Source organism: Microtus pennsylvanicus, chromosome 12, assembly GCF_037038515.1.
Source record: "Microtus pennsylvanicus isolate mMicPen1 chromosome 12, mMicPen1.hap1, whole genome shotgun sequence".
Taxonomy (NCBI): Eukaryota; Metazoa; Chordata; class Mammalia; order Rodentia; family Cricetidae; genus Microtus; species Microtus pennsylvanicus.
In genome coordinates, this window is record NC_134590.1 from 67,395,688 (window position 1) to 67,656,538 (window position 260,851).

At 45.3% G+C, this 260,851-nt stretch overlaps 5 protein-coding genes across 9 annotated transcripts; 1 reads left to right on the forward strand and 4 right to left on the reverse strand.

The window, feature by feature from the left end:
• Positions 1 to 1,029: 1,029 nt before the first annotated feature.
• Nudcd3 (NudC domain containing 3) lies at positions 1,030 to 97,212 on the reverse strand. Of its 2 annotated transcripts, XM_075944259.1 has the most exons (6): positions 96,723 to 97,212; positions 90,815 to 91,137; positions 37,993 to 38,125; positions 20,839 to 20,982; positions 8,215 to 8,403; positions 1,030 to 3,401 (listed from the first exon to the last, which is right to left on the reverse strand). In XM_075944259.1, exons 1-6 carry the CDS (start codon positions 96,912 to 96,914, stop codon positions 3,291 to 3,293), a joined length of 1,092 nt encoding a protein of 363 aa, XP_075800374.1. In that variant the 5' UTR covers positions 96,915 to 97,212; the 3' UTR covers positions 1,030 to 3,290. The 2 variants fall into 2 exon arrangements, with proteins under 2 accessions (XP_075800374.1, XP_075800375.1); XM_075944260.1 differs by lacking the exon at positions 20,839 to 20,982 and having other exon boundaries at positions 96,723 to 97,023.
• Positions 97,213 to 99,041: 1,829 nt separating this feature from the next.
• On the reverse strand, positions 99,042 to 121,317 carry Npc1l1 (NPC1 like intracellular cholesterol transporter 1). Its single transcript, XM_075944261.1, has 19 exons — positions 121,195 to 121,317; positions 118,619 to 120,147; positions 115,417 to 115,517; positions 114,924 to 115,096; positions 114,557 to 114,685; positions 113,912 to 114,094; positions 112,895 to 113,009; positions 112,606 to 112,733; positions 112,052 to 112,189; positions 111,742 to 111,831; positions 108,240 to 108,430; positions 107,940 to 108,064; positions 107,378 to 107,504; positions 107,169 to 107,224; positions 104,614 to 104,764; positions 104,129 to 104,360; positions 103,833 to 103,946; positions 103,582 to 103,744; positions 99,042 to 100,752 (listed from the first exon to the last, which is right to left on the reverse strand). The coding sequence occupies exons 1-19, from the start codon at positions 121,243 to 121,245 to the stop codon at positions 100,565 to 100,567; spliced, it is 3,984 nt and encodes a 1,327-aa protein (XP_075800376.1). The 5' UTR covers positions 121,246 to 121,317; the 3' UTR covers positions 99,042 to 100,564.
• Positions 121,318 to 138,601: 17,284 nt separating this feature from the next.
• Positions 138,602 to 146,430, reverse strand: Ddx56 (DEAD-box helicase 56). Its single transcript, XM_075944262.1, has 14 exons — positions 146,336 to 146,430; positions 146,094 to 146,255; positions 145,481 to 145,641; positions 145,185 to 145,355; positions 144,983 to 145,073; positions 144,337 to 144,581; positions 143,348 to 143,467; positions 142,897 to 143,010; positions 142,690 to 142,784; positions 141,780 to 141,853; positions 141,600 to 141,689; positions 140,780 to 140,885; positions 139,232 to 139,305; positions 138,602 to 138,954 (listed from the first exon to the last, which is right to left on the reverse strand). Exons 1-14 carry the CDS (start codon positions 146,393 to 146,395, stop codon positions 138,877 to 138,879), a joined length of 1,641 nt encoding a protein of 546 aa, XP_075800377.1. The 5' UTR covers positions 146,396 to 146,430; the 3' UTR covers positions 138,602 to 138,876.
• A 2,899-nt stretch (positions 146,431 to 149,329) lies between these two features.
• On the reverse strand, positions 149,330 to 153,412 carry Tmed4 (transmembrane p24 trafficking protein 4). The gene is made up of 5 exons (XM_075944263.1): positions 153,227 to 153,412; positions 152,949 to 153,049; positions 152,659 to 152,784; positions 152,301 to 152,447; positions 149,330 to 150,869 (listed from the first exon to the last, which is right to left on the reverse strand). The coding sequence occupies exons 1-5, from the start codon at positions 153,384 to 153,386 to the stop codon at positions 150,720 to 150,722; spliced, it is 684 nt and encodes a 227-aa protein (XP_075800378.1). The 5' UTR covers positions 153,387 to 153,412; the 3' UTR covers positions 149,330 to 150,719.
• A 19,642-nt stretch (positions 153,413 to 173,054) lies between these two features.
• On the forward strand, positions 173,055 to 237,781 carry Ogdh (oxoglutarate dehydrogenase). 4 transcript variants are annotated; one of them, XM_075944270.1, is made up of 24 exons: positions 173,055 to 173,173; positions 179,342 to 179,589; positions 195,427 to 195,618; positions 197,734 to 197,824; positions 204,498 to 204,542; positions 213,645 to 213,760; positions 217,460 to 217,614; positions 217,816 to 217,962; positions 218,563 to 218,653; positions 219,015 to 219,194; positions 224,029 to 224,157; positions 228,382 to 228,561; positions 229,092 to 229,244; positions 229,883 to 229,985; positions 230,269 to 230,397; positions 230,896 to 231,046; positions 231,325 to 231,452; positions 231,541 to 231,719; positions 232,069 to 232,140; positions 232,896 to 233,024; positions 233,858 to 233,930; positions 236,037 to 236,200; positions 236,402 to 236,556; positions 236,681 to 237,781. In XM_075944270.1, exons 2-24 carry the CDS (start codon positions 179,368 to 179,370, stop codon positions 236,799 to 236,801), a joined length of 3,105 nt encoding a protein of 1,034 aa, XP_075800385.1. In that variant the 5' UTR covers positions 173,055 to 173,173; positions 179,342 to 179,367; the 3' UTR covers positions 236,802 to 237,781. The 4 variants fall into 4 exon arrangements, with proteins under 4 accessions (XP_075800385.1, XP_075800388.1, XP_075800386.1 ...); XM_075944273.1 differs by lacking the exon at positions 197,734 to 197,824 and adding an exon at positions 197,946 to 198,048 and having other exon boundaries at positions 236,681 to 237,777; XM_075944271.1 differs by lacking the exon at positions 204,498 to 204,542.
• The last annotated feature ends 23,070 nt before the right edge of the window (positions 237,782 to 260,851 follow it).

Consider the following 260,851-nt stretch of genomic DNA (forward strand, 5'->3'; position numbering starts at 1 on the left):
GTGTTCTGGCCAGTGAGTTCTCTGCACAGCAGCTGACGCCTCCTGGACATATTTCCACACAGAATGCTTGACTGTGCTCATTCCTGCACTCTCAGGGCCTATCAACAAAGATGCCTCTTTCACTTTATTTAGTGGAAGGTTATTTCTGGTCCCCAGAATTAAATGGGCAATTCCAGTGTTCTTCACTCTTAAAAACTAATTTACAAGCCCACAGGTCCTGCCTACTGAGAGTGAGTAGGGTCCGTGATGGGTCTTCTGGAATAGGGCGGAGAACAGAAAGGAATAGTCTAAGGTCTGAGTGGATTGAGTCAGATGCAGGATTATGTACTGGTGAGAGCTTGTGTTCTAAGGGCTTGGGAGCCTGGTAAACAAAGAGTGGGGATATGCCAGCTAGTTTTATGTCAACTTGATACAGCTGTAGTCATCTGAGAGGAGAGAATCTCAGTTGGAAAAGTGTCTCCAAGATCCGGTCGTTGATAAGCCTGTAGGGCATTTTCTCAACTAGTGGTTGAGAAGGGAAGACCCAGCCCTCTGTGGGTGGTGCCGTTCCTGGTTGATGGTCCTGAGTTCTTTAAGGAAGCAGGCTGAATAAGCCATGAGAAATAAGCCAATAAGCAGCGACCCTCCACGGCCTCTGCATCAGCTCCTGCCCAGTTGAGTCCTTGACCTGACTTCCTTCAGCGATGGATGATAAGCAGAAGTATAAGCAAAATAATCCTTTTCTTTCCTCAAGTTACTTTTGGTTATGAAGTTTCATCATAGCAATGATAACCCTGAGACAAGGGCTCTCCAGGAGGACTCTGAATGGGCCCTTAGGGTACAATAGACGCCTAGAGCCTGCCTGAAATAATACAATGGATTAATCACTTATAGAATTTCTAAAAGCAGTGACAGTCCAGATGAGAAACAACCCAGAGAATTCAATTTTGGCATTGACAATATGTACAGGAACTCAGGACTCACAGCTAGAAGTCAAGAGCAATGGCCACCAGAAGTGTCTTTTAGTGAACGTCACAGACAGACCCAAACTTGCTTAAATACAGATTTTATTGCAAACCAACACCGAGGAGTCAGAGCAGCTTTGTAGGCCGGAAACCCAACTCTCCTGGGTCTTTGGACAAAGGGGATGGAATCACCCTGCTTTCCTCAGACCTCAGCGGGTGGGATTTAGGGACCAAATTGTGGCTGTCGTGTCTAAAAAGAGAAAACAGGCAATGTGCCAGCTTCAGTGGCAGGGTGTGGCAGGACAGTGCCTTAGGGCAAAGAGCTATCTACTTGGCTGGCTAGGGTTGAGCCCCACTGTGATGAAGACATGTGAATACAGTAGCCACCACCATACCATGCACTATAACATGCCACAGGGATCACTTGCGGAGCACAGGTTCCTGCCATATGGCCTATACCTAACACTGTTCTCCAGGCTGCTTTTTCTACACTGGCTTGTTTGCTGAAACAAGGCAGGGACAAAGGAGAAAAGCAACACAGAAAATAAAACCATGCCAAAGGAAGGTAAGTTGCCACAGAAGTGAAACATTGTCCCAAATAAAAAGATGCAAAGCTCCCCCACTCCGTTAGTCCTTCTGGAAGACTACCCACAGGATGAGGGTCGTGAGGGAGCAAGCAGGACTGCAGAAGACTGGAGATACATACACACCATGAAACTTCCTTCATTAGATGGGACAACTTGTATGGGACAGGGATGTGCAAATCCTAGGACCTTGATGGAAACTTCAGGAACAAGTAGCAGAAGTGTCCTGGGGATCTTGTGAGTGTGACAAATTCTTCTCCCCGAGGATGACTTCTTCAGAGAGACTTCATCACAAGTCCAGACTCCAGAGTGGGTATTTGGGGCCCACTGCTCTCCCTTGACCACCATCATGATCTATCTGCACCCACAGATTAACGCCCAGTATGGACTTCTTACAAGAGCCATCAGTTACCAGCTGTAAACCAGAAATCCTCAAATAACTGCAATGAATTAGTTCCTGACTATACAATTGACGGAAGGCTTCTTGAAATAAGTCTTCAACCCGCTCTCGGCGGCTCCTTCTGAGTGTGTATCAACTGCACTCAGTGCAGGGCTATTTCCAGAGGGCAGGCTGTCTTGGCTTCGGTGGGTCTTAATTCTCACTGGTAGTATGGTTACCAGAGTACAGAGACCTGTACACACACACCAAGACTGAGAGCCAGGCAAACAGAGATGCCAGGCGGCAACAGGCACAGACAACCCTGTAAAAGGCTGGGACACCCAGGTCCCTGCCCCTTGGTCAGGTCCTCACACCATGGCTAAAGGTGATCTGCAGCCACAGAGGATCTGAGTTCTAGGGAGCAGTCTGGTGATTGGCACAGGGGAATCTTCATTTTCTTGGACTCAATTATAGTTGCCTTCAAGTCAGTGGCTAAGTTTTCGTTCCTGAGGCATCCTCCACGGTCAAGGCTGCTTAGGAAATGTGGCTGACACAATCTGCCAACGAACAACTAACATGCTGTGATCTCTTCCTGAAGGTACCCAGGCTTTAACACAGCACGCCCAAGAGGAGGTCTTGAATAGAGCAAGTAGTGGTGTCGAGGCCCGGTCCACTTCAACAAGAACCAAAGCAAGGCAGCTGCAGTCAGAAGGTAGGCAGCATCCTTACGCACCTGGGTCAGAGACCAGAACCTCAGACTTTCTCCCAACATCTCCAACAGGCAAAACGGACCCCAGTTTCTGCCGTTCTGCACACGAAGCTGAGGCTGGTCAAGTGTATTCACAAAGAGATGAGCAAGAGTGAACACACATACACACACAGAGGTCTCACCAAGTGAGAGGTCCCATAGCAGTCCTAGAAGCAGCTCCACAGCCATGCCCCATATGCCTTCATGCATGTGCCTGGTGAACACACTTCAATTTAGCTTTGTCTGAGAGCCTACTCATTCCTTATCCCTAGTCAGAAAAGCAAGCGGACTATGTTAAAACAACAGCAAGCAGAGAGAACAGGGGAAGAAGGAAATGCTGCCTGCAGTGGCTGGTTGCTGTGGAGACAGAACATGTGCTCCCAGTTTGCTGGGACATGTCCCTCCCTAATTTGAAACACCTTCATTTAGTGTTGGCCATAGAGACTGCCAGGCAGCTGCTGGGCCTGCACCTTCTCTAGAATAGTCTGAAGGTGCAAGGTAAGCACGGAAGGCCTGGTTCATCATGAAAAAATTATGGTGAGTTGATCAGGAGGAGTGAGTCCCTGGCATGCAGGGAGTGAAGGGGACAAGGTCTCCACCTCCCCGATGATGAGGGTTTCCTTTCCTTCTGGTCATTAAAACTGCACAGCCCCAGGGGAGATGTTGAACATGGCCGGGTCGAATCGCTGGCCTCGGAAGGGAGAGCCTTCAGCATCCCACCCCTTCTTCAGCATCTCATGGACTTTCTACAAATAGAAAATAGAGAGATTAAAGGAGATCACAGGGCACCACATGCTTTCTCCTACAACAGACTTCCTGAAGGCCCAGAGCCATCCTGTTTCCTCAGGTCCTGAGGACTTGCCTGCTAGGGCCAACTGGCCAGAGGACTGTAGGCCCTGCAGTAGTTTGTGCTCAGGAGAAGCATCCCATGACCCTCTGCAAGACTGTTCTCCAAGACTGAATTCCTAGCTTTCCAGCTTCGGTCTCAGTAAAGCACTAACTGCTCATGTCCCTTTCCCATTAGTCTGTCCAAACTCCACACAACGCACAAAACCTGCAGCATTCTCCAAGGTGATGATCAAGATATGAAGATGTGGGACCTCCACCCCATAGGAACACGACTAATGTGTCCCAAGGAAGGACATTCTTATCATTGAGAAATGCATCATCAGACAACACAGGTTTGATCCAAGATGTAATGATGTGGAGGAGGAGGAGAGACCTCAAAATGCCCCCCCGTGGAACTGGCAGGTCAGAAATGATGGACCCAGCTCTCTGCAGCCCATGGCCACTGTTGAACTATCTAACCTTTGAAGATCAGAGGCAGAATGGAGCTGCGTGGTTACAGCTGGGACAAGCAGGGAGACAGTGCTCCTGAGGGCAGCACCTCTGCCTATACTGATGGGCTGGCCTTTCTTTGAGCATCTGCTTTCCTCAGCTACTACCACAAATGTACCCAAGGATAGGGTGCTCTCCTCTTGCTTCCAACCACAAAAAGCCTAACAAAATGCATGGCTAGAGATTACCCCCAATGGAGCACCTGTTGCAGACAGCCCTGCAGAACAGGTGCAGAGAACAGGTGCTGCTTCCCTTATCACAAAGATGACAGATTGAAAGTAAAGTGGAAAATTTGCACTGTCAGCAAAGTTACTGGATTCTCAGAACTATGGACTATTAAACAAAATCCAAGCTTCCTGCTAAGAGAGGTTTTGCTTGTTTATAAACCTAAGTGAAGAAGCAAAGATACTTAGTACATAGCAGGCTCCCATCTTTGCCCATGAGAAATGTGACGCTGTATAGTTTTAAACAAACACAAGATGAGACCCGCCAGCTAAGTACACCTAGGCAGGAGGGAGGTTGATGAGGCCATCAGGAGAACCTCAGCCAGTTGCAAGGTGAACAGCAGCTATAAGAACCTGGTGGTTGGGTGGGGACCCACTGTAGCAAGCCCAGAGGGCAAAGGGCAGGTGCCTAGGTTTGTCTTCACAATTGAGGAAGCTCATGATGTCCAAGATAAATGCTTGGCCCTTTCTGCAGAGCACAGGCAGAGATCAGACCATCCTGTGTGCCACTAAGTTCACTCACAGGAAATGCTGGCACCTGCCTCTGCAACGTCAGCCACTGTTTGTTAGGGTGTAAGGGCCACCAGGCTGGAGAGATCCTAGACAGACACATCTAAGTATAGACAGAGCAATGGCACCTGTGTACTTCTACATACCCCTTCTCAATGAACACCTGCTCAAAGAAATCTCACTAGGGAAAATGAAGAGCATTCAATTTGCTGACTTTGGAAAGAAGTGACATATAATGGCAACTTAAAGAATTCAAAATGACAGAAGAGGTATATTACCACTTCAAAATTAAAATGCTTCAAAACACAAAGCACTGGTGGCATTAGAAACACAATTTAAAATTCTGGCAAATTTAGAAAACTTCAAGTTTACACCATAAATGGGCATCAGAGCACGTTGGTAACTGTGACTGCCAATGCGCATAGCAGATGGAGGCTGACAGAAGAACCTGGCCCCGTTTCCTCCCCCCCCCCCCTCTCTCCTAGAGAAGTCACCTCAACCATCCACAAAACCCCAGCACGTGAGTACTGCTTATGTATGTGACTAAGCTGTTACATCAGGAAACACAAGGCCCTGGACCTCCCTTTCTAGTTCTGTAAAGGAAGGTGCTAAAGATATCTATATGGAGCCCCAGAGTGCTGAGACTTCAGCACTGACAGGTAGTGGGACATGCTCGAGTTGACTATCCATGGGTTGAGGCTTCCTTGGCCATCCTGATTAGTTCAGCTCTGGTAAGGGAATCACACTGGATCCTACCATGCATTACTGGGCCTAGACTCCTTGAAGGCCTTGTTAGGACAGCTCATCTGGGCAAGCACACTCATTTCCTCTATGGTCTTTGCCAGGTCCATAGCAAGTCCACAGCAGAACCAAGTTAAACTCAAGACAAAGCTCTTTCCACTAGACCAAAGCATCTTCAAGGTTTTTCTTAGGGTCCTTCTTAGCTGGGTAAGACGTTCAGTCTCCTCAGTTTCTCAGTGTTGGGTCATAAACAGTTGTGCGGAAGCTGCTCATCAGCCACGGACAAGTCTTCTACGCACAGTTGTAAGGACCTTGTGTTCCACACGCAGGTTTCTGCAATGTCTTGTGCGCAAAGAAGGCAGTCTTCATAGAAAGCCAAAACAGGGCACCCCCAAAGCCTTGCCTTTGCAGTGAGTCAGGTTCCCAGCAGCAGGTCACGCATGGGATGATACATTAAGTGTGTGTGTGTGCGCACAGTGCACACATATGATGTTTAGCACTGCTATCTTTTGATCCTTTTACTAGCCTGTTTCAAACTATCACTGAGGATCCTGGAGCCAGAACTTCAGAGAGCTGCCTTGGTTTACTGGAGATAAAGTACACTGCCCTATTCCCAGTCCTCAAGAGTAGGCTGGGAGGTAGCCACCAGAACAAGGAGACCTAAGACCTACAGGGATAGAAAAAAAGTGGCCAGTTCCTGCAGAGGACCACTGTTGTGACTGAAAAACGAGGTTGAGCTGCTCTCTGGATAAGATCAGATTAAAGAGGCTGGCCTCTTGCCTCCATGAAGACAGTTGTGTGCTTGTCCTCACTGATGCAGACTGAGTGTTTTCCATCTGTCCTTGAGGAAGGTGACACTAGGCCAGGCCAAAGGAAGAAAGGAGGGCTATGTATGCATGGAAACAATGAGCGGAAGGATCAAGGGGAAGGAAGAAGACAGTGTGGGGAGAGGGAGATAGGGAGCCCAAGACCTGACACATCACGCAGGTCCTGCACTGCTGCTAATTCCCAGACAAGTGACACTGAGGTTGTTTTGACTTGTGTGTCAGGCAAGGGATGCAATCCCAGGGACCTTAAGACTAAGAGGTGCAAACAGTTGCTGAACCTTCTAGCTTCTCTACTATCTCATAGCTAAGAGTCTATAGAAGACATCACCGAGGTTTGGCTAATGCTCAAAGGTAGTTCAAGCCACAATCAATATCTATTCTCGTGTTTCTCTACAACAAACATTCAGTTACAGCATCTGGGGATGGCACGAGGAGTCACTCAGCTCTGGCCTCTCCATTCTGTGGCACAAACTTCTCAGTGGTACTTGGTAGCTCTTCCCCCACCTCACCCAGGATGATGGCGTCTGCACTCATTTCTCCACTCCAAACAGACTCTTCCCTGGCAGTCACCTTATGGATACATCTGACTCCTTTTGAAGACAAAGTTCTGACCCTGGACACAGGAATAAGCATCTAGATCCATAAGGTCTCAACCATAAGGCTAAGGGTCACAGATAGACCTTCTGCCCAGTGGACACAGGCCAACCTGACCGGATTATATTGTGACCAAGCAGGTCTGGCGATCTCTGCTAAAGTGAGGGCTCTAAGCTTTCCAGTTGCTGCCTAAGGACCTCTGTGTTCATGGACCGGCAAAGATGCCCTCCCCATCACCCACTCGGGACCAGGAGAAAAGTAAACCCCATCCCCACTCCTTGAACTGCTATGAGGCACAATCCATACTCAGATATAAAAAACTCAACACTTTCTCGTTGTGAAAACCAGACCATCTAACCAGGGCTGCTGTGCAGAGCCTATAGCCAGTCAACCTACTCTGCCCATCATAGAACATGCTCATGACACGGCCTGGTATGGCCTAGAGGAAGAGGTAAAGACGCCAGTACTGCCTCCAAAGGCTTCTTGACCTTAGTCACAGGGAACATGTCCATGAAAACAGACTATAGTGGCCAATGCAGTAACAGAGTATATCAAAGATCACTGCTACTCTGAAGGGAAGCATGGGACAATTCACACAATCCATGAAGTAAGGCTCCTTCAGAGACAATAGGGAACACACATTAACTTCTCTAGAGTCCTGGGGGCTGGCTTCCTGTAGACAGCCTTCACCAAGTCTCTAAGCCATACTTGGTGCGCGCGCGCATGCGCGCGCGCGCGCACACACACACACACACACACACACACACACACACACACACACACACACGTCTAGGTGCTATGTGGCTGGCCATTTGACAGTGAAAAGAACCTGAGGCAAAAGCCTTTTCTTCCTTAAGTAGTTATTCTTATGCAGAAGAACAATGTGTTTACCCAAACAATCATTCTTTGGCATCTGCACCAGTCAGACAGACCCAGCCTTTGGCTCTTCCAGAAGCTGCTGACCTCACACTCTCATTACAGCCCCAGCACTTCCTTCACCCACCCACCTATTCGCTCTGCACTGGCTGTTGTAGTCAGACCCTAAGTGGGTCCTGCAGCCTGGCCTCCCTCCTTCCACCAAAGGGGCTCTGAGGCTCCGGGGGAGCCATTAGCACTAAACAATTCTAGGCTATGAGATGTGGCTGAGCAGCAGTGTGTACCTGTTCTAGGTGAGGAACAGATGGCATGAGCAGTTGGGCTTCCCTAGGCAGGACACCACAGAACTGCAGCAGGGCCTAAGCCAGGCCTAACATCTTCATGTCTTATTCCCCACCAGCATGACCCACCCGCCTGCTGAAGGTACAGGGGAGCCATGGTGCTCATACCAGCTCGTGGCTCTGGGGCTTGCCCTGCAGCTTCTGGTGGTAATCAAAAGTGAGTCTGTCCAGGACTGCCTGTTCCTCCTCATCCACAGTGGCCATGGAGCGCTCCTTGTTGATCTTGTCGATGTCAATGGGCTCTTCTCCCTCCAGGATCGCACTCCACCAGTACTCGCCAACCTTGCTCAGATTCACCTGGGACAAGGAGGGGGAAAAACTGTATCAAGTATGGCAGGAAACAGCCCAAGTCACTAGAGAAAGAATATTAGCAATGTGGACAGGGTCGACTAAGGGACAGGCATACTGTGCTGGGGACAGAGCAAAGTACGCGAGAGGCAGATATCCCAGGCTGAGCTTTAGACCTGCACAAAGGCAAGGTGGCTGCATGGGTCAGGTATGAGGTCACAACAGGAATCTCTGAGCCAGAGATCCCGCTGAGGGCACTAAGAGTCCTGCATCCTATAGATCTGAGTCCTCAGAGTCAGCATACTGTCTACCACATGTGCCCACACTTACTAGGCATCACTATTTTCTAAAGTCCTCTAATCCAGGAGGACCTGGCCCTGAGCTTTCCCATGCTGCTGCATCCCCTCCAAGGAGAACCCTATTTGGTAAGACTTTGTTTCTGCCCAATTCAATCAAGTTCCTCCCTTGGCAATGACCGTTCTTTCTCCCAAGAGCAACACTCAATGGGGAGGTGGGGCCTCTGAGATGAAGGATGTAACCTGATAAATGACATAATCTTTCAGATGACTATGGCTAGGGACCCAAGTGTCTGTTCTTCTTCATCCTTGGTACCTTCAGGAGTCCTCCAGCCCAAGTTTTTGACTTCTAATGGTTCAGAGAGGAGCCAAAGAAGAGCTGAACTCAAGCTGCAGGAATGTCTAGACATACTGTGATCAAGCAAAACAGCACCCATCCAATATCATGCAGCAGCCCTTAGTAAATCTGGAATCTGTAAAACTTATCACATGACCACAGAATCTCAGAAGCCAAGTGGAATTTCAGCAAGAGTGGAACAGAGAACATCAGAGGCATCTTGCAAAACTGGTATTCAAGGACAGAGCTGCTTCTGTCACAAGGACATAGGACAATAAGATGCAGGGCACACCATTCCTCGAGGCTACCGGTCAAAGAGACACACAAAAGAAACTGGAGGCATTGGCAGTATCCCTCATGGTCACTGGCTGGACTCATCAGGAAACTGTTCAGAGTGGAGCAAGGTGTAATGTTTGCTCACTCTATATGATGACTCTGACGAGATAAAACAGGTCAGTGCTCACAGAGGGGGCTAAGGGTAGTTGGAATTTTCTTTGAGTCACCAACCAGCTCCCAAATAAAGACATGGAGACTTATTACTAATTATGAAAGCTCAGTCTTAGCTTAAGCTTGTACCACCAGCTCTTTTAACTTCATTTAACCTGTTTCTATTCATCTACATTTTGCCTTAGGGCCTTTTACCTTTCTTTCATTCTGTATGTCCTGCTTTCCTGCTTCCTCTCTGTCTGTCTGGCCGGCCCCTGGGGTCTCTTCCCATGACCCTCCAAGCCTAAAATCCTCCTCCTCCTTACTCTCCCTGCCCAGAAGACACACCTATACCTCCCTCACTAGTGGCTATTCAGCTTTTTATTGCATCAATCAAGTGCCTTAGGCAGGCAAGGCAAATCAGCAACACATCTTTACACAGTTAAATATTCTGCAATAGTTAAGGGCTGCTAAAACTGACCTGTAGAACCCTGGGGTCAGTCCACAATACTGTTAACTAACAGAATAGGCTGACAGTACAGAAACATTCATAGGAAGTTTCCAGAAATGAGAAAAACAACACAAAAACTTGTGTAATCATGACACAACATCAGTACCTCAAAACTTCTACTCCTGATACCCAAAGCACAAGGGAATAAAAACAGGGACGAGGGACTAGAGAGATTGCTCACTGGTTAAGAGCACTGGCTGCTCTTCCAGAGACTTGGGATTGATTCCTAGCACCCACATGGTGGTTTCCAAATGTAAACACCAATTCCATGGCCTCTAACACCCTCTTCTGGCCCCTGTGAGCACTGCGTACATGTGGTACACAGAGACACATGGAGGCAAAATACCCATATACATGAAGGAAAAGACTCCTTTTTTTAAACAGGGGAGAGCAACTGCCTATGGTGGCAGCTCCACCAGTAAATGACTTCTGCTGTTTGGTTCCCAACTTAAAACAAAGCTATTCTAGATATTCTGGTCCCTGGCCCAATACTATGTGCAGTTTATGAGGTGGGAACCCCAAAACAGCCCCCCAAAACTCTAATACTGAGAATTCTGCCCTGTCTTTACCAAGCTTGAGGGATAAAGAACCTTCAAGTAGGAAGCTTTCTCTATTCCAGAAGAGATTCTGAGGTGTTACAGAACTGTAAACTGGCCAGGTAGTGGTGGCGCACACCTTTAATCCCAGCACTCGGGAGGCAGAGGCAGGTGGATCTCTGTGAGTTCGAGGCCATCCTGACCTACAAAAGCTAGTTCCAGGACAGGCACCAAAGCTATAAAGAAACCTTGTCTCAAAGAAACAAACAAACAAAAACCAACTGTAAATTGCTAGAAAGATAGCCTTTTTTTTTCTCCAGTTTTTCGAGACAGGGTTTCTCTGTAGCTTTGGAGCCTGTCCTGGAACTAGCTCTTGTAGACCAGGTTGGCCTTGAACTCACAGAGATTCGCCTGCCTCTGCCTCCCAAGTGCTGGGATTAAAGGCATGCGCCACCACCGCCCGGCCAGCCTTTTGTTTTTATGAGTGACGCACATGAGACCTATAATAATATGCCATCCCAGGCTCTGTTACATACATGTTGTCGTGCCTACTTAAGATGAAGAAAAGTCTCATAAGTCAGGGCTGTGTGAGGTGGAGCCTCCTTCGGCTACCAGCCCACCAGTATCGCTGCACGGGGATGACCAAGCATATCTATAGTTCAGTTATTGCTAGCAGATCTTTGTACATCGCACAGACAAGTCTCAACTCCACCATCAGGTCCACACAGATGCTCAACATCACAGCTCCACAGACATAAACAGAATAGAGGACAAGTCACTGGTCTGTCCTCTAGGAGAGAACGGATTATAGCTATCTGCCAGGAGTAAGGAGTAAGGGAAAGGTTCACTTCCAAGTCTAAAGTGGGGGGATAGAATGGGGCTTATCCCATGCCAGATCCACATGTGCACTTAGCAAATCTAACAAAATTCATGATGAATCCTATCCCTTTTATCATTAGAAATATTTAATTTCACAGAATGTTTAACTATAGGAACATGCTCAGGTTATTCCAAAAATTCTCAAAGGTTTTTGCAACAATAAGGATCAAACTACAGGCACTGTGCATACCAGACACACACAGCAATCTACTACTGTGCTACATTTCAGGCTCTGTGTGCACGTGTGTACGCTGCATGCACACAGTGGAGAACAAATGATGCTGGGTATTTTCCACTATTGTTCTCCACTCTATGAAGTTAGGCTAGCTGGCCAGTGAGCTCCTGAGATCTGCCCCACTTCCCATCACAAACACAAGCAGCCATGCCAGGTTGTGGCTGTTGTTTTCTATCATTAAAAAAACAAATATCCACAACATGAACACTAGAGATTCAAATTCAGGTCTTCATGCTTGTATAACAAGTGTGCTATGTCATCTCACAAGCCCTTTAGTTAGTTCCCCCACTCCCCCTTCTTCTGAGACAGGGTCTTGTATGTAGTATAGGCTGGCCTTGAATTCAGGATCTTATGATTCTCCTGTCTCGGAGAACTAGGACTAAAAGTATGTACCACCCACAAAAACCAGCTAGAAAATTTTAAAACATTTTTAATTAAAACAAAAACATTCCTCAGTCAGGTGTGCATGTCAAACGTCTAAGTGGATGCTACTAGAAGCTTAGGGCTATTATACCAGAGAGCATAGCTTCAGCCACAATGGTAACAAGGTACCATCCAATGCCAGTCACCTTGTTTTTTCTTTTTTTAAAAAGTTTATTGTGCAATTCATTTAACTTATTTTTCAAAAGTGAACAGTTCAATGGCATTTGGTACAACCATAGTGGTATGCAACCAACCACATCTGCATGCTGAAACATTTCCATCACTCCAAAAAGAAGCCTTGTACCCAGTGATATACTCTTCATTTTACCCTAATAATTTCTCTTTCTCCGCCCATACAACTATTAATGCTTTTGTCTCTTTAGATTTCACACAAATGGTGTTGTTTTGTATCTGGCTTATATCCCTTAGTATCAAGTTTTAGAAGCTCATCTGTGTTGTAGCATGTATCAGAACTTCATTCCTCTCCATGCCGAACATTCCCCTGAATGAGCCTTCCACAGTCTATTGATCCATTCTCTGTAGATGGACACTTCCCCACCTTTTGACGATATTGAATAATGCTCTACTTGTATGGGTTCCTAATTTCGATTGCCTTGGTATTTACCTAGGAATGGAGTTACTGGGGCACTTGGAACATCTACTTCATGTTTCAAGAAATCCCCAAATTGTTTCCCACTAGAACTGTACCACTTCCACATCCTGGCACTGCAGAAGGAAGGGGTTCGGGTCTCTACTCCCTCATGGACATTTGGGATGCATTTTCAAGGGTGTGAAAGCTCGCCTGTTATTCCTTTGCCTGACTACATGTAAGCATACAAGCTCCAGTGACTTCTTTCCTGCTAAGGTTTAGGCTGCTCTTGGTGCTGGAGCAGCAGACAGCACTGAAGTTCCTGGAAAACCCAAAATGTTGTTTCCAAAATTTTTTTGAATCCTCTGAGATTATCTTCTTCCTCTCTGTTTCTAAAGACTAAGTAAGGCTGCACTTTAGTGTGACCATCATCCTCATCTTTCACTGGCCTGGCCTCCTTTTCCAGAGCTTCCTCGGAGCATCTCATGTCCTGCTCTGGCTCCTTACCCTCACACCCAGAGTCTACCCTCTCTAACTAGCGTATGTCCCAGAAGTCTTAGCAGACAAGTTCCTTGGAACATCACTGACTTCCTTGAGTGCTACTTCTAGGGAACTCAGGTAAGACACTCTGGGAACCTAGTCTTTCAGGCAAACAACGTGGCTTGAATACACACAAGTCTCTGGAGGTAGGGTAGGGTGTTCTCAACACTAAAGACAGAACCAGAGTTGGGTGAGAACAGAGGAGAAACACTCTTGGAACAGACTTCATGGGTTCCTAGCTAGAGACCACACCCTCACAAAACTAGTTCCATGGTTTGCTTAAATTAACTGTTTTGGTTTAACATTTTGTTACTTTTTAACAAGTCAGGCTTGTGGAGGTGTAGTTTGCACACAGTAAAACTCACCCTGTTGCAGTTTCATCTCCTCCAGCCTCCACTACAACCCACCCACACCCAGGCCCCTCCTTCCACTTCAGTCTGCATTGCTCATCTTGCAGTCCAGCTTGTCCACGTCCAGGATGTCTTCCCCACTGAAACCCACGGCTTGTGGGCGTGTACACATTTCCTTTCTGGAGCCTGTGGGCTATGAGCATGGCCAGGCTAGTCCATGATGCAGGTGATCACTATCCAAGGCCATGGAGGTGCTCCTAGGGTTTGGCAGATAGGCAGGAAGCCGCTGTAAGGATTTTTGTGGTTCCATTTCCTGGGAGCGCAGTGGAGGTCAGCAGGGCTGCAATGTGAGCACATCGGCTATGCTCACCACCTCACTCTCATGGCTGCAGTGAGGAGTTCAGGACACCACAGCTCCTCCAAATTGAGCACTGTGAGCTTCTTAGCAGCCACTCTCGTAGGTATAAAAGGCATCTCGCTGTAATTTTTACTTTATTTCTCTGATGACGCTTAGTTTCATTGTGTACTTGCTAGCCCACTCATTTCTTATTTGCAAATAACTTCAAATTTACACATTGTTCAAAAGTATAGGCAGCCACATGGGCATTTAGCAGCTATGTGCCTGCACTGTCCCATACTGTATATATGTTTGCATACAACATAACAAATAATGGTTTCTCTGAACCACTTTATCCCGAGTTACCTCCTAAGACTAGGCAGGTCTTTTGAAGTAACAGACTGGCTGGTCTAGCTTCCCGCAGCACAGGACTCTGGTGGGCTCTGCTCTGCTCAGGACCATGCCCACAGTGTTCCTCTCCTGTCTAGTGTCTCCTGAGGTATGTCTCTGGCCTACCAGCAGGTATCTCTTGCCCCAGGCCTCTTCACATTGTCACCAGTGTCATTCTCCCCCACAGGCCAGGAAACCTGACCTTAAACTCAGCCTCTCCTTGCTGACAGGGCATGGGCACTACTAAAGTGAGCCTTCTCTACAAGGGAACTGCTTGCCACCTTCCTCCTTTCTCAGTGGCTTAGAAAGTCACTCTGAACCATCCTTCTTTGGGTCAAAATGAGATGGTGCTCTAAAAGGTCACTGTGGCCTCACCATTTCCTGGATACACTCTCATTTTCCAGATCCTCTTTCATCTAACTGGTCCCACAATAATTTCCCAGAGGGACCCCAGACCGTCACTGACCGAACAGTGCTCCCAAAATGTCCTCACAGAAACTTCACCCTCAGTGTGAATAAACTTACCTCAGCATCCCCCGATCTGTGCCGATGACTCACCAGCATTTATATCCCTTTCCTTCCTTAGTAACGGAACCTCATTTCTATTCAGGGAAGCACTGTGCCCAGTGAGAATGGCTTTACTCCTCGCAGCTGCCCGTGTGATTGAGTTTGGGCCAACGGGAATGTTGTGGGACGTTCCTTCCAGGAAGGCACCTTGGAACAAGGGCAGATAATGGGGTGAGATGACAGCATGGCGGGTGCACCTGCTCAGCTCGACACCCACTGTGGGGAAGAAAGGTGGGGCAGCCTCTGACTCCTGTGGGTGTGCTGCGAGCCACCACCACACAAACAGTCTCCTGATTTTCAGTGTCATCAACTGCCTTGTGAGCTTAAGAAATTCAAGCAGAACTGAGACACTGCACATGTCAGAGGACATGGGGGCAGAATACAGCTATACTCTGTCGAGTGGGGACAACAAGTGATAGAAGCTACACATTGCTTTCTTCCTACCACCCAGGAGGAGGGACTGAGGGCCCATCCACTGCTCAGCACAGTCCTGCTTTCATTTGGAACAAAAACTCTTAGCCTTCTATGTGAGTTCAAGCCTCAGCTCCTCCCTGCTGGCATCCAGGACAGAATGATGTTAAGAATCATGATAAAACTGGAAACAGGACTCAGCCTGGAGATGGCCTCACACTAAAGGTGGGCTCACATTCCAGTTCACATACATCCCAGGCTGGGGTGCTAAAAATAACTTAATCTGTAGCTTCCATTCTGGATTTATGAAGAAGTATGGTGATGATATGTAAGGACAGCCTCACAGACCAGGAAAGAAGGCTTGTGAGGCGGTAATGGACAATGGACCACTTCATCCTTGAAAGAACAATGAGAGCTGTCCAGACAACTGGCAAGGAAAATGAAGGAGTCCCTGGCTGAGAAGGCAGGGATGACACATCACCGGCGCCACCCTGGAAATGCTGCACTGTTCAGGGAGAGCCGCAGCAGTGATCATCCTGGGATTCCACTTTCTGAGAAATAATAACTTCAGGAAATCATCTCAATACAGGCAGGGAGGTGCAGCTTGTATAAAAATACTCACAGTGCTAAAAAAAAAAATCATAAATAAACACAGTGCAGTAAGTTTTAAAGCCTGAACTCCAACATCTATTTATTCAGAAAATAGTCTAGAGGTACCTAATCAGTGGTTAAATAGTCTGTGTGCACGATGTCAGCACATGAAGATGTGTGAGGGGAATAGCATTCACCTCTCAGGCAGCTCCTACCACCTATCCAACACAGCCATGGCTGAGAGCCCTGAGAGCAGAGCAAGCCGCCTGCCTACAGCTACCCACACAATGCAGAGGGCAGCCAGCTTGCCAGTTCTCCACAGGGAGGAAGAAATGAGGACAATGCACGAGATCAGTGCCTGGCTTCTGGAACCAAATGAAGAATCAGGAAAAGTAGCTGGTGCCGTTGCCACGGCTGATTTTACATCTCCGTAACCAGGCAAGGAGCTTGCCTGAGTCAAGAAGTCTCATTTAACATTCTCAAGTGTGGGAGGGAGGGAGGCAAGAACTGTCACACGGTTTTAGCTGCCACCCCTGCCTGCCCTGACTGTCTGGTGTGGGATCCACTGCAAAAGGGAGGAGAAACAGGACACATGGAAGGCGCTGAGAAGCAAGTGGCATGTCTGCATTCCCCTGCTGTGAGGTGAGAAGGTCAGAAGCTCTTATTGTAGAGTCTGGGGTACCAATAACAGCTCCAATGTCACTCCTCTTCACAGAGGCTGCAAGAGTCCTAATGTGAGAATGCCCAAGGGCTGCTATGACAAAAATTAGACTGGGTCGGAGGACTGAGTACTTAAAATGTCACCCATTCATTTCTTGTAGTTCTGGAGCCCAGATGTCTAAAATCAAGGAGTAGGCATGGTGTTGGTTTCTTTCAGCTCCTGGTGGCTGCTGGAATCCCTTGATTTATGCCCATATCATTCTAGTCTTTGCCTGGTCTTCATGAGAACTTCTTTGTCCGTCTCTTCTTCCGCCTCTTTGAAAGGTGTCTTTCAAATTCAGGGGTCACCCAGGAAATCCAGAATGACCTCATTCTTAATTACACCTGCAAAGTCCTTTCCTCCAAAAGAGGCCATATCCACAGGTCATCTTCCCAAGCCCAACAAGAAGCGATAAGTAGGCATGTGGAGATCAGGAGCCAGGTGCTCATTCCAAGATCATACAAAACTCAAGCATGGCTACAATGACAACTCACAGGCAGGCCCCCCGATAGTTAGGCAACCTTTTCTTAATCCATATGTTGGGTTCACACAGCAGATGCAATGTGTTGAGGGGAACAAAAATAGGCCCTTCATGAAGAAAAATAATATGCTCAATAATTTACAGGATTGTCTCATGTATGTAATCAGAAGAGAAAAAAAACTAGCCCCAATAGGTCATCAATAAATAAAGTAAAAACACAGCAAACCTTTAGTGTCTGTAACTGGACACATTCCATAACATACAGCACTTACACGCTAAGGCTTCATGGTAAAAGGAGGTAGAAGACCAGTCCTGCACCTCTCATCAGGAAGGGACCCCAAGTACAAACAATGACCCCGGCTGATGAGAGGGCCAAAGAAGTGATTATAATGCCCATGGCTCCTCTTTTTCAAATCCCTTACTGTCCACAAGTGATGCTCCCCTAAAAATAAAATCCATCCAATAATAGTACCAGCAACTCTGAGGGACAGGGACTAACGGGTGTGGTATCTCAAGGGCTTTTCTTTGGCTCTACTAGAGATAGCACAGCACCCACAGAAGTCATGTTTATGGCGGCATCTAAATGCAGCTAGTTGGTTCTTTTCATAAACTCTGCAGACAATAGGTATCTGGCAAAAATCAAACCAAAACCCAAACAGCAACTGGTACACAAGAAAGCCCAGACCATAGCAGACCATGGATGAAGAGTCCTCAGGAAACGTGTGCGTGGATACCAGGAATGAGGATCTTCCATCTGACTGTCCTTTCCAGGATGGCTGTCTAGCTGGAGAGCCACGCTAATGAGAGTACAGGTACAGAACACAATGTCTCCTGCCTGGGGGAGGTATCACCCACATCAATCTGACATGAGAGCTTCTCAGAACCACTAGGATCAGCTCCCTTCCCTCTTCACCTTAGTTTTTCTCCTTGCCTGGAAAGGTCACTTTTCCTAGCCCCTCAAGAGAGAAAATTCCAGCCAGGCATGGCTTTGAGGCTCAATCCCACACTTGGGCAAAAACAACCCCATCTCAGAGCCTCAAAATCCTGACTTCTAAGACTATATGAAGAATCAGCGTATCATGTATCTCATAAAGCACCTGAGCCAACACATGTTACATATATGTTAGCAATTAATGAAGGCATTAGCGTTTGGGCTATCACCACATCCTATTCCATTTTTAGAATTTTATATGATTTTTTAAAAATTGTTTCTCTCTCTCTCTCTGTGTGTGTGTGTGTGTGTGTGTACATATATGCGTGTGTCATGGCACACATACAGAGAGAGGTCAGGGAATAACTTGTGGAAATCAGTTTTCTCCCTTCACCATATGAATGCTAAAGATTGAAATCAGGTCATCAGGCTTGGTGGCAAGCATCCTTACTTACTGAGCAATCTTACTGGCCCAGTGTTTTGTTTGTTTCCTCTTGAGATATTTTCTTGCTATGCAATCCAGACGGGCTCAAAACTAATGGAAACCCTTCTGCCTCAGCCTCTCAAGTGCAAGGAGCATAGGTATTAAGTCACAATGTATGACTCCATCCTATTTCACTAGTATGGACAGGCCCTCCAAAAGTAATATGGCTCTGGACTATTTATATAAAGCTCTTAGAGGTAATTTAATAGCAATCGTATTTTATAGACATAAAGTAAAAGGAATAAATTCCAAGTACACAGCTTCTGATCTCAGTGGATTCTGAATACAGATGGAGCCTGTGAGCCCAAAGACCATTTCTATGGGGAATGCTGCTGGTTTCTGAGCAACACACAGCACTTGGAAAGGGATCCCAGAATGGAGCTGGGCAGAGTTGGGAACCTAACTCATTCCATACTCTGCCAAGGCAGAAGTCAGGGCTGTCACAGAACTCACAGTCCTTGAAGGCAGCAGCCCTAGAATCAGATGACTCTAGCATGGTACTCACAGCAGCCACGGGCAGTGCCTGCCAAGAGCAAGGCAGTACTGCCATGTTACTCATGTTCCAGAACCGCCTGACCAGGAGACTTCAAGAGCACCTGGAAGCTCAAGTAGCGTGCCAAGGAAAGGAGCTGGGGTGCTCAGACCTAGGAGTCCAATACAGCACTATTAGCATGCAGCCTGTATAGGTCAGGAAAAGGGAGAAAGGACTGAGCTGCCACACCCAAGAAGGTTACATTAGGGTTCTCCAAAGAAACAGAACAAACAAGTAAGAGGACACACATGGACATATAATACATATTAAATTGGCTCACATGATCACAGGTACAAAGCCAGGGAAGTCAGACCCTCAGAATGAGAGAGATGTATAGTGTACAACCTCAGTTAGCTACTGAAGGCTCAAGGGTCACTCATACAAAATCCTAGAGATAAAAGGACAAAAAACCTAGAGTCTGATGTCCAAGGCTTTTGCCTTTATATATAGTAAAGTGGGTTCTCAGGAGATGTTTCTCTTCCTCCACATCATGTTCAGTCTGAGTCTAGCCTACTGGATGGTTCTGCATTGCCCAAACTCAGGGTAGGCCTTTCCCTCTTGGATCACTGACACACATGAAAGTTGTCTCTGAAACATCTTTGCACACGCGCCCATGCCTTACCAGTTCATTCAACCCAATCACACTGGCACCCAAAGTCAACCTTCAGAGGCAATGGGCACACTGTAGGCAGAAGAGTATTTTTGTTTTCTCTGGCTGTGGAATGCTGCCCTGCCAAGGGATGTGCATCAGTGAGGTACAGAACAACAATCAGACAAATGTAGCCTATACACAGCTGGTGGAGCCCTGGGCCAAGTCCCTATGGCTATCACCAGTACTAACCATTGACAAAGATGGGCCTGGGTGCTGGGAGATTCAGAACACAGGACAGACCAGATCCAGTCCCACCTCTGAAAACTCCACAAGCTATCTCATGGGCCTTAGGATACCGCAAGAGGAACTGAGGTAGGTCAGGGACCTGGCAACCCTTACGCACATGCCTGGGGGGGGGGGGGGGGGGCGGGTGTCCACATGAACAACAATAATTCTATTTCAGATGTGATAGCAAGATGAAGCAGAAAATATGCCCAGTCCCCACAGGTGCTGGCTGAGTCCAGTTAACTTGGTCCCTAGCCCATGCCTCCCCCTGAAACATGAGTGTAGCTAAGAGACCCACTGTGGGCTCAAGAGCTTTCTTCTTTACCCACCAGTAACAACAGACATTTTTATTTTACACATTACATATATGAAGAGCACCTGAAGGATTTTTTTCATCCAAAGACTTACTGTTTTTCATCTTTATCTCTCTTACCTAACTTGTTCCCTCTGTAGGAAGAAAGAGGAAACAAGTTAGTCCAAGGTGCCCTGTGCAGCAGTTTCCCTCTTGGGTGCCAGCACAAGGGTCAGAGGTATTGCAGGAGAGAAGGCTGAGCTGTGCACATGTGGCCAAGCATACAGCCCAAACTGTAGAGGTCTGTTGACTAGTAACAACTGGGCTCTTCATTCGGATTCACACCTCACTGTCATACCCTTGAACTTTACCTTGTGCCTTGCCAGATACTTGGTGAGATCTCCTTGGTAAACTTATTAAATCCAGACTGGCATCTAGAAAAAAAATGCCACCTCCATTTTCACTTTAATGTACTTGCTTTTGTCTTTCTCTGTAGTAAAGTGGGTTCTCAGGAATAACTAGGGCTGAGGGTAGAGGATACAAATGCAAAAGTTCATGGAGACAGGCTCTGAACAGGAGTATGGTGCTAAATAAGCAAAGACTTAATTAAGTCTGTTCCAATTACTGTAATTAAAGGTCTCACTGCTCATTGGAAAGACTTGGCCAAAGGGGGTATCACAGCAGGTTTGAAAGACACCTGGGAGCTCTGCATACAGTGACCACACTTACCAAAACACACTTTCCTGGCTCAAGGCTCCAGAGGGAACTCTCCGTGTTAATCTTGTGGGTGAGCTTCCCTTCCATGAGGACACGCTCTCCATTTTCTTCCAGCATGGCCACTCGGATGGAGCCACTGCTAAGGGCCACAGAGACCTGAGAATACACCAGGAAAAAAAAAATCATCTTGCTTATGAAGGTAGCGGCTACTGCATTCCAGCTGCGCATACTGTGACAGTTGGGTTTATCAAACATTTCTGTGAAGAAAGCCATTCCAGCCTAGTCCGCATTCCAAGCAACCTGCATTCTATCAGCTCCTTTAGGCAAATGTACAAGGGAAAAAAAATCAACTTTAAACAGAGATATCAAGTATTGTGGTGGAAGCTGCTGACTTTTATCCAAATCCTTTTACCTTCTGCACTTAGAGAGACTGCTTCTTGGGCTGGAAGGCAAGCAGAGAGGTAGGAGTTGGGGGCTTCCTTTCACCTCCCCCATGACTACCTAGAGGCTGCAGAAGCCGCAGCTCAAGATTCCAGAGGGAATCCTGGTGTTGCTCTCATGGTGTGCTTCCTTTCCATGAGAACCCATTCTCCGTTTTCCCCTCAAATGGCCACACAGTCACTGGCAAGAGCCATCTCTCTGACTTCTTCAGGCCCTGGACCACTGTGCCTAGAATAACTGAGTTGCTTGCCTAAAACTTTCTGGCAAAAGACATGTGTGGTCTCTTCTTTCTCTGAGCATCAATAAAGAATGTGATTATAGTTTGGTCTTCATAGAGGACAATAAAACTAGTTTCTTTAGTTTGTTTCTGTCTGTTTGTTCGAAACAGGGTCTCAGTTTGTAGCCTAAGCTGGCCTGAAACTCACTGCATAAATTGGGCTGGCCTTGAACTCACAGAGATCCACCTGACTCTGCTGTCTTTCTGCTGGGATTAAAGGTGTGTGCCATTATACTCGGCCTTTTAGCTTGGTTCTTTATGAAGCCGAGCCTCAGTACCTTTCTCCCCAGGCACTGGGCAGAAACTGTCTATGTGTCTACTTTGTTATCGTGGGCATGGCTGGTTGGCCAGCAAGCCTCAGGAATTTGCCTGTCTCTACCTCTCTAACTCTGCAATTGCAAGTGCTTGCCACCATTCCTGGGGTTTTGCTGTTTTCTGAAGGTTCTGGGGATCAAACTCAGGCTCTCATACTTGTGCGGCAAGCATTTTACCAACTGAGCTGTCTATCTATCAAAACGAGGAACCCACTGGAAATACAACTCAGAGATTAAGTAGCTACTTATCCAAAGGACCCAGATTTGATTCCTAGTATCTATGCACATGGCAGCTTATAACAGTTTGCAACTCCAGTTCCACCCAGGGACTCTAACACAAGCATACAAGCGAGTAAAACACCCATACACATAAAAAAATAAATAATAAAAATGAAGTGGGGGGAGAGTTTGGAAGAATTTCTTCTTTTAAATAGAAAGAAGGGATGTGTGTAACCATACATGACAGTGATCCCCCTCTGACACTTCTCAGTGAAGATGCTGCGTGTGTGCTTGGGGGAGAAGATAATAGAAAGGCTGCTTCTACTTGCCATAGCCACACTGCCAGGTTCAAGTACAGACTTGGGGAAACATCTTCCCATGGGACTTCAGATCTACCTGCACTGACCTCTCCTCTGTTTACTGTTACACCTTTACCTGGATGGCTCTGTCGATTACAGTCTAGGTCCACTATCCACTTTCTACCAGCCAAAGAAATGTAAGCAAACGTGGCATGGCTCAGCTCTTTCCTGATATTCATGACCCATGTTGGCCAAATTAATCTAACCATAAATTTCTATTTGTAAAGAACACCAGACACAGGTCTTGGTCCCTCCCAAGAACATGTTCACCCTAACATACTCCCAGCAGTTTTATATGACATGCTGATTTCCAAACTCAGGCATGATTCTCACAAGACCTAACCAGACTAATGAACTAAATCGTCGAAGGTGGGAAGCAGACAAGGTGTACTTCCAGAAGTACCAATAGGAAACACTACTTTGGGAACATCTCGCTCATCTTTTGAGGCCTGTCAAAATGACAGTACCAGAGGAAAAAGCACCACTGGTGGAGACAAGGAAGGAAAGAACTGATGAGGCGCGAGCACTTCCGTGAAGACAGGAGTAAAAAGTGACACATGGCACACATGCCAGAGGCGGGGACACATCTGGCGGCAGCTAGAGCCTCTGGCTAGGAGAAGCCAGGCACACAAGCACAGGCACATGAGGACAGCTTCAAGTCGTGCTGGATCTGCGGAAGCAGCCCTCCTTCAGAGGCTGGCCTGCACTCTGAGGAGATGGTGTGCTGACCATGCTCTAGGTAAAATACTAGTTCTTCAAACACAGAAACTTTAAACCTTGTCAGTCAAAGCTAACTCTCAATTTTCTCAGCTGATAGCTGGTGGGAAAAACATACCTTTGAAATGCAACAAAGTAAATAAAGCCCTACACTCAAGACAGTGTAGGAAACTAGTAAATAATGAGAAAAATACATCTAGTAGGGAAGAGTTCTCTCTTATGAAAAAAGCCAGCAGCATGAAGAAAAAAGCTAAAAAGCAAAACCAAAGATGATAAACTTAAATCAGGAAAAAGCATATTTGAATATTTCTATTTTATAACTTTTCAGAATCTAATGTAGTATGAAAAATTATTGGACCAAAAATAAAGAACTAAAAACACAATTGCAAAAAATAAATAAATAAATAAAACTTCAATAGAAAGACTAGAAGATTCAAATCAAAGAAATCCGATAAAGAGATGTTGTATTTCTTTTACTCTAGCCTCATTTGAACAGCAAAATGTTGTTGGCTATTTTTTGTTTTGTTTTGTTTTTACTCTTGACTCTTTTGGGGGGACCTGCCACTCAGCTCCCAAATAAATTACACACACATGGAGTCTTATTCTTATTTATGAATGCCCAGCCTTAGCTTGGCTTGTTTCTAGCCAGCTTTTCTTAACTTAAATTACCCCGTCTACCTTTTGTGTCTGGGCCTTTTCTTTTTCTTACTTCTGTATATCTTACTTTTACTCTGTGGCTAACTGGATGGCTGGCCCCTGGTATCCTCTCCTTCTCTTGCTCCTTGATCCTCAGAGTTCTCCTACTTATTCTCCCCACCTGCCAGTCGAACCTATCCTTGCTCCTGACTCATTATCAGCCGTTTAGCTCTTTATTAGACCATCAGGTGCTTTAGACAGGCAAAGAACCACAGCTTCACAGAGATAAACAGATGCAGCATAAACAAAAGCAACAACACAGCTTTACATTGTTAAACAAATGTTCCACAGAACAAACAAAAGTAGCACATCTTAAGATAATATTCTACACAAAGAGATCATTTGCTAAGGCAATATGACATTCGAGAAATTCTTATTAGAATTCTTATTAGCTAATTTCCTAGAAGAGTAAAACACTATGCCTTTATGTTGAAAAGAACCCCAAGAGCTGAGCAGAATGAATACAGGACAATTTAAACTCAAGTATTTTGATAACATTGTTCTGAAGAGGACATGATAACGCTTACTCACAGAGAACCCAAGCAGATGACCTACTCCAAATCAGTAACCCTGGATAGAAAGAAGAAAATGGTCCCTGAGATGCTCGGCAGACTAATAGGTCTGCTGCTGAGTCTGATGATCTGAGTTCTATCCCAGAGACCCAAGAGCTGAAAGGAGAGAATCGGTCCCTGAAGTTGTCCTTTGACCTCCACATGCCATGGCATGTATGTGTGCACACAGAGATAAATATAAAATAGATCAAAAATGTAGCAAACAAGCTCTCGCTATCACATATCACTCATAGGACAATCAGTCTAAATGAGAAAACTAAAAGAAGAAATATTCCAACTAGGATCCCAAACACGGTAACACTTTAACCACAGTGCGAGTGCAACTGGAAACAATCGGTCACACAAGTGTCACCGGTGAGAAAGATCATCAAAAAGAAAGTTGATTTCTGGACAACACACAGTACGACTGGATCTCAGTGACTTGAAGGACATGAGGAAAGTACATTGTATTTGACAATATAAAAAGATAGTAAGAAACCACTAAAAAGAAAAAAACTAAAATGATAAGAGAAATTCCTAATTCAAAGGGATGTCAGTAAATATGAAGTGAAGGGAATTCTAAAAAGCTTTTTGGCAAAATCTGTCAGCATCAACTCTATGAATGTTGGAAACTAGCCAGAGATATCTACACAAGAAAACCAGGAAGCTCTGTGGAATGCTACTCTGTCCTAACCCCATCCCACTCTCTTCTCAGGGCAGCTCCAATTCACAGTCACCATCAGAGGAAGCAATACAGGAGCTCTTCAAAGCTCCATTCGCAGAGAACCACCATTATCTAACCCATGGGAGGTTCTTTAGAAGACCCTGCCAACAAGGAAGGGTGTGTATATGTGTTCACACCTGGCTGTAAGGTTGTTTTCCGAAAGCCTTTCCCAGGGCAGTGTTTGTTAAAAATAATTATAGGCAATTGTTTTAACCAAGCAAACTAAAGAAAAGGCTAGGGAATAAAATGTCCAGAAGGCTTTGAAAAGCTCTGGCATATTCCAGAACAGCTAAAAGGCAAAACAGATGAGGCTCAATGCATGCTCAGGAAATACTAAGATGAGCTTTGGTTCATGTGTGTACCATGCTGACTAGTAAACAGACAGTGCAAAGTACACTAAGTTCACAAAGTAGTCAGAGTTCACCAGCTCTGCATAACAAAGAATATAGAACTCAAAGAATTAGTTCAAAAAGTCATTCAACAACTATATCGAGTACCAACAGAAATCACAGAGGGAGGAGGAACCTGATTTCCAGTGCAGCCATGTTATGTTACTTTCAATAAGGAACTTTCTTTCTTTTCCAAGACAGGGTTTCTACTGACTGACCTGGAACTGGCTCTGGAGACCATGCTGGCTTCAAACTCACAGAGATCTGCCTGTCCCTGCCTCCCAAGCACTGGGATTAAATAAAAGTGTGTACCACCACCCAGCCAATACTAAGATTTAAAAAGTTTATTTTTTAATTTTTTAAAATATTATTTCACATGTATGAGTGTTTTGCTTGCATGAGCATCCAAGTATCACATATATGCTAGAACTGGAGTTACAGACAGTTGTGAGCCATCGTGTGGGTGCTGGGAATTGAATCCAAGTCCTCCGTGAGAAGTACTCTCAACCACCAAACCATCTTTCCAGCTCCCATAAAATGTATTAAAAAACAAAACAAACAAACCAGAAGTATAGCTCCTACATAGGGGAAAGCAATGAGCAAAATCTATCTATGAAAGCACAGACAAGGGCTTGTAAAAAATAAATAAGTAAAGTCTACAAATCAGTCATTTTAAAATACACTCAAAAACTAAAGAAAACCACCTGTAAAGCACTAAAGGAAACCATCAGAACAATGTCTCCAAAGAAGATCAATAAAAACATGGAAATCAGTAATCCTGAAACCAAGTATGAGTTGTGGAGTTTAAAAGTACCTGGAAAAGGAAGCAGACAGCGCTGCGTTTAAAGGGGTGGTGTGCTGTTTTTCTGTGAATGGAGTTCAAGTCCTGCCACCTATACCAGGTAGGTCTCAACTGCCTATAACTCTGGCTCTAGAACTGGTGCCCCTGGCCTCTTCAGACACTTGCAATAAATGCACACACCCACATGCAGACACACTAATTAAAGAAAAATTTTAAGTCAGAGCAGTGGTGGTACAAGCCTTTAATCCCAGAGCTCAGGAGGCAGAAACAGGTGATCCTATGAGTTTGAGGTCAGCCTGGTCTACAGAGGACAGCCAGGGCTATAGAGAAAAACTCTGTCTCAAACATTTTTTTAAGAGTAGATCTCAGCATTTGGAAACAGAATCGGGCAAGCTTAAAGTTGGGTTAGACTGCGGAACAGAAGGAAAACGAAGACGGCTTCAGAGCCTACAAGACACCATCAAACACACCAACATTTTCAAAATGAGACGCACAGATAAAAGGGAAAGAGAAATGCCAGAAACTACTTGAAACAATAATGGTTGAAGATTTTCCAAATCTGACAAAACTAACTATCATCCAGAAGCCAATGAATTCTAAGTAGAAATCTAAGAGAGCCACACCTAGATCCAAGAGAATCATTACACGCTATCTTACCTGCAATCCTACAACCATACTAAAGGGAGTCCTGGCTGGAACAAAAGGACTGAATCCATAGAAAAAGAGCTCAACAGGGAAATATAAAGGCAATGTGGGTACAAGCATTATCCTTTAAATAGGATGGGTGAGAAAGAGTTACAACTGCTGCCTGTTGATGGTGGCACACTCCTTTAATCCCAGCACTTGAGAGGCAGAGGCAGGCAGAACTCGGTTAGTTCTAGATCGGCCTGGTCTACAGAGAGAGTTCCAGGGCAGCCAGGGCTACACAGAGAAACTCTGTCTCAAAACAAAACAAAACAAAACAAAAAAGTTACAAATACCTAAAAACATAAGTAACAGCTCAAAGTAGCAGAGAAAAGAGCTAGCTACACAGGAATATATTTTAGAACACTGTTAAAATTAAGCAAGGTGACACTAACCTGAAAAGACTGCCAGGAAGTCCAATGTGATCACAGGCCTTGTGGCAAGCACTAAGAAAATGTTTCTTAGAAACAGCTACAAACACTGTTGAGTGGGACACGTCCTAAAGCAGGACACCTAATGCTCACAGATGAGCTTGCTCAGCCTCTGGAACAGTACAAAAAGAAATATATGTCGGGCCAGCCTGTCTTATCTTGGGTAAGCCCCTCATGATATCCATAAAAAGAAATGCATGCAGCCAGCCTGGCAACATCCCCCAATTCCTTGAGAAAGAGGGGCTGCCCTTGCTGTGTGAGCTTAATAAACATAGTCTTTTCTGTTTAAGGTCAGATTTCTGTCTTTCTGTCTCTGTTTCTTCACAGAGCCTCAGAAATCTAACAATACTCTAGAAACCCTTCATTTAATAGAAAGGAAAGTAGTAATGAAAAACTGTAGGAGGAGAAAAACTGAATAAAAATTTCAAAACCTTCTATAAAGTCATAGAAATCAAACAATATGGTACTGACATAAAGACCAGACTCAGAAGTCAAGAGCATTAGCTGCTTTTTGAGAGGACCAAAGTTCAGTCCCAGCCCCCCATGTCAGGAGGTGTTGTATGGAAGCCCCTCACCTCCTAGTTATAAAATGCAACTCTTAGATTTGTCCATTAGCCAGTCACCTAGAACAGAGCAATACAGTGGTAGCCAGACTTCCTAGGATCCAGCAATTACTCCCTCTCCCAGCTCCAAGTGGTCTCAGAATACGCTAGACCGTGGACGGATGCGAAGGCTGACTAAAGAGGGCTTCCGGGATGCAGCTTCCATGAGGTCTCCATTCATGACGGGGTGTGACTTTATTGTGCCATCCATGGGGGCCATCCATGATCCTCTAAGTAACCCCTTGCCTGTGTTCTGTAAGAAAGCCCAATAAATTTCTTGGTCTCATCAAGTTGGACTTTGGTAATATCATACTTTGGTCTGAAACTCCAGCTCCTGGAAATCTAGTAAGGTCACCACATACATGTGCATATACATGCACATAGAAACACACTAAATAAGTAATAGTAAAAAGTTTAAATTATGTATCTGTGCATGTACCCATGCTCATGGAAGTCAGAGGTTCCAGATGCCCTGGAGCTGTATTACAGCTGGTTATGAGTTCCCCATCTGGATACTGGGAATTGAACTGGAGTCTTCCGGAATAACACTATGTGTTCTTTACCAATGAGCCATCTCCCCAGCCCCAAATATAAATTCTTTTCAAAAACTTAATTCAAAATGTATCAAAAAGAATTATGAGAAAACTGTAACTGACAAAAAAGCAATACAAAGATGTAATGTACAGTCTGAGCATGACACATACCTTTAATCCTAGCATTAAGAAGGTAGAAGCAGGTAGATCTCTGTGAGTTCAAGGCAAGCTTCATCTACAGAGGCAATGCCAGGACAGCAAGGCTAAAGAGAGACCTTGTCTCAAAACAAAAAGGTTCTTAATAAAGAAAATAAAACTATACAATGAGGCTGCTAAAATATATGATTAACCATAATTTTTTAAAGAAAAATAAATTTATGCTAGTTTTAAAAATATGTATTTATAACTTAAACACTAAATTTTGATATTTTAGTTGCAATATAATTACATAACTTCGCCCTTCCCATCAACCCATACCTCCAGATATGTGTGTGTGTATATGTATGTGTATGCATATGTGCATGTATGTATACACACACAGCTTGCTCAATCTGTCTAGTGTTACTTACATATACAAATGGATGCCAGTTTTGTTATCATTCCTCAACTTATAAAAGTGACGGTCACAAGGAAAAGGCTTCCTGTGTGAATGTTCTGAATAATAGCACTGTGTTATACTATGTAGAACTCCGCAGGAAACCTCCAAAAAAGAGGAAAGGACACATAGGTTCAGAAATACGGTTAGATAGAAGACTAAAAATTACTAGAGAAACACAGTCTGCTGACGAAGCTGCTGCCATACTTTAAACAAAGTTAAAGAAATTGGTTAAGGAAAAAGCAAGTCTTCATTGCACTGAAACTGGGCTTTAAAGAAGATATTTCAGAGGGCTTCATTCATAAAAGTGCAAAGGAAGCACCAAGGCACAAAAGGACAGATTTGCTAGGGTACAGTGTGGCTATGAAATCTGACAGGTTACACAATAAAGGCAGGCATAGAGTACAGAGAGGAGATTGCATAAGATCTCAAAAAAAAAAAATTATCTGCCAGTGAGTGTTCTGGTAACCTAATCAGAAAGCGTGGGTGACAGCCATATTGTTTATGGAACAGTTCCATTAGTGCTTCATACCAGGAGGAGGGGAAAATACTTGGAAGAAGAAAAGCTGGAATTTAAAGTTCTATAAATGATAGACAAATCCATCTGGCCATTCTGATGTGCTCTAAAATGTCAATGTGGACACAACCTCAACACATCAGCCCCTCGATTAGGACACTACTGCTTTTGTCAAGGCTACATACTAGTGGTGCACCTATCAGCAACTGGTTCAGACACTGGAAGCCACAGGGAAAAGTTAAAGCAGAAAGTAAATGTTTACTAGAAGAACCTCCAGATGGAGGAACTGTGAATAGTGTCAAGTGTCTTCCCACGGATGGATGGTGCTGGGAAAGTCGTAGGTGCAGCAGGACAAGAGACCCTTCTGATGCTGAAGTGCATTCAAAGGGGAGAATACGTGAGTTATCTCCAGAGGAAGAGGAAGGTAAGCAGTGCTGGAAACTGCACCGACATTAAAGAAGATGTGTTGTGGACGATACATTGAAGTCATAAAGTCACATGATCATAAAAAAAAAGGTTGGGCTGGTGAAACGGCTCAGCAGGTAGACTGGCTTGTGCATAAGTCTGGGAGCTGAGTTCTATCAATGGTTACCACAAGGCAGCAGAAAAGAATTGACTACCAAGATTGTCAACTGACCTCCAAACATACACACACACACACACACACACACACACTAATCCTTTTTAAAGAAATGATTTATAATTAAAACGTTTGTCTAAAAGTTTTCAACAAAATAAAAAAAATTTAAAAAAATCAACTATGGAAGATTCCTAGGCACTGACATCATTGTGGCTTGATGGAGAATAATAAAGCAAATGGTTCTGCTTTTGATACATTACAGAGTGAATTAGCTACCCAGTGCTACACCTATATACACATATGCCTATGCCAGTCATCACATCACATAGACAATGTCATCATCTCATAATGGTGATTATAGTGTATCATGATATTTTAAGAGAAAATTCATATAACTATTACAGTATACTTTTAAAATGCTATTTTATTATTATGTACTGTTAATCTCTTACTGTGTCTACTTTTTATATTAAGCTTTATCATATGAATGTTGCATAAAGAAAACATATCATATATACAGGTTTTAAAGCCATCTCTGGTTTTAAGCATTCCTTAGGAGTTTCAAAATATATCCCAAAGATAAGGGACAGACAGATAGACACACACACATACCACCAAACACTGACCTCTCTAGCCACCAGGCGCTCCTGGAGAAGGAGCAACAATGTAACAGAAAATGGGGAAGCCGAAGCAGGAGAGAACAAACTGGGAGAAATGTAAATTCACACTGGGCATAGAGGTTACATTTTAAATTTTGTAGAGAGTCTTCCCATATAATCTGGCAGGCCTGATTGCCTCCAGAGCACTGGCCTTACAGGCATGCACCTTCACACCCCACCAGACACTATGATGATATTTTTTCACTTAACCTTTACAAGGCCCAGAAGTATGAGTAAGAATGTTGTCAAATGTAGTGATACTTTGTGTTTTAACAAATAAAACTTGACTGATTATCAGAGTACAGAGTTAAGGGGCTAGAGGCCAGACAGTGGTGGTTCATACCTTTAATCCCAGCACTAGGGAGGTGGAGACAGATAGGGATAGGGCTGGGTGGAAAGAAGAATATAAAGCAGGAGGAGACAAGAGCTCGGTGTAGTCTGGAGATGCAGTCTGAAGTATTCAGTTAGAGAATGCATCCCAGGATAGGGTCGCCCTTTTGGTCTGAGGATTCAGTAGACATAAAAGGTCTCTCTAGTGGCTAGCTGTACTGCTTCTCTGATCTTTCAGCTTTCACCCCCTAATATCTGACTCCCGTTTTTTATTAAGAACAATTAGAATTCGTGTTACAGTCCAACAGTCTGTTAAAAAGTAGAAGCTCTTGGGCATGCTACTGCGTACTGGCATGCACGTTTAATACAGCACTACAAAAGCAGTTTTGTGGTAATTACAAGAATATACCTTTGGTCTTGCAACTGCACTTTATAGAATTTATTCATATGGAAATGCATATATGCAAAAGTGCAATAATAATAATAATTCAGTTTAGTTTAATAATCATCCTGTTGCTTGAAGGGGGCAAAAGCAGACAGTGGGAGCTTTGAGTGCCAAGGGTAGCCACCTGAGCCTGAAGACTAGGGACAGGGAAGTGAAGGGGAACTCAAGGACATGGAGATAAATAAAAATGGCCAGAGCTGCCCTAGTGGACCTAGATAGACAATGGGGGAACTTACCTGTGCTAAAGATGGGAGTGCAGAAATACTTATAATATTTATACTTGATTATGTATGTATATCTGCTAAAGTAGGCCTGAAATCAGTGGGGTTTTCATAAGACCTCACAGCACAAGAGGCACCAATCCAGGTCTGGAACTTTCCAATGGTCACATTTATATAAATTTAAAAGTCTCCTAACAGCCTTTTCTGTTATGGAAATATCCTGTAATAAAATCTTCCTAAACTTTTTTTTTTTTCAGACAGGGTCTCTCTGTTTAGCACTGGCCATCTTCAAATTCACAGAGATCCACCTGCGCCACCAACCCCACCACCACCCCAGTGCTGGCAGCCATCGCATCCCCACCATCTTCCTACATTTTCCCCAGACCCATTCTACGAAAGGAATGCTGCACGTTAAAGCTTTCAGCAAGGGTTCAGCACCTGCATCAAGCTCAGGAGAATGGAACCACAAATCAAAACCTGGGGACCAAGCGCCTATCCCAAGGGGCTTAGTTTAAGGACAAAGCCTCTGTAGGCATGCAACAGGGCCTGAGCATCTGAGAGAAAAGAAAACCATGAGACAGGTTCACTAGTTATCCAGTAATTCAATAATTACTTTGCAAATAAAATCCTAGCACTTTCCAACTAAACAAGACAAGGAGAAGCCTGGCTCCTGGTTCTCACTCCAGTGCCATCAGCAGAAAGAGTTTTCTCATGTGAGAAATAAGAACTCCACAGTCTAATTCTCGAGGGCACTGCAAGTCTATGATCCAGTGAAATGTCAGCACTCTGACCTGAAGTGAGTAATGGAGTCACAGCTCCTTGTCACAACACTGAGGGTTTGCATAAGAAGGCGGAGAAGGCCACTGCTCTTCCTAAGCAGCAGAGAACAGGTCAAGCAAAGAATGGTGAAGAAAAGACCAAATCATGTTCTACTGAGGCAGATGAAAGACTTCACATGAGAAATCTTTTGGATTATCCAGAAGAACCACTGTTTAAAATCCTGTATGCAAAAAATGAACTTTCTATTTTTCCTCTGAAGAACACAATGCACAGGATACACACTCCCATTCATTCTCAGCCACCTTGAAAGCCAGGACACTGTCCTCACACTCACTTCCACAGAAAGAGTGGGCAACTCAAAGGGCCAGCCCTGAGCTCCCACTGGGGAGCGGAGGTCAACGCCTGCTGCCACGTCCCTCATTTAACCTTGAGTCTCACACCCATGGATCACCAAAACAAATGGCTGCCTACACACGGCCTCTTCATCACCAACCAGAACCAATGACCTGGCTCCAACTACCAAAGCTGCTGCAGTCATGGCTACCTACATGATTACATCTGATGGATGCCGGAGACAAACCAAAAATAAAACACTGCTAACAGGCAGCTGTGACAGGTACATTTAGGGGACGACTGGAAGGGAACCAGTCAAGAAAGAAGTGCAACTCTAAGGAAAAACCCTTAGGCCAGAGGAACCCAAGAGACATAACAGAAACTTATTTCAAAGTTTTAAGAGAGGACTGACAAAAGCTCTTAGCAATCACTAAGAAACTGATGGACATTTTTAAAGTTTCAAGTAAGCATATATTACACATTAAGCGTATGTTCCTTTATGTCCCATCCTCCCCACCCCAATTAGTCTTTGTTCCACTAGACAGTTTCACTTTTACTTTCATGTCACATATGTGCATACATGCAGTAATGAAGCGGGGGGGGGGGCATAGAAAAATCCTTATTGTGTGCTTGTTTCTACAGGACACATTTAAAGTCCTTTATGCTGACATTATTTAAAAATACTATAGCATATTAAAATACTAAAGCATGTATGTTTTATGCATGTATATAAAGGAACTACAAAGAGAAAACATGTACTTGCCTCTCTGAGACTGGCTGGCTTAACTTGACCTGATGCAGGTCCAATTGTAGCAATTTCCCTGCTGCCAACATAACTTCTCTATGCTGGAAGACTTCCTTGCGACTATCACATTCCTTCCTCCACTTCTCTGTAGCTGAACACCCTGCTGGGTCCATTCGTTAGCTGCCGTGACAGTGCTTCAGAAACACTTCTAGGAAGTACTCCCTGGTACACTGACTTAGGTAGGCACCCAGGAGTGTGACAACTGGATCACATGTAAGACCTATGTCTCAGGCTTGGTTTTTTGTTTCCTTATTTGTTTGTCTGAGAAGCCAGCATACTGACTTCCACAGTGCTGGACTAGTTTAGATTTCCACCAGCAGTGCGAAATTTTACTCCCACATCCCCACTGGCATTTGTTGCTAATTTTCTTAATGACCATCAGTCCTGGCTGCTTTTTGTTTTCTTTAGATTAGACCTCACTATAAATTATGACTGTCTTGGAATTCACAGGGATTCGACTGGGATTAAAGGTGTGGCCACCACCATGTAGCTTTGATATGCATTTGTATGGTGGCTGGTGAACAATTTTTTCCTTTTGTTTATTAGCGATACATATTTAATGCCAATCTCAGTGACTTAGTTTATTTCATTCTTCCACTTGCATACTGAATTATTTTATTTCTTGTTGTTTAGTCTTCTGTCTGGTGCAGAGCTAGCAACTACCTCCCATTTTGGCAACTGTCTCTTCACCCAATCAGCTGCTTCATTTGCTATATAGAGAAGGCTTTTCATTACATGAGATCCTATTTGTCAGTGCTGGTCAGTACTTCCAAGTGGAGGGTGCCCCATTCAGAAAGCTCTTGCCTACACCTACTTCTTGAAGCATTTTCCTTACTTTATCCTCTAACAGTTTCATTGTTTCAGGTCTTAAATTAAGCAGACCTGGGACTTGGGGGGAAAAAGTTTGCAATATTATAAGCATAGCATGGAAAAATATTATTAGGGAGAAAAAGAAAATGTCCTACCATGTGGGAGATAAGGATCTTCACAGGTAGAGCACCAATAGAAGCAACATCAGTAGGTGTCACAAATGCCTACATTAAAAGTTGACAGCACATCTAGAAAGCTCCCCGACTCCATCCCAGTGTAAACAGGCTGGGCTCCCATGAGTGCATGGTGAGCCAAAGGACCAAGTCACTGAGATGTGCACTTCACCTATGCTGGACATATGCAAACACCATTTTGCTAACTGTTACTGTCTATGCAATAAAAAAGTGTTCAATGCCAGAGATCAATCTTGGTAACACCACTTGGGCCATGTGCTCAAACACAGAAGAATGAGTCAGAGCCAGGGTTAGTTAGTAAAAGCAGGACTGTGCCACCATGGAGACCAGAGGAAATACACTAGAGAGAGACAAGCGTCTGAATTACATGGTATGGCAGCAGTTCCATACCAAGGTGTCTGTGGTACATGGCACGGCTCCGACTCTCACAAGTGAGTGTATTTGAAACCTGTGTTCCTGAGAGCTGTCTTGGTTGCCAACATAGGTCTTTTGAGTCACAGGAAAGAGAAACTAATTTTAAACTGGTCCTACTATGAACCTTTTCAGAGAAACCTGCAGAGGTGAGGTTCTTACAGAAAGGATCTGAGTTCAATTCCCTGCACCAGTTGGGTAGGTTGCAACTGCCTGTAACTCCAGCTCTAAGGGATCCAGTACCTTCCTTCTAGCCTCTGTGGGCACCTGCACTCACATGTACATACCCATACACAAATACACAAAGATATACATAATTTAAAATTAAATTAAAAACTTTAGAAGAATTTATTGAGTTTATTTTGCATACGGGGTATATATTCATAAATATGCATATATGTACATGCCCATGTATATAGGCATGCAAGTGTGTATGTGTGTGCATCCCAGTGGCTGGTGTTGGATATCTTCTCTACTTCATTCACCACTTTATATTTTATGGCAGGTCTCTTATTGAACCTGGACCTTGTTGATTCAGTAATGCGAGGTAACTGGTAAGTCCTCAAGATCCTTCTGTGTCTGTCACTCCAGCACTGGAATGACAGGCACACAACAAGGGATCCGAACTCGGCAAGCACTTTCTCAAGTGAGGTACCTGGCCAGCCCTTACGTTTGTTTGTAATGCACTGGCACTCCTACCACAAAGCGAGATGGGAGTCAACACCTGACCCCAAGGAGATGTTTGGCAAGCAACTTGGGAAAGACAGTCAGCACCTGCCCCGAACCACCCAAAACAGACAAGGTAAACTGAACCTGATGGTCTGTTACTATGTTGGGTTGGGTTCCAGCCAGGCTGTCCCCACCGTGCCCTGGAAAATCATATAACTTGACTTCCACATTACATGTTCTACACAACCCCACCTTCCATGAAGTAAAAGGTAAGACTCAAAGCTAAGGTTAGAGACAGATATATCTGAACCAACACATAATTTTGCCCTTTTATTTATTCAGCAATTCATCCACTCAAACATGTATCTAGAAGCTCCATTTGGGTGTAACCAGGGAGCCAACACGTAGTAATTCAGTAATTCCTCTCAGCCTTAATTTCTCATCTATGAAGCACAGAACTGCTTTGCACACTTAAGGTGCTTTTGAAGATTAAAATAAGGAAAGTTTCTGACATGTCAAACTTTATTACAATGTTAATTAAAATTCTGTAATATCCTATTTGGATCTGTTACCTAAAATTATTTTAAGTGAATCCTGACTATTTATAACAATCTATAATAATGTTATTTCTGTTATCGTTTCTCTCTCTCCCTCCCAAACGTAAGTTTCAGAAATCCACTAAACTGGTAATGTAACAGTTATACATACCTGATACAGCTCCTGCCCCATGGAAGAACCACAGGACACCATAGCCTAGAGTTGCACACGTACGTGTGGTGTGTGTGGCAATGTCCATCCATTCCCATAAAGGCCATGGGGAAAGGGCAGGTGTCCTCCTCTATCACTCTTTGCCTTATTTCCTAGAAACAGGGCCTCTCACTAAACGAAGGAGTAAACTGGTGGCCCAGCAAGTTCCAGCAATCCTCCTGTATCCACCCTCCACCGTGTTAGGAATCTGTAGCCCCACCAATCTTTTTTACAGACTTGCACTCAGGTATTCAAACTTGCATAGCAAGTGCAAGATCTTACCCAGTGAGTGATCTCCCCACCCCTAGATTTCTTTGCTTTCCCTCAGGACTGCTGGAACTGCAATGGGTATCACGTATGCCCTGACACAATTTTTTTGGAGGGGGGTGTTAAGGAGTTATGTGTCTGAAGAAAAGAACTAGCTTTGTTTGTCAACATGGGCAGAAAATGTATACATCACAGAACTTGTGCAAGAGGAAGTAGGACTATCTTTCCATCGGCACCCTGAGGTGGCAAGCCTGGTCAATGAGTTTGAACACTGAGAAGTACATCAAATAACACTAATATGGACCTCACAGAAATGGGATATCCTCTGGTGATCTCTAGCCAGCATCAGCAAAGAGGCTTGTAGACAGGAAAGCTTGGTCTCACGCACGTTTATGTGAAACCAGCAACACTAGGAGTCAGGAAAATGTTAACCAACAGTAAGAAATGCCTGTCCTTTCTTCCTGTGTTGTCATCTCACTGTCTCGAACAGTTTCAGTGTCAAGAACGCCCACACAAATTTACATTCTCCTCTCTTCCCCTGACCAAAGATAAACGTCACGTATTTATTTACCTCCAAGGTACACAAGGAAGCTTTGCTGCCCCATTCTGTGGAGCACTGGGCTGCAGGGCAGTAAACAGACAAGACAGTCGCTATGGCAAAGCATCTCAGCCCACACTGTGAGGTCAGCTAACTCAAGTTTTCTTAGGGAGGCTGAATACAGACACTGTCAAGGGAATGTTTGAATCTGCTCTTAAAAACCAAGAGGACAGTTGTCACCAAGGAAGTCCTGAGAATGCCCATGTCAATATTAAGGAGCTAAGACTTCAAACATGAAGGCTTTTCTCTAGATATGGCTCCTCAGACTAAGAACAGGGCTCGCTCTCGCCAGGAAAACTGGAAGACCAAGTAAAAAAAGGCTCACAAGCAAGGATAGCAAAGGCAACCACCTCCTGGGGCACAAGGTCTCATACCCCAAAAGCAACCCTAACTCTCTTGCAGTCAGGCCAGTTCCCTCCCTGGAGTGCAGACTGCCTGCAGTGGAGCCCCTGCCCCGGCCTCTTACCTGCTTCCCCTTCACCACATGCTTGGGCACTGGCACCCTGACCTCCAGGTCAGTGTAGTCTTGCGACCAGGTATAGTTCTCACGGATGGCGCCATTGTAACTGTCCGGATTTTTCTGGAACTGTTCTTGAATCCTGAGAAAGAACAAGAACTGTGAGATGCAGCTGAACAAATCAAAGCAGACAAGTTCCAAAGCCGCTTCAAATGTGTTACTCCTATGTCCCAGGGAGGGAGCAGCACAAATCTTAAAAAAAAAACAAAACAAAACACCTTACTTGCGTTCTGCATCTGTAAAGGTCCCTCTTTGGGGCATTTCCTTTGTGACAGTCCTATGTGGTCTCCCAGGAAATCACAGCTCTGCTTGCTGCCAGTTCAGAACCAGGCCTGTTAAGCAGGCAGCCATCTTGGTTAAGAAAAATCCCTAGCTCATGAGCACTGGATGTGATGATGAACTGTGGGGAAAAAACTTTTCAAAAAGGCAAAAAAAAAAAAAAAAAAAAAAAACCCTCCATCCTGCAGCTGCTTGACTTCAATCCTAACTCAACACTAAGCCTCTCTTTCCTCCGAGTAAGTAAATCAAAGCCAAAGGGACTGCATTTAACTGTGCACACCATTAGTAAGAGGTAAGCAATCCAATTAATGAGATGGCCTAAAAAACCTAGTCAACCAAATTCTATTACATACCTCCACAACAAACCTGGCACATATACAAAACGGTCCAGCCAGGAAGCAGATGTTGAAGATAAAATACAAAGTCTGTCACAAAATTTACCTTGTTAACCATATAAATGTCTTTTAAAGATGGATTTAGACTCAAGTCTACTAAATGAGTTGAGGCTCTAATTCACAGACAAGTCTTTGTCTGCTGACACACTGAGGCAGACAGGGAGCTAGCTCCACACACTATAAGCATGCATGCTGTTCCACTCATCCAGAAAGCACGAAGCTGCAAGTGCCTTCATTGTCTTGATACAGAAACAAAACCAGAGTTGAGGAAGAAGTGATTTTAAAAAGTACATATTTTTCCTCACTCAAGTTTTAAAATAAGAACGTCTTTACCCACTGTATGTGTATCTTGTCTCCGAGTATTCAAGAGACACGGCCTCCAACATAGCCTCAATTCTCAGGCCAGGTAACTGGAAGCTGCTGAAGGAAGATGCATGTCCTCTCAAATGATATCCTTGAGTCTTAAGCCTGAGGCTTCAAATGTGGTTGAGTTATAATCAAGTCATCAAGGTGGGCATCACTGTTTTTAAAGGGAAGACAGACTTATCCAGGAAAGAGATGTAAAGGAAGCATTAGGAACAGAGATTGGAATGGTGGGACAAGAATTGTGAGCCTCTACCCAAAGCTAGGGGACAGAAGGACCCTTCCCTACAGCTTTCAAGGGTGAGAGCCAAACCACACCTGATCTCAAATTTCAGTCACAGAATTGTCAGAATCAATGTCTGATATTTAAGTCATCAAGACATAGTACTTTGATGTGGCAACACAACCAGAGTGGCTGAGGAAATTAGCTTCAGAGATGATACTCAAAACTCCAGCACTCAATACTGTGAAGATCAGGCACTGACCATTCAGCATGGGCACACACTTGAAACTGTCCAAGGGGAAGCACTGTGCAGCACAGAGAAAACACAAGTCACACCTGGTTCGATGACTTGACAAAACAGAGCAAGAGGAAGGCACCAAAACAAAGAAAATGTATATAACAGGCCCAGTATTTTCAAAGACTAGTGGTATAGAAAAAGCTTTTAACACAACAACAAAGGGGGGAAAAACTAAAGGGGGAAAAGATATACAATGTCTATCTATGGTATGGTCTCAACTTACAGGAAGAGGAAATGAAATACATGCATAAGCAGGTTTGATTCTTATGGTAGGAGGGAGTCTGACCGTTTCGTTTCCTTATTTAATATTCAAATTCCTGACAATATGCAAACATTTTAACAACCAACAGAAAAGGTATTTTAATAATCATGGACAGAATGAACATGTGGCCAGAACCCAGGGCCATCCCAGGGCCAGTGCAGTAGCCTCAGCCCTGCCCCTAAATGGGCTGGCTACAGGAACAGTAAGAGGTACTGCCCAGGCACCAAGCTTCTTCAGGGCCCTCCCACATGCCTCATCCCCAGAGGCAGTATTGGGTTTCCACGGGCAAGAGCGCACATGAATATGGGGTGTTATCTCTGGGAAAAAATAAAAATAACAAAAACAGAGTTAACAGTGGCCTACTCTATAGCTGCTAAGTAGGAAAAAGAGATCCCTCTCCACTGAGAGTCCTATCCATGTTATGATGTAAAAGTAGACAAAACTATGAAAAACAAGGCCTAAAGAGATAGGTCGGTGACAAAGAGCACTTATTGCTCTTACAGAGCAACTGGTACCCACATGGTAGCTCATAACCATCTGTGACTCCAAATTCCAGGGGATCCAACTTGTTGTTCTGACCTACATACACAAAGGCAAAACGCTAGTACACATACCAAAAGAAAATCTTTTTAAAAAAGAGTATGAAAACATAAATAAAAGTCATTCCACATAAAATTAAAACCAAAATGGCCCTAGTACTTGACAGAGATCTGGAAATAAGCACAAAGACTTCTCAAAAGGTAGAAGAGCCCAACATATCAGAACTTCATGCAAACATCAGTATGACATGTGGGCTCACTTCTTCACGGAGATAAGCTGCCAGTCTCAGCCTAACCCACATCAAGCCCCGAAAAGCTCTGTATTCCCATTAGGGGCTCTCTCTTTATTGTCTGGTACCTCTGGTCTATCTTCCCACTATGACCTTCCAACACAGACTCTGGATCCCATTGCATGGGCCTCACAGCCTCCATCTACAGTAGGCAGGAAAAGTGTTCCTCAACAGCCCTACCAAGTTGCTGATTGCTTTTTTTAGCACTCTGAATCCACATTCTCTTTAAATAAAGTTGATTATTTTCAGCCGACAGTATGTAAAAATATGTGTCCTGTCAAGTGCAGGTGGCTCTGGGCCCCACCCAACAAATCTAAGGCCACCCCTGCAGCTGTAGGCTTGGGGAGGCAGGAGGCGGGGGAAGGGAGATGAGCACCAGAGCTTCAGCATCAGGGTAGGAGTGAGACAGTGAGTCAGCAGCCAGGTCTCGCTGCAGCTCCCACTCTGTTCCTGATGAGCAAGGGAAGAAGGCTCTTGACAAAGTAAAAGAAAACACAGCACAGGCCCCACATTCCACTGAGTACTATGGACCACAAGCTCTAACTCTCCTTGAAGACCCAGCAGTTTTGATTGCTAAAGCCTTCCCAGCAAGCCTAGGCACCACAAAGTGGGGCGAGCTGGAAAACCAGAACCACCTGCAATAAGTGAGTGTGGCTGGTATTGTCACCAGGAACAAACTACATCTCAGAGAATAAGAACAAGACTTAGGCAGTCTTTCCAGTCTGAAGCCCTGTCACTCAAAACCATGGACCTCTCTGCTTCTGCTTGCTGTTTATCTTTGTTTGTTTGCTTGTTTTGGGAGGTTTTGGGTTTTTTGTTGTTGTTGTTGTTGTTGTTGTTGTTTTGGAGACAGGGTTTTTTCTTTGTAACAGTTCTGGCTGGCTGTCCTGGAACTTGCTCTGTAGACCAGGATATCCACAAACTCACAGATTCGCTGCCTCTGCCTCCCAAGTGCTGGGATTAAAAGTGTGTGCCACCACCCTAACTAGCAATGTGGGTAATGCAACAAAAACCCACAGCATCCATGTATCATACTATCAGACAGTAAACTTGCAATTACAAAAATAAAATCAGCTTCTCAGGACAATTTTCATTCAAATTTACACAACAGCTCTTCATATGCTCATTGGCCACTTATAGCCTTTATGAAATTCCAGCTGCATCTTTGCTGCTTTTTTTTGCCACTTTCTTGCTTTGTACATTTATATAAATTATGATAAGAATTCACTGATGGCTTCACCGTTTATAAAACATCTTTTCCTAGTTTGTAAGTTGCATTCATATTATAAAATGTGTAAACACAACTCTTCAATTTAAATAATCAAATACATCAATCTTTCCTTTCACATCAACTCTTCTAGCCTCAAAACTCCTTTCCTCCTCAAGGACTAAAGAATTATCAATCCATTTTTATACGTGTGTTTGTGTGTGTGTGTATTTATGTGTATATGGGTGTACATGCATGTGAAACCTGTTTTGCCAGAAGATTCTCAATTTTAATTTTGTTTTTGAAGAATCAGCATTAGGCTGGCAAAATGGCACAGCGGATGAATCATTGGCCATGCAAACATGAGGGTCTAAGTTGCACACATCTGCAGTTTCTGTGTGTCTGTGGTTATAGTTGGAGATGGAAACAGGAGAATTCTCACTCACAGGATCCTAGCCTAGCGTATGTAGTTAGTAGTAAACAACAAGAGACCACTGAGGTTGTCCTCTGACCTCTACATATGTGCTCCTGTATTTACACACACATATGAACATGCATGCACTAATAAAACCACACACACACATAGTTTAAAAATCAGCTTCTGCCTTTTCTGACTTTACTGACCTGTGGTGTACCATCTTTAGCCTGGCTGAGCCCATTTTAAGCTAGTTTTCAAAGAATGCCCCACTACATGAGCCTACATGAATAAATAAATGGACAAATTGATGGATCAGTCAATCAAGCAGTGTATGTGTGTGTGTGTGCGCGCGGTTGCTCGTGCTCATTAATAATTCATAAGATTTGTATTTCGTTTGGTTTTTAATTTTGTTTTTTTTTTTCCTCTGTGTAGCTTTGGTGCCTGTCCTGGAACTCGTTCTGTATATCAGGCTGGCCTTGAAGTCACAGAGATCCTCCTGCCTCTGCCTCCTGAGTGTTGGGATTAAAGGCATGTGCCACCACTACTCAGTCTTACATGAAATTTTAGAAAATATATTTCATAACATACATCAGTCAACCAATCAATACACAAAATTAATATTCACTACAAAAGTATTTAAATTAACAAAAAATAAAAGCTTGTATTGTAACATTTTTTTAAATTACGTTAATTTAACAAGGGAAAGGTATTTTTTTAGATACATATATTCTTTAAGCTTTAGATGATCTACTCCCCTAAACACTCACTTTGAGTTATATGAGCACATCAGTTTCTAGTTCAACCTTTTATTCCTAAGCAAGCAAAATCAGAAACATTCTGACTAGATTTTCTACTTCAGTTCCCTCAAAAAAAGAAAAAAATGTCCCAAATGAGAAATGACTAAGCCTAGGCACCATCATTATTCAAGACTATGAACTCCCCATGTCAGTTTCTCAGAAATAGCCTCAGAAGGGGTGAGCACAGTAACTCAGCCAGTAGAGGTGTTGGCTTTATGAGCCTGATGACCCGAGTCCAATCCTGGGAACCTAAGTAAGGGTGGAAAGAAGGAACTGTCTCCAAAATTGTCTTTGACATCCCTACAGACCCCTCCCCCACATATCACACACACACACACACACACCCCACACAAACGAACTCTTTAAGCTTGTCAAATGTGGCTGGAGAGACGGTTCTCAGCAGTTAAGAACACACTGCTGCCCTTACAGATAATCTGGGTTTGATTCTCACCACTCACATGGTAGCTCACACTGTTTGTAACTCCAGTCCAAGGAATCCAGTGCCCTCTTCTGGCCTCCAAGGGCATCAAGCACACAGGTGATGTACAGACATATAAACAGGCAAAACATTGACACATATAACTTAAGTTTTTAAAGGAGAAAACACAAAAGGTTCGGTATCTGCAGTCCACCTCTAGCCAGGAGAAAGGACCTACAATGGGGGTCCAAGCACCATCAATAATACCCCCAACCTCCATCCCACCATACTTCTTTCACCAGAATATGTATGGCCCATTCCCAAAGTCTCCACCATAGATAACACTTTTCCAAAGAGCCACCAATGTTACAGTGGGTACCAACCTCCCGCAGTTGTGAATTCTTCCCCTCAAAACATAACTGTTGGGTTTCACTACTTCCAAATTATCCCTGCCTAGTCTTAATCCAGACCTCAGCCTCAGTGTAAGAAAATTAGGGCAAGAAGACTAAAGTCTTCAGACACTGCTCAAGGATATAAATGTATACTCCAGAATGCTTTTATATATAACACCTATCCAGTGGAACAGCCATAGTCTGAAGGTGTGAAAATGTCACACAGAACTGCAGTTCCTGCTACGCCATGGTAGGGAAAAGGAAACACCAGAGACCATGTACTGGTCAGTGGAGAGAGATAAACAGTAACTACACGCAGTATACCAAAGTCCCAGAGCATGAAAGAACACATGAGCAAGTGACCACAGGCTAAAGCAGAAGAGGCATGAAAGTGGGGCTCATATCTACAGCAAATATGAAAGAGAAGACACAGGATCCCATTGGCCAGCAACCTACTCTGCAAAGGCACTATGTGCAATAAGACAGTAAGCATACCTATGCCCTTGATGGCCCATATACAGGGCCTAAAATAAAGCAGAAGCAATGGGCCTTGTGAATGCCTATTCCTTGATTTCTCAATATTGTTCCCTAATAAAATGAAATTTTAGGATTTTAGGATTAAAACACAGAAACCATGGATGAGTCCAGAACATTTACATTTTGTGCCAGAGACTTTAAAAAATGCTGGAAATAAGAGAGTACTGGGAGGGGAGTGGGGGCTGTAGGACAATGGTCTGTGCCCTGTCACTTATATTTTAATAAAATGCTGATTGGCCAGTAGCCAAGCAGAAAGTATAAATGAGGCAACCAAGCAGGAAGTAGAGGCAGGCGATAAGAACAGGAGAATTCTGGGAAGAGGAAAGGCTCAGTTTGCAGTCTTCAGCCAGACAGAGCAGGCAAGAAGAGAAAGCCTCGCTGATAAAAGGTACCAAGCCACGTGGCTAACATGGGTAACAATAATACATTAATGTAAATTATAAGAGTTAGTAAGAAGCCTGAGCTACTAGGCCAACCAGTTTATGATTAATGTAGACCTCTGTGTGTTTCTTTGGGTGGGGCTGAACGGCTGCAGGACCAGGCAGGATAGAAACCTTGGTCAACAGGAGGGGGCTGGAGAGAAGGCTCAACAGTTAAAAGCACTGTCCAACCTTTCAGAGGACCTGGATTCAATTCCCAACACCCACATGGCAGTTCACAACTGTCCATAACTCAAGTTCCAGTGGGATCTGACACCTTCATAAAGACAAAACACCAATGCATATAAATCAATTTTTAAAATAAGTTTTAAACAAGAGAAATAGAGAGAGTATAGGGATGTCATGTCAAAAGAGCAACAGGAGATCAACTGAGAGCCTACAAGAGCCAGAGCTGGAACAGGGTGGACAGGAAAGCAGATAATAGTACTGAATAAAAATGCGAAGAAGGGCCGGGCAGTGTTGGCGCACGCCTTTAATCCCAGCACTCGGGAGGCAGAGGCAGGCGGATCTCTGTGAGTTCGAGGCCAGCCTGGTCTATAAGAGCTAGTTCTAGGACGGGCACCAAAGCTACAGAGAAACCCTGTCTCGAAAAACAAAACAAAAAAAAAAAAAAAAGTGAAGAAGGGAATAAACACAAGTCATGCAGACAGAAATAGCTGAATAAAATAAATGAAAGGGGAAAGAACCTTATACTAAATCACAAAGAAAGATAGGAGGAAATGAGAGGAGTGAAAAATAGCAATTAGCGTATCAGAATAACAATGCTAAGAGCTGGTGGGGATATTAAGAGCCTTAAGAAAACAGTAGCTGTGTAATATTTAAATATCTGTCCCAATATATTTACTAGACACTGGTTGGTTTTAGCATGTCCCAAAGTCCTTGTAACACCTCTTTCCTCTTAGGAGGCTGAGTAATCCATGACTGTGTTGTAAAGGGACAGGTGGAGTGGCTCTAACGAACTCAGAACAGAAAGAAACTTACTGCCCGAGGCAGTTAAAAAAAAAAAAGTCAGGCCCTCTTCCCTTTTCTTTCTAAATCACAGCCCTGTCTAATCACAGGAGAGCAGAGCACTAAACCCGAGTCAGGAAAACCTTACAATACAGCTGACCTTCTCAACATTGCCACAAACTGAAGGAGATGAGGCACAACGCCTAAGTGTGAAGTAAAGTAGATCCTGGACCCCACCCAATCCTGCAATAAAAAAGATGGCTAACTAGTAGGAAAACCAGAAGGATCCAAATATGGCTGTACTGTATTTAGTAATTCTGTGTAGATGGTACCTGGTTTTGACAAATGTATCCTAACATTCAGGAAGAAGAAGGAAGTTCAAGTCTATAGCCAAAACCATTCAGGTTGTGTGGGTGGCTCACACAAGGCTCAGAATCTGAACTTCAAGCTGCTATATGAGCAAAGGCCTCAGTTTCCTCAAAGTCTCAATTTTCTCATCTTTAAAATGAGGCCAACAATGACCCCAAATTTCTCTGTGTAACAGCCCTGGCTGTCCTGGAACTAGCACTGTAGTTGACCTCAAACTCACATAGATCCACCTGCCTTTATCTCCTGAGTGTAGGGATTAAAGGTATATGCCACCACCTCCCAGCCTGAAAAGGGGGTTTTTATTTGGGTTTACGGTTCCACAGAATAAGAAATCACCACCATCACAGTGGGGAAGCATAGAAGCAGGATAGCTGAGAGCTTACATCTTGAGCTAAAAGCAGTAAACACAGACAGGAACTGGGAATGGCACAAGGCTTCTGAAACCTCAAAGTCCATCCCCAGTGACATATTTTCTTCAGCAAGGCCACACCTCCTAAGCCTATTCATCAAGGCCACAAACTAGGAACCAAGTTTTCAAATGCCCAAGACTATGAAGGCATCTGTCACCGGAGCTCAGAACTTTATCACAAAGTGAGGAGAAGGTATTGCAAAGTTAGAATATGGACTGACATCATTTGATTGTTTTAAAAGGTCAAGCCAGACACAGGGGCACATGTCCACATCTTGGAGGCTAAGGCAGGAGAACTGTGAGCTTAACACCCAGCCCAAACTACATATTTAGACAGTCTCAAAGAAGGTCAGCCAGTCTACTGAATCAGTGAGGTTCAGTGAACGACCCTGCCTCGAAAAAGGAAGGCCTCTGATGTTGACCTCTGACCTTCATGTGCAGATGCATACAAACCTGTACCCCACACACAAACAAATAGGACTTCTGAGTGGCAGAACTGCCCAAGCCCTAAAACATGGCATTAATACCATCAAAGATACTCAAACTGAATACTCTAGCCCAGAGGTGCTCAGCCTTCCGAACGCTGTGATCCTTTAATACAGATTCTCATGTTGTGGTGACCCCCATCCACAAAATAATTTCACTGCTACTTTATAACTTAATTTTGCTACTGTTATGAATCATAATGTAAATATCTGTGTTTTCTGAGGCTCTTAGGCGACCCCTGTGAAAGGGCCAGTCAAGCCCCTCCTAACAACACACTGGTTGAAAACCACTGCACCTAAAAGGTGTGCTATTAGGTGATTTCTTGTGTGAACATCACAGAGCATGATAGAGTGTTCCTCCACCTACCATGCCCTCACCACCCTCCATACCCCCTATGCTATCTGTTGTGATACTCAACCTTATCACCAGCCCAGAAACCTAATGGCCAGCCAACCACGAAATAAAACCTCTGAAACATAAATCTCCCCCTCCTTTAATTTTCTCAGGTATCTGTCAAGTGGCAGTGCTGACTAATACAAACATGTGTTGTGGTATGAAGGAGAAATGTCCCCCAGTTGGTGCTCTCTGGGGAAGAGATGGAAACTTAGGAGGAAGTGTGTCACTGAGGGTAGGCTTTGAGAAGGCCTATGGCTTTGCTCAGATCGTGTATGCTCTCTCTCAGCTTCCTGTATGCTAAGAGATGTGTGTGATCTCTCAGCTTCCTGTGTGCTAAGAGATGTGATCTCTCAGCTTCCTGCTCCAGTGTCTAGGTCTTCCCTTCATGATGAATTCTAACCCTCTGGAACTGTAAGACAAATAAACTTTCTCTAAGGTGCTTTTTTGGTCATTGTTTTTATCACAGCAACAGAAAAAATAATTTATATACCACCTAGTTATACAAATCAATATGATAACAACCATACACCTGTGCTTAATGATACAGCTCACTGCTCCCAGGACACAAATCTATACCAGAGACAACTGCAATATGAAGTGTGTGTGTATCTAAACATAGGAAAGGAAAAGGAAAAGTTTAAAAAAAAATCCAAAGCAAAACAAAACAGAACATCTGTACAGGCACTGGCCCTGATTAGCGTTCCTAGGCCTAGCAGCTGCTGAGGACAAGTCAAGGAGCGGTGAGTGAGTAAGAAGGTCGAGAGCACTGCACCTCGTTACAAACAAGATACACTAAATTAAAAAAAAAAAATTATTCAACTACAAGCTCAATGTACCTTCCTTACTTTATCAATGTTTACATATTGATATTTCTGTAATAGTAATTTGGTTAAACACAAAACTGTAATACAAAGGCATCTCTTTCTTTATATCTTTATAGAAAAGATGGCTAAGATGGCTCAGCAGGTAAAGGCACCCTGCCACTAAGCTGAGCTGAACCTAAAATAGAACCTGAGTTTAATCCCTGGATGTAAATGTGAAAGCTGAGGGTGGATGCCCATAAATTGTCCCCTCCATTAATCTAGTACTTGGGAGGCAGAGTGGCAGTGAGATCTCTGTGAATTCCAGGCCAACCAGAAACCAGAGCTACAGAATAAGACCCAGTCTTAAACCAAAACCAAAACAAAACAAAAAGGCTGAGCAGTGGTGGTGCACGCCTTGGGAGGCAGAGGCAGTGAGATTTCTGTGAGTTCAAAGCCAGCCTGATCTACAAAGGAGTTCCAGGATAACCAAGGCTACACAGAGAAACCCTGTCTCACAAAACAAAACAAAAAACAAAATATTCCAAAAGGGCAGTTTGTTTCTTCTACATGATACAGACAGTAAAGGGCTTTTCGAATAGGACTCCATTTACTCAAAAATTAAGCCACCAACAATTGACAAATGGAACCTAATAAAGTAAAAAAAAAAAAAAATCAACAACAAAAAAACTTCTGTATAGCAAAAAATCAACTTAGTGTAGAGGAAGCCCAAGAGTGGGAGAGAGCCTCTGTCAGCTTTATATCTGATAGAGGAGTAATATACAATATATAAAAAAACTATAAAGAATCAAAAAAAAACCCAACCAAAAAATTAGCTAAGAAATATCTTTGCAAGTGTTCACCATCCTTAGCAATTAGATAAGTGTAGGTTAGTGCTACTCTGAGGCATCACCTCTCCGCTGTCAGGATGGCTAGGATCAGCAAACAGGTAACAACAAATGCTGCAAGAATGGGGGGGAGGGACCCTCACTCGCTGGTGCTGGATTACAGACAGTGTGGGAATCAGCACACAGAGCTCTCCAAAGCTCCAGCAGATCTATCGTATGAACCTGGCACATAACTCAAAAACTCAAAGTCCTTCTATACAGTGGCTTTCAACCCCTTTTTAAAAGTTGCTTATTAGATATCCTGTGTATCAGATATTTACAGTATGACTCATAACAATAGCAAAATTACAATTATGAAGTAGCAACTAAATACTTTTATGGCTGTGGGTCACCACAACATGAAGAACTGTCTAAAAGAGTCGCAGCTTTAAGAATTTCAGGTTCTCAACCTAAAGGATGAGAAGATTTAGTAAGGCATAGAATCCATAGTGATATCTTGCTTTGTCCACCACGTTCATTGTTGCTTTATTCCTATTAGATGTGTAATAGAATCAGATTAGATGTCCTCAACTGATGAAGGGATAATGAAAATGTGGCACACGACACAATGAATTCTAACAGTAAAGAAAATGAAACCGCCAAGTGGTAGTGGCACACACCTTTAATTCCAGCACTAGGAAGGTAGAGGCAAATGGGAGGAGGGAAGGAGGGAAGGAGAGAAGGAAAGAGAGAGAGGAGGGGAGGAAGGGAGGGAAGGAGGGAAGGAAGGAGGATGGAGGACAGGAAGGGAGGGGAGGGAGGGGGAAGGAAGAAGGGAAGGAGGAAAGGAGGGAGGGAAGGAGGAGGGAGGGGAGGGGGGAAGGAGGGAGAAGGGAAGAAGGGAGGAAAGGAAAGGGAGGAAGGGAGGGAAGGAGGGAGGAGGGAGAAGAGGGGGGAGGGAAATGAAACCATAAATATGCAAGAAAATGGGTGGAACTAGAAAATATTACATTAACTGAGATAACCAGACCCTGAAAGACAAACATCAATGTGAATGCTACTTCCAAATCTTTAAATTTGAATTTACAGCCTGGAATAACCATAGAAACCGGGAAAGTAGACGGGGACCATGGGTGTGAGGGACAGGGGATAGTAAGACACAGGTGCTATAAAGGATGAAAGAGGAAAAGGGGGGATGGGGAGAGTAATACAGAGGGAGAGGAAGGGAGGAGAAATAAATAACAATAAAGATGTTTAAAATACCATAAAGAAACATTATTTTATAGGCTTCAAAATACATATGTGTACACTAGCACTTTAAATGGAGTTACACCACACTGGGTGACAATGCTCCCCCAGGAGTCATACACTACCCCCCAAAAAAAATGTGCCAGGCAAAAGATACATCTCTTTGAGTTATTGGGGGAGGGGTCCAAGAGACCCCTTCCAAACAATATAGGCTATTACCATTGCCCTTGATTGCCTTCTAGAACTTGAAAGACCCTGTTGTTAAATAAAGATAACATACTTCAGACACAGAACTCAGAGGAATCAAATCAGTACTAACTAACCTGAAAGCATCCTCCCTATGGACTAGGTCTCATTGTATCAGAAGATGCTGATATGTAAGCTGCCAAGAAAGAGAAGCAATCAATAGTTCTACCCAGCTGTAGAGCCTGTAAACCACAATGACTGTTCCTGCCAGACAGCCCCAATGGTGCAATGGCATTTATTTGGGGATGGGAGGGGTGTAACCAAGGCTTGCTCATAGAAGGGAATTCATGCCCAGTGCTATAAACCTAGTCAACTTCCTGTGGCTAGAGAGATCACAGACTCTAGAGAACTTACTGCCATTTCCAAAATCAGCTTAACTACTCTAAATACTTATCCTCACTCATAACCATAGTGCGCTCTCTCTCTTATTGAAATATTTCTTTTTGCAGCAGATGGAGGCCACTACAGAGATCCATAACTATTCAAAATGCAGAAAATAAGTGGCCATGGGGTGCCCAGCCTCAAGTGATACATCTACAATATAACTCCTACACCTAAGGCTCAGGCAACATTAAAGAAGAGAGGCAAAGAGATTTTAAGGACCAGAACCAGGCAGGATACCTGCTGCAAGACACTGTCTTCTAGACTTGACAGGGAAGCTACACCCACGAAATCTCAACAATATGACTGCCTAAACAAGACCTGCATAATTACAGCACCAGATGTTATCCTAACATAGAGGGGAGAAATTTCAGGAGCCCACTCTTAGATGAAGAACTACAGGCAGGCAATGGCTGCTGAGGGAAGGATCATCAGTTCTGTAAGCAGCCTTTGCACAGGCTGCACCATCTTCTTCCTTTGCTCCAGCATAGCCCACATTCCTGCTCATTATCAGACTTCCAAACATGCCTTATAGTTTCTGCCTATTCGATTCCTCTACAACATGCTAGGCCCTCATTCTCCACCACCATCACATCCACTACCTGGTCTGCTTTGGCTGACTCTCCTGCTGTCTCCCAAGCTCTAAAGAACAGGGTATTATATCACAAACAACCTAAACCACTACAACAGCCTCCTGCCATATACACCTTCCACCTTCCCTACCCTATCCTCTCTGACAGCTGCTTGTAACCTTTATAGCAAACCAGAACACAGCACTGGTTGACCCACCTTCTGAAGAGAACTCCAAATTAGCATGTATTAGGATCTTCAAGAGTAAAAGGACATATATAATGCACCCACCCTCAAGCCTCAACTTTACTCATTCCCTTCCCCACCAGTAAAGGCAGGTTAACATTCTTTACCATTGTTGATTTTCACAGGCTATGCTTTCAGACTCAGTACCTGCCCCTTCTCAACCTCCAGTATTATCTCTTTGTTAAATAAAGTCCCTGCGGCTTTTTGTGGAGAAACCTCAAGATGTTTCTTGGAGGGGAGGCTCCTGCATGAATGCCCATAGGTGGCACTGTGGCAACTGAGCAGATCCACACCACAAGGACAGACGCACAGCTGGACGGACACAGAGCGTTGACAGACTTACAGCATGGATGAACAGTAGGCCCAGCGGCTCTGACCTGAAGCCTTGTGAAGTCATGTGCTCCCTAATAAGAAAGTGAAAAGCCAAAGAAGTGGTTTTACAAGTCAGAGTGAAGGTAAGTGGCATCTTAGAATTTCGGATGGAAGGAATGGCAGTAGCATTTAGTGCTTACGGGCACAAACTTGAGTCAAAATCCCAGTCCTGCCACTTGCAGCAGTCTGACCTAGTACCATTTACCCCTAGCTCTCTAAGCCTAGGTGTGTTCATCAGTAAAGTAGGAGAAAACAACAAACATTTGCTCTACAGAAATAGCACAGAGCTCACGTGCACCTAACGGCCTGCACACTTTCCTGAGATCTATACCAGCCCAATCACTACCAAATGACACATGAGACTAGACTACTCGATCTAAGCAGATGCTCTGACACAGCCTGGGACCTCTATTGTTCTTAGCAATATAATATCACAGCTTCATGGGGACAAAAGGGCATTTTCTGCAAGCATTGTGGAGTTTTGATCAGAGAGCTGCTGTTGATAGCTCAACTTGGGAAGAATTGGCCACCTCAAAGAGCAACCAGCACAACTCCTGGAGACAAGGCATCACAGGAGCACTCAAGTGCGCTAAAGTGTGGCAAACAGTACTTTTCCATTCATTAGTTACAGGCTGCCAGAAAATTTTAGCACTGAGCAGAATGAAGACAGGCTAGAGAAACAGTCTACTATTTATAAAGCCCCAAGTTAGCCAATTTGGTCGTCTTTTGCATATAAATGAGATAAGATCCTCCAGCAACCTATACCACAGGACTGGAGTGCTGGTGGGAAAGCTCAGACCACAGGGTCCTTCCAACACCTACCTGAGCTGTAGCTGCGCTTTGTCTTGTTGGTTTACACTTGACTAATGTCAAGGTACCTAGACAGATTGTCAAACATTGTGAGCCTAACAGTCAATTGTGACTGCATCCCTAAAAACAGCACTTCAGAGGAGGAAGATCATTGATGCACAGATTGTTGATAAATATACAAATCAGTAGTACCTGTACTATTACAACCTTTTCAACTAGCAGGACTACTCCATCAAACATAATCATACAGCCAGGCAGGGGTTATGCATACCTTTAATCTCAGTACTCAGGGGGCAGAGACAGGTAGGAGCTCTTGGGTTAAAGGTCAGCAAAGCAAGTGCCCTGACAGCCAGGTCTACACAGAGAAACCCTGTTTCAAAAAACCAAAACAAACAATTCAACTAAAAATCAAGTAAGGAAATAAACAATGTTTTAGAAACCCAGCCTAAATTCTGGCAATATTTATGATGTTAACTTGAGAATTCTTTGTAGTGAATTACATGGTGTCTTTCAATAAATAGCCAGCAATGAAACAAATGTCAGAAAGTCAGCTTTGACAAGAGAGTATTTACTTATGCTGCTAAGAAAAAGCAATTAGTTCTTGGCTTAAAAAGAGCCTTTAACAAGCAGACAGTTTGCTGAAGGGCTATTTCACTCCCTGAGTACAGACCTGTTGTCAGTGGATTTGAAAGTCCATCTGTTAATTCTCCACATGAGATGATAGTCCAGGCAAGTTCAACAGACATGACCTTAACCTGCCAAAGCCAAAACCTCCAGAGAAAGACATTAACAGGCTTCTTTAAATGGTGGGGCTGACTGGTGTTTGTTTCCCCAGGGTCAGAAGAGACTGCGATAAGTGCTTTCTCTAGAGCTCCCAAACATATGCATCTGCTACGACTTTAATACCTCTCCAAAAGTCAGAGACTGGCACTGAATAACCAGTGTGACGACCATTAAGGCTCCTCACTAATAAGTGACATCAAAGCTCTTATGAAATGTGTCTCTCCCAGTGTGAAGCCTAACTGCCCTCTGTGGTAACGGTTTTTCCTCTCCAAAGAGGCATCAGTGAGGTGCCATCTTGGATGCAGGAACTAGCCCTCACCAAATGCCCAATTTAGTGAGATCTTGATCTTCCAGCTTCCAAAGCTGGTAAGAAAAGAAATCACCCACTCTCTGGTAACCACAGCAGCCACTGATCTTAGATAATACCAAGGTCACAGAGAAAACTGCTGTTACTTGACATAAATGTTAAGAACTAAGGAAGAGGTACAAACCAACCTTCAGTAAAGGAAACCTTGGCCTTGGCAATAAGACCCATGAGACTCACTGGACCCTAAGTCATCTCATCTTCACAAACAAACAAACAAACAAAAAGGATCCCAGAACCTAAAGAAAAGCCCAAAAAGAACCCAAGTTTAGTTCCAAGCACTCACACTAGACCGTACACAACTGTCTGTGACTGCAGCTCCAGGTGATCCAACCTTAACCTCCTCTGGCCTCCAGGAGCGTCTGCATTCATGTGCATAAACTCACATGCAGATACATACACAAAATTTAAAAGTAAAAATCTTAAAAGTGGAGTGGGGAAAGAGGGAGACAGAGAGGGTATTTACTTGTGCTGCTCATCCTGTTCTCCTGCCTTGTCCCTGCTCTCCAAGCCACAAGGAGACTACAAAGTCTTTGTCTGAATCTAGCAGACACACAGACAGGCCTCCCTCAGGATGCACTTGACTTCCTAACACTCACCACAAGCTGGGTGGCCTCCAGTCTCTTCTACTGGCCTTAGTAGGCTTTCTTATTTTCTACACTGTTCTCCTGCCTGTCAGTCCCAATTTCAGGAGCCTAGTTCGAGGAAGAAGGTAGAAGCTAGTGTTAATTCCTAGTTTGCAGCACACTATAACAGCAGTAAGACCTGTCGGGGTCTGGAGCTGCTTTCCAACAATCTATAAAGTCACTCTTGAGGACTGGTGACTTTGCCTACCCCAGAGAAGACATGAATAAGCAAATGCTAACCCAACCAAAGGCTCCCCACAGGGCCCAGAATATTTTCAAAGGTACTAGAGAAAAGAGTGAGTGTGATGCCATAGGTAACAAGGTCTTTTCTCAATGCTGCTGGCACTAGTAAGCCCCTTGGCTTCCTTGATGCTAGAAACAGTCAAACCATAGTAGACACTACCATCAGGGAGAAGGTACATCCCACTGACATTAAAAACTAGCTTCACTTTAAGATGTGGCCATACCCTGAGTCCCCATCTATTTCAGCCCGGCCATACAGACAGACTCTCCATAACCCACACGATACATCTGAGGCTCTGCTTATGCCTACGTAGATAAACCAGAGGCATGGTCTACTTGCCACTTCTATTCTACCATCCTCATGCCAAAATAATGGACAGAAAAGTAATTGGTAGGTTTTTCTCTTCAAAAATAAGTTCACTTTGTTCAGAATATCAAGAAATCACAATGATGTCATGGCTCAGGTCTGCACTTGGGCAGGGTAGAATGGTAAGGCGCTTCACAGAGAAGAGAGGTCAGAATGACAATCTCCTGCAGACCTTCAGGGGGTGAGGAAGATTAAGCTGGAGGACTAAAGCTGGAAACGGAGTCGGACTGTAGCCAAACTGTGGCTTCAGCCTCTAAAGTAGATGTACCCCAAGAGAGGAGTACAGCAAAAAGAAAGAGCAAGGCTGGTTAGACACATGACTCCCCAACACCCACGTGCAAGGGCGGGAGGAAGCCAAGGCTGAGGAAGAGGGTGAAAGCCACCACTGGGAGGAAGAGAACTGAGGGCACACAAGCCAAGCACACACGCTGGCAGGCAGCTGACAGCATCAAATATGGAAGAACTAGGAAAGGCCACTGGGGACTGAGGAGGTGGCTCAGTTCATGAAGACTTGCCATACAAATATGAGAACCTGAGTTCAAATTCCTGACACTTACTGGCCAGCCAATCTGATCAAATTGGTAATCATAATAAACGACAAACCTGTCTCAAAACATGAAGTGGAGGGCACCTGACAGTGATCAGAGGCCTCAATATGCACATGCTGTACTCCCCTGATAAGGAAAATAATTTGAAGGTTTATTTTTAAAAAGGGGGGGGGGGCACAGCTTGTGAGAGAATCATCCTTTTAACTTAAAAAAAAAGACGCACAAACAGCTACATTCATACAAGAATAAGAGACAGGACCGCGCAGAACTGAGGTTGTAAAAGGAAGGTATAGGCAAAGGAAAGGTGATTAATGAATATGAAGGGAACACGGACAGGAGAAGGCACAGGATAAGGGAGACTGATCATACGAAGATATCAAAGACAAAGAGACAGGAAAGGGGATATTTAAAAAGCCAGAGAAAATAAATGAGTGCAGTGGGTCTAAGTCTTCCATGCTTACCCAAGTATGGCCCCTTTTAGGGAACACTGCTGCCATAACTGATATCCACATATAGAAGAGATGGACTCCAAGACACATCCTGAACCACATGCTAAATCAATTCAATGTATCGCAGACCTAAGTTGAAATTGATATATAAAATTTCCCATAGAAAGTATTTTAAAAAGTATTTGTGCTAAGTAAAGATTAGATACAACACCAAAAACTGCAATTCATAAAAGAAGAAACTGCCTTTCTAGACACCATCAAAAGTCTATCTGGGGCTGGGCAGGGTGGTGCACACCTCTAATCCCAGCACTTGGGAGGCAGAGGTGGACAGATCTCTGTGAGTTTGTGGCCAGCTTTGTCTAACACAGTGAGTTGTAGGATAGCCAGAACTGTTGTTACACAGAGAAACCCGGTCTTGAAAACTCAACCCAAACAAACAAAATAAAAATAAAATAAAATTGAATTAAATTTAAAAAAAGGGCCGGGCAGTAGTGGCACACAACTTTAATCCCAGCACTCGGGAGGAATAGGCAGGAGGATCTCTGTGAGTTTGAGGCTAGTTCGAGGATAGGCTCCAAAGCTACAGAGAAACCCTGTCTCAAAAAAAAAAAAAAAAATCTTTTTGGGGCCAGAGTTTGGCTCAGAGGTTAAGAACACCAGCTGATCTTCCAGAGGGCCCAGGTTTGATTTGCATCACCCACTGGCAACTCACAACCATCTGTGAGTCCAGTTCCACGGTATCTGACTTCCTCTTCTGACCTCCATAGATGCCAAGCATGCACTTGGTGAATAGACATACATGTAGGCCAAAGACCTGTGCACATAAAATAAAGAACAGAGTCCTCTATTTTCTAAAGGCAATGTTGTGGCTAAGGAGATGGTACAGGTCTCACATGTGCAAGGTCTTAGGTTTAATCCCCAGCTCCTCCATCCCTAAATAGAAAAGCAACTTTAAGAGATAATGACAATTCAAAGACTGAAAAAATATCTGCAAATTACATATCTTATAAAGTATACAAATCTAGGAATACAGAGAACTCTCAAAACTTAGTAAGAAAATGAACAATTCAATTTTTAAAAATAGACGAGAGATCTGAACACTTCACCAAAGAAGGCATAAAGAACGGCATCATCATCGCTTATTAAGGAAATGCAACTTCAAACCGCAATGACATGCCTATGAGAAGGTCTAAAATTAAAAAAAAATGAACATCAAGCGCTGATTAGGATGAGGACAGTGAGGACAGTGACAAGGGCGGCACAATGCAGCGACTGCCACAGGACAGACCCTTTACACCTAGACTGGAATAAAGTGTGTGTCCCACTGAAACTAACAGACAAAGAGTCCTGGCAGTTTTATTTCTAACGGCCAAGCGAACAACCCTGTGTGATCAAACTTTTGCCACTTTGGACAAAGACCTGAGAAAAACAATTGAAAAGGAGGAGATATTTATGTTGGCATCTGGTTGCAGAGGATGCAGTTCACTGTTGGCAGCCTGTATTGTCTTTGGCATGCGGTGAGGTAGAAAAACATGGTTAAGGGGCAATGGAAAGGCATAGTTATTCACCTCATGGCAGCTAAGAAGCAAGAGTGTATCAGAAAAGGACCCTGATATCCCCCACAAGCATTCCCAGGACTCACTTCCTCCAGTGAGTGTAGCATCTGCACTATGGGATGGTATGCAAACTGGGAACTGTCCTGGAGACTTAAAAACACACACTTACACAGACAGACAGAGACACGGGGACACAGGTCATCCTTGCAACAAGAGTGCCAAGAATGCACCCTTTACTGGGCTCAAGGGCAACTTATATAGGGCTCTGGCCATGCCCCAACCCTTGGGATCTTTCAGCTGCAGACCCACCAGCCTGCCACCAGGGTCATGTGCTCAGAGTAGCTGCAGGCTGCTCAGAGCAGAGGAAAACAAGTTGTTTACAGGAAATTCAGAGTCTGGTGGTCCGCAGTCCCCAACCTATCCCCCTTTTCTATATAATTATGGGCATGGCACAAATATGATAGTAAGTTGGAAAATGCCCTAGCAAACACAGTCACTGTCCCAAAGTCTCTCTCAGCCAGGACAGCTCCACCAGGCTGGGCACCGACTAGGCCAGAGCAAAGAACCTCCCACTGCTGCTGGGAGATGTGCTTGCCACTAGCGCCACAAACTCCTGGGTGGAAACTGCAGAGCCAGGAATCACAGCCGCCTCTGGACCTCTCCGTGTGCACTCACAGCAGTCGGCTGGATCCCTCGCAAAACTCTGCTCCAGCCGCCACCTCCCTGCTTTCAGGGACTATAGGAAGCAGGCCCGTGCTCAGGAATAGCAGAAGGGACCCTTGCTCGCTGCATGCACTCCTGCAAGTCCCTTGTCAGGCCCACAATGGCAGACAGGCTCTCAGGCCCCACTTAAACAATAATTTAGGGAATTTGGACATCGCTCTCTCTCCAGACTACTTCCTGCTACTTGGGGGAGCTGTATCTTTGGGGGTATTCACAGCAACATTTCGGGGGGTCTTGGTGAATCAAACCATGTTGGCCTTGAATGATTCCACAGGCTCTCATCTTCTATGGAAAGAAAAGCAGAACCCCTTTTCAAAAGCAACATTCCTTAGACCCATATTTTAAAGTCAAGATACCTTTCTTAGCAGTTCCTGGAATCAATGTCTTTCCCCAGTCAACCAACCAAAAGACAACACAATAATATACATAATCCAAATTCTCTGTGCACATTCCATCTTTTCATGGCTTATACTGTCTATACTCTGTCTCTTTAAAGACTTACTCAAACACACATAACACACACACAGAGACATCTTTAATCCATCCTCACCATTCCCGAGGGCTATCTCTCTGAGGGCCTCCACTTGTAAAACTACACGGGTTCTGTTCCACACTCTACTTGATATGGGAAATAGGCTGAAAATTTAAAAACACACAAATACAGATAGACGGGGCCATGGGGACATCCTTGAGACAAGAATGCCCAGAATGCCCCCACCATCAGTCTCTTCCTCGCTTGCTTGCTGGCCAGTCTTCTGAGGGTGATCTCCCAACATCTCCCCAATTCCCAATCTCACTGGGGCATCTACCTGTAGCGCCTGCACTATGGGAGGATGAGCAAACTGGGAATTGGCCTGGAGACTTAAACACACATGCACACACAGACAGAGACACGGGTCATCCTTGATACAACAGTGCCAAGAATGCCCACTTTATTGTGCTCAAGGGAAGCTTATATAGGGCTCTGGCCATGCCTCAACTCTCGGGATCTTTCAGCTGCAGACCCACCAGCCTGATATCAGGGCCTCATGCTCAGAGCAGCTGCAGGTTGCTCAGAGCAGCTGCAGGTTGCTCAGAGCAGCTGCAGGTTGCTCAGAGCAGCTGCAGGTTGCTCAGAGCAGCTGCAGGTTGCTCAGAGCAGCTGCAGGTTGCTCAGAGCAGCTGCAGGTTGCTCAGAGCAGCTGCAGGTTGCTCAGAGCAGCTGCAGGTTGCTCAGAGCAGCTGCAGGTTGCTCAGAGCAGCTGCAGGTTGCTCAGAGCAGCTGCAGGTTGCTCAGAGCAGCTGCAGGTTGCTCAGAGCAGAGGAAAACAACTTGTTTACAGGAAATTCAGGGTCTGGTGGTCTGCAGTCTCCAACAAGTGAGGCCCCGTCTTCCAGTTCCACCACCTACCACAGACTATTCACATTGCCAGTCCATCAACAGGACAAAACCCTCATTGAAACATACTGACAGACATACCCACAAATGTGCTTCACTAATTCTCGAGGTGGCTTTCAATCCAACCAAGTTGACAATCAAAATTACCCATCATAAGAAAAAGATCATTAAGAGTGTTAACTGGCTGCTCTTGCCTAGGACCTGATCTGAATTCTCAGCACTCATATAACTCCAGCTCCAGCTCATATAACATCAGCACCTTCAACTACATATCTCCATGTGCATATTCATATTCACACACAGAAACAAATGAATGAATGAACGAATAAACGAATCAGTGATTAGATGGATGATGGAGAGACAGCTCAGGGATTAAGAGCACTTTCTACACTTGAAACTGAGTTTGGCTCCCAGCATCTACATGGTGGCTTATAAACTGTCTGTAACTTCAGTTCCAAGGGATCCAATGCCATCTTTTGGCCTCCTCAGCCACCAGGTACTCATGTGTTGTACATACATGCATACAATTCATACACATAAAAATAAGCAAATTAGCCAGTTGGTAGTGGCACACACCTTTAATCCTAGCACTCAGGAGGGAAAGGCAGGTTGATCTCTCAAATTCGAGGCCAGCCTGGTCTGCAGAGCTAATTCCAAGACAGTTAGAGCTGTTACAAAGAGAAACTCTGTCTTGAAAGGAAAAGAAAAAAAAAATAACTGAATTAAAAATAATAAGATATAGCCAGGTGGTGGTGGTGCAGGCCTTTAATTCTAGCACTTGGGAGACAGAGGCAGGCACATCTCTGAGTTTGAGGCCATTCTGGTCTACAATGTGAGTTCCAAGGTAGCGAGGGCTCTTACATAGAGAAACCCTGTCTCTAAAAACCATAATAATAATAACAATAAAGGAGAAAAGATGATTAATCATCACAAACCTAAATACCTATTGGTAGATTACTGGGGGAAAGAAGATATAAAAAAATAAATGAATTATTTTTATCTTATGTGCATTTTTTGCCAGCATGTAAGTTATGTGTAGCACAGGTATGCCTGATAGATAACTTCGGAGTTCAGAAAAAGATGTTGAATCCCCAGGAACTAGAGTTACAGAAGGTTGTGAGCCACCATGTGGGTGTGGGAAACAAATCCAGATCTTTTACAAGAAGAGCAAGTGCTCTTAACTACTGGGCCATCTCTCCAACCTCTTACTATTTTTGAAAAATGTTTATGGGACTAGGGAAGGAGAAGGTTTCGATATACAAATGAGGATCCTGCTTTAGCCTCTCAAACTGAATTTATGGTCCTCCTGCTTCAGCCTCCCAAGTTCTGGGATTACAAACATGTACCAACACAACTGCTATAAATAATTATTTTTTTAAAAAAAATATTTATTTATTTATTATGTATACTATGTTCTGTCTGTGTGTATGCCTAAAGGCCAGAGCCACCATGTGGTTGCTGGGAATTGAACTCAGGACCTTTGGAAGAGCAGGCAATACTCTTAACCAATGAGCCATCTCTTCAGCCCCAATTATTATTTTTAAATGAATCCTATATGATTCCACCCATATAGCTCTAGAAAATATAAACTAGGCTTCATGAGAGAGAACAGTTCAACAGCAGCCCCAGGGTAAGGTCAGGCCTGAGGCTTGCCACAGAGGGAACATCAAAAAACATCATGGGCATGTTCCGGAAACACAACTCACCAAGTCAAATGCTAAAGGCATGCATGCAGCTTAGTATATAAGAAGACAGCCAGGTGTGGGGGACACATCTGTAACTCTAGCCCTCGGGAAGTGAGAGCAGAAGAGCAGGCACTCAAGGCTCTCTTCAGGCACTAACAAACTGAGGAGTCAGACTGGGCTATTTCAGACCACATCTGAGAGAGAAGGAGAACAGAGTTGACAGGAGGGAGAAGAGCTCAGCTGAAAGTAGACAAAAGGAATGGACAGGAAGAGGAAAAGAAGCCATGGTGTTATCTATGCTAGTAGATAAGAGCTAGCCTGAAAGAAAGAACAAACACTACGTACCTTTGGCATAATCGTATCAAAAGCATCAAAGTGTGCTGAGAGAGAGAAAGGTTCAAAGAAAAGTTATCACTAGTAAGGGCAACAATGCTAACCTATGCCACGGTCCAGAAGTAAATAAGAACCAGGGTCAAGACAGCCTTCACAGGACAGAGTTAAGAAGCACTTTGAGCAAAGAGGAAGAGCTCCCTGACTCAAGTAAACCGCAAGACCAGAATATACAGAGGGAGAATGCACAGCATTTTACGGGAACAACAGACTGCTCCAGGTCAGGCCAGCTCCACAGAAGTTCTTCCTGGAATGGCGTGAATCCCAGAGGGAACAAAGCACAGGAGCAGCCTGCACCAGGGAGGGGCTTGTAACTCTGTCTGTGTATTTCCTTCTCCTAAATGTTAGTGGAGGAGAACAGCAAGGCTGAAGTATCATTCGTCTGCTGAGGAAGGATCGATTTAACACAAGTCAGAAGGAACCACTGAGCAAGGGGCTGGCAGAACAACAAAACCAGCCATCTGGCTGCCTAAGGACTAAAATGAGAAAGAAGGCATACACAAGGGCTGATATCACTTGGGCCATGACTGGTGGTGATTCAATGAATCACGCCTCTAAAACTATGCTTTAGAAGTACTCACACTCACTTCCTCTACCTTGGCTACTGTGGACATCTCTGGGGAAAATCAGCTACAGAGTTTCAAAGACATTCCATTCTTGGTCCAAAAGCCCACTTACTGGTACGGATGCAAAGCCTGGCTCTGTGTAATATCTCAAACTGCTGCAAAAAATGACTTTCAAAAAGAACAGTCTATAGAATCCTGAAGATCTCACTAAGTTGTTCTAAAGAATTCTTGGCTAGGCATGGTGCCCCATGCTTCTATTTCCAGCATTCAAGAGGCAGAAGCAAGAAGACTAAGTTCAAAGCCAGTCTGGGATACATAGCAAGTCTCGGGCCAGCCTGGGCTGTATACATACACACACACACACACACACACACACACACACACACACACACGAAGGGGGGAGGGGAGGGGAGAGGAGGGGAGGGGAGGGGAGGGGAGGGGAGGGGAGGGGAGGGGAGGGGAGGGGAGGGGAGGGGAGGGGAGGGGAGGGGAGGGGAGGGGAGAGGAGAGGAGAGGAGAGGAGAGGAGAGGAGAGGAGAGGAGAGGAGGGGAGAGGATTTTTAAGGCTTTAATTATTGTCCCCAGAACTGTAGCTTTGGAGGGCTCTACACCACAGATCTGAGGAGTCTTGAGAAGGCCTCAGTCACTGACCCAAATTTAAGAGTCAGGAGGAAGATGGAGCAGCGACAGAGTTCAGCAAGAGAAGGCTGGTCCTGGTGACTGATTACTCGTCTAATGGAGAACGGATGGAAAATTAAGATCCAAGGTAATCAAATGAAAGAACAAGACTTAGAATATGGGGAAACAGTTTGTTGTTATGCTCTCTGTAAGGTTTTGGGAAGGGACTTTTACTCTTTACATTTAAAAGCATTTAAGAAGTTGAGTGTGATAGGTGCAACTGTAATTCCAGGTGAGAGGATGCAAGCATTCAAGGCCAGCCTGGCCCCATAGTGAGACTGGACTTGTCAGTCCCAAGTCAAAGGTGGGAAACCAAACCAATTCCCACAAGTTGTCCTCTAGACCTCCACAACATGCCATAACACACAATTACATACAGAAAAACACATGCATTCATTCTCTCTCTCTCTCTCTCTCACACACACACACACACACGCACACGCACACACATTCACTAAGTAAAAATGTAATTGTAAATAAAAATGTAAGGAGTTGGCTTAGCAGTCAAGACCACTTGCTGCTCTTATACAGGACCTGAGTTCAACTCCCAGCACCCATACCAAGCAGCTCACCCATACCAACCACCTGTAACTTCAGTTCCAAGGGATCTGATGCCCTCTACTGACCTCCATAGGCATATGTGGCATACACTCACATAGACACATACACAAAAATCAGCATAAAAAATTAAAGATTCCATTCATGAGGCCAGGGTTTCAGTCAAGAGCCAATCATCAATCTTTGATTCCTCAGTCCCACATGGTGGAAGAGAACTGACTCCTATAGGCTGTCCTCTGACCTCCACGTCTGTGTCATGCTACATGCCACAGAAACACACAAATAAAGGGTAATAAGTTTTCAATATTCCATCTATACGAAACATGAGAACTGGCAGACCTACTAAGCATCTAGAGCTGAGGGATTTGTGTGAATGAAGTTCCGGAATAACAAAAGTGTTCTGAAATTAGTAATAGTGATGCTCATATACCCTTGTAAGCATGCCTTAAACAGCATATGAGAAAAGGTTATATATCTCAAATTTTATAATATTGTGTATACGTATGCATTTGTGGTGAGGGAGGGGGTATGTGTGTGAACCTGAAGGAGTACAGGAAGATATAACCCATGGTGTGCCACCATTGGTTAGTAGGTTAGTAGGGCCAAGCAAGGACTTTATACATTTTTGTAATTCACTTGTCACAGCAGCCAAGTGTTAGAATTCTATATAAAGATGCAACAAGAGGGCTGGAAAGAGATGACTCCGTGGTTAAGAGCAGTTACTGCTCTTGCAGAGGACCCAGGTTTAGTTCCTAGGTTTAACATCCACGCGGTGGCTCACAATCTTCTGTTAACTCCAGCTCCAGGGGATCTGATACCTCTCCTGACCTACATGCACCATGGTGCACAGACATACACAAAATTTAAATATAAAAATATTTTTTAAAAGAAATAAATACAGTTTTAGAGGAAAATAACAAGATAGTAATACAAATGCAACTTGAATAATTTCCTCTATTTTTCATATTTTCTAAAACCTTACTATTTTTATAACTAATTAAACAACCTCTTTCCTGTTACCTAGGTATAACACTTTCTGAGAAAGACAACATTCATAAAAACAACACAAACATTATCTGGCTTTTAGTGGAACTTAGCACACATGAAATCTGTATATAATTCTCCATAGTAACTTTCTGTAACTGAATTGGAGTTGGGTGGCAGTGAAGGGAAGTCACCAGCGACATGCTACAACTGCTTTTAATAGGACTATTTAATAAGAGTAAACCCAAATGTGTATTTTTCAAGTTCATACACTGTTTTAACACATTACCAATTAGATTCTACAGAACATAATACACAACTTCAATAGGTCGGAGTGAAATGCATTTTAAAGAAATCAAGAAGATATGTGTGGATCCGTGGTAGAATTTCAGTCTGAAAAGTCCTAGGTTCAATCCCCAGCATCTGAGGAGGCAAAGAAGAAAAAGATGATGCCTTGTTAGGGGCTAGAGACTTAAAAGTACTTGTTCTTCTTCTAGAGAACCCAAGTTTGATTCCCAGCACCCACACTGGTCAGCTCCCAACCAATCTACCTCTGAGGGATCCAGCACCCTCTTCTGGACTCCTCAGGTACTGCACTCATGTGCACAGACACAGATACACAAACATACACATAATTAAAAATAAAAGGAAATCATTAAAAAAAAATGAAGCGATACTGAAGAACAGTAATGACCCTTCTGTGGACAATGGAACAGTACATTTAGTCTATAACACTGAAGGAAAGAAAATTTTCCTTTTTTTAAAATATTTATTTATTTATTATATATACAATAGTCTATCTGTTTGTATGTCTGCAGGCCAGAAGAAGGCACCAGATCTCATTACAGATGGTTGTGAGCCACCATGTGGTTGCTGGGAATTGAACTCAGAACCTTTGGAAGAACAGGCAATGCTCTTTTAACCAGTGAGCCATCTCTCCAGCCCAAAAGAAAATTTTCTAAAGTCTAATATAAAGTAAATTATTTAAGAGAGGATAGTCAATCAACTGGAAGAAAAGCAATAAATACGAAAATAAGTAAAGTTTTATTTCTAAAACCATACAAGGGCAATATTGAGGTGCACATCAATTTTATTAAGTAGAAAAACTAAAATTAAACCATTGCATAAAATATAACTCTTCCTGTAAGAGATACAAGCCAGGTGGTGGTGCATGCCTTTAATCCCAGCACTCAGAAGGCAGAGGCAGGTGGATCTCTGGGAACTGAGGCTAGCCTAGTCTTCAGACTTCAGTAACTTCAGTAAGTTCCAGGACAGCCAGAGCTATTACACAGATAAACTCCATCTCAGGAGGGCGAGAGGGAAAGGGGAAGGAGGAGAGAGAAATTAAGCCACAAATATCATAATTATGTAAAATTTAAAGGCACTCATTACCTATTATGACCTAACTTGGCCAACTCAGGAAAGATCAGAAAAAGGCAGTAAGCAATGTGCTCCACTGGGCTACCAGGAAGCAGACAGTTACTGCTGGACGCTGCTAAAAAGATGCCAGACTACACCATAGGCCCTTCCTCAAAATCAGCAGCAAATAACTCTTACCAACAACACCAAAGCTATCTCCTAGCCAAGAAAAGACATTTTTCATCATGTACTATATCTGGGGTTATAATGGTTTTTAATTTCATTATTATTTTATGTACATCAGTGTTTTGCCTCCATTTGTTTCTGTGTACCATGTGCACACTTGATGCCCTAAAGCCAAAAGAGGAGTTAGCTCTCCTGGAACTAGAGTTACAGACAGCCGTGAACAACCATGTGGGTGCTGGGAATCAAACCTGGGTCCTGTGGGAGAGCAACCAGTGTTCTTAACCATCTCTTCAGCCATATCCAGGGTTTTAAACCACCTAGGTAGGCCTTTAAGCCTATCTACAACTCTGTTTTTCCAGTAGAAAACAGAACTTGCTACCTATAAGACAAAATAAAATGACAAAAAGGAACACAAAGTAATAAAGATCAACTGCTTTAACTTGAGGGGGTGAACACAGCAAAAGTTTAAGTACTGGGCCAACTGAATTCTACAAATACCATGAAATATGGTTCCAAGTAAATTAATTCTATTCATTTCCTTTGCCATTATGCTATTTTTGAAAAATCTGTATTAAGAAAGTCTGGCTTTCCTCCACTAGAAAATCTCTGAGTCATCTTAAAGACTTAGTTGACCTGAACCATCCTTTTCTACTTCCAGTGTTTCAAGTGCCCTACAAAACAGACTGAAGAACTGGCATGGACCCAATTCTCCTCATCTCCAACGCTCCCTCCAGATTCTTTCTACACTTCCAACATTACACATGTCTCTTGCTCCTTTCTTCGGGCTTCCTGAGACCCTGAATGCATAAAAAGGCAGCATATGCATTCCCTGGTCCAAGAAGAATGACATCCCATGGACTGGTACATTCATTACACTGGAGTACAACTGCCTGTCAAAGCTGTACCTGAGCTAGAAGTCCAGCAAGCACCTCCTGCTGTGATGTGTAGCTCTTAGAATAGGATCTGCACATCAAAGATACTCAACACTCGTGCGGAGGACATGACGTGAGAAACCTGAATGCTAACAAATCTTCTCTTTGAAAAAGGAGGCTGGCACACGCCTTTAATCCCAGCACTCGTGAGCCAGAGGCAGGCAGATCTCTGCGAGTTCGAGACCAGCCTGGTCTACAAGAGCTAGTTCCAGGACAGGCTCCAAAGCTACAGAGAAACCTTGTCTCGAAAAACCAAGAAAAATAAATAAATAAATAAATAAATATTAAAAAAAAAGAGGAAGGCTGCTCAAATCATTCTAAGCTTCCTGATGCTGGAGTTATACTAATAAACAATATCAATTTCCCACCCATCAAGGAATGCTGTGGCAAAGTATTAAGAGCTCCCAGCTCTAAGTAAGATGGCCACAGACAGGCACAGTCACACAAGCTTTGGCACTGAGACCACAGAGCCGAGCCTTTGGAAGGGTTCCAAAGAGAAGGAGAAAGGACTCTACCTCTAATCATGTAATATGTTCTGAATCCATAGCTCAGACATAGCTATAAAGGGGAGAAAGCAAAGGAAGAGAGAAGTCTGGGAGCCAGGCCCTGCCTGAGGGTCATGTGAAAGCTGTCCACAGTTGGGATGGACAGGTGGTAGTGGAACAGCATCCAAGTGCCTCGCTCCACGGCAAAATCAGAGCTCAGATGACTCAGCTGTGCAAGCAGATGGTCTGTGAACACAGGTGGTCTCCCCAAGGAGTTATTCTGTGGTATTCTACAAATATAACACCTGAATGTCTATATTAAAACTCAGAGCACTTCTATTCTAATAGGGATTATCAGGGACATTTATACACACTTGCCTCTCTTAATACATACAAAGGGAGATGTCCATGACCTTCCCACCTCTGAGTATATTTTAAACAACTCAGCTAAAGAGCTAGACACATTTTGCTTACAAATAACACTTTATGAGATTTCCCACAAAGCGCCTAATTTCCAGGATTCTAGTGAGTTACTAGGCAAAGGCAACCAATATGTAGTCATCAGCATCTTTGTTTATAAAACTACCATAACAAACGGCCGTTTACACACAGTGCACTTTAAAAAGCCCTCTAATAAATGTCTTCAGAAAAATTCCTAAATGAGAAACTATTAAGCCAGATTTGCTTAATCTTAATAACAGTTCTAATGCCGTCTATCTTAGTGGGCTAAAATAGAAGGATCACCAAGAGTTCGAAGCTAGCCTGGATAGCACAGTAAACTGTAGACCAGCCTGGACTGGTGAGACCTGTCTCATCTCAAGAAAAGGGAGAAGAGAACAGTGACCAACATATTAGTTTAACTTTTCACTGAATTAAGAAACCATAAAGGTCTGGGCAGTGAGTGCTAGTGCATGCCTTCATTGAAGCACTCAGGCAGTGAGTTCAAAGACAGACTGGTCTACAGAGAGAGTTCCAGGATGGCCAGTGCTACACAGAGACATCCTGTCTCGAAAAGGAAAAAAAAAAATCAATTTTCAAACACAAATGAAAAGAGAAAATGCCTGTGACTATGGGGATGTATGGACTAGTGCTAGGGGACTTTGGGATGATGGATGCTAGAAGCCACCCTACCTTCACAGTCTCATCACACTCTTCACAGTGAGGCAGACAAACTTACTCTCAATGCATCTGAACTAGGCTCTAACCCAATTTTAGATGAAACCCCAATTCTTTTTTGCATGGCTGTGTTATGCTGTGACTTTTACAAGAATAACAACCACTATGCAAATGTCTGATTTTAGTCTTTACAAAAACCAGTCACCCATGCATGCACCACCACCAGTTTGTCCATGAAGGCTCCACCAGGCTTCACATGCAGTTCCTAGCTGACACCAGTAACTACCTCTTTGGTAGTTACCATGAGAAATAGGTTTGGGAGCCCTTAAATCTTTATGTATGTGTGCACACATGTACAATATTGTACTCTAGGAGTATGTAGATAAACAGTATCTATTTTCACTTTAGGGCAATACTATTTGTTATAAGGATGAAGCAGTGATTTAGCTGGGAAAGATGGTAGAGTTTAGGATACAAACTAGTTTTACATTTTTACATAAACGGAAGCTTTGAGCTCTTCTCCTCTCCGGAGATACTCTTAGAGGTCTGAAACTCAAAACAGGACATTCAAGTCAGGAAGGGTACTCTAGCATGGCAACACGGCTTCTCCCCAGCTTTTGTCTGGGAAGCGGCTTCTCCCCAGCTTTTGTCTGGGAATCTCACTGAAGCCACCGGGAAAAAACAGAAACAGAAAACCCACAAGAACTCACTCACCCACAAAGTTCTGCCAATATCTCCAATGGCCCAGGCCACAGTCCTGAGTTCTTGGTAAGGGCAAGGGGTATGACAATAACATAGTGAGCCCCAAGGAATAGATAGAAGATTTATCTAAACCCAGACTGTAAATAAAGTTCAAAGGTCAGAATTCCACCATTCCGTGAAGCACATATGTTCTATACAAATATCATTTTCACAGAATTAGCAAAAAACTTTAGCAGTCATCTAGAACACTTTCTAGAAGAAAACTAAAAAACGATAGTCTTAGGGACTTGCCCCTAAGCACAAAGGGCTCTTCCCTGCCTCATGTTCTGACACAGGCTCAGACACGTTTTAGGAGCAGGTACAGAAGACAGTAACCAACTGCCTCTAGTGCTAAATAGCAACAGTAAAATGCAACGTCCCAACCCTCGTAGGACACCTGGGAACACAGCAAACAGTGGACTTCACATCCTCACAGCACCTGAGCCAGGTCCTCATATTCGGACAGCTGAAAGTCTCGACCAATGCCTCTCTCCTAGGCACTGCCTAGAAGTCTTCTCTCTTTCTGTTGTCGTTCGGTTTTTCAAGGCAGGGTATCTCTGTGTAGCCCTGGCTGGCCTCACAGAGATCGGCCTGCCTCTGTTGGGATTAAAGGTGTGTGCCACAACCACCAGGCATGAGTCTTGTCTTAAACACAGTACCCATGTTTTACAATAAATGTTGTTAGCATAACTGAGTGTCTTTTGAAAAAGGATAAAACTAAACTTATATTTTACAATAAGAGAATTCCAAATAAGTCAGTTATATGAATAGAAAAACTCAAACGATACAAAGGTCGTTTTTACAGAATTTTATAGACATATAAGAAAAAGTACAAACATTACAATAAAAATGAATTAACTTGGATTCAAATTTTCAGAAGCCAAAAGATTCAGTTTTATAATAAACACTTCATTAAAGAAAATGCTTGTTAGGCAAAAAAAAAAAAAAAAGGCAAAAGCAAAGTAAAAGGATAAATTGAGGAAAGCACTAAAATAAACATTACACATGAAGTTCTAATCTTTTCTCATACTATGAGCTCTTAAAAACTAAGGTAGACAAATGGAACACCAACATAAAAATGAACGAAAGACAAAAAATGACTCCTATACATGACATGATACACAAGTTCCTTCACTCAAAATAAAACAATTTTATTTATTCATTTATTTATTTATTTTATTTAAAGGTTTGGTTTTCTGTTGCTGCTCCTTTTTTTTTTTTAAAGAAAAAAACTATCCTGAAACTATGTAGGCCAGGCTGGCCTTGAACTCAGAGATCAAGAAATCAACCTGCCTTTGCCTCCCAAGTGCTGGAATTAAAGGTGTGCGCCACAACTCCCAGCTTGTTCCAATATTGAGACAGTGTATTTTATAGCCCAGGTAGCTCTAGAAACCACTAGGTAGCCAAGGCTGGCCTTGAATTTCTAATCCTCCTGCCTCAGTGATGCACGTATGCAGTTACCATAGCTAGATATTAAAATAAATATAAAACATCAGTAAGTACTACCTTCCAGATGAATTTAATTCCAATCTTAGCTAGGCATCCAATTCTGGGAGCTGGGCCTCTCGTACACTATGGCGGGAATGTAAACTGGTACAGCGTCAGAAAGGCTTTGCACAGCACTAACAAATTTACAAACCCACTTGCCATAGGCACCCCACTCTAAAAATCTATCTTACGGATACTGACCCTCAAATTTAAACAACATTTAGCATGGAGTTACCACTGTTATACCGCATGTCCCAGCAGAACACCGAACAGTGACAGCCTGTACTGAAAGCTGGCTGGTCAATAAGCCACAGCACACACTGCATGGAAGACAATGCTGCAATCAGAGATATAGCACAGACCTGCAGAACTGGTGAGGGTGGGATTTCCAGAGCCCATGGTCAGCTGAAAAATTAAATGTAAGAACATAGAGTACACAGTTTTTAAAATAGCATGTGTGAGGGTGTCAGATTCCCTGGAACTGAAGTTAAAGACAGTTGTGAGCTGCCAGGTGGGTGCTGGGAATTGAACCTGGGTCCTCTGGAAGAGTGGCCAGTGTTCTTAAACACCAAGCCATCTCTCCAGTCCTCCAAAATTTTTTATAGGAAGAAATAAGAAAAAGTACGTGATATATGGACGCTGCATTATTTACTTTTGAAGGAAGGAAAAAAGCAGAAATCCACTAGAAACTCCTAAAACTTAAAAAAAAAGTTCTCCAAAGGGCGAGAGGCAAAGAATACAGAGGGACAATGTGAACTTCCTCTGAGACGTCTTTCATTTATGTTGTGAAGCTGTATCTCATCTCCTAGCTTCAAAAGTAAATGGTTCCCTTAGAAGCAGTGTTAACACAGTCTCAAATGCAAAAAAAAAACTATAAACCTGTCATTAACACAGAAAGAGTCAAATTTATGAAGAATCTATAGTACTTGCTCCGCGCAACACCTCACACCAAAACGCAGCCGGTCCCCTGCCAGCACCCACGAGGTCTGGACTTTTGAAGTTTTCAAAGTACATTAACAACACCATACCACAATGGTCATTTTAAACACATCACTTATTCAATTCAATTGAAACTCAATTATAACTGCAAACATCTATGTTGGGGGGAAGGTGGGGCAGGGAAAGACTTCATATGCACAGAAGTGCCAGGAGCCATGCGACCCAAGCAGCTACAGGGTACACTCAGGCTAAGGCAGGGCAGACAGAAGAAAGGCCACATCACAGTCACCTCATTTCCAGGGAACATTTCTAATTCTTTTTGTTCTAATTTGCTTTAAACTTACTTCTAAAGAAATGCTCAAATTCTCATAATCATCTCTAGTTAGCCACCATTTCCCCCCATAACTCCACTGGAAAAGAGGCTACAAGATCAAGAAAGGTAGAACAAGTTCATCCTGCAAAACCATTCCCACCCACAAGTCCAGTCTGGTGAAACAGAATACTACGCAGTCATTCTAGAAAAAAAAATAGGACCCATCAAGACTAGTGAGGAGGAGAAGGAGCAGGAGCAGCAGCCGCCGCCTTGGCTAACATCAGCAGAAAAATGAAAAATTCAAATACAGGGGACAAAGGAGCTGCAGGACAGAGCCCTTTGCTCTGTGGAGCTCTAGCAGCAGTGACAGGAAGCTCTGGGTGAGTCAAGCAGGGGGTAAGGGTGGGGAGAACACAGCAAACAGCTGCTGCACAGGACCACCAGGTTACAAAGCCCTCGTGAGGAAGGCACATGGCCAGCCCACACCTGTGTTCCAGATCCCTGCAGGTCACAGTCATGATGGGCTTGGCTACCTACTGAAGGCTGAAGGGGGCCCTAGTACATTTCCTTCCCCGCATTCAATAGCCCAGCAATGAAGAAAGTGGCCTGAGGCCTTCTCTAGATCCCAAAGAGCAGACAGCACCCCATCCCTAGGGAAGAATGGGTCAATTAAAAACAAACATCATGGCAGAAAAGGAGGAAGGGAAGAGGCCGAGTCCTTACCAGTTCCACCCACAGATCAGTGGGGTTTGCTTTCAGAGGCAGAATGTGCCCAGACAGAATCAGAACTGCTCATTTAACTCTGGGACAGCGGAACACCCACTCTAAAACTCCTACTAGTGGGTGGCCAAGAAGAATCCTTCCTTTTTCCCTTTCTGGCTTGAACTGCACAAGAACTCAAGGGAACAAAGAGCAAACAAGTCAGAAATCCTAAACACCCTAACCAAAGCCAGTGGAGGGGGTGCAGCTTGGGGCAGGCTGACACGTTCAAGCCTCACTGTTTCAAGACCCTAAAACATATGTTTACTCCTTCCACATTTGTTGAGTCCAAGAAGCAAATCCAGCACAGCTGTGCAGATGACTATGTTTCTGTTGTCAATGGAACACGTATAGGTCACTGATCTAGATTATAACTGAACTTGGAAGACACAGGGCTGGAAAAGAAGAGAAAATAAACCATGATAAGAAAATAAGAAGGTCCAAGAAAACTCAGTACAAGGTATAGAAGCTGCTGCAGGCCTAACCAGCTCCTTAAGACGTCTGAAAACACGGCCCAGCACCCAGTTTCCCCTAACTGAGAGGAATGCTCATGGCACACCATCTGCTTCACACGTATCTACTATGAAAAGGGAAAGGGGGCCAGCAACCTCCATGAACAGATCTCTGAGAGGAGACACAGCTCAAGCACTGTCACCAAAGGAGGTGACAGCTCCACGCCCTGAAGACTTTCCAGAGGGGGACAAGATATGGAGATGGAGGACAGTAATATTGATATCCTAATCATATGTGTATGTGGGTAGGTGGTAGTCTTACACATACAAAAACTATAAATTAAAAACTACATACATCAAAGAAAGGTAACAGCAGATATAAAGAAAATGATAATGTGTTCATGTTTTCAGCCAAGTGTTATTACATGAGGCAAAGGTTTAAAAATTAACAACTTATAAAACAAGAAAAGGTATACTAACTTTTATTGTGGGAGAAAGAAAAACTATAGCTAAGTCAGTGCTTAACTCCAGAGTAGATCCAGTTACGCAGGCATCCGTCCGTGGTCATTCCCACTCTCACTGGCTTACAGAGAATAACTTCCAACCCTGCGATCTCTTCATGGCAAGTGCCTGGAAGAGGTGTATCATTTTTATCTTTTACATCCCATTCTTTGCTGTCCTTCTATATTTAGACACATAAATATTCACCATTATGTTACGACTGTCTGCAGTATTCAGTACAGTAGCATGTTGGGCAGGCTTGCTGCTACATCATCTTTGTGTAAGCACACTCTGTTTGGACAACAGCTAAATCACCTAGCTAGGCATTTCTCAGAACTTATTAAATAATATGTGACTCCAAGTTTTTCTCATATTATATCATTTGAAATCTTTGTTGTCATTCGATGTTTACTTGAAAAAATAAAGCCCAAGGCCCTCCAGCTGACTCGGCAGGGAAAACGCTGGCCAAACCAGACACTCTCAGTTTACTCCCCAGAGTCCATGTGGTGAGAGAAGTGATTCCGGAAAGCGGCTCTCTGACTTCTACACACTGTGGCACCTTCACGTGTATGAACATATCACAAACTAATAAGTAAGGTCCACTGAGATGCAGCACTCTCCTAAAGCCAGAGATATCAAAGGAAACACTGCAAAGTGGTGCTAGCCACGCACACAAGCACTAAAGCACCGTTTCCACAACAGTTTATTCATCCTAAGAGAAATTAAAACTCATATCACTCAGCACTTGGGAGGCAGAGGAAAGAGGATGTTTGAGTTCAAGGCCAGCCTCGTTACCTAGCAGAGTTGCAGCTCAGCCAAGGCTACATATCAAGTCCCTGTCTCGGGATGGGGTGGGGGATCCTCAGGTCACTGAATCCCTCACAGCACAGCTCAGAGTGCCCAACCCACAGGAATGTGGTCTGCAGAGCTCTAAGCTGTCACACATATCACACAAATGTACAAGTGTTGTAAACCACAAGGGAAGGGAGGGCAGGGCAGGATCACAACAAGGCAAAACTAGAGGAGCTCACACCTCAAGACTCAAGACAAAGGAGGTCTCAGGACTCTATGAGTTTAAAACATAATTCAGAACTGCCCTAAGAAGACAGGGTAGTGCTTGTCATAGCCAGAACCTGAAAACAGCCTAAATGCCCCTTGATCGAAGAATGGTTAAGAAAAATGTGGTACATTTACACAGCAGAAAAAATAACGACAGCTTGAATTTTGCAGGAAAATGGATGGAACTAGAAAACATTATTTTGAGTGAGGTAGCCCAGACACAGAAAGACAATTATCACATGTACTCACTCATAGGTGGTTTTTAAACATAAATCAAAGAAAGTCAGCCTATAAACCACAACCACAATCCCAGAGAACCTAGACAACAATGAGGACACTAAGAGAGACTTACATAGATCTAATCTACATGGGAAGTAGAAAGTAGAAAAAGACAAGATCTCCTGAGCAAATTGGGAGCATGGGGACCTTGGGGGAGGACTGAAAGGAGGGGAGAGGCAGGGACGGGAGCAGAGAAAAATGTAGAGCTCAATAAATATCAATTAAAAAAAAAAGTCCCCCCCAAAAAAATGACAGGGTAGTGTATGATGTACAAATGGAAAAAATGGAGGAAAAACAATAACTGAATGATGTCATTCATGAGATTGCTAAAACTACAAGGTTGGACACTTTGAATGCCCATCACCATTCACTCAGTTGTTTACCAAAGGCCAAGTTTGTGCAAGGTGCTAGGATCCAGAGTGGCTAGGTATTCCTTTCATGAGAAAGTCAGGGCCAAGATAGAGATAACGGCTCATGGAGGCATGGACACAAGACAGTGGTGGGGCCAGCCCCAATCCTGTACACCTACCAGCTGACTTCCTACCTCTATACTCCACCAAGAAAAGACAGGATTGAGCACAAGGGATCCAAAGGAGAAGACTTCAAAGAGAGCACACAGGGGCAGGCATGTCGAGAGTTGGGAGTGTGTCCATCTACAAACTGCAGGACAGAGAACAGGGGACAGCCTGCCTAGGTACATTCTGGGGCCATCACTGAGCAGACAGCATGGGGACCCCCTCTAGGAGCATCTCAGTGAGAAGGGAAACAAGAACTACCAGAGACTAGGATCATGGGTGTTCACAGAGATTCGAGGGGAACAGAAGAGAACTCCAACATCAAGTTTGACCACACTGGTATGACGGGTCACCTATGTTTCCAGGCTTGTCTAATCCTTGACTTGAACACACCAACTCAGAGAGGTTCACTCTCCTCACCAGAGCTCCCTTCCTGCTCCCTTGAAAGAAATCTTTTCAGATCACAAAATCCAGGCTCACCAAATGCCATCTACGTGCCAAGTGCTAGGATCTCCTGCAAACGGGTAGACAAAGGGCCTCTTAGGAGAATCCTGAAACCTCCTTTCTCATCTTCACTCTGCCTCAGTAACACGCATCCAAGCTATAGCCAGCCTCCACTGCATTAAATGTGAATGTTTTAAATGTAATAGTCCCTGCTCTTCACAGAACTCCAAACCCATGTCCACAGCTCACTTTGTCATGCCACCTAGACCTCTGGTCAGTTTCAGACCCTTAAATCAATAAGCCACAGCCAGCCCCCATCTCCCACAGAAGCCGTCTTTCCTGCCTTTAGTGATTGTCAACTCCATCCTTTCAGTTGCCTGGCAACAAAGCTTGACAGTGAGAAAAATACACAGTTACATTTAAAATTCTAAGTACAAAAAAATACATATAATTTACTACTAAAGATAGTCATTATATAGTAATAAAATATAATTTATTACTAAACATAATAAATACTGAACAGTGTATACACCTAGAAAACCCAACAAAATTAAATAAGACTATTAGGAGCCAGGAAAAGACCTGAGTCTCATTTCCAGTTTCTCTACTAGAAAAAAACATTAAAATTCCACAAGACTTAAAGACTCACCCTATTCTTAGACAGAAAGAAAATTATAAAGATATCGGCTTATCCTAATCCAAAACAAGAATTGAATATATCCCTATTAAAATTTCAATCAAATTTCCATATAGAAAAATTAATTTCTATAAAGAAAAGTCTGGGGAAAATGATTAAACATGAGTCTTACCAAGTGCTAAAAATGTGATAGAAATCCGTAAGAAGGGAAATAGGTTGGTAATGGCAAACAAAAGAAATATATAGTTTGTAGTGTTTGCAAATAGACAGAATGGGAACTAAGAAAACCCAGAAGCACACACAAAGACAGATCAGAACCTAAGGAAAGTCAAAGTGAATAGCATTCCAAAGAACAGGTAAGAACAGCCCAGAAATGAGTCTAAGCCACTATTAAAGCTGGAAAGGGATCAGGTTCCCTCACGCAAGCTGGCAGTGGGAGAGCAAACGGATAGACTCTCGCAGGGGCCAATTTAGCAACATCCATCAAAATTTAAAAAAAACAAAAAACCTTCTGACCCAGTATCCTGTTCTAGGAATTCATCCAACTGATACACATACACATGTTCCAAGAAATGCACACATATTAACTGCAGCATCATTTGTGACCAGCATACTGTAAACAGTTTAAATAGGCACTGCCCCCCACAGGGACCCATTAGACAATAACCCTAAAAATCCATAGGATATAACACTCTATGTCAAGAAAAACCCTGGCCACATATTCATCACTGGGAAGCTTCTGAAAATCCACAAGATATACAAACCACACCCAGAGCTATCAAATAGACCTCTAGTGAAGAGGCCTAGTAATTTTCATTTTAAATCCCCAATGAGGGTAAGGTCAGCTATGGTGAAGAACCTTGGTGCCAAACATTCAGTGGAAAGAAAGCCCAGACTCCATTCCTCAGCAGCGAACTGAACACAAGCCACTTTTCTGAACCATAAGATGGAGGATGAACAGTCCTACCCCATTTAGTTTTAAGGACAGTAAAAACTCACATGTGTACTAAGGAGCGGGTGCCTGGCAACAGAAAGCACTAAGTCAGTGCCAGTCGCTTATCAAGCCTGAATGACCACAGCACATTTAGGAGATGTGGCAAAGTCAACAGCCACAGATGTGCTGTGTATACACATGTACTGTGTAGAATAGGCAAAGTATACGCGCACACGAATAAATTTACAGAAGACGCTATGGACAAATTGACTCCAGGAAGAACAATTCATTTCCATTACATAGTCTTGTAACTTTAAAAAATGCTACGCTTAATCCAACTCTGACTTACAAGAACTAGGACAGAGGACATGCTGAACCAGCTCACAGTTAACAATCTGCAAAATCCAACAGCAAGCCCAACAAACAGCCTTTTTTCTTTTTTTAAAAAAATGGTTTTGAGGTTAAAAAATAATAAAAATAAATCAAAAAAAAAAAGAGGGTTCTGGGGAATAAACCCAGGGCCTTGGCTCACCGATTTCTTAACAAGATTGAGGGTGGAAATTGTCAATTGTGAGCCATAAGTGTTTGCAGTGTCATTTACAGTCAGAATCAAACAAACCATATTACAGAATGTTATAAGGAAACTAAGTGTAAAGACTTGCTGAAAACACTGGGCTGAGATGTTGTGAGGCAGAGTGTGTTCTGAGTAACAGAAGACAGAAGTTCTGACGAGCATGCAGGATGTAGGAAGTCCTGCATTCTTATGCCCGCTGCGGTTTCTACTGCAAATTCTACCTAACAAAAGTTTTAAGAATTATATATATTATGTCTTAAATGCAAAAATTAACATAAATTATTATGCCCCAATTCAAATACAAGTTGGTGGTCGTGGCTCTTCTTCTAGATAGTCTCAGGTAGCCAGGGCTAGCCTCGAGCTCTGTAAGTAGCTGAGGATGGCACTGACCTTCTGATCCTCCTGCCTCGTCCAAGAGCTAGGATACGGTATATGTGCCATCGAGCCTGATTTATGTGTGCTGGAAACTGAACCCAGAGCCTTGCACATGCTAGGCAAGCACACTACCAGCTGAGCTGCATCTCTAGTCCACTACCTCAGCTTAAAAGCATCTTTCAGATAGTCTGGCTATAGTTACTTTCTCTTCACAAAGGAAAGAAAATGAATTCATGTTCAGCCCTAGTGAAACAGTGCCACTCCAGTCTCCAGCAACTCTAGTCCTTCCCTCTAAGTCCTTTGTAATGGTAGATCTTAATTTTTTAAAAAAAAGATTTATTTATTTATTTATTATGTATACAACAGTCTGCCTCCGTGTATGCCCACATGCAGGAAGAGGGCGCCAAATCTCATTACAGATGGTTGTGAGCCACCATATGGTTGCTGGGAATTGAACTCAGGACCTCTGGAAGAGCAGCCGGTGCTCTTAACCACTGAGCCATCTCTCCAGCCCCAGATCTGAATTTTTTCATCTGAAAAAAGTAAGCAGATCAGTGATTATCACTATTTTGAAAAACACATTTTTCCAGGCTACTGCAAATGCTTCTTCCTCCACCCTCAGACCCTCTATAATTCTGACAAACCAAGTCATTTCTGATACAGCTTCAATGTCCAAAAAACATAAGCTACTGCTTTCTAAAAACAAAGCCTGTTAAGTCTCACCAGGAAATAAAAATCAAATAAATTGCCAAATAACAAAATTAAAATACACTGGGCGTTAATCCTGCAATCCTAGCACTAAGAAAGCTAAGCAGAGTTTTAGGCTAGTCAGTGTTAGATAACTAGATCCTAGCTCAAGAATAAATTAGCAAGTAAATCAGTAAGTGAGCAAGTACTTTCTAGAAAGCAAAAGTCTTCCTAGCTGTGACTTAAATCAGGTCCTCTGTAGGCCTCTGATGTCTAAACTTCCTTTAAAAGCAGTCATTTTAGGGTGAGTTATCTGCAAGATGAAACAGCAGGCAAGTTGGGACTCTGTCCCCAGGTGAGCTCCATAGAGCGCTGAATCTAAAGCAACAAGCAACCACCCCTCTACTCCCTCTGAGCACAGGCTATGCATGCAAGTCATTCCGGCATCTCACACCCCTCAGTGTGCAGTAGGAATTCAGAGTATAAAGACAATGCTGGAAATTCTCAAGCTATACTATTCAGCAAAATAGAAAGACATGTCATAAAAGTTTACAAATACATGTTTTTAGAGGCTGGAGAGTTGGCTCAGTGGTTAAGAACACTGGCTGCTCTTCCAGAGGACCTAGGTTCAATTCCCAGAACCCACCTGGCAGCTCACACCTGTCTGTAACTCCAGTTTCAGGGGATCTAAGAGCTTCACACAAACATACATGCAGGCAAAACACAAATATATGTGAAATAAAAACAAATAATTTTTAAAAGATATATATTTAAATGTATGCCTATGTTTACATACATAGGAAAAATTACAGAAAATATCCCAAAACTTTAGTAAGGAGTAGTGAGATTTTCTTCATTTACATATTTGTCTATTTCCCAAATGTTGTATGAGTATTATCCAAAAGAAAAACAAATTTCTCTTTTTTTAGGACAAACGACTTCAGTAATAATAGCTAGCCCCTGACTGAGTGATCACCCCATCAGGAACCACGCTAAGCAGGTTTTCAGTATTTATTCAACCCTTTCAATAACCTTCAGGATGGACATCGGGTGATTTCTGACTATGCCACCATGACTTTACCAAGGGACCATCTACACCAGCCTCCTGAAGAAGGCCTTAACCAGCAAATGGAGAACTGTATAAAAGAGATAAACCAAAGGACCCAGCTTTCACAAGTAGTGTGACTGCATCCAGAGCCTCATGCACAGGTCTCACTCTGAGAGCCTCCCTAAGAAACATCATCACGGGCACCAGTGCTACAAAATCTGTGCTAACGTTCTCCTTAAACTTCTACGGTGAAGCCTTCTCAAGGTGAGGCTGACTGCAGCAGGGGTCTCGGGAGATATCAGCTCATGAGCACTAACACTCATTACTAAGGCAGGAGACTTAGAAACAAGGTCCCAAGGAGATCAGCAGTCCCTCCATGACAGAGGTTTTCGACCTATGGGTCACAATCCACTTGGAGGCTGCATGTCATAAATCCTGCATATCAGATACTTACATTATGATTCATAACAGTAGCAAAATTAAAGTTATAAAGTAGCAATGAAATGATTTTATGGCTGAAAGTCACTACAACATGAGGACTGTATTAAAGGTTTGAGTAATTAGGAAGATGAGAACCACTGGTCTATGACACGATGACTCACAGACTCAAGTCAGTCAGGGATAGTGGCACAAGGCTTTCTACAACTAGGAGGTAGAAGCAAGAGGATCAGGAGGAATTCAATCCAAACCTGACTAAATAGTGAGTTTGAGGCCAGGATGGGTGATACAAGACCCTTTTTTTATTTTGTTTTGGTTTGGTTTGGTTTTTACCGTTTTTCTGAGACAGGGTTTCTCTGTAGCTTTGAAGCCTGTCCTGGACTGAGCTTTTGTAGACCAGGTTGGCCTTGAACTCAGAGCTCCACCTGCCTCTGCCCCCCAAGTGCTGGGATTAAAGGCGTGCACCACCTCCCAGTTGACCCTTTTTCAAAGAAAAAGAAAAAGGGGGAAAACAAAACAGAACAAAAGAAAATAATAAAATAAAAACTCTTGGTGATAGAGCCCAATGGAATGCTTATGTAATACATACCATGGTTTGATCCCAGCACTGCAAAAGCCAAGGATGGTATCATACTACCAGGAAACCTCTTCCAAATGATGTAATTCACTTCCCAAGAAGTGTCTAGGTCCCTGTAACCCTAGGCACAAAGGACACACTGCCAAAAATACGAAAAAAATACTAATGACTTCATTTAGTAGCATATCAACTGCGTGAAGCAGCTCATCCATCATGCGGTTCTAGGCCACCCCCTCCTCACACTGCCCACTCTGCTTCCCTGCACAGGCAGGATAAGCAAGAACGGGTGGTTTGGACACAGTAGTAATGCCTACTCAATAAGACAGCACAGGATCCAAGACAAAAAAAAAAGAACTTGGTTCTAGCATTCAGGGTAACTTTTCCTAGGAGATAACCTATTAACTGATACTGTTTGCTTGTTGTGTTGCTATGGTTTGGGGTGGCCGGGGACTTCCTTTTGTTTATCTGTTTTGTTTTTTTTTTTTTTTTTTTAAGATAAGAGTTTCACTATGTCACTATGTAGCCTAGACCAGCCTCAGACTCACCATGCTGGGTGATAATTTATATTCTTTTTTTTCTTTTATTCCCCAAGACAAGGTTTCTCAGTGTAGCCCTGGCTGCTCTAGACTAGCTCTGCAGACCTGGCCTCGAACTCAGAGAGATTCGCCTACCTCTGCCTCCCAAGTGCTGGGATTAAAGGCGTGCGTCAGATAACTTACATTCTACTTTTCCCCCCTCTTCCTCCTTTATAAGGAATCTGTTCGTGATTTATATAAGAAAAAGCAGAACTGCCACATGCTGTCAAGATCCTTTCATGAGCTCCCCAGACCCAAGCACAGCTTTTCCACTGCCTGTAGCAACACCTGCAGGTGGAGAGCCTGAACTGCAGGTGCTCTGACAGCTTGGCTGTGAGGAAAACCCAATCTAAGTTCTCAACAGGGATGAAGCCAAGAGGGGAACCACAACAGGCAACTCAAGAGGGGTGATTATGACCAGCAAGAGAGATGTTGAAAGCTGTGCGTCCCTTCTCTCCACCGCACTAGTCACCTTCACTGGCACTGGTCACTGGTCCATTAGAAGAAACACTGAGACTTAAACAGACACAGGAAGTACTACAAACAACTCCCAAAACAATGAGGTACTTTACAGTCTTGCACAGCCAGGAAATCTTTTGTACCCAAACGAGTGGGTGTTTCAAGCACCCCAGCACTTCTTTTCCTTTGCTCCTTCTTCTCCTCACTCCTTAAATGGGGACTCATTGTGTTGTCCAGGCTGACTGGTCTTGCAAGCTCAAGCAATTTCCCCACCACAGCCGCTCATGTAGTTGGTACTAAAGGCATGTGCCACCAAGCCAGGCTCAGGCCTGGACAATTTCTGACTTTTGCTTGACATATCCCAGCAGTGAAAGTGGGGTGAAAACAACAATGAGATGTAAAGCGATTGTAGCTTATTAGTGGGGAGACAGTAACATCAGAGTGATACCAAAATCAGGTCAAATTAACATTTCCTTCAAATATCCCCCCTAATCACCCCAAAAAATACTGTACCTGTAGTTTTACGTGTAAAACTCTAAGTCATTATACACAAATAAGAATGTATACTGTAGCCAGGCATGGTGCAATACCTGTAATTCTAGCATTTGGAAGGTGGAGGAGGCAGAAATGTCACACAAGGTTGAGGAAAACCTGGACTACACAGCAAGATATCATAAGCAAAAAGTAAAATAACAAAAATTTTTAAATAATTCTAAAGGAAAGAAATTAGTAAGTGCCCACAAAATGGCTCAGTTGGGTAAGGCAGGCACTTGCCACTAAACCTAATGCCTGAGTTCAAATCCCCAGCACTCACATGATGTAGAGAACTAATTCCATGTGCTGTGGCATTGACATGTGTCAGTACATATGTGCAAACGCGCACGAACACACACATAAAGTTTAAGGAAGAGCCCTGTACAAGATTGCAGGGCCTGAAGATTGGTACAAAAACAGCACAGTATAGTCTGGGCTAATGCAAATGTCTCTACCATGGCTGTGCTGACTACAAGACTATTGATAGAAGTCATAAACTATATTCCCAAACAAAGTTCATTGCACCGCTAGGTAAATTATGTTTCAAAAGATACAAAATGACTGCTTCCCAGCCTTTTGGCTGTGAGGAAGTGTTAATCACGCACAAAAACATCAAGTTTAATAGCCAGGCACAGTGCCACCCTTCTTTAACCCCAGCAAGGAGAAGCAGAGGCAGAGATCTTAGTGAGCAGAGACCAGCCATGTCCAAAGAGCGAGTTCCAAGGCAACCAGGGTTACCACAGTAAATGAGAACCTGTCTCAAAAAAACAAACAAAACACAGTGTACTATATACACTAATAAACTTATAATAAAAATGCATATGCAAACTACAAATACATGATTTATTAGCCTGTCTTTCCTTCCCCCAGCACTTATGCCAAATTTTGTTAAATAAGCATGTCATGGAATTTTACTGACTCGGAAGTGTCTGTCAATGCTGTAAATGTCTAACACAGGTCATCAGAAAGCAATGAAACACGCAGTGTGGGAAGAGCAAGCAGGCAAAGCCGGGCATGGGGGTTCACACCTGTAACCCACAACTTAGGAGGCGGAGAAAAAAAGTCAGGATTCAAGGTCATCCTGGACTGTAAGACCTGTCTAAAAACCAAAGGGAGGGAAGGGGGGAAAAAACAGAGCTCAAAATCTTGGGTCCTGGGGTAACTAACTTTGGAAAGAGTTCTCAGAAGGGGAGGTACCTCGGTGTGGTCACCTGAAGACTCTTCTTCAATGATTTAACTCACACAATGACAAATCTTCACATTTGCCATGGATAATGAATTGGTGGAGGAACTCAAGATCCAGCTCCAGGTGGGACAAGGGAAGGACAGACAGCCTTTGACATTCCGTTTCCAGCCGTGCACAAACAGTCATCTCAGCTGCAGCTAGAGATCAAGCCTCAGTTGTAACTGATGCACTGCATATTACACGACCGAAGGATAAGCCATTGTGGTCCCAAGCGCTGGCCTCTGAAACACACGCAAACCTCACTCCAAACTCACTGCTATGGTAGTATTCTGACTGGAGCTATAAGTAAAATGCAGCCCACTGGTTCAAGAATTGAAAGTACAGTCCTACAATAAGGTGAGTATTCTATCTAGTTCATTACTCAAATAAAAAACCATAAATGTCCTTTATTTTTTAGAAATTATAAAAAATAGTGAAACGAAATTTCTCATTTGTATTTAAAAAAAAGATAAAAATAAAAATGAGGGATTGAGGGGATGGCTCAGTCAGTAAAATACCTGCCTGAAAAGTGTAAAGACCTAAGCAAAGCCTACTGGTGCACATCTTTCACCACTCGGAAAATCAGTGGCAGACAGAGCTCTGTGTGTTCGAGCTCAGACAGGACTACAAAGTGAGACCCTGTTTTGAAAAGAAAAAAAAATAATAAAGTGTAAAGAGCTGAGTTTAACCTCCAGAACCCAAGTCAAAACAAAACAAAGTCAGGTATGGTGGAGGATGATAATCTTAGTCTGGGAAAGGCAGACGGGTGGGTCTCCAGAAGTTCACTATCCACTTAGCCTAGCCTACTTGGCAAAGTTCCAAGATAATAAGATCCTATCAGAATCAAATAAAAGGGGTTGGGGATAGGCGAGGTGCCTGAGGAAGAGCATGGAGGCCGTCTTCTGACCTCCATGTGCACACATACACGCAAAGATAGACACACATTAAAGCACTCTGTACTCCACCACTCTGGGAACCACTGTGAAAAACGCATTTCTTTGCAAATCAAAACAACTCTGAGATTCCATCTTAGACATATCAGAATGGCCAAGATCAAAAACACTGATGACAACTTATGCTGGAGAGGTTGTGGGGAAAAGGGAACACTTCTGCATTGCTGGTGGGAGTGCAAGCTGGTACAGCCGCTTTGGATTTCAGTACAGTGATTTCTCAGAAAATTAGGAAACAACCTTCCTTAAAATCTAGCAATACCACTTTTGGGTATATACCCAAAGGATGCTCAATCGTATCACAAGGATATGTGCTCAACTATGTTCATAGCAGCATTTTTTGTCATAGTCAGAACCTGGAAACAACCTTAATTCCCCCAGACCGAAGAATGGATAAGGAAAATGTGGTACATTTACACAATGGAGCACTACACAGCAGAAAAAATACTGACATCTTGAAATCTGCAGGCAAATGGATGGATCTAGAAAACATTATACTGAGTGAGGTAACCCAGATCCAGAAACACATATATCATATATACTCACTCAAACGTGGTTTTTAGACATAAAGCAAAGAAAACCAGTCTACAAATCACAATCCCAGAGAACCTAGACAACAATGAGGACCCTAAGAGAGACATATGTGGATCTAATCTACATGGGAAGTAGAAAAGACAAGATCTCCAGAGTAAATTGGGAGCATGGGGACCATGGAAAAGGGCTGAAGGGAAGGGGAGAGGAAGAGAAGGGAACTGAGAAAAATGTATACCTCAATAAAATCAATTTTAAAAACGCATTTCTTCTCTAGGCTTTTCAAATTCTGCTTTCAAATTTGGCATTCAAAAGTAAAGTTTATATCCTTACTCTCACTTAGCAACAACTATACCATGAAACATCTGTATCTATCAAGAGTTAAGCCAGAGAAACAGAACTAGCAGCAAATACTGAAGGCTGGCAAGATGGCTTGGTGAGTAGGGTGCCTGCCACTAAGCCTGTCGACCCGAGTTCAATCCCTGGAACCCAGAGGTTAGAAAGTCAGAACTCGGCTCCATAACTTGTCCTTTGGCCTCCACATACGCATCCCGGCACAAGTCCACCCATACACACACTAACAAAAGAATAAACAAACGTAGACCCAGGCATGGTTATGTACACGTATAGTCCTAGCACTGAGGAAGCAGAGACCAGCCTGGTTACCAGTTATACAGAAAGGTCCAGGACAGCCAGGGCTATGTAGATGTCTCCGATGAATGGATGAAAAAATAAAATGTTTTTAAATATATTTACATGACATGAAGGATGTCTAAGCCTGTCCAAAATCCACATAGGCCACCATAAGCTCCCTAGAAACTGAGTGCAGATTCTATTCCCAGAAGGAATTTCTTTTACTTTGGGGAAGTTGCAGCTTATTGGTCAGGCTCACTCATACAGGATGGCCTCCCCTGCTTCAAGTCAACTACTAAAAACCCTACCCATACCTACATATTTCCTCATAGCAATGCTGGCACAAGTATTTGAGTAACTAGAGACTGTAGCCTTGCCTGACTTATAAAAAAAAAAAACAAAACTCTCACAATATCTACATTGGCAACCTTCAAGATCACTTTAAAAACAGGCAAATCATGTTTTGTTACACTCAGTAACAATGTAAAGTATTTTTTGTTTTGTTTTTGAGACAGTTCTCACTCTATAGCCCAAGCTGGCCTCAAATTTAAGTGATATTCCTGCCTCTACCTCTGAGTTGGGATTATAAGGCATAGACACATGAGAAGACTTTTTTCTTTCTTTCTTTTTTTTTTTTTTTGATATTTTGAGAGAGGGTTTCTCTGTAGCTTTGGAGCCTGTCCTGGAACTAGCTCTTGTAGACCAGGTTGGCCTCAAACTCACAAAGATCCACCTGCCTCTGCCTCCAAGTGCTGGGATTAAAGGTGTCCAGCTGAGAAGACTTTTCTGAATACCTGGACTCTTCAGCATTGAGAAAATAGCCCCAGGGGGCTGGAGAGCCGGCTCAGTGGTCAAAAGCTTTACCTGCTCTTCCAGAGGTCCTGAGTTCAATTCCCAGCAACCACATGTGCTCACAACCATCTGTAATGAGATTTGGTGCCCTCCTCTGGCCTTCTGGGATACATGCAGGCAGAACACTGAATACATAATGAAGGAAGGAAGGAAGGAAGGAAGGAAGGAAGGAAGGAAGGAAGGAAGGAAGGAAGGAAGGAAGGAAGGAAGGAAGGAAGGAAGGAAGGAGCCCCAAAAGAGCAAGTATTAAGATAAACTGGACCTAGTTGGAAGGTGGTGGCACACACCTTTATTCCCAGCAGAGGCAGAGGCAGGCAGATCTCTGTGAGTTCCAGAGATCAAGACCAGTCTGGTCCACCACCCAGCATCTTGCAAATGTTGCAATGAGTTGTTGGTCTGGTTCAAGGCCTCTGGTGTCTGGTCCACTACCAGTACGGGACCATCATAGAAACTACTCTCAGATATCCTGAGACTATGGTTCCACAGGACCAGTCCTTCCACACACTCCAGCTAGACATTGGGGAGAAACAACTCAAAGCCCCATAATGTGAGTATGGGTGGTAGCTGATTTGGTCCGTCAGCTGGGACCGTCCCCCTCAGGGGAGGAAGGGTGGAGCCAACTCTTCTAGGCCCAAGCCATCAGGGCCAGCTCTCTCACACCCGTGATGAGGGGTGGGGCCATCTCTACCTAGTGTGGGAGAAAGTTCTTTTTTTTTATTTTTTTTTTAAATATTTATTTATTTATTATTTATACAGTATTCTGTCTGTGTGTATGCCTGCAGGCCACAAGAGGGCACCAGACCTTATTACAGATGGTTGTGAGCCACCATGTGGTTGCTGGGAATTGAACTCAGGACCTTTGGAAGAACAGGAAATGCTCTTAACCACTGAGCCATCTCTCCAGCCCCGAGAAAGTTCTTAAGAGCCATTTATGGTGGCATATGATGGTTATCCCAGCACTCAGAAACTTGAGGCAGGAAGATTGTGAATTCAAAGCCAGTCTGTACACTACATAAAGAACTTGAGGTCAGCCTAGGCTACAGGAAAAAGAAAAAAACAAACAAATATTTTTTAGCTGAAAAAAAAAAAGTTCTTCAAATTAAAACAAAGTATCAGATTTCCTCCTCCACTTCTAGACTCTAAACCTTCATATAACAGCCCTTCTTTCAGAACTCCATATTCAAGAACAGTTTCCCTTTCATGAATCCAATTGTTTCCCTAACTTCTTATTTAGCTAGACACTATTGTCTTGCCATACTATCTTTACAAATCTTAGTCACCTACTCAGTAATGAGCGTTCCAAATTGTTTCCTTTGCTTCACTAAATGAAAACTACACTCACTCCCCAAAACAAGTTAGACAGTACAAGGAGTAGGAAGAACAGAAGTTGGAGATGAAAGAAGCAGATTTGTCAAAAAAGAAAAAAGTAGATTTATCTAGAAAAAAGAAAAGCCAGCAGACACCGCCACAACACACGCAAGGAGGTACCCACTCTCCTCACTGGGAAGGGCTAGGTGCGCTCAACTCCTGGGCAGACAGAAGGACACTGTGAGACTTGATGCAGGCACATGCTTTATACTCAAGCTCAGCCTTACTGAGCTCATCTAAAATTCACAAAAGTGCTACAAGAGAGGTTTCAAGAATCTCATAAAGAAGTGAGCTAGAGATGGTTCAGAGGTGAAAAGCATTGGCTGCTCTTCCAGGGGACCTAAGTTCAAAATCATATGGCAATTCTTTTTTTTTTAATATTTATTTATTATGTATACAATATTCTGTCTGTGTGTATGACTGCAGGCCAGAAGAGGGGTTACAGATGGTTGTGAGCCACCATGTGGTTGCTGGGAATTGAACTCAGGACCTTTGGAAGAGCAGGCAATGCTCTTAACCACTGAGCCATCTCTCCAGCCCTCATATGGCAATTCCCAATTGCAACCAACACCCTTGTCCAGCTTCCACAGGCACTGACATCCACAGGCACACAGGCATAAATGCAGGCAAAGCACACATACACATGAAATTAAAAATAACAACAGATCATGAGAAGTTATATTGCTTGCCCAAAATATCATGTTTAGGAAGTAGCAGGATCAGGTTGTAAACCTAGCCCTACATTAGACTGACTGTTCTTCAAGTATACATCAATCCTTGGGTTGGGACGTCAGGAGGAACCCTCCATTCAGCAGTGTTACTGAAGGGAGAAGAACAATAGGAATCAAGAGCTGAGGATGTCCCTCAGTAGTGCAGTATCTGCCTAGCATGTGTGAGGGCCCTAGGCTGAATATTCAATACTACTCCTAACCAAAGAATCAGCTCCCACACAGAGACAGTAGGGGCTTTGGTAGGCAACAACTGCTCTAATTCAGGCTCTGGCCCTCAATTGCTGCATGACTATGAACAGATCATTAATTTGTCTCAGCCAGTGGAACAGTTAGAAGACTGAAGGCAACATGCACCTAAATGTGCACCTAAAGGGCTGCTGTGCTAAATAGACACCGAGTAAAGAAGTGGTGTTGAGGCTGGAGCTGGAAGCAATGGCACTGCGCACGATGATGGGGTGGCACAAAGGAGTCGGCAGCGCCGGAGAAGCGGCTCTAAAGGAAAACTCATGTGGTGTCTGCAGCTCTCATAAGTCAGGTGCTAATTTACGAAGTTCCCTGACAGGAAGAGAAGCTCTTTTCCCAGAAATTTTCCAAACAAGTCAACTTTTTTTCTAGGAATGATTCAGAGGCTATTAAAATTACCTTTTAGGGGGTAAAGGTGCCTGTCACTTAGTCTGACAACTTGAGGTCGATCCCTGGAACCCACATGATGGAAAAGAGAACTAACTCTTCCGAGCTGTCCTCTGACTGCTACACACGCCCTGTGGCACATGCCCACCCACACACAATAGATAAAGACTATACTTTAGCTGACTAGTCCTCTGGGGTAAGGGAATTCAAAGATGAGTTTCTGAAGAAGGTCCTTGAAGCACGTGAATGGACTGCAACGTGCACACTAGCATGTCTGAGGTGCAGCTTGAGAACAGGAGATTAGACCCAGGCAAGCACAGAGGACCGTGAAGACCACATGAAGACACCACAAGATGGCTGTCTGCAAGCCACAGATAGGGGCCTTAGAACAAACAACCCAAGCAATACTTTAATCGTGGGTTTCCAGCCTCTAGAACTATTAAGAAGCAAATTTCTGTTATTTAACCACTGCCCCACTGAAACAGAACTGATATTTTACAAACCACACAAAATGAAAACCAATCCTAGGCAAACGTAACCAATGCAGAGAAAGGAGGACACTGCGGAGGAGCCGCTCCTACCTGGGAAGCACAGGGAGATCCTTAGGGCCTTCAGCAGCACTGCTGGCAGTTCCTGGAGCTTCTGCCTCCTCCAAGCCATTGGTCACCTTGTGCTCAGGGCCCTGTGGACCTGGGGACTCCAACTTCTCTACTTCCCGAGGCCCACTGAAATCTGCAGTAGCATCAATCTCCACCTCCTGCACTGGGACCGGCACGGCTTCCTTCTCAACTGTAGCAGCTGCCACAGCCTTGGCTTCTTCTTCCTTTTTTCTGATTTTCTCTTCAAGTTCCTTCTTCCTTTTCTCATCATCCTGGCGAGCCATGTGATCAAATGTTTTAAAGACCTAAATAAGAAACATCAATCCAACAATCAGTTCACCTGCCCCCATTGGCACACACATCACACAGAAATAAAGCTGGTAGGAACTGCTCTTCCTCAAGAAGATTCCAAAATTGACAAAATCAAAAGCAAGTCAAAGTGAACAGTACTTACAAACCCAGAGGATGCAAAGCTAAGCAGCTCTAACTGTATTACTTTTACCAACCTTCCCAGCATGTGAAGAACACACTGCCCTGGTACTGTAGATTCATGAAAGTACCAGCAATTCAGACTTAAAAAGTGAAAGGAGGCCGGGTGGTGGTGGCGCGGGCCTTTAATTCCAGCACTTGGGAGAGAGGCGGGTGACTCTCTGTGAGTTCAAGGCCAATCTGGTCAAAAAGGTGAGTTCCAGGACAGCTGTTACACAGAGAAACCCTGTCTTAAAAAAACAAAAAACAAAACAAACCCTAAAAGAATAAAACTGGAGACAAAGGCCAGGCATGGTGGCACATGCCCTTAATCCCAGTACCCAGGAGGGTCAATCCAGGTTAGTGCAATAGTAAGTGGTACATAGTGAGTGTGAGTGCCAGCACAGCCATGGGTACACAGTCAGAGTCTGTCTCAAAATAAAAAGACACTGCCAGACAAGCCCGAGTCCTTTCTACTCCACAGGCAACCTGAAGGTTCCACTAGCTTCTCTCCAGCACTCATGCCAACAAGTACCTGAGTCCTTTGTGCTCAAAACCACTTTGTCTCTAACACCTCAGGTCTTCACCTTAACTACAAAAAATGGAGCAGTTAGGAATCTCTCCCATAACCTCAGACTGCTACCACAGGTTGCTACCACAGGCTGCTCCAAACCAAGCCCTGCTAGTCCTCATCCTTCCTGAGGCCTTTACAAACTCTGCCTGCTGAACCCCTTCCACTTGTCCATCTGTACCACCTAGTTCTCAGGCCACTCCAGAGCGCCAGCTGCCATGTTCACAGCACTCACCCTAACTTCACAAGTCCTAGCCAGGAACAGGGGTCCGTGACCTTCAGTAAGAGCTCAGAGGACAGCCGGACGGTGGTGGCGCGCGCCTTTAATCCCAGCACTCAGGAGGCAGAGGCAGGCGGATCTCTGTGAGTTCGAGTCCAGCCTGGTCTACAAGAGCTAGTGCCAAGGCAGGCTCCAAAGCTACAGAGAAACCCTGTCTTGAAAAACTTAAAAAAAAAAAAAAAAGAGCTAGTTCCAGGACAGGAACCAAAAAGTTACGGAGAAACCCTGTCTCAAAAAAATCTGAAAAAAATCCAAAAAAAAAAAAAAAAGAGCTCAGAGGATAAGAGGTGAACTGACTTGCTTAAGCTTTTCCAACAAGTTCTAAGAGGAATAAGATACAGGTAGCTTCCTGATTGTCCTAACAAAGACTACAACTAAGCAGTGATTCTTACACTGGACTCCAGGGATTATCAACTGTACAGACTAACATGTCAAACTAAACTACTTTTTTTTCTTAATATTTTGTAATACATAATGGAAAAGAACAAGATTATAACAAACTTCATTCCTGACCTTCTAAGGAGTCAGGTGGTGGCGTACGCCTTTAATCCCAGCACTTAGGAGGCAGAGGAAGGTGGATCTCTGTGAGTTTAAGCTTGGTCTACAGAGCAAGTTTCAGGACAGCTAAGGTTACATAGAGAAACCCTGTCTAAAACCAAAAAGACCTTAGAAGGAAAAAAGTGACCTTACTCACAGCTATTTTTTTTCTATTGCTGTGATAAAAACATCATGATCCAGGGGTAGCACACACCTTTAATCCCAGCACTTGGGAGGCAGAGGCAAGCAGATCTCTGTGAGTTCGAGGCCAGCCTAGGACTACAGACTGATATCCAGGACAGGTTCCAAAGCTACACTAAGAAACCCTGTCTCAAGAAACAAAAAACAAAAAGAACAAAAAAAGCAACTTGGGAAAAAAAGGGTTTATTTGGCTTAGAGGATACAGTCCATCACCAGGTGAGATCAAAGCAGGAACAAAGCAGAGACTGGAGTAATGACAGCTACTGACTTGCCCAGCCTGCTTTCCTATACATCCCAGAACCACATGATCAGGGATGGCACTGCCCACATGAATCATCAATCAAGAACATGCCCTGCAGACTTCCTCGACTGAAATTACCTCCTTCTAGAGGGCTTGGTTTGTATTAAGTTGACTAAATAAATAAATAACAGTCCACGCCTCAAAATATCAGCAGGAAGCTCTCAAGTTCCACAAAAACACAGCCAAACTTTCTCTGCCTGTATTCACAGAGACCCTGGTATCAATCACACTTGGAAAGAGGAAGTCATGGGAAAGAATCTTCGGATCTGAATCAGGAACACAAAAACAAACAGTTGAGTAGAAATGCCATAATGCTGTGTGTGTCTGTGCCACTCTATCCAACTGATATCTAATATCACTCCCTCAGCAATACTGAACCCACCTTACAAGCCAAAGACTTTCTGTAAATTAAAGATAGATGATAGATGATAGATAGATAGATAGATGGATGGATGGATGGATGGATGGATGGATAAGCAGATACTTGAGACTCACTATGACCTACCCAATAAAAATATTCAAAAACATATACTTTTTTTTTTTTTTAACAGTTTGACAAGGTTTCTCTGTGTAGCTCTGGCTGTCCTGGAACTCACTCTGTAGACCAGGCTGGCCTCAAATTCAGAGATCCGCCTGCTTCTGCCTCCCGAGTGCTGGGATTAAAGATGTGCGCCACCACACCTGGTTAAGAATATATGCTTTTTAAAAGTTTCTTGGTTGGCAGGGCATGGCAGCACACACCTTTAATCCCAAAAACAGGAGGCAAAGGCAGGATGATCTTTGTGAATTTGAAGCCAGCCTGGTCTATATAGTGGATTCCAAGCCAGTCAAGGCTACATGGTAAGACCCTTTCTCAAAAAAAAAAAAAATTATACACACAAAACAAAATTTAAATTTAAAAAAATTTCAAAAATGCAATCAGTTTAAAAGTCTCTGTTTCCCAGGACTCAAACCAGTGATCAAGTAACACTTGTTTGCAAGTAGAAACTGAAAAGAAAAAAGCCTCTCAAGGCTAATGTGCGAGAATGACCTAGGGGTGGACAAAGGGGGTGAGGACAAACAAAAACCTCTTAAACCTGTGGCAAGTGCTTGTAGTCCCAGAGTTTGGTAGGCAGAGGCAGGTGGATCTCCCTGAGTTCAAGGCCAGCCTTGTCTTCGGTAGGACTACACTGACAAACCCCGTCTAGCAAAAACAAACAAACAAAAGACTGTTCCCTCGGCTTCAGTGAAACCCAATGTCCTTCACTGTGACTGTTCCCCAGCTATCCTCTACTTTGGGCTCCTCTCCTTCAGACCTCACCAGTCCCTCCAAGATCCAGTTCCTCAATTCCAACAGCCTATAGGTCAGAACTTGTCTGCAATCTCAAATTCAATTTGTCTAAAAAAAAAGCCGGGCGGTGGTGGCGCACGCCTTTAATCCCAGCACTCGGGAGGCAGACGCAGGCGGATCTCTGTGAGTTCGAGGCCAGCCTGGTCTACAAGAGCTAGTTCCAGGACAGGAACCAAAAGCTACAGAGAAACCCTGTCTTGAAAAATCAAAAAAAAAAAAAAACCAAACACCTAACCCCCACCCCCAAATCCAAATGACAGTACAGTTAAGGAATGTCACTGTGAGTCACCCAGATTTGGAACCTTGCAATCTTTGATCCATTCTTCCCCTTCCTCCAAGAGAATGGCCAACACATTGTAATCTATCTTTAAGAGGTAGCTGTTTTATAAAGTTACAGGGTAAATAAATGCATTACCTCTGTCAGCTCATCGGATAAACAAGAACCAACCCCTCAATTGTGTTAAAGTTAAAATAATATGTACTACACCAGAGAGCCAAACACCAGCTACAGAGATATATTCTTTTCTCATCCAAACCTTTCTACAACCGAAACGGAAGTTTCCACCCTACTACAGAATGGTTAAATGACAAAACAGAAAGATTTGGAATCAGAAAATTGAAGCCATGAGTTGCAGCTATGACACAATAGCTGAGCGAAGTTCTTGTCCCATCGTTTAAGCTTGCTGAACTGACCGAATTCAGACGGACTCTGAAGATCAAGTGGCAAGACTTCATTATAAAGTAACGTACCTCTCACTCTCCAGTTACTCAAACGGCACTCAGGCCACTGATGAGGACTCGTTACTGTGGTTCCATTCTGAAACGGAGCCTCAGTAGCAAAACATCCCATCCACCCATCGCCTACCACTATGTTGACAGTTACTAAGGACATCCTAAGCTTTGGTTTCTTCCTTATGGAGGAACTGATAATCACACAGGCTGGACTCAGACACTTAGAAGGAAACACGAAGCACTTTACAGGTGCCAGAGAATCGGATTCTAACAGGCAAACTTGATGCTCCCCTCAATACTTTTTTGTTGTTGTTTTGGTTTCTTGAGACAGGGTTTCTCAGTGTAACAGCCCTGGCTGTCCTGGAATTCACTTTGTAGACCAGGCTGACCTCAGACTCACAGAATCTGCCGGCCTCTGCCTCGGGAGTGTTGAGAATAAAGATGTACCAAACCACACACCCGCAATACTTTTAATCTCACCAAAAATCTAACCTTTCCTACAAAACTTTCTCAACTTCATAACTACCATCTCTATTATTTCCTTCCAAACAGCTCCACACACACACAGAGAACCAGCAGACTTTTCTCTGTTGCCTTCTGTGCTTTGTTTTCTGAACCATGTCATGAGTAGACAGACCATTATTTAAAGACCCACATCATCAGAGCCTATATTACAGCTGGGTGTTAAACATACTCATTAAATGTTTGTTTATGACTACACACGACAGTATCAACAATTCCAGCGCTGGAGAGTCAGAGAAAGGAGGAACGCAGGTTCAAAGACACCCTGGTCTACCGGGCAAGTTCCAAGCCAACCAAGTGCTACAGAGCAAAACCCTGTCTCAAAACAAAACGACTTTAAACAGGTGTCCAGACAACTTCAGTCAGTAATAGTAACGCTTCAAAAACAATAAATTTAACCTGGGACGTACAGATTTAAATCCAAATGTAAATTTCATTATTATTTTGAGTGTACTCGAGTTAGGTCACTGGCAAGCGGCCACACCCACCAATCAAAACGAACCGGTCATTCCTGTCACCTCCTGAGCCCGGCAGTTCTAAAATATTCAAGTTTCTGCCACTGTGAAAGTCTTTCCCCACCCGCCTGCACGGTTTGAATACAGCCTAGCACAACCCCCTGCGACATTCTAAGGATGCCCACAGGATGCTCGGAGGCCCTCAAAAGCAGACTGGCAGCTTCCAACACCTAAGAATGTCCCGCACAGTCCCAGGCGGCTCCCAAAGCGGCACGCATCCCTGACAACGGCTTCGCGCCTCAGATAACGCCTGGCCACTTACACAAAATCACCTTTGGTAGCCCAGGGAGAACCGCAAAAATCTGAAGGGTTGGGATGAGGAGTGGCGCTGGTCAGGGGCATAGGACGCGAGCCTGGAGCAGGTCTGGCGCTGGGACGTAGAAGTGGAATAAAGTCATGCTGGACCCCAGTGGCCCGTCGTTCCCCACCTCACCTGCAACACCAGGGCCTGCGCGGCCCCTGGAGGGAAGCCCATGCGGTCCGAAGGGTGGCGCAGCAGGCGGTAGAAATCGGTCTTGCGGTAGAGAAAGCCGAAGAGCACGCGCAGAAAGTCCTGGACATTGCCCACGTGCTGCAGGATGCCCAGCAGGGCCTGGTCATAAAGCTCAGCAGCCCCGGGCTCCATGGCTCCGCTGCCCGAGGGACGCGAACTCAGTGGGCACCGCCTCACACCGGCCGATTGGCTACTTCCGGCGTTCGTGCCTAACGGCTCCCCCGGACAACGAAGACGCGGAACTTCCGGTCCGCGCTTGTTACTACTGGCAATAAGCGACTGTCCTCCTTGCTCTCCTGCTGGATGTCCTCCGCCGCGATATCTGCCTAAAGGAGACTGGTATGTAATCCATTATGGTTTCTACAAGTAAAAACGGCCATAGTTGCGGTGCGGAGAGCGCTTACCAGCCATATTTGAAGAGGGCGGAAGTATTGGCTGACGGCAACATGACGTGTTCACGGGAGATGTTGTCACGTGGTCTGGGAGCCTTTCTAGTTTGAATTCCTACCTAGTAGCTAGAGGGCTTTTTTTTTTTTTTTTTTTTTTGAGCCTATCCTGGAACTCACTGCTCTTGTGGACCAAGCTGTCCTCGAATTCAGAGATCCGCCTGCCTCTGCCTCCCGAGTGCTGGGATTAAAGGTGTGCCCAGTTAGAGGGCCTTCTTAAAGGCAGGGCAACCACGTTTTGTGAGCCAGAGAAAAGGAACGTTATAGGGTTGTATAAAATTCATATTAATAACAGAGCAATGAGTGAAACTCAGAAAGTTGCACCAGAAGAAATTCAAGGTGACTTGAAAGGAGAAGTGTGAAAAGCTCAAAGAAGGAAAAAGAAATATAACACTATAAAGTGTATATCTGTATCTGCATGTATAGTACGTGTATGTGCATGTATACACGTCATTCTCAATAAGTGCTTGTAAAGTAGTATAAACCAGTATAAAGCTCCAAATTAAAGGCCAACCTGGCTACAAAGTAAAACCCTGTCTCAATCAATCAAATAAATAAAAGACTAGAAATATATGTTAGGTCTCAAACCCCAGACAAATGGCTCAAGTGTCTATTAACATATCAAAGCAGACTCGTCCGGCCACCAGCGTCGCTCAGTCCCTACCTGTTACAGGGTCCACCTGTCTGCCATACCCTGCCCTACCCTAACCCACTGGGCTTCCCCCGCCGCGCTTCTCTGAATTCTTAATAACTCTGCCATCTCAGTAACAAGGTCCTTTTGCCCCCTTTGACCTCTTGACTCCAGGTTAGTCTTCTCTTCCTCTCCCCTCTCCTCACTGGTCCTGTTCAGTCGGCCAGTCATATCCACTTGTGGGATATTTGTACACTGTGTGAAGATATATTGCTGTGATTGGTTTAATAAAGAGCTGAGCAGCCAAGAGCTAGACAGGAAGTATAGGCCGGACTTCCAGGCAGAAACAGGAAGTAAAAGAAGGTAATTGAGGTGCAGGGGAGAGGTCAACAGACGTGGAGGGGGTCAGATATGCAGAATGAAAGAAAAGTAAAAAGCCACATGGTGAAATGTAGATTAATAAAAGCAAGTTAGTTTAAGTTATAAGAGCTAGTGGGACAAGCCTAAGCTAAGGTCGAGTTTCATCATTAATAAGTGTCTGTCATTATTTGTGAGCTGGCAGCCCAGAGGAAAATCTGACTATATCCACTCTGGACTCTCCCAGATGCCTCTGCCTCTGGCTATCCTCTCTTATGTCTAAAATAAACCTCCTCCACCATACCAAGGACTAGTCATGTCCCTTTTATTTCTTTTTTCATTCAGTGTAGCTAAATTGGTAGAGTGTGTGACCATTTTGCAGGAGGCCCTGCGCTGCAGAAATTGTGTTGTGACCCACACCTGTAAACCCAGAACTAGGAAAGGAGACAACCAGAAAACCCACAAGGATCCCTCAAAGCAGACCGCTCACCGCCCACTCCCGGCCCTGCGAAGGCTCCCAAGGCTGGAGAACAGTGAGAAGGGAGCAGCATGCCAGACCTTTTAAAGGAGGGAAAGCCCCATGTCATACCCTACGCCTCCTAGTGAAGGACAGTACTCCCACCCATCACAGGCTCTCATAAGGCAAGTGAACATGTTACAAGGCTGTTCTTTTGAAAATAGAGAGGAAAAATAGAACAGAACACAATATTTCTATAAACCACTCCCCAGCACATATAAAACTGTGTCATGTGCAGAAGTCACCCCTAACTCAGAGGCAGCCAGAGCAGGACATGTGATGAAAACACCATTTCTGTTCAACAAATATTTATTAAGCAGTCTGTGCTTCACAAAGAACAAGATTTATTTTTTTTATGTATATGAGTGCTCTATTGCATGTATGGCTTTATGCCAGAAGAGGGCATCAGATCCTACTATAGATGGTTTTGAGCCAACATGTGGTTGCTGGGAATTGAACTCAGGACCTCTAGAAGAACAGCCAGTGTTCTTAACCACTGAGCCATCTCTCCAGGCCAGAACAAAGTGTATTCTCTGTCTCTGCCAAAACCAATGTGCCAGGATCAGGTTGAGCAGCTTGAAGCTAATGGGCCTGTGCTCTAGGCCGGAAAACTTCCCCACCCCTGAAGTTCTCAGCCTTCAGACAGACACACAGGCTTAATAGTTGCTGAAACTAGAGACCAAACTGCATGTCATATTCCACATGAGGTCAACCACTGCAGGGTGCTGTGAGACCCTCCTCCTCAGGCCAGAAAGAACCATGGGTGCCCTCTGCCTTTCCTGCTCTCCTACAGTGTCACAGCCCAAGGTGGGGTTACTCCCTGTTCTCAAGATGTGAATGTTAAAGGATCTGCTGTCAGAACTGGCTCCATAGCTGCTGAGAAACCCTGTCTCGAAAAACAACGACAAAAAAACTATTTGCTGTCATGGAATGGAGATTTGTCTTCTAATGTCCACAGGGGTGCCGGTAAACAAAGGCACTTGCCCTTACCAAGTGGTGGCATGCTAGGGACGAGGTCGGAGCTCCCTCTCACTCACTCTGCAGTGCTGAGCACTGGGCTCATGTACACGGGACTAGCAGGCTGCCGCTACTACTAATCTACAATCCCATCCTAGAATGGGGGTTTTTAAATTTTGAGTTATATTTTATTTATCCTGTAGGGGTGGAGGTGCCACTGCATGCCATTCAGAGGAGCATTTGAGAGGGTGGAGTCTCTCCTTCCATCATGTGAGTTCCAGGGAGCCAGCTCAGATCATCAAGCTTCATGGTAATCACCTTGACTCACTGAGCCGTCTCACTGGCCCTGCAGATTTCTTTTAAATCTTTTTTAGATTTATTTGTTTGTTTTGTGTGTATGAGTGTTCTGTCTGCCCATACACATGTGCACCACGTGCATGCCTGGTGCCTGTGAAGTCAAAAGAAGGTGTCAAATCCCCTGGAACTGGGCGGTAGATGGTTGTGAGCCACTGTGTGGATGATGGGAACTGAACCTAGGTCCTCTGTAAGAGCAGCAAGAGCTCCTTAACCACTGAGCCTTCTCTCCGGCCCTAGAGATAGTTTTCTTAAGGGAGGGAAAAACTGGGTGAGAAATATCTACCCTGACTGAGCCTGAGACAGACATGTCCTCAGCAGCCCCAGGACCCTGGGCCAGAAGGAGGAGGCAATCTCACACTGACTAAAGCCTCGGGAACCTGGTATGAGAGCAAGGGGCCATGGCCAGTGCTGACGGCTGCCTCATGGTCAGATGCCAGCCATTTTTTTAGAACAACCTCCCCCAGGCCTTGAGAACACCCAGAGGGAAGACACAGAGCCTGAATGACCTCCTACTCCATTAAAACTTCTGGCCACTTTTGGGCGAAGAGCTGCCAGCAGCACTAGCTCCAGGGGTAGAGTCTTCAAAGCCAGGGTTAACATAGTCTATGTCGGGTTTGGGGTACTTGGGACTAGAAGGCTCTGGGGCCGTTGCTGCCTCTGTGGCTAGTTTTTCCTCCAGTAGCAGATCCGGGTTAACATCAGGTCCTGCAGAAGAGAAAGAAGAACATAGACCTATAGTCAGGGAGGCGTGCAGATGGCACAGAGATGGCACAGGCATCACAGCTAGGAATGCAAAGCTAGAACATGGGAGCTGGGCTCCGACTTCATCTGCACCTCCTGCCTCACCCTAACAACAGCCATTTCAGCTGGCATTTCCACCACCCTCACCAGTCCACCTCAGCAGGCATGCTCTCTCAGAGGGTCCCTGACACCCGGTCTCTCTCTCCCTTTCTCCTGGGGACAATCTGGTACCAACACCACAGGCAACCCTCCCATGAAAAGCACTGTTCCTTACTCTGTAACACAAACCCATGGCACAGGGCAACCAAGAAGTCGGGCTCTGTACTTACCATTGCCTTTCTGGGACTCTGTCTACATAGCCCTAGCTTCAGGGTATTCCTGACTACAGCTACAGCAATGTGGATGATAAGCTTGCAAGGGTCTTGGCACTCCCCAGCCCCTATTGGTCTAGAAACTTCCAGCCCATGGCTGGAACATCTCTCAGGACTGATCCATACTGTCCCCAACCCACACATTCTCCTCCCCAAAGATGGTCAATGAGAGCCTATAAATAACTCTAGTGTCAAAAAAATAAACTGGCAAGCATCCACAACTGGTATCAATAATCAACATTCCCAGGTTTTCTCTAGGAAGATATTGGATGACAAGGTCAAAGATTCACCCTCAAGGTCAGTCACTGCAGTGCTGGCCACAGTAGTATAGTCAGAAATAATCCAATGACCAGTAGTTGCAAGCTACCTAAATAATCGTGGAGGCAGTAAAATGGATGAGGAGACACACTTCTCCCTGGAGTATTTATGGGAGTTAAGCATTGAGAAGCACCATCTAAAATCATTATCTATTCTAATAAATTCTTTAGATTATATTGTAAGCACTCCTTTTGACGTTCACGTCCTTGCAAAAAAAAAAAAAAAAAAAAAAAAAGATGTTGCAGCATTGGGCACTTTGCCTTCCAAAGCAGCAGCTGTGGGATTCTTCCTTGCTAGTCTGGCTGCCTTGAGACCTCTCAGCCAAACAGCCCTTCTGACTGCACCTGCCAGAGGATGAACACGCCCCCTGGTGGTGTTGCCAGAGAACTGTTGTAACTGATGCTAACAGGCAAGGCTATGATTGGCCCAAAGCACAAGCCAAGTGATGTAATTAATGCTAAGAAGGCAGACTGCAATTGGCCCAAAACAGAGCTCAGTGATTAGAGTTGATGCTAAGAGGCAAGATTGTGATTACAAACATAAACTGTGCTTGACCAAAATAAAGTATGATTAATAAAAACTCAGAGAGAGAGAAATTGGGGTTCAACCAGAAGATCCGAAAAGCAAAACATCCAGCCACTGGCTCTTACCTCTACTTAAGTCTGAAATGGCAATCCTGCCTCCAGGAATCTCAGAATGAGACAGATTGAGAGTTGTCTCCTCCCGTTTTATAATCCTCTCTAGGGCTGGGATTAAAGGCATGCACTGCCTGGTTTCTATTGTATCTAGTGTGGCTACTGGGATTAAAGGTGTGTGTTACCATTGCCTGGTCTGTAAGGCTGACCACTGGGGGTGTTTTACTCTCTGATCTTCTGGCAAGCTTTATTTATTAAAATACAAATGAAATGCCACTACACCGAAACACACCTTTTCTTGCTATATCACCAAGCTGCTCCAAGTCTACTGAGCAGTCTTACGGGCTGCCCCCTGGTGTTGCAACATCAGGCCCCCTGGGTGCCCGCCCTCTCCTGGGTGCCCGCCCTCTTGGGTGATCTTTTCCTACTTTGTAGCATGGGTAGAACGCATGGCACTGGAGGCTCCAGTAGCTGAGCAGTCTCCTCAAACAGCAGTGAGGCAACAGGCTACTTGAAGCCATGGTGCAGCTTTAGAGCAGTCATGGCAGGACACAGGATGACAGAAGAAGAGAGGGGGCAAACAAGGGCAGAGAGCGAAGCTCTAAGGAGTTGCAGCAGAGAAGGTGTACGCACAGACTGCCCACAGAGTGGCAGCACCCTAGGCTGAGAGTGGTGACTCTGGAGGCTACAGGGCTAAGGGTCCGCACACCCAAGGCCTACACAAGGGCTGTAGTACCAGGGTGTCGCTTGCTATGGCTTCCACATGCCTTCTGCCACTGCTGCTCCTGCCAAACACTAGGGGAATAAAATGCCAGAGACCAGCATCTGAAGAGCTTCCCTTTACCTGCCTGTGATTTCTATCCAGGTGAAGAAAAATACAAAACAAAGTAGTTGACAGAGCAAACAATAGTACAGCGTTTTCAAACTCTTGAGTTATTACCCACTAATATTAAATGAAACTTGTAGATCAACGCCAGAATTTTCAAAGCAATGATAGGATAGAACCAAAATATCAGATTCCTTCGTGTATTAGAGAAAGAATTATTTTGTAAGATACTTGTCTTAGTTACTTATCTTTGTGTGCCCACACACATCATTTCTCAGTGTAAAATATATTTCTATACTTAGGTGTAACTCCGTGGTACAGCACTTGTCTAGCGTGTGCAATATTCTAGGTTCCATCCCCAGGAGCACCGAAAAAGCACGCGTGCGCGTGTGTGTGTGTACAAAGGTCAGGATTAAAAGTCCAACAGAAAAGTGCAACAGGCCACACAAACAGTGTTTAAGACACAGTCAGTTAACAAAGAAATGCACTTATAGCATATTAAATGAAACACAAAAGTTTCCAAAGTAGAAAGTTATGTTCACGATCTTGGCCTGGACTCCATGAGTTTTCCAAGGGATCAGGCATCATTTGGGTCAGTACTCAAAACAATGGCATCCTGACAGGGGTGGGCATGGGTACTCACCCAGATAGCTGAGGACAACTGGCAGGAAGACCAGGCCATGCAGCAGGCCCAGCAAGGTGATCACGATGTTGAGGCGGAAGAAGAAGATCTGGATAAGCTGGGCCTGAGCAAAGCCCAAGATGAGGATGCCTGGGAAGTTAGTCATGGCCACTCCAGCAAACACCTGGTGGGGGAGAAGGGCCACATCCAGAAGTCAGGCAGGACATGAAGGGTCCGGCAGAGCGCAGGGTGATCCACCTTTCTCCACTCACCGCACTGCCCATGGAGACGGTAGCATCCTTGGCCCTCTCCAGCCGGGTAGCCTTGGTGCTGACAGCAAAGGACCGGGTGATGTGGGACACAAACTCCACAGACATGCCCACTGCCTACAGGCAGAGAGGGAACTTCAGCTGACAAGGCAGTAGACAGGGAAGAAAAGGAGACAAGAAAGCAAGCCAGGCAGGTGTCTAGAGCCTACACAGAGCCGGGGGGGGGGGGCGGGGGTGTTGGCTTGTGGGCTCAGATCCCCAACTGCCAAAGGCCACCTGTGGCCTGCTCTGTGGGTTACCGTGACAAGGTTGATGAGGGACACAGCGTTGTAGCTGATACCCCACACAGCCATGAGACCGATGGTGTCCACGAGGATCATGATGATGGAGAGCAGGTTGAGGATGCCTGAACGCGCATCCAGACCCAGCAGGAGGTAGCAGACAACAAAGGTGGGTACAAAGCAGAGAGCCAGTGTGAAGATCCCCTCAGGGAGGACAGTCAGGTACTGCTCATAGAACACATTGGAGACCCTGCCAGAGAGCAGGGTGTGGTCAGAGCGCCAGCCATCAGGTGGGTAGGACATCCCATTTCAGGAGAAAAACATGAGAGGTTTGAGTCGGATGCTAGCCCGTGTAAGAAGTGAACAGGTCCCAGGCTACCCCGGGAGTCACCAGAGACAAAACTGGCACTCATCTCTCAAGATCACTCAAAAGTCTGCAGTCCCCAACATCTCTCGTGTGACTATTACCTCCCACATCCCTGACCAAGCCCCCCAGTTCTCACGTGTAGGGGAAGACCTCGAAGTCTGGATCTGTGCCGGGCACTTTCCGCAGCTCAGCTGTGATGTTGGCTGCTAGTAGCCGGGACGTCCGGAGAGCTTCTGTGAAATCCTCTGAGTTCCTGAGGGGCTTGTGGTAGGCCATGAACTGGGAGGCTAAAGGACCACAGCAGAAGAGAAAAGTCAAAGGCCACACCCATCCTCGCATCCCAGAGACAGTGACACAGACGTGTGATTGGGCTGGGTTCAGGATTCTGCCAGCGCCACCTGAAATTCCTCAATTCCTCATCGATTTTCTACAACAGACCTACATTTTCTTTCTTTTTTTTTTTTTTGGTTTTTCGAGACAGGGTTCCTCTGTGGTTTTGGAGCCTGTCCTGGAACTAGCTCTTGTAGACCAGGCTGGTCTCGAACTCACAGAGATCCGCCTGCCTCTGCCTCCCGAGTGCTGGGATTAAAGGTATGCGCCACCACCACCCGGCCCAGACCTGCATTTTCTTATTTATTTTTAATGTTTGTGAGTTGTTCTGACTGCATATATGTCTGGGCACCACATAAATTCCTGGTGCCCGTGGAGGCCAGAAGAGGGCATGGGATCCCCTCTAACTGGAGTTAATGGCAGTTATGAGCAGCCATGTGGGTGCTGGGAGTCAGACCTGGGTCCTCTGGAAGAGCAGCCAGTGCTCTGAACTCCAAGCCGTCTCTCAGGCCCAAGGGCTGCATTTGCACTTTACACCAGCCCTGCCCCCAACAAAAAAACAAACAAACTAGAGTTGCTCCTGCTGCCATTCTCTGAAACCCAAAGTCAGTCATTTAACTGTCCTTGACAGTTGAAACCTAAAAGATTACCCCTGGGGCCTGGAGAGATGGCTCAGGGCTTAAGAGCACTGGCTGCTCTTCCAGAGGTCCTGAGTTCAATTCCCAGCAACCTCATGGTGACTCACAACCATCTGTAATGAGATCTGGTGCCCTCTTCTGGCCTGCAGGCAGAACACCGTGTACATGTTAAATAAATGAATCTTTAAAAAAAAAAAAAAAATCACCCCTGCATACAGCTTGTAATCACACACCCAGCAGGCTAACGTAGGAAAATAACTGCAAGTTCGAGGCCAGCATGGGCTACAGAGTGAGTTACTGTCTCAAAATAAATCAAAACAAAACTGAGAGATCTCCCTGGCAAAACCAAATCCTCCTTGTGTGTTTTCAAAACATGTACTGGATTTTTTTTTTCTTTTTGAAACAGGGTTTCTCTGTAGCTTTGGAGCCTGTCCTGGAACTAACTCTTGTAGACCAGGCTGGCCTCGAACTCATAGAGATCTGCCTGCCTCTGTCTCCTGAGTGCTGGGATTAAAGATGTGCACCACCACTGCCCAGCTCATACACTGGATTTTTACACAAAAACTTAGCCTGGTTTTGGTTAAAGTGGGATGTTTCATTCTTATGGTCTCGGTACTTGGGGGGCAGGAGGATCAGGAATTCAATACTACATAGAAAGTTCTAAACTAATGTGGGCTATGTGAGAACCTGTCTCAAAAAATATTAATTTTTCAGTTTGCCTATTCTTAAAGGAACAGACTAGAAAGGAAGACAGGCAAACAAAAATGACTGGATTATTAGAGCTGTGACTTAGGGATCCTGCCAATAAGTACAATTATGTTCTCTTTTTTGATATTTTTTTTCAAGACGGTGTTGCTCTGTGTAACCCTAGCTGTCCTGCCACTCGCTCTGTAGACCAGGCTGGCCTTGAACTCGGAGAGATCCACGAGACACACAGACAGTGTACTCGGTGTCTGTGGAGCCTGATGTCAAATGTGAGGAGCACCTGCGGGTGGTTCACAGCTAGAGGCATGGTCATCCCCATCCAGAGATATGGTCTAGCAAGTCTCGGGCAAGGCTTGGGCACATCTAACATTTTCCTGATGATGTTGATACTGATGTGTGGTGGGGGGCGGGGCTCTCACTTGGAAAAGCGCTGCTGTAGGGTATTAAGGTCCATGATGGATGCAGACCTACCCTGGGTTATGTGGGCCAGGGTTCCCTCCAAGAAACAACCCACCCCTCTGTCCTTGACACCCCACTCCCTTTTGACTACATGGGGTCTGCATGCCTTCTTGGAAGATGGGAACTTCATAGGAGAGTTAGCTGAGAGAGTGGAGTAAGTGTGCTACAGTTGTAGTTAGTAAAAAATGAACTCATTTGATGCTCCCCCATCTCCGTGCCAGCTCCACCAGGGTACTCAACACAGATCTCACCAAGTGTGCCTCCCTCCATGCAGATGGCTGTCTGGTTCTGCTACCTTCTGTGCTATGCTGATAACACACTGGATCCTTCTCCCCACCAGTCCGACTTCACCCCCCTTGCTGTTGATGGCTCTCGGGCTTCCCCTACACAGTGACATCCTACCTCATTTAGTCAGCTGCTGCTGCTGACATCGCCATATCACACACACACACACATACACACACACACACACACACATATCAGACACACAGGCGCTCTTGGGGGACTCTAAAGCAACTAGCTGACTTGAGACCTCCTCCCCAAGCTAGGCCATACTTACCTATAACCTGGCCATCTGAGCTCAAATTCACAGAGGTTCGATACGCTGCTAGACCCCTGCAAAGAAGAGGCCAGAGCAGAGGCTTAGTGGGGATGAGACCTGGTCCTGTTAACCCGCCCACTGTATCCCAGGGAAACCGTGACTGGACACTTCTGTTCCTCTGGGTCCACCATCTCCGGAACCCAGCAGGAGCCAATCTCTGAACGTACCCTTTGGGACATCTGATGTTGGGTGGGTCGTTCAGGAACCAGGGCAGGTACTTGTCAAACTGTTCTGGTGTGGGCCTCACGGGGCCCAGCGTGAAGCCCATGCAGTTTCTTAAACAGTTGAAGGAAGCTGCAGGGAGGAGGGACTCTGGGCAGTGACACAGCGGGCCCGGCAGCTCCTGTTGTGACTCCCCCTCTGTGCCCCAATCTAAGGTCCCCAGTGCTGAGGAGTTTACACCTGCCACCCCCAATTGGTCACTACAAGCTGCTGGGAGAGGGACCCTAGGTGAAGCATTGGGTTTTTTCACACTATAAACACAGCACCTTCACACACAGGGCCACAGCCCTACTCCCAGCTCCACTCCCCACTGCCCACAACCAGCATGGTCAACAAGCAAAGGCATAAGACCCTGGGGTTGCACAAGTGTGGGTGCCTCAGGCCTAACCTGCTGGAACCCTATGGGTGTGGTGGGACAACTGAGAGCCTTACCAATCCTTTCTCCTCTCTTGCCTCAGTTTCCCTAAGCTGTAATGGGCAGTGAGCCCCCTGCAGCCCCACACTCACTGTCGGTTGAAGGACAGAACTCATCCTTATTGGGACCAAAGGAGTAAAGGCGGCAGCAGGTGGATGGAGTCAACCAGTCGATGAAGTCGTCTACCCAGGAGGATGCTGGGATCGCCAAATAAGACCTGAGGCCAGACATGGAAAGTAGGTGGAGCCAGGGAGCCTGGTGACTCCTTCCTGAGCCCTGCACTGGGCCTCCTCTGGCCTTACTAGCTGCAGGGGCAGAACATGCAGGAAGAGAAAACAGGAGAGGAAGAAGAGAAGGGGCGAGTCGGGGTGCAGGGGAGACCAGCCACTTACTCTTCAGGGAATTCAGTGGCATACTGGATCTTCTGGGTTAGGGAGAAGCTGTCACAGCCTGCGCTAGAGCAAATGGCATTCATGCCTGCCTCGCTGGAGAAGTTGTAGCCCGAGGTGGTGATAAAGTACACTGGAGGCCCCACTTCAAAGTATCGGTTCAAAAAGAGGAAGTAGTCGATCAGGTAGGAGTCCTGGGAAAGAAGGGACTCTCTGAGTCTCGGGGGACCGTGTGCACCCAGTTCGTACAGAGGCGCATGCTGAACAGTCCATACGAACGTACCTACTGAGGTAAGCCGAGAAGTGTACAGAGGAACATGTTTAGAGGTACACACACGGTGTACACACGGATAAACACTCAGATATGCGTGCTCAGAGGCACATGGAAAGGAACTCACTCAGAAATATCCAGAGTGCACGCACACATACATACAAGACACAGACTGAGGTACACGCAGAACCGTGTACTCAGAGAAACAGACCCTGACACACACATGAAGCACACGCCAAGATACACTCAGGTCCCAGGAGACATCAAGTAAACCCATATATGCATTGTAAGAATTCCAGAAAGAAGAAAAATGAAAGAAACAGATTATTTGAAGAAATAATAATCAAAAATCCCCCAAATTAATGAAGGTCATAAACATAAACCTTTTTTTTTGGGGGGGGGGTTTCGAGACAAGGTTTCTCTGTGGTTTTTGGAGCCTGGCCTGGAACTAGCTCTTGTAGACCAGGCTGGTCTCGAACTCACAGAGATCCGCCTGCCTCTGCCTCCCAAGTGCTGGGATTAAAGGCATGCACCACCACTGCCCAGCCATAAACATAAACATTAAAGGAACTCAGGCAAGGTCTAATAGAACAAATTCAAACAAATCTAGCCCAAAGCACACGGTACTAAAACTGTCAAAAGCCAACATCAAAGGACACTGTGGACAACACAAGAGAAATTCTTGTCACACGGAAGGAATGCAATGCAGCCATTTCCACACTTCTCAGCAGCAAGTTTGGAGACGGTGGAGTTAGGTATTCAAAGTAGCAAAACTGTCTCTCAGAGAGGTGGGCTGGGGCGTAGCTCAGGTGCTTAGCTTGCAGGGAGCCAGTAGCTTAGGACAAGTGTGGTGGTGCACACCTTTAGTCCCACGACTCGAGAGGCAGAAGCAGGCCATCTCTGTGAGTTTAAGGCCAACCAGATGAATGCAGTGAGTACCTAGTGAAACCCTGTCTCAAAAAAAAAGGGGGGGCTAGAGAGATGGCTCAGTGGTTAAGAGCATTGTTTGCTCTTCCAAAGGTCCTGAGTTCAATTTCCGCAACCACATGGTGGCTCACAATCACCTGTAATGAGGTCTGGTGCCCTCCTCTGGCCTGCAGACATACACACAGACAGAATATTGTATACATAATAAATAAATATTTTTTAAAAAATGTCTAGGATGGTATGATTCTTAGAAGAAATGAAAACGTAAGTAAACAGAAACACATCCCGTGTTCACAGTCTGGATGACAAATATTGTTCCAGTATCAGTACTACCAAAAACAAAGCCACCAAAAGATTCACTGCAGGGCTGGAGAGACGGCTCAGAGGTTAAGAACACTGACTGTTCTTTCAGAGGTCCTGAATTCAATTCCAGCAACCGCATGGTGGCTTACAGCCATCTATAATGAGGTCTGATGCTCTCTTCTGGCATGTTGACAGACATGGAAACTAACACTGTATACTAAATAAATAAATAAATACTTTAAAAAAATTGCTGGAGTCACTGTAATCCCTGTGAAAACACCAATAACAGTTTTTGAAAAAAAATATAAAAATTTCAGACTAATAGCTGGGCAATGGTGGCACACACCTTTAATCCCAGCACTGAGAGGCAGAGGTAGTCAGATCTCTGTGAGTTCAAGGCCAGCCTGGTCTACAAGAGCTAGTTCCAGGACAGGCTCCAAAGCTGCAGAGAAACCCTGTCTCAAAAAAAATTTCTTTTTCAAGCGAAATTCAAATGTAATCTCTAAAGAACTCGAATAGCCCAAGAGGCCTTGACAAAGAGCAAATGTGAAAGACTCACACTCTGGTCTGAAATTTGACTTCTATGAGCAGTGGCAGCCCACACCTTTGATCCCAGCTCTTGGGAGGCAGAGGCAAGTGGATTGCTGTGAGTTGGAGGCCAGCCTAGTTTATAGAGCAAGTTCCAGGAAAGTCAGGACTATACAGAGAAACCCTGTCTCAGAAAGAAAGAAAGGAAGAAGAAAAAAAGAAAAGAAAAAGAAGGAAGAAAGGAATTCACCTACTGAATCAAAGCAGGGTGGTACGGACATGGGAGCAGGCATAGAGATCAATGGGGCATAATAAGGATCCACAGGCATGTCTGGGTGATTTGTTTTGGTCTTCCAGAGGTCCTGAGTTCAATTCCCAGCAACCACATGGTGGCTCACAACCATCTATAATGAGATCTGGCGCCCTCCTCTGGTGTATGGGCTTACATGGAGGCAGAATGTTGTATACATAATAAATAAATAAATCTTTTAAAAAAATCTCAAATGAATCAAAGGCTTATGTATAAGATCTAAAGCTATAAGAACCTTTAGGAGAAACAGGAGGAATTTCATACTTTGGATTTAGCAGTTTCTTGGATATGACATCGAAGTCAAGCAACAAAAGGAAAACACTGTGGCTATTTTAAAATGTTTCACGTACCAAGACACACTACCACCAGAATAAAAAAGCAACCCGCAGAAAGAGAAAAACGTTTTGATAACTAGGTCTCCACAAGAGGCAGATCTCCTGGGGGCTGGAGAGATGGCTCAGTGGTTAAGAGCATTGCCTGCTCTGGAGGAGGAGGAAGAGGAGGAGAATGAAGGTAAGTTCCTGGACAGCCAGAGCTGTTACACAGAGAAACCCTGACTCAAAACAAACAAGCACGCAGACAGGATAGGACTTTATAGCTTACTGATAAAGCACTTTCCCAACAAGTGAGAGATCCCAGAGTTGATCCTCAGCACCAAAAATTAAAAACACAGAAAAATAACAAGTGTTGGGGGCTGGTGAGTTGACTCAGCAGGTAAGAGCACTTGTTGCTCTTGCAGAGTACCTGAGATCAATTCCCACCCAACACCCACAGGGCGGCTCACAACCATCTGTAACTTCAGTCCTAGGGATGCTGACACCCTCTTCCTGACCTCTGCAAGCACAGGCACCCAATTGGCACCCAAACATACATGCCAACAAAACACTCATACACATAAAAGTAATAAATCCCCCCCCCAAAAAATCGTCAGTAAGGAATTCACATAGAAGGAAATGGCCATCCCTGCGTGGATAGCCACGTGGAGAGCCCTCTGGTGCAGGGCGTCTACTGTGACCTGAGCCAGGACTCAACCCTTGCACTTTACAGCCATGGATGTGGCTTCCACATGGTGCCAAGCCTTGTCTCATGTGTCACCCCCCCCCCACCCTCTGGCACTGCTGCTTCTCCCAGGTCTCAGGACCAAAGGATGAGAAGACGCCACTCACCTTGGGCAGAGCCAGCTCCTGGTCCAGTCCCACGCTGATGTGACACATGAAGTAGAGATTCGCTCCAAACAGGGCCAGAAACAGAAGCATCTGAGGGAGAAACTGGCATGTGAGAACCCCTCCCCAAACAGCCCCATCTTCCCCCAGAGTTGAATGGCATTATTGGGCATTCTGAGAAACATCCTGGAGCTGGAAAGACTTGAGCTCTCGCTCCAAGTATCTGCCCTGGACCTGGGCAGCCACCCCATCACCACCACCATGTTCTGTTTGCCTTTCTCCTAAAGTGGTACAGCTGCCTCAGCCCACATACCACAACAGGGCGGGTGAACCTGTGCAGCAGGAAGGGAGCGTATATCTTTCGGAAGAAGCGGAGTAAGAGTCCCTCGTTTTGTTCAGGTGGAGGTAGTTTCCGGGGTGAAAGGCAGCATAAGACGTCTGGGCGAGAGGCCTAGAGGATGGCAGTCTCTCAAGACCATGTCCAAGGCAGACCCCAGGAACCACCCCACCCAGGGAAGCTCTGGAAATGGCCACTGCAGTTTACGTTGCTTTTATTTCCTGCCTCAATCAAATACAGAATTTTACATCATTAAAAAACCACCAGCTTGATTACTGTTGACTTTATAATTTATTATGTAAACTTACATAATTTTAGGAGGTTTAGTGATACTTCCAAAAATAAGTAAAATAAATTCTCTTTCTATGGGTAATTGCAGAACACACATCCCAAACATCCTCTGTCAGAATAATGCCCCTGCCTCCCACCCAGCTCTCTTGGCTACCTCTGTGGTCATAATGCCACATCTTTGAGTGAACATAGCAACCCAGGCAGGGTAAGTTCCTTGGTCCTGGCCTAGCTGGCTTTACCTCCTGCCTCTTGCTATCCAGGGAGAGCAGGGCCACAAAGGCAGTCATCTGGAGCAGGAAGTCAAGGAGAATCGCCAGGCCAGCGGTCAAGGCAAAGGTCCGCACAGCCGGCATGGGGGTCAAGGCCCCTGTTGGGGACACAGAATCTGTCAGATCATCCTGGTCTCGTGGACCGGATGTCAGCACAGAGAGTTTAAAGCAGGAAATGCCCATTGCCTTCTGAGAAACTCGCCCCCACGGAGAATAACCTAGCAAGCTAGCTCCTGGGTGGAGGACAGCCCTCGCTCACCTAGGAAGAAGCAGATGGCCTCAGAGAGGCTGCACAGCAGCATGCTGGGGGCCACACTGCCCAGGGCACGGCCGATGTGGGCCTCTCGCTGTTCCCCAGGCATCCTAGGCAGCCTCTGTGTGGGCAAAGAGACAGAGTGTACAGGGTCTGCCAAGGTCACCAGACTCTAAAGGCCAGCAGCAGCGTGGTAAGGGCTTCGAGTCCTGGCCAAATCTGAGGAACTGCCAGACCTTCTGGAGAGAGAACAGCCTACTAACAACTCACAGCCACACCTTCTGCTTCGGTGTTGTGGCCTCAAGAACCACTTAGTGATTCTAGATATGAAAAGGACGAAGCATTCTTGTCACTAAGTCCTCACAGCAAAGAGAGGCTAAAGGACTCTGGTTTGTGCTTACTGTGGGTGCCACACAAAGTAATGCAAAGGCAGGGAAGAGGTGGCTCTAATGCATGGATACAGAAAACTCACTGGACACCCTGTGCTTAACTGAAAGCAAATTCAACATGACACTACTTGCTGTGGGATAGTGCTCTTGTACGCGTTTTGGTTTAATAAAATGCTGATTGGCCAGTAGCCAGACAGGAAGTATAGGCGGAGCAACAAGACTAAGAGAATTCTGAGAAGAGGAAAGGCAGAGACACAGTCACCAGTCAAACACAGAGAAAACAAGATGAGAATGCCTCACCAAGAAAAGTTACCAAGCCACATGGCTAAACATAGACAAGAATTATGGGTTAACTTAAGTTGTAAGAGCTATTTAATAACAAGCCTGAGCTAATAGGCCAAACAGTTTATAATTAATATAAGCCTCTGTTTGGGGACTGAATGGCTGCGGGACCAGGCAGGATGAAAACTTCCATCAGCAAGTAGCGTGAATAAATTTGTGTCAACCCACGCCGTTTCCTACACGTATAAGCCTGAATAGAAGAGTCTGCAAGGATGTCAGCACCTCTATGCGTGGCTTTGTCTAACAAGGGTGTTGTGTTGCCAGAGGGCATAAAGAGCCCCTCCTTTCTTACCTGGTACTCAAGAACAAAGATGAAGATGTTGTCAGCTCCCACGGCCAGCACCAGGAAAGGTACCACTTGGATGATAACCAGAGAGGACGGGACACGCAGGTAGGAGTAGAAGCCCATGGCAGCTATGACTGCTCCGAGCACAACAGCCACCCCGCCTAGGCCCAGAGTAGCCTTGGAATCCACCTGCAATGCAGCTAGGCTCAGCCTGTTGGCTACCAGAGCACCTGCCCAGATCCTCCTTACTCCCCAGGTTGGGTGAGAAACAGGCAGGTCCCCTTGGTGCTCACACGTGCTCAGTGCCACCCACTTCAGTGAAGAACCCATATGTATATTTAAGTCTCTAGACTATACCATTCTTCCAGGGGCAGGCCCGTGGCACCCAAAAATGCAGGTGTGCCTGGCTACATCTTCCAGAATTGCATGGCATGACCTTTTACATGGTAACTTTGTGTGTGGAGAGTGGGTATATGCTAGATTACAGGAGGAAAACTTTGGGCCTTTCAACACAGACCATATCCAAGAAATACCACCCTTTGAGGGGTTCCCTTTGAATGGGTTTAACTTGCTAAGTTAAGAGCCCTCCCTAGGACCGCTTTAGAAGGCCCTCTGGAGCTGTCCTAGGCTCAGGATCCCTCCTGCTCTCACCGCTATTCGTTTCCATCTGGAGTAGCTGCCCAGGGCCAGGGAGATGTACAGGAAGACGATAATGTAACTGATGGCGAAGACAGGCAGGTCCTGGATGGTGGTGCGGTTGATTTCATCCTCCAGAGAGCGCTGCGAGCACACAACCAGGTCACTAACCACGTACTGGGTTTCTCTGTGGAGCACCCACTGCATGCTCTGGGGAGCTACAGGAGCCTCCAATGCAGGCGCCATATTGGGGTGGGCACAGGCTTTCACGGCCTGGGGCCATTCAGGAGGGGGTAGAACAAGGATGTGGATTGGACTGGAACTGACCCCAAACCATTAGGGAACTGCAAGCACAGAACCAGGAAATCTGCAGGGTCCCTACCTCTGCTGAGAATGCAACCTGGAACTTGTCAGCCGTGCTGTTCTGGAAGGCTTGCATTTCCTTCAGAAAAGCCTCCTCCCAGAGCCTGGCCTGGGCCATGCGGGGATCATCAGCAGGGAAGTTATTGAGAGAGAAGGTTATGATCAGCGCCTCTGCCTCCGAGTAGTCCGTCCCTGGAAAGAGCAACTCTGAGCCTCCCTTCTAATACCCCCTCAGGCTGCACTCTTCTCCCATTCCTGTTCCTCTCCTGCTTCCCCACTCCAACAATGGCCTTATCCCATCCTCCAGTTCCCCCTCCCAGCCAAAGGCACAAAACCAGAGCTCCCCGGCAGCGTTAAGAATGGCAGAGGGGAAGTAGAAGCATCCTCTGCAGCCTCCTTAAGCCAGGCACCCAGGCACTGGAAACACCTATCCCTATGGCCTCTCCCTTCTACCTGTTATTCCTGCCCTAAAATTGTCCCTTCATTAGCTTCCCGGGGCCTACATCACTTACCTTGATATCCCCCAACAGCAAGGAAGGGGAAGACAGGAGCCCCGTAGTCAGCTATGCAGCTCAGGGCCAGAGACGTGCCGTCCTTGAATGTGAGAGGGGCACTGGAGGGAAACCACAAAGAGAAAGATACTTTCCCGCCCCTGCCTGGTTCCTTTGGCCCCACCCTACCTCAGGCCCTCAGCTCCCTGAGGGAGGAGCAATGAGTTCCAACTACCTGGACCAGAGGGTTCAAAATGACCATCTTTCTACAAGGTGCTCTCATGTGGTTCCCCCAGTCCACAGAATGGGGTAGGAGCTGCCTTGGGCATCTCCCTTGGACAGGTACTGTATGATGGGCTCTCTGTGCATCTCAGGTCCCCTCGCATAGCTAAACATCCAGACCTGTGGTTACTCCAGTTCCAAATGAGCATCACAATGAAGCAGTGAGCCCAGACTTGAGCCATGACCGTCTCCAGCACAGGTCTCAATGCTGCCCTTCTCCTCCCTCCCAGAGCCTGACCCCTCCAAGTGTTGAGTTGAGCCCTGGACCTCAGAGCTTTCTACAGAGCACATCCCTGTGGAGACAGAGCAGAATGCCTACACAAAGCTCCTAACACACGTTCTCAGTGCGGAGGAGTGTACCAGCCAACAGCACCATCTAATAAGCACCAGAAGCCGGGCGATGGTGGCGCATGCCTTTAATCCCAGCACTCGGGAGGCAGAGGTAGGAGGATCTCTGTGAGTTCGAGACCAGCCTGGTCTACAGAGCTAGTTCCAGGACAGGCTCCAAAGCCACAGAGAAACCCTGTCTCGAAAAACCAAAAAAAAAATAAAAATAAAAAAAATAAAAAAATAAAAAGCACCAGATTGCTGTATGACCTTCAGCAGTTTACCAAACCACTCTGACCTTCAGCTTTCCAGTCTATGAAATAAGTGTCATCAGCTCAGTTAAGAGTTACAAGCATCCAAAAGCAAAATAAAAATGGCACAAGTTGGCCCTTCACTGGGTATCCAATAGGGGGTTTTCTCTGTGAAGAAGCCTAAATTATTTTCAATGGAGTCTTTTGGGTTAAATGGGTATAGTGTGAGTACCTCTCGTGGTGGCTCTCAAGTAATAGGACAGCTGTCGTCGGTTTCCTCACAAAATAAAAGATGTGACCCTGAGCTTAGCAGTTCTCATAAGGACCCCTGGATTAATCAAGCCTGTGTTAGGATTCCCTCTGTTCCTTGAGATACAGAAGCAAGTGGTGCAATACCAGCCGGGAACCCAGTGTCAACCACACTGTTGTTTTGTCCATTTCAAGACCAGTAGTGACATCTGTTAGCCTGTTTAAATGCCATCTGGGGTTTGGAAGACTATACTGTAATGTTATGTTTAAATGTTTGACTGAGTTAATTCTAAGGGCACTTGTTCCCAGAGCTTTCCATCTGAAGTCCAAAGTTCTAATAAAGCCGTGACTGTACAGGAGCTTACTTGTAAATCAGGCTGCACATGGCTCCTTCTCCCATATTAACATATGAAAAAAGAAAGAGAGAAGGTACGAGCTAAGCATGATAGCACGGGGCTGCAACCCCTGTTCCTCAGGGGCCTGAGAGAAGAGCGTGGATTTGAGGACAACCTCAAATAGTGTGACTTTATCTGAAAACAAAACAAAATAAATAACTACACAGCAAAAAAACAAAAACAAAAAAAATTACACCGCATCCCTGATGCCTCTCAATGGCCCCTCTCTGTTTGACTGTGTCTGAGGAATAATGTAGACACCCTAAGAAGCAGCCCATACTTGAAACTTAGCTAAAGATGGACAGCCAGTAGCAGAGAGAGACAGCAAATGCTTCCTCCTTAAATGGATCTTTTTTGGGGGGAGGGAGCTGGGTTTCTCTGTGTAGCTTTGGAGTCTGTCCTGGAACTCGCTCTGTAGACCAGACTGGCCTTGAACTCACAGAGATCTGCCTGCCTCTGCCTCTGCCTCCCGAGTGCTGGGATTAAAGGGGTGCACCACCACTGCCTGGCAATGTAGTGGATCTTAAAGAATGTGAGATCTGCCCCCCCCCCAAAAAAAGAGGCAGATGTGTTCACATGTGTTCCAGGACAGGCTTCAAACTACAGAGAAACCCTGTTTCAAATAACCAAAAAAAAAAGTAAGATCTGCCTGGGATCTGCAAGGTCAAAGCAAAACCACCAGCATCTATGCCATTGGCTGGGGTAACCCTCGCCTGCTCTGCTCTTAAGTGTAGGGTGGGGAGAAGGCCCTTGGGGCCCTTCACTCTCCATTCTTTCTCCAGGAGCCTCCACCACTACTAGTCCTCTTACCACCCTTCCCTTGGCCCAGTGACCTTGCTGGCATCCTGTTGATACTACTCCCAACATGGGCAAAGCCAGACACAGAACCTCAGCAGCATCGGGGGATGGATGAAACTGCCCTAGAACACCTGGCCTGGTGCCCTGGACCAGAGACTAGCCACAGTCTTGGTCAAGTCCAAGTGAACTATTTCTGGCCAAATCCTAGGCTACCAAAGGCCCTACAGATCCTGGCGCAGTCGGGGAAACAAAACAGTGCAAGCACAAAGGCTCCCTGAGCTGTCACTTTTAGATTTAAATAACTAAGAGGGCAGGAGAGAGGGCTGTTATTAAGCGCTGTGCTATTCTTGCAGAGGACCAGGATTCCCAGGATCCACCTGACCCCTTACAACTGACCTTCACTTCAGTTCCTGTAAATCCAGCAACTTCTTCTGGCCTCTGTAGCATCAGGCACATGTATAAGCCATACACATACATACATGCAGGCAAAATATTCGTGCACATGAAATTAAAATAATTCTAAAAAGAATTAAGACTACAGCAGGGACATCACAGAAAGAAAAATCATATGAACTGGAGCTGGAAGGACCATGAAGCCTAACGTGCTGCAGAGAACAAGTGTAAGATGGGACTGAGCTCTAAGAAGGGCCCAGGCAGACTCGGACAAGCGTAAGAGGGGACTGAGCTCTAAGAAGGGGCCCAGGCAGACTCGGACAAGCGTAAGATGGGACTGAGCTCTAAGAAGGGGCCCAAGCAGACTCGGACAAGCGTAAGATGGGATTGAGCTCTAAGAAGGGGCCCAAACAGACTTGGACGAAGGCCCTGATGTGCACACATAGGAGCTCTCCCTGACTCTCAAGGTTCCTGCCCTCTGGCATGGTTCCTGGGGGCATAGCAGCACCTATTCTCAGATCTACTCACTTGGCACAGTAGAGGAAGTGGTCCTTCCAGTCCACCAGGGAAGTCTGACCACCAAGCGTCTGGTTGGCCGTGAGCAGCAGGAGCGTGCGGTTGTTCTGGAAGTACTGAAGGAGGCTGTTGACACAGCAGTCCGAGAGGGTGGTGTTGTGCGGGTTGAGGGGGGCGTAGCAGATGTCCTGCAGGGAGATGTTGCGCCCCGCCTCCGGGGACCACACCTGCAGGTGGCGAAGCCTCTCTTGGAGCTCCAGCAGCTCCAGCAGCAGGTCCAAGGACAGGATCCCGCTGAAGTTCTTGGGCCCTAGCAGCAGGGAGTCGTACTGGTAGCTGGACCTGTTTCGAGCTGTCACGAAAACCTGGCTGGTCCGGAAGAAGGGGCCGAAATGCTCGTCGTGGAAAGCCTTCTCTTTCCGGGCTTCACTTTTGGGGGCTGACCACAGTTCCACGGGGTCTGTGGTGAGTTCTATATACATCAGGCCTACTGACAAAGCTATCACAACCACAAAGGACAGTGCCAAGACGGTGAGTGGCCACGAGGCCACTTTTGTGCCCCAGTTCTGGAAAAACCGGCCAAGGACAGTGTGAGGTGAGAATCTGCGCTTACGAGGGCGGTTGGGGGCTTCCTGGGGGCTTGGTGTCTTGCGCTTTTTCCTGTTGGAAGCCACTCGAAGACGCACAAGGACAGCAGTAAACAACACGAAGACCGCAGTGAAGATAATGATGAGAGCCAACCAGCCTGGCATTTTACCCATGTAGAAGGAAGGGGGCAGCGCCGGAGGCCGAGCAATGACTGGACAAGATGCTGCACAGTCCTGACAGGAACAGGCTGCCGAGTCTGCACCCTGGGACTCATTGCATGGTGCAATTTCCGCATTCAGAGGCTGTATCCCCTCTGCCAGGGCTTGGCCAGGCTCCACAAGGTGGAAGGTGATGTCCAGCGGAGCCAAGCCATTCCCTGTGTCTCCCTGGAAGTTGAGCCAGCGCTGGGCATTGCAAAGGGCCGAGCCGTAGACCCCACACATGCTGCCCACGGCCAGCGAGGCAGCTGCAGGGATGCGCACCCGGCTACAGGACTCATAGGCCGCCTCGGCAAAGCTGCGCTGGTAAAAGGTTTCATAGGCCACCACAGCCGGAAGCTGTGAAGCGTTCTGCTCAACCACACGGGTGACATTGATAAAGAGGCTCTGGTTAGGGCTACAGGTGTTTTGGCAGTGTATGCTCACAAAATTGTCAGAGCAGGCGGGGCAGCGGGTGAGGAGGGCCTTGGTGATAGACATGCTGCTCTCTAATGCCAGCAACTGCTTGGTGGAGCAACAGGCAAAGGTGGTGTTGGGACCATTGTACAGGCGGGGACAGATGCGCTGGAGGAGGGCCAGGTGCTCCCCTGTGACCTGGCGGGCCGGGGTATTAGACAGGCAAGATACATTGGACAGTGACGTGAGGCCTCCAGACAGCTCTGGATTCTTCCCACACTCTTCATAAAAGGTGCAGAAGCCAGCCTGATGAATGGGTGTGTAGAGATCCCCCTGGGCCTGCAGAGAAGACCAACAGTATCCATTAGCCCTGAAGGTGGTTGGTCCAGTTGGGTACCTTCTGGGCAGTGAGAAGCCAGAGAAAGAAGGATGCAGGTGGAGGCCACTTGTTCATTCCGGATGCCCAGACCCGAAATAATCACTCAGAAACTTTATTATTTGCAATATTGTTTGGTCAATAGCTTAAGCATATTGCTAGCTGGCTCTTATAGCTTTGGTTAACCCATTCCTATTCATCTGTGTATCTCCAAGTGACTGTAGTTTACTGGCAAAGTTCCAGTGAGTCTGTCTCTGGCGGTGGCTCCGTGGCTTCTACTTGACTCCTACTCTCTCCTCTGTCTGCTTGGAACTCCCACCTTGCCCTCTTCTGCTAAGCCACTGGCCGAAACAGATTTCTTCATTAACCAATAAAAGCAACACATAGACAGAAGGACCTCCCACACAAGAAGGAGAGCACGCAAAGGGCTGGGAGAGCCACGGGGAGGCTGGTGTGGCATGGGCTGTGCTTAGGGTGCCAATGAAGGGATACTCTCCCAATGGATAGAGATGGGTTACTAGGAAAAGGACTCATCTGATAGAGTGTGGCTTTAAAAGGCCATGCTTCAGAGGAGACGGGGAGGTGGAGGGACCCCTATTGCTGTCAGTCTGAGTCTCTAGACTGTACTCCACACAGAAGCCAGGGCCACTTGTCTTTACAGGGCAGTATAAGACCCTCCTGTTCTGCATCCTGCATAACCAAATGCCAACCCCCACCTCTGAGAGCTAACTAGGATAGTATCAGGGCCCTCCCAAACCCAGAATATTTCAGGGTATAGTCACCCAGGATCCACCTCCAGCACCCAACTCAGTCCCCACTTAACCACAGGCAAAGGCCCCGTTCTTTTGCCTCTCTGTCCCTTCAACCCCTTGACCTGGAGACTCCACCAGCCAGCACTTACTTCTGGGCATGGGAAACCTCCCCTAACCGTGTGACCCTGACTATCAGATACCCGGCTTGCCTTTCCCTAATGGGAGACACTAGGGAGTAACCGTGAGCAATGGACTCACCGAATTCAGGAGTAGGGCCCAGAGCAGCCATCCCTTCAGGCCAGCTGCCATCCCCCGGTCAGGAAGCAGAAGTAGGGCTGGGCCTCAGGGACAGCTGGGGAGGACTGAGCACTGGCTCCCAAAGTCGCACATTAAGGCCGCCTCCTCCTCCTAGTGACAACACATGTCTGGCGGGATTAGGACCAATAATCTGAATGTCTGGTTAATGATTCACGCATCCTGTAACCTCCTATCAGATGGCTCCCTTCCATGTACCCCCTCTTAGGTGAACTTCCTAGTGAAGGTGCTGGAATCCCCTCTCACTTCCTGGTGCAACCCAAGTCGAACGCTGCTCGAGCCAGCTGGATGAGAGATGCAGGGTTGTACTTCTGCTAGACCCGGCACTGGCCTGGTTTTGGCCTCGGGAGCTCAATGGAGCTGCAAAATGTCAACATTATCCTGGGCTTGGCCTCCAGCCTGCACTCTGACCCATCGCCTCTTGAGAACAACATCAAGTATAGGCTCTGTCAACCTAGCAACTGATTAATTGATATTAGCACCCAGATAATAAAGGGACACTGAGGGTACAGTGATTCAGTGATGAAAGTCCCTTCAGGTTCTGACAGAGGACAGAAACCAGAGATTCATCTGATCCCTTTTCCCTTCCTCCCCACTCCTGCTCGGTTTCTTTCTCGGCCCTGGCCCTGGCCTAGTCCACTGAACAACTCTGGTTAGGTGATCTGGATGGCAAATCCCACTCAACCTGGGCCCATGGTTCTCCTTCTGCTTCTTTCCAGTAGGAATCTTCCAGTTTCTTCTTGGGCTCGTGCTATCACCAAGATGGGCCAGGACCTTGGCCCCTGTTGCCAAAGCTGAGCTGCTGATAACTGCAGCAAGGCACTCACGAGGCTCCTTGCCCAGACAGCTGCCTGCCGGGAGGGGCCTACTCCTCGTCATCCAGTGTCCCATGGACTCTGGTGGGCTCAGAGGGGAGCTGTCCAAGCTTAGGTAGAAACAGCAGAGGCTGAGACAGCACAGGGCCTGCACCCAACACCTCCCGGTTCTCTTGTTACTTTCCGGATGGTATCTGCTCATCTCTGCTTTGTCTTAGGGTTCTCATTTGATCCCTCAGATGCAGACCCTGAGACAAGAATCCTAGGACAAACGGTTTTACTTGGAAGGTGGCTTCCGGTAACAACAGTGGAGTGGGCAGGCAAAGAACCATGAGTTATGGGTAAACTGATCAAGATGGATTCAAGAGCAGCTCCTTTCCCGGATACCTCCAGGACACTCCAGGACGCAGGGGGATTCTAGAGGATCCCCACACACAGTGGATAGGGTGTGGCACTGTCTGCACCTGCAAGTCCTTGATTGAGGACACTCCTGGAAACCTGAACCACGGTTCATGTGGCTGCTATTTTTCCACATCACAAACCCTCGAAACAAGAAGCTACTATTGGTAGGGACATGGTAGTGCAAGGCCTTTAATCCCAGCTCTCTGGAGGCAGAGGCAGGTGAATCTCTGTAAATTCAAGGTCAACCTGGTCTACAGAGTGAGTTGCTGCAGGACAGCCAGGGCTACAGAGTAAGACCCTGTCTCAAAAAAAAATGACTACAGTCACATGAAAACCCCAAGTGCCCAAGTGAGAGATGCTAAAGCCCTGCCTTCTATATTTCAGGTCTCATGAGGGTCGCTCAGCTGTGCCCAGCCCAGTACCAGACAGTCAGGGTTCAGATGTCTGGTCTGAGTTCATGTCTGAAGCCCAAAAAAGCATGAGAATCACACAGCCACACTAGGGACAGAAAGAAAGACCACCGGCCAGTCTTACTTCCATTACCTGTATGTGGGCCCCTGTAGGCCTTGCCCAAGGCACACGCATTCATTCCTGAGCATGTGAGGCAGGCATACTTGCCTGCTACTTCCCCCTTGATTTTAACACTCCTTTGATCAGGAAGTGTATTTGGAATTGTGGTCCACAAAGTAGCGGGGGTTCTGCTCTTCCAGCACTGCAAGTTGGGCTGGTTGAATAAGATTGAGGTTGAGAGACAAACCACTTCCTGTTGCCTGCAAGCCAAGATGTAGGACACTCAGCCACTTCTCTAGTGCCACGTCTGCCTGCACACCACCATGTCACACCACGGTGATAATGGCCTAAACCTCAGAAACGTAAACCACCCCAATTAAATGCTTTTCCTTCATAAGAGTTGCTATGGTCATGGTGTCTCTTCACAGCAATGGAGACCCTAAGACAGTAATTTGGAAATGTAAGTGTAAGCCAAATAAACCTTCCCCCACTCCCGCAAAAAAAAAAAAACAGAATGAGGTTAATCCTTTGTGTCTAAGATGTATCATTGTCTTTCTTCTTTCCCCTCCTCCTTTATTTTTTTTTTGGGGGGGGAGGTATATCTCCTTAAAATGTGTTTCCAGAGCTGAGATTTATGATTTTCAGCATGTTTATGACTCTGAAGTACACAGTTCACGATTTCATTCCTCTAGCTAAATGAGGATTATCAGAAGATTATCAGATTCTGTTACTGGTATCCAGCTAAGGGTCAGTCCCAACCCTTAAACAACCGACGCTCAGTGACGCCAGCAAGCACAGTGTCTCACCACACTCTCCCCTAATCATGTATGTTTACCAGGCCTCCACTAACGTAGTAACTGTAGCATGATAAAAAGATACCTCGGGGGTGGGGGGGCTGGAGAGATGGCTCAGTGGTTAAGAGCACTGGCTGTTCTTCCAGAGGTCCTGAGTTCGATTCCCAGCAACCACATGGTGGCTGACAACCATCTGTAATGAGGTCTGGTGCCCTCTTCTGCTCTGTGGGCATACATGAAGGCAGAATGTTGTATACATGATAAATAAATAAATAAATAAATAAATTTTAAAAAAATAAAAAGATACCTCGGGGTTTGCAGGGAAAGCCTGGTACCTAGGATGAACCTAGGACTTGTATGTGGTAAGCATGTGATAAATCACGGAACTACAAGGCCAGTCAGGAGATCTCATTTTTAACTTATTTGTATTATTCATACAATTACCTATAGCTATGATGTAGTTTGTCAGCAGCCCAGAGCAGCGTTTCACACGACACAGGGTGGAGGAGAGCAGCTTAGGATTGGGGCAAGGTAGTACTCTGGGACCAGGTCAATGTTTGCTTGGCAGGACCTGAGGAGGAGAAGAAAGTTCACTATCTGACTTCTCTGTACTCCAGGAGCACTCAGAGTTTGGGGTCCGTGTGGAAAGGCAGGGAAGGTGACATTGCCAAGCTAATCACCTGTTGTGTTACGTTTTACTCTTTGGACTTGGGGGGGGGCACCACCAGCTCCCAAATAAATCACACAGAGGCTTGTTCTTAGTTATAAATGCTCCGTTTTAGCTTGTTTCCTGCCAGCTTTTCTTATCTTAAATTATTCTGACTACCATTTGCCTCTGGACTTTTATCTTTCCTACTTCTGTTTATCTTATTTCCCTTCTCACTCCGTGGCTGGCTGGGTGGTTGATCCCTGCCCTCCTCCCCTCCTTGTTCTCTTGCTCCTCGTTCTCCGTTCTCTTGCTTATCCTCTATGTCAGCTCTGCCTGTCCTTGCTCCTGCCTAGCTATAGACTGCTCAGACCATCAGGGTTTTTTTTATATATTTTTTATTGATATTTATTGAGCTCTACATTCTTCTCTGCTCCCCTCCCTGCCTCTCCCTTCCCCCCTACAACCCTCCCCCCCCCCTGCAAGGTCCCCATGCTCCCAATTTACTCAGGAAATTTTGTCTTTTTATACTTTCCACTTCCAATGTAGATTAGATCTATGAAAGTCTCTCTTAGTGTCCCCATTGTTGTCTAAGTTCTCTGGGATTGTGGTTTGTAGGCTGGCTTTCTTTGCTTTATGTTTAAAAACCACCTATGAGTGAGTACATGTAATAATTGTCTTTCTGTGTCACTCAAAATAATGTTTTCTAGCTCCATCCATTTTCCTGCAAAATTCAAGATGTCGTTATTTTTTTCTGCTGTGTAGTACTCATTGTGTAAATGTACCACATTTTCCTTATCCATTCTTTGGTCGAGGGGCATTTAGATTGTTTCCAGGTTCTGGCTATGACAAACAAAGCTGCTATGAACATAGTTGAGCACATGTCCTTGTGGTACGATTGAACATCCTTTGGATATATACCCAAAAGTGGTATTGCTGGGTCTTGAGAAAGGTTGTTTTCTAATTTTCTGAAAAATCGCCACACTGACATCCAAAGGGGTTGTACCAGCTTGCATTCCCACCAGCAATGCAGAAGTGTTCCCTTTTCCCCACAACCTCTCCAGCATAAACTGTCATCAGTGTTTTTGATTTTGGCCATTCTTACAGGTTTAAGATGGAATCTCAGAGTTGTTTTGATTTGCTTTTCTCTGATGACTAAGGATGTTGAACATTTCCTTAAGTGTCTTTCAGCCATTTTAGATTCCTCTGTTGAGAGTTCTCTATTTAGGTCTGTATTCAATTTTTTTTATTGGATTATGTGGTTTTTTTTTTTTGGTGTCCAATTTCTTGAGATCTTTGTATATTTTGAAGATCAGACCTCTCTCTGATGTGGGGTTAGTGAAGATCTTTTCCCATTCTGTAGGCTGTCATTTTGTCTTGTTGACCATGTCCTTTGCTTTACAGAAGCCTTTCAGTTTCAGGAGGACCCATTTATTAATTGTTTCTCTCAGTGTCTGTGCTGCTGGGGTTATATTTAGGAAGTGGTTCCCTGTGCCAATGCGTTCAAGTGTACTTCCCACTCTCTCTTCTATAAGGTTCAGTGTGGCTGGCTTTATGTTGAGGTCTTTGATCCATTTGGACTTGAGTTTTGTGCATGGTGATAGATATGGGTCAATTTTCATACTTCTACGTGTTGATATCTGGTTATGCCAGCACCACTTATTAAATATGCTTTCCTTTTTCCATTTGATATTTTTTGCTTCTTTATCAAAGATCAGGTGTTTGTAGATGTGTGGATTGATATCCGGGTCTTCTATTCTGTTCTTTTGGTCCTCCTGTCTGTTCTTACGCCAATACCAGGCTGTTTTCAGTACTGTAGCTCTGTAGTAAAGTTTGAAATCAGGGATTGTGATGCCTCCAGAAGTTCTTTTATTGTACAAGATTGTTTTGGCTATCCTAGGTTTTTTCTTTTCCATATGAAGTTGAGTACCATTCTTTTGAGGTCTTTGAAGAATTTTTCTGGGATTTTGATGGGCATTGCATTGAAGACCATCAGGTGTTTTAGACAGGCAAAGAATCACAGCTTCATAGAGTTAAACAAATGCAGCATAAAGAAAAGCTCACACACCTGAAAATAACATCCCCCAACAGTTACCCTTGTTATCTTGGCTGACCATCGTGAATGTGAGTGGTCACAGTGCCAGCTTTTGGCTCTTTGGGGTTAACCAGCCTACTTTTGGCATCTTCATTTTCCTGTCTTCAGAACCAAGACTGTATTTGGTGAAGGGCTGTCACAGGCAGTGGTATGCCATCTACTTCTGGACTTCTAGACAAATACGACTTGCACTCCTGGTGGGACGCTCTAGCTTTCCGTACTTCACCATGCCAGATATCCAGACTGGATATCATGGTAGCAATAATCTTGTGATCCTGAAGTATCAATAAGTAATGATTTTTAAAAATAGGCCATTCAGGCAGGGCAGTGGTGACACATGCCTTTAATCCCCACACTTGGGAGGCAGAGATGTGCATATCTCTGTGAGTTCAAGGCCAGCCTGATCTACAGAAAGAGTTCTAGGGTAAGCTCCAAAAACTACAGAGAAACCCTGTCTCAAAAAACAAAACAAACAAAAAAAATAGGCCATTCGTCATTCATGTGATGGGAGGGGCTCCATTCCTCCTAAGCCACCCATGGAATCATCTCACCCAGGGCCTATTGGAAAATTAGATCTGTTAGGCCCAGAAAGTACAGCATTTATTAAAGTATACCTGTTATCTCAAAAAATAGATATATATAGGTCATTCGGGTGTGGCCTCAGAAAGATAGCAAACAAGGAAGCTCTAAGATAGTATCTATCCATAGAAACACTGATAAAACAAGCAGAAATGTCAGAACCAACTCTGTAGGTGTTCAAAAAAAATTAGATAAAGGTCTATAGCAACCAAGCAAACAATTAATTAAAAAAAAAAAGTTGCCCTGAAAATGCTAGGGCAGTTTTATGATGCTCTTCCTCACCCTTGCCCCTCCTCTCCCCTAGGTGGCAGCTGTTTCTGCCTTACAGCAACAGCCACAGTTGCTTACCACACAGGGAACGCCCTCCTTCTGCGCAGGGCTAATCCAAACACCCGTGCAATTATCCTCAAGGGTAGTCACCACTCCAGACAGTGCCTGGGTAGAGTTTAGCGGGAGACCTACAAAGGACCACCTAGCCCAAAGAAGCCGTGGAGAGCAGGATGTTCAGAAACAGCTGTTTTCAGGTTCTGGGAGAAAAGATGATAAAATCCACCCATCTAGACTACAGCAATGACATTTCACCCAGCAGTCACAGAACATCTAGATTCCTAATCCCACTAATAAGATGTAGTCTGTCCTTCCTTCCATTTATCTTTTTCCCCCCCAAATTGGTGTTTTGAGACAGGGTTTCTCTGAGTAACCCTGGCAGTCCTGAAACTCGCTGTAGAGACCAGGCTGGTCTCGAGCTCAGAGATCCACCTGCCTCTGCCTCCCAAGTGCTGGGATTAAAGGCATGTGCCATTACCCAGCTTTTTTTTTTTCAGTGACAGAGTTTCACTCTATTGCCCAAAACAATCTGGAACTTACTATGTAGTCCAGAGATGATTTTGAATTCACAGCAATCCCCCTGTCTTAGCTTCCTGAATGTTGGGATTGCAGGTGTGAGCCATCACACCCAGTCTTTTCAACCCTCTTAGTGCACAGCCATTTAGTATTTTAACATACATTAAAGTGTATTCTCAATCCCATAAACTAACTGTTGTTTCTCTCAGGCTTCTTGATGTGTTTGGATTATCTAGAACTGTAACTTCAAAGGTTAGCGAGACAGTGGTGGCTCACGTCTTTAATCCCAGCACTTGGGAGGCAGAGGCAGGCGGATCTCTGTGAGTTCGAGGCCAGCCTGGTCTACAGAGTGAGTTCCAGGACAGGCTCCAAAGATACAGAGAAACCTTGTCTCAAAAAACAAAACAAAACAACAACAACAACAAAAACAAAGCAGAGACCAGATCGGGGAACTAAGGGTCCTATGATACAGAAGCTGTACTAGACACCTGGGTTGTGAGTTGACCCAGGGGTCAAGTAAGAACATAAATACCTTTATAGAACTTCATCTCAGGCTGATTCTTTTCTACACTCTGCCATGTGGTTTTTATTTCTTCTCTAGGACTAAATCCAGAAAACATTTGGACAGCAATATAAACTGCCTTACCATTGAACTTAGTTGCTACCATTCTTCTGGCCTTGTTAGCCTAACTATATGTAAACGAACACGCAAAAAATAAAAAGAAATATTTTTAACCATAAATGCGGGGAAATTTTAAGCACGTTTCTCACATCCAGTAAGTTAAATGACAAAAAAACAAGGAGGAATTTAAAGTTCTACAAGCGGGGAATGAAAGCATCCCTGCAGGGCGTAGTGACGCACACCTGCTGAGATGGCTACATCGGAGGCTGAACTAGAAGAAAGATGCCTTTGAGGCCAACCTGGGCCTTCTCAAGGCCCCATTTCATAAAGAAGCTTATGAAATGAAGTAAAAATATAAAAAATGTATCAGAAAGTAAAGATAAAACGACTGAAGTCAAATGAAATAAAACCCTGGCAAACCAAATGTGCATGCAGGAAAGATGTGCTAAGGGGGGGACTCTGAGTGGGCTCGAACTACACACTTCACAGAAGAGATGGATGATGTGGTGAGGCAGGCTGTGGTCCAGCCTTCAAGAGGCTATGCTTATTGGGAGGCAGAGGCAGGCAGATCTCTGGGAGCTCGAGGCCGAGGCCAACCTGGTCTATAAGAGTTAGTTCTGGGACAGGTACCAAAGCTACTGAGAAACCCTGTCTAAAAAAAAAAAAAAAAAAAAAAAAAAGAGGCTACGCTTAGCAGGAAGACAAAAATGAGAATCTGCCTCTCTCTTTTTAAAAAATTTTAAAGAATTTTTTATGATTTATTTAACTTTATTTCATGTACATTGGTGTGAAGGTCTCAGATTCCCTGGAACTGGATTTACAGACAGTTGTGAGCTGCCATGTGGGTACTGGGAATTGAACCCCGGGTCCTCTGGAAGAATAGTCAGTGCTCTTAACCACCAAGCCATCTCTCCAGCCTCCAGCCCCAACAGAACCTGTCCTTTATACAAAAACAATAATAAAAAGACAACAGTTGTGTTTTATTTTGTTGTGTGAGGATTTTTGTTTGTTTGTTTTTGAGACAAGGTCTCATTGTGTAGCCCTGGTTTCCCTGGAACTCTGTTCATAGACCAGGCTTGCCTCAAACTTACAGAGATCAGACAGTCTCCACTCCCAAGTGTTAGAATCAAAGGTGTGTGCCATTATGCCCAACAGCACAGTTGTTGTCAGGCTGGCTTTTTAGTGGCTAAAAGTATAGCTCAATGGGAGAGTATGTGCTTGGCATCTAAGGCCCTGGGTTCAGTCCCTTACTCCATCATGGGACATACACACACAGTGGGAAACTAGCCAGGGCTAGTAAGGAGAACTGTCACTTTACGAAACCATTGTAATTCTTTTTTTTTTTTTTTTTTTTTGGTTTTGGTTTTTCAAGACAGATTTTGCTGTAGCTTTGAGCCTGTCCTGGCACTAGCTCTTGTAGACCAGGTTGGTCTCAAACTCACAGAGATCTGCCTGCCTCTGCCTCCCAAGTGCTGGGATTAAAGGCATATGCCACCACTGCCCAGTTCTTGAATATTTATTCTTATAGCCCCAGGGAAGTGCATCACCACTCAACAACAACAACAAAATTCTGGGCTAGAAAGATGGTTAAGTAGTTCAGAGCAGTGGCTGCTTTTCTAAAGGACAACTTTGATCCCCAACAACCACATGAAGGCTCACAGCTATCTATAACTACAACAGTTCCAGGGATCTGACACCCTCTTCTGGCTTCCCTGGGCACCAGACACATACATGGTGCACAGACATACATTCAGGCAAAACACCCATAAACATAAAATAATCACAATAATAATAGCAATAAAAACAAATCTCTCTTAAGCAATAGAAAGACGCCATTATAGAAAACCATAATTGATCAAAATGCAGAGAACAAGTGATCATAAGGTTCCTGGCCCGAACCAATCCATCTATAGCACAGTTCCTGAGCCCTGGGCTCAGGGGACATTATAGAAGAGGGGAGTGGGATGACTGTAAGAGTCAGAGGAACAGGATGTCTGCCGTGAAATATCTCCTAGAAACGTCAGGGAAGCTGTACTCACGAAGTCTCCATAACATGGCTGCCTAAACAAGACCTGAACAATGACCGCAACAACAGACATGCTAACATGGAGGGGAAAATCTCACGGGCCAAACCCTAGCAAAAGAACTATAAGCATGTAAAGATTGCTGAGAGCAGAAATCCCACAACTGGTTATCCGATAACCAGAGGTCAGCCCTGACACATCCATACAAGTAACATTGTACAGAATAAATAGGTTGTACCTATAGATTTAGGAACATTTATTTATATATTCCTAATATATATGTGTATCAATTAAAGAAAAAGAGGCGTGGCTAGAGAGTTGACTCAGTGGTGAAGAGCATTGACTGCTCTTCCAGAGGTCCTGGGTTCAATTCTCAGCACCCACGTGGGAGTTAGCAATTTTCTCTAACTCTTGTTCCAAGGGGACTTGATCCCCTACGCTGGCAAAACACCATGCATATAAAATAAAAATAAGCCTCAAAAAATAAAAAAAAAGAGGTTATGAATTTGAGAGAGAGCAAGGGAGGAGATGTATATGGGAGAGGTTGGAGGGATTTGTTTGCTTTGGGACGCCAAGCATTCAATTTTCACAACCCTGTTGGGCCTGAGAGCTATACGTGGACGCGCTATAATAGACTTAGGCCACTTGGTTGGGCACAGACTTTAAAATGGACACTTGCAGTTCAACGTCAGATCCACTGTCTCCCCTGGGATGCCTCTTACAAAATCTTTTTTGTTCTTGATATTTATTGAGCTCTATATTTTTCTCTGCTCCCCTCCCTGCATCTCCCTTCCCCCTTCAACCCTCCCTCAAGGTCCCCATGCTCCCAATTTACTTGTCTTTTTCTACTTTCTACTTCCCATGTAGATTAGATCTATGTAAGTCTCTCTTAGTGTCCACATTGTTGTCTAAGTTCTCTGGGATTGTGGTTTGTAGGCTGGCTTTCTTTGCTTTATGTTTAAAAAACCACCTATGAGTGAGTACATGTAATAATTGTTTTTCTGCGTCACTCAAAATAATGTTTTCTAGCTCCATCCATTTTCCTGCAAAATTCAAGATGTCGTTATTTTTTCCTGCTGTGTAGTACTCCATTGTGCAAACGTACCACATTTTCCTTATCCATTCTTCAGTCAAGGGCATTTAAGTTGTTTTCAGGTTCTGGCTATAATAAACAAAGCTGCTATGAACATAGTTGAGCACATGTCCTTGTGGTACAATTGATCATCCTTTGGGTATAATACCAAAAGTGGTATTGCTGGGTCTTGAGGAAAGTTGTTTCCTAATTTTCTGAGAAATCACCACACTGACATCCAAAGGAAATGTACCAGCTTGCATTCCCACCAGCAATGCAGAAGTGTTCCCTTTTCCCCACAACCTCTCCAGCATAAGTCGTCATCAGTGTTTTTGATTTTTGTCATTCTTACAGGTGTAAGATGGAATCTCAGAGTTGTTTTGATTTGCTTTTCTCTGATGACTAAGGATGTTGAACATTTCCTTAAGTGTCTTTCAGCCATTTTAGATTCCTCTGTTGAGAGTTCTCTATTTAGGTCTGTATTCAATTTTTTTTATTGGATTATGTGGTTTTTTTTTTTGGTGTCCAATTTCTTGAGATCTTTGTATATTTTGAAGATCAGACCTCTCTCTGATGTGGGGTTAGTGAAGATCTTTTCCCATTCTGTAGGCTGTCATTTAGTCTTGTTGACCATGTCCTTTGCTTTACAGAAGCCTTTCAGTTTCAGGAGGACCCATTTATTAATTGTTTCTCTCAGTGTCTGTGCTGCTGGGGTTATATTTAGGAAGTGGTTCCCTGTGCCAATGTGTTCAAGTGTACTTCCCACTTTCTCTTCTATAAGGTTCAGTGTGGCTGGCTTTATGTTGAGGTCTTTGATCCATTTGGACTTGAGTTTTGTGCATGGTGATAGATATGGGTCTATATTCATTCTCCTACGTGTTGATATCCAGTTATGCCAGCACCACTTGTTAAATATACTTTCCTTTTTCCATTTGATATTTTTTTCTTCTTTATCAAAGATCAGGTGTTTGAAGATGTGTTGATTGATATTCGGGTCTTCTATTCTGTTCTTTTGGTCCTCCTGTCTGTTCTTATGCCAGTACCAGGCTGTTTTCAGTACTGTAACTCTGTAGTAGAGTTTGAAGTCAGGGATTGTGATGCCTCCAGAAGTTCTTTTATTGTACAGCATTGTTTTGGCTATCCTGGGTTTTTTTCTTTTCCATATGAAGTAGAGTACCATTCTTTTGAGGTCTTTGAAGAATTTTGCTGGGATTTTGATGAGCATTGCGTTGAACCTGTACAAAATCTTTTTAAATTGAGTCTGTCTGATACAATCTGTCCTGAATGGCTAATTTCACTATGCACAAAGATTTGGCCTCAGTACGATCTTGACAATGGGACACACTGGCCACCAGAAGTCAGCCTTGAGCTTACCATCCTCCAGAACCTAGAACATTTTTGTCGCCATAAAGACAAATGGACAGGCCGGGCGGTGGTGGCGCACGCCTTTAATCTCAGCACTCGGGAGGCAGAGGCAGGTGGATCTCTGTGAGTTCGAGACCAGCCTGGTCTACAGAGCTAGTTCCAGGACAGGCTCCAAAGCTACAGAGAAACCCTGTCTCAAAAAACCAAAAAAAAAAAAAAAAAAAAGACAAATGGACAGAGCTTAAGTATGTCCATGGTTTTTGGGCTCTGTGCTCTCACCCCTCCCTTAGTAGCCAGTGTCTTGCAGCACCGCGCAGCCAGTGGCTCTGGCCCCTCCCCTACTCCCTCCAGCCCGTACTACCCAACCCCCTCCCGCGGAGCAACATTCTCCACATTCCTCTCCTTCCCTGGCTACCCCTCCCTTCCCAAACTGGAGGTTCAAGGTCAACTTCCGCCCTACGCCCCCCCATCTTTCCACCCTCAGACCTCCTCTGTGCACTAGGATAGCCCCTCCCATTCCTCCTCGAGTTCCCTTTTCTCTTCCACACCTCTCTCAGAAAACAGCTAGGTTCCTTTTTTACTAATCCTTCTGCTTACGCATTTTAGTTCTCAGCACCAGATATTAGGAAAGAGTTAAGAAAATTTGAGGAGGGTCACCAAACCCCTACATGAAAACTGGTAAAAATGGCCTTTACATGACTACAACAGACAGCTAACCTACAGACCCAAGCCTTAGCAGCTGCCCTAAGGTCACAGGAAGGGGGACAAGGGAAACCAACCACAAGGCTCTACCCTGGTGGAGCCCAGCCTAAGTCAACCTCACAGGCAAGCTGTTTCAAGTGTGGCCCAAATGGTCACGTGGCAGGATATTGCACTACACCTCCTCCAAGGTTATGCCCTATCTGCCAGCAACCTGGACATTGGAGATCACAATACTCCCGTGATTTGTGTGAAATCCTGCCTCACCAACATTGGCAAGTGAAACTGTGCAAGCCTTTGAACTTCTCAGCCTTGCAGAGGATTGATGCTGCCCAGACTTGGTACATCCCATAACGCTATCCAAGCCTAGGGTAAAGCCGCAGGTAGCGGGTAAGTCCATTAATTTTATCTTGGACCCAGAGCTTCTGTTCTAACATCTTACTCAGGCTTCGCGTTCCCCTCACCAATTTCAGCTATGGGGGTAGATGGGACCCGTTCCTCCCCACTTAAAACTTTGCCACTGCCTTGCATTCTTGCAGGTCAATTTTTCTCTCATTCTTTCTTAGTGATACCTGCTTGCCCAGCACCTTTACTGGGTGGAGATATCCTTAGCCGCTTCCTCAAAGCTTTGTTCCGCTTCTTGGAGCCCCTTTTTGACGCCACCCATCTCTAAGATTCTATTTTACAGGTTCACTCCTCCTGCCTGACATGTGCCCACACCAACCCACAAGGGGCTCTCAGTCTCTACACCAGCTTCGCAGACACCAACCAGGTGAAGACTGGCAGGTTGAATTCACTCATATGCCTACTCATAAAAAACTCTGTTATCTCTTAACACTTGTGGACACTTTCACAGGATGGATAGAAGCATTTTCAGCCTCCATGGAAACAGCAGATGTGGTGGCTCAGGTACTCCTGGACCACATCATTTCTTGGTTTTGTGTTCCACGAACCATCAGGATGGACAATGGGCCAGCCTTCACTTCCAGGGTCATGGAGCTCGTGTCAGAAGCTTTCAACATCTGGAAATTCCACACCCCCTACCATCCACAATCCTCTGGGAAGGTGGAGAGGGCCAATGGACTCATCAAACAAGAACTAACCAAGCTCTTCACTGAACTCAGGTTATCTTGGCCCTCCCTTCTCCCCATTGCCTTGACTCGCCTCAGGGCACTCCATGTTCCCCTATGGGCCTGAGCCCTTTTGAGCTGCTTTATGGCAGGCCCTTTCTCCTTAACCATCACCTCCCAGTCTAAACTCCTCCATTGGTGGGGTACTTACTCTACCTCTCCCTTTTAAGGTCCCTTCTCCGTTCACAAGCTGACAGTTGTCTTCCTGCCACCGCACCAGTGGACCCTAATGCCCCTAAACCTGCCCCACTCTCCCCAGAGGACAGAGTACTCCTGAAACAGTTAACTCCTAGGTCTCTCGAGCCTCGATGGACAGGACCTCACACGGTAATCCTCACCATCCCCTCGGCTGCCAAGCTCCTGGGACACCCATGCTGGTACCATCTCTCCAGGCTCAAGCGGGCACCTACTCAGGACACTTGGTTTGTCCAGGAGACAGGACCTTCCGCCCTCCAGTTTTCCAGGATGCCACAATGAAGGGCCTACCTGCTCCTCATCCTGGCACACTCATCTTTGGTAATAACAATATTTTCTTCCTAGACACCTGCCTTCTCACCTCCTCCAAAGAACAGATGCCTGACGTCTCTAGGATGACAGTACATAGGATGCCTTTCCAGCCACACCTCTCGCTGAGCATGACCCACCAACACCTAGCTCTCCCCTTCCCCACGTCGCCCTATACCCACAGGAAGTAGTCAGACTTGAGTCAATGCCCCTTTTTCCTAGAGAGCCTAAATTGTTGGTCGCAATTATCACTTCAATTTCCTGTATATCTAAAGAGTCTGGAATGTTAAGTTGGGAGCGTAGTCCCCAGCCCCTCGCATCCATCCCAGCCCCCAGACCTGAGAGTTGTATTGGTCTGGACTCCAAGTCCCAGCATGCCAGGTTCTGACCTCCCTCTGCCTACAGGGTCAGTGCTTAGCGGGTGTGGGCGTCCACATCTGTTACGCAGTCTCGCCGAGCATGGGACCTCTGGCACATCTCCGCCCTTGGGAGGTGTGCAGCTGGGCCTGCCATCTAAGCTCTGAGTTATGCAGATGATGTGATAGCATCCCGAGACATGTCTGCTGTGCTGGGTGCAGAGTCCAGCCCTGCCGAATGAGTTCTTCCATGTGAGATCTTTCCTTTCCCATCTAACTGGACATTTTCTTCAAGATCCTTGGGCCAGAGAAAAGAGGTGTTGATATTCTCAGGGCAAAGCTTTTAATAATGAGTAGATGCACCCAGGAACACAATTGCCATGCTCCTGCCTCCAGAGCTTTGCCCACAGCAGGGTGGGACAAACCGCTAGGAACTGAAGTTTCTTTCATGAGTGAGGCAGTTATTAGTGGCACAGACTGGGTTCAGAATGCCTCCTGGAGGAAGGCATGCTGGGTGAGAAAGGATTAGAGCCCTGGGCCTGCCAAATCTTTCACATATGCAGGACACAGCTGAATGTGAGTTTCAAGGAAAACAAGGCCCCCTCCCTTTCTGTGTTGCTGAGAGTTAAACCTAGGACTTCACACACTAGACACTGCTCTTCCACTGAGCTACACCCCAACCCCGGCCTCAAATACCTTTTTTGTTGTTGTTTTGAAAATGCAATTATATTCCAGACACTGCAGAGGCCATGGAGGAGGATGCTTAAAAAGCAGTCTGTCATAATGGGAAAGTAGTGACTTGCAGCCCCTTCTGTACGGCGGGCATCTCATGGTCATTATCCCCAGGAAAGGATGATGGCTTGAGCTGAGGCGTCTACCGGCTCAAGTTCTACCTTATCAATACTGCCACCCAGGGACATCAACTGTAAAGGTCAGAGTCCTCAATGAGTTCCTCAAAAGCTGAGTCATTAAGCCTTGGCAGGTGCAAGCCAAGAATTAGTATGGCGCACGAACCTTCCGTGCTCTAGGTCCAGAGGTTTCTGGACGCGCCCTGCCCTCCGTTATCAACATGATGTGACTATCTGGTCAGGGTGCTGTCCTCTAAGATCCCTGCAGTCCTTTCACCTTTTACAGGAGACCTTCAGATCTCCAGGATCAACCAGACGAGTTTTCACTGTCACATACTTCGGTGACAACCACACTGGTACGTTCATCTTCATTCCCAGGGAATTCAGAGGTCCCCTGCCAGGACTGCACTTCCTCCTGCCCTTCCTGCCTCAGCAGTCCCTCCAACCAAATGTGGCCCTTCTCAAACGTGCAGCATCCTGTCTTCCCCACCACGACTATTTCCCATTTGGGAATGTCACCCAAATGTCAGCCCTCCACCCTGGATCGTAGACCTTGAGAGTTGCCAATACTTCCCCTACTATAGGCAAAAGCTGATGATACAAGCCCAAAGTTGTGAAGTCAACTGTAGCTTAGGGGTTCAAACACCCCCACTCCCAGTGTTTTTCTGTGTTGCCCTGGCTGTCCTGGAACTCACTCTGTAGACCAGGCTAGCCTCTAACTCAAGATTTACCTGCCTCTAGGTGTGTACCATCAATGCCTGGTTAGGGGGCCAATTCTTGGTTCCCATAAATGTTCCTGCATGCAGACTGCCTTGTTCTCAATTCTAAACAAGGTCATGGTCAAGACACAGCAGGTCACCCAGGTGTAAATAAAAATGTCAGATCATAGGGTAGTCTCAGACTGGAGAACTGCCTCAAGCTTCCAGTAAGCCCTGCCCCTTTCCTTCATTTCCAGGTTCACATGGCCAAGTGCCTCCTCGTCCAGGGTAGCCCATTCCTGACTCTATTCCGAGTATACCTGTCCTACTTTAGACTCCATTCTCAAACTGAGTCTAAGAGACAACCCTGCCAGTCCCAAGCATCCGATTCTTCACACGAGAAGGCCATTTGGACATAGAATGAGTGTGCTGGACAGTTTTATGTCAACTTGACACAAGCTAACGTCACTTGAGAGAACATCTCAAATTAAGAAAAAGCCTCCTTACGATCAGGCTGTAGGCGTAACTGTAGGGCACTTTCTTAATTAGTGAGTGATGCGGGTGAGGACCCAGCCCGTTGTGGGTTGTGCCATTCTAGGGCTTGCAGCCCTGGGCTTTTTAAGCAAGCAGGCTGAGCAAGCCATTAAGCATCCTCCTCCATGGCCTCTGCATCAGCTCCTGCCCCCACTGCTTTGGATGAACTGTTGTATGAACTTCAAGATAAACAAACCCTGTCCTCCCCAAGGGGCTTTGCTCACTGCATTTCATCACAGCAACAGTAACCCAAAGACAGTGAGCTCTACACTCTATTTAGAAACAAAGGGAACATTTTCTCCACAGCCTAAGTCATTTCATCCCCTAAAAGTGTAGGGCCTGGCGCACGCCTTTAATCCCAGCACTCTGGAGGCAGAGGCTGGCGGATCTCTATGAGTTCAAGGCCAACCTGGTCTACAAGAGATAGTTCCAGAACAGGCTCTAAAAGCTACACCGAGAAACCCTGTCTCGAAAAACAAAACAAAACAAAGTGTAGGACCTGTTACAGCTACAACAGATTACCCAGGCACATGAATTCACCCAGCAAGGGAGGCCAGCTGCTCAGTGACCTTTCCCTCTGAATGTGAACATGTATGTGCTGGTGAGAGCCAGGGGCTTGTGGTCAGGAAGGCCCTGCCCTGGGAACACAAGTCCACCCATCAGCCGATCTGGATCAATGGAATCACAGAACTTGATACAGGGCTCTGGGTCAGCCGAGCACAACCAACACTGGACCAGCAGAATCGGGACAGGCTTCTCATGGCTTACACAGCTGACCTCTGCTTGCCAAACAAGGCACTGCATCCAGCAGAACCACTTTATAAAAGTTTATTAACTCTGGAGATTTGGGAAAGCAGTGTCTTCCCAGATGCCAGAGGCTTACAGCCCGAGTAGGGCACCTGGAATCTTTACTCTGTTAAGCAGGATGGTAGTCCAGTAGTACCAAGAAGATGGAGTGCCCAAGTCCGCCACTTCGAAGTTCAGTCTGTCCAGACAGTGAGCATCAGAGTGTGCCCACAAAAAGTGGGAAGCCCACTCGCTCCATCCAGGTCAGGATGCCCAATTCAGTGTCCTCAGGCCCAAGCCACCTCAAGAGGGCTTCGCTGTGGGTTTAGGTTTCTTCCCCCTGTGCTTGAAGTCACGCAGTGGGTTCCGAGTCTTCACCTTCTACAGGGCAGAGTCACAAGTTAGTTGTGGGCAGTCAGATGATCCCAACAGAGTGAGCAGTGCTGGCAAGATCCCCGTGCCACACGCCAGACACTGCCAGCTGCTGCACACAATGTGAGCAGTCAGCTAAGGGCATTCAGGCCACTGTGGGAAGACTACAAGCCCACACCCCTGTTCCTGGGAGTCCTGTCTCTCCCTTAGACAAGGCAGCTGCTGAAGACGAAGGGCAAGGTAGGAAGGAGCCCTGCTATTGTCCCAAGACTCCCAGGAGACATACCTTAGTCTTCTTAGAGGAGGGCAGCTTTCTCCGTTTCTTCCGAGGTTGTACAAGGCCACGAAGAGCAGCAGGAACTGGAAGAGATGCTGGGTCTCAGGCATAGCCTCACCCGTTTCTAAACTCCAGCTACTGAGACCCATGAGACCTGGCCTCCAGCACTGTCCCATCCCCTTTTCAGTGCTACCCTAAAGTGCAGCACAGTCTCAATCTTGACCCAAGAAACACTTCCAGCCAGACAGGGGTGGCACACACTAGCACTCAGGAGGCAGAGGCAGATGGATCTCTGACTTGAGGCCAGCCTGGTCTACAGAGTGAGTTCCAGAACAGCCAGGGATACATAGGGAGCCTCAGAAAGCAGAGAAGGAAAAGGGAGGGGACGGGAGGAAAGGGTCTCTAACACTCAATTATTTGTTATATTTACACAGACAAAAGATTAAGTTAGCTCCCTGGACTCCCACTGTCTAAACCATAGCTGTAATGTTTTAATTCACTACAAAGAACATGTACCAAGAAAAGAGAAAAGCTGTGGCTGGGCGGTGTGATGCAAGCATTTAAACCCAGCACTCAGGAAGCAGAAGCAGATGGATCTCAGTGAATTAGAGCCCAGCCTGTCCACAAAGCGAGTTCCAGGACAGATACAACTGTTACACAGAGAAACCCTTGTCCACCCCCCCAAAAAACCAAAACAACAACAAAAACAAAGAAAGAAAGAAAGAAAGAAAGAAAGAAAGAAAGAAAGAAAGAAAGAAAGAAGAGAAAAGCCAAAGGGACCCACCCAGCATGTGGATCAAGGCAGAGGTCTTCAGTCACCGTCCTGAGGAACCTGTCTCTCAGCTCTTCCCCTAGTATTAGCATGCTCCCAGCTCTCCTGGGCCCTTTCATATCACATCTTTTCTGCCCCAGGTGTCCCTCCTATACCTTCCTGTCACTTCTACGTCAGCATATCAGCAAACTACCTCCATTCCAGGTAGGCAAGATCAGGAATGGTGGAGGGCCTAACTCACTGTCCAGCTACCTCTTCTCCTTTATGGTCATTGTAAGCACAGAAGGCATGAATACTCATCACCAAAAATACTCCACGTTAGACACCCAAGCAGTAAAGCTATCACCCAGAGCCTTGCTGAGACGAGAAGGGTGAATGGCTACTCTCCTTCCCTGTGTGGTGTGTTTCCCTTGCTGCCTGCCAATTGAGCATTCTCTAGCCCAAGACCCACCCTCACACCTGCTGGGCCTCTTCAGAACACAGGACGCCACTCCCTGGCTCATTCTTCCCATCAGCCAAACCCTGGGAATGGACCACCAACTCTACCCAACCAGTTTTCTCATCTCCACATGAGACAAGACAGCTACCATGGGCTGGGTTGAACAAATCTACACGAGCTAGTACACAGTGACACAGCTGTTTATGTTCACACAGGCTGCCTGCCTGGGTCTCTAGGTCCTTTTACACGCATGAAGCTTTCCCAACACCAAGCACAGGTGCCAGTGGAGATGGCCAAGAAAAGCTAGGCCATTTCCTCCAGCCTCCTGACCCTCAGCAACACTCACCCAAGTAGTCAGGGACATTGCCCAGATGAGGCTTTACCACCGCAGGATGCAGGGGCAGATCATGGCGTAGCAGCTGGAGGTCCCTGGGATTGTCTTCAAAGTATGTCTGACAGGCAGAGAGAGCCCATGGTTTAAGAGGCGCAAGAAGCAACAACCATGAAGTTTGCCTATCACTTTGTTCTTAGCCCTCCTCAACAGCCACAGCCTAGCACAAACCACAACAGGCGTCCATACCTGACCTCTTCTGGCCAAGTAAGGCACTGCTTGCTGCAGCAATGCCAGATACCACACCATGACCTTGTAGAAATCTGTCAGCTCTGTAATGTAGTTCCTTCACACAAACCAGAGATTGGCAACTCAGGACAGCTAGATGCTAGTTCTTCTGAGTTCCAACCATGGGTACAAGGACATCCTTCTCTACGATACAAACAACAACACTCTGAATCACTAGCTTAGTGTCATCTCACAGATGAGATTCTTCAACACACCTAAAGCCTCTTCACTTTTTCCAGTGTCGGTGTAACATCCAGGAATGGCCCGTACATTCTAAGGTACATGGTGTGGACCCTATGGGGCTTCCATCTTTCGCTCCCTAATAGTGTGTGCACACTCACATGCACACACACCCTATGTACGCTCACTTGTGTCTAATACCAAGTGCCCACCATGAAGTGTGTCCACCATCCTCCCAGCAGACCAGCTGTCTTCAGCTGATTTCCTGTCTCCCTGCCAAAGGCCAGCACACTGTCCAGCTCTCCGTTTCTCACTACCCAGAGCTTAGCCAGCCTTCAAAAAGGACAGCTCCCAAGCTTGCCCTGACCTTGAGCTTCTCTGAGTGTAGAAGTTCCTCCTTGATCTCCTTCAGTCTCGCCTCTCGAATGGCCTGTTTGGTCACTGAGCGCATGGCATCCTGTGGGCAGACCAGGAGTCAGGCAGCTCAGCAATGAGGTCACAGCCCATTCCTCAACCAGCCCCCTGTCCACCCCAGTGTTGAGCTCACCCTGCAGCGATAGCGAAAGCTTTCAATCTCCTCCATCTGGAACTGGTAGGGAAGCAGGATGGGAGCCTCGCCCTCTGGGGAGAAGGCAGCAGTGAGGAGGGCAGGGCCATGTCAGGCCTTCCCCGACAGCCTGCTGCTCCTCTTCTCCCAATGAGGCCATACCCTGAGACAACTCAGCATCACTATACTTGAAGCCTTCAATTAGCTATGTAGCCTAGGCTGACCTAGAACTCCGAATCTTCCTGCCACCACACCTGCCTCAAACTCCCAAGTGCTGTGATTATAGTATGTGATACCACACTTGGCATTGTTGCAAAGTGCCCTCTTCTCCCATCTGGGACCCTTAAAAAATGGCTTATTTTCTATGTGTGTGTTTTCCCTGCATGCACATACATGTACCATATACATGTTTGGTGCCTGCAGATGCCAAAAGAAGGTGCTGGAGTTATGGACAGCTATGAACTACCAAGTGGGTGCCAGAAACTGAACCTGGGTCCTCTAAAAGAACAAGTACTCTTAACCACTGATCCATTCTTTGATTTAAAAATAGCAACAACACACCAGGTGGTGATGGCGCACACCTTTAACCCCAGCACTCGGGAAGCAGAGGCAGGTTAATCTCTGTGAGTTCGAGGCCAGCCTGGTCTACAAGAGCTAGTTCCAGGACAGGCACCAAAAACTATAGAAAAACCCTGTCTGGAAAAACAAAACAAAACCAACAACAAAAATAGCAGCAGCAACAACAACAGGGTCTTGCTATATACCCTTGGCTAGTCTCAAATTGCCAATCATCCAGTGCTCTCCCCATGTTCTCTGACGACCACCATATTAGGCACTGTGGTAGGTTTCAAGGTGTGATGGGAGAAGTCTGGCTCTTAGAGGCCCACAGTCACAGAGCAAGGGCTCTTACCTCCACTGAGAAGCGCCTCAATCTTTCCCAAGCAAGACCGTTCTGTGGGCAGCACAAAGGTCAGAACTATGCCTGGGTTGTTGGCTCGAGCTGTCCTACAGTGGGAGGGGATCAAATATGCATCACTAGCCTGTCCAGGAGTTGGCCTGTCCAGATCACTCCAACTCCTTCAGCATGGCCTGGCTCACCACACTGCTATTGTCTTACCTGCCAGCTCGATGAACATAGGCTTCTGGCGTGGGAGGGAGATCAAAGTTGAGTACCGCAGATACGTGGTGGAAGTCTATGCCCCGGGCCACACCTGACTCTGGATCAGAGGTGCTGAGGAAATAACCCAATGTCAGCCAGATCCTAACCTCAGCAAAGGGATGCTCAAGTTCAGTCTCTAAACTATCTTGCAAACAAAGCTGAAAGACCAAACAACTGGACATTAGAATTATTCTAGGGCTTGCCCTGACCTCAGTTCTGGGTAATAGCAGAACACTGACCCACAAACCACCCCTGTGACCCTGAACTCTTTGAGCAAGGGTCCGCGGGACTGCCTGGTATAATCATCAAGAACATCTGGCCACCTGCTCTGTGCACTTTGCCTTCAGTCTTACAAATTCAGAAAAGCAGTCCTCTTGGGGGATGCTGAAAAAGAGAACTGTGGACTTACTTGTCTCCTTTGGCTCCTCGGCCTCGCCGCTTGCCTTTGACTGGTGGTCCCAGGATTTCAGCATCTGTTGCTATGACACAATCATAGAAGCCCTGGTTGAACTGTGAGATGATGTGGCACCTGCAAGCCAAGAGGAAAGGCCAGGCTGCATCACAAGAGGCTCCCCCAATACTAGCATCACCCTAACCACCACCCTTTCCGACTCTGCCCTTTCTACTCTCTTTTGTCATCTTCACAACGGACTGGAGAGATGGTTCAGTGGTTAAATGCACTGGCTGCTCTTCCAGGAGACCTATGTTTTATTCCCAGTACCAATATGGTGGCTAATAAGCTGTCTGTATCTCCAACTTCAAGAGATCCATCTTCCTCTTCTGGCCTCCATAGGTACAAGGCATGCATGTAGGACACAAAAATCTATGCAAGCAAAATACCCAATGCACATAAAAATAAATAAATAAATAAAATTTTCCCTTTAAATGGAGCACCAGTAAGTATTTCAGAGTTGTGAGAAATACTTGTCAGGCCTGTTGAGAGTCTGAATCCCAGCAAGTGCTTAAAAAACAGGAACAAAAGCCGTGGTATACATGTCTTTAGGAGGCAGAGGGGAGGGAAGGAGAGAGAGAGAGAGAGAGAGGGAGAGAGAGAGAGAGAGAGAGAGAGGGAGGAAAGAAGGAAGGAAGAACAAAGGGCCAGGTACACAGCTCAGTGGCTGAGTGCTTGTCTGGCATCAACAAGGTTCTGGGTTGAATCCCTAGCACTTCAAAGAGGAAGGAGAGGAGAGAGGAAAGAAGACCAAGCTGTTTGAGCTGGCCCAGTTTTAATTCCAACACTTGGAAAACTGAGGCAGGAGAACTCCTCTAAATTCAAGGCCAGCCTGGTCTACAATTCTAGCATAGAGTCCTATCTCTTAAAAAAAGAAAGAACAAACTGCACTCTCCCTTCCATGTTTCCCTCAGCTTATCTTCACCAGGACGCAGACCCCAGCAAACCTGGAGCGCAGCGGGAGCTCTCCATTGAGCACGCAGGACGGAATGCTGAACTGTTCCAAGAAGAGCCGCAGTCGGTAACCCCTCTCCAGAGTGTTGACAAAGAGCAAGGCTTTGCCCCGAATCAGCGAGAGCTTGAGCAGGGCATACAGCAGCAAGAATTTGTCTTCTTCCATCTCACAGACCACCTGAAACTGCTGCAGCTGCTCTGGCCCTGGCAGCTGGGACTCCTGTAACTTGAGGGTAACCTAGGAAGAGGACACACCTGTGATCAGAAGAGAAAGTGAAGAGGAGCTATGGCCACTGCCTCAGCAACCAAAGCACCCACATCAGCACAGAGCAGACAGTGAGCCATCACCCCATCCTCCCCCACCCCCTACCCCTAGGGTTGAACCTAAGAACTCAAAGCACCCTAACTGTTGTGATATATAGAAATGCATACTATACGCACAGCACCGCAGATATAACAAAGAGAAACACTGATTAAGAGACAATTCGCAGCACAGTAGGTATGCATAATGGTCCTCGAGACTGAAATATATACAAGAGAACGCTGGCCCCACCCCAAACACCAAAAATTTCCGCTTGAGAGGGAGCCTCGAGTGTCCCCGGCTCCGGCTCTAAATGCTCCCTCAGCAAGCTAACTTACCGGGTTATGTAGTACCAGCTCCTTCAGAGCTTGTACGTCATCATTGAAAGTGGCCGACATGAGAAAGGCCTGGTAAATCCGAGGCAAGTGACTGAGGAAGAAAAACAGGACCTGCTGAGGCTCCATTCCACCCATCCCACTTCAGTCCCAAGGTTAGACTCACAGAGGTTCCCACTAGGAGCCACTTCCGTTACCTCCTTACCAGAGAAGACTCTTGAGTTCGTCCTCAAAGCCAAAGGAAAAGAGAAGGTCAGCTTCGTCTATCACCAGCAGCTCCAGGGAGTCACGGAGCTTCAAGCTGTCTTGCTGTAAGTGGTTTAATATTCGGGATGGGGTCCCCACCACCACATCTGGCTTCTCCATCAACACAGCTCTGCAGGTGGCAAGTTATGGACAGCAAGAATTTAGCAGCCAGAACCTCATCCTGGCAGACCTGCCTCCTCCGGCTGCTCACCAAACCAGAGTCACACACATTAGCACCCTGCAGCTTCCACCCACCTCTGAGAAGCAGAGTCTTCAGCAGCTGAGACATTAGCCACTCGCACATCCCGAGCACAGTAGGCAGCCAGCTGCTGAATCATTGACTGGGCCTGCCGCGCCAGCTCCTTCGTAGGAACGAGGACAAGGCCTCTCACAGCTTGTTCCATTACAGGACCTGTCTGTAAAAGCCTGAGTTAAAGACTGTTAAAAATATCGGGTCCACCTAATGCTTTTCTCCGCCTCCCCCAAGCCGTGGGGACTGAGCAATACAATCACCTAGCTATATCCTGATAAACTCTTAATTCTGCCCACCTCGGAACACTAAATGGGAGAACTTTCCCGAGCACTGAAATTTAAAAATACCTTGCTGCATGTCTGAAATGAATTAACACAGACTCGGTATGGAGCTGATATGCCTTCTCTAGATAAACAATGGTTTACTCGAGAGTACAACAAGGCTGGTGGTAGTGGTAGCAAGACCTGGGTTGAAAGCCAGGGAACCTGAACTCCAGCTCAGAGTTTATACCACAAATGGACCAGCCAAACAAGAGAAACCTTGGCATAGATGGGCACCTCCTTCCCTGGCCTTTTGGGGGCTTCCTCGTGCCCACTGTCCCCTCTCGCTACCCACCGCCTTCTTGTGGAGAAGCAACTGCAGCATCGGAATAGCATAAGCTGCCGTCTTCCCGGAGCCTGTGCGTGCGCGGGCCAGGAGGTCCTTCCCCTCCAAAGCCAGAGGTATGGCCTTTTCCTGGATCAGCGTAGGTCGCGACCAGCCCAAGTCAGCGACAGCCTAAGAAGGAAGAGGACAAGGTTCAGGCGGCGCGGAGTGCAACGACACCCCAGGTCCCAGCTTCACAACCATCCCCATACCTGCAGGAGCCGGGGATCCAGCCCCATGTGTTCAAAACCTAGCGCTTCTTGGTCCTCCATGGCGTGCCTCCGTACTGACAGTGCGCACGCGTAAGGGCGGGACAAACCAACAACGAATCAGTTCCGGAGGAAACGTCACTTCCTGGAAGTTTTCCGTGGGGGCGTTAGGCGTTGCAACACGCAAATGCTGCTGTGCAGTGCGCAGGCTCAGAGGCGTGCCTTCCGGGTCGCTGCAGCCCGGCCCCCACCCACTCAAGCGCCAACCTTCGCTGACCCTCGGAGTAGTGTGGGCAGGACTTTGACTGCTAAGTTAAGGTTAGGATCCAACCGCGCTTTGGCTGAGAAGAGGCAGCAAGGCCGCCCACCTGGGCATGTGCGTGCGCGTAGAGGTGTTACGGCTGTGTGGGTAACCAGTTTGAAATCACGATACAGAGTGTTAACCTATCAAGATAACTGTTATTAAACCGGGGGTGGTGGCGAAGGCCTTTAATCTCAGCATTTGGGAAGCAGAGGCAGGCAATCTCCGTGAGTTCAAGGGCAGTCTTGTCTACAGAGAGTTCCAGGATAGCCAGGGCTACAAAGAAAAACCTGTCTCAAAAAAAAAAATTCAAAAACAAACAACAACAAAAAAAACCCAGCTACTACGAATAGTCTCATGGATCCTGCCACACGCCTTGCTATCTTTCACAGAAGTGCCAGATTAACCTGACCCCTTCCTGGGACCCGACTTTTCCAGAAAACCAAAAGCTGCAGTCAGATGGTGTTACTACATACCAACTAGGCCCATTCCGTCTTCCAGAACCCCGTCCACTGGGGATGTCCTTTGGGACCTTTTTATTCTGTTCTTTTTGAAACAAGGTCCACTATTGAGCTGTGGCTGGCCTGGAACTTGGGAAGTAGACCAGACTGGCTGGTCTTAAAGCTGCACCACCACGTCCGACTTCATTGGAACCTCTTAAACAGTTCCTAAAGTCAAAAATACAATAAATTGTGTCTCCAAATCTAGTTAGGTGACGTCAGCCGACCTTGGGCTCATTTTTTCTGAGCACCTCCCATCCCCAAAGCCTTTCCTTCAGCTTGCCCTCAGGTCATCTAGTCTGGTCTCCCAAACCTAACAGTTTGATGTTTTAAGCCATTTGGTAATTACTGTTAGGGCAGTAATAGAAAAAGAGATTGTTGGGCATTTACCGACAGGGAGGGTCTTATTATAGTGAGCATCTATTAAGATAGGGGAAGCACTCCTGGTGACAGACAGATTAACTAGAAGCCTAACAGCAAAAGGCGAGTCTCTGGCACCTGTCATTACAGTGGGTTTATTCTGATAACCTACATCAGTGGTTTTCAACCTTCTTAATGCTGGACTCTTTAATACAGTTCCTCATGTTGTGGTGACCCCCAACCATGAAATTATTTTCATTGCTATGTTATAACTGTAATTCTGCTACTGTTACAAATTATAACGGAAAGGCCGGGCAGTGGTGGCGCACGCCTTTAATCCCAGCACTCGGGAGACGGAGGCAGGCGGATCTCTGTGAGTATCAGGCCAACCTGGTCTACAAGAGCTAGTTTCAGGACAGGCTCCAAAGCTACAGAGAAACCCTGTCTTCAAACAAACAAAAAAAATTATAATGGAAATCTTTTTTTATTTTTTTTTTTTTTTTGGGTTTTTCGAGACAGGGTTTCTCTGTGGTTTTGGAGCCTGTCCTGGAACTAGCACTTGTAGACCAGGCTGGTCTCGAACTCACAGAGATCCGCCTGCCTCTGCCTCCCGAGTGCTGGGATTAAAGGCGTGGAAATCTTTTTTTAAAAAAATATTTATTTCTTATTTTAATAATATTCTGTGTATGCCTGCATGCCAGAAGAAGGCACCAGACCCCATTATAGGTGGTTTTGAGCCACCATGTGGTCACTGGGAACTGAACTCAGAACCTTTGGAAGAACAGGCAATGCTCTTAACCTCTGAGCCATCTCTCTAGCCCTGGAAATATCTTGAAAAAGGTTGAGAACCACTGATCTAGACTAGCTCCTTACTTCAAAGTTATCTGGTTAGTAATCTGTCATGCCCAGTGGCATTCATAACTTTCAGAGGCACTGGGGCAGTCAAGTTCCTGTCTACTGTACTCCTCATACACAAGCCTGCATCTGCTAAGTCTCCAAAGCGGAGCTGAAAGGGATTAGCAAGAGAAACCCTGCTGTTTATTGCGTGTTTATTGTTGGATAAGCCCACCAAAGCCTGGCCTTTTCTAGCCTCTTTCTCTATCAGGTCTAGACTTCTTGAGAAAACAACACAGCAGAAACGTATCTCTTCTTAAGACTTTGTACTATGGGTCTAAACATCTAAGTCATTTAAAGGCATCTTAGTTCTGGACATGTTGGCACACTTATGATCCCAACACCTGAAAGGCAGGTCCAACAGGATCTTAAAGACTAACACAAGTGCTACCTCAAGGCTATCTCAAAAACAAACCGAGACCTTCTCTTACTGGTCATGGTGGCACATGCCTTTAATCCCAGCACTCTGGTGGCAGAGGCAGGTGGATTTCTGTGAGTTCAAGGCCACCCTGGTGGCTATGTATAGATACTGTCTGAAAAAACTAAACAACTCTCTCAACACCTAATTTATTCTAATCCACACTCCCCTCCTAAAGACAGGATTTCTCTGTGTAGCCTGACTTTCCTGGACCTCACTCTGTAGATCAGGCTGGCCTCCAATTCAGAGATCTGCCTGCCTCTGCCTCCTGAGTGCTGGGATTAAAGGTATGCACCACCGCCTGGCTTCCCATCCTGATCCTAAACTGAAGACTGTAAACTTTTTCAAGTATCAGAGGAATTATTCTGGTGGTTATATGGCCATCCAGAATTAGAAATAGGAGGGTTATGTAGGACTTTTTTTTTGTCCTTCCTCTTTGCAAACTAAAAAAATTGCATATACTCTAAGTGTAAAACAGGTTCGTATATAGTAGAGTACACAGAATAATAAGGGGAGAATTTAGCTCTGTAAGTCAGAAAAAGAAAATTTAATAAATATTCCAAATAAATATATAATAAAACTGTGAAATAAAATATCAAGAATGGGCAACTACTGGCATGAGGCTTATACAGAAGGGGGTGAGGGATATGTCTTAAGAGCTGTTTATGATTCAGGGGCTTTGTTTTGCTAGTTCCTTGCTAACGTCTTATTTATTGGGGTGACCTTACAGAATGGTTAAGCAATCCACTCATCCACTCCCAGGCCAAGTCTTAGCAAGAGCGCCCATTGAAGTCTAACCCCACATTTTTTACAAAGGCAAGATGTCTACACCAGTAACCTCCCCATCTTTTTTTTTGGGGGGGGGGGGCTTACCTCTGTCCACAACCTATTATTGTCTATCAAACATAGCTACTATGTTTTTTCATTGGAAAAAAAATCTGCATACAGAACCAAAATCTGGTTCCCTTGAAGGAAATATTTGTCAGGTGTGGTGGCACATGCCTCTTTAGTCACAGCAGTTGGTAGGTAGACACAGGTGGATCTGAGGCTAGCCTACATAGGGAGCTCCAGGCCAGCCACAGCAACAGAGACTGTCTCAAAAACAAAACAAAAAGAACCTACAAACCATTGCCACTGCTTAGTGAAAACTGAGGGGAGAATGCACTGCTCCAAGTTACTCTGTCCCTCTCTTCAACTCTGGGACTGACGGATCGGACTCACAAGTGTTCAAGAGAACTCTTCTTGGCCTTGTAACATGGACTTGAGAGTAACTACAGTATCTGCTTTCTGGTCCCAGACTGCTGAAATTCTGAGCACGTCATGGCAGTTACTAAAAGTGTGGGAATTAAGTAGAATGCATAAGGTCTGGATTGGTGCTTTTGGCTATTACAGGCAGTGATGATTCAACCAGGAAGGAAAATACATATAATTTATCCAAAAATAGTTCTAAAATATAGAAAACATCTCAATCCTTCAGGGCCAAGAACTGGCCCTTATTTACATTCACAAAGCCATTGAAAGAACTCAGGACTGACCCAGGAACACCGAGGCAGGGCCTCCTTCATGGGACATGCCGGTTGTCTACTGCAGAAATAGACAACCAGAAAACAGAAGAGCATTTGGTCATCTCTTCAAAAACAGGAGAATCACCAGGGGCAAAAGAAATGATTTGATCTTGGGTTAATTCCAACTTCTCCCAAACCCTAAGGCGGATTTTGAAAGCGTGGACCAATGTCTGCTTCTTGGAGAACCAGGGTCAAAAGGTAGCTGATCTCAGCGGCTTATTGCCATGACACCAATGTGAGACACATTGATTTTTCACTTTTCCTCCTCCTCAAAATCCAGGTGGGTGGGACCAGGTGGGGAAATGATCAACTAATTGGGGTAAAGGGGAAGGGTTATACGGCAAGAGCCCTACACCAGCTTCTTGGCCTCAAAGAAGCTCTTGAGGTGCCGCATCTGCCAGATTCCAGTGAGGATGAGGATGACAGTCTGGGCGATGGACCACCACAGGACCCTCTGATTGGTGCTCTCACTCGTCAGGCGGAAGCGTTCTTCACGGTACTGCGCGGGACAGTGAGCAAAGGATTAGAATGGGTAGGAAAACACAATCTGCCATTACAAGGGCCCTCTATTTGTGTGACGCACAACTCTCAGACCAAATGCCATCTGTAATTCCGTCAGGTGACTAGTCTCCCCGAGACTGCCCCTAGGAAGGAAAGTGATGTCCCTCTACAACCATCTCTGCTAGGACTAACATAATGCTTCTATAATAAGAGCCCATGGAATACAAGCAATAGGTACTACTAAATTGTGCGTTGTCCTCTCTAGAATGGCTCATACAATTTAGAAATAACTACCCAAAGCAAGATGAGGTCTCTACATACAACAGGCTATTATTCCACCTTAAAAGGAGAGCTCTACAGTTGGACAGAGGCTGGAGAGATGGCTCGGTGGTTAAGAGCATGTATTGCTCTTCCAGAGGACTTGAGTTCGATTCCTAACACCTATGTCAGGTGACTCACAACCACCTGTAACTCCAAGAATCTAATGCCTCTGGCCTCCTTAAACACCTGCATTTACACATAAACCATACACATATACACATAACTGATAAGAAAACAAATCTTTAAAGTGGGGGTATGGTGGACTTCAGAGCCCTTATCTAGCCTAAATGAAGTTCAACTTCTAGCACTGCAAAAATAAACAAATGTGACAAACAGAGCGTTGTGACACACTACAGGACAGATGAACCCTGGACACATTGTGATAAATGAACTAAGACAGTCACAAAAGGATTCCATTTAGTTGAATTACAGTGGTCAAGACTATAAGCAAAAAAGTAGAACAGCAACATGGGAAGGTAAGTGGGGAATCAGTGTTTAACACTAATCAGGACCACAGACCAAAAAATCAAAACTGCACTGAGGGAAGTGGAGCGTTTGACGGGTTCAGATTCTCTGGGAAGGTGAAGTTAGGAGGCAGTGATGGTTGCAATACAACATGAATCTGTTTAATGCTAAAGTATTATATACTTAGAAACAGTTAAAATACTAAGTTTTATATGTATTCCATAACAAAACAAAACAAAAAAGGGGCCACAGGCACACTACCCTGAACCCTTGAGATCTGATCTGAGAAGCTAAGCAGGGCCAGGCCAGGTGAGTACTTGGATGGAAAATACCAGGTGGTGTAGGATTTAAATGTGTGTGTGTGTGTAAACATATATATGTATGATGGACTGAAGGTGTGGTTCAGTGGTAGAGATATTGACTAACACTCAGGAGAGGCCATGGATCCAACCCTCGGCACTGCAGACATGCACATGAAGTGCCAAAAAGAAAAAGCAAACTTCACCTACGTGGACTGATAGCTCCCAATTCATTCTCTGAAAAACTAATCTTGCAGGTAGGGAAGGCCCTAAACAGAAACGTTGCACTGTGGGTTTTAAAGGTCAGTCTCAACCTCCAAGTGCAAAGAGACACACGCCCTTACCCTCTGATAATCCTGCTCCTTCTGGATCTGTTCCACCTGATCAAGCAGCTGGCGAGCACGAAGCTGGAGCTCTGTTAACTTATCCTTAGCAGCAATCTCAGGGTAGTTGTTGGCATGCTCCCCAACCTGGATATCCAGGTGTACACGCTACGAGGAAACAGGAATGAATGAGTGGGTGCCGCCTACTGTCTGTTACTGTTATGGAGTCCGTTCTCGTCTCTGGCTGAGGCAGAAGGGCACGCCTGGTCTCCCCAGTTCTGACCGTGCGCACCTGCTTCCCCCAAAAGGCAAGATTAAAAGAAAAAGAATGAAAGATGGCAATAGATCAAAGGAAAAACTCTCAGTCTGAGCTTCTTACCAGTTTGCCTCCAGCGAAGAGAGCCATCCTGGTGGAGTTGGAGTGCAGACAAATCTGATGGTCACCGGGTGTGTGCGACGTGAACGTGAAGCGGCCCTCGGAACCATATTGCCGGGACAGTACCACCTGCAATATGCATCAGGCCCCAACTTTACAACGACCTCTCAAAATGCAAGATCTGATACCTAGAGATCTTTTCTCAGGACCGAGGCTACAGGTACTTTACATCCCATAATGACATTAATGGACTTCTGACACCCGCTAGAGCTTTCCGGGGAAGGCGTGTTTACCTTGCCGTCCGGGTCCTTCACTTCTACATGCATGCCCAGGCCAGGGGTCGAGGGCAGGAAGACCTCCTTCTGCTTGTCCCACATCTGGGTTCGATAGTTGCCTGCGGGGCAGACACACAGTCACGACCGGGGGCCCCCAACAAGCGGCCCCAGGGCGCTGGGCAGGGGACCTGGCGCCCTCAAGGCACCGTCAGGATGGGGGCGAGCTGACAGGGGAGGAGGGGCCCTTCCGAGGGCCAGGCGAAAACAAAGGGCCTCTCCACCCTCAGCCCCCTGACCGATGACCATGGTCTCGTCGGGTATTTCCTCGATGAAGCAACGCTTCTCAGTCTCGCCGATGTGGAAATAGAGCCCATGGGCACCAGCAGCACACACAGTGAGCACCAGCAGCGCAAACCGCACCATCGCCTGCAGCCGCTCGACCCCGACACCTGCCATCGTGCCTCAACTCCGCGCATGCGCACGCTCGCGCACTGGTCAGCGTTTGCGCATCAGCAGGAAAGTGGAAGTGCGCCTGCGCGGTGTTGCGGGTCCTGCGCTCCCTTACCCAGCTCTGTCCATCCCAAACCCCGTTGGAAACCTCAGTTTTGCACTTCTCTGCGCCTGCGCTGCTGCTAGCGTAGACTAGCCACACAGAGGGAACATGCCTGCGCGGTGATTCTGCCCAACGCTACTGTCTCTAGTTGTTAGCCGTAAGAGCTTTTGCCTATGCACCGCTCTGTGCCTGCGCACTGTGTAAGGTGCTAGGCCACCTTGGGAGATGTTTATCCCCTAACCGAGGCCTGAACAGCCTGAGTTCTTATTCTCAGTGCCAGAAGCAAGTGAACCATTCTCATGAGCAAGTTACAGAAACACATTAGTGTCATCTCACAATTTCAGGACTTGCTGAGTAACAAATTTACAAGTTAGCTTCATCGGCCACAATTTGCCTAGTATCAATTTGGCAAGCACCTGGGTTGTTTGCTTGTTTTGGGACAGGGTTCCAAGTGTCCGAGGTTGGCCTGCATTTTGCTACTTGGCTTAGAAATTGTGATCCTTCGGTCTCCACCCCCTGAGCAGGGTTGAAAGACATGATTAACAGCGCCCCCATTCAGCACAATGCAGTTTGGAGAGAAATAACTGCGCCCATATTCCCAAATATTGTTTATAAATATTTTTTTACACTTAAAGGGAATATGATATAGAGATGAATAATTTGCACTGATATGAATCTTGGTTTACTGATACTAATTTAAGGTCAGTTTTGTTATATGCATATTTCTGATCTTGATTAAGGTATTGTGATTGTGTAGTTCATTTAAAAATGTATAATTAGGAAACATAGGTTGTTACTGGATAATCATTGATAATAAATAGTCAAGCTTGTAGTCATGTTAGTTAGATTTTCTAGATATATAGAGATATATTTCAGTTAGATAGGCATTCTTCATATCTTTCAAAGGTAACAGAATATGGCATTTAAAATGTTTTATAACTTAGGATTTTTCATGACAGTGAGACATATCTGCTCCTGGCAGCACCAGCTACTTCAAGAGGAAGATGGGCATTGAAGAGGCTCCTTATGGAGTTGGTTAGCCATTTGGGCAAGAAACTGGTCTTGCCTGGACTGTTGCATAAACTGGACATGAAGAAACTGCAGAGAGAGGACTGCCGAACTTGCCTAAAGGTGAGATGATCCTTCGGGGTTCCTGCTTCATGAAAGAGTCTGCGAGACATTCTGCAGGATACAGAAAAAAAGTGACTGAACTTTCTTAGAATTTTCCTGCTTCCTGGAAAAGTCTGCTGGATGCTATGGGCCTGTAGGCTGAAGATGGATGCCCCAACAGTACAAAAAAACTTTGGGTGATTGTCCAGGCAGCAAGATGTCTCTGTCATTTCCAGAGTTTTGAAAGTTGCTTACTTCTTGTTTACTTAGGTAATATTATATCCTTCTAGAGCTTTGATGGAGTTGAAGAATAGATAGATACAGTTATAGTTTTCCTTTGTTATGATAAAAGATAAAATAGATATAAATATTGTAACTATAATTCTTGCTTGATAACTGTTTTGTTATATATAATTTTACTATGTTAAAGTTAAAGCCTTCCTTTCTGTTTAAACAGAAAAGGGGAAATGGTGTAGGAGGTCCTTCTGTATTTGTGTTGCTTTCATTGGTTATTAAAGAAACTGCCTTGGCCTAGTTGATAGGGTGGAACTCGGATAGCTGGGGAAGACAGAACAGAATGCTGGGAAGAAGAGCAGAGTCAGGCAGACGCCATGATTCTCCTGCCTGAGACTGACACTGGTTAGAATCTTTCCCGGTAAGCCACGACCTCGTGGTGACATACAGATTATTAGAAATGGGTTGAATCAAGATGTGAGAGTTAGCCAATAAGAGGCTAGAGTTTATGGGCCAAGCAGTAATTTAATTAATATAATTTCTGTGTGATTATTTTGGGGGTTAAGCTAGCCGGGCAGCCAGGATGACAAATAGCCTGCTCTCTCCCACAACAACACCTGGTGCTTCTGGGGAGCTCCCTACATGCTGGCCAAGCACTTTACCCACCCAGCCGCCCCCAACCCAAACAAAGCTTCTTTCATTCCAATCTTAATTACTAATTCTATCTCTCAGGTCACACGTTATATATACACCATAATCACACAGTGATTATGTTTATGTATCTGTCGTAGCATCAGTTGTCAACCTGACACAACAGGGAGAGGAACCCTCCACTGTGGAGCTGGATTGGCTTACAAATTTGTTAAAGGACATTTTCTTGGTTAGTTGATAAAGGAGGGTCTATCCCACTGTGGGTGGTAGCGCCCTGGGAAGGTGGTCCTGGGCAGTATAAGGAAAGTAACTGAACAAGCCAGCCAGTGAGCAGCACTTTCCCATGGTTTCTGCTTCAGTTTCTGCCTTAAATTCCTACTCTACCTTCTCTCAGTGATGGACTGTAACCCAGACACCAAATAAACCCTTTCTTCCCAAGTTTCTTTGGGTCACTGAGTGGCTCTGTTAGGTTAACTGAACCAGCCACAGGGCTGTAGGAGCCTTTAGAGCTGGAGCCATAGCATTGATCCAGGCAGAAGCAGAGGTGAAAAAAGGAATCACAGGACCATAGAAACAAAGTTCAGGACCAGGTCCAGATGGACCAAGAAAATAAATTAGTGGCAGAGATCTTGTTGAGCTGAAACCTGGGGACACTGAGGAGTCCCTTGACTGCCAATCCCTTGAAATACAATTCCATAATGAGATGGCAGATCAGGAGCACTCCTCTTCGTGGGGTTCACATGAAGATGATGGACCCTAGCTCAGTCTGATATGTTTGGTAAGTTCTCAGGCCTTGCTTTCTAATAGTTTTAACACACCAGTACATTCATGTGGTCTCAATCTACTCTGGTATGTTCATAGATAGTACTTTATCAATGTTTATTGGTCTATATTTCATGGGTAGTACTAGGCAGGTGATGCTGTTTATGTGCACAGTGAGGTGCACGTTATCATATTTCGGCAGTTACATTTAAGACAGGGCCAAATATGACTGTAAAGTGGAGTGACTCAGGGCAAGTTACAGCCCCAAACCTACAGTTTTACACAATATGGAGTAACTTAGAGCAGGTCACAGCCTGCCCTATAGGTGCCTCCAAAATCTCTCTAAGCTCAAGACAGCTCCAGTTTAGGATCCTGTCATAAAAATCTAGCAATTTGAGCCAGATGTGGTAGCACATGCCTTTCATCCCAGAACTCTCAAGGCAGAAGCTGGAGGATCTCTAGGAGTTTGAAGCCAACCTGGTCCACATATTGGGCTCCAGGACAATCCTGTCTATATAGAATCCTATCTCAAAAACAAAACAAAACACCCAGGCCTGCCCTCAGCCCCTGCTGGACTAGGCATGATGGAAAAAAAGGGAGTAAGTATGAGGAAGACAGATGGAAGAGAAAGAAGCAAGGAAATTTGTCATGGAGAGATGTGAAAGAAAGAGTTTGGCTACTGTGAGGACCAGCCTCCAGCAGCTCAGGGATTGAGGGTTACACAGAGCCGGCAACCTAATCATTCAACTTGACTTTTCCGAAGGAGTAAAACTTAATTCTTGCCGGGTGATGGTGGCGCACGCCTTTAATCCCAGCACTCGGGAGGCAGAGGCAGGCGGATCTCTGTGAGTTTGAGACCAGCCTGGTCTACAAGAGCTAGTTCCAGGACAGGCTCCAAAGCCACAGAGAAACCCTGTCTTGAAAAACCAAAAAAAAAACAAAAACAAAAAACACTTAATTCTCTAGGGCTAGGGAAAAGGAAAACACACACACATATGCACACATACATACACATACACACATATACATACACACATACGCACACATACATACACACACATACATACACACACATATGCACACATACATACACATACACACATATACATACACACATACATATACACACATACCTACACATACACACATACATACACACATACGCACACATACATACGCACACATATATACACATACACACACATATACACACATACATACATACACATCTCCAATATGTCAGGATCTCACCTCGTGTGCTAATGAAAAGCAAGCCTTCATTCAGCAGGTCAAAGAAACTAAAGGGGAATGAAAAGCAGGCAAGCTACTGGTTAGACAAACAAACACACAAAGACTTTTCTTTTTTTCTTTTTATTTATTTATTTATTATGTATACAATGTTCTGTCTGTATGCCTGAAGGCCAGAAGAGGGCGCCAGACCTCTTTACAGATGGTTGTGAGCCACCATGTGGTTGCTGGGAATTGAACTCAGGACCTTTGGAAGAGCAGGCAATGCTCCACTGGGCCATCTCTCCATCCCCGACAAAGACTTTTCTGAGGGCCAAAGGTTGATTATTTATTTTATTATTCTTACTGTTGCTTGTTCTACTCTGTTTTTTTTTCTATTCTGTTTTGTTTTTTGTTTTTTTTTTTACCCTGGTGTTACCCTTCTGTATCTCTTGATGTCTTCTAGCTAACTTTACTTGGTGCAGGAGGTCCTTCTGTTTATGTATTGCTTTCATTGGTTGAATAAAGAAAACTGCCTTGGCCTTTTGATAGGGCAGCAATTGGGTAGGCAGAGTAGACAGAACTGAATTCTGGGAGGAAGAAAATGGGGTCAGGGATTGCTGCCATGGAGCCACCCACCAGGTCATACATGGTGAATCTTTCCCGGTAAGCCACGAGGATTATTAGAAATTGGTTAAATGAGAGTTAGCCAATAAGAGGCTAGAGCTAATGGGCCAGGCAGTAATTTAATTAACACAATTTCGGCCGGGCGGTGGTGGCGCACACCTTTAATCCCAGCACTTGGGAGGCAGAGGCAGGCGGATCTCTGTGAGTTCGAGACCAGCCTGGTCTACAAGAGCTAGTTCCAGGACAGGCTCCAAAACCACAGAGAAACCCTGTCTCAAAAGAAGCAAAAAAAAAAATTAACACAATTTCTGTGTGGTTATTTCGAGGGTTAAGCTAGCCAGGCAGCAGGACGCGACCCACTCCTCTCACTACATTAGTTTTCCCCTTAGAGGTTATATATTCCAGCAAAATTTTTCAACCAATATAAAAATTATAATGTGGGCCAGGCAGTGGTGGTGCACGCATTTAGTCCCAGCACTCAGGAGGCAGAGACAGGCAGATCTCTGTGAGTTTGAGGCCAGTCTGGTCTACAGGACAGGCTCCAAAGCTACAGAGAAACCCTGTCTCGAAAAACCACCAAAAAATACATTGTGGCTATCCTATTTTGAACTGAATGATAATAATGAATACAGGTAAAAACATGTTTCCCATTTTCACTTACACAATTGAATGTTCCACATACTATAAATGAAAAACAAATTATCCCACTGGACAGTGGTGGTAAACACCTTTAATCCCAGTACTTGGGAGCCAGAAGCAGGCAGATCTCAGTGAGTTCAAGGCCAGCCTGGTCTATAAAGTGAGTTCCAGGACAGCCAGGGCTGTTACACAGAGAAACCCTGTCACAAAAAAACAAAAGAACAAAAACAAAACATGAAACAAAACAAAACAAAACCCCCACAAATTACCCCAAGAATCCACATACATTCATATCCATTGTTATAGATAAGTAGAACATGAGCGAGTGAGGTGTTTTTCTCCGTCAGTTCTTTTACTGGCAGGCTGCATTTTTTTTTTTGTTACAAAGAAAGGATCAATCACTTTATTACTTATTTCAAAAGGTAATCTTATAAGGAATCCTAGAAAAATCACAAACCTAAACTTTTACATATGAAAAAAGTCAGCTCTATTTTAAATCCTTGGGGTGCACACCCATTTGTCAACATATTTTTATATCAGGAACCTAAGGGCAGAAATGGGTACAAGAGATTAATCATCATCTTTGCTCACCAACTAATCCTAGCAAGAAAGTCATATCAGCTAATAACAATTGGGCTGCTTTGTTCTTGTCCCTTGACCTCAATGAGTCCCTCACTCAACTATATGCCTTTCTAAACTTTGGATTGTTTTCTCTTCTTCAAAGCTATTAACAAAAACATCTTTTTTTCTTTTTCCTTTTTTTCGAGACAGGGTTTCTCTGTGGTTTTGGAGCCTGTCCTGGAACTAGCTCTTGTAGACCAGGCTGGTCTCAAACTCACAGAGATCCACCTGCCTCTGCCTCCCGAGTGCTGGGATTAAAGGCGTGCGCCACCACCGCCCGGCTTAACAAAAACATCTTAATCTAACATTAAATTCTCTTTTTAAAGCTTTGTTTCAGCTATGATACATTTTGAAACCTGTGAACATATCTCTCAATGTTAAGGTTAAAAAAAAACTTGAGCTAGCTGACTTCAGGGACTTGGTTGTTTTTCTTAATCATTAACCTAAACCACAGTCTATATGGCTCCTCAAGAGAAACTAGCTGTGTGACATTTCCTTGTTCTTATTTTCTGTCCTCTGCAGCCCCTGCTTTATCAGGGGTGGGGTAGGGGGAAACATGATATCTTGCTTTTACCTATATTAGTTTTTCCACTAAGACAACCTCTATCATAATCCCTTACTGTATTTATTAAAGACCCTCAGCACCATCACTAAGAGGCAGAGGCAGGTAAGTGTCGTGGGATGTGACTATAATCCTATTTCTGTGGAGGCAGAAACCGGAAGATTTCTAGGGCTCCAACCAGTCAGTCTTGACTAATTGGTAAGCCTAGATCCCAGGTCCCAGTTAGAGATTCTGTCTCAAAAAGCAAGATAGAGCCGGGCGGTGGTGGCGCACGCCTTTAATCCCAGCACTCAGGAGGCAGAGGCAGGCGGATATCTGTGAGTTCGAGGCCAGCCTGGTCTAAAAGAGCTAGTTCCAGGACAGGAACCAAAAGCTACGGAGAAACCCTGTCTCGAAAATCCAAAAAAAGAAAAAAAAAGCAAGATAGAGACTGTCAAGAGTTCAACAGGTTAATGCAATTGTTGCCAAGCAGGAAGACCTGAGTTCAATCTCCTGCACCCATATGATAGGAGGGCACCAACTCGTGAGGGTTGCTCTCCAACTTATGAGCCATGGCACATACAGAGATACATACATGCTTTGGAGGGAGTGCATGCATGTGTGTGTGTGCATGGGCGCACACACAATAGATAAAATATAATTTAAAAATTAAAAGATAAAACAAGCTGGACAGTGGTGGTGAACGCCTTTAATCCCAGCACTTGGGAGGCAGAGACAGGAGGATCTCTATGTTCAAGGGCAGTCTGGTCTACAGAGAGAGTTCCAGAACAGTCCGGGTTACGCAGAGAAACCCTGTCTTGAAAGAGCAAAAACAAAATTAAAAGATGAAATCAAGTGGATAGTAGTCCTAAGGAACAACATTTGGTATTCGACTTCCACATATGTGTGCCCAGATGTGCACATGCACACACATGTACATAGACATAACCCATACACATAAATAAGAAGAAAATCTATGTCAGGCAATCTAATTATTGTTATTTGGCATGGGGGAGGGTTCAAGACAGGGTTTCTCTATATAATATCCCTGGCTGTTCTGGAACTCGCTTTGTAGACCAGGATGTCACCTAACTCAAAGAGATCCACCTGTCTCTGCCTCCCAAGTGCTGGGATTAAAGATGTGAACCACCACTGTCTGGCTTTCTAATTATTTTTTCTTCAAAGACTGGAGCAATTTTGGTCAAGGTTTTTTGAGGTTCTTTGTCTAGGTTGGCCCTTTCTTTCCTCATCCTGCCACTACAAGGCAAAGCCATGTGTAATACTTAAATGTTCAAGAGAAACAATGGTGACCAAAGCACAAATATCCTCCTTCCTTTGCCTTTATCTCAATTCTTATCTGCCAATATATAAAAAAATAAGTAAACATATAGTAGGTCATCTGCAGGTAACTATCAAAAATCAAAATAAGGCACGGGGAAAGTGACAAAGTACATTAAATTAGATAGTGACCCACAAAATGTCCACCCATGTATGACTCCCTCAAACAGGATTTTCAGTGTGTGTGTGTGTGTGTGTGTGTGTGTGTGTGTGTGTGTGTGTGTAGGAGGAAGGGCAGCTTGTTGGTTCCCAGGTGCCCAGCTAGCTCAGACCTGAAATAATCACACAGAAACTGTGTTAATTAAATCACTGCTTGGCCCATTAGCACTCTTAATTGGTTTATAAATCCTCCACTAAGCTCTAACTATTTTGTTTTCTTTTGTTTGAGACAGGGTCTCCAAAGTCCGGGTGAGTGTCAAACTTACTACTTGAAAAAGGATGACCTTGAACTGAGGACTTTCCTAACTCCACCTCCCAAGTGCTGGAATTACAGGCAGGTGCTGCCACACCCAGCAAACTTACTCTTAAAGTTCCACTTGCTAACACCGTTGCATGTTAAAATGGATGCATGGAGGATCAAACTTCTGACATACAAAGCACTGGGAAACAAACCATATCCACACACAGCAACTTCCCCAGTGACTTTCATCAAACATTTTTCAAAGAAACAGCATTAATATTTAAGTTCTTCACATTGGGGTGAGGGGACACTGAGGGGAACCCTGCAGGTGATCACGGCAAGCTGGGAAGCAAACTGAGAAGAGGTGAGAATGAAAACTCAGTTCATATTGATTTGTCAACATGGATCAAACTTTGGGGAGTCTGATGCCAGGCAGTTTATTACCAACAAATTTAAATGTGATATAATTTGGGAATAAAGTGTCCTGGGGTAATACAATCTATGGTGCACAAGAAATCATAAATACATCAAAACTCAACTCAGAGTACATGCCATTTCTTCCAAGAAGATGGGATCTAGAGGTAGGCTACCTGTATAGCTAAATGGCCTAGGGAAGCCTGGACCGCAAAGTTATTACTTGCTTGAATTTAAAAAGTTCCAAACACTGGCATAAAGAAATTACATGAAGCAATAGAAGATAACAGAAGGTATGGGTTGCCGGGCTATGGTGGCACACGCCTTTAATCCCAGCACTTGGGAGGCAGAGGCAGGCGGATCTCTGTGAGTTCGAGACCAGCCTGGTCTACAGAGCTAGTTCCAGGACAGGCTCCAAAGCCACAGAGAAACCCTATCTCGAAAAACCAAAAAAAAAAAAAAAAAAAAAAAAGAAGGTATGGGTTGTGGGCAAGCAGATAGGTCCCCTGGACTCAGGAAATTTTCCTAAAGTGGATGGAGGCTTATTTGTAGTTGCCCCATTTGTACTTCAGCTGAGAGTCCAGAAAAGAATTCCACCTCAGGACTTCCTATCCTGGGAACCACCTGATACACTTGGCTAACCACTGAAGGACGTCTGTTTCTGTGGAAGACTGGAACCAAGCAGGTCGTTTCTGGTCAGGTCCCTCTTATCAGGGTGTTGCATTCTCAGCACGTCCTACAGCTATTTTAGGCAACTAAAGTGAGGGGAAAGTTGGACCAGTTCAAGGTTACCTGGAGACCTGTCTTTACATTTCTGACATTTGAGAATTATCTTTGTTAGGATTACTATTGCTGTGATAAAATGCCACGACCAAAGCAACTTGGGGAGGAAAAGGTTTCTTGGGTTTATACAGAAACTCAAGCAGGGAGGAACCTGGGGGTAGGAACTAAGGCAGAGGCCATGGAAGGATGCTGCTTACTGGCTTGCTTCCCATGGCTTGTTCAGCCTGCCTTGTTATAGAGCCCAGGGCCACCAGCGCAGGGATGGCACCACCCATCATGGACTGGACCCTCCACCATCAACCACTAATTAAGAAAATGCTATACAGTCAGATCTTACAGAGGCATATTCCCAATTAAGGTTCCTTCCTTTCAGATAACTCTAGTTTGTGTCAAGTTGACATAAAATTAGTCATTCCAAAAATCAACATGATATATCTATCACCTTAGAAGAAAGAAAAGAAATACATGTCTATCTCAAGTAATGAAGAAATGGCATTGGACACAACCCAGTAACCTTTTGTGATTGGTGTGGTTTGAATATAAAAAGCGCCTTCCCCTCCCCCGTGGATTCATGTGTTGGATGTTTTGTCCCCAGCTGGTGGCTCTGTTTTCAGAAGCTATATAAATGTTTAGAGGTAGGAAGTACATAATTAGGGGTGTGCCTTTGCAGGTTAAATCTATCCTCAGTCCTGCTCCTGTCTAACACAGGATGCCTAGCTTTGGGCTGGGGAAACATCTCAGTTGGTAAAGTAATTGCTGTGCAAGCATGAGATCCTGAGTTTGGATCCCCAACTCTTACGTAAAAAGCCAAATGCAGCCATGGACATCTATAATCCCAGCACTAGGCAGGGAGAGACAGAAAGATCCTCGGGGCTCACTAGCCAGTCAGTCTAATTGAAACAGTGAGCTCCAAGTTCAATGAGAAACCTTGTTTCCAAAAAAAGGAAAAAAAGGGGAAGCCATGAAGGTGTACGTCTTTAATGCCAGCACTCAGGAGGCAGAGGCTGGCAATAGTACTTTCCAGGACAGGAAAACTATGTAGAGAAAATCTCTCTCAAAATTGATGTTGACTTCTGGTTCTCTCTCTCTCTCTCTCTCTCTCTCTCTCTCTCTCTCTCTCTCTCTCTCACACACACACACACACACACACACACACACACACACACACACACATCTCTGTGCCTGTCTGTCTGTCTGTCTATCTCTCTCACATACACACCATGAACAGCAGCTTCCTCCACATGCTCCCACCACACTCTGCCTCATCAGGGGCCCAGGAGGACTATAGACTGAAATCACCAATGCTGTAAACCGAAATAAGTAATATCTTCCATTAAAAATTGTTTCAAATATTTGGTCATAGGATATACAGGTAACTAACAGTAGTATTAAAGTAATACTAAAAAAAAACCCTTTCAGTTGCTATAATAAAGAACATGACCAAAAGCAATTTGGGGACTAAAGGACTTATTTCAGCTTATCGTTTATAGTCCATCATGAAGAAAAGCCAGAAACCTGGAGGCAGGAACTGAAACAGAAACCAAGGAGAGTACTGCTTGCTGGCTTACTAATGTCATGGTTAGTATTTTGTCAACTCAACACAAGCCAGAGTCATTTGGGAAGAGAAGCTCACAATTGAGAAAATTCTTCTATTAAGGTTTTCCTATAGCCAGGCATAGTGGCACGCACCTTTTATCCCAGCACTCAGGAGGCAGAGTCACAGGTTTCTCTGCGACTTCAAGGCCAGCCTGGTCAACAAAGCAAGTTCCAGCACAGCTAGGGCTGTTAAACAGAGAAATCCTGTCTACAAAAACAAAATGACAACAACAACAGATTTTCATATAGGCAAGTCTGTTGGGCATTTCATTTTCTTGATTAAAGATTGATGTAGAAGGGCCCAGCCAACCATGCGTGATGCCAACCCTGGGAAAGTGGTCCTGAGTTGTATGAAAAACTAGGCTGAACAAGTCATGGGAAGCAAGCAATCAAACAGCATTCCTCCACGGCTTCTGCTTCAGTCCCTGCCTCCAAGTTCCTGCTTTGAGCTTGTGTTATGGCTTCCCTCAGTGATAGAATATGACCTGAGGGTTGTAAGATAAAGTAAATCCTTTCCTCAAGTAGATCTTGGCTGTGGTGTTTTATCACAATGACAGATACTATAACTAAGATAAAAATTGGTACCAGGAGAAGAAAATATTGCTGTTCAGACATGACTATGTTTTGGTGATTGCTTTTTTACATACCATAGGACCAACTGCCCATGGATGATGCCATCCACAGTTGTCTGGGCTCTTCTGCATCAATAATTAGCCAAGAAAATGCACCACATATTTGTCTAAAGGCCAAACTTTCAATTGAGGTTCCTTCTACTCAGATGATTCTAGTTGGAGTTAAGTTGACAAAAAAAACCAAAAACCAAAAAACAAAAACTCAAAACAAAACTAATCACCACACACAAATAAACACATACTTTAAAAAGTATCTTTAAAAAGTTAATTAATATTAGAAGGATTTTCTTCCCTTCTGCTGGGAATAGAATCCAGGGCCTTTCATATGCTAGGAATGTGCTCTACAACTGAACTACAATGCCAGCCCAATAATTTTCTTTTTATTTTTTTCTCCCTTTGTCATCTTCTGGTGTGGGAAGTCCTTCTGTATATGTGTTGCTTTTATTGGTTTATTTGTTTGTTTTTGATTTTTCGAGACAGGGTTTCTCTGTGGTTTTGGAGCCTGTCCTGGAACTAGCTCTTGTAGACCAGGCTGGTCTCGAACTCACAGAGATCCACCTGCCTCTGCCTCCCAAGTGCTGGGATTAAAGGCGTGCGCCACCACCGCCCGGCTGCTTTTATTGGTTAATGAATAAAGAAGCTGCATTGGCCTGTGATAGGGTAGAATAGAGGTAGGTGGAGGGGGGAACTAAACTGAATGCTGGGATAAAGAGGGTGGAGTCACAAGATGTCATGTAGCCACCAGAGGGGAAAGACACAAGCTGTCAGCTGGAACCTTGCTGGTAGGCTACAAACCTCATGATAAAATATAAAGTAATGGAAATGGGTTCATTCTAGATGGAAGAGCTAGCTAACAATACACTTAAGCTGTTAGCCAAAGAGTATTGCAATAATATAGTTTCTGAGTGATTATTCTGAGTCAGGGTGGTCGGGAAATGAACAAGCAGCCTCCTACTACAATCTTCGTCTGAGATAGGGTCTTATGTAGCACAGATTGGTCTGTAACTTGTAGCCTAGTCTAGCCTCAAATTCATGATCCTACTGACTCAATCTTCCAATCCTAGGACAAGAAGCATATACCATCGTGGTCCATCAGCAGTGGCAGAGAGACAGCCTAGCACTTGCACCAGTAGCCTAAGGCAATCCCTACTTAGGGACCTCTATCTTGACCCACCAGTGACCAGTGTCCAGGAATTGAAGTTGAATTCTAGATTCAACAGAATCAGGGAACTGTAGGTGATACTGCTCCAGAACCCTTTACTGGGCTTTTGTGTTGGTTTGATGAGCATGGTCCTCACAGGCTCATAGATTTGAATGCTTGATCCCTTGTTGGTAGATTTGTTTGGGAAGGATTGGGAGGTAAAGACAGATCTTAGACTATATCACAAAAGAGTATGTCAGGACAAGTCAAGTCAGCAAATATATTAAGTAGTGATATGGACTAGCGCACACTTTAGATTTAAATACAACCTTTAGAGACACTCATATGAAAATCAGTACATGACAACATGGGCTCTTTTTGCTGTGGTTGGTCTGAGCCAGGTCTGATTACGCAGCCCTGGCTAGTCTGGACTTCACAGAGCTCTGCCTTCCTCAGCCTCCAAAGTGATTAAAGACACAGTCCTCCCACTGCCTGGCAGGTGTAGGCTTCTTGAGGGAAGGACATAGGTGTCCTTCTAATCGCTATGTGTGTGACTGTGGCCCAAGTTCCACTGATCAAAGGATGTTATTTACAACAAGGTTTAAGGATTATGTATAGTTTAAAACTTAAAGAAAAACATATAGTCTGGTCTCCTTATTTTCCTCTTTTTTCTATCTATCTATCTATCTATCTATCTATCTATCTATCTATCTATCTATCTATCTATCTTCTTTCTTTCTTGCTCTCTCCCTCCCTCCCCTCCCTCCCTCCCTCCCTTCCTTTCTTCCTTTCTTTTTTTTCTCCCCAAAACAGAGTTTCTCTATGTAACAGCACTCGCTGTCCTGGAGCTAGCTTTGTAGACCAGGTTGGCTTCAAATTCGTAGAGATCCACCTTCCTCTGCTTCCCAAGTGCTGGATAAAGGGTATGTGCCACTACCTACTGGATCTTTCCTATCATCTTATCTTGCTTCATGCCTGGCACCCAGAAGTTTTCTTAACATGTTAAAAGGCATCCATGAAAATCCCACAGAAAGCAGTGAATTCCAGGTGAAAAACTGAAAGTCTTTCTCCTGAAATTAGGAGCAAGGCAAGCATGCTCACTTCATTACTGCTTGGTATTGTATGAATCCTCTAGCCAGAACAATTAGGCAAGAGGCATGAACAGAAGACATAGCCTGGCGGTGGTGGCACATGCCTTTAATCCCAGCACTCGGGAGGCAGAGGCAGGTGGATCTCGGTGAGTTCAAAGCCAGTGTAGTCTCCAGAGTGAGTTCCAGGACAGCCAGGACTGATACATGGAGAAACCCTGTCTTGAAAAACAAAACAAAAAATAAACAAACAAGCAAACAAACAAAAAGACAGAAGACATCCAAACTAAAAAAGAAAATTATTTCTATCCACAGATTACCGGTATGATCCTATATACAGAAAATTCAAAAACTAAAACAAGCAAACACTTAATAAAACTAACAAACTCAGTTTCAAGGCACACATTTATACCCCCAAAGCAATACACTAGTAATGATCAACCCAAAAGAGAGAGAGCTTCCACTTATAAGGATATTTTTGGGTTTTTTTTGGGTTTTTTTTGGGGGGGGTGGATTTTTCGAGACAGAGTTTCTCTGTAGCTTTTTGGTTCCTGTCCTGGAACTAGCTCTTCTAGACCAGGCTGGCCTCGAACTCACAGAGATCCGCCTGCCTCTACCTCCCGAGTGCTGGGATTACAGGCGTGTGCCACCACCACCCGGCTTTTATAAGGATATTTTTAAAAAAAATAAACATCTTGGTGGGGGAGGGCTTTTAAAAATCTGGTTTTGGTGGCACAGGTCTTTAATTCTAGCCCTTGCAGGCAGAGTGAGGCCTCTGAGGTAGGTGGATCTCTGTGAGTTTGCCAGCCTGGTCTACATAGTGAATTCCAGGATAGCTAAGGCTACACAGTGAGACTCTGCTTCAAGAAAGGGGGTCGGGGCTAGGTGGTGGTGGCACATGCCTTTAATCCCAGCCCTCAGGAGGCAAAGGCAGGCAGATCTATAGAGCGAGTTCCAGGACTGGCTCCCTAGCTTTTGAGAACTCTATCAAGAGAGAGAGAGAGAGAGAGAGAGAGAGAGAGAGAGAGAGAGAGAGAGAGAGAGAGAGGAGAAACAAAAACAAAAAAAAAAGAAAAGAAATAAAAGAAAGGAAAAAAAGAAAAGAAAAAAGGGTGGGAAATGGATGTTAGGAATAAATTTAACAAAGGAGGTAAACACTTGTCAAATAAAAACTACACAACATTGCTGAAAAAAATTTAAATAAGTCCTAAATAAAGAGAGATGAAAAAAGAGTTTGGCTTCATGGACTGGAAAATTCAACAGTGCTGCCAATGCTCCCCAGAGTCAGCTATAGAGTCAGCACAGTCCCTTTAAACTCTGACAATCTTTTATGAGTTGTGGGAAGTCCAGTTCTCAGATTCATGTGAATTGCAAGTCTGCTCTGTGAGGGAAAGAACCATTTTCTCAACAAACGGCACAGATAGCTGGAGTTATAAGCAAAAGGATAGAGTTGAACCCTTGCTGCATCCCTTACAGAAAAATTAACTTAAAATGGATATAAGCTGCTTGTGGTGGTGAGTGCTGTAATCTCAGCTCCTCACAAGGCTGAGCAGGAGAATAACTTGCGGTCTGGAGTTTGAAGACAGCCTGGGAAAGACTGAAATTTTGTCTCAACAAACTGACAGATCATCTAAATATTAGCTAAAATACAAAACTCTTAGAAAAACCCACAAGAATAAATCTCCATGACTTTAGATTTGTCAATGAATTCTTAAATATTACATGAACAACATAAAAAAAATGTTTTTTTTTTCTGCTGCCCTACACTGCAGACGTTGTGAGACCTGTCAGCCCCAGCTGACAGACATGTGATACGTGGCCTCCTGCCTGCTGGCTGCCCTTGGAGCAACTTCTCTCCCAGGACAGACATCAAGAAGATTCTAGACAGCTTGGGCATCAAGGCAACGGATGGCCAGCAGCAAAGTTAATAGTGAACAGAAGGGAAGAAACATTGAAGGAGGGTGTGGGCAAGCTCGCCTGTGTGCCTGCTCGCGGGGCTGCTGCTGCTTCTGCTGCCCCTGCTGTCTTGAGACTGGCTCCCACTGCCATTCCCTCATGCTCTACCACCACCCACGCAGGGTACAAAGACGAAAAGGAGGGGTCTGAAGAGTCAGATATGGCACAGAATTTGGCTTTTTGATTACATTTCTGTTCCCCTACAAATAAAGTCTTTTATGTGAAAAATTAAAAAATGCAAATTGAATTTTTTGTGGGTAGTCACAAACATGGAGAGAGGAAGTGCAAGGAAGTGAGAGGTTCCTACACATTCCCAGCTGTACACAGGTTTTTGTTGTTGTTGTTTTGTTTTGTTTTCCGAGACAGGGTTTCTCTGTAGCTTTGGAGCCTGTCCTGGAACTAGCTCTTGTAGACCAGGCTGGCCTCGAACTCACAGAGATCCGCCTGCCTCTGCCTCCCGAGTGCCAGGATTTAAGGTGTGCGCCACCACCGCCTGGCTCTGTACATAGTCCTTTACTGTGAATCTTCAAGCCTCCAGTACTTTGTATCTTGGTCAAGAATGGTGTCTTTAGCTGAGTGGCAGTGATTCATGCCTTTAATCCCAGTTCTTGGGAAGCAGAGGCAGGGAGATCTGAGTTTGAGATCCAGTTACACAGAAAAACTCTGTCTCAAAAAAACCCACAAAAAACAACCACACTACAAGTCACAGCTCCAGAGAGTTGGGAGTGTGAGGGTTATGGGGGAAGGTGGAAGGGAATTGGGAAAAATACATAGTTCAATAAAAAACAAAACAAGTAAAAAGAATGGAGTCTTTGGAGAAAATTATATCCTTATAAACAGGTGTTGAAGAACGCTCTTTGTAGGTGAAGAACCTGGGCAGATGAGGTGGCTGAATTCCCTTCTGAAATAGCCACTACAACTTTGCCCGTATGGGCTCTGCACAGGGACAGTTTCCAGCTTCTGAAGGGAGATGGGAAAATAGCCTGACTTGGACTGGAAAATTCAACAGTGCTAACCTGTCGATGCTACCCAGAGTGATCTACAGAGCCAACGCAGTCCCACGAAGCTCTAACACTCTTTTATGAGTAGTCAAAGTCCAACTGCCCAATGGGTTTCTCAGTGTCAGGAAAGCTATGCTTACCAAGAAGCCCAGAATTAACTTCTAGGTGTGGGGCTGTGCTAGTTAGTTTACTATTAACCTGACACAGGCTAAAATCATTATGGAAGAAGGAACCTCTTAATTGAAAAAATATCTCCACCAGATTGGCCTATAGGACATTTTCTTGATTAATTATGGATATGGGAGGGCCCAGGCAGTGCCATTCCTGAGCAGGTGGTCCTATGTTGTACAAGAAAGCAAACTGAGCAAGCCATGGAGAATAAACCAGTGAGGAATGTTCATCTATGGTCTCTGCTTCAGTTTCTGCCTTACCTTCAATATCTATACAGTAAACTAAATCCTTTCTCCATAGTTTACTTTTGGTCATGGTGGTTTTCTCTTTGTTTTTTTGTTTTTCTGTGTAACTGCCCTGGCTGTCCTGGAACTCACTGTAGACCAGGCTTGCCTAGAACTCTGCCTCCTGAATACTGACATTAAAGGAGTGTGCCACCACCGCCTGCTAGTCATGGTGTTTTATTACAGCTGTGGGTGTTCAAAACACATGCTCAGTAGCTGGTGCTAAGAGTCACGACTGGGAATAAACCAAACTCTTCCTTTGGTATAAACAGGATGCTGAAGCTCCCTTCCTGAGGACACTGGGAGATGCTGTCCTGTGCTGCTTCCCTGGTGTTGCAATAGCAGGTTCAGTTTTATTTATTTATTTTTTAATTTTTTTTGATGTTGTTTTTCAAGACAGGGTTTCTCTGTGTAGTCCTGGAACTTGTTCTGTAGACCACGCTGGTCTCGAACTCAGAGATTCACCTGCCTCTGCCGCCTGAGTGCTTGGATAAAAGGTGTTGGATACCACTATTTGGCTGGGTCAAATCTTAAAAGTATTTACTTGAGTGTCCTTTCTTGCCTACTTCTGGTAGTGAGGGCTGAGGCTATAGCACAAAGAAAGCTTTCTTATGTAGGCCTGGGAAAGCAGGATTCCTTAGCGCTCAACGTCAGCCAATGCTATATTGTGGGGTACCAGACCCTTGGCCATAAACACTTGACACTTTTCTCTGACTCTTTATTAGATCTCAGACAAGGAATTTGAGTACCTAGGCTGCCTTTAATCTGCAACAAACTCTAACCAAGGAATCTTGGTTAAGTTCTAATTCTAATCTAACTGAGGAATCTTGGCTTCCTAGGCCCATATAAGAGCTTTATCACCTGTAGGGCCAAGGACTCCAATACCTGAGAAGGAAGACAACTCACTTGTGCCATTTTCTGCTGCTTCTGCCTGTGCACTATGGCCCGTGCACTGCTGCTAAAATTCAGATCTCATGACTTCTGTTTTTGTTTTTTAAAGATTTTTCTTATTTATTATGTATACAGTGTTCTGCCTGTATGTATGCCTGTAGGCCAGAAGAGGGCGCCAGATCACATTACAGATGGTTGTGAACCACATTGTGGTTGCTGGGAATTGAACCTCAGAAATCAGGACTTAGCAGTAACCAGCTCTTAAACGCTGAGCCATCTCTCCAGCCCCACTCACTTACTTCTATTCCAGTAAGGCAGAGGACTCCAGAACCATCTCGCCCATAGAGCACTGGCACATCTGCCATACACAGCAAGGGTAAAATCATAAAGTATTTTAAAATCTGTATTATTGTCCAGCAAAAACTTTGAGTCTATAATCTGTACTCTGTTAAAAAACAGAAATAAGAGTGGAGTTAAAGGCTAAGAGCATGAAGCTGGCATTACATATCTATAATCCCAGTACTTGGTGTATGGAGGCAAAAGGAACAGTTCAACACCAGCCTATATGGTGAGGTTTAGGCAGGCATGAGCTACTGTCTCAAACAAAAACCAACAAAAAACATGAGTTGAAATGAACCACTCCCATTTTTGAGACTCCCCTTTTGCATCCAGCTATGTAGCCCACACTGCCCTCAAGATCTTTATGTAGTCCACATTGACCTCCAATTGGTCACAGCCTTCCCAGTTCTGGGATTACAGGTGTGTACCTCCAAATGTGGCTCAACATTTTTACACTGGGAGAATTTTATGATCGGCGGAGCGCGATGGTTTAGTTAGTGGTACTTTGCCTGTTTATAGCAGGCTCTGGAGCCAGGATGATCCAGGGGAATCCCACCCAGCAACAGCTTCCTGTCAGAAAGCAGGAGGGGACACCCAAGTCACAGGTTGCTGATATACAACGGGGCTCACTAACTCCTCTTCCGCAAGACGGCTGCAAAACAAGTGTTCAAAAATGTAGATCTTAGCAGGGCGATGGTGGCGCACGCCTTTAATCCCAGCTCTCGGGAGGCAGAGGCAGTGACAGTGGCAGGCGGATCTCTGTGAGTGAGGCGGATCCTCGAGGCCAGCCTGGTCTACAAGAGCTAGTTCCAGGATAGGTTCTAAAGCTATAGAGAAACGCTCTTTAGTGCTTGTTTTTGGCTCCAAAGCCTGTGGGCTTCAAAGTCGCGACGCTTCGCCTTGGGCCTGTCAAACGCTGCAATGACCAGAGTGCCCACACGCCCTGAGTTTACTAGAGTCTTAACCAGGCTCTGGAAGCTTCTCACCTCTAACTAATGACAGTGGAAGCGCGCTGAGCAACAGGCTGACTTTGGCCAGATGCAAGCTCCGCATTGGCGCGAAGCCGGAGAGGGACGGAAAGGCAACTCTGTGACATCACGACACGCCTACAGCCCGTCGCTGAGGCAGGCCGCTCCTCCGGGGCCGGGCTACGCGCTGACGCCACACGCCGGGGCGGGGCTGAGAGTTTGGAGCCCGGAGTGGGGTGTCGGCGCCTCACTCGGGTGGAGCAGAACGGCAGACAGGTAACCTTGCGCGGCGGACGGGCTCGGTCCAGGGCTGGGCGGCTCGGCGCTTGCCAGCCGGAGCCGGCGGCCGAGGGGGAGGCCTACACGCCCTTGCAGCCGGGCCACCCGAGTGACGGGCGTGAAGCCGGACCGAGTCGGGCTGACGGAGGGCGGCGATGGTGGGCGGGGGACGAGCCTGACGGACAGGCATCGGAGCCAATGGAACGGCAGGGTCCGCCTGGCGGGCGGAGATTGGCGGACGCGGACGCGCGCCGGGGGTCGCCGGCCCGAGCGCGATTGGCTCTGGCGGCGGAGCCTCGGAGGCGGCGGGCTTGGGTGTCGGTGGCTCGGCGGCTCGGGAGAACCCCAAGGTCGCGGCGCGTCACGTGGCCCGGTCGCTTCCTCCTGCCCGCGCGCGTTCTTTTGTCCTGCGTGCCCTGGCCCCAGCAGGCCGCCGTCCTTGTGTTCGCCGCGCCCGGTCAAGGCGCTGACCTTGGTGCCTACGGCAGCCCCACCTGCCGGTGTGAGGTGAAACCGGCAGCGGGCCAAGGTGACACTCGTTTCCCTAGAAACCCCGTCCACGCACCGCTTTCCTCGCGAGAGTGTGTGTGACAGACGCGAGTTATCCCTTCGAGTGACTGGGAAGCCTGCCACCGTGCCCTCGCAGGAGTTACCAGATCGTGTGTCTTTTACCCACGCGCAGTGCGCCAGTAGCCGAGATGACAAGCTCGGGAAGAGTAGTCACGTGGCGGACACGAGTGTGCAGACCGGAGGCCCGAGGGTAGCGCATAGGGGTAGCTGCAGGGTGAGGCTGGGGAAAGGGAATTAAAGGGAAATGAGAAGCGCAGCGCTAGGTGATGTGCGCATGCGTAGCCCCACTTCCGGACTCGCTCTGCGGGATCAGAAAATGGCGGCATTACCATTGGAGGGTGGAGTTTTAGACCCTTGACGTCAAAAGGTCACTCAAGGAACACCTCTCTACAGGCCCAAGTGGGGTCAGTGGGGTCAGCCAGTTTTCGATCGAGGCCTCGAAAGGCGTGTAAACACTTTAAATACGGTGATCGTCAGTCAGAGGTGTTATCTGTAAATAGTGACGCCAATTCAGCTGTGCAACTCAGCTTCTTGACCTCTCTGTAGAAGCAAGTAACTAAAAACAAATGTTTTTTTCCCTGTGGATTTCATTACCCTATGGGCCCGACTTGTGTCTGTGCATCCTGTGCTGTGACATTGAGCAGAGGGCACTCTTGGAGTTTCCTAGTTTGCCCGGTCTTGTGGTTCTGCCCTTGACGTGGCCCCTGGGTAGATTACTTAGTAGCTGACGTTAGGATGAGTGACACCGTCATTGTCTTTTTCTCTTTTCTATTCTTGTCCCTTTGCCTCACATATTAGGCAGTTTTCATTCTTTCTGTTTAAAAAGTTACATTATTTGTGTGTAGGGGAACATGTACATGTGACAGCGCTTGTGTAGATGTCTTAGGACAACTTGTGAGATTTGGGTTTCTCCTCACCGTGTGGGTCCTGGGGATTGAACTTAGGTGGTCAGGTTTGGTGGCCCTGATCCATCTTGCAGACGTTTTCCCCCTGGTTTGTACACATTTAGGTTTGCTTATCTTTCAGGCAGATTGGCCTTTGCAGTATTTATGTTCCTCTCAGTCTTTGGTAATTGCCTTTTCACTGCTCTGCTTTATTAGATAATAGGGCCATTCTTGGAAATACTTGGGTTTTCTTTTTGGTTTTTCAAGATACGATTTCTCTTTAGACCTGACTGTCCTCAGACTCACAGAGGTCTGCCTACCTCTGCCTCTCAAGAGTTGTGATTAAAGGTGTGTGCCACCATCACTTGTTGTGAAATAATGTGTTTTCGATCTTATGTTCATTATTACTATCTTGTCAACAAACATATACTCTTATTTTTATCCTCCTGCCTACTGGGCTTTTTCTGATGTCAGGATTTATAGTGGCATGTTAAATGTTAAGTCTTCCATTTTGCTTATTCTAGTTTCATTTCTCCTCTTTCTCTGTGCTGACTTCCTTTGGGTTACTTTAGTACATACAGCCAAGGCTTGCCTTGGACCCAAGGTTATCCCCTTGCTTCAGCCTTCTGCATGCTAGGGTTTGCAGGCATGCCACACCATTCCTGGCACTGCGTGTGCATGTGTAGGTCAGAGGACAACTTCAGAGAGTCACTTTCCCACCGTGCGGATCCTGGGGATCCAATTTGGGTTGTCATACTTGGCAGCAAGTGCCTCAACCAAAGTGATGAGTTTTCTTGGCAGCTCTTGTTGGATGATTTCAGATCGACAGTTCTGTCCGTTTTTAAGTTTTTCTATTCCTTGAGACAAGATCTTCCCTGGAGCTGGACTGCCAGTTAGCAAGCCCCAGCAGTCCTCCTCCTGCCTCCCCCAGCACTGGACTTACAGATGCACATGAGTGACCACACCTGTCTTTGCAAGTAGCTTCTAGGGATTTGAACTCTAATCTTCATGCTTATATAACACTCTCACCCACTTAAGCGGTCCCAAACCTTTTCTTAATTTCATTTTCTTGGTCATAATGCGTCATTGTAGTTTTTCACAAGGTTTTTATAAGTTTATGATATGTCTGTAGTGTTTAGCTTTAGGGTCTGTTTATCTTCTTGAATATGTGTAGTTAAGCCTTTTACCAAATCAGGAAATTTTGTTGTTGCTGTTTTTGTTTTTTGTTTTTTCAAGACATGGTTTCTCTGTGTAGCTTTAGAGTCTGTCCTGGAACTTGCTCTGTGGACCAGGCTGGCCTCGAACTCACAGAGATCCACCTGTTTCTGCCTCCTGAGTGCCTTGATTAAAGGCAGACGCCACCACTGCACAGCTGTTGCTTTGTTTTTTAAGACAGGATTTCTCTCTGTAGCCCTGGCTGTCCACTCATTTTGTAGACCAGGCTGGCCTTGAACCTCTGCCTCCTGAGTGCTGGGATTAAAGTTGCGCATTATGGTACCTGGCCCTATCCAGATATGGTAGTCTTAACAGCTGTGATATATTGGTATTAGTGTAAGTTGAGAAGGTATGAGAATTGATCTCATCTTTTTACCTATTTTTGAGTCAGGGTCTCACTGTATATCTCTGGCTGGCCCAGATCTCTCACATTCATTCATTCATTCATTTTTGAGGCGGGAACTCATAGAGATCTTCTTGTCTCTGCCTTCCAGTGCTAGGATAAAAGGTATGCACCACCATGTCTGGCTCTTAAATATTTAAGCAGAGTAGAGCAGGCATTTTCTGACTGCTAAATAGCAGAGAATGCTACCTCAAGTCTAAGAACTTCGTTACCGCTGTAGTTGTGGTCCCCACCCAGTATGAGGAATGTGCCCTCATTACTGCTGGAATCAGGCCCCAGCTGATTGTCGCTGGAGTAAAGGTGGAGATAAAGTCCCTCATTTGTGTTTTGACGTCACTGAAGATGGAGCTGTGGTACCTTCTCTGATGTTTGTGGTAGGAAAATAGTTTAGATGTTTCATTTTGCTGCGCCTGTCACTACCCTTTGACTTAAGAGCGTAGGCTTTGTGCCTTCTCTTGTCTACACCTGTTAGCATTTTTTTTTCTTTTTGGTTTTTTGACACATGGTTTCTATGTGTAGCTCTGGCTGTCCTGGATCTAAATCTGTAGACCAGGCTGGCCTCAAACTCACGGACATCCGCCTGCTTCTGTCTCCCAAGTGCTGGATTAAAGGCACTTCACACCACCGCACGGCTGGCTGCCTGTTGGCCTTTCTTAGAGTTCCTCTGTTCATTAATCTGGAACATGTGGCGCAAGGACGGTGCTCTGTCAGTGCTCTGTCCAAGATTCAAGGTTCAAGTCAGTTTGCTTGCTTTCTCCACCTTTTGGAGACTTTTGTTTTAAATTTAACATTTATGTTTGGGGCTGAGTTTAGCAAGAAACAGGAATTCTGTATATACTTTAATAAAATGTTGGCAGATTATCATGCTTTCTATACAGATTTCAGAATTTTCACTCTTTCAGAACATATCATTGCCTTTAATCCCAGCACTTGAGAGGCAGAGACTGACAAATCTTTGAGTTAGTTCCAGGCCAGCCTGGTCTACAAAGTGAGTTCTAGGACAGCCAGGACTGTAACAAAGAGAAACCCTGTCTCAAAAACCAAAAAAATCAAGGGGCTGGAGAGGTGGCTCGGTGGTTAAGAATGCTGACTGCTCTTCCAGTCAGTTCCAGTGGGTTCAATTCCCAGCACCCGCATGGCAGCTCAGAACTGTCAGTAATTCCATATCTGACACCCTCATGCATACAAACAGGCCAAAACACCAATGCACATCAAATAAATAAATTTAAATTCTCTTTGAAATAGGGTCTATCTAAATAAGTAACTCCGGCTGGAAATCTAGAGGCCTCTAGAGGCTTCCCTCAGCCTCCAGAGTGCTGGGATTAGAGGTTGTCATAATGCAACCTCTTAAAGTGCCTCTTCCCTTCTGCCTTCACTAGTCTGCCTGCTTTAGACCCCTGCAGGCCTGGGCACTTCTGATGCTGCAGAGCCACAGCTAGGGAAAGAGCACAGCCGTCTTCAGACTCAGGTATAGAGACTTGCTCCTTCAGCGATCTGGCTTTGGAAGTACTGGATGAAAGCCTGCATGCAGTTAGACGGGCTAAGTAGGCCGTGTACTAGAAAATGGAGATACTCCACTAATGTTTCACGAGTTAGAGTAATTGCCATACCAAGGTGACTGATGTTTACTTATCTTGGGAACTTGAATTTCTCAAACATCTCTGTTAGCTTCTTATAAGTTATAAGTGTACGTTGGCCTACTTGTAAGTTATAATTCTTTAGTCATAGAATATTTGTATTATAATTACAACCAAATGAGAGCGACAAGAGTAATTACTGTCTCTACTGTTTGGTTCAAAGATACTGAGCAGGTCAGGGCTAGTATGTAATGCTTACACAGCATGTGGGTGTCATTGATACTTGTGCCACTATCAGTAAAGTTCTTACTGCACAAGGACCTGGGTATGGTAGTACATGCTTGTAATCCTAGAGCTGGGGAGGCAGAGGCGGGTGGATCCCTGGGGCTCCCTGGCCAGCAAACCTAGTTTATGTTATAAGTTCTAGGCGAGTGAGCTACCTTGTCTCCAAAAAGGAAGGCAACACTTGAGGAATGACACCAGAGATTGACCTTGGGCCTCCCTATAAGTACACATATTTATGAGTAGTGTGTTGCATCTAGTATATAAGTATATATATCATACATATATCTGTATGTATTTAATATTTAGATGCTCTTGCCTTAGCTTCCAGACTGCTGAGAATCCAGGTGTATGTCATTGTGCAACACCTTTTAAAAAAAATTATTTGTGTTTTATGTACTTTGGTGTTTTGCCTGCATGTATGTCTGTTGTGAGGGTGTCAGATCCCCTGGAACAAGAGTTACAGAAAGTTGTGAGCTGCCAAGTGGGTTCTAAGAATTGAACCTGGCCCTCAGGAAGAGCAGCCAGTGATCTTAACTTCAGAGCTATCGCCCCAGTTCCTATGCAACACTTCTACTTCCCCAGAATACTAAGAGCACAGAGAATACTCAATGATTTCTGGATACAGTAGAAAATGCCATTTTGCAATTACAGTCAATCTTTAACCAATCCTTGTTGTCTTTTTTTTGCAGTCATTTTAGACAGTATATAATAAATGTAAAGAGGGGGCTGGAGCGATGGGTCAGTGGTTTAGAGCATTGGCTACTCTTCCAGAGGTCCTGAGTTCAATTCCTAGCAACCACACAGTGGCTCACAACCATCTGTAATGAGATCTGGTGCCCTCTTTTGGCGTGCGAGCATTTATGCAGGCAGAATGTTGTATACATAACTAACTAAATAAATCTTTTTTTTTTTTAAATCTTAGTCCTACAGCTAGTTGCCTGGATTCTCAGGGTAGCTGATTGGGAACTTCCTTTAAAATAAATAAATAAATAAATGTAAAGATCCCAAGTCAGATGGGATCAAGTCTGCAACTCTGTGCCTACTTTTCTGGGGCTAATGCAGGCATTGCAGGGATGTGAGTATGTCAGTTTGACAGTCATGCTCTGTCTTGCTCTCATGTGGACTGGGCATTGAGCAAGTCATTGGCTGGTGTGAATCTTTTTCCTGAACAGTTGGGTAAGTTTTATCTCCTTAATGTTCTCCTAAAACTTCTCTCTCTCTTTTTAAACAGGCACTTGTGGAAGGCTTCAGGACAAAATGTTTCATTTAAGGACTTGTGCTGCTAAGTTGAGGCCATTGACGGCCTCCCAGACTGTTAAGACATTGTCACAAAACAAACCAGCAGCAATTAGGACGTTTCAACAGATTCGGTGCTATTCCGCACCTGTAGCTGCTGAACCATTTCTTAGTGGGACTAGTTCGAACTATGTGGAGGAAATGTACTGTGCCTGGTTGGAGAATCCCAAAAGTGTACATAAGGTAAGGCTCACAGAGAGTTCCTGTGCTGTGTGTGTTGGTTAGGTGCTCACTGACTGCCAGGTAAGTAAGTGTACCTAGGAGAGTCGGTGGGCAGGCAGGCAACTGGACCCCAACACCACCTACCATGTCAGCTGCATCAGACTCGGTGTGGCCTCACTGGAGAACACAGCCTTCTTGAATGATTTCCAGCAATAAACTCAACACTCTGAGCACACAAGGAAGCACGTGTAGCCCTTCAAGGATATGAGGAAATACGTGTGTGGTCCTGCGAACATTGAGGAAGCACAAGACTGGCGCTCCAGGATTTCCCCAAAGCTTGCTTTAGGATGAAGCCTCTGAAGAAAGTCTGTGAGAAAGAACGGGACCTCGAGATGCTCTTCGTCCTTGCTACTCTGAGAGAACACATGTATTTGTGACATTATAAATTCAGTACATGTAATTTCTATATAAACTGGTTTAGATCCTTGTTTCTCTTTTTATCCTGTTTTTGATTTTTCTGTATCATCTACATGGGCACTTTCTTCTTAGACCCTTTTCTTTTCTGCACTGTTTTCCTGAACCCTTTCTGAGGGCAATTTGTTCAGACAATGTGGAGATGTGAATCCCCAAACTATCACAATATATCCACTTGCCCTGGGCTAGCCCAGGCATCTTAGTAGTGTCAGAATTGGTTTGGTCTGTTTGTGGCCAATGACTGCTTATAGGGTTTTTTGTTTTGGTTTGGTTTTTGGCAACAAGGTTTCTCTGTGTAACAGCCCTGGCTATCCTAGAACTCACTTTGTAGACCAGGATGACCTTGAACTCAGAGATCCTCCTGCCTCTGCCTCCTGTGTGCTGGGATTAAATGTGTGTGCTGCCACTGCCCGGCTTGTTTATAGGTTTCTTAGCTTTTGGATAAGGAACATGGAGTGGTTGCAGTGTGGTGTGATGTAAGAGTTTATATTCCACAGCTCCTCATCTGTAAGTTTTTGGAGAGAAAAGAAGAAAATGGCAGAGGCATGATGATTATCATCTTCATGGAGGCCATGCTCAGCCAAGATGTTTACCTTTCCTGTGAATTGGGCCTGTTTGACCTATTCAATTATCCATTGACCTGTGACTAAGTTTTTTATTTGTTTCAACTTCAAGTCTTTTTTTTTGAGACCCTGGATGAATGTCATGAACAATTCGAAGAACAAACAGCCCCACCCATGGCACCCATATACCTGTTCTTATATACCTACCTCATCCTCACTCCTCTTTCATTTTCTATATGTTGATAGTGGTGGTTCCTCGGTGGGCCTGAATCAGCAGACTCATTTACCTGGGCCCTTCCCAAACCTGCTGCTTCTGATTCTGGCCACCTGTGTTCTTGGACACCTTATAGACGACTCTCATGTACATGTGGCATTTGAGCATACGAATATAACCTTCTTTAAGGAGAAAAGTGATGTTGAAGATGCTGGCAGCTTTCTGGTGGCAAACCTAATTGGGACCATATTCAAGGATGCTTCATTTACTGTATGAACTGGCAGAAGAAAAAAAAACTTTTCTTGCTTTTTATGAAACTAGGTTTCTCTATGTATTAGTCCTGGCTGGCCTGAACTTGGCTTTTGTAGACCAAACTGGCCTCAAACTCACAGAGATCCTGCTGCTCTGCCTCCCAAATACTGGGATTAAAGGTGTGCGCTACCACTGCCTGACGAGTCTGGGCTACTTTTACAGAGTTAGGCATTGTTCTGCCCCTTCTACCTGTAGAGGGAGGACCAGAAAGGCTGATTGAAGGGCTGGGCCCTCTAGAAATTCTGGCTGTAGTCTGACAGCACTTTGATATCTCTCCTGCCTTGTTTACCGCTAGATAGTCCTCCTCAAATTGTATTATGCATACACATGGTACATACACATTTTTTGAGGGAGATGACCCTTAATTTAAGTCTGCCCCCCCCCCCCCCCCGAGACAGGGCTTCTATGTGTAGTCCTAACTGCCCTGGAACTAGCTCTTGCAGACCAGTCTGGCCTCAAACTCACAGAGATCCACCTGCCTCTGCCTCCCAAGTGCAGGGATTAAAGGCATGTGCCACCACCACCAGGTTTAAGTCAGATTTTTAAAGATACCTGTAATCCACAAAATGTTAGGATCTGTAACCTTGGGAATGCTTCAGTTTTATTAAAAATGCTTTGGGGACTTGGGAGATGGACCAGTGGATGATGTGGTTGATGTACAAGTATGAAGACATAAGTTCAGACCCCCCAGCAGCCATATGAAAAGCCAGATGTGGCAACATGTACCTATAATCGAAGTGCTGGGGATGGGATCAGAGGATCCTGGAGGCTTGCCTGGTCAGCCAATTTAACCGCACTGGTAAATTCTATTTTAGAAATGTCTGAGGTCGGTTTCAGTAATGATTTTCAGAGAGGTCATGGGGGCTGCTGGTGAAAGATGTTCAATAGGACAAACTTAAATTTATTTGTTTATTTGCCTGTCTGTCTATCAATTTTGAGGCAGAGTCTCTGTTATGTAACCAAGCTGGTCTTGAAATCATATAGCCCAGGCTGGCCTTCAACTCATGATCCACCTGCTTCTGCCTCAAAAGGAGGTGTTTTTTTTTTTCTTTTTTGGGGGATGGGATTCGAGACAGGGTTTCTCTAGCTTTTTGGAACCTGGCCTCAAACTCGCTTGGTAGAGCAGGCTGGCCTCGAGCTCACAGAGATTCATCTGCCTCTGCCTCTGCCTCCTAAATGCTGGGATTAAAGGTGTGCGCCACCACCACCCAGCATAAGGAGGTGTTTTCATGACCACACTGAATACAGTTAACAGTGTAATTCTCTAATTACATCTTTGATTGTATTTAAATCTTTGCAAATATCATAAAATTGCCCTTCTAAATTATGAATGTGTGTGTGTGTGTGTGTAGATGAATTTATGTGGGGAGGTTAGTGGCGTCAGATCCCCTGGACTTGTAGTTACAGATAACTATAAGCAGCCTGACATAGATTTTGGGCACTTAATTGGGGGTATTTTTGTTTTTCTTTTTTTCTGAGACAGAGTTTCTCTACTTAGTCCTAACTGTCATGGAACTCGCTCTGTAGAGTTCTGTAAGCTGGCCTCGAACTCACAGAGATCTGCTTGCCTCTGCTCCCAAGTGCTGGGTTTAAAGACGTGTCACCACAGTCCAGCACTGAATTGTGATCTGTGAGAAGAGAGCAAGTGCTCATAACCACTGAGCTGTCTCTCCAGCCTTTTGTATTTTGCTTTATAGTTAAATGTGCATATGCATAAACATATTTTTACTTGTATGCTGCTCAGAATCCAATCAGGGTACTACTTCAGGGGGCTTTTTTTTTTTAAATTTTTGCTTTTTAAGGAGTTGTGTTTTGTTGTATTGTGTCGCTCAGACCCTGGCCCAGGTCCCTGAATTCCTGTGCTCAAGCAGTCCTCCTGCTGTAGCCTCTCAAGTAGTAGGGTCTGTGGGTGCGGGCTGCTATGCCTTGCTTTTACCACCCCATTCCCCCTTTTTGTGATGCTTGGGATTAAACCCATGGCTTTGTGCATATGAGGCAATGATTTGGGCACTGAGCTATGTCTCTGTCTGATGTTATTTATTTGGTTGAATCTTGGTCTCACATTGTAGCCCAGACTGACTGGAACTCATTGTGTAGCACAGGCTAGTTTGGAAGGTATGGTGATTCTGTTATCTCAGTCTCCCAGGTACTGGGATTACAGACACGAGCCATCGTGTATAACCATATTTAAAACGAGACAGCCGTGATGGCACACGCCTTTAATTCTAGCACTCGGGAGGCAAAGACAGCCAGATCTCTGTGACTTTGAGGCCAGTCTGATTCAAAACAAGTTCCAAGAAAGCTAGAGCTACACCAAGAAATCCTGTCTTGAAAAAGAAAACAATAACCACAGAAGCAACTTTTTAAAAAGATGGCTGGGTTTTAGTTTAGTAGTACTGTATTTGCCCAACATATATGAGGCCCCTGGTTCAATCCCCAGTATTTCATAGAAAAAAGAATATATAATTGTGAAAATTCTGTGTGTGGCAAAAATATTGCCACAGGATAGAGCTCCTATGTCCCTTCTTCCAGTGCTGCTCCACAGTGTTCTGTTTTCTTAATTGATCTGCCTCTGCACCAGGTCTACTATCCTTTTGTTCTAAGTTTGGTCTTCTCCGAGACTTTATCTGTTATAGGTATTTCTCATTGAATGCTTTTAAGAACCTTTGGTGGTAGCCTGTTATCTTTTTTTTTTTATATCATAATTTGTTGGGGATACTTAGAATGATGACATCTATTTTTGTGGGGGTGGTTTGTTTTGTTTTCAAGACAGGGTTTCTTTGTGCAACAGCCTTGGCTGTCCTCGAACTCCTGGGTGCTGGGAGTAAGGTATTGCCCAGCCATTTTTCTGTTTTAAAAACAGTCAAAACTAGGGTTGGAGAGATGGCTCAGTGGTTAAGAACATTGCCCACTCTTCGGAGGTCCTAAGTTCAATTCCCAGCACCCACATGGTGGCCCACAACCATCTGTAATAGGACCTGATGTCCTCTTCTGGCATGCAGGTATATATGTACTCATATATAAAATATAAATAAATAAAATTACAAAAAACAGTCAAAACTAGCCAAGCATGATGGCACATATGTGTGATCTCAATAGCCTTTGTTAATGTTTAAAAGCAGCAGGTAGTTGAAAACTGCTAAGCCCCTGTCAATCTTGAAACTGGTCTTGTTTTACTCAGTAGAGACAGTACCTAAGCTCCAGGTATAGTATGGCATCTAGTTCTTCCTGAAGCAACTACCTGGTTTGGGCCTGACTGAGATAAATCTAGTTTGGTTCTGAAGGACCAGCTCCTTTTACCCCTTCTCCCCCGTGTTTCTCCAGCACCTGTCATTGGTCCTGCTTGTTTTCTGCCTGTCTGCCATTGAGCGCTCTCACGGCTGCAGCACTCTAGCCTTTTCCTGGCTTGAATGACACCTCCACCTTCCCAAAGCCTCCCTTCTTTCTGAATTTGTTAATTGATCCTTCTTTCCTTCTTCCTTTCTTCCTTCTTTCTTTCTTTTTTCTTTCTCTCTCTTTTTTGAGACAGGGTTTCTCTGGACCAGTTCTAGCTGTCCTGGAACTTGCTTTGTAGACCAGGCTGGCCTTGAACTCACATAGATCCGCCTGCCTCTGCCTCCCTCTGCCTCTGCTGGAACTAAAGGTGTGTGCCACCACCGCCACCCATCTTGATAGCCATTTTTTATTTGTGTTTTTCTTATGTCTTTTGCTTGCCCATTCCTAAAGTACAGTAGGAACTACAGTTCCAGGTGGTTGCTGTAGGAGTGAGGGACTCTGCATTCAGAAACTAGGAGGGATATCACTTTCATTTGGCCTAACTCTTGCCCTTTTTAGCCTGTGCTTTCTTTCATGCTCATAAACCAAAATTTTCTTATTTTCTGCGAGTGAACCTGCCAGAACAGAAAAGATACAAGTCCATATGCATAATCTACAGTACAAGTCACATTCATTCCATGGGAGTGACAACTGCTTTGACTGCATTCAGAAAAATCCAGAGAAAATCAAAGAGCTGTTTGTAAGTCCAAGAAATAGCTCATTTTCTCTACGTGTTCTAAGGAACCAATGCCAGTGTTTAGAAAACAGAAGTTATCACATTGTAGAGGTAGCCTGTACAATCTTGAGGCTTCCTACACTCTGGCTCCTTCCCTCCATTCAAGACTATCTTGCAGGTCTGAGGCTCTTGGGACTCTTGCTTAACTCTGTGTTTATCTTGTGAGGGGAGGATGTGGTGACTTGAAGCCTCAGCATTCTAAAGGAAGTCTTGGAATAGCTGCTTTTCCCAACAAGCTTAGGGCTCCTACGCAGGAGGCCCAGTCACAACTGTGGAGGACAAAATTGCTTGGTCCTTTTCCAGGTGGGCCCCAACCAGATCTACATAGGTGACCCCAGATAACCATTTTTTGACTGGTCTCTCATGAGTTATGTCACGTATAGAGCTGGGCAAAGGTAAGTGCTCTCCTTTGCTGCAGAATCTCCTGAGTCTGCTTAAGAGAAGAGTCACGGGGTATGTTGGCTGTAATACTTTCCTATGGGAAAAGCTTGGTTCCCTAGAGTATCAGTATAACAAACCATTCCCAAACTATATCTTAAAGTGGTAACAGTGTGGTGTTTCTCTTGATTCAGTCAGCTGAAAGCCCCTGGTTTCTCATCGTGTCCCCATGCAGCCAAGACTACTCTAGGCGGGGTCTATGAAGGCATTATTCATAGCTGGCAGTCGTTGCTGGCCTGCTTCTCAGGCACTGGGTCTTAGTTTTAAGAAGGTTCCAGTGATAAAGAGTGGCTGCAGAGTTCCTGAGATCTAAGCTCAGGTCTCCTACTGGAACCTATTGGTAAGTGCAGGTTGATGTCGGCCTTCAAGGGTTGAAGAGAGACAGACTCTACCCTGAGAGATGAGAGGCAGGGCATGTGTATGGATGGAAGACCATGTAGGACTGACTGGCTAGGCTAGCCTCCATCCTGTTTGACTGTGGTCTGATATTGTGGCCACCTGTAGTTCAGTGCAGCACGCCTTACTTACAGTACCCTCCATAAGTCAGAGCTAAGGGAGCTTTCTTTGTTAGTCTTAGGTATCCATCACAATTTAATTCACATACCCAGACAGAAAGTTTAGAAACTTCTGTCACCTATACTGTACTGTAAAAACAACAGCATTGTCGTAATGGAGCATGCATTCATTTGGTGTTTTTACTGACATCTGGCAGTGGTCTCCCTAGGTTTTTGTTAGTTTCTTGTGATTTTATTTACCTGCTAGGTAACAATATGTTACTATTATTTACAGGCTGCCATCTTCAAGAGTAGTGGGACTACAGGCATGCTCTAGTTTTAACTGGGTTTGTAGTACCAGCAAGCATGGATCACAGTCTACCTGAGGCTTTGTCTCATAGATGGGATGGTGCTGGTCAGTGGTCATATCTTGCTGGAAAAGAGACCTCTGCCTAGGGATTGCCTGAGGGGATAAAAGTGTCTGGAGTCCAGCCTCTTGAATCTTTTTTGGTTTGTCAAGACAGTGTTTCTCTGTGTAACGGCTTTGACTATCCTGGAACTCACTCTAAAGATCAGGCTTGCCTTGAACTCACAGAGATCCACCTGTCTCTGTCTCCCAAGTGCTGGAATGACCCTCTTGAACTTTTTTTTTTTGAACATTTGTGCTTAGCCTTTACTCTGGCTACTTTCACATCGGGCCTGAGACCTGTTCACACAAGGTAGTCACACATTCACATTTGAAATCATTCCCAGGGTGTTTTCTGGAAAAACTCAGAGCCTGCAAGAAAGAACAGAATAATAGGTTTGGAGGAGGGGGATAGATAGCATGCAGTCAGCCTTACTTGTGCATGCTGTGGCTAGGACAGCAGGGCTCACCCTTCCAAATGACACTTACCATCCTGTGGGTAGGTGATCATAGGGCACTGGGTGGACACTGGGTCACTCGGAGTATCTGCCTTTTCACTTATTTCCTTGTAGCTCATATTGATAACAATAAGATTAATTAGCATTTGATCTTAATAATCGAGGGTATATATTTGATAATGCTGGGATTCATCAAAAATTTATCAGTAGTAGGTAGGCCTTTGAACCCGCCCTACCCATACCGCTGGATTATTGTCACATGTCGTTGGTTATTCTTTGACTGGTACCAGTACAGGACTAAGTGCTTTTGGTTTTCTATAAATAACGTGGGAAGTCAGACTTCATTTTATTTCAACCATAGTATTAAAATTATTTGCATTTGAAATCTGTTTCAAGTCATTTTGACAGAAAGGTTATAACCTTAAACCCACCAGCACTGCCTGGCCAAAACCATGTTTTTAGAACCCATGTTTTTGTAGGCATGGTGGTGCATACCTTTAATCCCAACATTGGGGAGAGAGAGAGAGAGAGAGACAGGCAGATCTCTATGAGTTCAAAGCCAGCCTGGGATACAGAGTGAGACCCAGTCTCAAAACAAAAACAATGCCCTTCACCCACTCCCCACATGCACTGTACAACTAACTCTTTTTAAAGAAAAATAAATGTGTTTTCAGCTAATGGGGTGGCTCAATTAGTAAAGCAGTGACCTGCATTGAATCCTTAACATCCATGTAAAATATGGCCACAGTAGGCTGGAGAGATGGCTCAGCAGTTAAGAGCACTGACTGCTCTTCCAGAAGACCCGGGTTCAATTCCCAGCACCCACATGACAGCTCACATACATGCAGGCAAAACACCAATGCATATAAAAGTAAATAAATTAAAAATACGGCTACAGTGGGCAGTGCATGCTTGTAGTCCCATCACGGGGGTGGGGGGTAGAAACGATAGAATCCCTGGCTTTCTAGCAAGCCAGTCTAGCTGCATCAATGAGCCCAAAGTACAGTGAGAGACCCTGTCTGAAAAAGTTATGGTAAAGAGCAGTCGTGGAAGATGATACCCCTGGCGCCCACATGACCTACAGATTCTTCATACACATAAACATGTATGCACACATATACAATATGCCCAAAAAAAGAAAAAAAAACCTATGTATACTTTCAAAATTGCTTAGTAGGTGCAGAGACTGGTGCCTTGGGATAGGCACCTCCTGTACCTGTTAGCCCCTCTTATCCAGACATAATCCTGATAGCTTCCTGTTCTATGAGTATCATTTATAACCTTGTCCACCTACTGTGATATTTTAACCTTTTTCTTTATCTCTGTTCAGAGATTTGAATGTTGTGAACTTTGTGCAGTCTAGTACTAATCTAGGCAAGGAGACAAATAGTTTCCTTGTTTATTGCAAAACATGCCAAGTAAAAAGGTTGGAGAGGCAAGTGACCTTAGAAATGGGTGTGGTGGATGGGGCCGAGCGAAGGTCAACATGACTCAGAAGTCTCCACCACCCTCATTCTCCTGGAGCCAGAGTCCTGTTTGTCTTGTGGACAAGAAACGATTCCAGCTGCAGGAAACTTCTGTGAATCATGTTTCCCAGTGACCTAGCTGTTGCTTTCTTTCTTTTTACTTCTTCCTGGTCCCCAGACATATTTCTGAAGGTAGAAATTGCTGCCCTTTTCACATTGATGGTGGACTTTATCCAGGTGATAACAAGGGATAATGAAGGTGGGAATACATTTGATTCAGAGAACTGGGGTTGGTGGCTTAGGCTCATTTTCATCACTCAGAAGATTGGGGTTGGTCAGGTTCTCACCTATGCCACCAGTGCTGCTACTTTCCTTAGTGAGTGGCCTTCCGTCTTCTAGTTTGCACTGAGCAGAAATTGGGGGTGAGGGGGTTGACTTTTTTTCCCCCTGAAACTTCTTTTTCTTTTTTTAAAAAATTTATTTATTATGTATATAGTGTTCTGGGCACCAGATCTCATTATAGATGGGTGTGTGTCATCATGTGGTTGCTGGGAATTGAACTCAGGACCTCCGGAACAGCAGTCAGTTCTCTTAACCTCTGAGCCATCTCTCCAGCTCCCTGAAACTTTTTTTACATTTACAGAAGCTTCCTCTTGTACAGACCAAGCACTAATGTCTCAGCCCTAGTGGTGATCTCCTGCATTCCTGCGAAGATAAGACTTCAGTTGTTGTGGCAGCAGGGAGACAGACTAGCGATAAATTCATAGACTCTCAAGTTGACATATATGCAGGAGACCAACAGAACTGTCCGAGATAGTGGTAAATCCAGGTGTTTACAGTGACTCCCGTGTGAGGTGAATGAATGGGTATCTAGGTATCTGAGGAGGACGAGGGGAAAGCAAGGATCTTAGAAGTCGGTGGTCAGTAAAGAGAACCCCAAACCCAGGGCTGGGATATTATAGAGGACAATGACATGGATGTGTTGGCACATCAGGGGTGGGAAAGATGAAGGCAGGACTGGGGGATGGGAGCTGTGGGTAAAATGCAGGGTTGCAGAGGCAAGAGAGAAATGGGAATGGCCTCTGGCCTTCCCAAGAAGAAAGTTGTTTCATTAAGGCTGCTAGGAAGAGAATATGGTCACCAGGTAGGAGTGCTTCTGGCCTTAAACAGGTGTATATAGTTTGGTTACCTGTGGCCAAATGATATCCTGCACTTTTCTAAGTCTTCTTAAAAGAATATTTAAATAGCATATTTAAATTTATTCAGTATATGTAGTATGAGTTTTGCCAAGTAGGTGTGGCAGCCTGCTGTGTACTGTAGCCTCTGATGGTTATCTGTTAGTGTGACAGCTGTCGTGGTTCAAAGGGGGTTCTTTAGGTATAGTCCCAACCCAGTATGGGGGCACTCTTCTCTTGTCAGTTTGTTTGAGAAGAACCACTGGAGCTGCGTAACCTTTATTTTCCTCTCTGGAAACACAAGAATACTGGTATGAACCTGGTTTTTTGGCTAGCTTTAGTACAAGCAGAGGTTTTGTCTGTTGTCTTCAGCCGATCACCTGGCGTTTTAGGCACAAAAGAAGGTCACAGGGAGCTGGGTGTGGTGCCACCATGCCTCTTTTTACTTGTGTGCTCAGGATTTGAACTCAGGTCCTCATGTTTGTACAGCAAACACTGAACGATAACTTTAGCCTCCCTACTTTATTTTTGAGGCAGTCTGCCAATTTCACTAAATTAGCTGGCTAGCAAGCCCCAGATATGACCTTTACCTCCCCAGCACAAGGATTATAGATGCACACTATCATACCTGGCTCTTTTATATGAGGATCACACTCAGGCCCTCGTGCTTATGTGTCAAAGATTTTACCAGGTGAACTATATTCCCAGCTCTTGCATTGAACTCACCTTTCTTCTTCTTAGCCTTCTGAGTGGCCTTTGAAACCAGACCCGCTGCTGTACCTGCTCCTTCTCCCGCATGAGTGTCTTTCTGTGTAGCACAGACTAGCCTTGAATTGTCAATTCTCCTACCTTACTCTCCTGAGTACATCATTGTACTTGGCTTCAAATGTTTTTATAGAAGCTGATCCTTAAGTGGCTGTTGCTCACCAGGATTTTACAGTGTTGTTTGCTGGTTTGTTTTTCTTTCTTTCTTTCTTTCTTTCTTTCTTTCTTTCTTTCTTTCTTTCTTTCTTTTTTTTTTTTTTTGGTTTTTCGAGACAGGGTTTCTCTGTGGCTTTGGAGCCTGTCCTGGAACTAGCTCTGTAGACCAGGCTGGTCTCGATCCGCCTGCCTCTGCCTCCCCAGTGCTGGGATTAAAGGCGTGCGCCACCACCGCCCTACGATGTCATTTTTATAGCTCAGGTAGATTGTCAGTTTTAGATCTTGGTCTTAGGTACTATTTCTGGGTTCTTAGTGAATTCCATAAGATAGAAGAGATGTGTAGGAAGACTTTTCTTTCCCACCTTTCAGTTCCCAACTCACCAACACAGAGACTTAATATTAATTATAAATGCTTTGCCAATAGCTCAAACTTATTACTAACCAGCTCTTACAACTTAAATTAACCCATTTCTATTACTCTATGTGCTGCCCCAAGGCTCGTGGCTTTTACCTCTCCAGCAGGTCCTGCTTCCTTTCTGTCTGGTTGGTAATTCCTCTTCCTCAGCATTCTCTCTGCCCCAAAAATTCTGCCTAGCTTTTGGCCAATCAGCTTAATGTTAATGAGAGCAACACATTTTTACAATGTACAGAGGATTATTCCACATCAAGGATGGTATGTTTTAAGGATTTAAGAGTGTTTGGGAAGCTGGGCCATGGTGTGCATGCCTTTAATCTAGCAGTCAGGAAGCAGAGGTAGGCAGATCTCTGAGTTTGAGGCTAGCCTGGTCTACAGAGCGAGTTCCGGGACAGCCAAGGCTATACAGAGAATTTCTGTCTCAAAAAAAAGTGAAAAAAAAAGTGTTTAGGGACCTAGCATCGTAGAGCAGTATTCTGGAGGCTGAGACAGATTTCCGAGTTCCAGTCCATCCTAGTCTACAAAGTAGGTTTCTGGCCAGTTGGCCATAGTGAGAACCTATCTATAAAAAAAAAAAAAAAAGTTTGGGGCTGGAGAGATGGCTCAGCAGTTAAGAGCACTGACTCTTCTTCCAGAGGTCCTGAGTTCAATTCCCAGCAACCACATGGTGGCTCACAACCATCTATAATGAGGTCTGGTGTCCTCTTCTGGGGTGCAGGTACACATGCAGGCAGAATACTGTGTACATAATAAATAAATGAATCTTTAAAAAAAAAGTCAAAAATAAGTAAAACAAAGTTTGGGGAATGGGGTTGTAGCTCCAGTTGGTAGATTACTTTCCTAATATGCACAAAGTCCTGAGTTTGATTTCTGGCATTGCATAAGCCAGGTATGGTGGCACATGATTGAAATCCTAGCATTTTAAAGTAGAGCCAAGGGATAAGAAGCTCAATGTCACCCTCGGCTACAATAGCAAGTTTAAGACCAGCCTGGGACACATGAGACCTTGTTAGAAAATAAAGGAAGAAATCATGCTTCGGATTTATTTTAGTTTAATGGTAGAGAGCCTGCTTGGGGTATGAGAGGCTCTGGGTTTGATTCCCCAGCCCTGGTGGGTGCTGTGAAGATAAAAAGAAGGTGTTTTGGGTTGTGCTGTTCAGGGGCTACTTGCTGTCAGGGTTATGCTACTCTTCGTGCAGCTAGTTTGGAGTTCTTTGTGGGAGGAGCTGCTTGTTGTTTGCATGTAGTACTGGGATGGGATAGGGCTGGATTGTCTCCTGCCCAGTTTTCTGCTACGTTGCAGAGACTGTTACTTTGCTTCTAGAACAAGCACATATAGCCAAAGTATGTAGTCTTCCAGAAGAATGTCTGCTTCCAGAAGATGGACAGCTAAAGTATGCTGTCATTGGTCATTCCTGCTTCCAGATGTAAAGGAGCTCTGTTGGGCTTGCTGGAAAGGCTCCATGAAGTCAGAAGCACCTGGGGATATCCATTGAGTTTCATGGATAGCCATCTTCTAGATGTCTTGTATAAAACCTGGCAGGGTCTGAATGGAATGCTAACAGTCATGTCCTCCATTTTTCCCCACTCAGGTAGAAATATTGCTCTTTCCTACAGTAGAGAAAGAGCTAGAGTGAGTTCTGGTGGGAGCCAGATTCATAGAGGAAGATTAAGACCATGGTTTTGAGAAATTTACATCCTTGATCTGTGTTGCAAACACTTGGATAATGTTGTTGTTTTTTTGGTTTTTTGACACAGGATTTCTCTGAGTAGCCCTGGCTGCTCTGGAACTCACTCTGTAGACCTGGCTGGCCTCAAACTCAGAGATCTTAAAGGCATACACTATCACCCCCCAGCTCTGTAACCTCTTTTCTCCTGTTTCAGACAGTCAGCTTATGTCTCAATGTTTCTATAATAGGTTTCATTGTAGGTACCTGAAGAGAATATCAGGTCTGTCTTCCCCAGTCAATGCCCAGTTAACCAGAAAAGTGATAATTTAAAACATTTAAAAATTGTCACTGGAGTATAGTTTATATGACACAGATGTCGTCATTTTAAAGTGTGCAGTGTTTTTACCATATTCACAAGGCGGCGCAGTCATCTTCCCAGTGTGTTTTTTTGCTGTTTTGGTTTTAGGGCAGTGTTTGACTCTGGAGCCTTGACTTACCTAAAACTCACTGTGTAGACCAGGTTGGCCTCAAACTCACAGAGATCCGCTTGCCTCTGCCTCCTGAGCGCTGGGATTAAAGGCGTGCATCACCACCACCCAGCTAATTTTTTTTAAATGAATACAATGGAGTATGTTCTTATTGTAGACTGTTATAAGCATTTCAGAAAAATCTTCATAAGTATCCAGAATGAGAGGCTACCCTGTTCTGTAAGAGGCAGTCAGGCCTTTGTATAGCAGGGAACTTCCTGGTTTATGTACCAAGAATATATAGATATATTCGTAAATCAGATATGTTGGTTTCTGGACACTGTCATGAAAGAGCTAAGTCTAAAAAGCCAGATGACTAGGATAGGGATGAAGAAGAGGGCCACTGGCGAATCACTTGCCTAGCACGTTGATGGCCTTTGGTTTGATTTCTAGCATGATAAGACAAAGAACTTCAGTGATCAGTGATCAATATTATGATTTATTGAGTCGTCTTTACCTTCTGCCCTTAGGCACAGAGCAGTTAATAGCCACTAACCTCCCCATACCACACCCATCTCATCCCCCATCTCACCCCCCCAAAAAAAACCCACATCTGGGTAGTATCTCTGCAGAGTTCCTAGGAAGGTGAGCATAAAAGTCTAGTAAGTTTTCACCTTGCATACTTTTTCAAGACAGTCTAATCAGAGTTTACTGGTGGGAAAGTTTAGAAACAAAACTGTATTGCAGAGAAGACATTTCACTTTACAAGGCTGTGTTATGGTAGCTAAGTTGGGGGGACCAAAGCCAGGGGTCTCTGTCCTGCCAGCCAGCTCCCAAACAATGACTTATTATGGAAGCTTGTCTTGGCATAAGCCCCCAACTCACTCTTAATCTGTTTCTATTAATCTATGTTCTACCACATATTTTTTTAACCTCTTCTCCATTCTGTATGTCCAACTTGTTTTGTATCTCCTGCATGCATGCCTAGATTTTTTCCAGTTTTCTCTCTGCTCAGAAGTCCCACCTATCCCTCCTCCTGCCTAGCTCTTGGCTGTTGAGCTTTTTATTACACCAGTCACACAGTACATCTTCACACAGTGTACAAGTAGCCCACAACAAAGCTAGTTTCAGCTAAATAGTGACTTCCTCAGTCAGATCCTGTCCTCATGCTCATCCCTCCCCACAAAACCCTGCCTTTTTCCTCCCCAGTGGAAAGAAGTCTTCATCTCTGATCTCTAAACTATTTTAAGGGACTAGAGAGTTGGCTTAGCAGTTAAGAGCACTTAGTTTGGTTCTCAACTACCTGGACAGCTTACAACTACCTGGAACTCCATTTCCAGGATGTTCAATGCCCTCTTTTGGCTTCCACAGGTACATGCTCATACACAGATAGGCGTTAGGGTTAGAGTGGTAGTTTGAATGCAGTTGGCGCCTAGAATGTCATGGGGATTGGCACTATTAGGAGGTATGGCCTTGTTGGAGGAAGTGTGTCATGGGGTGAGAGGGTTTGATGATTCCTATGCTCAGGCTACTGCCCAGTGTCTCAGACAACATCCTATTGCCTTCAAGATGTAGGACTCTGAGCTCCAGTACCACTTCTGCCTGCGTGCTAGCATGCTCCCCACCATGATGATAATGGACTGAACCTTTACTGTAAGCGAGTCACCCCAATTAAATGTTTTTGTTGTTGTTGTTTTCCCAAGACAGGATTTCTCTGTAGTTTTGGAACCTGTCCTGGAACTCCATCTGTTCCTCTGTAGACCAGGCTGGCCTCGAACTCAAAGAGATCCACTTGTTCTGCCTCCTCAGTGCTGATATTAAAGGCATGCACCACTAACTCCAAGCAATTATTTTCTTTATAATAGTTGCCATGGTCATGGTATCTCTTTATTGATTGATTGATTGATTTTTTATTTTATTTTTTTTTGATTGATTTTATTGAGCTCTACATTTTTCTCTGCTCCCCTCCCTGCCTCTCCCCCCCTTCAGCCCTCTACCATGGTCCCCATGCTCCCAATTTACTCAGGAGATCTTATCTTTCTCTACTTCCTAGGTCACAGCAATGAAAATTTTAAGACACACATCAACACAAAAATAGATATAAGTAAAATTTTAAAAATAAATATATCTTTAAATATTTTAATTTACATCTTGTGTGAGGTGAGTTAAGTAATGTATAGTATATAATTTACAATACAAAATGCAGATTAAATTATTGAAATCTGAAGTAAATAAAAATAGGAATATAAGGAAATGACAGTGTTGCTTTCTTGTAGAGGACAGTTCTTTATGGCATTTAAGGAAGAGTCACATAACTGTGCTTTTTGTCTTTAGTCATGGGACATTTTTTTCCGAAACACCAATGCTGGAGCACCTCCGGGCACTGCCTACCAGAGTCCTCTTTCCCTGAGTCGAAGCTCCCTGGCTACCATGGCCCATGCACAGTCCCTGGTGGAGGCACAACCTAACGTCGACAAACTCGTGGAGGACCACTTGGCAGTGCAATCTCTCATCAGGGCATATCAGGTGAGCGGCTGTCATCAATTTCATACAAGATACAGAATTCCCTAGGCCTTTCTGGATGTACATTGTTTAAATCTCTTCCAAATGCCAACTGTTTCCTTCCTGCTTTGGGCTTACAGAGGCAAACAGCAAGTTTATAAGAGAAAAGAAGCAAGAGTACCCTAGTTGAGCAATCTTCCACTGCAGTAGTCAGTCTCATAGTAGCTCATGATGTCTGTTCATAAATAGGCAAGGCAGTGTGTGGGCATGGAAGGGTGAAAAGGTTGGATCGCTGTCCGGTCTCAGTTAACAACTGGTACTGTAAAAAAGTAAATCCATGGGGGTTAGAGATAGAAGCCGGAGAGTAGGGAAAAGGAACTGAGTCTGCAAAATGTGGGCGAGACAAGAACATTCTATCTAAATTCTGCCAGCAAGCAGCCGGCCTCATCAGATACATTCAACAGGAATGGGCTCTTTTTTTTCCTGGCCTTTCTCCATCTCAGTACAGTAACTAAAGATTTCCTCCATGCCCACCTCTGTTGGGGAACCAGAATTCAGACCTTAAAATTTGAGTAGACTGAGGAGGAAAGGTACAGAATAATAAACCAGGTAGCTTCCTTCTAGGACCTCCAATGAGAGTCCAGGCCCCACACTAGCATGGATACAACAGTAGTATCTAGGGAGCTTGCCTTGTTTCTTCTGCTTCATGCTTCAGTTTCCTGGTGGTGGTTGTTCAGAAAGGTCCTGGGTCCTTAGTCTTTTCCCTGCCGTACTCTTCAACGAGGGCTCTTGGGACACACATGTGCTGACATGGGAAGGAGATGCACAGAGTGCTATAAATGCTATAGCCCTAATCATAGCCTGTGTACAGTTGGCTACAGTAACATTTTTAATCTAGTTTCCAGTGACTTCTCATCACCCACTGTTCTCAAATTGCTAGCAAGAACTGTGATAGAAATATTCCTAACTAAAAAACAAAAGCAAATAAACCCATTAAACTTGAAGGAATTTTCTGAGTGTGGTGGCACACATGTTTAATCTCAGCACTTGGGAGGCAGAGGCAGGTGGTTCTCTGTGAGTTTGAGGCCAGCCTGGTCTATATAGAGAGTTCCAGGCCAACGAGGGATAATAGTATTAGACACTATCTTAAAAATAAGTATATTTTTAAAAAATTTTAAAATGGAAGGGATTTCCCCACTCCACCTTGCCCTTTGTTGTTTCCGTGGTGCTGGAGCTTGAGTGCAGCACGTGGGTATACAAGTGGTTCTCAGGGCTACCACTGAGCTCTTCCCCAGCCTCGTGTGTGTGCACCATATGTGCACCTGGTCCTCTGGAACTAGAGTTACAAGTGGTTGTTAGCCTCCATATAGATGCTGGGAATGGAACCTGAGTCATCTGGAAGACCAGGGCTCCTTAGTGCTGAGTCACCTCTCTATTGTGTTTTTTTTTTAATAGTTCAGATCAAGTGCTTTAAACCAGTGCAGTAGTGGGAGATTCTGTTCTATGTGTGACCCACTCTGTGCAGCATTAGAGCTAGAGCCTTTAGTCCTCCGCAAACCTTCCCTGAATAAGATGACACCTTGTTTATACTCTTTCAGTAACAGCTAACATCTAAGCCTTCATATTCCTCCTCTGGGAAATGTTTTCACATTAAAGTAATAATTTATATCTCATTTCCATTGATCTAGAGAAACTAAGGATCCCCAAGATACAGTTCATTTTTAAATATCCAAGTTTATTATAACTTGAAATATACTCCTTTTTTATCCTCATAAAAGGGCCTTTATATACAGTAATACTTTGGGTTGTTTGGGGGTTTTTTATTCATTGTTTTTATGTATGTGTTTTACTGGAAATTGAACAGAATCTCACTAAGTTGTCCAGGCAGTTTTTGAATATTTGATTCTCTGCTTCAGTCTTGTAAGTGGCCTAGATTATAGGTCTGTGCTTTCAGGTCTAGCTCACAGTAATGCCTTTTAAAATAAACTGTTTTAAACTGTTTTTTAAGAACTAACTCTGATTTATGGGTTCACTGAGCTATGTTCCTTTCTTAGAAAGATTTGTATGTAGTATAATTCTTTTACCACTTCCCACAGCTTATTGGATTTGCTTAATGACTTGCTTGTGTTATTATTCCAGGTCAGGGGTCACCACATTGCAAAACTTGATCCTCTCGGAATTAGTTGTGTAAATTTTGATGATGCTCCGGTAACTGTTTCTTCAAACGTGGGTGAGAATTAATATGTAAATGCTAATTTTAATGTAATTTTACTTTTTTTTGCCCCTTCCCTCTTTTTTTTCTCCTGTCCTTTTGTGTGTGTCCTTCCCTCTCATTGTTGGCCCACTCATAGATACGAGGGCACCATGTAGCACAGCTGGACCCCCTGGGGATTTTGGATGCTGATCTGGACTCCTCCGTGCCCGCTGACATTATCTCATCCACAGACAAACTTGGTGAGGGTCTGCGAGCAGTCAGCTGCGCTGCTTGAGCTCCTCTCGCTGTGCACAGCCTGTGCTAGCCAGGACATCCAGACAGGAGGGAAAGGCTCTTAAGTTTCCTTCGTTCTGATCACTTGAAATTGAGCAGGAATGTAGCCTTAGTGTGTTTTAAGGGTATTATTTTTATCTCAATTTTCAGCCAGATTGTCCAAGTTTCAATCTGGAAAATAAAATTTCAAAGGAAGGGTCTGTGGCACTGAGAAAACCTGGCTCACTGCTTCAGAGAATAGCTCTTCTGGCTCCAGCTTTCCATATCCTGCACAACACTGCCTTTCGTAAGGCCGCTGACCAGGCTCGCAAGGCTGCTGTTGTCATGGCTGTCCCATTCTGGAATATTGTGGGGCCTGCTCGGGCTGGAGGATGTTCATATCCCTAAGGAGCGAATTCCAGAGCAACGTGTGCAGTTTGGGTTTCCTGATTTATAAATGCTGGTGATCACTCTGAGGAAACTTTGGAAGGCGTTCCCTACAGTGTCAGGAGGCCAGGGCCTTTGGGAGGTGCATGTGTGGAGGACAATTGGGGTTTTGTCACTGTTGCCAGAAGATATGCCAACCTGTACCTGGTCCTCCTTGTGAGGTGAATGGGCATTGCGGTGCTCACTGCAGTTGCTTCCAGAGTTAATCTGCTTATGTCACCGTGCTGCTAACCTGTACTAAAGAAACGATGATGTGACTAATAATGAAATGACCAGAGTGTGCACAATAGGCACCTTGCATGCTAATGAAATCAATGATCACCTACTTGCTAATATCCTTGGGGAGAAGATAAAATTAGTGTCCTTGCAGGTACTACCCTGTGGTCTTACAAGTATTGTTGAATTGTAACCAAGGATTTGGATGTTAATCAGCTCCAGTTGGACATCAGACATTATTGATGTTGTAATTGGGTTGATAGTTTATAAATTGTTGTTTAGTTTTCAAGAACACTCCTAGATACCACAGAATTTCCTCCATGTATATACCCTTTAGCCAATTTAGGAAATGTGTACAAAACAAACCTTTTTCTTGTTTATCAACACCCCCCCCCCAAAATTTTGTGACCTCAAAAGGTATAAAAAGGTGCTAGAGAGATCACTTAGTGGGTAAGAGTACTTGCTGTGCAAGCATGAGGACCTGAGTTCAAATCCCAAGCACCCATGTAAAAAACCCCATGGCCACATGAGCCTGTAGAAGATCGCTGGGGCTTTGTTGTTAGCCTAGCTCCAGTTGAGTGAAAGACCCTGTCTCAAGGAAATAAGGCCGAGATGCCCAGCGCCCTCCTCTGGTCTATGTGCAAGTGCACATAGACTAAATGAAAGGTCTAGATAGACTTCTCCCCACCCAGTAAGCAGTCAATACCAACTGGTTTCTTCTCATTTAATTCAGTTCTGACAGCTGGTTCCATGAAAAGAATTTGTTTATGGTGAACTCTAGAACAGAAAGTTTGGAAAAGATTAGGGTTTTCTGATCCATGTTGGGTAAGAGGAGTTCTAGCTTCTATGGCCTGTTTTCAGGAAGAAATTGTGAGCCAGGAACTATGGACAAAAGCCACTTGAGACTGGCTGGGTGGTGCAGCAGGTAAAGGTCTTGGTGCCAAGCCTGACAGCCTGAGTTTGGTCCCTGGAGCCCTCATGATAGAAGATAATGGACTCTTGCAAGTAGTCCTCTGACCTCCACGTTCTCACTGTGTGCATACATACATACCACACACACACAAATGTAAAAGACAGCCTAACTTCCGTCTACCTGGAGATGGAATCAGATCCAGGATGGGTCCTCCCTTCCCAAGACTGCCTCCATCAGTTTATGTTCAAATAGCTTTTTGTTTGTTTTGTTTTTCAAGACCGGGTTTCTCTATGTAGCCCTGGCTATCCTGAAACTCACTCTGTAGACCAGACTGGCCTTGAACTCACTGAGTACTCACTGAGTACTGGGATTAAAGATGTGCGCCACCATCATCTGGCTTCAAATAGCTTTTTTTAAAGGCAGAGTCTCACTATATAGACCAGGCTGGCCTCAAACTCAGAGAGATGCCTTCCAGGTGCCGACTGGGATTAAAGTTTGTGCCATATACCAAAATGTTCAATTAGCTTACAGAACCCAGCAAAGCACTTGCCTATATTTACCTTATTATACAAGCTATTTTAAGAATGTAAATAATCAATCAGATGAAGAGAAGCCGAGGGCTAGTCTGGAGGAGTCTCGTGCTCTGTTCTATGGCGTACAGTACTATCTTGGCATGTAGACAAGTATCTGAGCAGCTGCCATGTTTGTAGTACATAGCTGCAGAACACTGTCCTCATGAGCTTTTATGGAGACTGTATTACGCAGGTGTAATCAAAGCAAGGACAGTCATGCTAAAATGCAGTTGGACACCAATTTCTCAGCATTTCTTCCTCTCAGGCATAGGGCAGGACTCTTCTGAAATGAGGCTACCTGCTGTCAGAGCGTAGATCAAGGTCAGTCAGTTGTGACAGGAAGACTTGGGAAGATTAAGAACTTCTTGGACCCACTTGAATAAGAGAAACTCTAGTTTCTGTGGCCTTATTTGGGGAGAAAGTTATGAGGCAGAAACCATGAACAAAAACACGGATATAAAATAAGCCAGGAGGAAAGTGTAGAGAAAGTCCTTGAATCTGACCATAGACTTGGGTGTGAGTTCAGCCTTGCTCTGGGGTTCAGCTGTGAAAACTTGGTCCTAAGCTGCAGTTTCTGCACAGTGCCTCCTTCTGTCCGTGTCATCCTGTAGTGTGAGAACTCTTGCTCACTATCTCCCAGTTCTTCCACTGCCTAGCAGTCCCAAGCCTCTTCATCCTCCTGTTTGTATCCCATCGGTTCTGTGACTACTCCAAAGTCCTAAAGGGTCTCCTCCATGTGCTTGGGTCAGGGTAAGCTCCTGGCTGTGGACTTCTCACTCTCTTTGTGAGCAGAGACCTTCCAGGAACCTCCTCTTCTCTCAGGGAGTACCTCCTCTATCAGTCAAGCTAGAGACCAGTTAGGTCTAGAGAGAAACGGACGAGAAAACTGGCCTTTTTCTATACTGCTGGAATCTGCATTAAAATGTACCTCTCTCAGTCTGCACATTAGAATAATTGGGGACTCTCAAGCTATCAGACTGCGTAAATCAAGGCAAATTGTGGGGATCCCAGCCTAGCAGTCTTTGAAGGGTAAAAAACCTTAAGGAATTCCATCAAAGCTCAGCCTACTGAGTCCATTTTGCACTGCTCTGCCCTGCCTGCCCTTCCTCCCTCTCTCCTTCCTTCCCTTTCTAGGTAGGGCCTTGCCTTGTATCCACTTTGGATATGTTCTAAGTATTTTTGTGCTTCTCTGAAGATCATAATTGAAGACTTTATAAATCATAGTCTACAAGAGCTAGTTCCAGGACAGGCTCCAAAACCACAGAGAAACCCTGTCTCGAAAAACAAAAAAAAAATAAATAAATAAATAAATCGTAAAGTTCAAGTGCATGGAAATGGCCCAGAGCTCTCTGAAATCCTCTGACAACTCCCCGTGACCTGGAGCATGTGGATGCACTAAGTTCGGGAAGAGAGAAAAGACATTTTTTTAAGTTAGGGTTTCATGCCACCCAGGCTAGCCTAGTACTTGCTCTGTAACCAAGGCTGGCTTTAAACTCCTGATTTTCTTGTTTCTATCTCCCAGGTTCTGGGATTACAAAGCTGTACCACCTGATCCTGTAAATTTTCTTATTTTAATCAGAAAAATTATAAAGCCGTAGCAGGTCTTTAATTCTCTTTGTAGCCCTGGCTGATCTGGAGCTTAAGATTGTCCTGCCTGGGTTTTCCTAGTATTGATGAATAGAGCACTTTCCCACCGTGGTTTGCTTCCCTCTAACCCCTACCCCATCAAACTCAGGACCTCTAGTAAGCTAGGCAAATGCTGAACATTTAACTATATCCCATCTGTGATGCTGTGAATTTTAGATAGTGTGACATGAAGATACCTGTGGGTTAAAAAGGCGTCAGCTTGTTAGATGTTTGAACAACTACCCTGAGTGCACAGGGTTGACATGAGTTTAGAAAGTAATCAAGTCCAGCCTCTCCTCACTAGACTACAATCTTATAGTCCCTGACTGGATGGCCTTCCGCTGGAGACTTGACCTTTCTGTATCCCAGTCACCTCATCTTTAAGGCAGACGTGACAACATCATCTAAGATTGTTTTCAGAACTAAACTGTACCTTTATTGCAAGTTCTCTGTGTAAGCTGGTGGGACTTTGAATTCACTGCAGTGATTCTTCTGTCTTGGGAGTTCTGGGTTTATGCTTGTGAGCCACTGCACCTGGTCTCTCTCTCCTTCCTGTCTCTCTGCCTTCCACTTCCTTGCCCCCCTCCCTCATCCTCGCAGGGTTCAGAAGGCCCTATTGCCTCAGCCTCTTGAACAACCAGGACTACAGCTTTCATTAAAAACTGTAAAGATTTATTTTAGAGCAGTTCCTTGGTGGTTATTATGGGTTATGTTCCATGATTGTGCTTATGATGTCTGGAACGGGGTGGGTGCCTCTTTCCATAAGGTACTCAGTTGGGTTCAGTTTCCAAGGAAGCCTCTGGAGGGCCATTTTAACTTGTACTAGGTGGTACTGTAGACCATCCTTCCTTGTGGACACATTTCCTGTCACCCACAGCCATGGTTTGCTCCGTGTATTTTCTGACTGTGGTAGTGAGAGTGAGGCATCCCACTGCTTAAGGAGGCTTTTCCTAGATGACCTTAAAGTAGAAACTAGTCCGTATTGCAAAATGCTCGAGTTGTGTGAGTGGACAGGCCTAGACAGTAAGCAGGCCTTCCTGAAGCTGTATTCAAAGGACATTGAGGCCCAGACCTGGAAGCCACTAAGTGTTTAACAGATATTCTTTGTATATGCCCAAGAACTTACTCCGTGTGTATCCTGTGCTTTTAGAAGTTTCACAGCTGTATTCCTAACAGCTTCTGTCCACTTACGGTGACACTCCTACACTCTAAAAGTAGCTGTGAGAAGACTCCGAAGTACTCAGATACCCTGGGAGACAGTTGTGTCTATGGCAGCACAGTGGTTCTCTTTCACCCACTTTGCTTGTGTCTGTACACCCAATACCCAGGTGGTAAAACTATCCTATGCTATGGTCAAATTTTTTTTTTGGGGGGGGAGTGGTTTTTTGAGACAGGGTTTCTCTATGTAACAGCCCTGGCTGTCCTGGAACTCACTCTGTAGACCAGGCTGGACTCCAACTCACAGAGATCCACCTGCTTCTGCCTCCGGAGTGCTGGGATTAAAGGCACATGGCACCACCACCAGTGTATTTAGGGGTTTTTTTGGTTTTGGTTTTGTTTTTTTTAACAAGAATGAGCAATTTCAGTTTCCTTTGAGGTCATCTCCTGTTTCTGAGCTCTGCAGAATCACTAATGGTTGCTTGACCTGGTCTGTCTTGGTTCTAGAGATCCAAGGAGAAAAATTAAAATCTTCACCCTAGCCTTAAGCAGAACATTGCTGCTTTTGTGCAGAGTTTAGATATTTTGTTATCATAAGGAGTCACTGGGTGCTCGGGTCTTAGATGGATGCCCCTAGGAGAAGAAGGTAGAGCTTTGCCTGGTGTCCGCACACTGGAGGAGTCTTAGTGAGACCGCCTGTTCCCTGTGAGCCCTCCACTTGAAAGGAAGCCCATGGCCGCCGTTATCTGCACTCCCTGACCAGAGAAATGGTTGTGGCTCACGGGGAAGGATTCTGTGTGTCTGGGAGGATGTGTTGGGCTTCACTAGTGGCCAGGGAAGTTGGGGTGGAAAGGCCTAAAAGCTCACAGATAGAAGACCGTGTAAGGTTTGCTTAGCTGTGTGTAGTTAGGGCTCCTATAGTGGTTTTTGGTTTTTTGGTTTTTTTGGCTGTTGAGTTCTTCTGTTTCAGTTCTGCCATCTTCTACAAGAAGACTAGACTAAAGATCTTTCTATTCTCTAGAATACAACTCTGAAAGACAACTACTTCACAAATTAGGTCTTTTTACCTTCTTTTCTTTCCTCTGTCTTCCATCACATAGTGGTCTAGAAATATGTGCAACTTCCCGGGTAGCACTGTGTCAGTGGCTTCTTGAGGCTGGGTTAGACCAGTGAGATCAAGTGATGCTGCCTGGTGGCTTCTCGGAGTCAGGGGGTGGCCTTCGTGCCTTTTGATCCACCTTATTCAGCTTTTCTATGAATGGGTCCCACATTTACCAGAACAGGTTTCAGCAATTCAACCCCTGATCACAAAACCCAACCTTGTCTCCTTTTGTGTGTGTGTGTGTGGGTCCATGTCCATCCATCCATCCGTCTGTCCATCCCTCCATCTGTGTTGCCTGTTTCTGTGGTGATGGTATCGGATTTTGATGTTGAGGTTTTAAACTAACTCTCACCTGTCTTTTTCCTTCTGCGCTCACCCATGCTACCCTACTCTGCCTCTCAGATCTTGCAGTTTTCAAGGAACGACTCCGAATGCTAACAGTAGGAGGTATGAAAATAATGAGCCTTTTGCTGTTCTGCAGTTGAGGACTTCATTTGAATAGGAGGTGCAACTTTTCCTAGCATGCGTCTTGGGGAAAGTTGACACACATTCATCAGTGTTTTAAAAGTTTTTTAATTGTTTTAAAATACATTTTTCCTTCACTTAGTTGTTTACCAACAAGCAGAGCTGTGTGCCTGTTGTGGGCTTTTCTGCTCATTTTCTGTTGTGGAGAGCACTTTCATCCCACACTTGCTATCGTGGCTTTGCTGTAGGCGTCCATCTTTAGCTCCCGCTGGAGCCTGCTGGGGCCTGAGGCCACACGAGCTCTGCATGGTGGCTTGTTCTGTTCTCCGTTCTGTTTGTGGATTTTGCTAGACTCTGGATTCCTTCAGATTCTCCTTCCTGGGCATTTTGAGCAAGGTTTTGAAACCATTCTGTTTAAAGACAACCAAAGTATTTGTAAAAGCTTTCCAGGAGCTCTTGGAGGACTTGTTTCTGTGTAGAATACCCTTGAGGAATCCAGAGTTGAGGTGCTGGGGCCATCTGCCTGTCGTCTTCTCTACCTATCCCTCACTTTCCGGCCAGTTTCTTTCCCTTCAGGCTTCTCTTAAGACATTTTTCTTTTCCTCTGTCTTATTCATAGTCCCTGTAAGATATTAAACTTTGCATTTTGAAACAAGTGTGTAGACTTGTGCAGTTTTGAGAATTAATGACATTCACAAGGCTTAGTCAGCATACCTAGTGGTCAAGTTCTAACTGCAGCACATATCACACCAGACAAGGCTCAGAACTCTTTCCTCTCACCCTACCACCATGCTTAACCTGGCAGCTGCTCTTGTCCTTCTCCATTTCTGTAATTCTGTCATTTTATGAATATTATAAAACATTGGTAAGTTTTTGAGATTGGAGTTTTTTCCTTTAGCTTTAGTTATGTAGCGATACATACAGGTTGTTAGTGTTCTCAGCTGAGTGCTATCCCATGGCAGGGAGATGCAGTTGGTTTAAAAGATTTACAAAACATTTTAATTTTGTGATGTACAGTTAGTGCACTTCATTGTCAATTTTAACTTTTCCCTTAGCCTTTGGTCCCAGAGGTTTCCCGTTGTAATTTTGATAGGCATAGTAGACTACACCTATAATCCTACCACTTTGGAGGCAAGGCAGAAATGTTGCTTTGAGTTTGAGGCCAGCTGAGCTATAAATGGTTTATAATTTTGAATGACTCTAGAATCTATTTTAAAGTTATTTGCATATAAAAGCAACGTCTAAACTGAGAGTTATTTAAATATTTATTTTGCCCATAGTCTCTAGTTGCTTTGGCATTGTTAGCTGGAAAGTCTCTCCTTCGGTGATATTTTTGCACTTTCCTCAAAAATAAGTAGGATCAAAAATCAGGTGTGGTAGCGCCTTTAATCCCAACACTCAGGAAGCAGAGGCAAGCAGATCTCTGAGTTCGAGGCCAGCCTGGTTCATGAAGCGAGAGTTCTAAGACAGCTAGAGCTGTTACACAGAGAAACCCTGCCTTGAGGGGGGGAAAAGTAAAATAAAATAAAATGAAAATAGGATCTGGCACCTCCTTCCACACCTGACAAACCTGAGTTCATTTCTGGGCCTTTGACCCCACGTGCAAGCCTTGTACCATGTATGTCTCACATACACAAAGAACGGCTTACAATACATTTTTCAAAAAATCATTAGGTTTCATTTGTGTGAATCTACTTTGGATTTCCAGTTTTCCTTTAATTGTGTATACCCTTTTACCAGTATCACATCTTGATTATTGTGGCTATAACTTTGCTCTCACAATTGTTATGATAGTTTTGGAGCATTTTAGAATAAGTTTCTGCCTGTATAAAACCTTGTCAACATTTTGTTAGGAATTAGGTTAAACTTACAGGGAAATTGAGAAGTTCCTCCATGTTCATTTCTTCTAAACTGTAAAATGTCTACAGTTTGTGATATTCCCTTTTTATCTTTTTGATATCTTGAGGATCTGTAGTGACATCGTGTTTCATTTCTGACATTTGTAAATTGTGTTGTCTTTGTTTTACAAGGAGATTGTTAATATATTGATCTTTTCAAAGAAATGCCCCTTTGTTTCCCTGGTTTTCATTATTTTGTGCATTAATTTCTGCTCTCTTAGTTCTTTACATCTGCTTGTTGGTTTGTGTTTTGTTTTTCCCTCTTCTAGTTCTGGATCAGGGTTAGGAACGTGGATTATTGATTAAAGACCTTTTTTTCTGATGTGTGCATTTTTCTACTGTAAGTTTCTTTCTTGGAACTCCTTTAGATTTCCCACAAGTTTTGATAAATTCATAACCTTCCCCCCATACTTTGTGTTTTGTTTTTAATACTTTTGGTTTATTTAGAGTATCCAAGTTGTACTGGTTTCTAAGTCGATTCTGTTATGAATCTCAATCCTTCTACATAATCTATTAGTTTTTTTTTAATATTTATTTATTTGTTATGTATACAATATTCTGTCTGTGTGTATGTCTGCAGGCCAGAAGAGGGCACCAGACCTCATTCCAGATGGTTGTGAGCCACCATGTGGTTGCCGGGAATTGAACTCAGGACCTTTGGAAGAGCAGGCAATGCTCTTAACCACTGAGCCATCTCTCCAGCCCCAATCTATTACTTTTTAAGGCCTAGTCTGTCATGTCTTGACATGTGAACCGTGGTTGTTTGAAAAGAATATTGCCTGTTGTTAAGGGGAGTACACAGAAACATCAGTTAGATCTTGTTTGATGATTGTTCTCCTAAATCTATAACAGTTTCCTAATTTTCTTGAGAGAAGGGCATTGAAATCTTCAATTGCCTATATAGATGTGTCCACTTCTCCTTTGAGTCTCTAATTAATTTTTGATGCAATAGTTTATAGCTCTTTTTGTTTGTTTGTTTTAGTTTTTTTTTTTTGGAAACATGGGCTCACTATGTAGCCCAGGTTGGCTTTGAACTGTGTAACCCAGGCCAGCCTCAAAACTTGCAGCAATCCTCCTGCCTTATTCTCAATGTTGGAAATACAGCTTTTTGTATGATATCACAAATTTATATATTTATATGTATAAAATCTGCTTGTGCATTTAGGGTTGCTATCTTCTCTATCTGCCCATGTCATAATATAAGGATAAGTAAGGTTTTTATAAATGATCATGCCAGGAATAGTGGTGCATTACTTTAATCTCAGCACTCTAAGAGGCAGAACCAGGCAGATCTCTATGAGTTCGAGGCCAGCCTGGTCTACAGAGCTGTTCTAAGACAGTAGCACTACACAGAGAAACACTTTCTCCAAAAAAACAAACCAAAAAACAAAAATAAGAGAAAGAAAGAAAGAAAGAAAAGAAGGGAGAAACCAAGACTGTCTGGTGCTAGGTCCTAGTTTTTCTGTTGAGTTATTTTTTTTTTTTAAATATACCCTGCCAATTCTTTTTATTTAATGTTATTTATATTTAGTGTGGTTATTGGTGTATTAAGAGTGGAAGTGCACCATTTTGTTCTTTTTCCTGTTTTTCTATTTTTCATTTTGTTAGTGGATCAGAACCAGGGCCCTGGCAGCCCTAACAAGTTAGGCTCAGCTACTCATCTTCAAAAGGCCAATGAAAGAAAGTATGGTGAGAAACAGAAAAAGAAGACTTATTCCATGTGGTCACAGTGGGAAGAGGAGTAAAGAGGCCCAGGGACCTCCCCAAGACCATTGGGGATCCCTACGTGAAGTTTAGGAGTAAGTAAGAGGGCAAAACGTACGCATAACTCAGCCATCCTGGTTAAGGTGTGGTCTACACCCTCTAATATCTCAGTTCTAGTTGTCTAACAGGTTGTCAGAACTCTGTGGAATCTCTGTCCAGGAAATAGGTATCCCTCTGGCAGGCACCAGGCTTCAGCCTTTGCTTTTTCCCAGGAAGATTCCTGGGTGTTGGGGTGCACCTGGTAGCACAGGTCAGTTGAAGAAAGAAGGCACTCCAAGACGAAATTTTAAGGGCTGTGTGGCAGCAGGAAAGGTCAGCCTCTCTGATGGACTGAACCCCTGAACAGCCATACAAAGGTATATTTATTGAAAGTTACACAAAGTGTTTCCTCAAACCAAGGTTGCTAATCTAATTCACATGTCTTACTGAAGGGGAACATCACATGCCCCATGACTCTAGTCCTTCGTTACTATGGTTTGCAATACACAGTAATACAAGAGCCTCAGGTGTGCCTGAGATGTCTTGTGATCAAAGTCACTGGATGGCCACAATGCCCCTTCAGCGAAACAGTTCTACAGATCCTGGGAAACAATCACTGTTCTCCACAAGGACTCTTCAGGGTCAAAATACTTCTAAGAAGGAGCAGTTCGTTCTGCTAATTCCTACCAGGTACCTGGGGAATTACAGTTATTTAATAAAAGCCACAGGGAGGGCTACAATTGTTACTGTAGAATATCTTTATTCTTGTTAGGACAGTTTTTAAAAAATGGCTTTTACTTTCTGTTCGTCTATGAACCTTTAGGAAAACATTGTAGGGGCAGGAGAAGGGACATGAGCAAGCCATGGTACAGACCTGTCAGAAGACAGCTTGTGGCGTTAGTTCTCTCCTTCCACCTCTACATGAGTTCCAGGAGTTAAACCTAGCCTGTGTGTCAACACCTTCACCCACTGAGCCATCTTCCTGGCCTGGATTTTAATACTCTTATTTTATAATCCCATCTTTGTAATATATCTATTTATATAGCTCTTTAGTTGCTCAAAGGCATTACATTATGTAGACATAATTTATCAGTCTACTATGTCATTATTTCACCAGTTCAATTGGAGTAGAAAACTTGTCTCCTTTGAGTGCCTTATTCTTTAGATTCATTCAGCTTCTTGAATCTGGGAGTTTAGGTCTTCTGTTGAATTTAGGAGGTTTTCAGGCATTTTCTAAGTACCTTTTCAGGTACTCTCAGGAATTTGCCCACATGAGTGTGAAATGTTTAATTATAGTGTCACATGTACTTAGTGCTTTTTACTGTTGGCTTCCATCTTCAGATCCACTGACTTTCTATGTATGTGTGCATGTTTGAAGGTCAGAGGACAGTGTGTAGGGGTCAGTTCTCTCCTACTGTGTGTTCTCTGGGAACTGAGCTCAGATCATAGGCTTTGGCGGCAGACACTTACCCGCTGAACTACCGCACGAGCCCCTCCATCTGGTGTTTTGTATGTTTTTAGTTTTTGCTAAGAATTTCAACTTGTAACTCAACTCTTTTGTCACTGTATATTTGTAATTACTCACTAGAATGGTTTTGTGATGGCTTTATTTGGCTCAAGTAACTCTAACATCTGTGTCTGTGAGGCTATTGATTATTGTTTCCCGTTCATTCGGAAATGTTCTTGCTTCTTTTGAAAAGGATCTCACTACATAAAGCAGGCTTATGTTGAACTCACAGAGATCCTCCTGTTTACCTCCCAGTGTAGAATTAAAGACGTGTGCCACCACATCTGGCAAATATTCCTATGTCTTTGCTATTGTTTCTTGTTGTGCTAGGGATTTGTATGTCTACTTTTAAAAAGTTCTATTTCTATTTTTATATAGTGGGGTGCTTGATGCTGTTTGTTATTTGTATGTTTTTGGTTTTCATATAGCCCAGACTGACCTCAAATTCATTGTGTACCTGAGGCTGATCTTAACCCTTTGACCCTCCTCGTCCCCCCACTGCCAGAATGCCCTGCCATGCCAATCACCAAGTTCTGTTTAGTGAGTGTGGGTGCAGTGCTGATCTGAAGACAACTTGAGGGATTCAGTTCTCTCCACTACATGGGACCAGGGGACCAGTTCAGTTCATCAGGCTTTGTAGTAATATGGGTGGCGGGGCTGTGTCCCCGCCACCCGGCTGCCTGCTCCGCTAGCTTATGCCCCGAAATAATTACACAGACACTGTATTCATTTAAACACCGCTTGGCTCATTTCTACCTAGCCTCTTCTAGGCTAACTCTCGCACCTGGACTAGCCCATTTCTTATCATCTGTATAGCACCGGTCTTACCGGGAAGATTCTAGCCTAAGTCCATCCTGGGTCGGAGCTTCATAGCGCGTGTCTGCCCGGGAGCGAGGCATGGTGTCTCTCTCTGAGGCGTCTGCTCCCGAGGGAAGAGCTGTCGAGTCTGACCTCACTTCCTCTTCCTCCCGGCATTCTGTTCTGTTTACTCCACCTACCTATGTCCTAACCAATAACATGGCCAAGGCAGTTCCTTTATTAGCCAATGACCTTCCTCCATTAAGGCTTAGTGGCAGACTCCTTTACCCATTGAGCCATTCTACCAGCTCTGTGGTATGTTTTGAAATTTTTAATGGAAACAAAGACATTTTGGTATTATGCATTTGGTGGTCTTATATAAGTCTGTCATAACAGGCGTCCTCTGAATATTGCTGCTGTCAGGGGAATTACCTTCTTCCTATTTATCTCTCAGAAAGGAGGTAAAAGTTTTAGACTCAGATTTTTCCTGAAACCTCTATTTGGGTACTGAGGCTTGTAACAAGTTAGTGAGAAGACGGGGCAGGTGCAGCAGAACTGTCTCAAGGTCTCTGATCTTGTGAAGCTGCCCCCTCCTGATCTTCATAGAGCAGCATTTGTGGGGCTTGGCTCTTTGCACTACTTGAGATTTCTCTACTGCTGATTCTCTCCTCCCTGTCTGAGATGTGGGAGCAGAAGAGAACTCAGGGGTTTCCCTGGCTTTGTCCTCTGGCTTTGTCCACCTTCTTTTGTTCTTTCACAGGGTTATCTTACCCTTTTTTTCTACATAGAAAATCTAGCGTTTTTAGTTGGAGTTAGTAGAAATGCAGAAAAGAGTGATTTTTTCCCCCACCAAAACTTATATCTGTGGTTTCATTTCTCAAATGACTGAAGATCTAGAAATGGGCCCAGGACTTCTGAGAATGATCAGTGAATTACAACTGAGTGTCCCACCTAAAGCGCCATCACACACCACGAGCCTCCTTCCACTTCTTCAGGCTGTACTGTCGCAGTGCAGCTCTCGTCTGCAGGAGTACCTGGTTAACATCACAATCTGGATATTTTCTACACTGAACAGTGTCCTCTGATCTTCCCCTTAACCTGAGATTTCTGGTATTTTGTCTTGTTTTATTTGGTGGTAGTTGCTGTTTTGTTTTGAGATATAGTCTTCTTATAAGCAAGACTGAGCTTGAATTCATGATCCTCCTGCCTTCACCTCCAAAGTGTTGGGATTGCAGTAACCATGCCTGGCCTGAGCTGAGTTTTGTAAGCCTGGAAAAGTTTCTCAAAAATAACCTTGTTAATCAAGGACAGTGGTGCATACCTGTAGTTAGAGCATTTAGGAGGCTGGTTCTGGAGAATACCTCCTGGATCAAGACGAGTTTGGTCTATATAACATGAGCCTGTCTTAAAAAACACAACTATAGAAAATATTTCTTCCATAAACACTGCAGAGCTGTTGCTTACAAGCTGGGTTATAAAAGGCAAGAGCTATGTGCTTCCTCTAAGCCCATAACTGCTGTTCCTTTATGGTAAAATAATAGGAAAAAACAAGTGAATAGCTTGACCACTTTTACTTTTACCATTATCTTCCTCTAGGTTTGGGTTTTTTTGTTTTGTTTTGGGTTTTGTTGTTGGTTTTGTTTTTTTATTTGTTTTGCTTTAATAAAATTAAAAGGGCTTGAATAAAATGTAACTTTTTAAGACTTAAGGATTTAATTCCCCAGCCAGGTGTGGTGGTGCACTTAACTCCTGCACTCTGGAGGCAGAGGTAGGTGGATCTCTGAGTTCAAGGACAGCTAGGGCTATGTGCAAAGACCCTGTCTCAAAAAAAGTGGGATGGGGACCCAATTCCCCAACCTAGCTTGAGTGGGAATCATTAGGAGATACCTGGGTCTGCACCGATGTTAAAGACTGAAAAGGTGTTTTTACAGATCCCCCTGAGAACCAGGCAGACTGGTGCACAGCTGTAATTCCACTAATCAGAGGCCAGGCAGAAAGATTACCTTTGTTCGAGGCCATCTTTGTCTACATAGCAAGTTCTAGGCCAATTCAGAGCTGAACAGACACTCTGTCAGGGAACAGAACAAAAAGTCTGTGTTTCAAGTTCCTTACATTAGTGCGGTTCCCTGACTCGTGTCGCACAGCAGCCCTTATTTCTACTCAATTCAGGCAGGAAACAGTGAAACATTTTATCTCGACCAGTCAGATGTCAGAGACTCAGCTGATTGTCTGCCGGTGGGTCACTTTTCTTTTCTGGAGCCAGAGAAAGTGCTAGAACCAGGCATTCAAGTACTGGCGACTCTTACACTGTGCTCTTTACCCTTCAGAATAAGTGCCAAACTGGAAAACAAACCAATGGTGTCATTTGGTAGTTTGCTCCCTTAATGACTTCAGGTTGAAACAGGCATGATGCTGAAGAGCCTCCTGTTCTTTCCAGTCTGAAACATGCTCTCAGATGGAGAGCTGATAGGGAAGTGAGCGTTAGACCTGTAATCCACTCGCACTGCAGATTACACCTAGAAAATCTAGCAATTTGGCTGTTTCAGGAAAAAAGACTTTTCCCTAATCCAAGGCTAAGGGCTGTTTACCTTTCTTTGCTGCCCTAAGTGTACCCTGAAGGACAGTTCTCCCACAAGCAGCTTGATCCCCAGTGACTATTTCACCCTCACTCTGTAGACCCCAGCTCTCTGTCACTCACTTTGTAATATATACTCATATTCCTGTTAAATGACTCATATATGGTCTGCTGTTCTCTATCAGTTCCTCGTTTCCTACTTAATTCTCTCAACTTTTTATTTACTTTTTGATTGATTTCTTTTGGCTCTTTCCACCTCCAAAAATTGACTTTTATCTTGGGACCTTCAAATGTATTTAACTCTAAATTGTAAGTAATTGTCAAACACTGGACTAATATGCGCCTAATAGCTTTATTCTGGTTTACATAGTAATAATCTTAGTGCCTAATTATTGTTAAAATTTTTGGTTTTGATAGAATTACTGTTTTCATATATATATATTTAAATATCAGGGGTATGTGATATCTTTTTCTCTCTTTTTGCTCTTTGGGACATCCCTCCTCTTCCCTTCCTGTAAACTGTGACCCCTGCATGGCTGTGCCTTGTCCCTCATCGTCTACAGGGTTCTATGGCCTAGATGAGTCTGACCTTGACAAGGTCTTCCACTTGCCCACCACCACTTTCATCGGGGGACAGGAGTCTGCACTTCCTCTTCGGGAGATTATCCGGCGGCTGGAGGTAAGAACCGTTAATAGGAAAATCTTTCAGACTTGAGACCAAGCTATTTGTTTTGGGCTTAGTCCTGTGTTTTTAAAAATGGAAAAATAGCCTGTTTGTTTGTTTTTGTTTTATAACTAGAAATCTATTTTTTCATTAGTTATAAAGAGAGAAAAATTGGTTTTAAAAAAAAGCCAGGTGGTGGTGGTGCACACCTTTAATCCCAGCACTCAGGAAACAGGCAGACAGATCTCTGTGAGTTCGAGGCCAGACTGGTCTACAGAGCAAGTTTCAAGACAGCTAGAACTGTTAAACAGAGAAACCCTGTTGTAGGGGGGGGGGAAATCTGTTTTCAGCTCCCTCTAGATTTTATTTCAGGTGCATGTCTCCCTGGAAGATTCCCTTAACCTGTGTACAGGCCTGCAGCTGCAGAGTGCACTCACAGTGGTGGCTGCTCCTCTTCTACACCCACCCAATCCCATTTTTCCCATCTTACTTTTTCTTTCTTTCTGTACTTTATTGATATTCAAGGGACTCTTTTTTGTATACTACAAATACCAGCTGAGAGCCTGGCTCTGACATCAGGCTGCCTGTGTGTTTCCATCTCTCTTGGGCAAGTCATTGCCTCTATTCTGTATGTAAGGGTACCTGTGCCAGAAGGGAGTGGATTTGCTGAGAGGTGCTCATCCAGTATTAGCTGTTGCTTTTACATAGTGCTATCCATGGTATTCAGGACTAACAGGTTCTGAACCCATCGGTAGCATCAGATAATTCTTCATAAACCCAGACTGAAGCATAGTCACAATCAGGGATACCTGGCCAGGGAGAGATCCTGCTGTGGTCACCTAAGTCAGAACTCCCCCCCACCCACACACACACACACATATCACCCCTGGTGATTAGTGTTTCTTCCAGTGAGCTCATCTTTTGCATGTTCCAGGTCCATACTTAGCACATGAGTGATAGAAAATATTTTAATGTTACCTGGGATACTTCCTGTGTTTATTGTAAGCATCTCAGCTAGGAGCTGCCTAACTTTCTAATGGGCCCCTGGGAAAGCAAGGAGTGGAAACTGTTTACGTCTTTATCTGGAAGGAATGGTCATCTTACGGAAATGCTCGGGATTAATCCAATGTGATTGATTAACTTTGAGTCCCACCTGTGCATCATTGTCGTGAACTGACACTGATTGTTGTCTGATCCTGCCCATTTCAGCGTGGGAGCCACCTATCAACTATTGAGCACTTGAAGCCAGGCGATGGTGGCGCACGCCTTTAATCCCAGAACCCAGGAGGCAGAGGCAGGCGGATCCCTGAGAGTTGAGGCCAGCCTGGTCTGTAGAACTATTGAACACTTGAAATGGGCAAAACACCTGGATAACTTTAACCATTGAAATGATATGTTTGATATATTGGGTCAAATAAGATAGGAAAATTCATCTCATCTATTTCTTCTAGGAAAATTTAACTTACTGAAGTTTTCTAAACATATGCTCTGTGTAATTACATCACAGCATAACACATATACACATCACATGTAGGTGTATGGTAGTGAGGGGTTTATGTGCATACCTATATTCCAAGTTGGGATTGCTCTGAGGACAACAGTTATGGATCATGTTTTTCTGTGTTCTTTGGGTCTAAATTATGCAAAAGCATGCCTTGTCCTGCTGGTCACCAGATTCCTTGCAGATCTGCAAAAATGAGACATGACAGTGGACTGGTGAAAACTATGAAGTTATGAATAACTTAGTCTAATTTAGAAGTTATGCAAGTTGCCATCTTAGATGATAAATCCCTGCACGCAGGAAGCAAAGGCAGGAGAATCTCAGAGTCTGAGGCTAGCCTGGTCGACATAGCAAGTGCCAAAACTACATAGTGAGACCCTGTGTCAATAAAAAAGAAAAGAGAAAAAAAAAGAAAGAAAAAAAGAAAAGAGGGCTGGAGAGATGACTCAGAGGTTAAGACCACTGGCTGCTTTTTCAGAGGTCCCGAGTTCAATTCCCATCAACCTCATGATGCCTCCAAGGTATAATGAGATCTGGTGCCCTCTTATGGCATACAGGCATAAATGCAGGCAAAACACTGTATACATAATAAATAAACAAATCTTTAAAAAAAGGAAAGACATGATATGAATTAATTATAACACCTTCAATTTCAGAGGTCTTCCAGGCTATATGATTTTTCTTTTGGGCTAGAAAGGCTGTAGTATATGTTGGACAGCCATACTTTTGTAAGCTCAGCCAAAGCCTTCTTTGACCCCGCTGTACAACAGGCACCTGACCACAAGTCCAGCAAGCCTGTAACTGCCAGTGCCAGCTGGAATCACTGTCTAAAGCAAATGGAGGCACAGAAAGGAGTCACTGGGATCATATTCGGGCCTCTGGCTAAAGACAACTGGGCTTGTGGGTCTGTAAAGTTGGCAACGTCAGACACCTTTGCTATCCCATTGCTGCTCCCTGGCTTACTTTCACACTTGCATTCTGGGCCTCCAGGACAGTGGTAAAGGCTCAGTGAGAACCATGAGTCTGTATAAGACTGGGGTTGGGCATCCATGAGGTGGGTTTGCAAGAGCCCCTCCAGATTTTATGTGTGTATGTGTGTGTGTGTTTGTGTGTATAAATATGTTTTATATTTATATACACACACAGTTTCTCTTCCCTTAGTTTTCGTTCCCCAAGAGCCAGCTATCTTACTAGTCTCCACCTTTGCAGGGATGACCACCACCTCCTTTCCAGACTTGGCTCAAGGCTCATCAGGTCTATTTAAGACCTGTTCTTTTACCCAGTTGTGGTGGCACATACCTTTAGTCCAAGCATTTGGGGGCAGAGACAGGTGGATCTCTTACTTCAAAGCCAAGTGAGTCTGCATAGTGAGTTCCAAGATAGCCAGGGCTATAGAGAGAGAGACCTTGTCTCAAACAAGCAAACCAACTAAAAAGTCCTGTCCTTTTTCCTATGCTGTCATGTTCTTCAGTCCTTAAGTTTCAAGGAAAATCAGTTATTAGAAAGTTGAATTTAAAGTCTTAAGTCTTTAACTTCAGCCACCAAGCGTTTCTTATCATGGATGGTGAACATACTATAAGGATAGCCAGCCTTTCTTAGAAAGGGATCCAGTCCAAAAGCTGGCATGGTCTCTGCTTACTTACCATGAAAATAATGAACTGGTTGTTCATTAGCCTGGTTGACTCCTTGCTCCTCGGGTTCTCAGTGTACCAAACCAGATCCTAAGAATGTGCTGCATGGCTGTGTTAGAAGGACCTCAGAAGCTAAGTGTGGCATTTTTAAAAAAGACTTATTTATTACCTAAACAGTGTTCTGCCTGTCTGTCATAAGAGGGCACTAGATCTCATTGCAGATGGTTGTGAGCCGCTATGTGGTTGCTGGGAATTGAACTCAGGACCTCTGGAAGAGCAGAAGCTAGTGCTCTTCACCACTGAGTCATTCTCCATTTATAAGCTGGTAAGCCCAGCATAGAAAGACCAAGGCCGGAAGGTTGCAAGACTGATACCTACTTGATTTCTGCTTTCTGTCACAGCATGTTAGATATATAGGAGAAGGAAGTTTGTTCCTCCCTAGCCTGGATAATAGGGCAGTTGGTACCTTCTTACATTTGCCTGTATGAGGGTGGTGGACAGGTAGATGGCTAATTGCTGGAACACTGGAATTTGTAGTCTGTGTTCACCAGTGGCTTTTGTGTCCTATGTATATATGAACAGATGGCTTACTGTCAGCACATTGGTGTGGAGTTCATGTTCATTAATGATTTGGAACAATGCCAATGGATCCGGCAGAAGTTTGAGACTCCTGGAATCATGCAGTTCACAAATGAGGAAAAGCGGACCCTGCTGGCCAGGCTTGTACGGTCCACCAGGTAAAGAGGTGTGATTTGGGCCATGGGCGCCCAGGGGATCCATGGCATATTTGTGGAGTCTGGGTAGCCTGTCCTCCAGGGTGGTGAGCAAGCAGGAGAACAGAATTGGCCTCCATTGTACCCTCTTGTCATTTGAGAACGCCTAACATTGAGACTGGCTCTATGGACATTGCTCTTCAAGGTGCTTGGTTCTCTATCCAGGTTTGAGGAGTTCCTACAGCGGAAGTGGTCTTCTGAGAAGCGTTTTGGTCTGGAAGGCTGTGAGGTGCTGATCCCTGCCCTCAAGACAATCATTGACAAGTCAAGTGAAAATGGAATAGACTATGTGATCATGGGAATGCCACACAGGTACTTTAGGTCCCTTGGGCCTTGGAGACACAGTAGTCGGGCCCTGCTCCTCGCTTATCCAGTGCAGCTAGAGATCTGATGGTTTCTGAGTGTGTGAAGATGTGTTACTTTCCAAGTTTTCACCCTCCCACATCAGGGTGACTACAGAGTCAGGGTCAAAGTGAAAGCCAAATATGGTTAGACTTGTATTTCATTCTATAGTGAGTTTTGTTAAAATTAAATCGAGGTGGATGCAGTAATACATACCTATAATCACAGTACTTGAGAGGCTAGGGCAGGAAGATCACAAAATTCAAGTCCAACTTGGACTATAAAGTGCTAGACTAGCCTTTGTTGCACACACAGTGTATCATAAGTAAATCAACCCCAGTGCCATTGCTGCTGTCTCACTTATAATAATGACCGCTCTCTGAGGTTTGGGAGAGGCGGGGAGCTGGAGCTGGTAGTTTTTCTGCTTTCTGCTTTTTCTTGTTTATGGGTTATGGTTCAACATGCTTTGGATCATAACTGTTCTTGGGCTACAAACCAAGGATGTGTCCTGGGTAGGGGTAGGGCCATGCAGCTTTGCCCTGAGATTACTCACTCTTCCCTGTGTCCCAGAGGACGACTGAATGTGCTTGCGAATGTCATCAGGAAGGAGCTGGAGCAGATTTTCTGTCAGTTTGACTCCAAGCTGGAAGCAGCGGATGAGGTGAGGTTCTGTATGGAGATACATCCACTGTGGTTGGTCTGCTTGAGACCCCCTACAGCCACTGGTTTCTCAGAATGTCTTAACCAAAGCACCACTCTTCCAGACCATTTACAGTTTGCCTTCCTTATTGGAATTGGCCCACCTCCTCTACCTGCTTTATATTCCTCCTGCTGGGGGCAAGAATATTTTACTTCTGCCCAGGTGACCCTATACTTGTGCCTGGGGGAATAATGTTGGAGAAGCTTTCCCCTTCCTCCTACAGTTGGACCCTAGGAGTCAAAATCCCATCTGTAGGGCTGCCGTTAAGAATGAACTGCTTCTACCATCATTACTCAACAATCATTGCCATGTTTATCATCAGGGTTCCGGGGACATGAAGTACCACCTGGGCATGTATCACCGCAGGATCAACCGTGTGACGGACAGAAACATCACTCTGTCCCTGGTGGCAAACCCTTCCCACCTAGAGGCTGCTGACCCTGTGGTGATGGGCAAGACCAAAGCTGAGCAGTTTTATTGTGGAGACACTGAAGGGAAAAAGGTGAGGCCCTGAGAGACTGTGAGTAAAGTTCCTTCTGCCTGTATTACACACAGTGCTTTTCAGATTGCCTTCACAGTATTGATGGAGGAACAGAAAAAGGGACTGCCAGGAAAAGGTGTGGGACTCAGATGTTAGGAGAGAGTGGCACTGATCAGGCCAAAAGTGCATGTCAGACAACTCCCAACTGTCCTGGCATTTCCTTTGTGTGATAGAGAATGCTGAATATTGGTTGGCTGGCCTGCTCAAATATATAAACCTTTATATGGCTGTAATCTAAAACCCTTATCTAACTGTAATCTTATCCTTATTTAACCTCAGGATATAATTCTTAGTTTGTAGCAATTTTATATTTCCATAAAGTTGTTTAGTTCTTATTAAAAAATGGTATTAAGGAGCTGGTGAGGTAGCTCAGAGGTTAAGAGCACTGACTACTCTTCTAGAGGTCCTGAGTTCAATTCCTAGCAACTACATGTTGGCTCACAACCATATATAATGAGATCTGGTGCCCTCTTCTGGCATGTTGGCATATATGCAGGAGGAACACTATGTATATAATAGATTAATATATAAATTTTTTTAAATGATGTTAAAAACTAAGAAACCAAGCCGGGCGGTGGTGGCGCATGCCTTTAATCCCGGCACTTGGGAGGCAGAGGCAGGCGGATCTCTGTGAGTTCGAGACCAGCCTGGTCTACAGAGCTAGTTCCAGGACAGGCTCCAAAGCCACAGCGAAACCCTGTCTCGAAAAACCAAAAAAAAAAAAAAAAACAAAACAAAACTAAGAAACCAGGGGGAAAAGTCATGTATTCATATTCATTGTACGTGGTATAATGTCCGTTGAGTGATACGTAAAAAAGACACTGTCAGCCCACTCTCAAGGATCTTTGCTGTTTGAAGAAGAAAAGGTAAAAGAAAGGGGGGGGAAATGCCAGGAAGTCATTGAACAGTGAGTAAAGCAGAGCTACAGAACGGACAATACAGTGCTTTAGAATAAGCCTCTGTAGACGTGAGGTCAAGTTAGATGAGACAATCAGACGTTATCAGGGCTGGAGAGATGCTGGACAGCTAAGAATACATGATATTCCTGGAGTGGACCTGAGCTCAATTCCCAGCACTCACACCTTTGAATGACTGCCTGTAACTCTAGCTGCAGGGAATCTAATGCTGTTTGGCCTTAGCACACCCTGCACACATTGTACATGTATGCACACATAATTTAAAAACCAAAAAAAAAGATATTGAAGAAACTATGATTTAGGGAGGTAAAAGGAAAGAATATTCTGTGAAGATGGACAAAAAGTGGAGAGACGGTTGGGACCATAGCAGCAACCAGCCTCTCAGAGTAGCCTGTAGGGGGGTACAATTTGGGTAGGGTCTGCAATACTTATTTTTTATTTATTTAAAGACAGATTCATACTATAGCCCAGGCTAGTCTCATCTAAGAGAGTCTGCGTCAGCCATTCCTAAGTGCTTGGATTTTATACGTGTACCACCATACCTGGTTTGGCTATTTAAAATACTATAAATCAGGGCTGGAGAGATGGCTCAGCAGTTAAAAACTCTTGTTGTTCTTGGAGATGTGGTGCACAGAATGCATGAAGGCAACACTCCTACACATAAGTTAAAGAAGAAAAAACGAGTTATAAGTCATAGTCTTGTGCTTGGTGACTTAGAGGAAGGTGACAGAGCTGGCTGGAATAACCTTGAAAGGTGAAAGGAATTTCTCATTGATGATACTGTCACAGGCACACAGAGGACACTTACTGGGTTCCAGTTTAGGGGCTGGAAATCTTTAAGTAGACAAAGAACACCTACAGTGAAGCTTCAGCTATGTTGAAAGATAAGTAGCCCCATGTCCATTTAGAACACTGGGGCTATGTGAGGGGGCTGACCCGGATATTTGGTATTGGGTAGTAAAATGAAGTTGTAAGTAGGCTTAGGTGGCTTCTGCCTTTGAAAATGTAGACAAAAATCCACTCAGGCAGACCTTGTTTAGAATATTGGATGTGTCCTGAAAGGTGATAAAATAATGAGAAAGGTAGCAGAGAAGGGTTCAATATTTGGTCCTTTTTAGGATCTAAACCAAGAAAATTGGCTAGCTCCTGGTTGGCTGGAAATTCACACATAGTTTGGGTTGGGTTTTTTAACTTAATTTATCTTACTGCATTAGTGTTATACCTGCATGTATGTCTGTGTGAGGGTGTTGAATCCTGGAATTACAGACAGTGTGAGCTGCCATGTGGGTGCTGGGAATTGAACCCAGGTCCTCTGGAAGAACAGACAGTGCTCTTGCCTGATAAGCCGTCTGTGTAGCGCCATTCCTCGTGTTCTAAGGGGTGTCATTGTGCCCTCCTTTACCGCAGTGCAGGTAGCTGCCAGCCCAGTTTCTGAGTTACTTCCTCACCTTGCTCTAAGTGCCTTGCATGATCTCCGCTAGGTGAAGAGAAAGCTTAGTTAGTCTCTTGTCTATTTTTGCTACTTTTCTGACATTCCTTAGAAATGATTTGATTTTTGCTAAATCTAGAACTCAGTAAGATGGCAGGTTACATAATCTTAATGCTCAGGAAAAACTTCGTGTAAATTGGGCTGAGGTCAGTCTATATAACCTTGTACATTGAGAAACTCACCTAATTTGGTGACTTGGTACAGTGTGGCCTTTGAGATTTTGTATTCCAGAAACATTTCCTCGGTGAAAGTTTAAATCATTGCCCTAGCCGAGTTTTAGTTACTTCTCTATGGCTGTGATAAGATACTGTGACCAAAAGCAACTAGGAGAGGTATTGTCATTTCAGATACAGTTCCATATCACAGTCCAACATCAGAGGAGGTCAGGGCATCAGCTGGAGGCAAGAACTGAGGCAGGCCGTGGAGAGAGCAGCTTAATGATCTGTCCCTCGTAGTTTGTTCAGCCTGCTTTCTTACAGCACCCAGGACCGTCAGCCCAAGGGTGGCACTACCCACAGTGAATTGAGCCCTCCCACACCAGTCATCAATCAAGAAACAGTCTGGTGGGGGTATTTTCTTAGTTGAGGTTCCCTCTTTCCGAATGACTGATTTGTGCCAGTTGATATAAAATTAGCCTGTATAAGCGCTCAGCCAGTGCAAAGGAAAACTTGCTCCTGCCAGAGGTGTTACATCTCTAAACTCAAGGGAAGCCCACATGTGCCTAGGATGATTTCAATAGCTCATCACCATTTCCTGAATAATACCATAAGGACTTTAGCATGGGCCCTGTGTTTAGTTTGCAGCACTGTATAAAACTGAATATGGTGGTGCATTCCTATAATACCAACTCTGGGGAGATAGAAGTAAAGGATGAAGAGTTCAGAGGTCATCCTTGTCTACATAGGAACTTTTAAGCCAGCGTTGGCTCATGAAACCCTCTTTTAAACACCCAGGTACCAAAAAGAGAAGGAATTCTGCCTCTAAATAGTTTCAGACTCACACTGAATTTTCAGTTCTTCCCTAGATCTGTAGCCGTCCCCCCCCCACACACACACACTGCCCTGAATACCTCACAGTGCTTAAACATGCCAGCTTACTTCCTTAAAATCAGCTAGGCAGTCCTATACCAACCTCTCCCTCATTAGCTGTTTTTTTGGTTTTGGTGTGTGTGTGTGTGTGTGTGTGTGTGTGAGAGAGAGAGAGAGAGAGAGAGAGAGAGAGAGAGAGAGAGAGAGAGAGAGAGAGAGAGATTGGGAGAGAAATAGGCTATATAGCCAAAGAATGGGTCCTACTGGGAATGCTGAGTAAACTCTGTGGGTAGCTGGAGATGTTGGTAGATGTGGTATACAGAGATATAGAAATAACATTTGTGTGTGCACACCCATATATTCCCTAGCTCTGTGCTTAGAGACTGGTGTTGGTTAACAGATAGCTATGAATCTAAGTCCTATCCTTTACTGGAGGAATCAGGGCTGGTAATAGACAGCACAATATGAGGCTGCAGTGCTGTGGTACTAGAAAATAAGGTACCCTGGAAGATCCAGCACATTGAAATAAGTGATGGTATCCTGAATCTCTTACGTGCACTCTGTAGAATGAGAGGAATCATGAGCATACAATCATAAATCAGGGAGAAGGAAGAAGATGCATTTAATAGATGCAGAAGTAATAAATCAGAGATCATCATTCATTAGCCACTCAAGGAACTAGCTGAGGTGGGTCTAGATGTTGCTGAGGCTGAGATGAAGATTTGATCGAGAAGGAATAAGATGAAGTTCTTCCCACCAATTACACTGTGTGCTCATTGCTGAGAAGATGAATTGAAGAAAAATAGGCAGACAATGACCAGACCAAGTGACCAGAACTAATCTATCTGGTATATAGGAGCAGCCAGAGACATAACAACCAAGGAAACATTCCCTGGGTGGCTGGGGCTGGAGTTGTTTTTTTGGATGGGAGGGTTTGTAAGGTGTAGAATGCTATCTCGCGGTTCTCTGTATTCAGGGCAGGTGCTAGCAGGCAGTGGCACATGTGGATATGGCAGCAAGTCAGGCTAGAAGGGATGCCCTTCTAGAAGCCTTTGTACTGCTGTTACTTTGTGAGTTGTGAATGACCTTAAAACATTACCCTTGAAAAAAATTACGAGCTTCACAAGATAACTCAGTGCACAAAGGAGCCTGCTTGATCCCCAGGACCTACAACAATGTGGAAAAAGAGAACCCACCTCTACAAGGTGGTCTTCTGACCTCCACACATGCTGTGGCGTGTGTACCCTATTCTTCATTTCATGCACACAAACACAAGTAATAAAAACTAATTGCAGCTCATTTAATCCACTTGTTTTGTAAACTTAACGTCAAGGTATTTTACTTTGGAGTCTCTTTTGCAGGTGATGTCTATCCTGCTGCATGGGGACGCTGCCTTTGCTGGCCAGGGCATCGTGTATGAGACCTTCCATCTCAGTGATTTGCCATCCTACACAACCCATGGCACTGTCCATGTGGTTGTCAACAACCAGGTAACCTTAGGTGTCTGTCACCTCCTGTGGGTCTCCCTGGCCATCTAAAATTTGGAAAACACATAGCATTAGAGAGCTGGCTCAACAATTAAGAGAGCACGGCTGTTCTTCCAGATGTCCTGAGTTCAATTCCCAGCACCTACATGCCAGATCACAACTGTCTATAACTGTAGTCCTAGGAATTTGGTGCCCTCTTCTGGTGTGTGTACAAAACACATACAAAATAAATAAATTTCTTTGGGTAACCCAGAAAGCCACTTTTTACAATGGAAAGATTTTATTTACATTATTAAGGGGAGGGCATTATTGTTTTACAGTATTTCTGTCTAGAGCCACAGTTCTAGGTAATTGGTTTTCTCATTAAGAAACTGGAGTCCTATATATACACATATTACTATCCCCTTTTATCTACCATATTATTTCCTGATGTCATTATGTGGTCCTTTAAAACAGTTTTCGCAGAAGTAGTCATTACAGATTGTTTCATAAAATGGACTTCTAATCTTAGATTTTCTTCTTTCAAGTATTCTTCTAGTTGTCACAGTTCAGTTCTGGCCATTGTTGACACGTCATCTGTTACCTAGTATGTCCTTCCTTTGGGTCATCTAACCCAGTATATGTAACTCTCCCAACAAATACTCCACTACTGACTAAGTATAAATACCACATTGGGCATCAAACAGAGCAAGAGCTGCTGTGCTCTACTATAAATACCACATTGGGCATCAAACAGAGCAAGAGCTGCTGTGCTCTACTAACACAGAACTCAGATTCCATTGGGTGGGGACTCAAAATACCAAGAAGGAAAGGGAGCCCAGAGGTTGATAGCTAGTAATTTACAAAGAAAGCTGAAGACCAGATGCATTGTGAGATTGTGGGAGAGACTGGTAAGTGACAAAGTGATATCACACTGCATGGCAAAACTGCCATTGACTGAGTGTGTATGGTCTGCAACATATCAAATCAGGAAGCTCACATGCAGTAAGTAACTCAGTCCATGGGATTGTCACCTGTGCAGTAATCTCAATCTCTCTCTCCCTCTCTCTCTCTTTTTCTCACATTAATCCCTGGCTGGCTGAGAACTTGATATGTAGACCAGGATGGCAAAGACCTCACAGAGATACACCTGCTTTTGTTTCCCAGTACTGGGGTTAAAGGCATGTGCCATCACATCCAGCTATGGTTCCAAAAAGGAACATTGAGAAACAGGGACTGAGTAGCTTGCTTGAGGTAGATGATAGTACTAGTATGTAATCTGCCTGCCTTCAGAGAATGGTATTAAGAAACCTTGGGAAAAAAATACCAAGGACAAAGAAATATCTTTTAAAATAAACAAAAATCTCCACTAATGAACTTTTCCCCTTTTTTATATTGTGGTGAAATACCTAGCAAGCTTATTATCATAACCATTTCTAATGAACTGTTTAATTGTATTAAACATCCATAATAAGCAATCATCACCATTCATCTCTGTCAACAGAAGCTCCACATTAAACCACCACTGCCTGGAACCGGAGAGGGGTTCAATGGTTAAGAGTGCTTTCTGCAAAATGGTGGTGCACGCCTTTAATCCCAGCACTCAGGAGGCAGAGGCAGGCGGACCTCTGTGAGTTCGAGACCAGCCTGGTCTACAGAGCTAGTTCCAGGACAGGCTCCAAAGTCACAGAGAAACCCTGTCTCGAAAAAAAAAAAAAAAGAGTGCTTGCTGCCCTTCCTGAGGACCTGAGTGGAGTTTCCAGTACCCACTTTGGGCCTTTCATAATTACCCAGTGTCAGCTTTTTTTTCTGGTTTCTGTGGTCACCCACACACGTGTATCAGGCACTCACAGACATACACACACACACACACACACATACAGTAAAATAAATGTTAAACAAAAACAATTGCTGCCTATTCTCTGTTCCCTCTCCCCTGCTCCTGGGAACCACCATTTTACTGTCTGTCTCTAATTTGTGGTTACTCTGGGTACCTTATTTAAGTGGCATCCTATGATATTCGTCTTCTTTTTTTAAATAATTTATTTAACTTTATTTTATGTGCATTGGTGCGAAGGTGTCATATAAGATCCCCTGGAACTGGAGTTACAGACAGTGTGAGCTGCCATGTGGGTGCTGGGAATTGAACCCAGGTCCTCTGGAAGAATGGCCAGTGAGTGCTGTGCTCTTAATCACTAAGCCATCTCCAGCCCCAGTATTTGTCTTCTTAAGATAATACTCCTTGGGGCTGGAGAGATGGCTCAGTGGTTAAGAGCATTGCCTGCTCTTCCAGGGGTCCTGAGTTCAATTCCCGGCAACCACATGGTGGCTCACAACCATCTGGGATGAGGTCTGGTGCCCTCTTCTGGCCTGCGGACATACACACAGACAGAATATTGTATACATAATAAATAAATAAATATTAAAAAAAAAAGATAATACTCCTTTACTAATTTTTTTTTTTTTTTGGTTTTTCGAGACAGGGTTTCTCTGTGGTTTTGGAGCCTGTCCTGGAACTCCCTTTGTAGACCAGGCTGGTCTCGGACTCACAGAGATCCGCCTGCCTCTGCCTCCCAAGTGCTGGGATTAAAGGCGTGTGCCACCACCGCCTGGCTCCTTCACTAATTTTAATGCCTTCAAGGTCCATCTTGTTGTGCCGTGTCAGAATCTTTTTAAGTCTGAATAACATTCTACTAGGAATGCTCCACATTTTGTTCAGTTATCCATTGATAGACACTTGCATCCTCTCCATTTCCCTGTGTTGATAATGCTGCTGTGAACATGGTGTACAGATATCCTTCAAGACCCTCCTTTCTGGTGTTTTGGCTATACACCTATGAGTGGAATTGCTGGCTTATAGAAGAGTAACATTTAAACTTTTGTTTTATTTGTTTGTTTTGTGGAGTTTTTGTTTGGCTTTTGGAGACAGGGTTTCTCTGTGTAGCTTTGGAACCTGTCCTGGCACTCGCTCTGTAGACAGACGAGGCTGGCCTTGGAATCAAGTGCTGGGATTAAAGGCGTGTGCCACCAATGCCTGGCTTGTGGAGATTATTGTTTGTTTGGTTTTTAGCTCCTACTCTGTAGCCCAAGCTAACCTGGTACTCACAAGGTAGACCAGCCTGGCCTCGTTTGTAAAGTTCCTTTCTGCCTCCTGAGTACTGAGCAGTTTCAAAGTTTTGTGTTTTTTCTGCACATAATATCCATGGATTCCAGCTGTACCTAGCCATACCACACCTTTAATCCCAGCACCTGAGAGGCAGGAACAGGTAGATCTCTGAGTTTGAGGCCAGCTAGGTCTACATGAGCTTCAGGCCAGTCAGAGTTACATAGTCAGATCCTGCTTCAAAAAAAAGTGGTGATAGTCATCGGGGACTAGGGAAATACTTCAGTTGGTAATGTAGTTGCCACACTAGTATGAGGACCTTAACGAAGTTATAGCATTGGGATGGCAGAGGCAGGCAGATTCTAGGAGCAATCTGTCTAGCCAGCCTCGCCAATTGGTGAGTTATGGGTTCAGTGAGACAAGAAGACAACCTACATTGATGTTTAACCTCCCAGTGTACTTGCCTGTCCCGCACACATGCCACCTCCACACAAAGAAATCAGAGTGAGAGGGAGAATTTGGCCTCTCTAAAGTGCACAGCTTGGTTGACTTGATCATTTCTGTTTCAGTACTGGGGATCAAACCCAGGGCTTTGTGCACCCTAGGGAAGCATGCTACCACTAACCTACTTCACCTGTAGCAGAGGAACGGAACAGTTGTGTATTGGGGAAGCAAGATCGTAAGCTTCAAAATATACTTATATGTATTTACATAAGTATGCCTGCAGAGAAAATAATCTGGAAAGAAAAATAAAAATGTTCATACCAGCCCAGCAGTGGTGGTGTATCCCTCTAATCCTAGCTCTTGGGAGGCAGAGTTTGAGGTCAGCCTGGTCTACAAAGCAAGTTTCAGGACAGCCAGGGCTGCACAGAGAAACCCTATCTTGGAAAACCAAGAAAAGAAAGAAAAAAAAATTAGTATGACAGCCTATTTCCTCTTCCAAATCCCCTGTGTTAAACATACATGAATTTGTTATCGGAGTAGGGGAAACAAACAAAACTTAAGCAAAGAAGCCACTTAGGGCACATAGTCGTAGTAGCCCATCAGGAACTATAGGCTGTGCTCCATACTGCCTACCAGCCTCTGTACCCTGTACTACCGTTTCCAGGTACCCTGTTGCCTGATCATGTGTTCCGTAATTACAGATTGGCTTCACCACAGACCCTCGGATGGCCCGTTCCTCCCCCTACCCCACTGATGTGGCCCGAGTGGTGAACGCCCCCATTTTCCACGTCAATTCAGATGACCCTGAGGCTGTCATGTATGTATGCAAGGTGGCAGCTGAGTGGAGGAGCACCTTCCACAAGGATGTTGTCGTTGATCTGGTAAGTGATGCCAGGGTACGCACATCTGGCCTGTCCCTTAGTCTTGCTAAGTCACCGTGGGTCTTTGTAATGTCATACTTCAGGTAGGATCCTTCTGCTTTTAGAGTATTCAGACACACGCTTGCCTCTGAATACTCCTCAGCGGGAGCTATGTGGTCCATCTTGTCTTATGTAAGACTGCTTTACAAATAGTTTGTGCCGGGTGGTGCAGGCTTGTAATCTCAGCACTCAGGAGGCAGAGGCAGGTGGATCTCTGAGCTCAAGGCCAGCCTGGTCTACAGAACAAGTTCCAGGGCAGCCAGGGCTACAGAGAAAAACCCTGTCTCAAAAAAACAAAAATTAATTTTGCCATGTAAAAGAAAGAAAATCAAAATCTTAGCTGTAGAGGAAGTACATTGAAGCAAAGCAGTAACCGCCATGTTACCATCACACAGATGTGGCAGATACCCCCGACACACACACACACAATGGTGTTCTTTTCTACAGACCAGCCACACTCTCTCATAGTCCTCTCTTGCTACTCTGACTAGGTATGTTATCGACGCAATGGCCACAATGAGATGGATGAACCTATGTTTACACAACCACTCATGTACAAGCAGATCCGCAAGCAGAAGCCTGTACTGCAGAAGTATGCAGAACTCTTGGTATCCCAGGGTGTCGTCAACCAGCCCGAATATGAGGTGTGTCCTGGCAGGCCTTTGGTCCTAAGCAAACTAGAGATCATCCCAGGCCAGTCTTCTTCTTAGGACCCCAGTGAAAGCATGTGAGGTCTTGACAACTGTAGCATTTCAGCATTTCAACTTGAACTTTTTAAAGGAGGTGGAGAAAAGTGTTGTAGAGATGAGGGAGTGACTACCCAATAGCTTCTCTGTTGACACGGGCTATGTGGGTTGAGAGATGTATAAACAGGGTCCATGCAGCTTGGTAAAGATCCTATATGATCTGCACAGAGCATTCTGTCCCCTGACAGTATGAGCAACAGTTGTAGACATCTGGGATGGTGCTGAGGCCCAGACTGGACAGCTGCTGAAGGGGCAGCTCCTAAGCCTACTTACAAATACATAAAACTGAAGCAGTTCTTAGGAAAACGTTTGGTCTAGGGACTCAGACTAAACAGACTCTAAGCCAAGTGATGCAGGGAATGAGGACCAGAAATTAAAGGCTTCTTTCAGATGTTAAAGAGGCTGTTTGTTGGAAACTGGCAACTCTGAGTAAATACAGTGGGTGGGTCGTTGGGGACTGAAGGCCAGGGTACAGTAGGCCTGTATGACATGGGTGCTGTGCTCGGTTAGCTATGTGTATCCACCCACTCTTCCAGGAGGAAATCTCCAAGTATGACAAGATCTGTGAGGAAGCATTCACCAGATCCAAAGATGAGAAGATCTTGCACATTAAGCACTGGCTGGATTCCCCCTGGCCTGGTAAGCAAGGGACCATCACCCCAGGTAGACTCCTTATAGAGAGGATGTAACCATGAAGCCCTTCCTAGACAAAGCTCCTGCTCTCCTCCTCTGTACCCACAACATATAGTGAGTGTCCATTCAGCAAGGCCTCTGTGGTCCTCAGGGCCATCTAGGCTTTATTGTCTCTTACTTTCCATTTACCCAAAACCGTGGGGTACTGTGGTGAAGTTTCTAGAAAGGCAGAGAGAGCTATTACTCTGGTCTGCTCTGCAGGTGCCCCAGCCTATCTCTGTTCTCTTAGGTTTCTTCACCCTGGATGGACAGCCCAGGAGCATGTCCTGCCCCTCTACTGGCCTGGAGGAAGATGTCTTGGCCCACATTGGGAATGTCGCCAGCTCTGTACCTGTGGAGGACTTTACCATCCATGGAGGTAACCAACCCTGCACTTGCCTGTGGAAACACGGGTCTAGATCAGCACCTCTTGAAGATAGTGTCCTCAGCCATGCACTGTAGAAACTCCCTGTCCCGAGCCCACTGGGTGTGTTGGTAGACTCAGCTCCCGCAACACTCAAGTCCTTCACTTGGAAAGAAGCAGAGAAGCAACTAAGAGGTCACCATTTTGCTGTCCTAACACTGGGTGACAAAGTCTCTGCCTGTGTCTGTGTCCCTGAAGCACAGACAGTAAGATGTCCACATGAGCTGGGCCTGCAGTATTGTGAGTGCTACTCTTTTTTTTTTTTAATTTATTTATTTATTGGTTTTTCTAGGCAGGATTTCTCTGTGTAGTTTTGGAACCTGTCCTAGAATTCACTCTGTAGGCCAGACTGGCCTCGAACACACAGAGATTCATCTGCTTCTGACTCCCAAGTGCTGGGATTAAAGGCATGTGCGCCACCACTGCCCAGCATCTCATTCTCTTTCTCTGCAGGGCTGAGCCGGATCTTGAAGACTCGGAAGGAGCTAGTGACAAACCGGACTGTGGACTGGGCCCTGGCAGAGTACATGGCATTCGGATCACTCCTGAAGGAAGGCATCCACGTCCGGCTGAGTGGCCAGGATGTGGAGCGGGGCACCTTTAGGTAACAAAAATATTTACCCTTCAGTTTGAAACAGAAGGGAAGGGCTTTGGAATCTAATACTCCAGAGTGGGGGAAGTCATTTCCAGAAAAGTCACTGCATCCTCAGTGTTGAGGCTGCCCCACCCTTTCCTCTTGTGTTGTGGATGCTGGGAGGGCTGTACTCTGAAGTATCTGGCAGAAAGACGAGTTGTCACAGTGGATCTACTAGAGCTTCAAGTTTCAAGTGGTTGGTTCAACTATGTGTACTCCTGCTTATTAATCTTGTCATTCTGCCTCAGCCATCGCCACCACGTGCTCCATGATCAGAACGTAGACAAGAGAACCTGCATCCCCATGAACCACCTTTGGCCCAATCAGGCCCCCTACACTGTTTGCAACAGCTCGCTGTCTGAGTATGGTGTCCTGGGTAAGGCCAACCCCAACCCCACCTCAAGTCTTCTGCATCCCTTGCCTGGTGTCCTGACATGCCGTTCTTCTTTTTCTGTCCATTACAGGCTTTGAGCTGGGCTTTGCCATGGCTAGCCCTAATGCTCTGGTTCTCTGGGAGGCTCAGTTTGGTGACTTCAACAACATGGCACAGTGCATTATTGACCAGTTCATCTGCCCAGGACAGGCAAAGTGGGTGCGGCAGAATGGCATTGTGCTCCTGTTGCCTCATGGCATGGAAGGCATGGTGAGATCTTCCCCTTGCCCACCAAATTCAAGTCCTGGGAAGGACCTGTTCAGGACCCCATCCCAAAGACCAGAGTGTTCTGTTAGTGTTTACCATCCACTTGATGGGAAAACTAGAAGACTTTGGAAGGCAAGAGTGGCCCACCTGCATGCAGCCTGAATATGAATAGCCATCCCTAGATGGGCAGCAGATGGTGCTGATGCTGCTCAGTCTCCTCATCCCTGCTGCCCTGTACTTTGCTAGTGGGAAAAGGAAGAATCAAATGAGTTCTGACATCAGGAAGAAGAAACAAGTACAGTAGATGTCAGCATGTGAGAACTTGCAAACTGATTTGTGTGTCTGCTTCCAGGGTCCAGAGCATTCCTCTGCCCGCCCAGAGCGGTTTCTGCAGATGTGCAATGATGACCCAGATGTCCTGCCTGTGAGTAGAACAGACCCTGATACTCAATTGCCTACGGGCATCTAGGAAAGAATTCCATTTGGATGTCCCAAGGAGTCAGATCTTAGCTGCAGCTGGTGCTCCCTCGGGCTTAGGAATCAGAGTGGGTAGCTCAGTGTGACCCCATGCCTTCTGATCTCCCTGAAATAGGCTACTTCATTTGTGTCCTGCTGTTGCTGAAAGCCGAGGATCCTTGGTCTGACCTCTTAGGTGATATTGCCATTGCTCTGGTTCAAATAGGATTTTTTTTATTTATTTATTATATATACAGTGTTCTGTCTGCATGTATCCCTGCAGGCCAGAAGAGGGCACCAGATCTCATTACAGATGGTTGTGAACCACCATGTGGTTGCTGGGAATTGAACTCAGGACTTGGGAAAGAACAGCCAGTGCTCTTAACCTCTGAGCCATCTCTCCAGCCCTCAAATAGGATTTTAAGGCAATTTTAAAGAACTTGGTACTCTACTGGGAGTCAGTTTCTAAGGAAGAATAGACTTAACTATAGCCAGCACCTGTGTCTCCTATATTCCATACATCCACTGCCAAGTAGCCTTGAGAAGCTGCCAAGGGTTAAATGGAACCAGACTCAGGGAACCTGTGGCCCCTGCTCCTGTCTGTAGTGAGTCCTTGAGTCTCCAGTGAGACATCCTGAGGCACCTCTGCCCTAAGTTACCCTTCTCCCAGGCAAAGTGCTCACAGCTGCTGCTGGCCTCTGGCCATTTCCTTCCATGCTGCAGAATCTGCAGGAAGACAACTTTGATATCAATCAGCTATACGACTGCAACTGGATTGTTGTCAACTGTTCCACCCCTGGCAACTTCTTCCATGTACTTCGACGACAGATCCTGCTGCCCTTCCGGAAGCCGGTCAGTGCTGGTTCTCCAGAATGACCAGGGTGCTGGCCTTCCTGTGTTAGCACAAAGACAGGCTCCCCTGGTGTCTGTTCCTGTAGGTTGGGTGGATGGTACCTAAAGGGGTATAAGGGTGAGGTGTGTTCTCAGGAAGCCAGGCCTGTTGTCATGAATGCCAGTGAACTGCACCTTCTCACTCCTAAACTGAGTCCTCACATGCTCTTGAGTACCACAGTCGTCAGCTCAGCAGGGAGGCCAAGTATAGCCGTGGTATATTGAGAAATAAGACAGGTTGTCATGTAGGTATGCTGAGCACTGGAAAAGTGAGCCCCAGCAGGGACCGAGGAATTCCAGGAGCCCAGAAAGCAGCGTTTAAGCTGCGTGTTGAAGTGTGAGTAGGAGTTGTGTGGGGAGCGTAAGTGGGCAGATGATCAGAAAGAGGGAATCTGCTGCCCTGGGAGACCGCAGAGGGTGAATGCAAAGCTAAGGCTTCCAGCTTTGTGTACCTAGTAGCCTGCAGGCCCACCAGGCAGAACAGCCCTAGTGCTAGGCCTTAGCTTTAGACAGGCTAAAAGTGCCTTATCTCTAAGACCACTGAGAGCTGCTCAGCTCACCAAGGAGGGGCTCCAGGCAGATGGTCATGGAGAGTAAATACCTACCCAGAAGAGGTAAACAGCAGAGAAATTGGTGTCTTTTTCTTCCTGTATTTTGTGAGCCTCCCATTGAGATGTGGAAGACAGACTATCCCGACTTTGTGCCAAAAATCAAGGTTTAGATGGCCCTTACCTTGTACTTCCATTCTAGAATCTTTAAAATATAGTCTACTGTGAACTTGTTTTGTTTTTCAGTTAATCGTCTTCACTCCCAAATCCCTGCTACGCCACCCTGAGGCAAGAACTAGCTTTGATGAGATGCTTCCAGGTAGGTGTGGGGGCTTATGTGCACTGGTGGCTCTTTGCTGTTCCGTAGGGCTTATGGGGCTTGTATTTATCCATCTCCTGAGGCTCTTTCCGGATTTTTAGTCATGCTATAAAAGACTTTGAGTAGCCCCGGGACTGCATTAAAATAGCAGAACATGGTGGCACATTCTCTTAATCCCAGCACTCTGGAGCCAAAGACAGGAGCATCTCTTGAGTTGTGGGTCAGCCTGCTCCGCAGAGCAGTTTCCAAACCAGTCACAATTGCATGGTCTGACCCTGTCTAAAACACAAAACAACAAGAACAAAAGAGACCCTACTGTGTGTCTAGAGTTGACAGCTCACACCGCTCAGGGGCACAGGCCTGGGAGTGCGTTCCTCACAGTGAGGATCCTACTGTGTGTCTAGCGTTGACAGCTCACACCGCTCAGGGGCGCAGGTCTGGGAGTGTGTTCCTCACAGTGAGGATCCTACTGTGTGTCTAGGGTTGACAGCTCACACCGCTCAGGGGCACAGGTCTGGGAGTGTGTTCCTCACAGTGAGGAGCCTACTGTGTGTCTAGGGTTAACACCTCACACCGCTCAGGGGCGCAGGTCTGGGAGTGTGTTCCTCACAGTGAGGAAAAGGTGCAGGGGAAGGACCGTGCAGCTGCACTGCTGAGGTAGGAGTCTGTAGCTTGAGGTGTTTACCTGGAAAGTGACAAGCAATGTTAATCCAGGCCATAGCTACCCAGATGAAAACTGCTTCCTCTCAGCCACCAAGCCCCTACAGTCTTCTGTACAGCAGGCCTCTTGTTTATTTTCTACATTTTGCGTGTGGCAGCATTTACATGATGTGAAATCTACTGTCTTCGCCACTTTTAAGTGTTCAGTGTTACGGAGGAACATTGGTACTTTGTCCAACCATCACGCCATCTATTTATTTGTAGAACTTACATCAGGTAAAGAAATTATTTATTTGTTTGTTTGTTGTTTGGTTTGTTTTTTCAAGGCAGGGTTTCTCTGTGTAACAACTCTAGCTGTCCTGGAACTAGACCAGGCTGGCCTTGAACTCACAGATCCACCTGCCTCTGTTTCTTGAGTGCTGCAATTAAAGCCCTTGCCAGTGCCACACTATTTACTAAAGCTTTTATAGTTCATTTTGAAAGTTTTCTTCTGAGCTTTGTCTTAAAATTTTATTTGGTTACTCATTGTCCCTTGTGTTGCTATATGAATTTTAGAGAGCAAGCCTTTCTTCTACAAAAATCATCATCATTTTATTTAACTTAATATATTTGTGTGTGTGTGTGTGTGCGTGTGGGTGTGTGCATGTGTGTGTGTGATAGAGAGTTTGTATAGTATGTATAGAAGTGAGAGGACAACTTTCAGGAGTTGGTTCTTCCACGTTATGGGGTTCCAGGGGCTGAGCTCACGTCAGGTGTGCGTGGCAAGTGTTCTATCCACTGAAACACCCTCACTTTCCACCTTCCATTTAATGCCATTATTTCTTCTTTCTTGCCCAGTTGTTGTGTTTAGGACTTCCAGTAGTATGATGAATAGAAGTGGTGAGGGTGGGCCTGCTACCTTTGTTCTTGACCTTAGAGGCACAGTTTCCAGTTTTCACCATTGAATATGGTTTATGCCTCCCGAGTGCTGGGATTAAAGCCATGTGGCACCACCGCCTGGCTTGCATCTGATTTTTGCCATGGGTTTTTCATCTATCACTCAGTCGTTTCCCATTGAATGTTCAATCATGGAAACAGTCAGGTCTCATGTTTGGTACACACCAGTTGTACCAGCAGTTGTTTAGACGTGTCCTCTGAGTGTTTGCACATTTGTAAGGTGTGTGTGAAAGCAGCCATCAGACGGTTGGTTTAAGACAGTCTCTACTACTGTGTAGAATGAATGAGCTTCTGTCTCCTGAGTGCTAGGGTTAAAGATGCACATCCCCATGCCGGGTTCTACAGCACTCTTAGTCTGAGCAGATTCACAGGCTTCATCAGCTCATGAGGTAGAAGTATCTCTAACCCTCAGAATCCATAGATCCCAGCCACTGTGGGACAGCTCATGCACAGCCACCATGGAATAGGCCTGGAGAAAGAACCAGCCCAGCTGTAGAAATTTTCTTGTAGGAACCCACTTCCAGCGTGTGATCCCAGAAGATGGCCCTGCAGCTCAGAACCCAAACAATGTCAAAAGACTTCTCTTCTGCACTGGCAAGGTGTACTATGACCTCACCCGAGAGCGCAAAGCCAGGGACATGGCAGAACAGGTGGCAATTACAAGGATTGAGCAGGTGAGAGCATGTGGTATCGCAGCCAGCTGCCAGTGTCCCACCTCTAGGGTATTTGGGCTACGGTGCTTTGGCAGAATGTTGTTTACTGAGGTTTCTAACCTTTCCCACCTGCAATAGCTGCAAGACTTTGCCTGCTGGAATTGCAGCCTCCCTTTGTGTAACCCTCCCCACCCTCTGGATGTCCCTTTCTTGATCTTTCAGCTATCACCATTCCCCTTCGACCTCCTACTGAAGGAGGCACAGAAGTATCCCAATGCTGAGCTGGCCTGGTGCCAGGAAGAGCACAAGAACCAAGGCTACTATGACTATGTCAAGCCAAGACTTCGGACCACCATTGACCGTGCCAAGCCTGTCTGGTAAGGCCCAAGTCCCCAATGGGGAGGCCTGCTGGTGGGCAGTTAACCTGGAAACAGATAAACGAGAGCAGGCAGGGCCCACCTCTGACTATTGCCCTCATTACTCCCTCTCTCTGTCTCTCAGGTATGCTGGCCGAGACCCAGCAGCTGCTCCAGCCACCGGCAACAAGAAGACTCACATGACAGAGCTGCAGCGCTTCCTGGACACAGCCTTTGACCTGGACGCCTTCAAGAAATTCTCTTAGGTGCCCTGGAGCTGATCAGGCCATGGTCCCCTGAGTCCATGATGCTCTTTGCTTCTCAACTAAAGAATAGTGCCTCAGCACTGCCCACACTTCTGCCCTTTGCTGTGCCACATCCTCCCCACCCCCACTCCTGTTCTCATAGGAATTAAGCTGTTGTCTACTCCAGTGCTCAGCTGCTCCCCAGGCCAGATACTGCCCAGCTTGGGCTGACTTCTCAGGCTGCACACCTGCCATGGAGGTGATAAGGAGCAGGACGAAGAAAGGTCCCTCAAGATATCCTAGGAAAGGCAGCTCTGGCCCTATCCATGCTCACCATGTGATCCTCCAGGATTGGAACAGAAATCCTGTGTGGCTTTCCAGAGCACTAATAGTCAGTCCTTGTCACCTAGCAAGCCACAGATTCAAGACTAGGGCTAGCTTTGTCTTGCTAGGGCCAAACTAAGAAGTAATGGAGGAGCTATAGCTGGCAGGTTTTTGGGGCGTCATTCAGCTGTTGGGTGAGTGGAGAATGGTACAGAGCAGCTAAAAAGGCCTTAGCAACAAAGTTAGGTCCAGTTCTGCTACCCTTCTTGGGATTGGGCTGTGGGGAATTTGCCCTGACTACCATGCTGGAGTGATTGGCTCTGAGTAGAGTCCAGAAGCTCCCTTGGGTCCCAAACCCCAGGCACTGGCTGCCTCTTGGTCCTGCTGAATCTTCTCCCCCCTAATCCCCCAGCCAGTTAATTCTCTTTCTGTTGTTCCCTTGAACACAAGGAAGCAGTTGATAGATCCTTCTCTTCGCTGTGCCAAGGCAGGTCAGAAACAGGAGATCAGTGATTAAGGGCAAGGTGACCCTGGAGCCAGCTGTCCTTCCTTCCTCTTTTGACCTTCAAAGGGACAGATCTGATTTATTTATTTTGGTTAAAAAAAAAGAAATGATAAAAAGGATAACCAACTTTGCATTGCATCGGCTTGACCCATAAACTAAGTTATCATGGCCAGTCTGTCTGCTGTCGATCTGTGTGTCCCACCTCCTCACTAGCCAGGCCCTTCCAGCCTGCTTGGGAACAGTCTTCTCACTTGCCAACTGGATGTTTGCCCCCTCATGGGCAACAGCAGTCATTGTATGTAGGTGTGTAATGCAAACTGAGTAGGCTGCCCTTCCTGGATGGTACCCTGCACTCTGAGTCAGCATTCCTCATGAGATCATCCTAATGACTGCCTTTCAGCCTGCAGATTTAAAGCCTTGGCAGCTCATTTAACCCGGACATGAGACCTTGCACCAACAGTGGTCCTAAGACTGGGGCCTTAGCCCAGACCCCTCACCCTGTTCTAGGCAACACTAGCCCAAGCCTGGAGCTCCGGTGCCTTCATGTAGCTTGGGTTGAGGCACTCCTAATAACTCCATCAGTACCCAGTAGAGAATGTCCTGGGATGGGAACAGCCCTTACTCTCAGGTGGGAAGGACAGAACACTAAATGTGCTGTCTGAGGTCACAACATTTGTTTTTGGTTGTTGGTTTGTTTTGGTTTTTTAGATTCACATTGGCTTTTATTATTTACCTACTTGATAGAAAAAGGGATTTAGTAAACAGGGTAGAGCTGTATGAAGAACAGCTGGGTTGGTCCACACTGCTCTGTTTACACACAGGAACAGCACTGTCCTCCTGGCAGGTGCCATTGTCAAGTGCGCCTTTGAAAACAACCTATGCCGGGTGGTGGTGGCTCACGCCTTTAATCTCAGCACTTGGGAGGCAGAGGCAGGTGGATCTCTGTGATTTCAAGGCCAGCCTGGTCTACAAGAGCTAGTTCCAGGACAGGCTCCAAAGCTACAGAGAAAAGCAAATAGCCTACTGGGCAGCAGGGAAGCTCTCGCAGGAGGTGCGCTTGCAGTCTTTGCAGCTGCAGGAGCTGCTGGTGGAGTGGGAGCAGCTGGGATCCATTCTGAGATCTGATGAAGCTAGAGCCGCAGAGCAAGTGCCGAGGTCGTCAGTCTGCATGAAGTTGTGCTTGCTCAGTACTTGGACTCACCTGGTTTTCCCAGGGGTGGGTAGCTTAGAGCTGTGGGGAAGGTACCAGAGGGAGTGTGCAGGGACTTCACTGCTGACCTCATCCTGCCGGCTAGCTGGTGATGAGATCTGTGTTGTCTCCCCTCAACCTAAACACCATTTAGAAAGGATAGACCTGGCTGGAGAGATGGCTCAGAGGTTAAGAGCACTGGCTGTTCTTTCAGAGGTCCTGAGTTCAGTTCCCAGCAACAACCACATGGTGGCTCACGACCATCTGTAATGAGATCTGGCGCCCTCTTCTGACGTGTAGACACACATGCAGACAGAATACATAATAATTAAAAACAAAAACGGTAGACCAAGGCAACTGCAGGAGGGAGACTCACCGATTGGACTGAAAGGATGACAAGGGTCAGGGTGTCTGAGTGGAGCCCAGAAAAGTGTGATCTAAGCGGGGTTCTGAGGCAGCTCGGCGTGGTAACCACTGGTGGTGACAGGCCTGGCTGCTGGTGAAGCTGTTGAAAGTCCTCTGTGTATGGGTCAGTGGCTCTGAGTACCCTGCAAGGAGAAATGGCTTCATAATAAATACTCTTGAAAGGCCAGGAAGAAGCCAGGTGTGGCCAGAATAGCACTGAGCCCCACATACTCAGCGAGTGAGCAAAGATGAATGGCCAAGGCTGCTTCGTCCTCACTGTTACAGAGCAGTTTTCAGTTAGAATTGGACGAATCACAGAGACATGTCCTTATTTAAAATTCTGTCATCCTCCAGACAGAGACCCTCTTCTAGGTGAGTGCAGGGTCACTGTACCCGAGCGTCTCCCCTCTGTGTCCCCACCCTAGCCTGCTGTCCCAGGTGCCATGAAGCTGTGTTAATCCCCCAAGTTCCCAGCTAGCAGGTGCCTTTTGGCTGGTGTGCAGGGGCTTGTCAGCCCTGTCTCTTGCTAACCCTTGCTTCCCCAGAGCTGGCCTCAGGTAGGCTAGTTGTCTTGGAGACCGTCGGCCTGCACAGCCTGAAGTCCCTTCTCACAGTAAACCTCTGACCTGGTCACCTAGGAAACCAGCCCTGCTGAGAAATGGCCTAGGTTGTCAGATCAGCCCATATGTGTTTATGCCTGCCCTTTTGCCTTATTTCAGCTGTTTAGTCCTAAAGATTAGCCTTAAGAACAGGATTTAGCAGGCAGAGCTCTGTGAGTTCGAGGCAAGCCTGGTCTACAAGAGCTATTTTCAGGACAGGCTCCAAAGCTACAGCGAAACCCTGTCTCAAAAAAATAAGAGGATTTAGGGGCTGGAGAGAGATGGCTCAGAGTTTAAGAGCACTGGAAAGAGGTCCTGAGTTCAGTTCCCAGCAACCACGTGATCTGATGCCCTCTTCTGGCCTGCAGGCATACATTCAGACAGACCACTGTATACATAATAAAAATAAAAGAACAGGATTTAGATGTGTTGCATGACTTTAATCTCAGTACTTGGGAGGCAAAGGTGGGTGGATCACTGGGATTTTTGAGGACAGCCTGGTCTACATAGTGAGTTCCAAGACAGCCAGAGCTACATGGTAAACCCAGTCTCAGAAAGAAAGAAGGAACAAGCCAGAAAAAAAAAAAAAACAGGAGAACAAGCTGTAGCATTAAAGAGAGCCCTGCTTAGTTCTAGAGTTAGCAATGCCGACAAAACAGTCATCTCATCCCGCGACAGCACAGACTCAAGAGCGGGCACAGAGTGGCAGAGGCTGATGGAAATGGCCTGGAGGCCATGCGCTACTGATCTGAGTTAGGAATGTCCTGTGGACCCTTTGAGTCCTTGGGAAGGGGTCCTGTTCCTTAGCACCCCACACCAGACATAGGCCAGTTAGTCCCCATGTGTGTCATACACACACACACTTTGCTGGTCTCACCAGGACTATACGGACCACCCTGTTACTCCAAAGTGGTCTTGAAATTCAGCCTGGATCCTGTGTTCCCTGTAGACAGCCAATGGTTTAAGCCAGGCATGGTGGCACACACCTTGAATCCAGGCAGCTGGATCTCTGAATTTGAGGCCAGCCTGGTCTCAAGCTCTCATAAGGAGTTCTAGGATAACCAGGGCTACATAACAGAGACCCTATCTCAAAACTGCCCGCCCCAAAGGAAACCCAGTGGCTTCTATCCCCAGCAATGGGTAGACCCTCCAGGTGTGAAAAGGACCCTCTAGTATGAATGGCCTTTTGGCTTATCCATGCTTACCTGGGTCCCTCACCTGCACCTTGGGCACACAGGCTGCAATGGCCAGCGTGCAGCAGGGGTTGTCTCAGGCCTGATGAAGGAAGGAAGATGACTTTGTATGAAGACAGACAACGTTCCTGGGATCCACAGGCTTCCCTGGGTCCTGTCAGCGTGCACGCCTAGTCTGGACCCCACACGAGGAATTCTAGTGCATCGTCCAGGAAGTATTTGATGAACCTTGCTTACCACCGGGTGCTATGCACAGAAATGAGTATGGAAGAAATGCAAAAAGGAAGGCCCCGTGTGCCAAAGAGCCAAAATAGCTACTTTTGAGGCTCAGGATACCAAGAACATGTTAATTCCTTTCTTTTCGTTTTATTTATTTATTTAATTTTTTTGGTTTTTCAAGATGGTTCCTCTGTGTAATCCTCGCTGTCCTGCATCTCACTGTAGACCTTAGACGCACAGAGATCCACCTGTCTCTGCCTCCCAAGTGCTGGGATTAATGACATGCACCATCACCTTCCAGCCATGTTGATTTCTTAATGAACCCTCTCCTTAGCCCCTCGCCCCATGGTGCTGTTCACCTCTGCTTTCTCACAGGGACCTCTAACAAGGCAGGACTCACTCTTACCTTGTTCTCCTCGGTTTCCTTCTTATGCACCTTCCATAGTGTCTGCCCTTACCTCTCATCTCCATACCGCCCTTTCCCTTCCCACAAGTCTCCCATATCTACTTGTTTTGTGACCCGCCATGATTAGCCAGAGCCTTCTCTGTGGCCATAGGTTTGGAGCTCTCCGTTGGAGCTTGGTGGGTTCAGCAGAGTCCACAGGAAAGATAGCGGGTCCTTTTCCTGCAGTCTCTCAGTAGCCAACCGTTAAGCAGTGAAAGATAGGGTCCTTGGAGGCCCTCCCCCTTCCTTGACTATCATTGATAGGGCTGGTCGTGTGTCAGCCTATCAATGGTTGTGTCAAGTCTAAGGAAAGGCATTTTGCAGTCATCCACCCTGTCTTCCAGCTATTATGTTCTTCCTGCCCCCTGCTGCAATGTTCCTGCACCTACAAGAGAGTGGTGTGAGTGACTTGCTTTGGGCTGGGCCCACATCTGTTGCTTATTTTCTGCATCTTGGGCAGCTGTGCACCTGCGCACCTGCTTTCATTGTTCATTCACCATTGTTCAGTGTAAGAAGAAGCTTCTCCCGTTAAAGCTGGGCACCTTTTTAACTATGGGTAGAAATAGGTGTTTAGATAGCAACTTGCCCACATACACACACACAAGACAAATTAGGCTGGGAAGTGGTGGCCTTAAATCCCAGTACTCGGGAGGTAGATGCCAGCCATTTTAATCAATGAATATAGCAGGGCCTTTATATAAACAAAGGTTTTACTGACTGAGAGGGGAGGGAATCAAAGTATTTGCATAAAAGTTTTAGCCAGTTGGTGGTGGCAGCACTTGGAAGGCAGGGGCAGGTGGGTCTCTGTGAGTTAGAGGCCAGCCTGGTCTACAGAGCTAGCCTCAGGACAGCCAGGGCTGTTACACCGAGAAACCCTGTCTCAGAAAACCAAAAACAAAAGAAGAAGAAGAAGAAGAAGAAGTTTTACTATGTGGGGCTGGAGAGATGGCTCAGGAGTGGAGAGCATTGGCTGCTCTTCCAGAGGACCCAGGTTCAATTCTCAGCACCCACATGGCAGCTCACACCTGTCTGTAGCTCCTGTTCCTGGGGATCTGACACCCTCACACAGACATACACGCATGCAAAATGCAAACACTCATAAAGTAATTAAATATATTTTTATTTTATTTTGTTTATTTTTATTTATTTACTTATTTATTTTGGTGTGTTATGCCCAAGTTACTGATCCCCAGAAAAAGAAACTTCATGGAACTGAATGAGATGAATTCTGATGTAAAGCACAAGAGGGTTTGTTTGGTTGTTTGTTTGGTTGGTTTTTCAAGACAGGGTTTTGCTGTAGTTTTAGAGCCTGTCCTGGAACTAGCTCTTGTAGACCAGGCTGGCCTCAAACTCGCGGAGATCCGTCTGCCTCTACCTCCCAAGTACTGGGATTAAAGGTGTGCTCCACCACCACCTGGTGAGGGTTTTTAAAATACAAACTCGAGTTTGGACTGACAGAGTGGGTGAGGGAAGCACAGCCCAGCCCAGGGAGGGGAGAACTTTTAAAGGTGAGGTCACATCCTGTCTTCTTGGGATTGGGTCGGAGGGCATTGGGTAAGGTAGTTCCTGAAACCATTGGTCAGTTTTTGGGCACAAAAACCCTAACAAAGAGCCATTTTTTAATAACTGACAAGGTATCTTCAAGGACAGGATGCCTCCTACGAACATCTGGGCCTTGTTAAATTTTATGGCCCTGCTCCCTAGCTCCTTAATTGGCTGTTTTCGGGGTATCCGTTCAAATTCCACTATCACAGCACATTTCTGGCGCTGAGATCTGCCCCCGCGCATTTTGTAGTTTAAGATGAAGCCCCTTGATTAAAATGGAGTTTGCAAAGTGAGATCCTCACAAGTGTGGGTGTGGGGGGGGGTTGTTTTATTTTGTATATGTGTGTTTCTGTTTTCAAGACAGGGTTTCTTGGTGTGTCTTAGCTGTCCTGGAACTCACTGTAGACCAGGCTGGCCTCGAACCCAGAGATCTGCCTGCTCCTGCCTTCCAAATGCGGGATTAAAGGCGTGTGCCACCACACCAGCCAGTTTGTTTTTGAGACAGTCTCTTTATGTAGCCTGGCTGGCCTGGAACTCTCTACACAGACCAGCTCAGCTTTGAACTCAACAGAGATTCACCTGCCTCTGCCTCCTGAGTGCTTGTAACAAAGGCGTGTATCACCATAACCAGTTTTTTTTTTCGTTTCTTCTGTATGTGTGTTTTGAATGTGTGTGTGTGTGTGTGTGTGTGTGTGTGTGTTGCGCGTGCATGCACATATGGAAGCCTGAAGCTGATGTGATGAATCATTAATAACTCTTCCACCTTGATGTAATTCCACCTCATTCAATAAATCAGGGTCTTAAAACTAGAGCTCACAGGCGGTGGTGGTGCATGTCTTTAATCCTAACACTTGGGAAGCAGAGGCAGGCATATCCCTGTGAGTTCCAGGCCAGCATCGTTTACAGAGTGAGTTCTAAGACAGACTCCATAGCTACTGAGAAACCCTGTCTTGAAAAACCAAAGGGAGTGCCGGGCGGTGGTGGCGCACGCCTTTAATCCCAGCACTCGGGAGGCAGAGGCAGGCGGATCTCTGTGAGTTCGAGGCCAGCCTGGTCTACAAGAGCTAGTGCCAGGACAGGCTCCAAAGCCACAGAGAAACCCTGTCTCAAAAAACCAAAAAAAAAAAAAAAAAAAGAAAAGAAAAGAAAAACCAAAGGGAAAAAACAAAACACCAGAGCTCACCAAGATGGCTAGTTTTCCTAGCCACCTTGCTCTGGGGTCACTTGGCTCTGCATTCTGAGCCACAATTACAGATGGGCCTCCAAGTAACTACCAAACCAGACTGTTTCCTGGAAAGAAAATTTTACTGGATATCAAACCACTATGTCTACCTCCTGGCAGGGTCAAGGGCATGCAGAGAGAAGAAAGATGACAAAACCGAGAGGATTTTATGCGGCAGTCAGGGTGGGTACAGGCTGTTAAGGAACTAGATGCCCTTGCCCTGGTAGTTGACCTTTGGGAGTGGAGTGAGAGGTTCCTGGTCAAATAGAACCTGCCTTCAGGCTTACATTTACACATAATTTCTCTGTTTACCTGACCAAAGCAGGACATTGTCTAGGACATTGTCACCAGCACTGCCATTTTGGGGTGGGGTGTTTTGGACATAGCACCTGGGTTCTGAGGATCTGAATCCAGGTAAGCACTTTCACTCGGAACCATCTTCCCGTCCACCTTTAGGGTGGTCCTCCCACCTGTACATAGGGTAGTCCTCCCACCTGAACATAGGGTGGTCCTCCCACCCGAACATAGGGTGGTCCTCCCACCCGAACATAGGGTGGTCCTCCCACCCTAATGAAGTCAATCTAGAAACTCCCCTAAAGATGTCCCCCAAGTTTGTCTGCCAGGAAGTGATTCTAGATGGTATTGACACTCAGAATTAGCTATCACAGCAGGCTTGCACCGCTGGGTCTGTGGCTATAACGCATTCCCTCTGCCCCTTCCACATGTGCACGCGATGCCCTCCGGTCCTCCTCACTAGGCTGTCACCTACTCTCTGTCCTCCCTTGCCTCCTACTGGTGTCCAGTTCCCACCAAGTAGGCGCCTCTCTACTTCTAAGATTTTTTTTTCTTTTTTCTTTTTTTTTTTTTTTTGTGGTTTTTCGAGACAGGGTTTCTCTGTGGTTTTGGAGCCTGTCCTGGAACTAGCTCTTGTAGACCAGGCTGGTCTCGAACTCACAAAGATCCGCCTACCTCTTACTTCTAAGATTTTTATTATTAGAATGTGTGTGTGCGTGTGTGTGCATGTGTGTGTGTGCATGTGTGTGCGTGTGCATGTGTGCATGTGTGAGCATGTGTGTGCATGTGTGTGTGCGTGTGTGTATGTGTGTGCGTGTGTGTGTGTGCATGTGTGTGTGCATGTGTGAGCGCACATGTGGAGTCAAAGGGCAGCTGTGTGGAATCAATCTGAAGGGTCAAGGCTCAAGCTGCCAGGCTCCCACAGTTGGACAGCAAACCCTTCACCTGCTGAGCTGTGTAACTGGCTCAGCTGCCCCCCCCATTCATGGTTGTTTTTGTTTTGTTTTTAATCTAAATTCATCTCAAATGATTGTATAAGACAGAGTTCTTTTTTTGGTCACTTGTCCCAGCACCATTTGACAAAAAGACCAAGGTTTCTGCCTTGAATTTGTTTCTTGTTTTGTTCTGTTCCTGGAGCTGAAAACCAAATCCAAAATCTTATACTTGCTAAGTAAGTACCCACTGACCTAAATTCCCAAGCCCTTGAATTCATGGTGTATGTTTGTAAAAAAATCAGCTGAGGAACCAGGAATGGGAGCCCACACCCATAATTCTACTGCTCAGGAAGTAGAAGTGCAAGTTTTGTCACAAGTTCAAAACTAGCCAGATCTACATAGCGAATTATGGGCTAACCTGAGCTACAAACTCCCACCCCTAGAAAACAAATTGGCTAGGCATTATTAACATCTATTTCTAGGTTTACTATTCTGTAGATGGAGCTGTGGGCTGAGTTCCTGCCACCCGGCTCCCGGCTGCCTGGCTAGCTTATGCCCTGAAATAATAACATGGAAACTGTATTCTTTTAAACACTGCTTGGCCCATTAGCTCTAGTCTCTTACTGGCTAACTCTCATATCTTGCTTTAACCCATATCTAATAATCTGTGTAGCACCACGAGGTGGCGTCTTACCAGGAAGATTCTGGTGTATGTCTATCTTGGGCTGGAGCTTCATCATGTCTGACCCAGAGAGGAGAGGCATGGTGATTGTCTCACTTCCTCCCAGCATTCTGTTCTGTCTACTCCACCCACCTAAGGGCTGGCCTATCAAATGGGCCAAGGCAGTTTCTTTATTAACTAATAAAAGTAACTCCTGCATCACTATTCTGCTTATTGATCTCTGTCCTCTCTCCATCAATACTACACTTTATTGATTATACTGGTGCCATGGTTTTCATATGGACTTTATGACCCAAAAGGCTCATGTTTTGAAAGCTTGGTCACCGGTACAAGTGGCGTTCAGAGATGGGGCTTGGGGGATTGGATCATAGGACTCTGTCCTTGTGAATGGATTGACCCACAGTTAGATTTACAGTGTGACCTAGAGAGTTGTTCCTGGTCCCCAGTCTTATCCTATTCTGCTTCCTGGATGCCATACTCTTCTCCTCACCACAGGCCCATGGCAGTGGACCCAGCTAAGCACGAGCTGAAACACCTGAACCAATCCTCCCTCGGAACTGTTGTCGCTGCTATTTGGTCACAGTGTCCAAAGGTCTAATATAAGTCATAGTGTGATAAATTTCAACCCCAGGAAGACTGATCTTGTATCCTTTTCAAACAGTGTGCTATTTGACAGCAATGACATCTTACTACACACTGACCAGCATGGCTAAATCCCAAATACTGACATCATCTGGTGAGGACAAGGGTATGGGACAGCAGGAACACTCATCTGCTGCTTCTAGGAATGCGAGATGGCACATATACTTTGGAAAACAGAAAGACAGCTTGAGGGGGTCCCTATAGGAGTCATGGCAGACAGGAAAATGAACTGCAAAGAGAAGAAAATGGAGACTCAATTCAGCACGATTTAGTCTGCCAGACTGGATCAAACTTTTTTTTTTTTTTTTTGGTTTTTCGAGACAGGGTTTCTCTGTAGCTTTGGAGCCTGTCCTGGAACTAGCTCTGTAGACCAGGCTGGTCTCGAACTCACAGAGATCCGCCTCCCTCTGCCTCCCGAGTGCTGGGATTAAAGGCATGCGCCACCACCGCCCGTCTTGGATCAAACTTTGATAGAGAGTCTAATGCCAGTTTATTGCAAGCACATTTAAACCCAGTAGAATTTGGGGTAAGTTTCCAGGTAATACCAACTCCAGGTACACTATCAATAAAACTTAATGTGTGACTACATCATAGGAACTCCTTTGCAACATACGTGTGACCATGGGGATGGCTCTCCTGCCCAAGGGCCTAGGATCTGGTGTGGTCTCTGACTGGGGTAGCATAGGGGTCAGCAGGCTCTGTGGCATCGCCCCTAAGGACGGGTTCTAGGAACTGAGAGCTAAGGATAAAGGTCTAGGGAGGGAGAGTCTGGGGTACACACTCAGGGGGATTTGGGTGAGGTCTGGCTCTATAGCAAAAGGCAGGTGAGGTCTGCTTCCACAGATAGCAAAATACTCATAAGTTCCTTAACAATATCCACTCCTGGTCGGACAGTGGTGGCACATGCCTTTAATCCCAGCACTGGGGGGTGGGGGGGCAGAGGCAGGTAGCACTGCAGCAGTGGCGGCTCCAAGGTGCAGGCCAGGACCTACCATGCAACAACATGCTCCTTTGTCCCCTATGGCTGCACTTCCACACCCGCGACCACCACAGCTTCTCTCCACCTTGTACTCCACCATCCTATTTCCTCACTTCCATGAGCCCACTTTTTAAAAGCATCTTCCCATAAGACCTGCATTTTATTTTCAATTGTTCAGGAGATAATAGTTGCTCTGGAGACTCATCCTCTGCAGAATCCTCTACCCTCAAGGCTTCCCTGGGTTTCTCAGGCTCCTCAGAGCAGCTCCACAGTCCTGAGGATGCCAACGGGTACAGCCATCTTGAATCTTTATATACATATATATTTTGTTTATTAAATTCATTCATTCATTCATACATTCAAGTTTTTCAAGACAGAATTTCTCTGTGTAGCCTTGGCTGTCCTGGAACTTGTTCTGTAGATCAGGCTGGCCTCAACCTCAGAGATCCACCTCCCTCTGCCTCCTGAATGCTGGGATTAGAGGCATACACCGCCATCACCACCTGGCACTGAACTGTATTTTCTTCCTCTGTGTGTGTGTGTGTGTGTGTGTGTGTGTGTGTGTGTGTGTGTTGGAAGCTCTACTCTGCCTAGTGTTGCTATCTAGGGAAACACGTCCCAGGACTGCCAGCTCTAGCAGATAGTAAAGTTCACCTCCAAGAACATGGCCACTACGTGCAAACCATTTAGCCTAGACCTGTCTCCAACCATTTCCTCTCTAACACACCAAAAAAACACTACCCCTAGCGGGGCGATGGTAGCACACACCTTTAATCCCAGCATTTAGGAGGCAGAGGCAGGCGGATCTCTGAGTTCGAGGCCAGCCTGGTCTATAAGAGCTAGTTCCAGGACAGGCTCCAAAGCTACAGAGAAACCCTGTCCCGAAAAACAAAACAAAACAAAACAAGAACCACTCCCCTTACCCCAAACCAACCAAGAAACCAACTGCAGCTGCTGCCCTGCTCCACCTCACGTTCCCGGTAACCCCAGTAAAGGTCTGGGCCTGCAATTTCTCCTGACTTCTGCATCGGTCTCCCACATGACCCGATGCACCTCTGATTTCCAAAACCTAAAACATTAAGCTTTTTCTTTGACAGCACCGGCTCCTCACTGTGCAGATTTAAGATAATGCGTATAGATGGGCTGAGAGAGGAATAATGGGAGAGCTCGAGATGTCGTAGGGCAGGGAGTGAAACCAGCAAGTCAGTCCTCCCTGTGACAGAACAAGTAGGGACAACAGCTGGGCTGTGGTGTAGAGCGGCAGGTTGTGTTCCTGCCACCCGGCCGCCTGGCTAACTTAGGCCCCGAAATAATAACACACAAATTGTATTCTTTTTTAAAAAATATTTATTTACTTATTATGTATACAATATTCTGTCTGGCCGGGCGGTGGTGGCGCATGCCTTTAATCCCAGCACTCGGGAGGCAGAGGCAGGCGGATCTCTGAGTTTGAGGCCAGCCTGGTCTACAGAGCTAGTTCCAGGACAGGCTCCAAAGCCACAGAGAAACCCTGTCTCGAAAAAACAAAAAAAAAAAACCAAAAAACAAAAAACAATATTCTGTCTGTGTGTATGTCTGCAGGCCAGAAGAGGGCACCACACATCATTACAGATGGTTGTGAGCCACCATGTGGTTGCCAGGAATTGAGCTCAGGACCCCTGGAAGAGCAGGCAATGCTCTTAACCACTGAGCCATCTCTCCAGCCCCCACAAATTGTATTCTTTTAAACACTGCCTGGCCCATAAACTCGAAAAACCAAAAAAAAAAAAGAATACAATTTGTGTGTTGTCATTTCAGGTGTAAAGCTAACCAAGCGGGAGCCGGGTGGGATGAAAAGCAGGCCTGCCTGCAGCTCCTTGTACATTGGGCCACCATGGGGACACTGGAAATTCCAAGCTTCACCTTGCTGTAAGGATGGGTTTCTGAGAAGGACTCCCTTGGTATGGTGCTTAGTTTGAGTAAAAGACAGGCAAGAGAGTCACTTTGAATCCAAAACAGCAATGAAAGAGGCCAATTGGGGCTGGAGAGATGGCTCAGTGGTTAAGAACACTGACTGCTCTTTTAGAGGGCCTGAGTTCAATTCCCAGCAACCGCATGGTGGCTCCCAACCACCTATAGTATGATCTGATGCCTTCTTCTGACATAAAGTCAGTAGAACACTCATATATATAAACTAAATTGAAGGAGTGAAGCCAGGTGAGGTAGCATGTTTAATCCCAGCACACAGGAGGCAGATACAGATTGTGAGTTCAAGGCCAGCCTGGTCTACAGAGGGAGTTCCAGAATAGCCAAGGATACACAGAGAAACCCTGTCTTGAAAAAAGAAAAGGTGGGGGTAGGGGGTGCTGGAGAGATGGCTCAGAGGTTAAGACCTCTTCCAGAGGTCCTGACTTCAGTTTCCAGCAACTACATGGCGGCTCACAACTATCTATAATGAGATCTGGTGCCCTCTTCTGGCGGTCAGTGATGCATGCAGACAGAACACTGTACAGACGAAGTATGAAGCTCTGGCATATGCTGTCACACAGATAAGCACTGCAGATTTTTTTTGTTTGGTTTTTTTTTTTTAAGTTTTTCGAGACAGGGTTTCTCTGTAGCTTTGGAGCCTGTTCTGGCACTAGCTCTTGTAGCCCAGGCTGGCCTAGAACTCACAGAGATCCGCCTGCCTCTGCCTCCCGAGTGCTGGGATTAAAGGCGTGCGCCACCACTGCTGCAGCACTGGAGGTTTTGCTCCCTGAGAGAAACCAGGTACAGATGGTCATATATTGTACGATCGCACACGCAGTACATGCAGCAGGCACACAGAGAGTGAAAACAGAAGCTAGCTTGCAGCTAGACGATGGCTAGGGTCAATGGGTTCTTCAGAGGTTGATGAAAACACCACATTCAGCTTGACCTGCATGTTTAGGCAGATGAACCATGCGAAGTGAAACTCTATCTCAATCGAGCTGCGATTGAGAACGTGAAGCAGGGCTGGGTGGTGGTGGCACACCTTCAACCTCAGCCCTAGAGAATATAAAATGGGAGGAGACAGATCTCAGAGCACTCTCACTGTGAGGGTTGGTGGAGGCGGGGTCACCTTTGCCGCTTGAGGTATAGGTAAGAGCCAGTGGCTGGCTGCTTGGCTTCTCCGATCTTCAGGTTGGACCCCAGTATCTGTCTTTGGGTTTTTATTATTCCTGCTACAAGTGCAGCTGATGCTGGGGGTGCCACCACCATAGTGTTGCCGCGGGGTGTTTGAGGTTTGTTTCTCTTTTGAGACAGAGTCTCAGTCTGTAGTTCAGGCTCTACTGGAAGTCGCCTTGCTAACCCACACTGACGCCAGTTCATAGTGATCCTCCTGCCTCAGCTCCCTAAGCACTGTGATCGCGAGTGTGAGTAAGGATGTCTGATTCGGATCTGTTGAGGGCGTATCAGCAAGCAGTTAAATGAGCCAGTCTTCAGGAGAGGTGTGGGGACAGTTGGCCTTGCGAGTGTGGAAGAGGCTGTGACTGACGTGGCAGGGCCACATAAGTCCCTGGAAGGAAGCAGGGAGAATTGAGGCCCAGACCTCGAGTGTGTAGGAGTCCCTAGGGAGAAGGGAAGGAGGAGAAACGTGAGACAAAGCACCAGCTCCTGTCTACAGCTCTCAAGAAGGTGACATTTCTCCTTGGTGTGGTAGCCACAGCCTGTGGTGACTTCCTTGACAAGTAAAAGTTTCGTGGCAGGTTTCAGAGAGGCAGGTAAAGTGAGAGAAAAGGAGGGCCCCTGAGGGGCAGAGAAATGAGGAAGTGGGCCCAGCGGAAAGAGACGTAGATGGCAGGTGGTGGCTGTGGAGGAGCCATCTGACGCCATAGGAACTGAGCACGACACTTGCAGGGAGGTCCCGGAGGTCTGGGACTGCTATAACAAAGGACAATTTTTCAAGGGGCTCCAACAACAGGCAGTTTCAGAGCCCCAAAGATGAGATGAAGTGTGATCAGGCCCTGAGGGAGGGTCCTTTCCTGCCTTTTTAGCTGCCAGTGGCTCCATTATCCCTTGTAGCCAAATCTATGCAGTCTCTGTCCTGCCTTCACACATGGCCTCCGCCCTCCTTCCCCCGCCCTCCCCCACACTTTTATAAGGTCTACGGCATCCATGGCTACTAGCATGACCCTTCACTTAATTTCTTCCGTCTTAGGTAGGGTTTCTATTGCTGTGCAGAGACTCCATGACCACAGAAACTCATAAAGGAAACATTTAATTGAGGTGGCTAGTTTACAGTTCAGAAGTTCCGGCCGTTATTGTTAGGAAAAAAATCCTAAGACAAGACACTCCGCCGACACAAAAAAAAAAAAAAAAAAAAAATCCAATCAGGTCAAATCAAACCAAATTAAAATGCCCATGTTTAAATAAACACAGCACTCTCGGGTGGCAGAGAGCATGGCAGGGGAGCACATGCAAAACCCGGGACCACATGTTCTTCCTCTGGGTGCCCACTTAAGTACCCTGTGGGAGTGGCATGCTGGGATTTGGAGTCCAGACCAATGCAACTCCCAGACCAGGGGGCTGGGATGGATGCCAGGGGCTGGGGTGACGCTCCCAACTTAACATTACAGTTATCAATAAGTTCCGTCCCTTATCATGATGGGGAGCATGCCGTGCAAGCATACATGGTGCTGGCTCCTTCTTGGCTTCCAGGGAACAGGATGTCTACTTGCTCTTTGGGCAGAGTCCTGAGCCCACCCCCACAATGACTCCCGTCGTCCAACAAGGCCTTACTGCAACAAAGCCGTACTTCTTAATAGCGCCACTCCCTATCTATTACACCTTCTCTGGCTGCATGTGACCTTCACAAGTTTTGGGAATCAGGATGGGATGTGGACATTTTTTGGGGGGGGAGGGGGACAACATTCAAGTTCACTTCATGGAGTAACTTCAGGTATCGAGGTTTATTTTGGGGTTCCAGCCCGCCTAAACCTCTCAGAATTCAGAAGGAAAGCTATAGCAAGTGAAAAGTGGCTAGTGAGGTCTGAGGGTAAACAAATTAACTCACATACGTCTGGTTGTCAAGTCCCATTTGTTTCTCCTGGGGTCTCCCAGGGCTCTTTCCAGGGCTCTTTCAATGCTCCCCAACAATCTCTATCCATGTTCCTCCCAACCCCACAAGGTTTCCTGTTTATATATCCACACAGACATAATTAACAACTTTCCGGTAAATAGCAATGATACCCAGCATGCGTTTCTTAGGGCTAACAGGAGGCTGATGTCTCATAGGGGGCGTGGCTGTGAAAGTCCCCGGCAGATACCGGAAGGATTAATTAAGGATGGGGCTTTAAATGAATACAGGATCCTGAGAAGAGGGAAAGGGGGGTTGTGTGTTAGCTGCATTTGTGTGGTTGGTAAAGCTAGAGTTTGTGATTGGTAAATGTAGAGAAGCAGGGAAGCAAACGCTACAGTGTTGTGCACTCTCTAAGCACTTCTGTTCCAGCAGCGGCTGGGAACACAGCGCTTCTGGTAGCCATAGCAACCAGCCTAAGCTTCAGGAGGAAAGTGGATGGTGCCCCCCCCATAAACAACAGGGTGCTGTAGGGATGATGGTGCCTTTCATTGTCTGACTCCTGTCATAAAGGATAATTGTGGGGGCTAGCTTTATGTAGGTTTGACTGTGAGAACAAAGGTCTCTTCGACTGAGTGAATATTTTCACACCAGGGCCCCCAGTGTGGGGGGACAAGGTCATCCAGAAAGAAGTTATCCCAATAAATAATACACTGCTGGTGTTATTTGGGATGAATCCCACTATGGAAAGGAGGAATGCTATGTCATTTCACAGAAATGACAGCGACTATTCAAACGAAAGGTATTCCTGAATGTTGTAATCTGCTGGCCTGGTCTGGCCTGTCACCTGGATACCCTGTCCCTTTAAGAGACAAGCCCCGCCCACTCCCAATACACCCCCCCCCAGCAGAGACAAGCTGATCTCCTGCTTCCTCTTCTACCACACGTGCTTCTCTCTCTCTCTCTCTCTCTCTCTCTCTCTCTCTCTCTCTCTCTCTCTCTCCTGGAGAGGCAGCTTCCGCCTCTCTCTCCTTCCCTTCTCCCCTTCCATAACCCACTAAATAAACTCTATACCCAAGCTCTCTCTGCATGGCGTATCTGTCTCTCACCCACTGGGGTCTCCCACCCGCAAGGGGACCTGCAGAGGCCTCAGGTGACCCACGCTGCCCCTAGGGCCACCCACCAGGGGTCACCCTGTTTTATGAATAATAACACCGAAGGTCTGCAGATCGGGTCCTCTCTGCTCCCATGAGTTAGTCTGTTGATCTGTCAGCCGTACTTTATGGTATAAAGCTTGGACCACAGACAGCAATCAGGAAAATGAGCAAGGGACCTGGACCCAAGGACAGCTTGGTGACCAACTGGTGGAGGACACCTTCGCAAGTCCCCGCCTCACTTCCACGTCTCTGTGGACTCAAGAGCAGAGGAGAATGGAGCTTGTCTCTGGGAAGACTGTGACAACTATAGGAACCAGTCTGCCACCCCAACACATAGGACTCCCCTTAAAGCAATGGCCAGAAAGTGAAGCGGAGGCCAGACAGGAGAGCAAGTGTTTGTCTGAACACTTCCATGTGACGCTGGTATCTGGGATGGAGAGGGAGGTGGTGACAAAGCTTGTTAGCAGATACGAGGCAGTGCACAGCCGAAGGGTCAAACGTGGCAGTGACCTTGTCAGTGGCCTGAATGTGTTACAAGTGTTCTTCAGGAGCTCGGCTGTGAGGACTCTGCCTTCTCTCTCACATCAGCACCACTGTACTTCAACCAGGAAGGAGGAGAGCCACGGTGTGGGAGTGCCACTGGGGAGGAGGGAGCGGGAAGCTAGGTTCCAAGTAGTCTTTCTCCTTTTCACCTTCCTTTGCTGTTATTGTTCTTTGAGACAGGGTCTTGTCTGTAGCTCAGCTGACCTCATACTCACGGTGAACGGTGATGCTCCTTCTTTAGCTTTCCAGGTGCAGGAATTTCAGATGATGCATCACACCTGCCTTTTATTTATTTATTTGAGTCAGAGTCATACTGTATAGACCAGGCTGGCCTCAAACTCAGATTCCTCCTGCCCCAGTCTTCAGAGAGCTATAATTTGCACACATGCGTGGTTCCATCTAGCCATCATCCTTTCTTGGAGCAATCAGCGGGGTTTGGGGTATGGCTGACTTGTTTGTGCCTTGCAGATGTTGCCATCTTACCTGACAGGCTTCCAGAGGATTGGAAACATCACAGTTGTGCCAACTGTGTGACTCTGTCAGCTTGAGGCAGGGAAAATGCTGAGGTTTCCTCAGGAGGAGGAGGAGCCCTTCAGGGTCCTCTCGTCTGCATGCCAAGTACTCCAGCATAATCAACAATGGCTTAGGCTTTTTTTCGATCTGCCATAAACCTGCAGCTTCTAGGAATCTCACCAGAAACTCCATTTATATGAAATGGATGTGAACTGAACTCCTTGCATGACCCGAATGGCTTCTGGTCTCTCTTTGTGAGACTCTAATTTCATCCAAGGTGTCTCCAGTGTCGCCTTGAGTATCGCTGAGCAGGAGAGGAGAAAAAGGATTCTTTCTTTTTTGTGAAGATTTCTTTATTATTTTTTTTTAATGTACATTGGGGTTTTGCCTGCATGTATGTCTGTGTGACGATGCCAGATCCCCCAGAACTGGAGTTTCAGTTGTGAACTGCCATGTGGGGCTGGGAATTGAATCCTTGGGTCCTTTGAAAGACTCTTAACCACTGAGCCATCACTCCAGCCCCTGGGGATAAGTGACCCATCTTAGGTGTGGCCTATGGCTTGATGGCTTGGCTGCCATGCCATATAGAAATATGGGCCTACAATCCACTCTCTTATTAATTTTAATAAAACCTGTGCTTCTGCAACAGGACAGACAGATCATGCCTGGCTTGGGCAAAGACCTCTTTATTTACCCAAATTTTCTCGTCTTTGGAACAGCATTTATATATGCAAGCTCCTGTCTTAGGCATCTGGGAAAAAGAAGCTTTAAACCCATTATTGACTGCTGATCTCTGTGAAGAAAAGAGATTAATGGAGAGATATTATTTTTTGGGCTCTGTGTCTTGGAGCCATACTTTTTGTTAGGATTAATTATAATGCTTTATGAATAATCATGCTCCCAAAGGCTATAGTCTCTTATTTAAAGGAGAATGACCTGAGTTGAGAATGTTTTTTTAGCTAGTTTAGTGTGGCTCTTAAATCTTTTTTTTTTTTTTTTTTTTTTTTTGGTTTTTCGAGACAGGGTTTCTCTGTGGCTTTGGAGCCTGTCCTGGAACTAGCTCTGTAGACCAGGCTGGTCTCGAACTCACAGAGATCCACCTGCCTCTGCCTCCCGAGTGCTGGGATTAAAGGCGTGAGCCACCACCGCCCGGCCACTCTTAAATCTTTTACATTGTGTCAAAATCTAAAATTTTTAGCATATGCATTAACTCCCAACACCCAACAGGATGTGTCAAAGTTTTTTCAGCAGTTGCAAACAACAACAAGTCAAAATTGTAATTTTTAACATTGTTGGTCAATACCAACTTTTTTTAAAAACATGTCTGAGATGCAATCTGAGAGCCGAGCCATCAAAAGGGCCAAGACGACGGGCGGTGGTGGCACACGCCTTTAATCCCAGCACTCGGGAGTCAGGCAAGCGGATCTCAGCGAGTTTGAGGGCAGCCTGATCTACAAAAGGAGTGGTATTAAAATCTCCAACTTGGCTATGCCAACTGTGCTGAAATTCTTTCCAGCATAGAAGCCACAAACTGGGAACTGGCCTGAGCTGAGATCCCTGAAAGTCTAAAGGAACAGCCTGAGCTGCTGAGGGTAGCCGCAGAAAGCTGTGTCCCCTCACCACTGGTAAACTGAGGCTACCATGAGGGGCATGCTGGTCACAGACAAGCTAAAAAAGAAAAGAGAGAGGCGCATTGAGGGTTCCCGGGTGTGGGGGCGGGTATGGTGGGTGCAGGAACTGAAACACAGGAAGTGAGTTCAGCGCCTATGGGGAGCTGTACTGTGAACACCAAGGGAATAACCAGGAAACTATACTCAAAATGACAGAGGTTGGGTATGGGGGTGGCCCATGCCTTTATTTATTTAACAGGGTTTCTCTGCTTAGCTTTGGAGCCTGTCCTGGAACTCACTCTGTAGATCAGGCTGGCCTCAAACTCACATAACTCTGCCTGCCTCTGCCTTCAAAGTGCTGAGATTAAAGGCATGTGCCACCACTGCCCAGCCTAGCCCATGCCTTTATTTGAAGTCAGCCTGGTCTACAACGTGAGCTCCAGGACAGACAGCCAGGGCTACAACAGAGAAACCCTGTCTCCAAAAAAAAAAAAAAATAGAAGATGAAGAAAAGAAGGGTCTTTTTTTTTTTTTTTTTGGGTGTTTTTTTTTTTTTTTTTGGTTTTTTCGAGACAGGGTTTCTCTGTAGCTTTGGAGCCTGTCCTGGAACTCCCTTGGTAGACCAGGCTGGCCTCGAACTCACAGAGATCCGCCTGTCTCTGCCTCCCAAGTGCTGGGATTACAGGCGTGCGCCACCACCGCCCGGCGTAGAAGGGTCTTATTACGTAGCCCAGGTTGACCTAGAATTTAAAATCCTCTTGTTTATTTGTTTTTTGGGGTTTTTTTGTTGTTGTTATTGTTATTGTTGTTGTTGTTTGAGACAATGTACCTCTATGTAGCTATGGCTCTCTGAAACTTGATATGCAGACCAGGCTGGCCTCAAACTCACAAAGACCCATCTGCCTCTGCTTCCCAAGTGCTAAGCATAAAGGCATGTGCCACCACACCAAACTTTTTTTCTTTTCCTGCTCCTGCTTTGTGGGTACTGAAATCACAGATGGGGAGCAGTAGGCCTCTTTTAAAGTATTCACTTTATGAGGATTCCAGTTAATGTGTAGAAGCAGTCAAATGCTTGTGATAATCACGAGAGGGAAAGATACAAACATTGCTGTTGATAAGAACCAGATCTAGGGAATCTGACACCTTCATACCAATGCACATAAAATAAAGTTAAATAAATAATTTAAAAAAAAAAAAAAAAAGAACCAGGCCGGGCAGTGGTGGCGCACACCTGTAATCCCAGCAGAGGCAGGTGGATCTCTGTGAGTTCAAGGCCAGCCTGGTCTACAAAGGGAGTCCTAGGACAGGCTCCAAAGCTACAGAGAAACCCTGTCTCGAAAAACCAAAAAAATAAGAAAAAAAAAAAAGAACCAGATACAGCCACAGATCTTTGATCTCAGTACTTGGGAGGTAGAGGCAGGCAGATCTCTGTGAGTTTGAGGCCAGCCTGGTCTACAGAGTGAGTTCCAGGACAGCCAAGGATACACAAAGAAACCCTGTCTTGAAATAAAAAACAAAAAACATAGAAAGAAAACTTGAGCTGGGCAGTGTGGCTCAGACCTTTATTTTATTTATTTATTTATTTATTTTTGGATTTTTTTCGAGACAGGCTTTCTCCATAGCTTTTGGTTCCTGTCCTGGAACTAGCTCTTGTAGACCAGGCTGCCCTTGAACTAACAGAGATTCACCTACCTCTGCCTCCCAAGGGCTGGGATTAAAGGCGTGCGCCACCACCGCCCGGCAGAGCTCAGACCTTTAATTCCAGCACTTGGGAGGCAGAGGTAAGAGGATTTCTGTGAGTTCAAAGCCAGCTTGGTCTACACAGCTAGTTCTAGGACAGCCAAGGCCACACACACACACACACACACACACACACACACACACAAATGAACAAACAAGCCAACAAAAAAAGAATCTTCCCTTCTGGGGCAGGGTCTAAAGAGACAAGATCTGACTCTGTAGCTCAGGCTGTCCTCACAGTGGTCCTCCTCCTCCTCCTCCCTCAGTTCCAGAGTGGAGAGATTTCAGGTGTGAGTCACCAAGTCCAGCTTCAGGCTGGTGGCATTCTGGGTTTAAGCTACTCTTCTTCTTCAGCCAGATTCCTAGCAGGTTGCCTTGCTCTCCACCTCACAGAGGTCAGAACTTCACACGTGCGACCCACAAACCCTATCACACACTGATTAAAGCTGCACAATCAACTTTATTTGCTGGTGGCTTCTGCTATTATACTGCCCAGTGACATACCCCTTTCAGTTTATGGTGTTTGCACAGCCAACGAATCTCAGATAGCAGTTTTCAGACTGTAGCTGCTTTTATTTTTTTAAGTGTGTCTTTAAAATTACATGTATTTATTATTTACTTACTGTGTGTATCCATGACCACATGTGAGGGCATGGGCGGGGGTGGGGGAGGCATGCACATGCCATGGCAACACGAGGGGGGCAGAGAACAACTTGTGGAAGTTGGTTCTTTTCATTCCACCACATGAGTCCTGCAGCCAGCCATCAGACCTGGTAGCAAGTGTGATAACCCACTGAGTTATCTTGCTGGCCTGTGTCTGATACTTTTTTTAATTCATTTTCTTTTTTTCTTTCTTCCTTTCTTCCTTCTTCCCTCCCTCCCTCTCTTCCTTCCTTCCTTCCTTCCTTCCTTCCTTCCTTCCTTCCTTTCTTGTTTTTTAGATTTATTTATTATGTATACAGTATTTTGTCTGCATTTATGCCTGCAGGCCAGAATAGGGCACCAGATCTCATTAGAGATGGTTGTCAGGCATCATGTGGTTGCCGGGAATTGAACTCAAGTCTTCTGGAAGAGCAGTCAGTGCTCTTAAATTCTGAGCCATCTCTTCAGTTCCTGTATCTGGTACTTTAAAATTTTATGTGTATGGGTGTATTACCTTATACATGTCTGTGAACCACTTCTGTGCAGTGCCCACAGAGGCCAGAAGAGGCATGGAATCCTCTTGGAACTGGAGCTATGAGGTTGGCCAGCCACCACACTGCCCTTCAACTCACAGAGAAATTTTGGGATTAAAGGCATGACCACACCCAACTCAAATTTCTTTTCCTTCTTTCCCTCTTCTTCTTATTCTTCTTTATTTTTTGTTTTGTTTTGTTTTGTTTGTTTTTTGAGACAAGGTTTTTCTGTATAGCCTTGACTGTCCTGGAACTCGCTCTGTAGACTAGGCTGGCTTTCAACTCACAGAAATCCACCTGCCTCTACCTTCTGAGTGCTGGGATTAAAGGCATACACCAACACTGCCCGACTTCCAAGTCTTTTTTTTTTTTTGGTTTTTTTTTTTTCACTATGATTTTTTTTTTCAAGTCATAGACTCGGTGTGCAGCCTTAGTTGTCCTGGAACTCACTCTGTAGACCAGGCTGGCCTCAAATTCATAGAGATCCACCTGCCTCTGCCTCCTGCGTGCTGGAATCAAAAGCTTGTACTATTGATGCCAGGACCAGAGATTCTAAAGAAGATGTGGGGTAACCCCTATCAGCCCTAGGGGCACCTCATTCTTTAGATGGACTCTTCTGTGCTGATCTACGAGTCTGCATCTTCCACCCACACAACTTCTGAGGCAGAGGGGTCAAGACCGTGACATCACCTTTCCATTCATTGGGGTATCTTGATCACCAGCTCTGCTCCCCAGATAACTCTTCCTGTATCCTTATCCCAGTGCCCCGGTTGATGTTGCTTTAGACTCCTGACACTCTCCTGATGGAGCACTTACTCCTGTTGAGACAATGCCTTCTGTTTCTCCCTCTAATATGCTTGCTCCCAGGGCTGTGAGGACTGACTGCCCCAGCCCCTAGAGCTAGAGCTAGCAGTGGCAGAGCCGAGCCCCACAGCTGTCATGTTGCAGAATTGTCACATTGGTCCAGGGCACTAATGACTTCTCTCATAAAACAAGGCACGAGAGTCAGGGAAGAAATTTCAGCAACATTAAAATCGAATTGCAGCATACCCCTGAATCCATTAATGGATAACCAAAACATGCTCTCTCCGTTCACGGGATATCCTTCTCCCATAAAAAGGAGGGAAACTAGCCGGCT

What these genes read in the sequence shown, in the direction of transcription:
- Npc1l1 (XM_075944261.1), bottom strand. Translation starts at nt 121,245, where the DNA reads ATGGCAGCTGGCCTGAAGGGATGGCTGCTCTGGGCCCTACTCCTGAAT. An exon ending in AGGTTGCATTCTCAGCAGAG is followed by an intron (nt 114,686 to 114,923) that starts GTAGGGACCCTG and finishes GTGTGCTCGCAG; the next exon opens with CGCTCTCTGGAGGATGAAAT. An exon ending in CCGTCTCCATGGGCAGTGCG is followed by an intron (nt 103,745 to 103,832) that starts GTGAGTGGAGAA and finishes CTCCCCCACCAG; the next exon opens with GTGTTTGCTGGAGTGGCCAT.
- Tmed4 (XM_075944263.1), bottom strand. Translation starts at nt 153,386, where the DNA reads ATGGCAGGTGTCGGGGTCGAGCGGCTGCAGGCGATGGTGCGGTTTGCG. An exon ending in CGACGAGACCATGGTCATCG is followed by an intron (nt 153,050 to 153,226) that starts GTCAGGGGGCTG and finishes TCTGCCCCGCAG; the next exon opens with GCAACTATCGAACCCAGATG. An exon ending in TGAAGGACCCGGACGGCAAG is followed by an intron (nt 152,785 to 152,948) that starts GTAAACACGCCT and finishes TGCATATTGCAG; the next exon opens with GTGGTACTGTCCCGGCAATA.
- Ogdh (XM_075944273.1), top strand. Translation starts at nt 179,368, where the DNA reads ATGTTTCATTTAAGGACTTGTGCTGCTAAGTTGAGGCCATTGACGGCC. An exon ending in TGCTGCCCTTCCGGAAGCCG is followed by an intron (nt 233,025 to 233,857) that starts GTCAGTGCTGGT and finishes TTTGTTTTTCAG; the next exon opens with TTAATCGTCTTCACTCCCAA. An exon ending in CAATTACAAGGATTGAGCAG is followed by an intron (nt 236,201 to 236,401) that starts GTGAGAGCATGT and finishes TTGATCTTTCAG; the next exon opens with CTATCACCATTCCCCTTCGA.
- Nudcd3 (XM_075944259.1), bottom strand. Translation starts at nt 96,914, where the DNA reads ATGGAGCCCGGGGCTGCTGAGCTTTATGACCAGGCCCTGCTGGGCATC. An exon ending in ATGTGGTGAAGGGGAAGCAG is followed by an intron (nt 20,983 to 37,992) that starts GTAAGAGGCCGG and finishes GTGTATTCTCAG; the next exon opens with GTCTCTGTGGCCCTTAGCAG. An exon ending in AGCCAGGAAAGTGTGTTTTG is followed by an intron (nt 8,404 to 20,838) that starts GTAAGTGTGGTC and finishes TCCTTGTCCCAG; the next exon opens with GTGAATCTGAGCAAGGTTGG.
- Ddx56 (XM_075944262.1), bottom strand. Translation starts at nt 146,395, where the DNA reads ATGGAGGACCAAGAAGCGCTAGGTTTTGAACACATGGGGCTGGATCCC. An exon ending in GAAGACTCTGCTTCTCAGAG is followed by an intron (nt 145,356 to 145,480) that starts GTGGGTGGAAGC and finishes TGCCACCTGCAG; the next exon opens with AGCTGTGTTGATGGAGAAGC. An exon ending in GAACTCAAGAGTCTTCTCTG is followed by an intron (nt 145,074 to 145,184) that starts GTAAGGAGGTAA and finishes TTTCTTCCTCAG; the next exon opens with TCACTTGCCTCGGATTTACC.